Raw genomic sequence first — 288,358 nt, forward strand, 5'->3', positions numbered from 1 at the left:
TCCACCATTTTATTTCTCACAACTCTTCGGACGGCTGGGTCATTTTGGCTAGACTTGCCTGGCCTCTGTCTTACGGCGGCATTCAGCTGGTGGGTTGGCTGGGGAACTGCTACAGCTGGGATGACAAGCCTCTCTCTGCCTCAGGCTTTCATTTTTGATGAGGTTGGACCAGGTTTTTTTCACTTTCTTCATAGCATTTCCAGAAGGCAAGGAGCGAGGCACAAGTGCTGATCAAACAGCCCTCGTTTGCCGTGTCTGTGGATGTCCCAGCGGCCAAGCCCAGGCTTAACAGAGGAGGCTTGACACCAAGGACATGCATAAGGAGGTGAGAGTCATCAGAGGCCATTAGGGTGACTGTGTGAACTGTCCCTCTTAGATATGCATTGCAAGACATGCAAGTTTAACCTATATGGTGCTTTCACAAAGACAAAATGTTCATGTTATTACTAGTATAAGGAAGCATTTGGAGTCACCTTATTAAGGGACTAAATCCTACATCAAGTGGTTCTGCTTGCCTCATAAAATTATTCATTAATTTTTGCAGTGGCCTTGGAAAGTTATGTACATATTTAGAAGAAAATACCATTTGCAATTATAATGAATTAAAGCAATCTTTACTGCAGTACCACTGTCTCAGTTTGGAACTAAGGCTTTCTAATTTCATATTAGCAGCGTCTATGTCCTCCCAACCCCTCTGCCCAAGGATGTGGGTGCCCTTCTCGTCGACCAGACCTCAGTCTCTTTTGAGGACAGGAATCCTACCTCACCCAAGTTTCTTTCTCTCATTCTCCCAGAATGTATGACATTCAGTGGATGCTCCTCGAGCTGTGCTATGCTAGGCTCAGATGCTGAGTCGTGTCCAACTCTCTGCCACCCCATGGACTGTAGCCCACTAGGCTCCTCTGTCCATGGGACTCCCCAGCTAAGAATACTGGAGTGGGTTGCCATTTCCTCCTCCAGGGGATTGTCCTGACCCAGGGATTGAACCTGTGTCTCCTGCACTAGCAGGTATATTCTTTACCACTAGCTCCACCTAGGATGCTCCCTGAATGCTGATTAAATAAACAAATCCACAGTTGCCTTTTAGTAAACCCCTTTATATTCCAAACACTTCACTCACAGATTGGATCACCAATCTCTCAACGCCACAGATGGATCATTCTCCACAGTTTACAACTCAGGGGACGGAGGCACAGAAAACCCAAGGTGGACAGGCTGGGATTCCAGCCCAGTCCTGTCTAACGCAACTTCATTGCACTCACTGCTGTTTTCCATGCAGAGCAGGAAGGAGACTGTCAGAAGTGAAAAGACACCTCCAGGTGTTGAGAGAGGGGCAATGAGGAAACAGTAGAGGCTGTAGCTTGCAGAAACCCTTAAGCATTAACTGCCTTTACAAGAAAATAAACACTGTTAATTAAGAGACTGGCCACCAAAACCCAGGTGGAAAACCAGTAGGAGAGCTGGTTCTACAGGTCTTAAAAAAACCCAGTACCAATTAGTTAATTCTTGGGGATGGGGAAGAGGAGAGACTGGAGAGGCCCTGTTGGGTAGGTGACAATTCCACACTCACAAGGGGTGTCCTCAGATGAAAAGGTGGCCGTTAGTTTACATTTTGCATATAGTTTTTATTACCTACTGGATCAGTAATAATAGTAACAGTAGCTACCTGTTAATGATCATAATAACGGCTTCTACCACTTAGCTCTGCAGCAATAGGTGGGTGGAGGGGCCGAGCAAGGCACTTCACATACAATGCAAGGTCTCAATGCTCACAACAGCCCAGAGAAGTAGGTTTTACTATTCTCAGTGTGTAGACGAGGTAACCCGCTCAGAGAGATTAGCTTTCCCAAGAGCTCCCAGCTGTTAAGTGGAAGATCTAAATCCTAAGTCTGTTCGACTAAAAGCCAGGAGTAACTGGGCGGTGGGCCCTGTGCCGCTCCGTGCTGGTCTGAGGTCGGGAACTGTGAATCTTATTTATTTATGCAACGTTGAGCACGTGTCTAAGTGTGTAATTCACAAACGAAAAAACAAATCTAGGTCCGGGTATCTGTTCTCTGGAAGTTTAGAAGCCTGCGTGGTGGAGAGCTGCCAAAGTCTGTCCTCATTCATTCGCTCCTTGGATCCCGTAAGAAGTGTTTGTGGCGCACTTGGGTATTCCGGGCGGGGCGCTAAACTAGGAGAGGGGACGGCGAGCCGGCTGCTCCCCAGCCTGACTTGACTTTCTCCGGGGCAAGGGTTAGGGTTAAGGGAAGCAGAAACGGTATGGAGCCGGCTGGGGCGCGACCCGCACCGGCGGCGGGGCGCGGGCGGGCGGCGAGCGGCGGCTGTCCGGGGCGGGCGCCCGGAGGCGGGCTCCCCGAGTCGGGCCCGGGGCCTCCGGCGGGGCGTCTCGGAGCAGCGGCGGTAGAGAGCGGGGCGAGGGGCCGCGGCACGCGGGCGGGCGGCCGGGCTGGGCGGGCGCGTTAGGGTTAGGGAGGGAGGATTCGGCTTCCCGGCGGCAGAGGGCGCCTGGCACTGCCGGCCGGGGCCGCGCGCCCGGGCGCCGGGAGGCGAGGCGGGGAGCGCGAGCGGCGGCCACCGCCACGTCTTCCCGGCAGCGGCGGCGCGGGCGGAGGTGAGCGGCGGCGCGGGCCCGGCCGGGCCGGGCTGGGGGCGCCCGCCCCGCGTAGAGCCAAGCGGCCGCCGAGGCCCGGGCCCCGAGCGCGTCCCGAGCGCAACTCGTGCCGGCCGCGGGCGGGGGCCGCGGGGCCGCGCGTCTCTGCGCGGGGCCGGGGTCTCCGCGCTGCGGGCTGGGGCCGCGGCCGGGAAAGTTGGGGCGGACCGCGAGCCCCGCGGGCCGGGCGGGAAGTGCGGGCGCGCGGCGGCCCCGGGGGACGGGGGCACGGGGGGCGGCGGGCGCGGGTGCTCGGCGCGCGGAGAGGAAGGGGCGCGCTCGGGGTCCCCGGCTGGAGCCCGCAGGTGCCCGGCGCGGCCCGTGGTGAGCAGGGGAAGGCAGGCCCGCGGGGTGCGCCGGGGGGCGGGGGGCGGAGTGGAGCGGCGGTGGGCTTGCCCCCTCCCCGCTGTCGGCGGACGCGGGGGAGGGGTCGGGCTCAGAGTTGGGGACGCCCCTGGGCTCCCGGAGACCCGGTGGGGAGTTCCTGGAACTGCTGGAGGAGGCGGCCGAGCCGCGCTTCCTCTACCGCCTGGGCCAAGTACCTCCCCTCCCCGTCTGCCAGACTCGCCACCCCGACTGCGGCGCTGCTGTCTGGGAAGTTGACGAAGGACCCCTGAGTGGATGGGATATTTAGGGGTCCCGTGGGCAGTAGGATTGGGCTGCATGCAATCATTAACCGTTGCCAGGAGAGAACGCAGCTCTGACCCCCTCTGACACCCACGCACCCACCCCCATTCCCCTCTACAGCACAAGCCACGTCGGTATTCCCAGGGTTCGGCTACGGATCCGCAAAGCCTAGCAGCCCCTCTGTTGGCAGAGTCGTGGTCATCCTGAAAGGGCGAAAGACACGGCCACTGATTCTCGGGCTGAGGCTGGCTATTTCAGAAACAAGTGGTTCTGCAGATGCTTTATTGGAATAATCTGTGTGGTGCCCCTTGACAGTGGAGATGACTCATGTTAGCTTTTTTTTTTTTCCCCTTCAAATAAATTTTGTATTCAAGACACAAGCGCACTAGGTCATTTGCAACAGTGGTAGAGCTGGAGACCCACACTGTAGGCCTTGAGACCTTGTCCTAGTCCTAGATGTATTAGCAAGGATTATGGCCTCCAATAATGGCATCACCAACTTGATGGACATGAGTTTGAGTAAGCTCCAGGAGTTGGTGATGGACAGGGAAGCCTGGCTTGCTGTAGTCCATGGGATCGAAGTCAGACATGACTGAGCAACTCAACTGATGGCCTCCAATGCATCACTTCCCCTCTTTGGAACTCAGTTTCTTTATCTGCAAAATTCGGTATACAGAATGAGTTAGACAGTCTCAGGTGGCAGGAGTAGGTGTTTGAGGGAACCTTTTTCCTTGTGAACCTTGATCAGCCACACAAAGTCCACCTCAGCCTATTATAAAGAAATTAGGATGGACTGAACACAGCTCAGAAGCAAGAGAGGCTGCATAAGGCAAAACAAAACCAAAAACTAATAATACTTGGTACTGGATTTGCAGTCAGGATACTTTCTTATGTAGACAATTAGTGTATTGCCTGTTCAGCTATCATTATCATAAAGTAGTTAACTGTGCTTTAAAAAGTTATGTATGTCTCATCTGAGGACCTGAAATTTTTCTTTTGTTTGAACCTTCAAGCCTGGAGTGGATGCGCAGTGGCTCCACGTGGAGCAGCCTTACTCGAAGAATACCCCCAGGATCTCTCCTTGCCGTGGGTGAGTGCTCAGTCGTGCTTGACTCTGTGACCCCATTCTGTACCGGAGGATCCCACCAGCCTCCTTGGTCCGCAGAATCTTCTGGCAAGAATACTGGAGCGGATTGTCATACCCTCCTCCAGGGGGTCTTCCCGATCCAGGGATTGAACCTGGGTCTTATGCACTGCAGGCTGATGCTTTACCACTGAGCCGCCCTGAAGCCTCTCTCGTTGCCATAGGACCATAGGTTTCCTTCTGTCTGACTGATGCTGCCGTCCTTGTACCACCACACTTCTGTCATCTTTCCCGTTCTGACTTGAGAAGTGGGGAGCTGATTCCTGTTGCATGTGGCATTTCTGAACCTCCCAGGTTTCGAGTGAGTGAAATTGATAGGCAAATAGTGCATTAGATACAGCACATTAAAAATAGCTCAAGGTAATAATGTGTCTGCTCCACCCCTATTCCCTAGACCCTCTGGACAACCTCTCAGTAGAAGTTCAGAGGCACTTCCTGCCCATCTTGTTTTGGATGCTGAGAGTTGAAATGCCATAGCTGGGTCAAATGGCACATTCATGACCAAGTCATGGTGCTGGTGGGCAGGAAGGGTTCTGTGTGTGTGTATTTTATCATAACTGAATGCTTCTGTCTTTCTGTTCTCTTCCATTAGTAGCTTTCAAATCCATATTGGGTTTGACCACATCATTTTCAGTAATCCTTTTCTGTCAGTTTCTTGTATACATTTTTATTTTAACTGAGAGCTATTAAATTAATAAAAATCCTGGTGCTAATAATAGTTGTCATTTGAGCCCCTACCATGTATCAGGCAGGACAAGATACGGGGGCTCAGCAGTAAAGAATCTGCCTGTGATGCAGGAGATGCAGCAGGGGTCGTGGGTTTGATCCCTGGTGGGGAAGATCCACTGGAGGAGGGGATGACACCCACTCCAGTGTTCCTGCCTGGAGAATCCATGGACAGAGGGGCCTGTCAGGCTACCGTCCATGGGGACATGACAGGCTGCACGCATGTAATGTTTTATGATAGTGGAAGAGTAATTCTTTTTTTTTTTAATGTTTTATTTTGTTTTGGGATGTAGTGATTAACAACATTGTGTAGTGTCAGGTGAGCAGCAGAGGCACTCAGCCATGCGTATGCATGTACCCCTTCTCCCCCAAGCTCCTCTCCCATGGAAAAGCAATTCTTAACTGTCTCATACAGGATTGGGATATTAAATGAGATCTTGTATGTGAAAAGCAATGTGTAAACTGTAAAGTGCCCTCCAACCCAGGGCAGGTTCTACACTAAGCACCCAAAGACTCTGGAAGCGTATGAGTCCATGAGTCAGGAGCCCAATGTCTGGTGGGCCTGGTGTACATGCTGAGCCCATCGCCTAATCCCTCTGAGCCTGATTTCCATGTGTGTAAAAGTAAGATGATAATATCTGCCTTGCACTAAATGAGATGCACTTGTGAGTTGCAGCAAGTACTCAGTGATGGTTAGCATTCACCCCTTCCTCTCCCCTTGCCCATGGGCACTTGGAATAATGGGATTGATTAAGTCTTCCAGTAGGAATTGTCCTCCAGGGAAAAAGGCTTTAAAGTATGTTTTTGTACTTATAAATAATTCTTTTAGCTTTTGGCTTCCCACTGCACCCTCAACACACACAGTGAATATTCGGGGTCTTAGCATCATCTGAAAGGAGGGCATTGCTGAGACTAGCTCAGCCTTGTGAATCAACTATACTTCAAGTGAGAATTAAAAGAAAGGTGGGGCTTGAAGTAAACTAGAAGCCAGAAGGAACAGGTCTTTGGTAGGGGCTAAAGATGGATGTGGCTAGTTACCTTGTGTCCGTTTTGTGCAAAAAGGGAAAGAGACTGAATTTGGGGACTTCTGGCTGGAAGGAGGCATTGTTAGAGCTGTAGTATATGGTGGGAGGGGAGGGAAGCTATGGGCTGTGAAAGGGATGGAAGAAGTGATTTTGATGGTAAAATCTGGACAGTTTGTCATGGGGGAGTTCTCTGTTAGATGAGGATTTGGCTAAATATGGGACCAATTTCCATCAAGTCCTAAAGGAATCTGTTGTGGCACTTTGAAGTTTTTGTGCTCCAGGCAGATTTTGACTGGTAGTGGTATCATCATAAATGAGTTTCCATAGTAAGTTGTATGTGGAAAATGAAATTAAATTCCAAGAGGGTGTTTGTTGTGACTGATGCCAGAATTTCTCTGAGAATTTTATTAAGATTCAGTCAGTCTGTAAAAGTACTTCTTAGTTCTCTGAAGATATTAATTAAGAAACAATTTAAAAAAAACCCAGAAATGTCTCCTTTGTGAGCTTTTGAAATGTAATCTTCCTAAATCTTTGGAAAAAATGAAGTCTAAGAAAAAGTCGCAAAGCTGTGTATTTTAAAAGCAGTTCCTCTGAAGTGATGTTTTTCTTTTTTCCTGTCTCTTCCCTCCTCTCCCATTATTTTGATAATGAGTTAATTTTGGTATCTTTCACAGCTTGGGAAGCTAATTTTTATGTTTATGACCCTTCCCCTTTAGACCTTGAATGTGCCTTTTTTCTGAGCTTGCCCATGTTCATTCATTGTGAGGAAGCAGCACAGCGAGGTCGTGAAGAGCGGAGACTCTGGAGCCAGGTTGGGGGCAGGGAGAGTCATGGTCCTTCTTGACCATGAAGGTGTGCCCTCTGCTGAATTCACAGAGGCTCCGGAGGTCAGTCGTGTTATCCCCCTGCTCAGATGAGGAGACGGCTCAGAAGCACCTGTGTCCCCAGAGCTGGGGCGGGATGTTCGCCTGCGTGGCAGCCCAGATGTCTGTGAGTCCAGAGCCTGGGAGGCGGGGGTCAGGCCGCCCTGCCAGCGCTGGACTCTGCCCCAGAGACAGGGCTGGGTCGGGGCTGTGTGGAGTCCGCAAGGGGCGGCAGAGGATTGAGGCCTTCAGGGTAACTGGCCTGAGAGAGCGTGAGGGTTGGCCTCACGGCGTTGAGGCTGGCAGCTGGTGGGCACAGGGGGCGCTGGCCGTGGACAGTGTTCCGTCCTTGGACCTGGGCTTGAGAGATGCGGGGCCGAGTCTCTGCTCTCCCCCTGCCCCTCACGGCCAGTCTCACGCCGCAGGCAGGGTATGGATGCTATGTGCAGACCGAGGGCCTCTCTAGAAACCATGGTGGCCTCCTGTGGTCTCTCTCTCGGGCTGGGGAAAGGTGCTGGCATAAGCCCCAAGCCCTCCCCTGTCTTTACCCGCCTACCTGGCCTCCATTGCCACCTTTCCTGGAGCAGCTCGGGATGGAATTCAGGTTCTCAGACCCCAGTCCATGAGGGACGTGCAAGCTTGCTTGTTCACACTTCAGGTGAAAGGATCGCAGGGGAAAAGCCCCGTGGAGGCCGCCTCCCGGGGTGGGGTCCGCACCCTCCTGTTCCCGGGGGACCCAGCGGACTGTGCTGGCCGTGGGCCTCACCTCTGACAGGTCCCCCAGGGCCTGACCCATCTCTGGACGTGGCAGGTGGTCACCACACATCCAAGGCTGGTTGGTGGGCGAGTTCTCGGGGTGGCCGGCCCTGCCGGGAGGTGAGCCCACCCCCCGAGGGGTGCAGCGTGGCGGGGAGCCGGGCTGTGCCCGGGGAAAGCAGTGCCAAAGCCCAGGGGCGCGCGCGGTGCCTGTGCTCTCCGGGCCTGCGTGTCCTCATTGCGCGGGGCCTGCCGCCACGTCAGGAGTGCGCTGGCCCCGGGCCGTTCCCCTCCCAGTGCCCGTGTCTGTGCAAACTTGCCCAGGCTTCCCATTTTCCTTGTGTAAACACTGGGACTCTTCAGGTAGCTCCCGCTGAGCTCCGGCCTGTTGACCAGGTCCTGGCTTTTCTTGGGTCGCATTCTCACTGCAAGGGGGCCGAGGATCCTCGCTGGGCCCGCCTGCTCCCGGCTTCTGCAGGCAAGGTCTCACCCCAGTGAGTCATGCACGGGACTCCGCTGCCCCGCTGTGCGGGGGGCACCCCTTCCCCCCAAGACGGGGCTTCTCTTCCTTGTCCTGAGGGTGGTCCCCTAGCCGTGGGCTGTTCCAGTGCCCAGAGTGTTTGGTGCACTAATGGGGTACCTGTACTAATGGGAGGGAAGCACCTGACCTGGGGGTGTCAGCTGTCAGCCTGCCTCCTGAACATCATGTCCTAAGCAAAGCCCTTCTCTTTTTCTTTTTGCTCTGTGTTTAGCTGTGTGCTTGTGTGTTCGTTTTAGTTATTATTAGGAAGCAAACAAGGTCTTTATCAAATCTTTAATTTTACAGACATGTTACTATGGGCAAGCAGAAAGAGTAACTGTCTTTACCCAGGATATCACTGATTGATCTCTCCTTGTACCACATTGTTCTTGTTCTGCTGGCAGAACCCTCTGATGTGTGTACCGGTTCAGTTTCAGTGTTGAATGTGAAGTGAGGCTTGACTGGTTGTTCGGAGGGAGTTGAATGTTTGGACACTGGGCTGCCAGCCTGGCTGTCCTTGGAGCCTCAGGAGCCTGGCAGCAAAGTGGCTCAGATGGTAAAAAATCCACCTGCAGTGCAGGAGACCTGGGTTTGATCCCTGGGTTGGGAAAGTCCCCTGAGAAAGGAATGGCAACCCACTCCAGTGGCCTGGAGAATCCCATGGACAGGAGCCTGGCGGGCTACAGTCCGTGGGGTCACAGAGTGTGACATGACTTAACAGCTGATATGTTCCCTGCTTTCCCTTTTTCTCCAGCTTCACTCGCGGGTGGCTCTGCTGCTGACAGTGGGTGACTGTCCCTCTGCTGTGGGAAAAGGAATTCTCCTTCACCCTGGTTCTTACTTTCTTCTTATCCCATGGGGTGAGAGGGAGGCAAGTCTTGGAACAGTAGCTCCTGGAGCCCAGCGGCTTCAGGGGTGCAGCTGCAGCTCCCACAGCGCTGCCGTCCACTTTGCCCTTCCTCCCTGTCGACCCTGATCCCATCTGTCTCTGTGGCTTAGAGATTGCACTTGAACTTCATTATTCATTCTTGCGAAGACCTTGGAGTGTGGCCCCAAACTTGTTCAAATTGCGGAGGCAGCTTCAAGCCAGAGCACAAAGGAACCCTGTTTTGGTGGTAGTGGTATTTTTCAATCAGTTTGTTGCCTTTTTTCTAAGCGATACATTAATTTGTTACACTCTTGCACCCCACCCTCCCAATCACTTAGTAAAGTCCACAGCAGCAGATACAGAGTTCTCCTTCCCCTGGGACCCCAGGGGTCTCAAGGGGTCTCAAGGGACCCTCAAGGGGCCCCTCCCTGCTAACTCCTCAGCCCTGACCGATTGGAACGTCCATCAGCCTGTCCAGACCCAGAAACATACTGCTTTGTTTCTTCTGAGGCATAAATTGCATTGCATCATATATGTCGTTTCACTATTTTATCTTTTCATATAATGGATCTTACAGATCTTCTCATGCATTCTTCTCTTACTTTTTCTACAAAATATTTTATAGTATAGATGTATCATAATTTATGAGTCAGTCCCCCATTGATAGACATAATCTAACTCGTTAGTTTTGCTACTATATCTTCATACATGCATACTGTTGTACACGTGTATTTCTCTAGGAGTGGAATCAGTATGCCACAGGTTCTACATGTTTGAACTGTTATAGCAAATCCCCACGCTGCGCTCTTGAGGGCTGGGCTGGTTTAAAGCACCAATAGATAATGAGGCCGCCCCTTCCCCCTGGACTGCCATTCTGCTAGACGAAAGAAATGGATAGTGTTTAGTAGGCATTTCACCACCGCTGGTGTGGCTATGAGACTCACTTGGCTTTCGGATCTTACTTGTGGGGGAGGCATCATAGCCCTAGAGGATGGGGACGCTGAACCCCCAGGACCACGGCTCTGCTCAGGCTGTCCTGCAGACAGGGGTGGGAATGTGGCAGTGGAAGCAAGTGCTCCTGGTTTCATGTTTTCTCCACTTTTCCCAGAGGCTGGGCACTGTAATGGATCATTTTAATTCTGGCATGACCTGCCAGAGTCTTTCTGCGAGCCTCTCCCCAAGGAGGCAAGTGCTTGTAAGCAGCGCTTTGATAGCAGTTCTGTTCTGCGTAGCTGAGGCAGAGGTGCCAGGCCTGGGAGCTGAGCTAGGGAAGTGCACGCCAGAAAGTCAGAGGCTCTGGCTTCGGGACAGCCTCTGTTCTGGGTGTGAAGCAGCACCCTGCGGCGGGGCTGTCCCTGCAGCAGGCGGTGCCTCTCCGCCCGCTCCCAGCTCGCTTGGGAAGAGAGTGACGGGCGGTCCCTGCGCTGCCTGGGCCGGCAGAGAGCATGTCCTGAGGCTTCCCCTGGCCTTTCCATGTGGGCTGAGCTGCACAGTGGGCTCTGGAGGCTCTGACTTAATGACAGCGTCCTGCACCTGCTGGTCAAAGACGGCCAGGAGGCAGGAGTGATGGAGGCGCTGGTGGGGTGGGAGGAGGCTCCACTTCCAGCTCCCCCTCTGTCGTTTGTGGCTGTGTGATGTAAGTAAAGTTGTCTTTTCTCCTGGCCTCCGTTTCCTCATCTGTAATCCAGGAATAATATCAGCACCCACCCCGCAGGGCTGTTGCGGGGATTCAGAGAGTCATGTTTGTGAAGATCAGCACACTACTAGTGTGCACCCAGCAACAGTAAGCAGCTGCCACTTTGATTTGTGTTCTCCTTTCCTTACAGGTGGCTTAATCACTAGGTCGTATCTGACTCTGTGACCCCATGGACTGTAGCCCACCAGGCTTCTCTGTCTGTGGGAATTCTCCAGGCCAGAATACTGGAGTGGGTTGCCATTCCCTTCTCCAGGGAATCTTCCTGACCCAGGGGTCAAACCAAGGTCTCCCGCATTGCAGGCAGATTCTTTGCCAGCTGAGCAACCGGTGAAGCCCAAGATTACTGGAGTGGGTTGCCATTTCCTTCTCCAGGGGACCTTCCCCACCCAGAGGTTGAACCCACGTCTCCTGCATTGTAGGCGGATTCTTTATGTCTGAGCCACCTGGGAAGCCCCTTTCCTTACTTAGTAAGTGTTTCTAAATGAACAAATGAGTGTTGCCTTCGGTAAGTGTAGCAGTGCACATCGTCTGGTAACGTCGAGGAGGATACAGGCAGATCCAGGTCAGGCAGGGCTGTGGGAGTGCCGCGGGGTGGAGGCTTTGGGGCTCTTTCTGCATCAGCCCTGCCGTGGGGTGTCAGAGCAGAGGCCCCCTGCTTAGGGTGACTGGGTCCTGCGGATCCTCTTACAGCCTCTCCACTTTGTTTCAGAGGCTGAGCCCAGCCGTGAGAGGGGACGTGCAGCTGTGAGCCTGGTGGCTCAGCGTGCAGGTGGGACGGGGCTCTGGGCTCGAGGCTTGGGGCTCTTTACCCTGTTCTGCACGCCGGGTAAATGGGCCACGTGCTGCCTCTTCTAGCTGCAGGAAAATAGAACCACGCAGTGTTCGGGGTGCCCTGCAGAGTCTGCCGTCTGCTGCTCTGGGACCCTGTGAGCTGAGGTCGCTGCAGGGAGGGCCAGGAAGTGCAGCCCGCAGGTGGGGGGCTCTCGCTTCACCCCCTGCCTGGTTGTGCTCCCAACAGCGCTAGCCCTGGGGTGCCATTGTCGCGGGTCTCCTGCCCTGACCACATGTGTGTGCAGTGCACGCAAGTGTGATGGCACGCTCTTCTGAAGTCCCTGCTATGTTTTCTGATGGTTCCCCCAAACCAGAGAGGCCTGCCGGCTAAGTGTGGGCAAGGCTGTGCCCAGGATTCCAGAGGACCCTGGCTGCCTGGGTCCAGGGGGCAGAAGGGAACCTTGGTCCTGAGAGCAGAGTGTGCTGGGGGAGCCCCATGTGTGCGGGGGAGGAACAGGGCCGCCCGCCCGGCGGGGACAGAGGTGGTTCGCAGACCGCGGGGCTTGCAGAGCCCCGGGTGTGGGGAGTCCAGGCGCATGCGCATGTGGCAGGGTGTGACTGTGGGGCGTGCAAGCACGAGTGCCCTGTAGTGCGAGCTGGACTTCAGAGTAGTGCTCAGAGAGTGCCAGAGGCGCCACCTGCATCAGCCGCTGGACAGCCGTCCTCTGGCCTCTGGGCCCTTGAGGGCCTTGCGGAAGCAGTGTGGGAAGACAGGCCTCGCTTGCATCCTCACTCTGCGGGCGAGGACGCAGCCCTGCCCAGGGGACGCCTGAAGCCTGCGCTGCCTGCACTCTGCTCCACGTGCATGCTCACCAAGGGCTCGCGTGGCAGTGCCTTGCTCGGTGCCTGGAGGAGCTGAAGGTTGCTTCCCAAAAGAATGAACGAGGTCTTGATTCAGTTCTGGTTCTGGCTCTTCTGTCTCTGGGTGGAGCTGGGACCCTGGCCCTTCAGTTGTGCCCTCTGTAGGGTGGGCGCAGCACCCCACCTCCCTTCTAGGCTTATCTTCATTCACTCAGAACCTGTTCAGCAAATACATTTTTTCAGGTGGATGCTATTCCATGCGTTGGGCGTTTTACATAGAGCAAAAGAACATCAAAATCCTTTTCTCTTGGGGCTTATTTTCTCGTGAGGGGCAACAGACCATAAATAGCTGGTCACAGTCCATGGTCGTCCCAGTTTCCTAGCGTGTTGCAACAAAGGACCGCAACCAGATGGCTTAAACACCAGGACCTTGTTTTCTCGCTGTCCTGGGGCTCTGAGGGCAGACCAGTCCCTTGCTCCCACCGTTCCTGGGGGTGCCTGCATCCTCTGCTCCCAGCCTCCCATCACCACACGGCACCTTCCCTGTGTCTGTGGCCCCTCTTTCTTTGCGGGCCCCCTCCTCCACGTGACCTTGCCCTAACCGTGTACATCTGAAGGCCCTCTCTCCAGAAGGGGTCACATGGTTCCAGGTGGCTGTGGGTTTGTGGGGACACTGGTGGACCCAGAACAGTGAGTGAGGTGGGGATAGTCGCTGAAATGTCAGGGGAGCGCCTAGGGCAGGGGGTGGTGAGGTGCTGAAAGTGGGTCCAGGCAGGCCTTGCTGAGCAGTCGTGTCTGAGGGGAGTTGTAGTGTGGAGCAGACGTGGTCCAGCCAGGGGACAGCTGCCACAGAGGCCTTGAAGTGGACACGTGCGCCTGCCAGGCTGGTGTGGGGGCATGGAGATGGAAGTCGTGTGTGTGTGTGCATGTGTGTGTGTGTGCGCATGTGTGCATGTGTGTGTATGTGTGCGTGTGTGCATGTGTGCGTGTATGTGCGTGTGTGTGCGTGTGCGTGCATGTGTGTGCGTGTGCGTGCGTGTGTGCGTGTGTGTGTGCGTGCGTGTGTGCGTGCGTGCGTGTGCGTGTGTGCGCGTGTGCGTGCGCGTGTGTGTGGGTGTGTGCGTGTGTGCGTGTGCATGTGCGTGCGTGTGCGTGCGTGTGTGCGTGTGTGTGCGTGTGTGTGCGTGCATGTGTGTGTGTGTTTGGGGTGGGGGCCTTTTGCCCCCATGGGATGGGAGCCAGTGTTGAGTCCGCAAGAACAGCGAGAGAATCATTGGCAGGTGGGTAGCCGGTTGCGGCTTTTCCGGGTTTAGATGCCACTGCAGTGCCGTGTTCAGGCACCAGGGTATTTTGTGGCAGTTGTCTCTCTCTGCTCTGTTGACCCTCGACCCACCGCCCTCTCCTGTGTGTCCTCCTCATAGATGCCTGTACACCACCCGCTCCCCACATGGAAATCACAGGCAAGAAGAGAGAGCAGAGGAGGCCAGGGTGCGTCTTGCCACCAGCCCGGCTTGAGGGGTACCACCTGGGACGGTGCCTGCGCCCCAGCAGGTGTAGAAACTGCCGACTGAGGCCGGCACACCCAGGGCCCACATCCTTCCATGGACCCCGTCACCGTGAGAAGAGTGGAGTCAGCGCAGGGCTGGGAGGGGGTGCGGCATGGGCCAGGCACCCGGGCGGCGTCAGGGCACCCAGGCCCTCCCTGCCCCCAGCTTGTTGTGGGTGCACAGAGCTGTGCGCTGTCGTTCCTGTTTGCCGTGAAAGCACTCGGGCCCACGTCCGAGCCCCGTCATCGTTGGAAGGAAGGAGCCTCGGGCATGGCTGGCCGGTCTGGGTTGGTTTGGCCTGCGTGGCCCCTGGGGACTCATAACTGTGGATCACTCGGCGTCGGAGCTCCTTATCTGGCTCCCGTTTGATTTCCTCTCTGCGTCTCCAGAGGAAAGGGCCTGGCACGCCTGTGATCCGGGCCTGGGAGGAGTGGGCCACAGGTGGCCGTGCTTTGGGCTGTCTTCCAGGCCTCTCTCTGTGATGCTGGTGCAGAAGCAGCCGGTCCAGGAGGTGACCTGGGGCCGCTGGTGCTGCCAGCCCTCCAGGGAGTGCCGCTGTAGAGATAATTACGTGTAAGCAGAGATGGAAATAGAACTCCCCAGCGCCCGGAGCAGCTGCTTCTCTGTTGGATTTCAGGAACTGCCTTGGGGGTGCTGCTTGCTCCCTGGCCCTGCTTCCCAACAGAATACTCACCCGTCCAAAATGAAAGTGGGGGAAGGCCATGCCTCACCGGCGACAGAACCTTTAAGTGCGTTTTGTGGGATCGTGGTTCCTTCTACACTAACTCCTGGAGTTAGTCCTGGGGCTGCTTCCCCAGCCCAGCAGAAGAGCTTCCTTCTTTGCCAGGCGCTCCGGGAGGTTTTGGCCCATGTGGCATCCCCAGGAGTCAGTGGAGTCTGGCCTTGTGTCCGCATTAGAGGCGGAGAGGCCTTGCCCACGGACGGGAGCCAGGCAGAGCCCGAGGGTCCGGGTAAAACAAGCTCCTTGTCCTGTGCCCAGGCGCCACTGTCTCTGTGCTGACACGCTCGCAGTGTGTGCCTGCCCGATTGTGTCCGGCTCTTTGTGACCCCATGGACTGTAGCCCGCCAGGCTCCTCTGTCCACGGGATTCTCCAGGCAAGACTACTGGAGCGGGTTGCCATTTGCTTCTCGAGGAGATCTTCACCACCCAGGGATCGAACCTGTGTCTTCTGTGTCTCCCGCATTGGCAGGAGGATTCTTTAATGCTGAGCCACTGGGGATGTGCCCCAAGCACCTAGTAAATAAGGGCTTGTACGTACATACTGGATATTGGCCCTGATGGTTTCTTTTTGTTTTTTATTGTGTGTGTTTTTTTAAACTGGGCATCTGTGAGCTACCTCAGGACCCTGAGAACTCAGCCTTCTGGCCTGAAGTCAGGACTGGTCTCATCCCTGCAGCCTTGGGGCCGTCACTTGTCTCCTGGGCAACCTCCTCCTTACCAGGGGCTGGGTGGGATGGCTGTCATGCGTGTCTCCTTCCTGTGCCCCCACAGCCTGAGGCACAGGCCCCAGGGTGACTTGCCTGCAGAGGCTCCTCTGTCACTGCAGGAGCTCCTGAGGGTGGGGACATGGTGTGCAGAGCTCCCACGGGCTCCTCCGTGGCCCTTGTCCTGCTCGGCCAGACCCCCAGGGTCTTGCTTTCTGGGTGAGCGTCGATGGGGAGGGAGGAACAGGTGGCCGGGGTTTGATGGACACCTCCCTCCTGGCTTTGGGGGCAGGTGTCCCCAGCTGTTCAGCGTGAGCTCTGTGTTCCTGCCTCAAGTTTCATGCAACTTTTGATCCTTGCCCTGAACAAAGTCCCTTTATTTCTGGGTGTTGTAGAGAGAGCTGTTTCTGCAGTTTTGCAGAAAAGAATGGATCATGATGACAAAGTTGGCTATTTATTATATTCCAAATTTACGAAATATCTATGCTTTGGAAAAATACCATAACGAATTTTATTTCAGTGGTTGCCTCTGGATTTCAGTATTAAAGGAGATTCTTTTTATCTTTTTGTTTTTCAGCATTTTCCATGTTGAGCACATATTGCCTAGATAATAAAAGCTATTAATATTAAAATTACTATGAATAATAAATAGCTATTTATTATGCTTTAGTATGTGCTACACACATAAGAATTGCCATTAAACTCTTATTTAATCCTTGTTATGAACCTGTGAGGTTCTCTAACAGTATAAATGCTAGCCCATTTTATTTTACTGTGGCGAAATATACAAAACTCATCTCTTTAACCATTTTTAAGTTCTGTGACATGAAATACATTCACCATGAAATCCTTTTTTTGAATTCCTTATTTTAGAAATGAGGAAGCTGAGATTTAGAGAAACAAAGATGCTTAAGGTCACAGAGAGTAAGGAGTCCCAGAAACAGGATGTAGACCCAGGGTGCTGGTACTCGGAGGTCTAGGGTCTCTGGCTTGTGGGAGATCTCTGGGATCTGACACCTACCCTGCACCGGGATCGCCATTTGATTGCGGAGAGCAGTGCGTGTGTCTCTCTCCTCTGGAAGCTCTGGAGTTGGGTCTAGTGTGTTTACAGGGAGGTGGGTGGCCACCTGGCTTGGGGCACAACTGGCTGACATGAGTGACACCACGGTTGGTGATTTCTCTGCACCTGTTTGTTAAGCAGGTGGAAGTGTGTGTGGGTGTGTGTGGCCTGTGTGTTAGCGTTCTGTCTCCAGAAGGTTTTCAGTCGTAGGGGCCAGTGGGCTGGAGACCAGAGGGCTGGAGCTCAGATACCTGGCTTTCCCAGGCCTGGCCACACTGTGCGGGTGATTTTAGAGAAAAGGCATTGAACTTGGAGTTAGAAGGTCTGTGCAGCAGACCTGATTTTTACCATGGGGTAGACATGCTGTGGCCTCTATTTCCTCATTTCTAAGCGGGCGATGAAAGTGCTTGTTCTGCTTGCCTCGTGATTGCAGAGGATTAAATGTCATGATGGGGTCAAAGTGCTAAACAAACTAAAGGCCTACCAAGTAAGTTTCTGGGATGGGTATTTGAGAGCTCAGTCTGGGAGAGGAGTCTATGCTGCTGATGCTGGAGCCCTGGGGAGGGTGGATTTGGATGTGAAGACTAGCAGCTTTGCTCCGACTTGTTCTCTTTGGTTTTGGCCATCAGCTTGCTTCCTCCACCGTTGCCTAGTTGGTGAAAGACAGTGTTCCATTGTCTGCCTCGTACTGTACGTTGGAATGCTCTGAGATTTTACTGGCTTTGACTCTGCCAAGGCCCTTGGATTCACTTTCCTGGTTCCCCATCTCCTGCCCCAGGGGTCACACTGCCCTAGTGAAATGAATTATGATAGAGGAGGTCTGTTTTGTAGCACCTGGTGGTTGAAACTATGTAGCAGCTTTCCCTGGTCTTCTGTGCCTTTCTCATCTTTGTAGCCAGCAAAGTCTGTCTCTTTCTCTTCCCTAATCTTGAGGAGCCAAGCGTGGGAGTGGGTGGGACCTGGAAGACTTGCTGGCGAGGCAGTGGTGGTGAATGCAGTGCTTGCTTCTCACTGCACCAAGACGCTGTGAAATATCACGATAAAGAAGACAGGGTCCCGAGGAGCCCATTGTGTCCTGGAGAAGGTACAGATACTCCAGAAACAACTGTGAAGGTGAGGGATAGGTAGCTTGAAAAGGGACTGTCAAGAGAGGTCCTTTTGTTTAAATGAATGAAAATACATCATGAGAGCTGGTCAGAGGGGTGCACTGTCATGACTTTGAGACTCTCTGCTTTTTAACAACTGTTTGAATCAGCTGTTTCTAAGCTAAGGTTTCTGTCTGGCCCCTCCCAAGGTAATTTCTCAAGCCATCACTGTTTCAGTGCATGTTTTGAATTACAGGAAAACTGGGGTGCTGTGCAGGGCCCTGCGGAAGTCAGCGGACCCGCCCACCCCCCTGGGTCTAGCGTTGGGAATGGTACTGGAAGACTAAGTAGGTCACAGAGATCTATTTTGAACTGAGTGTGGCTGGGCTGCCTGGACGTTTAATTTCCGGATCAAATATTGTTGGGCTTGTTTGCCCAGGAGGTTGGCAGCGAGCACTCTCTGGTGGGTCGTGTGGTATATTTATAAAGTGTGAAGAGTCTGGAGGTAAGGAGACCTGCCAGCCATTTCTCATCTGGTAGGGGCGCCGGTGATGGAGAGATTTCAGAATCCTTCCAGAAGGCGGGGGAGTATAGTTTTCCCCACCCCGCAGCCTTGATTTTTCTGAAAATGGTCAGTCCTCATTAACTTCCTGAAATCTTTTTCTTTTAAAGAATGAGATCTAGTTATTACCCAGGGCTGGGTGGCTTCTGCTTATGTTAGTAAGAGTGGCTGGTTGCCGATCAAGTCTTTTAGGTGTATTGTTTTATTTACTCCTCACAACAACTTTGGAAATGCGAAATTACTGTCCCTGTTTTGTAAGACAAGAATCAGCTGATGCCAACAGACCTGGTGTGTAAGTAGCAGCGCCAGAGATTTAAACCCAGGTCTTTCTGTTTTAGTTTCATTAAAACCTTTAATTTTGTACTGGAGCATAGCTGATTAGCAGTGCTCTGATAGTTTCAGGTGCACAGCAGCCCAGCCACAGTTGTGCATGTATCCATTCTCCCCCAGGCTCCTTCCCGTTCCCGCTGCCGCATAACACTGAGCAGAGGAACCAGGTCCGTCTGCCCAGTGTGGCCTCTTGCTTCACTCCGCATGCTCTTGGGAGCCCATCTGGGAGTGGGGAGTCGGGTAGCGGCTCCTGGGCCTGTTTGGAGGCAGGAGTGACCTGCCCCCGGAGGGGAACAGGTGTGGGCACTGGGGCACCGGCCTCCCGACTCAGACATTCTGTGTGCAAATAGAGCCAAATTTCAGGCGAGCTCTCTGATCTGATGGACCACAGAATCATGGGAATTTTGCTCTTTGTTGGCGTTTTCTCCCCTTTCCCTCTTTTTTCTGTAGGTGTTCTTGCCTAAGGCCTTGGGTGAGTGCGGTGGGGCGGTGAGGTCCATGAAGAGACGCAGGTGGTGATGGAGTCATCTCCACTCACTCCTCGGGATGCAGGGCCTGTCTGCCTGGACATCCTTCTGTCCTCAGGACTCTGCTTTCCCTGCATTATTGGGGAGTAAACACAAGCTTTCGGGTGTGTGTTTGCCCGTCTCTGCAGTCCTTCCCTCTGAGCCTCTTGCAGAGCCCCGGCAGTCAGCCTGCTGCGCATGGTGTCTGCGACGCGGGCGTGCAGCACTTCTCAGGCGCTGTGCACAGGCTTGCCTCACAGTGAGCCACCGTTGACCTCAGCTCACAGACCGGTTCTTTTTCTTTTCTTTTTTTACAAATTTTATTTGTTTGTTTACTGAGTACACTCAGCCTCTGTTGCTGCGTGTGGCCTTCCTCGAGCTGCAGAGCTCTGGGGCTGCTCTCCAGGGGCAGCGGCCGTGGCTTCTCTTTTCTGGTTGCAGGGCACAGGCTCAGTAGTTGAGGCACACAGCTTAGTTGCTCCACAGCATGAAGAATCTTCCCAGACCGGGGACTGAACCCGTGTCCCATGTATCGGCAGGCAGATTTTTTAAAAATTTATTATTATTATTATTTTTATGTTACAATCTTGTATTGGTTTTGCCACACATCAACATGAATCCACCACGGGTGTACATGTGTTCCCAATCCTTAACCCACCTCTGACCTACCCCCTGACACCATTCCTCCTGGTCATCCCAGTGCACCAGCCCCAAGCATCCTGCACCCTGCATCAAACCTAGACTGATGATTCGTTTCTTATATGATATTATACATGTTTCAATGCCATTCTCCCAAATCATCCTACCCTCTCCCTCTCCCACAGAGACCAAAAGACTGTTCTATACATCTGTGTCTCGTTTGCTGTCTCACATACAGGGTTATCGTTACCATCTTCCTAAATTCCATGTATATGTGTTAGTATACATTAGTATGCGTTAGTATTGGTGTTTTTCTTTCTGGCTTACTTCACTCTCTATAATCGGCTCCAGTTTCATCCACCTCATTAGAACTGATCAAATGTATTGTTTTTAATGGCTGAGTAATACTCCATTGTGTATATGTACCACAGCTTTCTTATCCATTCATCTGCTGATGGACATCTAGGTTGTTTCCATGTCCTGGCTATTATAAACAGTGCTGCGATGAACATTGGGGTACATGTGTCTCTTTCCATTCTGGTTTCCTCAGTGTGTATGCCCAGCAGTGGGATTGCTGGGTCATAAGGTAGTTCTATTTGCAATTAGCAGCAGGCACGGTCTTGCCTCAAGAGAGAGCAGTGAATGTGTTATATAAAATATATTTAAACTTCATGAAAGCTAAGTGAAAATATCCTAAATGACACATGATTTGAAACAAATCCTTTCCCCATTTTAACAGAGAAACATCTCTGTTTAAAAATATCCAGTTGACTAAGAACAGGACCTTTCTTTTGACTTTCTTAGCCGTTTGGACCTGGGCTTTTGTTTGCTGGAAGATTTCTGTTTACACTTTCAATTTCCGTGCTTGTGATGGGCCTGTTAAGATTGTCTATTTCTTCCTGGTTCAGTTTTGGAAAGTTGTACTTTTCTAAGAATTTGTTCATTTCTTCCACGTTGTCCATTTTATTGGCATATAATTGCTGATAGTAGTCTCTTATGATCCATTGTATTTCTGTGTTGTCTGTTGTGATCTCTCCATTTTCATTTCTAATGTTATTGATTTGATTTTTCTCTCTTTGCTTCTTGATGAGTCTGGCTAATGGTTTGTCAATTTTATTTATCCTTTCAAAGAACCAGCTTTTGGCTTTGTTGATTTTTGCTGTGGTCTCTTTTGTTTCTTTTGCATTTATTTCTGCCCTAATTTTTAAGATTTCTTTCCTTCTACTAACCCTGGGGTTCTCCAGTTCTTCCTTTTCTAGTTGCTTTAGGTGTAGAGTTAGGTTATTTATTTGACTTTTTTCTTGTTTCTTGAGGTATGCCTGTATTGCTATGAACTTTCCCCTTAGCACTGCTTTTTACAGTGTCCCATAGGTTTTGGGTTGTTATGTTTTCATTTTCATTTGTTTCTATGCATATTTTGGTTTCTTTTTTGATTTCTTCTGTGATTTGTTGGTTATTCAGAAGTGTGTTGTTCAGCTTCCATATGTTGGAATTTTTAATAGTTTTTCTTCTGTAATTGAGATCTAATCTACTGCATTATGGTCAGAAAAGATGTTTGGAATGATTTCAATTTTTTTGAATTTACCAAGGTAGATTTATGGCCCAGGATGTGATCTATCCTGGAGAGGTTTCCGTGTGCACTTGAGAAAAAGGTGAAATTCACTGTTTAGGGGTGAAATGTCCTATATATATCAATTAGGTCTAACTGGTCTATTGTATCATTTAAAGTTTGTGTTTCTTTGTTAATTTTCTGTTTAGTTGATCTATCCATAAGTGTGAGTGGGATATTAAGTTCAATTCAGTTGCTCAGTCGTGTCCAATTCTTTGCAACCCCATGAATCGCAGCACACCAGGCCTCCCTGTCCATCATCAACTCCTGGAGTTCACTCAGACTCAGTCCATTGAGTCCATGATGCCATCCAGCCATCTTATCCTCTGTCGTCCCCTTCTCCTCCTGCCCCCAATCCCTCCCAGCATCAGAGTCTTTTCCAATGAGTCAACTCTTCGCATGAGGTGGCCAAAGTACTGGAGTTTCAGCTTTAGCATCATTCCTTCCAAAGAAATCCCAGGGCTGATCTCCTTCAGAATGGACTGGTTGGATCTCCTTGCAGTCCAAAGGACTCTCAAGAGTCTTCTCCAACACCACAGTTCAAAAGTAAAGTCTCCCACTATTATTGTGTTACTGTTAATTTCCGCTTTCATACTTGTTAGCATTGGTCTTACATATTGTGGTGCTCCTATGTTGGGTGCATATATATTTATAATTGTTATATCTTCTTCTTGGATTGATCCTTTGATCATTATGTAGTGTCCTTCTTTGTCTCTTTTCGCAGCCTTTGTTTTAAAGCCTATTTTATCTGATATGAGTATTGCTACTCCTGCTTTCTTTTGGTCTCTATTTGCATGGAATATCTTTTTCCAGCCCTTCACTTTCAGTCTGTATGTGTCCCTTGTTTTGAGGTGGGTCTCTTATAGACAACATATATAGGGGTCTTGTTTTTGTATCCATTCAGCCAGTCTTTGTCTTTTGGTTGGGGCATTCAACCCATTTACGTTTAAGGTAATTATTGATAAGTATGATCCCGTTGCTGTTTACTTTATTGTTTTGGGTTTGGGTTTATACACCCTTTTTGTGTTTCCTATCTAGAGAGTATCCTTTGGCATTTGGTGGAGAGCTGGTTTGGTGGTGCTGAATTCTCTCAGCTTTTGCTTGTCTGTAAAGCTTTTGATTTCTCCTTCGTATTTGAATGAGATCCTTGCTGGGTACAGTAATCTGGGCTGTAGGTTATTTTCTTTCATCAATTTAAGTATGTCTTGCCATTTCCTCCTGGCCTGAAGAGTTTCTATTGAAAGATCAGCTGTTATCCTTATGGGAATCCCCTTGTGTGTTATTTGTTGTTTTTCCCTTGCTGCTTTTAATATTTGTTCTTTGTGTGTTTGATCTTTGTTAATTTGGTTAATATATGTCTTGGGGTGTTCCACCTTGGGTTTATCCTGTTTGGGACTCTCTGGGTTTCTTGGACTTGGGTGATTATTTCCTTCCCCATTTTAGGGAAGTTTTCAACTATTATTTCCTCAAGGATTTTCTCATGGTCTTTCTTTTTGTCTTCTTCTTCTGGGACTCCTATGATTCGAATATTGGAGTGTTTTATATTGTCCTGGAGGTCTCTGAGATTGTCCTCATTTCTCTTAATTCGTTTTTCTTTTTTCCTCTCTGATTCATTTATTTCTACCATTCTATCTTCCACTTCACTAATCCTATCTTCTGGCAGGCAGATTTTTAGCCACTGGATCACCAGGGACATCCCCGGATGGGTTCTCAGGGGACGTCACAAACCTGAGACTTTAGGTAGCGTACTGCGTAGGCTTCTCTGATGTTTCAGACAAAATATCAGCAGGGGTATAAACTGAAACTCAGTCGTCTTCTGAGAATGAACGTGTGCCCCCTTCGTGTGCTGCCCCCACTGGCAAGGACACCGTGGGGCCTGGGGGCTGCGTGTGGGCCCATCTGAGTGTCCCTCCCAGTCACCTCCTGGCTTTTTACTCAACCTCTGTGTCTGTGATCCCTAAGCTGGGCATCATTATAATATCTGAAGGAGCTGAGTAGATGTAAACAAGACAGCATACATGAAATTGCTTGGAACTCAATGAACAGGTTACTACTTTGTCTTTATTTTAAGCCAGCATGACTTGGAGAGATCACAGACCTTTAACTCGGGTGCAGAGGCCTGAGACGCTCCCACCGCCCCGAGAGCCTTAGTGACTGACCTCCCCGGTACACTCCCTTCTCCAAAGCGAGAGAGAGAGGACGGAGCATAAAGAGTCCTGCTTTAGCCAGGTATTTTCTAAGGTTGTTGGTTTGGGAGCTGGGTAGCTGACATTTGCTTCATTTGCTGGGACCAGAGCTCTAAGGGTGTCCTTGTTAACCACATGGCCACTCTCAAGTGCCCAGGCCCATTTCTTCATTTAAAAAATGAAGAAATGCCAAAATAGGATGTTGGAAACAGGTTTTTTTTTCCTAATTGAAGTGTGATATTTTGGGCTTCCCTGGTGGCTCCGACGGTAAAGAATCTGCCTGCATTGCAGGAGACCTGGTTTCGATCCCTGGGTTGGGAAGATCTCCTAGAGAAGGGCATGGCAACACACTCCAGTATTCTTGCCTGGAGAATCCCTGGGTACAGAGGAGCTTGGCGGCTACAGTCCATGGGGTTGCAGAGTCAGACGCAACTAAGCACCTAAGCATATCACACGCACGGTAGGTTCACAGTGCGGTTTTAGTTTCGAGTGTGCAGCCAAGTGATTCAGTTATATACATGCATGCATACAGCTGAAGATGCTGAATGTAGCTCCCTGTGATACACAGTCCTTGTGGGTTATCTAGTTTATATATAGCAGTCTCTTTGTGCTCATCACAAGCGCCTGATCTATCTCTTCCTCCTCCCCTTTCCTCTTTGGAAACCATAAGTTTCATTTGCAGTGTCTGTTTCGGTTTTGTAAATAAATTTGTGTGTGTGATTTTTAGATTCTGCGTATAAGTGCTGTCACATGGTATTTGTCCTTCTTTGTGTGACTTACTTCACTTGGGGTAATCTCTGGGTTCATCCATGTTGCTGCAGCTGACATCATTTCACCCTTTTTTTATGGCTGAGTAGTATTCCTTTGTGTATATATAATCCATCTTCTTATCCCTTCATCTGTCATGTTGCTTCCATGTCTTGGCTGTGTAAACAGTGCCACTATGAATGGTGGGGTGCATGTATCTTTACAGTTTCCATTTTTCTGGATATATGCCCAGCAGTGGGATTGCTGGGCCATGTGGTAACCCTCTTTTAGATTTTTAACGGATTTTCATACTGAGAAACAGGCATTTCAAGTATGCACATTGGACACATGAATACTTTTAGTACACACATATACAGTGGCTTTATAATCTTAAGATGACTTTAAAAGTCTAACTTGGAGGCCTCTGGCCTCACCTTTCAGAAGACCTACTTAAGCATCCAGCAGATTCAGTCTTATTTTTGACTGCCTCATGGAAGGCCTTTCATCCTGCTCACCCTTCCTTCCTCTTGTAATTTTGATTCTGGACAAATATAGAGCAAGTTCCAGAGGAACTGGAAAGGCAATCAGTGATTTACCATCTTTCGAGCTTCCAGTCTTGTGATGTTTGTCATGTGATGTTGAACAGGTGACCTTACTTCCAGCCTCAGGGCGCTTACAGTCCCATCAGGGAGGCAGCGCTGGAGCTGTGACCGTCCTGCTTGCTGCTGCTGTAGGAATATCCAAGGACGGGCTTCCCTGGTGGCTTGGTAACGAATCTGCCTGCAATGCCGGAGATGTGGGTTCGATCCCTGGGTCGGGAAGATCCCCTGGAACAAGAAGTGGCAACCCACTCCAGTATTCTTGCCTGGGGAATCCCATGGACAGAGGAGCTTAGTGGGCTACAATCCATGGGGTTCACAAAGAGTCGCACACAACTTAGTGACTAAACAACAGCAAGAGCAGGCAAGGATGCTTTTCTTCCAGGCTTGAGACTTGGCTTGGAGGTGGTAGTTTCTGATTCTTAATGCATTAGCAATTTGTGAGCTGTGGTGTTTTTTCCTACTAAAAAAAGTCAGCTAGCATTTAGGAGTGGGCCTTCCAGCATGAGCTGCGTTCTCCCGGGATGCCTGGTTTTCAGTTACACTGCCTGGCCCAGTGGATTATACAGTCACCTGTTTACCTGTCCATCTGCCCAGCTTGAGGGCGCGCTCCGAGGGCAGGCGCCTGGCCGAGGCCCCATCGTAGCTTAGGTACCTCACGTGTCATGCTTCCTGTAGAAAACAGACCTTTCCTCCCTGAGAGGTGAGGTCTGAAGGCAGCCCTCAGTGCGGTGGAGGGGCCGCAGGCCAGTCTGCAGCTGCAGAGCTGTCTGCGACCACTTGGGGGCGTCAGGCGCTGTGTGGTGGAGGCCGGGGTCGGGGTCCGGGCCTGTCCCGCAGGCTAGGCTTGGCCCCCTCCCGCCCGTGTCCTAGGCCTCCTGAACATCGGGGACCAGCTCCCGGGCAGGTGGCCTGCGACAAGCTTGGGGGTGAGTGGCGTTGGCTCCCAGTTTACAGGCCAGAGTCTGGAGGACTCGGGCAGCTCTTGGGTGCGGGTCAGAGGACTCCAGGTGCAGAACCTCAGCCAGCCCGGTCACTGCTGAGTCCGCCCCCAGGAGGTGTGCAGCCGTGCGCATTGGAGTGACCTGGCAGCCTAAGAAACTTAAGCTGGATGTCAGGGCCAGCTTCCTGATTGTTTTTTGCTGTTTTATTTATTTATTTTTAAAATTAGAGCTAAAATAGGGCATTCTGGAGCAGGGCTTTTCAAGCTATCATCCAGAATCTACAGTCACAGAGTCAATTTAGTAGGTTGACACATTGAAAAAAAAAAAAGGGCTTCCCTGGCGGTATAGTGGTTAAGACTTCACTCCCGACGCAGTGGGCAGAGGTTCGACCCTGGTTATGGAACTAAGATCCTGCATGAACCGTGTGTGTGGTGCAGCAAAAAATAGCAAAGGGACCTAAGAGTATGGGATTAAGAGATACAGACTACTGTGTATAAAATTAATAAGCAACAAGGGTATATTGTGGAGTTTCCCTGATAGCTTAGCAGTAAAGAATCCGCCTGCAGTGCAGGAGACACAGGAGACAGGGGTTGGATCACTGGGTCAGGAAGACCCCCTGGAGGAAGGCCTGGCGACCCACTCCAGTGTTCTTGCCTGGAGAATCCCGTGGACAGAGGAGCCTGGCGGGCAACAATCCATAGGATTGCAAAGAGTCCCACACAGCTGAGCGGCTGAACACACAAGGATATATACAGCACAGAAATATACCCAATATTTTATAATAATTTTCAATGGAATATAATTCATATAAGTATTGAATCATTCTGTTGTACACCTGAAATGACTGTAATATTGTAAACCAACTACACTCGAATTACAGGGAAAGGAAAGAGGGTTAGGAAGTGTCAGTGCGTCACACACTCAGGCTCTGTGTGTGTGCGTGTGTCCCAGATGACGATGCAAATACTTTGCTGACCGGAAATGCCCTAGAGATACAGGGGTCTGTTTAGATCTCTCTAGCTTAGACGGTTGAGTTCTTAAGGGCAGAGATGTTTTCTCTTCCTTTTATGCTCCCTTTATCCAGCTGGTTTGTCTGGGAGAACCGCTAGCGTTTTCCCTTCAGACTGGAAGTGAGAACCTGCCCTGCACTGTCTGAGGAGACGGCAGTGGGGCCTTCCTGGGCTTTGTGCATGGGGGGAGGGAGAGCCCCGCGGGGTGAGGGGGCCGAGGGCTGGGCGCTCACGTCTGAGGGACCTGGGTTGTGCGTGTGTGTGCAGCGTCTGGGTGTGCGGCCCTGGGCAGCTCCTTCAGCCGTGCTGAGCTTCATGTCTCTGTCTTTAAAGCTGGCCGTAAGAGGGGCACCTCCTGCAGAGTGTGGGGGTTGTGAAAGGAGAGAGCTTGAGCGCAGGGCCTGCGCACACCACTGGGCCTCTGATCGTGTGCAGGAAGCCTTCTCTGCTGCCCTCGTCTTTGTGATGCACGTTGAGGATTGTGACTCACGTGGGGCCTGCGGCAGGTGGCCCTCGGGGAGCTGCAGTTCTGGGACGGGTGTAGATCGTGGAGGGACCGGAAGCCCGAGTGTGCGGCTGGATTGTGCAGGGAAAGGTCGTGCAGGGAAAGGCCGTGGTATTGCACTGGGCCAGGTGTCTGCAGGGAGACGGTCTGGTTCTGCAGCTTACAGAGCGAAGCATCTCCATGTACGATGAGATGGCACTCTCACTGTGGTATCTGAGAAGATAAATGGCATTTCTTACAAAAGTCAGATGCTTTTTAATCAAAAAACATCAGTTTCATTTAATGTCATTTTTTATATTTTGACAATTTTCAAAAATAACTGTTTTTTAAAACTGAACGTAGGCATGCTTACGATTAAACTGGTGATTCTGTGATGTTTTTAGTAGAAGTGCCAAGATCTGGTAAACACTGATTTCTGAAATCAACCGGGCCTGGCAGCACCACTATCCAGTCACAATTAACTCTGTGAAAATAAATATGCAACTTGTTGAAAGTGCAAGATGCCAGACAGAATCCCAAAGGGACATGTTTTGGCTCCAGCCTCTAATTTCTCAGGTCTGAGTCTAATCAGTTCTGTTGTCTGGGCTGGAGAGTCTTAAGCCGTCTCACCAAAGTTAAAATATTGTTGTTCTTTATATCTCTTAGTGCAGGTTGTTGTTGTTGTTGTTTTTTAAATCTTGAAGGGCAAGGTGACAGACAATAAAAACTACCCAGTGATAAGAAGTTTCTGGTGTACATTTTAGTTAAAAATGTGACTTCCTCCCTTGTTTGGAGGCAGTCAGATACTAATATAAGGGTCAAGAGCATGGATTTCAGCTAGACCTAGGTTTCCATCCTTCATGTGCTGCTTTTTTCCCCTCTTATTTTTCCTAGCTGTCCTGAGGCATAATTAACAAATAAAAAGTGTATATTTTTAAGGAGTACCACGAGGTGATTTGATGTACATACACATTGTGAAAAGATTATCGCAATCAAGTAAATTAACACGTGTCACCTCACATAGTCACCACTGCTGTTGTGTGTGGTAAGAACACTGCGGATCTACGCTTGTAGCAAATTAGGCTTTGGGTATTACTAACTGTAGACTCCATGTTGCACATTACACCCTGGAATGTATTCATCTCATAGCTGAGTGTTTGTTCTCTCTGACCATCATCTCCCCACCCCCCACCCCAGCTACCACCATTCTGCTCTGCTTCTCTATGGGTTTTGACTGTTTTAGATTCCACATGTCGGTGAGATCGTGCTGTGTTTTATCTGCTTTTCTGTGTCAGGTTTCTTTCACTTGGCACAATGCTTTCCAGGTTCATCCATGCTGTTGCACACCTCCCTTCTCCCAAGCTGTGTGACTTTGGGCCGGTAGCTTAACCTCTCTGCACCTCACGTGTGAAATGGGCTAATAACAGTACTGCACGTGCACTAAGCCGCTTCAGTCCTGTCCAGCTCTTTGCGGCCCTGTGGACCGTAGCCCCCTAGGCTCCTCTGTCATGGGATCCTCCAGGCAGGAACACTGGAGTGGGTTGCCATTTCCTCCTCCAGGGGATCTTCACAACCCAGGGTTTACACCGGGGTCTCTCATGTCTCTTGTCTTGGCAGGCGTGTTCTTTGCCACTGGCACCACCTAAGTACTACTACTGCCTTCTAGTTTGCTGAGGATTGATTGCATGGGATAATACATGTAAAGCCCTCATTGTAATGTTTGCTTGTAAATTCTTCAGCACCAGCACCACCATCATCAATACTGTTTAGTGGAAGGCCTTCCAGGAGATCAGGGTTATAGGCCTGGCTTTGCTGTTGTTAACAGTCAGTCCTGGATATGTTGCTGAATCTCTCCAAACCTCACTATTGTTTTCTCTAAAACAAAGGAGGGGCACAGACATCACACACTCCTTCTAGGTCTAATACTCCGCTTTGCAGCCAGGTGTTCCATTTTTTCTCTGGCCTGAGTGATGTGATGCTGGGTGCCAGGAGAATCCCACTTTATCAAGGACCTGTAGCTCTCTGTCCTGATAACCTTTGTTTTTTTCACCTAGATTTTATATTATTCTCAGCGTATGTCTGTTTCCCTTGCCTCTGTCAAATGAGTCCTTGTGCTTTTCTATACTCTTTCCCATGTATTCAGACCATAGGTCTGCCTGGTAGGTGGGAGTTAAGTCCCGACTTTCCAGAGGCTCACACATGAGGGATGTTACAAGTAAGGGCGCGTGTGTGTGTTTGTGTGTATGTGTGCGGGCATGCATGCTCAGTCATGCCCAACACTTGGGACCCTAAGGGCTGTAGCCACAAGGCTCGTCTGTCCCTGGAATTTTCCAGGCAAGAATCAAACCCGTGTCTCTTGCTTCTCCTGCATTGGCAGGAGGATTCTTTACCACTAGCGCCACCCGGGAGGCCCACTTTGCTGTTGGGTTTTAAGTCACGTCTGTGTTTGTCTTTATCACATTCCCCAGTCCAAGCACCGGGTCTGCCTGTATCTGAAGCGACCAGGCAGAGCCACTCGCGAGGAAGGAATTACTTTTTTTGATTCATAAGCTACCTTTTGCTTTGTTTCCGTCCTGGCCTTGATTTTAGCTTGAACTTTAAAGGGCTTGCTAGAGCTAATCTGGGAGTTCTTTTGGCTTTTGCACATGCATCTTCGCTAGACTCTGCTTTGGCCAAAAGCGGGGCTGTGGACTTAACCTCAGGCCACCGCTGGTGTTTCAGGCGTGTCTTTGTGGGGAGCCACGCACAGCGAGCTGACAGAGCTGCTGTTTATGGACCCCCTGCCCCTGAGCGCCGCTGGCGCTCCTGCCTGTCTCCTGGCTCGCCGCCATCCCCGTCACGCTGGTGTTCTGCTTGTGTCAGAAGAGTCGGTTTTGTCATTTGTGGTTAGCTCACTCTGTCTTCAGCGAGCTGTTTTCTTCTTCACTTAATTTAAAGGTGTCGACGTGGCCCCTTCTGGTGCAGTCCCTCCGCGTTTCCGTCTTGCCACTGGCTGTCCTGCTAAAGCGTTGGCGGTGATCAGCCGCGTGAAAGCCTGTGAGGCAGGTGCAGAGAGGCTGTGTCTGCGCCCTGGGCCGCTCTCGGCTTGCTCCGAACAACAAGAATTACATATCTTAGCTTTCTCCTGCTAGTGTTCTTAGCCTTTTAAGAAGAAGTGTACTGTTTTGGTTCCTTCTGCCCAGACTTGAGCTTATTGAAAGAAGGGGTGAGACTAGAAAACTTTTTTTTTTAACTTCTTTGATCTCACTGAGGTTTTGCATTTTGCTTGCAGCGTCCTGGCTTTTCTCTGTAGCATTTCCTATTTTCAAGACATGTTAAAGGTTCCTTAAAAGCTAAACAGAGCATTACCATGTTGTTTACTGTTAGTCGCTAAGTTGTGTTAGACTCTTTTGCGACCCCATGGACTGTAGCCCACCAGGATCCTCTGTCCATGGGATTCTCCAGGCAAGAGTACTGGAGTGGGTTTCCACTTCCTTCTCCAGGGGATCTTCCTGACCCAGGGGTCAAACCCGCATCTCTTGCACTGCAGGCAGATTCCTTCTCATCTGAGCCACCAGGGAAGCGCCCAGTAAATACCAGCATTTGTCTCTGGTCTGTGGAGGGAGACAATGAAGTGGCCGCAGCTCAGGAAGAGAAGCAAGATGCTGGAAGCAGAGAAATGGGGGTGATTCCAGTGATCCAGGCTTAGGTCAGACCACTGAGAAAAGGATCAGAAGCTCCCACTCCTTGGATTGCTTCTAGAAGTCATCATAACCCCGCACAGCCAGTGGAAGCAGCTACAGCAGAGAACATTTGTAAAGCAGCAGCGAGGATGAGAGCTGTGTTTGATGAAGAAGAAGGAACCCCAGGCGGGCTGCAGGGCCCCCGCCCCTCCACTTCCTTCGCTCCCACGGGCCCTGCCTCCTGTGTTGGCCCTTTAGTCTCTTCAGAGAGTTGGGCCCTTGCCTTCATCTTGGTTGACTTGGGTTTGTGTTTCTGATTTCTGCTTCCTTCCTGAGAAGCAGGGCCTTTAGTTGTCACCTGGGCAGAGAGGAATCATGGACCCAAGGAGAGACCTTTCACTCAGCTGTAGGGAGTCAGAAGGGAGCTGGGAGGCAGGCCTGGCTCTCACTGATGAAGAAACATGGTTTCTGTTTCATCCTAGCACAAAACTGTGGTGTGGAGATCTCTGAGTTCAGTTCAGTTCAGTCACTCAGACATGTCCGACTCTCTGCAACCCCATGAACTGCAGCATGCCAGGCTGTCCATCACCAACTCCCAGAGTCCACCCAAACCATGTCCATTGAGTCGGTGATGCCATCCAACCATCTCATCCTCTGTCGTCCCCTTCTCTTCTCGCCTTCAATCTTTCCCAGCATCAGGGTCTTTTCAAACGAGTTTCAGTTCTTCACATCAGGTGGCCACACTATTGGAGTTTCAGCTTCAACATCAGTCCTTCCAGTGAACACCCAGGACTGATCTCCCTCAGGATGGACTGGTTGGATCTCCTTGCAGTCCAAGGGACTCTCAAAAGTCTTCTCCAGCACCACAGTTCAAAAGTGTCAATTCTTCGGAGATCTCTAGTTTTAGAATATTCTGTGGATGTAAATAGGTGCATTGATTTCTCTGAATGCTGTTTGCACTAAGCGTCTTTACTGCACAATTAGCACCTTACTCTACACTGGCTGTTCTTTACTGTTATTGCTTTACAATTTAGTGCCCAAATAATGTCAGCTGTGGTGCAGAATGAGTGAGATTACTGGACTTGGGATCTGAAGAGCAGTGGCTTAGCAGTTATGTGTGCAGGGTTTCTGAATACTTATGATTATGGTGTTATTTCATCTGCCTTAAATAAGCCTTCTTCCTTTGTTGGAGACTGGTGCACCCTTCCTGTTTTTCTGGGGAAGCACTTTTCCTCTGTCGGAACTCGGGACCTGCCAGGAGTGGTTCTTGATTGGTCCCTGCGCTGTAAGTAGACCCTTGACCTACTTGGGCCAGGCAGGGCTCCCCTTGAATCTTTTTTTTTTTTTTTTTTTTTTTAGTAAAAGGGAAGAATTTATTATGAAGCCCCAGGTATCTCACTCCAAGGCAGTAATTGCAGTCGTGTGGGCTTCCCTGGTAGCTCAGATGGTAAAGAATCTGCCTGCAGTATGGATGACCTGGGTTCCATCCCTGGGTCAGGAGGATCCCCTGGAGGAGGGCCTGGCAACCCCCTCCAGTATTCTTGTCTGGAGAATCCCCATGGATAGAGGAGCCTGGCGGGCTACAGTCCATGGGGTCACAAAGGGTTGGACGTGACTGAGCAACTAGCACACTAACGGTAGGATGTTAACATGGTTTTCTTTTCCTGCCTCTGTTTATCCGGAGCTGCCAGTGCGGGGCTGTCCTGTATCATCGCAAGCTTGAGGCAGCCTCCTGTGTGGAAATTCCAAGGGGAAAGCATAGCGCTGGTTTTGCCACTTTTGGGCCCCTCAGCCAGGTCAGAGAGATGAAGGGGAGGGCTTCAGACGTGGAGAGGATGTGATGATGGGATGCCTCTGGGGGCCATCCATCCCCCGCTGCCCCCCACCCCGCCCCCGTCCCCCACCCAGCACAGTGCTGGGGAGCAGGGAGGCATTTCCGACTCACCCTGTGGCTTCTGAACTCCAGGCCCCAGAGCCTTTCCGTCAGAGGTGGTGGGCGGGAGTCAGAGGTGGTGGGCGGGGACGCGGGCTCTGCAGTGCCGGCTTCCTGTCTGCAGGGGAGGTCTGGGCCGTCCAGGGCGGGAGGACGCTGCGGTGTGGGGTGGGGGGCGAACTGGGAGCCTTGCTGCCCGGGGCCCTCCTTCTTTCTCCTGTGACCCTGCTGCTCAGAGCACTTTCTTTTGTAGGTTATAACCAGGTCCTGAGTCACAGGAACTGTGACCGCCAGGGACTCACTGGACGTCTCTTAGTCTTGCTTTGTTCTCACCCCACAGTTACTGAGATGATCAGATGAAGTCACGCATGTCGGGGAGTTGGGCAGACTGAAACACAGCAGATGCGGAGGCTGTTGCGCGTTTTGTGACTGTTTTACTAACGACCTGACACTAATAATTTGATTAGTCTGAGCGTAGTTTCTTAGTTTAACTAAACATTCTTTAAAACAACACTTTTTTTAAATTAAAAAAATATATATTTTAGCCATGCTGTGAGGCTTGTGGGATCCTAGTTCCCCAATCAGGGATCAAACCTAGGCCTGGTTCAGTGGAAGCATGGAGTCCTAATCATGACCCTCAGGGAATTCCCTAAATGTTCTTTCAGAAATAAGTGAGGCCATTAGCACATTCCATTTTTTTCTAAGTCGTAGAGTTAAAATAAGCTTGACTTGACCCATGTGCTGGTAAGAGATGAATAAATGAGTCTTGATAAGCTGTGGCTTTCTCAAGCCTAAAAAAGCTTTCTGTGAGTTGAGCCCTGCTTAAGTCTTTGGTGAGTATTGACTGTGGACTCCATATCAGATGGGCTGTTCTCCGGCCTCTGTGCCAGGGAAAAAGAGGGCAGAAACTTCAGAGTGATTGTGTTTGTCTTTGGAGTTAAGTAGCCTTAGGTCTGAACTCCAGTGTTGCCACTTACTCAACTATCTTGTCTCTTTGAGCCTCAATCTTGTCATCCATAAAATGGAAATAATAATCCCTACCCTGCAGATTGAAGATTGCAGGAGATGCTGTATTTAAGGTCCTTAGTTGTGCATTGTATATGGTAGGTGCTTAATAAATATAGCTGTTACTATTAAAAATGACAGCTTTAGTAACAGTTGCAACTAAAGGGGGTAAGACTAGAAAATCTGAATCTGAATTTGGTATTTAATGCAAACATAATCAGTATAAAAACCAGTCACTCAGTGGCTATTGGGTGCCTTGTCTGTGCAAAGGATGAGGGTGTTTGCATAAGAAGGTGTGTATTACCATCCCAGTTGGTTGGCGGAACGAGTCACATACATGTAAGAAAAATAGATAACCTCCAAGGAGCTGGGCTTTGGAGGATGGCAGAGGATTGGAAACAGAGGCACGCCTGAGAAGGCCTCAAGTTGATGGAAATATATAGCAAGGGGAGTGAAGAGATGAATCCAGCATCCAGGGTGACCTTGGAAGAGGTCAAATGACATACACACGTTACACCTCATCTTTCCAGTTTTATTTTTCCTTTGTCTTCCTGATTCCCTCCAGGACCTGCTTAATACCTCTCATCATTATGATGAAGATCCATACCCGTCTTGAATTGCGGCATTTTCACAGTTTTTTGCAGGTTCCTTTTGTCTGTGAATTTGTTGGCCCACATCCTGAAGTGACCACAAATTCTCCTGGCAGGTTCTGTTTGCCTGTCCCATCTGCTGTACCTTATCTTAGTGTCCTGAACTGTAAGTGGCCTTTTTGGGGGTTTTTATCACGTTGAATCACTGAATTGAGGACCTCCCAGAGGCAGTGGGCAGGGCCACGTGCTGGGTAGGCCTGGGGAGTAGAAAGATGCATGACCCAGGGTGGTCCCTGCCCCGAAGCAGCTCACTTAGTGGAGGAAGCAGATGGGCAGACGGACTCAGAAGGCAATGGCAACCCACTCCAGTACTCTCGCCTGGAAAATCCCTTGGACGGAGGAGACTGGTGGGCTGCAGTCCATGGGGTCGCTAAGAGTCGGACATGACTGAGTGACTTCACTCTCACTTTTCCTTTCATGCATTGGAGAAGGAAATGGCAACCCACTCCAGTGTTCTTGCCTGGAGAATCCCAGGGATGGGGGAGCCTGGTGGGCTGCCGTCTATGGGGTCGCAGAGTCGGACACAACTGAAGCAACTTAGCAGCAGCAGCAGCAGCTTGGTAGCTCCTTGTTCATTATTAGGACCTCCCGTTTAAGATAACTCCTGCAAGTGGTCACTACGGTGCCTGGCCAGGGTTGATGGTCTCAGTCGGTTGTTCCCCAGCAACGTCATCATCCCAGAGGACTGAGTCATCTGACACCCCCTCCCCTGTAACCAGTCACCCCAAAACTATCAGCTCTGTCTCCTCTGTTGCCATTACCCAGGTCCAAGCCCTTGTCTCCAGCTGGAGGTCAGGACCCTGGTAACGGGGTTCCGAAGTTAATCCAGAGGGTCTCTGCCAGTATTAAAAAAGAAGAAGAAATAGAATGGGAGGAAGGCATGAGAGTGGAATACACATAGTCAGATTGAGTTTTGTGAAAGTTGTGTGTAGTAAGAGTTTTACAGAGAAAGGTTGACGCCTTGAAGCGCTTTACACAGGTTGACTTATTTCTCCACAACAACTGAAGTTGTGTCGTTTTCCCTGTCCTTGACTCACAGGGGAGGAGCTGGACTGTGGGAAGTGGAGAAACTGACCAGGGTCAGGCTGGAAGCCTGCGTCTCAGAGATGCTGTGTGTGTGTGTGCGTGCGCGTGTGTGTGCGCACGCTACTGGGTTGCCAAGTAAAGTGTCTTTCTCACTCTGCAGGTTGTGGTGAAAACAGAAGTTGGCCGGTTTCTGTTTGACAGACGTCTGAACCTGTCCTCTTGTCCTCTCCCCCCTCCGGCCTGCACCCTTGCAGCCTGGGTGCTCCTGGTCTCTGTCGCAGGGTCCGGCACTTTTGGGAGGGTGTGCAGTGTGTGTGGTCTCAGGGCCTGTGAAGCCTGGTCCTGCTGACCTCCTCGGCTCAGAGGCTTTGAGAGAACAGGACTCCCCACCTGGCAGAAGAGAAAACCGAGGCCCAGGGAGTTTGAGAAACTTGCCAACCTCTGCTGTTCTCAGAGCATGCCGTTTGCATTTTCCTTACAGCTGGCCTGTGAGATGTTTGTGGGGTTAGGTTTCCTTGTCTTTTTCATTTGCAGCACTGCAGGACCTTCCCCAGCCAGGAACCAAGCTTGTGCCCCTGGAGTCTTAATCACCGGCCTTCACTGGACTGCCTGGGACGTTCCTTGGTTTTTGTTATTGATTTAGAAAATAATGATTATAAGCTCCTCGAGAGCAAATTCGAATAGTTGTCTTGTCTGTTCTCGGTCGTCTGGGTTTTTGATTGGCGTGATGCATCTTTTCCTGGGCAAGACTCTGGTCGTCCAGGTAAGGATCCCCGGCCTCTGCCTGTGCTGGACTCTGCAGAGGTCTCCTTCCTCGGCAAGTGCTTCGTGCCCGCTCCCCCAGCAGCTCCCCAGCCCCCGCCCCACCCTGGAGTGGATGGAGCCCACGCTCTGGAAATAGGAGCTGATTTCCTCCCGGCTTTTTACTTGTGAAGACTCCGTCTGTCTTGTCTGGGCTGCATTCGTTTCCCCTCTTTACTGCTGCGGCTTACTGCTCTTTACTGCTCATTTGTTTTTACTTTTCAGCCTTGCCCAAAGTGCACCTTGATTTTGGTATCTTTAGATCTTTAAAGCCCTGTCCTGTTACTGATGATTTCCTTCATTTTGCAGAATTCTAGTTGGTTGCAAGTCTATTTTGCGAGACCCTGTTCCTTTCCCTTCTGTCGTTAAATTTTAATACATTTCTGTTCCTCCTCTTTTATAGGAATTTGTGTTTCCTTTTTTTTAGATTGTAGTAATGGACCTTCAGTGTCCTGCAGTCTGACTTCGCATCAGACTGACTGGCGTTTAGAATCGGATGTTCATCAAGCATTGGTCAGCTCTGCGGTGTCCTTGCTCTTTCTTTGGCAGGCACGTCTGTTGCACCCTCTTGGTGCTCCCCGCTCCTTTGCTGGCTCTTGTTGGATCAGCCCTGACCCCTCACCACAGTGGGGGTCACTGCTGGCCCTCCAGCCGCTTCTTCACCCTCTTCTCCCCACCCCCCACAACCAACAGCTCTCTAACTTTTCATTTCGGACCCCTTTTAAAACTCTTAAAAGCTAGTGAGATCCCCAAAGAGCTTTCAATTGAAATGTGGGTTATATCTAGCAGTACTTATAATATTAGAAATTGAAGTTGAAAAGATTTTAAAGTGTTTATTAGTTTAAATATGTAATAAACCCATTACGTAATACAGATAACACTTTTAATGAAAAATAACTGTTTCCAAAGCAGAAAATGAAGGGCGGCATTGTCTTGCTTCTTCCCAGGTAACTTTATTGCCTGCCTTAATGGAAGAGAGCTGGATTCTCACCAGTGGCTTTACCTTCATTCTGTTGTAGTATGTTGTATGTGTGTGTGTTTTTCTTTTAAGAATTAAAAACAATTAATTTATTTTTGGCTGTGCTGGGTCTTCATTGCTCCGTGGCTTTTCTCTAGTTGCCGGGGCTTCGCTACGTTGCAGCGCACAGGCTGCTCAGTGTGGTGGTCTCTCCTGTTGCTGAGCACAGGCCGCGGGGCGCGTGGCCTGGAAGCGGAGGTTCCGGCCCTCTGGGGCGCAGGCTCGGCCGCTGTGGCGCATGGGGTTTGTTGCTCTACAGCACGTGGAATCTTCCCGGATCAGGGATCCAACCTGTGTCTCCTGCATTGGCAGGTGGATTCCTCTCCACTAAGCCACCACGGAAGCCCTGTTGTGTTTTATGTATGAAGAAAATACAGCCTTACCTGGATATACTTGGAAAAGGGAGGAATGTTTTAACAACCTATTCAGTTAATTGTGGATAGTCTTTGAAACTACATCAGAGCTTGATAAGTGGCAGTTTCTTCAAGGTTTGTTGCAGCATAGAATCTGAAATCTTATATCAAAGAGTCTTTCATATTCCGTTACATTAAAATCTTTTGGTCTGTCTTGCATTTGAAAAGGTCTTGTATGCATTTTGTAACATAATGCATGAGTCATTTGAATAACATCACATTAGTTACTGTCACTACCACTCTCCTCTGAAGAGCCTTAAAGTATTGAAAGACTCTAAAGCTCATAGTGGCCAATAGAGTTTTTCCAAATTTTAATTTTTGCTTGAAAGCTCAAATTTTTCTTTAGTAGCAAATACTGTCAGTTTTCCTTGAACTAACAAGCTCCCTTTATTCACTCTAAAGACACCCAGATCTGAGTCACTGTAGCTTTTCTGTCAGCCATTCTTTCAAGTTAGAATGGCCTTCAGTGGAAAAGAGTGGCCAGTTCGGCTTGCCGCTCAGTTGTACGAGTGCTTTTCCTGCCAAGAACCACTACGCTTGGGCTTGTAGCAGAAGTGCTGTGTGTCCTCTCGTTTTGTCATGGGATAGTAAAAAGATACGTACTCAAGGTTAATATTTAGTGGAATTAATAACTTACTGCTTCCATTAGTATATTCTTAGATGAAATTAACCTTTTTTTTTGTTTAAACTGTGAGAGTGTGGTGGTGGAGATTACAGTGAATGGCTATCACAGTCAGATACCACTGCCTTATTACTGGCTGAGGCTCCAGCTATTTTCCCCACCACTGTTTTTGCACCATCAGTGCAAATGTCGCACAACTGAAGATAGTTTTGACCTGGCAGCACCCCCAGAGAGGGTTTTGGACCATATTTTGGAAACCACTGGATAAGACCAATGTGTACATAAAACCTCTGCACACATTGGACACTCTTGCTTCTCATCTGCCTGGAAAAGCCTCTCCCTTTCCATGTGTGTGTGCAAATGCACACACTTATGCACATATATGTGTATGTAGCTATATGTGCATATATGTGCCTGTCTCTGTCACTTCAGTTAATATTGGTTCTACTCATCACGTGTTCATGGGTCTCTTCCAGTAGACAGTAGACCGTGAGCCAGGTTTCACATTTACCATAGGTGGTGATAGCCCCAAGCATCATTCCTATTAAATATTAACTTGTTTAATGTTGCCTGTCTTCATCACCCTTATATTATTTTTGTTTCCAGGGCTTAATAAATGTTTTTTGAACAAACAAAGAATTGGGTTACTATTTTCCCAGGGTTTTCTTAGGATGTTGGTTCTTTTATATCAGCAAGTGTTAAGCATGAAAGGGCATCTGTGGTTAAGCTGATTTGGGAAGTTCAACAAGTGTTTAATTGAAGGCTTTCCCGTATTTTTCATTGTATGATATGCACTGTGAATTTTTAAGCGGGATGGGAGGCTACAGAACGTACTATTTCTCGCCAGTTGAATAACACAGGAAACTTTTCTTGGCATGTCTCACAGGATTAGGTTCCTTGGAATTTTCTTTAGGAAATAATTGTGTAAACTGCCTTTTTCAGTTTTTACAGATTAGTAAACTGATTACACATGTTTATTCATGCATTAATTTATACCTTGTATTTAGTTAGTACTTCTTAAGGCTAGACACTGGTAGATTTAGACATTCAATGGCTAGCAGAAAGAAAAAATACTTTGAGAAAATATTCATACACTACTGTGTGGAGTAGATGGTCAAGTGGGAGGTTCAAGTATCATCAACTGATCCCTGCAAATTACAGGTGTTAGGTTGATGGTATGTTTGAAGGTACCCCTGGGAGATTGGTCTCAGGACTCCTGCAGATACCACAATCCTCAGGTGCCCAAGTTTCTTGCATAAAATGACTTAGTATTTGCATAAAACCTGCGTACGTCTTCCCATATACTTTAAATCTATAGAATATTTATAGCACCTTTCCGTATACTCTAAATCATCTGTATATCCTGTGTAAATAGTCATATGTGTGCTTGGTCGCTCAGTCATGTCCGACTCTGCGACCCCATGGACTGTGGCCTGCCAGGCTCCTCTGTCCATGGAGTTCTCCAGGCAAGAATACTGGAGTGGGTTGCTATGCCCTCCTCCAGGGGATCTTCCCAACCCAGGGATCCAACCCAGGTCTCCTGCATTGCAGGTGGATTCTTTACCATCTGAGCCATCAGGGAAGCCCAGGTAGTCATAAATGCAATGTAAATACTATGTAAATAGTTGCCAGTGTGTGGCAAATTTGTTTTGCTTTTTGGGACATTTTGGAAATTTCTTTTTTATAGTATTTTCCATCTGCGGTTGGTTGAATCCTTGGATGTGGAACCTGCAGAGACAGAGGGCGGATGGTCCATAGTGCTAAAGCATTTGCTTTTTGTTTTTCTCCTTCTCAAACCTCCACCGGGCCTGTTCAGGTGTCCCTGTCTGCATTTTGCTGCTGCTGGCATTCTTGGGATCCGGAAGGCTGATGAAGAGGCTCCGTAATGATGGGGCCTCACTTGGCCGTGTCATCGGAGGGGATGGCGTGTCGGAGACTAGGCCTTTAGAAATGTGAACCAGCTTCCTGTTAGAGCCTGGCATGTAGTAGGTTCATGTATGTTGACTGGCTGAACAGTGAGTGAATAAGTGTGCTCAGAGACTAAAGGATAAACTCCACACTGTGATCCCATCAACCCTGTGCCTGAGCTTGCTCCACCATACAGGGTGGGCTGAATAAAGCCCTGTACCTGCTTTTCACGCCCCTTGGGTCTGACCTAGCCTGTGTTGTAGGGAACCAGTGACTCTTCCACCTTCTCTGCCATGCAAAACAAAACGTGAAGCCTGCCCTCCTTTCTGTGTTGATCCAGTTCTGTCCATATGAAAGTATTTAATCAAAGGATATAATTTTGATACAGTGAAATTGGCCTTTGTCCTCTGACTTCCCAGACAGATGATAGCAGGATGGTTTTGCAACAGTATGGTCTCAGAGTCCGGACTTCAGTAAGATTAAGCCCATGCTTAGTGTGATGTTTCACTCTGTGAAGTCACCCACAGAAAAGGCAAACATTCCATGTTTAGTAACCAGTCCTGTTGGTTCTTGGAGTGTGGCCCATGCCAGTTTGGGCTGGATGGGCTCTGGGAACGTGCGGACTTCTCCCAGTGCTCCCCGCTCCCCACCACCTCGTGTGGATGGATAGATAGGAAAACATGCACCCACTCAGACTGTCCTTTTCTTTCCAAGCCTGAAACTTCTTTAGCCACATCAAGGTCCTGCCAGAGTCTGGAAACTGGTAAGCTTTAGAGAGGCCGAGGGTCGGCTAGAGTCTCTTAGGAGAGGAAATGCACCCGGGTGGTTGGTTTCTTCAGGTGTTGCTCTGAGACCGAATTAGGAGAATCCTCAGGGAGTTTTCTTGAGTTTTCATCTTTGTGATTGAGTTAGAGTTGCAGAAGTATCATGAGTTGCTAATTTAAAAAGTGGGTTTTTTTTTTCATTTCTTTGTAAAAGAAATTCACATTAATTGTAGAAATTTGGAAAAATATCAAAAGGCATAATGCTGAAAATTACCCATAATTTCTAGTATTCAGAGATAATCACTACAAAACGTTTTGTTGTATTTGCATGCATTTTATATGCATAATTAAGATCATTGTGTATAAATTTTGATTTTCCCTTTTCCCATTTAGCATATTTTATCTTGCATTGAGAGCACTACAGCATGGGAACTTGTATTAGTTTCCTCTGGCTGCAGATTTCCACAAACTGGATGGCTTAAGACCATGGAAATGGATTCCCTCAGTTCTGGGGGCCAGAAGTCTGAGCCGGGCCTGAGGAGGGTGCGCCCCCTGGAGGCTCTTGGGGGGAGCGCACCCTCGACCCTCAGTTTCTGGTGCTTGCCGGCGTTCCTGGCATGTGGCCCCGTCTCTCCAACACCTGCCTCTGTTTTCACCTGCCTTTCCTGTGTGTGTGTGTGAGAAATCTCCCTCTTCCTCTCTTGTGAGACATTTGGGAGGGCATCTAGGGCCCACCCGATGATCAAGGATGTCTCTCCATCTTGAGATTCTTCACCGGCAGAGGTGCCATATCTACCCAAGCTAGCATTTAGAGGTTCCAGAGTAAGGATCTGTTATCTTTGGGGACCATTATTCAGACTGTCAGAGGATTTAAGAGCATAGACTTTTGAGCCAGACAGGGTGGGCTCAAAACCCCGTGTGGTCTCTTACTAGCAGGGTGATCTTGAGCAAGTGTCTTAAGTATTGGTGCCTCCATTTTCTGATCTGTTAAGCGGGAATAACATTAGCAACCTGAGGATTAGGAGGGTTAATGTTTGTAAAGCACCTTGTAAGCTTAGGAGACAGTGTTTGACCCATGTAAAGATTAGCTCTTGCTATTATAGTTGGTTTTTATTAGAAATTCTTTGTAAAGCAGTCAAAGTACCCGGTCAAGGGTAAAGACCACGGCTATCATCAACTTAATTTCCAGCTGACTGCTTTCGTCTTGGTGCTTTGGGTTGTCTTTTCCCTCCATAGCCCAGTTTTAACATTCTACATGTTCAGAGTGGTAATAATTCTCTCAGAGAATGGGATTAGCCTGTAGTCATCTTGACTCTTAAGCTGCTTGAATAAAATCCAACTTAACTTGGGGCTTCCCAAGTGGTACTGTGGTAAAGAATGTGCCTGCCAGTGCAGGAGGTGCCAGTCTGATCCTTGGGTCACGAAGACCCCCTGGAGTAAGAATTGGCAACTCACTCCAGTATTCTTGCCTGGGAAATCCCATGGACAGAGGAGGCTGGTGGGTTACAGTTCATAGGGTTGCAAAGAGTCAGACATGACTGAGTGACTGAGCATGCATGCAATTTAACTTGACATTCAGACCCCCTGAAAAACCATCTACCTTCTAACCCTGCCTCCCAGCCCTCTCTTTCATAGCCCTTATCTTTAAACTTCATGAAAATCTTACTCCCTAATAGAGGGATTAGAAGAGTTTAGAGTCTTGAAGCCCTACAGTAGGTGATTTCATGGTTGATCCACTGAGGAACCAATGGAAAATTAGGTCAAGGGGATAGTGGGCATAAATGTTTCAAGATCTTAGCAAAACAAATGTTCATGTTCACTAAAACAGACTCTAAAGATAGCATAAATAGCTAGTACCAGCCACTAGTATGTGAACTGAGTCATCTGGTCTACCATCTGGCTCAGCTGAACCACAGATGCCTGTAGCCACATGAGTAAACCAGGCAAGACCAGAAGAAAAACCACCCCACTGAGCCCAGCACTAATTGCTGACCCACCAACCATGAGTAAATAAAATGTTTATTAAGGCCAAAAAAAGGACAGCACAGTAAATCAAGACTTATCTGTAAGTTATTTCATCTCTCATTGTAGTGTTGATAGGCATTGTATGGTTACTCAATTATTCCTCATGTGCTGTAGACACTTTCAGAGTCTCTCATGTTTATATTTTCATTGAAATTCTTTTTTATTTTGTTATGGGTAATATCCACATTAGGAGCCCTCTCTCCCCAGTATCTGGGTCTCCATCTTAGTCCTGAATACCGCTGAGATTTTATGACTTGTTTGCTGGTTCTCCTCTCTGGGTTTCCCACCTCTCTCTCTTCCTCTCCTCTCAGATATTATGGGATGGTAGTTGAGAGGCCCAGGTCAGTGTCTCTCATCTTTTATTTTTCCTTTGTTTCAGAAGTCTTTATTTCATCACCCTCTACTTGTGTGTTTTTTTTTTTTTTTTTTTTAGTCCTAACCCTGGATCTTGTAGTTTTCAATAAGTAACTTTTGGTTGCAAGGAAAAGAAATGCTCTCTTTCCAGCTTAAGTCAGCAGACGGTCTGTCGCAGGAACCTCAGGAATGCAGGGAAGAGCCTGACCAGCGTGCTGGGGGCTGGAGAGGCAGGCTCCTCCGGTCCTGCCTGGTGTGAGGGAGGGCAGGGTGGGGCCGGATGAGTGCTGGTGAGGAGCAGCCGGGGGAGCCACGCAATTGCCCTCTCAGCAGGGACTTGGTGGAGGTGTCACAGGAGATCTGCAGAAAGCAAACCAGCCAAACCTATGATACCTCTTCTGATTTCTCAACAGGAATAACCCAAATCACCTTTCCTGGAAGTCAGTTTGCTGAAACTACTGAAGCAGCAGTTCTTGGTAGTTGAAGAAAAGGTAAATAGAAGCAAATTCGTGTCTGCTAAAGTCCTCTTAAGAGGGAAACCCATGTTTGGAGGGCCCCTATTGTTTCTCAGACATCCCTGTATGTAATATTTTACCTTCCTCTGCCTGGCCACACCCTAGTTTACCTTCACCAATGGCTGCCATCTTGGAAATGAGGGCTTTCCCCTCTGGCTGATGTGGTTTCTCCTGCCTTTGAACCCCTCCTGTACCGCATTCTCCTTACTGACCTGTATCCCTGGGGGCACTCCGTGCCTCTCCTCTCTGTCCTCCCACAGCCGTGTGGGATGTGGGGCTGCTTTCTGTGGCCCTCACCCCACTGTAGCACTTCTGTACTGGATTATAGTTACCTGTTTGCGTGTTTCCCCCAGTCACTTCCTTAAGATGTATCTGAACTGTGCCTCAGACATAGAAGATGCCTTCATAAATGTTTATTGAATGAGCAGTGGTCACCTCATATGTGGATTCACTATGTACGTCCACCATTCGACCCATATAGGGCCTGTACTGTAAATCGATTTTATTCTTTGAGCATTCATCAGAGATTTTTAATCTCTAGTTGCTTTTTGCATTTTGGCTATTGGGGAAACGAAGCAAAGCTTTCATATCTAGTTTTTATTTTTCATGGGCAGTTTGGTTCCACGTTAAGAGCTGTGGTCCAGAAGCTTGAGGGGAAGGGAGGTGACGGGCAGGTCAGGGAACCAGTGACCTTGGAAGCGTGGCTCCCCACCCCACTCCACCTTGCTGGGGGTGGTGTTGAATGGGATTGCACGAGGTGGGGTTTGGTCATGCTGTGTCTGTGGCCCTCTTGTCTGCTGGATGGCAGACCCCTCTTCCACCCACCCACCCATCCATCTATTCATCCATATTATCCTCCAAACTGCCTCAATCATCAGAGAGTTGCATCTGAGCCCACCTTCCTGCTCCTAATCTTTTTTTTTTTTTGCTTTAAATTATTGTCAGTAGATTCCTTTTCTCACCTGCTTTTACTGAACCTGCTGAATATCCCAAAGATGTTCCTTACTTATTTTATCTGTTTTGTTGGTCACAATCCTCTTCAAAGGACTCATTCCAGCCTTTCCTACCTGACAGTAACCAGCAGCTGTCTGCTACATTTGATGAGTTCTTCCCTTTTCAGAAAGTGCTTCTGTGCTCACCACCGAAGTTCCTTCTCCCACCAATCCTAGGAAATAGGCAGGGGCGAATGGTAACTTCCCATTCCCGGAAACTCAGAGTGCTAGATATTCCATGTGAGGCCCATTGCCAGTGTGAACAGCGTCTGGTTTTTCTCTCCCTGGCACCGTCTTGCTAGTTCTCCTTGGAAGCTGCTTCTGTCACAAAGCCAGGGGGCCTTTTTCACCCACTCCAGGGTCCTCTCGGTGGGGAGCCTTGGCCTGTTGACCCGAGATGCTGTCTGATGCTGCCGTTTCCTCTACCCCAGCCAGGCCTGATCCTGGTGTTTCCTATACCCCCACAGCCAGGCCACTTTCTTAAAAAAAAGTAGATCTCCTCTTCCCAAGAGCTTCCAGTCAGTCTTGTGAGTTTTATTTTTTGTTCGGGCTTATTTAAACACAGGAAATTGAGTTAGTTTACATGAATGCTGCACTGTCTTACTCTGGAAGCACAGAAAGACGCTAACAGGGATTGGGGCAGCCTAATCTGGCTGTCTCTAATGATCTTCCTGCCTCCCCTCTGAAGTGAGGTTGCTCAGTCGTGTCTGACGCTTTGTGACCTCATGGACTATAGCCTACCAGGCTCCTCCGTCCATGGAATTTTCCAGTCAAAGAGTACTGAACTGGGTTGCCATTTCCTTCTCCAGGGGATCTTCCCAACCCGGGGATTGAACCCGGGTCTCCTGCACTGCAGGCAGACGCTTTACCCTCCGAGCCACCAGGGAAGCGCCTCTAAATAACTGCAGATGGGGCCATGCACCGAGGAGGCAGAGCACAGCGCTTTATTGCCTTGTGCGGTTATCTAGTTAAATGTGTTTTGTTTTCTTTTGTTTTTAAAAAAATGGCTCAACTTTTAATTGGAAAACAGAATGTTGAATGGCATTTTGATTTGTCCTTTGGTGGCGAAACTGGAAAAATAGATCCATTTTGATAGGAAACCAGGTGCTGGTCCCGAAGAAGGCATATTAACTTCAGAGCAGGATGTGAACTCGGAGTCATTGTTTCCCTAAAACAGGCCAAATTCAGAGTCATTGTTTCCCTAAAACAGGCCAAATTCAGAGTCATTGTTTCCCTAAAACAGGCCATCTACACTGGGCTTTTTCTTGTGAAACCTTCTCCTGCATCTGTACCACCTTCGAGTGACGTTTCCCTGGGGAGGTTCTACTTGGAATCCCCCAAACAGGGCAGTATCCCCAGCGACGTAACTGTCAGGACACAGGGCGAGATGCTGAGACCCTTCTGCCTGGACGCCTTGAAAATGTCAGTGTCAGGAAATCCGCACACCTGTTACGATGATTGTAATTGAAAAAAATACCAGGCTGTATACTTCACTTCGGGCTTCCCTGGAGGCTCAGATGATAAAGAATTTGCCTGTAATGTGGGAGACCTAGGTTTGATCCCTGTGTCAGGAAAATCCCCTGGAAGAGGGCCTGGCAACCCACTCCAGTATTCTTGCTTGGAGAATCCCACGGACAGAGGAACCTGACGGGCTACAGTCCATGGGGTCACAAAGAGTTGGACAGGACTGAAGTGACTTAGCATACACACACACACACACACACACACACGCTCTACTTCGCATTGTGCTGTGATGCAAAGCCCATTTTATCATTAACAGGACTGTTTTCTTAGCCCCAAAGCTGGTGTCTGCTTTACTGAAGGTCATCTTAGAAGCAGCTTGCACGTGTCCTGGCTGAGTTTGGCCACATGAGCTCCCTATGAGGTGCACCCCACCTTGAGCTGGCACAGAGGTGGTCATATGAGCACCCCGAGAGAAGGGCAGGAATGATCATTTGTGAGATCCGCCCCAGGCTTCCATTACTCTATCCTCTGTGCTTCACGGCTCTTTTTGTATCTTTTTTTAAAACAATTATTTGTTTTTAAATTGAAGGATAATTGCTTTACAGAATTTTGCTGTTTTCTGTCAAACGTCAACATGAATTAGCCATGCTGCTGCTAAGTCGCTTCAGTTGTGTCCGACTCTGTGCGACCCCACAGACGGCAGCCCACCAGGCTCCCCCGCCCCTGGGATTAGGTATACATATATCCCCTCCCTTATTGAAACTCCCAGTCCCTCCCCATCCCACCCCTCTAGATTGATACAGAGCCCTTGTTTGAGTTCCCTGAGACACACAGCAAATTCCCATTGGCTATCTATTTTGCATATGGTAATAGAAGTTTCCAGGTTACTCTTTCCATTTATCTCCCCATGTGCATAATTCTATTCTCTATGTCTGTTTCTCCTTTCCTGCCCTGCAAATAAATTCTTCAGTACCATTTTTCTAGATTCCGTATATATGTTACAATACGATATTTCTTTCTTTTCTTTCTGACTCACTTCACTCTGTATAATAGGTTCTAGGTTCATCCACCTCACCAGAATGGACTCAAATGTACTCCTTTTTATGGCTGAGTAATATTCCATCCTGTATGTGTACCCCAACTTCTTCATCCATTCATCTGTCAATGGACATCTAGATTGCTTCCATGTTCTAGCTATTGTAAACAGTGCTGCGTGAACAATGGGATACATGTGTCTTTTTCAGTTTTGGTTTCCTCAGGGTATATACCTAAGAGTGGGATTGCTGGGTCATATGGTGATTTTATTCCTAGTTTTTTAAGGAATTTCCATACTGTCTTCCATAGTGGCTGTATCAACTTACATTCCCACCAACAGTGCAAGAGCATTCCCTTTCTACCACACCCTCTCCAGCATTTATTGTTTGTAGACTTTTTGAGGAGAAGGCACTGGCGACCCACTCCAGTACTCTTACCTGGAAAATCCCATGGACAGAGAAGCCTGGTAGGCTGCAGTCCATGGGGTCGCTAAGAGTCAGACACGACTGAGGGACTTCACTGTCACTTTTCACTTTCATGCATTTGAGAAGGAAATGGCAACCCACTCCAGTGTTCTTGCCTGGAGAATCCCAGGGACAGAGGAACCTTGTGGGCTGCCGTCTATGGGGTTGCAGAGAGTTGGACACGACTGACGTGATTTAGCAGCAGCGGCAGCAACAGCAGCAGACTTCTTGATGATGGCCATTCTGACCAGTGTGAGGTGATCAGTTCAGTTCACTCTCTCAGTCATGTCTGACTCTTTGCAACCCCATGGACTACAGCACGCCAGGTCTCCCTGTCCATCACCAAACCCTGGAGTTTACTCAAACTCATGTCCATTGTGTTGGTGATGCCATCCAACCATCTTATCCTCAGTCGTCACCTTCTCTTGCCTTCAATCTTTCCCAGCATCAGGGTCTTTTCAAATGAGTTAGTTCTATGCATCAGGTGGCCAAAGTGTTGGAGTTTCAGCTTCAGCATCAGTCCTTCCAGTGAATAGGCAGATCTGATTTCCTTTACAATTGACTGGTTTGATTGCCTTGCAGTCCAAGGGACTCTCAAGAGTCTTCTCCGACACCAAAAGCATCAATATTTCGGTGGTCAGCTTTCTTTATAGTCCAGCTCTCATATACATACATGACTACTGGAAAAATCATAGCTTTGACGAGATATACGTTTGTTGTGTGGTGTGAGGTGATATCTCATTGTAGTTTTGATTTGCATTTCTCTAATAATGAGTGATATTGAGCATCTTTTCATGTATCTGTTAGCCATCTGTATGTCATCTTTGGAGAAATGTCTGTTTAGGTCTTTTACCCATTTTTTGATTGGGTTGTTTGTTTTTCTGGTATGGAGGTGTATGAACTGCTTGTATATTTTGGAGGTTAATCCTTTGTCAGTTGTTTCACGTGCTATTATTTTCTCCCATTCTGAAAGTTGTCTTTTTACCTTGCCTATAGTGTCCTTTGCTGTGCAAAAGTTTCTAAGTTTAATCGGGTCCCATCTGTTTACTTTTGTTTTTATTTCTGCTACTCTAGGATGTGGGTCATAGAGGGTCTTGCTTTGATTTATGTCACCAAGTGCTCTGCCTATGTTTTCCTCTAAGAGTTACACTCTGGTCTTACATTTAGGTCTTTAATCCATTGTGAGTTTATCTTTGTGTATGGTGTTAGGAAGTGTTCTAATTTCATTCTTTTACATGTAGCTGTCCAGTTTTCCCAGCACCGTTTATTGAAGAGGCTGTCTTTGCCCCATTGTATATTCTTGCCTCTTTTATCAAACATAAGGTACCCACAGGTGCGTGGGTTTATTTCTGGGCTTTCTATCTTCTTCATTGGTCTGTGTTTCTCTTTTTGTGCCAGCATACCATACTGTCTTGATGACTACAGCTTTGTAGTATAATCTGAAGTCAGGAAGGTTTCTGACTGAGCTGATTTCTCCAGCTCCACTCTTCTTTCTCAAGATGGCTTTGGCTATTCGGGGTCTTTTGTGTTTCCATATGAATTGTGAAATTTTTTGTTCTAGTTCTGTGAAAAATGCCATTGTTAATTTCATAGGGATCTCATTGAATCTGTAGATTGCATTTGGTAGTATAGTCATTTTCACAACATTGTTTCTTCCTACCCAAGAACATGGAGTATCTTTCCATTTGTTTATGTCATCTTTGATTTCTTTCATTAGTGTCTTATAATTTTCTGGGTACAGTTCTTTTCTCTCCTTAGATAAGTTTATTCCTAGATATTTAATTTTTTTGTTGCAGTGGTGAATGGGATTGATTCCTTAATTTCTCTTTCTGATTTTTCATTGTTATATACAGAAATGAAAGTGATTTCTGTGTATTGATTTTGTATCCTGCAACTTTGCTAAATTCACTGATTAGTTCTTGTAATTTTTTGATAGTATCTTTAGGGTTTTCTATGTACAGTATTATGTCATCTGCAAACAGTGAGAGCTTTAGTTCTTTTTTGATCTGGATTCCTTTTATTTCTTTTTCTTCTCTGATTGCCTTAGCTAGGAATTCCAGAACTATGTTGAATAGTAATGGTGAAACTGGACACCCTTGTCTTATTCCTGATCTTAGGGGGAATGCTTTCAGTTTTTCACCATTGAGAATAATGTTTGTTGTAGGCTTATTATATATGACCTTTACTATGTTGAGGTAGGCTCCTTCTATGCCCATTTTTTGAAGAGTTTTAATCATAAATGGGTGCTGAATTTTGTCAGAGGATTTTTCTGCATCTATTGAGATGATCATATGGTTTTTATCTTTCAATTTGTTAATATGGTGTATCACATTGATTGATTTCCATATGTTGAAGAATCCTTGCATCCCTGGAATAAACCCAACTTGATCATGGTGTATCAGCTTTTTGATGTGTTGCTGAATTCTGTTTGCTAAAATTTTGTTGAGGATTTTTGCATCTATGTTCATCAGTGATATTGGCCTGTAGTTTTCTTTTTGTGTGTTGTCTCTGTCTGATTTTGGTGTCAGGGTGATGGTGGCCTTGTAGAATGAGTTTGGAAGTGTTCCTTCCTCTGCAATTTTTTGAAAGACTTTTAGAAGGATAGGCATTAGCTCTTCTCTAAATGTTTGATAGAATTCTCCTGTGAAGCCATTTGGTCCTGGGCTTTTGTTTTTTGGGAGATTTTTTAAAATCACAGCTTCAATTTCAGTGCTTGTAATTGGGTTGTTCATGATTTCTATTTCTTCCTGGTTCAGTCATGGAAGATTGAACTTTTCTAAGAATCTGTCCTTTTCTTCCAGGTTATCCATTTTATTGCTATATAGTCATTCATAATAGTCTATTATAATCCTTTTTATTTTGGCATTGTCTGTTATAATCTCTCCTTTTCATTTCTAATTTTGTTGAATTGATTCTTCTTATTTTCTTGATGAGCCTGGCTAAAGGCTTGTCAATTTTGTTTATTTATTAATCTTTATTAATCTTTAGTATTGTTTCTTTCATTTCTTTTTCATTTCTGCTCAGATCTTTATGATTTCTTTCCTTCTAATTTTTGGGGGTTTTGTTCTTCTTTTTCCAGTTGTTTTAGGTGTAAAGTTAGGGTATCTATTCGATGTTTTCCTTGTTTCTTGAGCTAAGACTGTATTGCTATAAACTTCCCTCTTTGAACTGCTTTTGCTGCATCCCATAGGTTTTGAGTTGTCATGTTTTCATCGTCATTTGTTTCTAGAAATTTTTTAATTTCCCTTTTGATTTTTCCAATAACTTGTTATTTAGGAATGTGTTGTTTAATCTCCATGTGTTTCTGTATCTTACAGTTTTTTTCTCATAGTTTACGTCTAGTCTCATAGCGTTGTGGTCGGAGAAGATGCTGATACAATTTCAGTTTTCTTTAATTCACTGAGGTTTGATTTGTGATCCAAGATGTGGTCTCTCCTGAAGAATGTTTCATGTGCACTTGAGAAGAAGGTGTATTCTGCATTTTGATGAAATGTCCTAAAGATATCAGTGAGATCCACCTTATCTAATGTCTCATTTAAGACTTGTGTTTCCTTATTAATCTTCTGTTTCGATGCTCTGTCCATTGGTGTGAGTGGCGTCTCACAGTGTCTCCTACTAAAGTCTCCTACTTTTTTTGTGTTACTGTCAATTTCTCCTTTTATGTCTGTTAGTGTTTGTCTTGTGTATTGAGGTGCTCCTTTGTTGGGTGCATAGATATTTACAATTGTTATCTCTTCCTCTTGGATTGATCCCTTGATCATTATGAATGTCCTTCTTTATTTCTTGTAATATTCTTTATTTTAAGGTCTATTTTTTCTGATATGAGGATTGCTACTCAAGCTTTCTTTTACTTCCTATTTGCATGCAATGTATTTTTCCATCCTCTCACTTATAGTCTATATGTGTCTTGAGGTCTGAAGTGGATTTCTTCTAGACAGCATATATATGGGTCTTGTTCTTATATCCCTTCAGCCAGTCTGTGTCTTTTGGTTGGAGCATTTAATCCATTTACATTTAAAGTAATTATATATATATATATATATTTTTTTTTTCCTCTTGCCATTTTCTTAATTGTTCAGGATTGATTTTGTAGATCTTTTTTCTTCTGTTGTATTTCTTGACTATATAAGTCCCTTTAACATTTGTTGTAAAGCTGGTTTGGTGGTACTGAATTCTGTTAACTTGCTTGTCTGAGAAGCTTTTTATTTCTTCATTAATTTTGAATGAGATCCTTGCAAGTACAGTAATCTTGGTTGTAGACTTTTCCCTTTCAGTACTTTAAATATTTCCTGCCATTCCCTTCTGGCCTGCAGAGTTTCTGCTGAAAGACCAGCTGTTAAGCATATGGGGTTTTCCTTGTATGTTACTTGTTGCTTCTCCCTTGCTGCTTTTAATATTCTTTCTTTATGTTTAGTCTGTTAGTTTGATTAGTATGCGTCTTGGCATGTTTCTCCTTGGGCTTATCCTGTATGGGACTCTGTGCCTCTTGGACTTGATTGACTATTTCCTTTTCCATGTTGGGGAAATTTTCAACTATAATCTCTTCAAAAATTTTCTCATACCCTTTCTTTTTCTCTCCTTCTTCTGGGACCCCTATAATTTGAATGTTGGTTTGTTTGATGCCATTTCAGGGGTCTCAGAGACTGTCCTCAGTTGTGTAAGCTTGTATGAGGTGATGTTTGTGCTGAGTTTTTTTGTTTGTTTGTTTTTCCTCTGATGGGCAAGGTTGAGTGAGGTGGTGCTTTTCTGCTGATGATGGGGCTTGTATTTTCGTTTGTTGTTTAGACGAGGCGTCCTGCACTGGTGGCTGGCTGATGCCAGGTCTTGTATGCAAGTGGTTGCCCTTGTGCGAGTTCTCAGCATTTGACAGCACCTCGGGTTAGCTCTCTGGCAGTCTAGGGTCTTGAAGTCAGTGCTCCCACTCCAAAGGTTCAGGGCTTGATCTCTGGTCAGGAACAAAGATTCTACAAGCGGTTTGTTATGGCATTAAGTGAGATTAAAACAAATACCCTAAAACAAAAAACCAAAGATGAACCCCAGGCAAATGGCAGTTACAAAATCAGGGGACAATAATTAAAATAATGGAATATACGCATATACATAGACACCCATCAACAAATCAAAACAGTCTATCAAAAATAAAGTACAATAGATTGACCTGGTGAACAAAGAAAATAAAAAATTATATTTACGAGTTAAGAACAAAACTAACTAAAGCACAAACTGGAAAACAAAACTGAAGCAAGGTGCCATGTGGGAAATAAAGTGATAAAAACAAAACTAACAAATTTGTTGAGAGGAATGGAAAGAAAGAAAGAAAAAAAGAATAGATATGCAAAGTTAAACAGAGGTAGATAAACAAGATTTATATACATTAAAGATTAACTCCAAGGGATAAAGAACAGTGGGAAAAGCAAACAAAGGAATAAATGTAGAAAAAATAAAATAAGTTAAAAAAATTAAAAATTGAAATTTAAAAAAGTGGGAAAAAAGGAAGAATATTGGAAAAAACAAAAGGATAACTCCACAGAACTGCAAAAGCCCAATGTAAAGGCAGAGGTTTATACCAACAGTAAAAAATATGACTTAGGAAAAAAAAGCTCAAAAGCTTAATTAGATTTCATAGTGCCAATAAAATTGACAACTACAGCGGAGGAGGGAAAAAAAAGAAAAAAAAATCCAAAAGAATCTATAGAACAAGTCAAAACATAAGATTAATAAGTGATTTTCTTGAGTCACTGCTGTCAGAGTTCTTTCCCTCGCCAGGAGTCACAGCCTCCCTCACCTCCCTGTGATGCCCTCCAGCACTCTGCTGACCTCTGGACCTGCTGTGTGGGCAGCTCAGAGTCTAATCTGGTCCTGCTCCTGTGTGTTCTTGCCACCAGTGTCCACAGCTGTCAGAACTAGTGCGTTTTCTTCTGTGGGAGCTCTCAATGGCCTTTATGTATTCCATAGACACAGAGAGGGGTTCTGGCAGCACCAGGTACTCGGGGGTTGGCGGCTAGGGCAGCAGGAAATACAGTGCTCTAGAAGGGGATGGCAACCAGTGTTGGACAGTATGCTCCAGTATTCTTGCCTGGAGAACCCGCTGACAGAGAAGCCTGGCAGGCCACAGTCCACAGGGCTACAAAGCGTTGGACATGACTGATGTGACGCTGCAGGCATATATGAGAGACTTCTTTTGCCTCTGGCAGCTCTGCCCCAGTGAGGGTTGAGCATGAAGCTGGTGCAGCTGCTTGGCTTGTGGGGATTCTGGTGGCATCAAGTGTGTAGGGACACGGATTGCCTCTGCTGCAGGAGTTATGGCCCTATGAGAGTCTTTTTTCCAGCCTCTTGTATCTGGTGATCAGAAGGCCTCTTTGGCCAGTCTTTATCGGTAGCTCCAGCCATTCAAGCACTTAGAGGGCTCCCTTGACTGGGGTCCTTCTCTGTTGTTCAGTGCGTCAGACACATAGAGGGGACCCCCTGCCTGGGGTCCTACTCTGTAGATCGGTGCATCAGTCACTTAGAGGGGCACCCTGAGCGGAATGCTACCCTGTAGTTCAGTGCGTAAGGTGTTTGATGGGCCAGCCTCTCTATTGCTCTCCTGCAGATCCTGGCCTGTGGGGAGAGAGGCTGTGGTGATGGCTCCACCCCTATGCGTACTCAGCAGTATCGCCTTGCTTCCATGGTGCCTGGCTTTCCTCCACCCGCATTTCCCACCACGATCTCCTCCCTCACATCCCCTGATCCGTCTCTCCACAGTCAACAGCAGCCCTCTCCCTGGGATTGCTCCACAATCCCTGAGCTCCAGCTCTCAGCTGCTGCGCCTTCTAGGGGACCTGCATCTCTGTCCAGGGTGTGCGTGCCTGTGGCAAGGACTGTCTGATTCTCATTCCATTTAGGCTGCCACAGCTCAGCGGTTTCACTCTCAGCCTTAAATGTTTCTCCTCTGACTCAGACAATTGCCCCGCGTGGGGATCGGATGCCTGCTTCAGTTCCCCCACCCGCCGAGGGCAGGTCCAGTCCTACTAACACTCCTGTTTTTCCCCCTAGTTCCTTCGTCCTACCGAGTTTTGCGTGGGTCTACATATTCTTTCCGCTGGTTAGGTCCTCCTGCCTGTCTCAGCTGGTGTTTGCCTGCACTTATGCATCTGAAGGTATGTTCCTGATGTATCTGTGGAGAGAGATGCACTCCACGTCACCTACCCCTCCACCATCTTGTTCTCTCCTCTGCTTATACCTTTGATAGGAGCTAGTGAACTTGGCTGTCTCATGGGCCCCTCCAGCTTAATGGGTCCCAATTTTAACTTTTGGTCCCCTTCTGCCACAGCCCCTTTCCAGCCTTCCCTTCCCCCCATCTCATTAAGGAGCACAACTGATAGCTCACTTTTTCAGTCCAGAAACTGGGGAGTCATCTGTTATCCCTTACTTCTCCCTTCTCCAAATTGCCGAGTCTGAGCGGCGCTTCCGAAGCAGGTCTTGAATGCATCTGCTACCTTTCCTCACGTGTCTCCCAGGTTGGTGATGTCATTGTTTGCCTGGGTCACTGCAAAGGCCCTTGAACTGGTTGCCCTGCTTCTACTTTTCCTCCATTTTGCTCACCATGTTGGAGCCAGGGGATCCTTAGCAATGCTTTTCTCCTCATTCACTTCTTTCTCAAAGTTTCAATGACCTCCTCCCACACTGGGATGGAGCCCATGCACCCAGCAGGGCCCGTGGAGGGGACTGTGAAGTCTGGGCCCCGGGCCTGGCTGGAGATGCCACAGCATTGTTGCCGTTGCATTAAAGTAGCTCGTGAGATGCTTTGCCCTTTCACTTTCGACTTTCCGGGCAGATCGAAGTGACTCTGATTTTCCTAGTGCAATAAAATACCTGCTGGCTGGCTAAGGTACACTTAGGGTGGATACGGAGTTCTGGGAAATGGTGAGTGCTTTGTTCCTCGAACCCTATCAATGGTTAGAACACAGAGGTGGACCATTATTTCATTTCAAGCCTTGACAAGTAAATAATCAATATGTAGTTAACAAAAATTCTAAAACCTAATATTGTGCTATTCTCCAAGTGCTCCTCCCCCTAATATTTTGACATAAAAATGTACACAACATTTTAGCTCAGGAAATCATGAATGAAACTTTGTTCCAAGCCAGTAGAAGAAAAGACTGACTTTCTACAAGGGAAAAAAAGAGACAGACAAAATATCAGTACACAGCTTTTCTTTTTATGCACATTTGTCCTACTGTGATGCCTACTTGCTTTCTTCCCTTTCACCTTTGAACTTTGCCTATGTGTGTATGTGTGTTTGTGTGTGTGTAGCCACTGGGTTCTGTCTGAATCCAGTGACACTCTCCATTCTCCTTGAGCCTTTCAATCAAGGTAATGGGAACTACTGAAATTCCAGCTTTATTTTTGGTGTACTTTGGCTTCAAATTAGGACAACTTTTCTGTGACCTTGAGTTTGGAATTTTTTCTAGTACCAGTTGGATGAATCACTGTGATGAGCTGCAAGCAAAGATTATAACATAATGGGAATAGCAGACGTGGGCTCTTAGTGCAGCATGGTGAGCACTGGGGTGCAGTTTGTCCCCAGATGTAATGGGAGCACAGAGATGAGCCCCCCACTCACCTCAGGGACTGAGGAGTCATGAAATGCTTTCTGGAGTGTGTGACCCTTGAGCTGGGTCTTGAAGGAGGAATTTGCCAAGTGGAAGGGTGGCTGGGAGAAAAGAGGTGTATGAGGGCATTTCAGATAACTGCATGAGTGGAGGCCTGGGTGGTCAGCAAGGGGGTGCCATGCCCAGAGGGCTCAGGGAGGCTGCATAACCACTGTAGTTAGAGGCGTGGACTGGGCTGGGGGCTGAAAGATGGGCAGGGGTTAGGTCATTCTGCAGAATGTCCCCATGGGACTCTACACAAGGGAGATCCTGGAGGTTTGATTTTACAGTAGGGATTCTTCAGTCTGGGTCTTTACTTAAAAGGCTTCTCCTGGATGGCAGTGATCTGATTCAGACATGCAGTTTCTTTCAGCGGTTCCTAAGGGTGTGGGTCTCGGAGTTCCAAGTTCAAGGTATGACTGCAGGCTATCTACTTCTGATCACAAGGATATCATTAAAAGCTACTGAAATGTGATTGGTGTTGCAGTCTGACCTCCTTGTCCTTGGGTTCTCCACTGGTGACTCTAATCAGCCTTGGACTGAAAATATTTGAGAAAAAAAATTCCAGAAAGTTCCAAAAAGCAAAAGCTGAATTTGTCACACACAACAACTAATTACATATCATTTACATTATGTTAGGTATTACAAGGAATCTAAAGATGATTTAAAGTATATGGGAGGCTGTGCCATAGTTTACATGCAAATACTATGCCATTTTATACCAGGGACTTGGGTGCACATTGAAGACGGGGGTCCTGGAACCAACCCCCTGCAGATCCTGAGGGATGACTGTCCTGCCTGCTGGAGTTTCTGGATAAGTCTGTCTCGTCCTTCACTTGGAGGCTAGTTCCTCACCATGTGAGCAGTCATGCGTTTCAGGTTCCCATAGAACATGAACTTACACAGGCCGTAGAATTTCCCATAGATTTTTGCAAACAGCACTGTAATAAGAGTGTGCTGTTGCCAGCATCTTGAATTTGTGGCAATTTTTAATTGGTAGAAATCAGATGTTTAATTATCAATCACTGATAGCTTGGCTTTCTCATTATTAGTTGGTTGATTGTTTACCTCCAACAGTTCAGTTAAGTCACTCAGTCGTGTTCGACTCTTTGTGACCCCATGGACTGCAGCATGCCAGGCCTCCCTGTCCATCACCAACTCCTGGAGTTTACTCAAACCCATGCCCACTGAGTTGGTGATGCCATAGACTTTAAAACATGCATGTGACTTAAACGAGTCATCCATGTGAAAAAGTGAAAGCGTTAGTTGCTCAGCCGTGTCCGACTTTTTACAGTTCCATGCCCTGTAGCCTGCCAGGCTCCTCTGTCCATGGAATTCTCTAGGCAAGAATACTGGAGTGGATAGCCATTCCCTTCTCCAGGACATCTTCCCTGCCAAGGGATCAAACTGGGTCATGGCCTTGCAGGCAGATTCTTTACTGTCTGAGCCACCAGGGAATGAGTCATCCATACCTTAAACGGGTACATCTCCTGCATTTGCTTCTACAGTGATTCTTCACAACTACTACTGCATATGTTTTGCTCAGAAGGGGAAAGTGTGTGGAGTGGGTCCACACCCACCCATGGGCAGTGATTTTAGAGAGATTTAGTAATGTTTGTACTACTTAGAGCTTGAGAAAGTAGCAAGGCAAGGCAGGGAAACCCAGGTTGCAAAAATCTGCATGAACCAGACAAGGGCCTGACCTAGTGGTAGTGGGGATGGAGCAGGAGAATGTGTTGAGAGATGTTTAGGAAAAGGGATTAGTAGGTCTGTTTTGCCAAAAGTTGTACTTTCCTTTTAGGTTCAAAGGATTGATTAACAAAAGAAACCACTCTTTACACACATAAACAATTTCAGTTTTTTGTAGAAGATTATTTGACTTAATTCCAATATGCATTCACTAAAAGAAAATAAATAGAAACAATAGAAATAGCAGCATAAACATCACCAAATTGGGCCCACCTATATCCAGACTTCAGCTGCAAAGGCCCTCATTAACAGCAATCTGGGGTCCCAATTGGGAAACGGTTCCAAGGTGGTGTGTCATCCCATGGGTGACATTTCAAATTGCAGTTTTGTGGGCTCCCGCTTGTAATCCCAGGCTGCAAACTGATGTCATCATCAGTTAGCATGCAAAAACACAGCTCTGGTTTTACACTGTGACCATTTTACAGTGTTCATTTCAGTTTGTGAGTCATGGGATTTCATTAGACCCTGGGGGACTGGCCAGACCTCCAGAGACTCAAAAATTCCAAGACCAACTCGCTTTCTTGATGAAAGTGAAAGAGGAGAGTGAAAAAGTTGGCTTAAAGCTCAACATTCCGAAAAAGAAGATCATGGCATCCGGTCCCGTCACTTCATGGGAAATAGATGGGGAAACAGTGGGAACAGTGTCAGACTTTAGTTTTTTGGGCTCCAAAATCACTGCAGATGGTGATTGCAGCCATGAAATGAAAAGACGCTTACTCCTTGGAAGAAAAGTTATGAGCAACCTAGATAGCATATTCAAAAGCAGAGACATTACTTTGCTGACTAAGGTCCATCTAGTCAAGGCTATGGTTTTTCCCGTGGTCATGTATGGATGTGAGAGTTGGACTGTGAAGAAGGCTGAGCACTGAAGAATTGATGCTTTTGACCTGTGGTGTTGGAGAAGACTCTTGAGAGTCCCTTGGACTGCAAGGAGATCAGCCCTGGGATTTCTTTGGAAGGAATGATGCTAAAGCTGAAACTCCAGTACTTTGGCCACCTCATGTGAAGAGTTGACTCATTGGAAAAGACTCTGATGCTGGGAGGGATTAGGGGCAGGAGGAGAAGAGGACGACAGAGGATGAGATGGCTGGATGGCATCACCAACTCGATGGACGTTGAGTTTGAGTGAACTCCGAGAGTTGGTGATGGACAGGGAGGCCTGGCATGCTGCAATTCATGGGGTCACAAAGAGTTGGACATGACTGAGAGACTGAACTGAACTCCCTTTCTTATCTGAAGTGTTGCCTGACTTGCTGTGTTTGCCGGCAGGCAGGGAATCTGGGCAGTGTCCAGGCAGGTCAGAGGCCTGCTCTCCTGCTTTGAAGCCTGAACAAGACTTCCTCTATTTTGATTTCCCTAACATAGGTCTTGGGGGATAATTTGATACAAGGAACTAGGGCAAGGGGAGGCACCCAAAAACCCCCCAAACTTCTGCCTTGGGTGACATTAGTAAGAGAAACAGGTTTAGACCATTCAGTAAATGCTTACTGAACTTCTTCTGGTGGGGGAGGTGGACAAAAATGATGAACTCTTTAAAAAGAAAAGAGTGGAGCAAAGAAGGGCTATTTTAAAGATGTAGACGTAGGCAAAATGGCGCCTGATTTTGACTAAGGGGCTCAGACAGGCTTCCTCATCTGTGTGTGCGTAAGGCTGGCCGAGATGAGAAGCTGTGAGCATGAGGGCATGTGGGCTCCTTCTGTCACCATGTCAGGGGTGCTGGATGCCATACAGGGAACTGGGCCGTGTTGCCGCTGGGTCGATTCTGCACAGCAGCCTGGTTTACTGATGCCTTTTGCAGGATACCTGGACTTTGTCAGTGGTCAGGGCCTGCAGTGAAGCACAAACAACGGGCTTGGAGACCTCGCTGTGGGTCTGTGGCATCTGCTTTGGTGTGATCTTCTCACCTTCCCTGCTCCTCCTCTCGCTCACCAGGCATCAGGTGCCTATGGGCCCACATTGTGGTGCTGCAAAGGTGCCATCTGTTCAGGCCCTCCTGCCCTGGTTCTGCTCAAGCCTCAATCCTGCCTCTCCTTGAGGTCTCTGCTGTCTAATCTGATACGGGCCCCTGATAGTATTGCAGCGTGCCCTCTGCTGTCACCTTATGCTGCTTTGTCTTTCTTCACAGCACTTCACTCCTTGACACGCTATGTATTGATTTGTCTTTCGTCCATCTGCCTTTCCTGGAACGTATGTTCCATCAGAGCTGGAACTTTGTGTTGTTCGTGATTCCGTCTCCACTGCCAGGATAGTGCCTCATGCACCCAGGTGAATCAGTGACTGTCAAGATGGGCTGGTCAGTTCATCTGTCTGTATGTGCAGACGAGCAGGGCCTGGCATGCAGTAGGTGCCTGCTAAGTGCTTGATGGAATGCACTGGTGAGTGAGTGACTCTGTGTCATTGGCTAGTCCCCAGCACTTAGGTGCCCAGTGAGTGTCTGTTGAAAAGATGAGTGGTCTAGAGAGCTTGCCCGTCTCTCTCTGAGGCTGGCCCTCTGTGGGGTCAGCCCCAGTAACTGTGCTTGAGAAGGGCAAAAAAAAAAAAAAAACAGAGGGAAGGGCCCAGGCATGCAGTCTTGGGTGCCTGTGGTTGCAGTTGTTCTTTGCATCTGATGTTTGAGTCAATGCTTCACACTCTCTCAGTATGTCTGCCATCAGCCAGGTGCTGCAATTAACTTGCTGTGATTTAGCTTAGAGATGAATTTTTCATTTTAAAGATGCCACAAACAACTGGCGCTGGTGATACATTGGTTGTCAATGAAGCTCATGTCTAAGAGAACATGAGGATGGTGTCCCGTGTCTAGGAGAGAAGGGCTGGTAGCCCACACCTGGCTACAGAGTGTGAGGAGGCCAGAAGCATTCTGGCAGACTTGGGGTTCCACACGCCCAAGGTGCTGCCCATCATGTGGGTAGATCCTTGGGGTGATTGTGGGTCCTGTTTTACCTAAAGGTTTGAGGGAAACAACATTTAAAGAATATTGCACAGGACTGGGGAAACAGACTCTTGGAGGGCACAAACAAAACCTTGTGTGCACCAGGACCCAGAGACTCCACAGAGACTGAGCCAGAACTGTGTTTGAGTGTCTCTTGTGGAGGTACGTGTCAGCAGTGGACTGCCACGGGGGCTCTGAGTGCAGCAGACCTGGGTCATACAGCCTGTGGCATAAGCCCTCTTGGAGGTCACCATTAACCCCACCATAGAGCCACCAGATCTTACAACAGGACTGGGAAAACAAACTCTTGGTGGGCACAAACAAAACCTTGTGCACACCAGGACCCAGGAGAAAGGAGCAGTGACCCCACAAGAGACTGAGCCAGGCTTGCCCGTGAGTGTCCAGGAGTGTCTGGTGGAGGCGTGGTTGGCGGTGGCCTGGTGCAGGGTCAGGGACACGGAGTGCAGCAGTGCACATACAGGACCTTTTGAAGGAGGTTATTATCTTCACTTTCTCCACCATAGTTGCCCTCAGGTCAAACAACAGGGAGGGAACACAGCCCTGCCCATCAACAGGAAATTGGATTAAAGATTTACTGAACATGGCTCCACCCATCAGAAGAAGACCCAGTTTCCCCATCAGTCAGTCTCTCCCATCAGGAAGCTTCCATAAGCCTCTTATCCTTATCCATCAGAGGGCAGGCAGAATGAAAACCACAATCACAGAAAACAAATCAAACTGATCACATGGACCACAGCCTTGTCTAATTCAATGAAACCATGAGCCATGCCCTGTAGGGCCACCCAAGACAGACAGGTCATGGTGGAGAGTTCTGACAAAACATGGTCCACTGGAGAAGGGAATGGCAGACCACTTCAGTACTCCTGTCTTGTGAACCCCATGAACAGTATGAAAAGGGGAAAGGTATGACATTGAAGGATGAGCTCCCCAGGTCAGTAGGTGCCCAATAAGTTACTGGAGAAGAGTGGAGAAATAACTCCAGAAAGAATGAAGAGATGGAGCCAAAGCAACAACATCACCCAGTTGTGGATGTGACTGGTGATGGAAGTAAAGTCCGATTCTGTAAAGAGCAATATTGCATAGGAACCTAGAATGTTAGGTCCATGAGTCAAGGTAAATTGGAAGTAGTCAAACAGGAGATGACAAGAGTGAACATCGACATTTTAGGAATCAGTGAACCAAGATGGACTGGAATGGGTGAATTTAAATCAGATGACCATTACATCTACTACTGTGGGCAAGAATCCCTTAGAAGAAATGGAGTTGCCCTCATAGTTAAGAGTCCGAAATGCAGTACTTGGATGCAATCTCAAAAACAAGAGAATGATCTCTGTTCATTTCCAAGGCAAACCATTCAGTATTACAGTAATCCAAGTCTATGTCCCAACCAGTAAAGCTGAAGAAGCTGAGGTTGAACAGTTCTATGAAGACCTACAAGACCTTCTAGAACTAACACCCCAAAAAGATGTCCTTTTCATTATAGGGGACTGGAATGCGAAAGTAGGAAGTCAAGAGATACCTGGAGTAACAAGCAAATTTGGCCTTGGAATATGGAATGAAGCAGGGCAAAGGCTAACAAAGTTCTGCCAAGAAAACGTACTGGTCATAAGCAAACACCCTCTTCCAACAACACAAGAGAAGACTCTACACATGGACATCACCAGATGGTCAACACCGAAATCAGACTGATTATATTCTTTGCAGCCAAAGATGGAGAAGCTCTATACAGTCAACAAAAACAAGACAAGGAGCTGACTGTGGCTCAGATCATGAACTCCTTATTGCCAAATTCAAACAAATTGAAGAAAGTAAGGACAACCACTAGACCATTCAGGTATGACCTAAATCAAATCCCTTTCAATTATACAATGGAAGTGACAAGTAGCTTCAAGTGATTAGATCTGATAGACAGAGTGCCTGAAGAACTATGGATGGAGGTTTGTGACATTGTACAGGAGACAGGGATCAAGACCATCCCCAAGAGAAAGAAATGCAAAAAGGGCAAAATGATTGACTGAGAAGGCCTTACAAATAGCTGCGAAAAGAAGAGAAGAGAAAAGCAAAGAAAAAAAGGAAAGATATACCCATTTGAATGCAGAGTTCTAAAGAATAGCAAGGAGAGATAAGAAAGCCTTCCTCAGTGATTAGTACAAAGAAATAGAGGAAAACAATAGAATGGGAAAGACTAAATATCTCTTCAAGAAAATTAGTGATACCAAGGGAACATTTCATGCAAAAATTGGCACAATAAAGGACAGAAATGGTATGTACCTAATAGAAGCAGAAGATATTAAGAAGAGGTGGCAAGAATACACAGCAGAACTATACAAAAAACATCTTAATGACCCAGATGATCATGATGGTGTGATCAGTCACCTAGAGCCAGACATCCTGGAATGTGAAGTCAAGTGGGCCTTAGGAAGCATGACTACAAACAAAGCTAGTGGCAGTGATAGAATTCCAGTTGACTTATTTCAAATCCTGAAAGATGATGCTGTGAAAGTGCTGTACTCAATATGCCAGCAAATTTGGAAAACTCAGCAGTGGCCACAGTACTGTTATAGGTCAGTTTGCTTTCCAATCCCAAAGAGTGGCAATGCCAAAGAATGCTCAAACCACACACACACACACACAATTGCACTCATCTCACAGGCTAGCCAAGTAATGCTCAAAATCCTCTAAGCCAGGCTTAACAGTACGTGAACCATGAACTTCCAGATGTTCAAGCTGGATTTAGAAAAGGCAGAGGAATCAGAGGTCAAATTGCCAACATCCATTGGATCATAGAAAAAGCAAGAGAGTTCCAGGAAAACATCTGCTTTATTGACTATGCCAAAGCCTTTGACTGTGTGGATCACAACAAACTGTGGAAAATTCTTCAAGAGATTGGAATACCAGACCACCTTACCTGCCTCCTGAGAAATCTGTATGTAGGTCAAGAAGCAACAGTTAGAACTGGACATGCAACAACATACTGGTTCCAAATCGGGAAAGGAGTATGTCAAGGCTGTTATTGTCATCCTGCTTATTTAACTTATATGCAGAGTACATCATGCAAAGTGCCAGGCTGGATGAAGCATAAGCTAGAATCAAGATTGCTGGGAGAAATATCAGTAACCTCAGATATGCAGATGACCCTACCCTTATGGCAGAAAGCAAAGAAGAACTAAAGAGCCTCTTGATGGAAGTAAAAGAGGAGAGTGGAAAAGTTGGCCTAAAACTCAGCATTCAGAAAACTAAGATCATGGCATTCGGTCCCATCACTTCATGGCAAATAGATGGGGAAACAATGGAAACAGTGACAGACTTTATTTTGGGGGGCTCCAAAATCATTGTAGATGGTGACTGCAGCCATGAAATTAAAAGACGCTGGCTCCTTGGAAGAAAAGCTATGACCAAACTATACAACATATTAAAAAGCAGAGACATCACCTTGCAGACAAAGGTCCGTCCAGTCAAAGCTATTGTTTTTCCAGTAGTCACGTATGGGATGTGAGATTTGGACTACAAAGAAATCTGAGCACCGAAGAATTGATGCTCTTGAACTGTGGTTTTGGAGAAGAGTCTTGAGAGTCCCTTGCTCTGCAAGGAGATCCAACCAGTCCATCCTAAAGGAAATGAGTCCTGAATATTCACTGGAAGGACTGATGCTAAAGCTGAAGCTCCAGTCCTTTGGCCACCTGATGCAAAGAACCGACTCATTGGAAAAGACCTTGATGCTGGGAAAGATTGAAGGTGGGAGGAGAAGGGGATGACAGAGGATAAGATGGTCGTATGACATCACTGACTCAATGGACATGAGTTTGAGCATGCTCCTGGAGCTTGTGATGGACAGGGAAGCCTGGCCTGCTGCAGTCCGTGAGGTTGCAAAAAGTCGGATATGACTAAGCGACTGAACTGAACTGAAAACAAATATGGCTCCTTGTTGGAGGGGAATTCAAATAGCTTAGTGGTTACAGCAGGGTTCTGAAGCTAGACTGGGTACATTTGAATCTGTCCCATCACTTCCTTGCTTCGTGGTCCTGGGCAGGTTACACTGACTTTCAAGACCTCATTTCTCAGGACATCCCTGGTGGTCCAGTGGCTAGGACTCTGAGCTCCCACTGCTCAGGTTCCCAATGACCCAGGTTCGATCCCTGGTCCAGAAATTAGATCCTACATGTCCCAACTAAGAGTTCACATGCTACAGCTAAGTTCACATGCCGAGGCTAAGCATCCTGCATGCCACATCAAAGACTGAAGAACCCGTGTGCCACAACTAAGACCTGGCACAGCCCAATTAAAAAAAGAAACAAAAACATTCCTTGCCTGGGACACTGAGAGCCCCCTTAGCACAGTGCCATGCACATCCCAAGTGAACAGCAAGGGCTAATATATATAATTGCTCAACACTTTCAAATAAAAGAGGAGACAATTACAATTTTAGTCTTGAATTGGCTTTGCCTCCAGGATTGATTCTCCACCCCTCTCTGTCATGTTTGAGATGGAAAAGTTAGAGAAACACTGCCTTAAAAAAATAGACATCCAGTGCAGTGCATGTAACTGGCTGGTAAGTTTACCTTCAGGAATTTTCCTTCAACCTTGTCTTAGTTTTCGCCTGTCACAGAGTTGAGCTCTCATTACCAAAGTGATAAATTAGTGATGCTTACTTTCAGTACCTAGGATCTGAGAGGACCTAGTTGAATAGCAGATGAGGTTCAGGGAACCTGCAGGTTTGAATCAAGAATTGCCACTTAAGGAATGACAATACCTAGAAGAGCTTGTAACTTCACATGTGTTTCTTTCATTTCATTCTCAGAAGAGCTTGTTATTCATCAAGGTGAAAAAGGCTGTCGGGCTGTTTCTGCGACTTCTTCTGGGAATGAGATTGAAACATTTACCAGCCCTTCCTGGTCTCCTTTCAGTGTTTTTTTGACTGCAAGTCATTGTCCATGGATTGAAGTGGCATTTTCCCTAATGAAACACAATATGAAATATCAGAGCATGCTGCACATAATAAGGTTACATTGGTGTCCAGTCACTAAGTCATATCCGATGTCATCCGTAAAACTTTGGTTTTAATTTGTGTGGTATGTGCAGCTGTTAACTGTATTTCTTTCTGGGCATCTTAACCATTTCAGAAGTTACTGTTTTGGACCCTCTTACAGGACTTTCACATTCCTTTGCTTCTGTTTAGTTGTCTCCTTTGCTCTTTCTGTGGTTGAGTTTGCTTCAGGTCAACTAGTTAAAACAAATTGCTATGCTTGAAGTTGCTGATCACTGTAAATTTAACTCTGACGTGTCTTCGAAGGAGGGCAGTGGGCCGTCACGGGTTAGTGATGAGATCCATCAGCGTCTGGGCGTCCATCGCTTTGCCTGCCTCATGACCACCCCCCCATCTTTCCCCTGCCCCGTGTGTGCCTCTGCTTGGGCCACAGAACCGTGAGTCGTATTATTTCACACTCCCTTTCCAGTCTGCTGGTGAGTCATGTTGGCACTCCCTTCAGAAAGCACTCTGCCCGGCTGCTTTTCAGCCTACCTGCCCCTCCAGGGACCAAGCCACCACGTCCCTCCTGAGTGGCTCACTGGCATCTGACCCCTTTCCCGGCCTCAGCTCTGGCTTCCCACAGCCAGCAGCCCAGCGTTGCTCTTCTCATCACAGGCAGAGCCATCCAGTGACTCCAGACTTGCCTCGGTCACTTTCTCGCCTCCTGGAGTGTCCGGTCCACTTTCTCAGGAACCTTCCTTGATTGATTTCTCTAAATTTGCAGCTTCTGTTTCCCTCATCTTTGTTTTCTCTAAAGCATAGCATCATCTGATACACAGTCTATTCATTCGTGGGTTGTCCATCCCCCATGTTCCTGTAAACTACCCACCATGTCTCCTGACATAGATGCCCAAAAACTATTTGAATGCTAGGAATTTTTAATCCCTGTTTTAGAAACAGTCATTGAAGGTCTAAGAGACTAAAGGTTCCTTGCCCAGACCCTACAAGTGCCAGGATGGGAGTTAGAACCCAGACATGAAGTTGCCATGTACACTCCTCCTTCTCGTTAAAAAGGGCAGAGTCACCGCGTGAGGAGACAGATTCTATGCAGAAGCACTTGGCAGGAAGGCTCCTCATCCCGCTTATTGAGACCCCCAGCTTTTTACGTCTGTGTTATTCAGCAGCCCACCCCGAGGTTCTTTTAGTGTTCTGAATTTTTATTTAGGAGTAGCTGACCCTGCTATTACCTATTTTACCCCACCCAATTACCTATTTTCTTTTTTTCCTAACCTTGATGAGAGAAGCGTGCACGGGTTGGCGTCTGTCAGCGTCTGTGTGCTCGACGCCCCGAGGCCGTGGCCAGTGGGGTGTTGAGGCTGTGGTCAGTGGGGTTTTGCAGCCTGGGGGGCTGTCTCTGTGCGCTCACAGCTGCGCCCTCAGGAGGCACAAATGTCAGCCGCACATGCAGACTCCCAGCCTGCTCAGTTTTCCCAGAGACCCGCTGGGCTCTGCCCCTTCTAGCCGGCAGGCGGGAGTGGGGTCATCTCTGGCCCCTTGTGGCTAAATCTGAGGACAGAAAGTAAAGCAGGCTCCCCCAATGAGCCGCTTACATTTCCCTGCACTCAGGACAGCTTCCCGGGGTTCGTGGCCAGGAGCGCGGAGCAGGTAGGCCTCCTGACACACCCAGAAGAACTGGTGAGGTCCCGCGGCCCCTGCGCAGACACCCTTCTTGGTGGTGGTGGGTTAGTCGCTCAGTTGTGTCTGACTCTTGGCTCATCGGTCCATGGGATTCTCCAGGCAAGAATTAGTGGAGTGGGCTGTCGTTTCCTTCTCCAGGGGGTCTTCCTGACCCAGGGATCGACCTGGGGTCTCCTGCATTGCAGGCGGATTCTTTACCACCTAGCCATCAGGGAAGCCTACCCTGTCTTCTGTGCTGTTTAAAAGTGAAAGTGAAGTCGCTCAGTCGTGTCCGAGGACCCCATGGACTGTAGCCTACCAGGCTCCTCCCTCCATGGGATTCTTCAGGCAAGAGTACTGGAGTGGGTTGCCATTTCCTTCTCCAGGGGATCTTCTTTTGTTTGCATTCCTGATTTGGAAGTAGGAGAAGCCTGCAGCATTTTCTCCACGAGCACGTCGTGCTCACTGCCTTTTCTGGGGACAGAAGGTCCAGGGGCTTTGAACCAGTGGACAGCACGGAGGAGGGCGGCAGTCTCCGGCCGTCACCCCGGGAGTGGCCTCCCTGGGGCTGCCCCTGGGCCTGGTTTCCGTCCTCCCGTCGCCGGTGTGGGGAGGAGGGCCGCAACCCACAGCCCCTCCACGTGGTCACCCGGACATGCTGCTCCTTCGGGCGCCCCTCGAACGGTCGGGGACATCCTGGGGGCTTTTCAGGCCGCCTAACCCATGGTGGGTCCAAACAGCAGGCAGTGTGTCTTTAAACCCAGGACAGCGGCCCAGCCTGTGGGGGCTGTGCAGGATACCGTCCAGGACCTGGGGCAGGTCAGGAACAGGCTTTACCCTCTGCTAAGTGAGGCAGGCTATGGAAGGCCTGGCTCCCGCTCACCCTGCCTGCTCCGCACAGCCTCCCTCAGGAGCTAACAGGCAGGAGCCTATGTGGACCCTTGACCCTGTGCCCCGTCATTCCGTGTGCTTCTAAGGGACGGCCTGGCCACCTGGAGGCCGCTGTAGGACTGGAGCAGGCAGAGGACTGGGGCAGAATCCCAGATGCACTCTGGCCTGGCTCTTCTCTGAGCCTCAGTTCCCTAGTCTGCAAAGTGGGATAGAGGTTTGTGTATTTGTAGAGGGATTTAGTGGGGCCTCCCAGGTGGCTCAGTGGTAAAGTATCTGACTGCAATGCAGGAGACCCAGGTTTGACCCCTGGGTCAGGAAGATCCCCTGAAGAAGGAAATGGCAACCCACTCCAGTATTCTTACCTGGAGGATCCCGTGGACAGGATACTGGCAGACATCCATGGGGTCTCAAAGAGTCAGACACAGCTTAGCAACTGAGCGCACAGACATGCAGAGGGGTTTAGTGCAGTAGTCCAGCAGCAAGTGAGTCTTCAGGATGTGACAGGTGACATTCTTAATTGTGGGGTGACCGAGAGGCACTGTGGGGTCATGCAAAGAGGACGCATGGACTTGGAATTAAGTCCAAGTTCAAATCCTCGGTCCATTCATTCACTCAGTGTTTAATGAGTGATGATGTTTTTCGAATTGTGGTGCTAGAGAAGATTCTTTAGAGTCCCTTGGACTTCAAGGAGATCAAACCGATCAGTCCTAAAGGAAATCAACCCTGAATAGTGATTGCAAGGACAGATCCTGAAGCTGAAGCTTCAATACTTTGGCCACCTGATGGAAAGAGCTGACTCACTGGAAAAGACCCTGATGCTGGGAACCACTGAGGGCAGGAGGAGAAGAGGGTGAGATGGTTGGATGACATCACCGACTCAATAGACATGAGTTTGAGCAAACTCTGGGAAATGGTCAAGGACAGGAAAGCCTGGTGTGTGCTGCAGTCTGTGGGGTTGCAAAGAGTCATAACTTAGTGACTGAACACACACACATTATGGGATTTACACTGGGATGGAGACTGTGTTGATTAGTCTTTGATGTGGGCAAATCGCCATGCTTTCCGAAACTCAGTTTCTTCATATAAAATGGGAGTGAGGATACCAACCTTGTGTTGAGAATGAGATGAGCATTTCTAAGTGGCAGCTAGCTGCTTGGTTATTTTCTGCTATAACTTTTTCTTCTCTGCTGTAACTCTGTGGTTAGTATGTAAGATAACTGCTTGTATTAAACTCTTCCACCTTTGATGTTCAATCCAGAGGTGCTTGTTTGAGCACCCGTTATGTGAGAGGCATCCGGCCAGCCTAGGGGAAGTGCATGGTCCTGTGGGAACATCAGAGGCCAGTGCTGCAATAAAGGCATAGACTGAGTGCTGAGCTGGTGCCAAGGAGGGAGTGCTGAAGGCCGGGCATAGGGTGGACCACGGATGAGTGCACTGAGAGGATGCCAGTGCATGGGCAAGGGCATGAGAGTTACGCAGGGGGGTGGCGCGTGACAGAGCTCCAGCGTGGGTGTAACCATGGACGTGGGGTGTGAGTGCGTGGGGTGAGTGCTCAGGTGTGTCGGTAGCTGTGGGTCACAGGAGGTGTGAGGAGGCTGGAGAGATCCACGGGCTGGACTGTGAGAGGTCTCGAGTCCCCGCCACTGTGAGTTGCGGCTGTGATGTGGGAACTTCTCAGGGGCTGAACCTGGTGCTTATTTGCATGGGGCAGGCGCAGGGCTGCTCAGTTAGAGTGCCAAGTAGAGCCACTCATGGAATCTGACGCTTCCGAGTAGCCCACATTAAGACAGAAGGAGACAGGCGAAATGACTTTAGTAGCATAGCGTATTGGACCTAGTGTCTCCAAAATACTGGCATTTCTTGTAATTGATATAGACGATATTAATGAGATCTTTTATATTCTTTCTTTTAGTACTGAGTCTTCAATCTCTGGTGGGTATTTCAAATATTTCAAATTGCAGTTCAGCTCAGTTTGGATTGCACCATGTCTCAGGGCTCGTAGCTAGCTGCATGTGACTCTGGCTGCCATACGGCAGTGCTGGCCTAGCCCATCTGGGATACAGGAGCTGGGCCTGGTCTCTGTGATTCTGAGCCTTCCTTCAGTTGCCATGCCAGCCCACTTCTCCCATTAAACCTTTGGGAAAACCTGCCCAACAGCAGATTGGTAACTGGTGGTTTTCCGCAGGGAAGAGAGAAAAACTGGGGGATTCTGTCATCCAGGGGTTATATGGTTCAAAACCAAAACAGGGCAGAGTTCCCTGGTGTCTCCCTCCTTACCTGCATCTGCACTGCACAAACATCCCTGGAGACTGTGTTACTCTGCATTCGCTTATTGAGCATCTAGTTTGGCCTGTTAATCAATACTTTGGTCTTTCTCTTTTTTTTTCAGTAACTCCACAAAACAGGTTTTCTTGTCCCATTTTACAGAGGAAAGCCCATGAGAGATTAAGTACATTGCCCAGGGTTGTATAACTAGACATGGCGCGGCTGAGGCTCAGACCTGGTATCAAACCCACGTTCTAACCTCTGCTCCTGACTGTTTCCCTCATAAATTCTAAGGATGCTATGCACATTATGATCTCTAAGTTGGAAGAAATATACATAAAGCTTTTAATAAGCACGTGTATGCATACATGTAGTATACACACACATGCACACGCATATATAGAAAAGGCTATGGTTTTCCTGGTAGGCATGTACGGATGTGAAAATTGGACTGTAAAGGAGGCTGAAGCCAAAGAATTGATGCTTTTGACTCTTGAGAGTCCCTTGGACAACAAGATCAAACCAGTCAATCCGAAAGGAAATCAACCCTGAATATTCACTGGAAGGACTGATCCTGAAACTCCAATACTTTGGCCACCTGATGCAAAGAGCAACTCATTGGAAAAGACCCTGATGCTGGGCAAGATTGAGGGCAGGAGGAGAAGGGGTTGAGATGGTTGGATGGCATCACCGACTCAATGGATATAAGTTTGAGCAAGCTCTGGGAGATGGTGAAGGACAGAGAGGCCTCCTGTGTTGAAGTCCATGGGGTCACAGAGTCAGACACAACTTAGACACAAGTTCAGTCTTAGTGACTGAACAAAAATATAGCAAAAAGACTGGAAAGCTTCACGAAAATCCATAAAATGAGTCAAAACTAAAGGATGTGTTTCCTCCTCTTCTCTACCCTCCTCCCTTCTATCCACGCACTGGGGACCAGTTGGAATGTTCCAGTGCTGACCAGTTGCTATGGGCCTGTTGGCAGGGGAGGGGCATCGGTGGAACTCCAGTGTTTGTGAAGTCTTCCATTTCTTTGGTAGGGGAGCTCGAGACAGCGGGGTGGCCGGGGGAAGTCACAGTTGGGCTCTAAAGCTAGAACTCAGCTAGTGGCCTCGATCCGGCCTGGGCTGCTTGCTGGGAAAGAGCCAGACTGCACCTCGTGAGCTTCATCTTCGACTTTCTCTCTGACGGAGGCTGGTGAGCAGTGATGTTGCCGCAAAGGGGGTAAAGGGTTGGGAAGGTCCATGGGGAAGGGACTGGAGGATGGTGAGGAGTTGGGCTTCAGGGTCAGACTGCTGTGGGTTTGACTTAGGACTCCGCCACTCCCTCATTTTGGTCTCCTCATTTGTAAAACTGGAACAATCATTTTAGCCAGGGCTCCTTCATTAGAGGCCACAGTGACCCACTGGAAATAACTCCAGTTCAAAGAGATGTCTATGCTAGGATTCAGAAGCATGTGTACACAGGTCGGCTCGGGAGCCTGTGGCCAGCAGGCCCTTGCAGGCTGTGCTGGAGACCGCAGCGGACCTGCTCCTCAGCTCTCAGGAGCCCCTGCACCCCAGCTCCTGTCCGCAGCGCGGCCTCCTCTGCCGGCTGCTGCGCATGGCCTCAGGTTGCTTCCCCGGCGCCTGCCCCTGCAGGGTTTTCCAGCTTCAGTGTCCATTCAGGTTTCTTAGTTTAGACTTCTGAAATAGAGGTGGATTGGCCCGACTTCCTTTCCAGGCAGCGCCACACATTCCAAAGGTCTGGCAGACCTGGGGGAGCCACCCCGGGACTGGCTAGCCCCCCGGTCCAGGCAGCTGTGGCCAGAGTGGGTGAGCCGGTCCTCAGCCTGCCGGGGGCGGGACATGGACACGGAGGACGCAGCGGGGTTGGCCGTGCGGGCTGGTGTTTCCCTTCTCGGCTTGACTTCTCCTTCTCCACCAGGATTATTCCTGCCTCCTCTTCCCTTGAGCCTACCTCCCAGCTCCCTAGGTTTCCCTGGAAGCCCTCCGCTCTTTCACTGAGAAGGGAAAGCCTCTCATCCCCTCCAGGCCGTTCAGACCTGCCCCCTGAACCCGTCGTCTTTGTCTTGCCTCCCACTGGATCCCCTTAGCTTCTCTCAAAGGCAGAGCTGTCCTTCTGTGCTCTCAGCTTTCTCCTGAAGATACCCCTCCTTTTCTTCAGCCTTGAGGTTTTCTCCCTTCTGTGGGAGCCCTCATACATCCTCAGCGTTTCTCTCTGGACCCCCCAGGGGCTTCCTGCGGAGCTTCAGACCAGCTGTCTGTCCAAGGACCAGGCCCAGGGCTGGGGTGTGAGTCTCTGGCCACGAGTCCTCACAGGACTAAGCAGTTTGTGATGGGATGTTGATCAGCTGTGCACTGCAAACACTTTGGTTCAGCTGACATCATTTTCACGGTGAAACTTTCTCAGTGAAGGAAGAGGCTTGTCATTTACAGTCGGGCACAGCTTCTGTCTGCTCAGGGACAGTGTGTGACCTCTCCTGTAATAGCCCCAGCCTGGGCGCTCCCCTCCCGCCCCCTAAATGAAGTTCCTCTTGGCAGCTCCCCGAGTCCCCAGGTCCAGAGGCCTGTACTTTACAGCATGCTCTTCTCGCCTCTTGGTCCCCAGGGCTCCAGAGTCTTTTCTCGTCTTCACCCCAGGGCTTCACAGTCTTCTCCACAGGCTCCCCCATCCCCCAAACCCCCACTCCCACAGACACACACACAGACACACACACACACGCACGCTCCCTGAGCTCTCTGTCAGATGCTCGGGCCAGGCCCTCTTCTGCATCTGCCTTGTCCTTGCTGAGCTCTCGTCCTCAATCGCTGGTGACTTCCAGTACAGACCTTCAGCCCAGGCCAAGCTCTAGACTCCTGTCCTCCCCACTTCCTGAGTGTCTTCACGCTGATGTCTGAGGGGCTGCCTCACGTGTGGATAGGTGCAAGCAGAGCCCTGATGGCCTTTCTCAAATCCAGCCCCACTTCCCATGATTCCCCTTTACCGCAATGAGGGTGGTCACCATCCACCCAGATGCTCAAGCTCCAAACCTGAGGTCTTCCCCATGACTCTCTTTTCCTCTGGCGCCATGTCTAATCTGTCGTTAGGTCTTGTTCGTTGTATCAAACCTGGCTTCCCTGGTGGCTCAGATGGTAAAGAACCTGCCTGCAATGCAGGAGTCCCAGGTTTGATCCCTGGATTGGGAAGATCCCCTGGAGAAGGGAATGGCTACCCACTCCAGTATTTTTGCCTGGAGAATTCCATGGACAGAGGACCCTGGCGGGCTACAGTCCATGGGGTTGCAAAGAGTTGGACACTTCTGAGCAACTTTCACTTTACCCTTGTCTTTATCACTACTGGTTGTCCCCACCATGTCTGAGCCACCCTTGTCCCTCCCTGGCCAGCTCTAAGCACCTTCCTTTTCATCCCCCTATACCCAAGTCTCCATGGACAGGCCTGAAGAGCTTTTTAAAGCTTGCGCCTCCCTGTATGCAGCCCTCACGCTGCTCTGAGAGTGAAGCCTGACCCCTAGCTGTGGTCCAGCAGCCCCTGGGTGGCCTGGCCTCACTGCCATCTCCATGTCCCCTCCTGTCACCCTTCGGGCTCTGTCCACTCCCTCTGCCTGCCGCCCTTCCCGGGGCTTTGTCCCGCTGGACCCTTTCTCCTCCCCTCGGCTGTCAGCTCAGAGGCGTTTCCCCTCCCTCCCCATTACCCCCTCTTTGGCCGAAGGAGCGCTCCAGGCTGTGTTTCAGGCCCATGGCACAGGTGACTGAGAGCAGGGAGGCCACCACTGAGCCTGTGTTTGTCCCCTAAGTCCTGGCCAGACCTGCACTATCTCCAGGAATGAGGCTTTTTTAAGCCTCGGGGAACTTCTGACACTGAGGCTTTGTGAAGCCCCAGACCATTCAGCCAGCAAGTGATCGTCCTGAGTTTGAACCCAGGTTAGCCTGCCAGTTTTCTGAAAGATTTGAAAAGGAGGGTTTGTAAAAAAGGAGAGTTTGTAAAGCCAGGGGCTCCTACACCTGTCAGGTCCTAAAAAGTAGTGGCCTGTTGGTAGAGGGCTCCTAGTCTCTTACCACTCCTCTCGTCCCAGACCCCAGTATCTGTTTTGTATTATCCATAGTCAGGCGGAGTTTCTCAAAGTGCAAGAGGGCTGATGTTCCTGTAGCGGGCTGACATGATGCCAGCCAACAGCAAATAGTAAATGTTCCGGGCAGCCCCATTTAGGCAAACGTATGATTCCCATCAGGCTTTGGAAAACAGCCACTCTTCCTTTCTTAAGAACGGCGTCCTTTCCCAGCTGGGACCTCACGTTCCATGTCCTGCCACTTCACATGTCTCTCTTAGAGGAGTACTGGTGCCCGCTGCTCCTCTGCCCCCCAAAGGGCCTGACTCCTACCAGGGCCCGGGAGGTTTTGGTTGGCGTTTGTCTCTCTTACTTCCCTGCCCAGTACTCACCCTCCGCTCCTTCGCTGTACTCAGAGAGCACGCGCCTCGCTGTGGAGATTGGATGGCTGGGCTGTGGGTGTACTGGGCCTCAGCGTGTCTGGTCATGCGCACGTGGTGACGCAGGAAAGCTGGGCCCCGGGGGGTCCTCCGGAGCAGTGACAGCGGCCTGTCTGGTCCACCTCACCGCCACCCCGCCTGGCTCCAGGCGGCGGCCAGGCTGCGCTCCAGCCCCTAGGCCGCCTTGAGACCGGAGGTGTCAGTGGGCTCCCGGGATGGCCGCTGGCTCCGGAGTGCTCAGTAGTGTCCGATTCTGCGACCCCACGGACTGCAGCCTGCCAGGCTCCTCGGTCCGTGGGATTTCCCAGGCAAGAATACTGGAGTGGGCTGCCGTTTCCTCCTCCAGGGGATCTTCCCGACCCAGGGATCGAACCCCCGTCTCCTGCATTGCAGGCGGGTTCTTTACCACTGAGCTACCAGGGAAGCCCCTTGTCACACTGTCCTTGATCCCGTGCGGTGCCCAAGGCCACGGCCTAAACTCAATTTAACTCGGCCGCAGCCTGTTTCTGTTGCTTTAAACTCGGGATGGGACTTGCGCGGAGTTACGCCCGGGTTTCCTTCCTTCCCCGGCCCCGGACAGCACCGCTGCACCCCCGGAGCGCCTCCCCGGGGCACAGACTTTACAGACGTGGGTTGAGTGGGCGGTGGGGCCCTGGGTTCAGCCGGTCTCCCATTATGTCTGTCTGTGCCAGCTCTCCACTCTGCCTGCAGCCCAGGGTGCATCCTTGGAGCATGCTATCCGTGCGCACAGACCGAGGGTGCCACGCCTTCCTCAGCCCGGCGAGCAGAGCCTGGCACGTAGGATGTGTGGGTGGGCGGGCGAGGGAACCCACGGAGAGGCAGAGGCAGCGGTGCCCCGGCTCTCTGCAGCCGCACTGAGGCGGCCCCGGTCGGGGGAGCCGTGGGCGGTATGGCGCTGGGCTTGGCTGGGGAGATGGTGGGTTTAGAAGGAGTTAAGTACATGGAGGCTTGAGCGGGAGAAGGGTGCCTCGCACCCGCTGAGGGGAGGCGGCAGTCAGCGCTCTCTTCATACCACGAAAGCTGCTGCTGCTGCTGCTGCTAAGTCGCTTCAGTCCTGTCCGACTCTGTGCGACCCCATAGACGGCAGCCCACTAGGCTCCCCCGTCCCTGGGATTCTCCAGGCAAGAACACTGGAGTGGGTTGCCATTTCCTTCTCCAATGCATGCAAGTGAAAAGTGAAAGTGAAATCGCTCAGTCCTGTCCGACTCTTAGCGACCCCATGGACTGCAGCCCACCAGGCTCCTCCAGCCATGGGATTTTCCAGGCAAGAGTACTGGAGTGGGGTGCCATTGCACTGGTGTCCATCTGTGCCCACGCCCGGCCGGCTGCCGTGGGGCTGAGAAGCCCTGTCTCACTGCCCAGGAAATCCCTGGCCTGTCCCCGCCGCCTGCCTTCCGGAGGCATGGCCAGGCCTCTTCTGTCCTTCCCCCTGGGCCTCGACTTGCAGATCCTCCTCCTGGTTTAGCGTTGCCTTTCACTCTGGATTCCTTTCCCTTTTGCCTCTGTTGGTTCTTGACCGTGGTTTTCTCGCAGGAGATCCGGCGCCTTGACCTGAGGGGTGTGGTCCTCCCGTCGGAACCGGCTCCAGACGCGCCCTCCTAGCAGCCCGGGAAGATGCGGCAGCTCAAGGGGAAGCCCAAGAAGGAGACGTCCCGCGACAAGAAGGAGCGGAAGCAAGCCATGCAGGAGGCGCGGCGGCAGATCACCACCGTGGTGCTGCCCACGCTGGCCGTGGTGGTGCTGCTCATCGTGGTGTTCGTGTACGTGGCCACGCGCCCCGCCAGCGCCGAGTGAGGGCGCAGACGAGCGGCTCCCGTGCGCAGGGCCTCCTGAGCTCTAAGCAGGGGCCCCCTGTCTTCTCTGGTCTGTGACTTGATTAAAGTTTCTCCACTTTTCTCGGGTAGGGAATAGGGAACGTTTTATCACTGAATGTGCCATACACCTTATGGTCCACTTCATGTGCCTTTCAGACTTCAAAGCCGTGTGTGTGTGTATGTGTGTGTGTGTGTGTGTGGTGTGTGTGTGTGTGTTTCTCTCCTCTAATGGATATGTCGACAGCTTCACCTGGTGAGAGGAGGAATCTCTGGGTCACGGATCAGTTGGGATCAGTGCTTCTTACCCCATCCCTGTTGCTTTGAACATGACTCTTTGCTACACGTGTTCACGATTTCCGAAGGGACTGTAATTCTTCTCTGTGCTTCATGTGATTTGAAATATATGTCGATTCAAAAGTGAAATATTTATTTTTTGAATAAAGGAGATAATAGCCTTAAATTGGACATCTGTCTTGTTTTGCCAGGAGGTGGTCTTTGCTCTTCAGGGACCACAAGAAGGTGTTGTCTGTCTGTGGGGGTCTTCCCTCTGGCTGGGCAGTGTCCCTCTGGCCCCCAGTCCCCGGGGCTTTGTCCACCTTGCCCTTCATTCCCCACTGTGAATCACTCTCAGTAAAATCATGCTATTTGACTGGCTCGTTTTAAGATTGAGAGAATCTCGAGAGGGCCAGAAAGGAGGCATTAATCGGTCTGTTACAGCAAACTAGGAGTTGTCCACAAGCGCCTTAGACACCGGTGAGCAAAGAGCACCACAGACCTGGACTTGGAGGTCCAGCTCAGGCTTTGTTCTGTCCTGCAGAGGGGCCGGCAGGCACAGTCCAGCTGAGTTTTGGGTGCAGGCTGGATGGGCTGCTTCGTTGTATTCCGCGGGCATCGTCTGCTGCCCTGCCTGCTGGATGCAGCGGGCCCCTTTCTAAAGTCAGATGCCTGGCAGCTGTTCCAAGGGTGTCTGTTCCATGATCACTGCTGACTGGGGGAGGTTTGTGGGGAGAGGAGCACTTGTTTAATCTCGCGGGCTGCGTGACTCACTCTGACTGTGAAGGCGTGTTCTGGGGACATGCAGCCCCTTGGAGTGAGTCTCTCAGAAGACGAAGTAGCTGCTGGAAGGAGGGGCTCCAGCTGACGCTCTGTGTGCCTCTGAGGGAGACATGTGTCATGGCCCTGGAAAAAGATTTGCTCAAGTTTTTATCAAGTGTAGAGGCTGGTTCTCAAAGGAGCTTGTTGGTCTGGGGATGCCTGGAGGCAATCGTCCCCAGGACACTCACTGGGGCAGGAGTCAGGGGCAGAGCCTCGGCCAGGGCATGCCAGGCTCTTAAAAAACACTAATTTCGTCCTCTCTACTCTTCCAGCCTAAAGCAAGCTTTCCTGCCCAAAACATGTGGACAGTCTTAGACACCGTCTTTGGACCAACAGGCTGTTGTGATTCAGCTTTATCCACCGAGTGTCTGATACCTGCTCAGTCTCTCACCCTCATGGTGATGAAGAGAAAAGCCTGTTCCACAGGCTCCTCATGAAAGCGTCTTAGTGCTCGTGCTTAGGACATTCTAGGGGTGATATGAGAAGAGTGTGAGGCTTCAGCAGCAAGGACTGAGTCCTCCCCCAACCCCTTACTAGCCAGGTTACCTCGGTCGTCCATGATGTGAGCTGCAGCTGCCCGCTGCATCAGGCAAGGTCATGTTACTACTGATGCAGAGGGTGTTGGGGGGATGCATGGCACTGGGCCTCGGACAGTAGATGCTCAATAAACAGCCCTTTCCTTCCTTCTTGTCAGTGTGCTCAAACCCCAGGGCGTGCCTGGAGGCCGGCCTCCTGGGCACCGTGCGTCACCCTGGCAACAGAGCCTCCGGGTGCCTCTGGCTCTTCTGTTCTCCCACTGCTTCCCTCTTTACTGTCCGCCCAGAGGCCTGGTGGACTGGTCCTGGGTTCTCAGTGGAGGCACTTACCAGGCGGGCTTGGTGAATGGACCGTTACCAGCAGTGGGCTGAGAATGGACTCCTGGAAGTGAACACAGCTTTGATGTGAGCCCCCTCCTGGCAGGAACGAAACGCCAATTTACATGGAACCGAACAGATCTCAGGGTAAATGGTACTCTACTGTGGAGGCACTGGGTAATGATTTGAGACACATCTTCTAAATTTTGCCCAGTTATTCAACAGCTTCAAAGCCAAGTTGAATGGTTTATTAGGAGTTTCACAGAAAGTTGTGCTGTGGTTCTTCAGCAGGATCTGGGGGCTCTTGGTTTTCGGAATCCTCATTTCTGAGCGTAAGGTTTCTCAAAAAGCAAATTCCAAAAGAGGAATCAGATTAGAAACAGGAATAGAGGCCATTGTTAGGGACTTCCCTGATGGTCCAGTGGTTAAGACTCCTTGCTTCCAGTGCAGGGCCTTGGATTTGATCCCTTTTTGGGGAACTAAGATCCTGCATACCACGTGGTGCAGCCAAAATAAACCCCCAAAACCATTGTCATTGGCTTGAAAGGTGTTACTTGACGTGTTTTAAGAAAGTTGTACCAAGATGTGTCTGTGTATCTGCTGGTTCTAAAGTCACCCCTTTAATTCCTGCTCGGTTGGTTCAAAGAGCAGCACATGCCGTCTTCCCTCCTGCATCCTTCATGAGCCACCAGGAAGGAAACAAGAGGCTAGACTCATCTGTAAGATGGATATGGTTTTTAACACCTGCTTCAGGGTTGTTTAGGACAATGAAAGAGATGATTGTTGTCCTCCTTTCCCTGAAAGGATCTTAACATCATTATTTACTTGCTAGAGGCAGAGAAAGAAGGACATCTCTTGAAATTATGGCTCTTAGATTTCATTTTGGAAGTCTGCCATCACATACACGCGTGTGGATGTATGTGTATGTGTGTGTGTACATGGATATGTTTATCTTTTATAGCTCCATATTAAAAATGCCCCCAATGCTTAGTCACCTGAAGATGTCTGTTTTGCTTCTTTTCTTTTTTAGATTTTTTTGATGCGGACCATTTTGAAAGTCTGTATTGAATTTGTTACAATATTGCTTCTGTTTTTTGTGCTTTGGGCATTTTGGCTGTGAGGCCTGTGGGGTCTCAGCTCTCTGACCAGAGATCGAACCCGCCCCCACCCCCTCATGCACTGGAAGGCAGAGTCACAACCTCTGGACTTCCAGGGAAGTCTCTATCTCCTCTACTTTGAATACTTTTTTTTTTTTAGGAACCAAGTTTAATTCTATGTTCTCTTGAGTATTTGCCACAGACTTGCTTAAACATTAAAAATGAGATACAGAATCTTTGGATCAAGGAAATAGATGAGTAGCTTCCTCCCGATCCTTCCAGAATATCTGTACTAGGATTGCGTAGGTGCTTGCACGTACTCTGAAAGTCCTGTCCCACCTGCCCCATGCTTCAAAGACCAGGGAAGCACAGTTGTGAGCCTGTGTCCTGCCTCACCCACTCTGTTAGGCCTCTTTGTGTCTTGCAGTAGCCAGGCTATCCTCTGTTGTTCTGAGTATTTGCTCATTACTCTACAAGGCAAATGTTTCTGACTTCAGTGTATTCCAGCTGGGTCATCCGTATTATCTCCCCACCTGCCAGGTCTGTGGAAAGGAGCCAGTCTTTTCAAAAAGCTTTTAATCTCGAGCTGTTGAGTAATAACTGCAGGAAGGTAGACCAGAGGGAACTTTGGGTGCTCAGTGATGCCATGGTTAAGGGTCTATGTTTCCTTTGTTCACTTCCCCATCGTATAGAAGGCTGTCTGTCTTTGAACCCTCCCAGGAAGAAAACTTCTCCAGCCTGTGACTGTTCCTTTTCTGATTGGAACAAAGCACAGCTAGCTACATGGATCACAGCCACTCTTTCAGAGAGCACAGTGAGCTTTTTGGGATTAGGCCCAACTCCCAAGGCATCACCTTCTTTGGACTGGAACAAATTAAGAAGTCCATGAGGAACTCCTCCCGCAAGGCCCTCCACCTGGAGTTACTTCTACCTCTAATTGTATTACAGCCTCCTTGAAGGTCTTTCTATCTAGTTCCTTCACCTAGATTCTCCAGAGACATTGAAATTCCCTGCCAGGTTGGGTTTTCAAAGATGTAGTAATATCCACAAAAGACATATTTAAAGCCAAAGTGTATTAAAGACCGACAAGTAAAAAATGGATGGAAAAAATACATGTCAACAAGATTGAACAAAAGCCATGGCAGTAATTTTAACATTAGCAAAACAATTACAAGATGAATATGCTGTAAGGGGCAAAGGGTGTCATATATTATTAGTAACAAATGATATTATGATCATGGATATGTATGTTGCTGCCAATATAGCATCAAAATATATAAAGCAAGTGACTACAATCGACTAGAAAGAGATCAACAGTTTTAGTTGGAGATTTTAAGTGGATAGATCAAAAGCTGAAAAAAACAAAGATACAGATTTGAATTACAATATTAACAAACTTAATCTAGTAGATAAATATAGATCTTTTCATTCAAGAGAGAATAATCAGTTTTTAAGAGCACACATGGGACAGAAATAAAAATTAGCTTAAAAATTTTCAAAAACAATGAAAAAAAGACTCAGAGATTCAAGAATTATAACAATTTAAAGCAAGATCAAACATAAAGAAGACCACACTTAGATATCTGAAGGTCAGATTTGTAAATAAGGTAGCCATTGAAAGGTAAGAGAGTATAAATTTTTTCTTGAATGATCATAGCACATACATAAACAAAGGAAACAGTCAAATATAGGAAGTTATTTTAAAACATTAGTGGAAAGACCACGTGTCATGTAAAATATGATGAAGAAAGCAAGACCAAATAGCTGTCATGTATGTAAATGTAAATGGTCCCAATACACTTAAAGAAAAAGACTCAAACTGGATTGTAAGGAAAATCCAAGTATACTCTATATAAAAAAAGATACATCTTGAAGTGATTCTGAACACCTGATGGGCAAAAAGTATGATATATCAATGATACATGTGGAAATAATGCCATTCAAGGAGTGTTGAGAGGAACATTTACAGCTTTAAATACTTATATCTGTAATCATGAAAAAATGACATTGTCAGAGAAACAAAAGGGAGGCAGTGTTTACAGCCTCACTGTTCCAGATGAATCGTAGCGAAAACCTAAGAGAAAGGACACATGGTGATGAAGTGTATAATTCACATGAAGATACAAAATTATAGACATGTGGAAAATCAGATTTTTCTCATTAAAAATTACAGGAACTACAAAGGGTGGTAGAAGCCTATTAGTATTAATAAGTGGAGACTTCAATTCACCATTTTCAGCTCATGACAGGGCAAGTAAATAAAAAATAAGGATTTAGAAGACCCAAACCACATAATAAAATATCAATAAATCTGACTTATATCAAATTCTGTCTCTAAAAACAGAGGCTGTCTTTTCAAGTTCCAGAAACATTTACAAAATTTATGTATCTTTGTCTACTTCCTGTAAATGATGAGCTCTGAGAAGACCAGTAAAGAGCTCTGAACAAGCGAAAGAACGCAGTGCACAAGAGGGAAAAAACTAAATGGTTGATAAGGCCACGAGGGGAAAGGCACATCTTTATAAACAGAGGCATTCCTGTTCAAATAATAAAAGAATACCGTTTTACCTGTCAAACTGGCAAAACACAAAAAATAACATGCTCTAAATCCTTGCTTTGTATATATAAATGCATACCCAGATACTGTGTCAACTCTGCGAAATGTCAAGCAGAACAGATAACACGGACGGTTCTTCCCCGTTCCTGATCCTCTCATGCAAGCATCCAAGGTGAGCCCTGCCCCCGCGGAGACGTCCTGGCTGCGTTAGGTCCGGTTCTCACTGCCCCTTTCCTTCATCAGGGGGCCCCAGGCAGGACGACATGTTCCCCCATAGGCTCACAGCTGTGCGCGTGTGTGCTTAGCTGCTGTCGTGTCTGATTCTTTGTGACCCGATGGGCTGTTGCCCGCCCGTTTCCTCTGTCCATGGGATTCTCCAGGCAAGAACACTGGAGTAGGTTGCCATTTCCTACTGCAGAGGATCTTCCCAACCCTGGGACTGAACCTGAGTCTCCTGTGTCTCCTGCTCTGCAGGTGGATTCTTTGCCTGCTGAGCCACTGGGGAAGCCCAGGCCCACCGCTGGGGACCACCCGTTTCTGAAGAGCCCCCAGGAACTCCCTGCTGAGCTGCCCTCACCCAGCGCGTCGAGTCTGGAGCTCTGCCCCAAGGGAGTGTGTCCCCTGCGCTGGCGTTTAGCCTGTTACTGGCATGTCAGGTTGCTACATGGAACTCAGAGCACATTTTCACAAATCCGTAAAGGTACGTATTAGATGGTTAGATTTCCAGACCACCCCACAAAGAAACTATTTGAATTTCAGAAACTTAAAGCCAAAAGACCCATTTATAGACATTACTGGTGCAATCTCCTGCCTCCTCCTGGAACACCCTGATCCATTCTGATGAAGTATCTACGATTAGGAGGGCAGACAGCTAGGGAGGATGGGCCCCCAATCCTGGCATAATATTGACAAAACAAAAAGCAAGAGAAAAAAAGGAGTTTGAAGAAGATGCCACATCCAAATACTTCCTCCTTCAAGTTAGGCTTGGGATTTGACTTCCCACCTTCTAGCCTAACCATATCTGGTGAAGAGAACTAATCTCAGCTATATCTAGAATGATCATTTGAGTCCATGTTCTTGACATAACTATGGGGCTGGGGGCAAGAATGATGACACACTAAGACAGAAATTAACACACACACACACACGCAGAATGATGAAAAACCGCGACAGAAACGCACGCGCGCGCGCACGCACACACACACACACACACACAGAATGATGACAAACCGAGACAGAAACGAACACACACACACACACACACAGAGAATGATGACAAACCGAGACAGAAACGAACACACACACACACACACAAAGACTGATGACAAACCGAGACAGAAATTAACACACACACACACACAGAATGATGACAAACTGAGACAGAAACGAACACACACACACACACACACACACGCAAAGACTGATGACAAACCGAGACAGAAATTAACACACACACACACACACACACAGAATGATGACAAACCGAGACAGAAACGAACACACACACACACACACACACACACGCAAAGACTGATGACAAACCGAGACAGAAATTAACACACACACACACACATAAAGAATGATGACAAACCGAAACAGAAATTAACACACACACACACACACACACACAGAGTGATGACAAGCCCAGATGCCATGTTAAACCCTTCCTGCCATTTTAATTCCTCATGTGTTGGCAGATTATGATGATTTAAATGAAGACCTCTGGTTACTGATGGTGAGTCAAACACATGCTCTCTCCTGATGATAAGACAACAGTGAGGGAAAAAAAAGAACTTCATCCCAGGATGAAGACAAAGTGAGCAGCTTCCCACCCCCATATCTAGCACCCAGAATGTGTCAAGGAAGATGGAAAAGTAAAGTGTCTTATCCACGGAATTTAACAGACCCAGGAGAAAAGACCTAAGGACACGAATGTTGTCAAAGAGTGATCTACTTGGGATTAACCTTCAGCAGAGTCCTTGGTCGGTAAGCTCCACAAAGCCTCATCCATGAGCACAGAGCTTTCTAGCACCCTACCCTTAAATGTAATCAGCTAAGGATCGTAATAGTTTTTTTTTTTTTTTTTTTTCAGCTGTGCCTCATGACTTGAGGAAATCTTAGCTCCCTGACTAGGGATTGAACCTTGGCCACAGCAGTGAAAGCACTGAGTCCCAACCACTGGACTGTCAGGGAATTCCCCACAATACAATTTTTAAAAAGAGAGGCCAATATAAATAATTACAGTGTGATACAAAGGAAACTGAGACCACAGTGAATGAATAATGATTATTGGAGCAAAGATTTTTCTAATATGAATGTGAATATAGATACTTTGTGTTTGCATGCATGCTCAATTTTGTGTCTGACTTTTTGGAAGCCCATGGACTGTAGCCTGCCAGGCTCCTCTTTCTATGGAATTTTCCCAGGAACCGTATTGGAGTGGGTTGTCATTTCCTCCCCTAGGGGATCTTCCCAACCCAGGGATAGAACCTGTGTCGCCTGCATTGGCAGGCCAATTCTTTACCACTGAGCTACCTGGGAAGCCCTCACAGATGCTTTAATGGTGTTAATTGTGTGTGTGTGCCGCACAGTTATGGAATTTTCCCAGGAACCGTATTGGAGTGGGTTGTCATTTCCTCCCCTAGGGGATCTTCCCAACCCAGGGATAGAACCTGTGTCGCCTGCATTGGCAGGCCAATTCTTTACCACTGAGCTACCTGGGAAGCCCTCACAGATGCTTTAATGGTGTTAATTGTGTGTGTGTGCCGCACAGTGGACAAAACTGAGATTGAAATGGAAAGACTGAGAAAGTGAACACCAGTCTGTGCAATTCAAACAGAACTCCTGTTCAAAGAATGATCATATTTACATGACCCACACCAGAGTTGAATAAAACACATACTTGTGTCCATGATGCAGTGAAAATCCAGGAGGTAGGAAAACAGGGGCAGCATATACCTGGAGAAGGTGAGCGCGTGGTACTGATATGAGATCAATGATAACAGAAAGAGGATTTTGAAGATTCTAAAACCAGAGGGGTTACATATCTGCTGCTCTTATCCCCTTCAGGTTAGGTTGGGAATGGACGCTTGCCATCTAGAAAAGCACTGCCGTAATTATAAGAGCTAATGACACATTTTAAGACCTCTAATTGTGTCCAGATCTCTCTACAGTTTTGACATCTAAGATGCCACTGAATGAACGTATAGTGTTTCTTGTTGTTTGCATTAAGCTGTATAAACTACTACAGCCTCTGGGCCAAATTCAGCCTACCACCTGTTTTTGAACAGATGGAGAGCTAGGAATAGCTACTTTTTAAAAACTAAGCCTTTTATTTTGAGATTGTGTCAGATTCAAGGCAGTTGTGAGAAGTCATGCAGAGCGATCCTGTGTTCCCTCTCCCTCGCTCTCCCCAGGACTGACTTCAGACCCGTAGAACAAGGACCTGGCTCAACTGGGATACTGACATTGGCATGGTCCAGACGCAGAACAGAGACCACAGGATGCTCTGCCCCCTTTCAGCGACTCCCACTTCCCTCTCGCCCTCACCGCCTCCACTGTCCCACAGCAACTGCTAACCGGGTCTCCATTTCTATGATCTTGTCACATCTGTTATTTTTTTACATAACAAAAATGTAGCCATTTGTGGTTAACTTTTCAGCTCAACATAATTCTTTGGAGTGTCCTCTAGGTTGTATTTGAATCAATTGTTTGCTCGTTTTTTAATTGCTGAGTGGTTATTTCATGATATAGATGTACCCTGTACCTGTTTCCCCATTTTTAATTATTCACGTGTTGAAGGACATCTGTGTTGTTTCCACTTTGGGGCTGTTATATATAATGCTGCTATGAACATTCACGTATAGCTCTTTGTGTGAGAATATAAGTCCTTCTCTGGGATGAACACCAAAGAGTGCAATCGCTGGATCCTATGGTGGCTACCAAACTGTTTTCCAGAGTCACAGTCCCACTTTACATTCCTACCAGCGATGCGATCCAGTTTCTGTGTGCTCTTGCCAGCATTTTGCATCGTCGCTGTTTTAAAATTTTACCTATTCTGATAGATCTGTAGTGATATCTTACTGTGATTTTAACTTGCATTTCCCTAATGACTAATCATGTTGAACATCTTTTTGTATGTTTCTTTGCAACCTGTATATTCCCTTCAGTGAATGTGTCTTCATATCTTTTACTCATATTCTAATTGGATTGTTTATTTTTTAACCTATTTTTCTGTTGAGTTTTGAGTTATTTGCACACACTCCAGATGCTAGCTCTTCTCTGGATATGTGGTTTGCAAATACTTTCTCCTGGTGGTAACTTTTTTCATTCTCCTATAAGGGCCCTTGGGGCTTCACAGGTGGCTCAGCAATTAGACCTGCCTCCCAATGCAGGACACTTGGGTTCAATCCCTGGATCGGGAAGATCTCTTAAAGAAGGAAACGACAATTCACTCCAGTATTCTTGCCTGGGAAATCCCATGGACAGAGGAGCCTGGTGGGCTACAGTCCATGGGATCACAAAAGAGTCAGACACGACTTAGCGACTAAACAACAATAAAACAGGGCCCTTAGCAGATCAAAAGTTTTTAATCTTTGATGACTTCCAATTTATCAGTTTTCCCTTGTATGGAACATTCTTTTCTTTCACATCAAAGAACTCTTGGCTTAGCCCTAGGTCTAGGGTTTTTTCCTCATAGATTTTTCCAATGTTTTTGTTCTAAAATGTTATAGCTTTACATTTAAGTCCATGCTCCATTTTTGTATAATTAATTTTATAATTTTTTAATTGCCAAAAATAATTATTGTATAAAGCCTGACAAATTCTCTTAGTTTTCCTTCACCCAAGAATATCTTGACTTCATTTTCTGAAGGACCTTTTCACTGCATATGAGGTTCTTGGTTAACAGTTCTTTTCTTTCAGCCCTCAAAAATACTGTGCCATTTACTTCTGGTCTCCATGGTTTCTGATTAGACATTCGCTTTAATTAAAATTGTTTTCTCTTTATAGTTAAGGTGTTTTCTATTGCTGCTTTCAATAGAAAGCTTTTTTGTTTTCAGTTTTCAGATGTTTGTAATACAGGCTTTCCCTGTTATCTAAAAGTAGAGAGTTCCTATGAACATTTTATATGCTGAAATGGTGTAAAGCAAAGAAGCAATTTTTTTCATAAAAGCAAAAATTTTCTTCAGATTGCTTTCAGTTAGTGAAAACAGGTATAATGTAGGTCTTCTGTAGAAGTGAAGTGGTTTAAAGCAAACTTTTGAAAAGCAGGCAAAATCTGTGTGTAACAATACAGATTTCTTGGGTTTACCCTGTGGGCTTGCACAGACCCTCGGGAGGTTCACAGGCAGATCTCTGAGAACTTTCCAGTACTTTCCTCTCCCCGCTGTCCTTCCCAGAGCCCAGACGCAGCTCTTAGGTCCCTGTTACAGCGTCACATGTTCCTGAGAGCTGGTAGATTTTATTTATCTTATTATAATTTTATTCTATATTGGAGTACAGTTAATTAACAATGTTGCATTTGTTTTAGGTGTACAGCAAAGTGATTCAGCTATGCATACACATGTAGCTATTTTTTTTCAAATTCTTTCCCATTTAAATTGTTACATGATATTGAGCAGAGTTCCCTATGCTATAAAATAGGTTCTTGTTGGTTATCTATTTTAAATATAGCAGTTTGTACAAGTCAATCCAAGACTCACAATCTATGCTTCCCCAACCTACCCTTCCTTCCTGGTAACCAGTTTGTTCTCTAAGTCTGTGAGCCTGTTTCCCCTTTGTAAATAAGTTCATTTCCATCATTTTTTTTTTTTAGTTTCCACATATAAGCAATATCATATGATATTTGTCTTTCTCTGACTTACTTCACTTAGTATGATTATCCCCAGGTTCATCCATGTTGCTCAAAAGGCATTATTTCTTTCATTTTAATGGCTAAGTACTATTCCATTGTATGTATGTACCAAATCTTCTTTACCCATTCATTTGTCAATGGACATTTACGATGCTACCGTGTCTTGGTCATTGTAAACAGCACTGAAATGAACATCGGGGCATGCATCCTTTCAAACTATGTTTTTCTCCAGATATATGCCCAGGAGTAGGATTGCTGATTATACAGCAGCTCTATTTTTAGTTTCTTAAGGAACTTCCATCTTTTTTTTCATAGTGGCTGCAGCAATTTACATTCCCACCACCAGTGTAGGAGGGTTCCTTTTCTCTGTACCCTCTCCAGCATTTATTGTGTGTAGATTTTTTGATGACAGACATTCTGGCTGGTGTGAGGTAATATCTCAATGCACTTTTGATTTGCATCTCTCTAATTTTTAATGTTGCTAAGCATCTTTTCATGTACTTTTTGGCCACCTGATGTCTTCCTTGAATATATGTCTACTTAGGTCTTCTGCCCATTTTTTGATTGGGTTGTTTGTTTTTTCATGTATAGAGCCCCATGGGCTGTTTGTAAATTTTGGAGACTAATCCTTTGTTGTTCAAATCATTTGCAAATATTTTCTCCCAGTCTCTGGGTTGTCTTTTCATTTTGTTTATGGTTTCCTTAGCTGTGCAAAAGCTTTTGAATTTATTTAGGTTTCACTTGTTTGTTTGTTTTTATTTTTTTATGGAAGGATAATTGCTTTACAGAATTTTGTTGTTTTCTGTCAAATTTCAATATGAATCAGCCCTAGGTATACATATGTTCCCTCCCTCTGGAACCTCCCTCCCCTTTCCCTCCCCATCCCACACCTCTAGGTTGTTACAGAGCCCCTGTTTGAGTTTCCTGTCCCATATAGCAAATTCCTGTTGGCTATCTATTTTACACATGGTAATGTAAGTTTCCATGTTACTCTTTCCATTCTATTTATTTATTTATTTTAGCTGGTAGATTTTAATTATCATTCTGTTTTTTCTGATTTCCAGGTTAATGGTAGTAGTGCTCAGTGACTCTTTGCGACCCCCATGATCACATAGCCCACCAGGCTCCTCTGTCCTTGGGATTTCCCATGCAAGAATCCTGGAGTGGGTTGCCATTTCCTTCTCCAGGGGATCTTCCTGACCCAGGGATCGAACCTGCGTCTCTGTGTCTCCTGTGTCGGGTTCTTTGCCCCTGTGCCACCTGGGAAGCCCAGTTCAATCTGGGTAGTCTCTACTGTTCACTGATTGTTTCTTCCATCTCCTCCATTATGCTTGAGCTCCTCCACTGAGTTTTGATTTGATATTGTATTTTTCAATTCTGAGATTTCCACTCAGTTTTACTTTGCATCTTCTATTTCTTTGCTGAAACTTTCCATATTTTTATTTTCCCCCATTATGTTTCTGATTGCTTGCTGAATCATTTTATGATGGTAGCTTGAAACCTTTGTGGGCTCATTCTGACATCCATGTCATCTCAGTTTCCTGCACTGTCTTTCCTCATTCAAGCTGAGGTCTTCCTTCAGTTCTTGGTATGACAAGTGAGTTTGAATATTGGGGGCATTTTATTCTGAGATTCTGGATCTTATCTAAATTTTATGTTTTGGAAGGCTTATTCTGACAATGTCAGGTGGGGTATAGCAGCATTCCTGCAGATGGTAGTGGAAACCCCGGTTCTTGACTTGGCTTTTGCTGATGCCCAGGAAAGGGGCTCCTCACTACTGCTGGATGGGGGGAGTTCTGGCCCCCAGTAGTCTGTACTGATACCACCCTGGCTGAGAGGGGTGGGATGCCCCATTACTGCTTCCTCCATAGCCTCGATCCCCACTGTGGGGCAAAGGAGGAGGACCGCATTACCCCTCAGCTGTGGTTAATATCCCGCCTGTCCACTAGACCTCACTGACGCCGCAGTGGAGAGGGGAACGGATGCCTTGCTGCCTCCTCTGCTCTCCATGCATTAGACTCCCCAGTGGGACTGCTGGGCTGATGCCTCCTCCTCTCCTGGCAGGGATGAAAGCGCTGCTGTCTTGCTGCCTGCTCAGCCTTCCGGACACCACAGGATTGGGGTTGAGGCTGGAAATCTAGGTGCTCTGTCCACCTTTGCTGGTGCGGTTGGGGAGGGCCTACAGTTCGTGGTGTTTGACTGAATGAGTGTTGTTGTCTAAAAGGTTTCTGCTTTGCTCTGCTGCCCCTTGCTTTGTCTTCTGTGTAGAGAGAGCAGGCTCGGCTGTTTTTTTGTTTGCTTGTTTGGGCCCTTTGCTCTTTCAAGGTTGTCAGCTTTTTCAGCTCCAAGTAAGTGTTCACCTCGGCTCCTGTACCAAAGTGTCATAAACTGGGTGGCTTAAACCCAGACCCAAAATTTGGAGTGCCTTACACAACTAGCATAGTGTCTTCAATGAAATAAGTGCTTTTTCTCTAAAATGAAGCTGTTATGTTTGGCCATTAAGTCCTTTATTTCCTTAAACACTCATATTTTCAATATTCACAATAGTGACTAAAGCTAAAGTTTCCAAGCTCTGAGACTGTTCTTCACTCACATTCATTTTTGTGAACCGCCATATTGAAGTGTGATTGACATATAAAAACTCTGCATGCTTAATGTGTACAACTGGATGCATCTGGAGATATGCATACACCTGTGGCTCAGTGGCTAAAAACCTTCCTGCCAGTGCAGGAAATGTGGGTCCGATCGGGAAGATCCCCTGGAGAAGGAAACGGCAACCCACTCCAGTATTCTTGCCTGGAAAATTCCATGGACAGAGGAGCCTGGTGGGCTACAGTCCATGGGGCCACAAAGAGTCAGACATGACTTAGTGACTAAACAGCAACAGACAACAACAGTGATACATCTGTGAAACCACCTATGCCATTAATATTTCTGTCACCTCTAAAAGTTTTCTCCCTCTCTGTTTATTATTATTTTCAGAGCTTCGTGTGTGTGTATATGTAAGTATGTATATGTTGTTTACATATACATACATGTACACACACACGTATACATGTTTATTCTCCCAAGATTTTCTTGGGTGCAACTCTTGTTAATATAAAAACTTTTGGTTCTAAACTAAACTTTTTATGGAGCAACTGAAGCCAAAGAGCTGTTTTAGTTTGGTTACTTTTATTCATCAAAGTCATTTGGGAATGACTCATCAAATAATTTATCTCAGTCAAGAGATATGTTTTGGATTTGTAATGGTTTGAAATCAAACAGTACTGACTTTCGGAAGATTTTCCTAAAGCTGATGAATATGAGGAATTTCAAAGCTGTTCTTGTTTTCAGAAACAAACAACAACAACAAAGAAATCATACCAAAATTGGAAGAATGTTACTCAGTTACTCAGTTCTTTTCTGTTTTATTGCTTTAATGTATAAAATTTTCTGATAGAGATCTGTTGTGTGCACCTTAAATACAACATATACAGTTCATGGGATTCTCTAGGCCAGAATACTGGAGTGGGTAGCCTTTCCCTTCTCCAGGGGATCTTCCTAATCCAGAGATCGAACCCTAAACTTGGAGGGACCAGGGCTTCCACAAATTAATAAAGTTGTTTTTAGTGGTGACCCTGGTGGCGGGGCGGGGGGGCAACTTTAAGAAGCCCTATGTCTGTTTTGAGGCAGAGTGGCCTGGTAGAAGCAGCATGGACTTTGCAATCCCACTGACTGGTCAATTTCCAGATATCTGATATTGAGAGAAATCACTCAGCCTTTTAAGTTAAAAATAAAGCAGGCCCTATTCTTACTTTGTGGAGAAGGAAATGGCAACCCACTCCAGTACTCTTGCCTGGAAAATCCCATGGACAGAGGAGCCTGGTAAGCTACAGTCCATGGGGTTGCGAAGAGTTGGACACGACTGAGCTACCTCACTTTCAGTTTTCACTTTCGTGCATTGGAGAAGGAAATGGCAACCCACTCCAGTGTTCTTGCCTGGAGAATCCCAGGGAAGGGGGAGCCCAGTGGGCTGCCATCTATGGGGTTGCACAGAGTCAGACACGACTGAAGTGACGGATGATTATAAAGATTACATTGAACATAAAAATCGACAATCATCAAAATTGACTCAAGAAGAAATAGAAGACTGGAGTAGATCTGTAAAAAGGAAAAACATTGAATTAGTAATTAAAGTGTTCCCACAAAAAGCCCAGGCCTAGACTGTGTCACTAGTGAACTCCCATCAGATAACTGAAGAAGCAGTGCTAGTCCTTTTACAAACTACCGGAAAAGAGATGAGTAAGGGAAACTTCCCAGTTAGTTTCATGACATAACTGATACCAAAGCCAGAAAAGATATGATGAGAAAAGTGTAAACCATTGTTGCTTATGAATATAGACAAAGAAATCCTCAACAAAAGGTTAGGAAACTGAATCCAGCAAACATGTGAAAAAAGTACTTCATGATCAAGTAGAATTTATCCTGAGAATGCAAGATTGGTTCATCCTAAAAGCAAGTTTATATAGTGGTTTAGTTGCTAAATTGTGTCTGACTCTTATAACCCTGTGGACTATAGCTCACTGGGCTCCTCTGTCCATGGAATTCTCTAGATAAGAATACTGGAGTGGGTAGCCTTTCCCTTCTCCAGGGGATCTTCCTGACCTAGGGATCCAACCCAGGTCTCCTACAGTGCAGGCAGATTCTTTATCAACTGAGCCACCAGGGAAGCCCAGTATACTATATTAATAAAGAACAAAAACCACATGATCACCTCAATAGATTAAAAAGAAAAAGCATTTGACAAAATCTAATATCCAATCATAAAAGCTTTCAACAAACCAGGAATAGATGGGAACTTCCTTAATCTAATAAAAAGCATATACAAAAAGAAAAAAGAAAAAGAAAAAAGCCTACAGCTAACATCATGGTTAATGGTAAAAGGCTGAAATGTTTTTCATAAGCTCAGGAAAAAGGCAAACAATTTGCTTTCACTGCTTCAAGCTGGAGTACTGGAGTTTCTAGCGAGTGCAATCAAGTAAGAAAAAGAAAGAAAATGCATCCAGAATGGAAAGGAAGAAGTACAAGCTATCTTTATTTAATGACAACATGATGCTTATGTAGAAAATTTTAAGAAACCACACTCAGAGTAAATAAGCTCAGCAGGGTCACAGATGGTAAAATTAATGCACAGAAATCAACTGTATTTCTATGTAATAGCAATGAATAATACAATAACAGATTTAAAACAATTTCATTCACAATAGTATCAGAGAGAATAAAGTGCTCAGGAATAAATTTAAGAAAAGAACTCAAGACTTACACCTTGAAAACTGTACAGTATTTCTAAGAGAAACTAAAGAAGATCAGACGCAGCAGTTAAGAATCCACCTGCCAATGCAGGAGACGCGGGAGAAACAGGTTTGATTCCTGGGCAGGAAGATTCCCCTGGAGGAGGCAGTGGCAACCCACTTCAGTATTCTTGCCTGGGAAATCCCATGGACAGAGGAGCCTGGTGGGCTACAGCCATAGGGTCACAAAGAGTGGGACACAACTGAGTACGCATGGAAATAAGTAGAGAGGTATTTTATGTTCACTGATTGCTTGGATGACTCAATTATTAAGCTGGTAATTCTCCATAAATTGAGATTCAATACTGGTTGATTTGGAGAGAATTGTCATTTTAATCCCTGTCAAAAATTCCAGCAGGATATTTTTTCGGGGGAGGTAGTGGGTAAAAACTAAAAAGCTGACAAGCTAATCCTAAAACTTACCTGGAAATACAGAAGGCCCCAAATAGCAAAAGTAATCTTATAAGCTGGAGGATTTACACTTCCCAATATCAAAAGATACTACAAAGCAATAATTAAGACTATGTGGTGCTGGCCTAAGAATAAACCCGTAGATCAATGGAAAAGAAGAGTCTAGAAATAAGGCCTTACATTTATATTCAGTTGATTTTTCAGTGAAACGTACCAAGACAATTCAATAGGGTAAAGAATAGTCTTTTCAACAAATGGTGCTGAGACAGTGGGATATCCATCTGCATGTAAAAAAATGAATCTAGACCCTTACACTATACAAGAATGTTAAATCAAATTGGGTCATAAACCTGGTGTAAAACCTAAAACTATAAAACCTTTAGAAGAAAATGCAGGAGAAAATATTTGTGATGTTGAGTGGGGCAAATATTTCTTAGATATGATACCAAAAATACAATCCTTTATGGAAAAAATTGATGAATTGTACTACATCAAAATTAGGAACTTAAGTGCCTCAAAGGACACCATTAAGAAAATGAAAACAGAAGCCACAGACTAGGAAAAAATATATGCAAATCATATATGTGATAAAGGACTTGTATCCAAAATATATAAAGAATTCTTATAACTCAGTAAAAGGAGAAATGATTATAACTTGGCAAAAGGTTTGAAAAGATGTGTCACCAAAAAAGATATATGAATGCTCAATAAACCCACAAAAGAGGCTCACATGATTAGTCAAAGGGAAACGCAAATTAAAACTAGCCTGAAATACCACTTCACACACTTGTGAAATGGCTGTCACCAAAAAAATAGAGGATATGAGAGAGGATATGGAGAAACTGGAACTCTTAGACCTTGCTGGTAGGAAAATGGTGTAGCTACTTAGGAAAATAGTTTGATAGAATTTCTCTTAAAAGTTAAATATACATTTACCATGTGAATCAGAAATTCTACTCATAGGAATGTACTCAATAAAAACAAGACATACCCACACATAGGCCTGTATGTAAGTATTCTTAATAGTTTCATTCATAACAGCCCCAAACTGGAAACAACTCAAATGGCCATCAACTAGTGAAACAGTGGTTAAAGAAAACATGGTTTGTTAATACAACAGACTACAACTCCTCGACAATGAAAAGAACAAAATGGCAATGCATGCTACCATATGAACCACAAAAATATACCAAATGAAAGAAACCAGATGTAAAAACCCACAGAGTATCTGAGTGCATTTATATGAAATGTCCAGGTAAATCATACAGATAGAAAGTAGTTTAGTGGCTGCCTGGGCTGGGCCTGGGAAGGAGTGATGGCAAGCGGGCACTAGGGATCTTCTGAGAGATGATGGGAATGCTCTAACATTGGTTTGTGGTGATGTTTGCACAACTTCATAAATTTAGTAAAAATCATAGAGTTGTAGCCTTGAAACGGATGAATTTTATGGTATATAAATTATTAATAGAACTGATAATGAGTAAAATGAGCTTATATTAGACAGGTTGGCACATGGTCCTCAATAAATGATAGTCTTATTCTTTCAGGATGTATTTCATCTTCTGAGCTCTGAGCTGATGCCTCCAGAGGCTGGGGATGGTAAATGCCCACAACTAGCATTTACTGACAGAATGTGGTCCACTGGAGAAGGGAATGGCAAACCACTTCAGTACTCTTGCCTTGAGAACCCCCATGAACAGTATGAAAAGGCAAAATGATAGGATACTGAAAGAGGAACTCCCCAGGTCAGTAGGTACCCAACATGCTACTGGAGATCAGTGGAGAAATAACTCCAGAAAGAATGATGGGATGGAGCCAAAGCAAAAACAATACCCAGCTGTGGATGTGACTGGTGATAGAAGCAAGGTCCGATGCTGTAAATAGCAATATTGCATAGGAACCTGGAAGGTCAGGTCCATGAATCAAGGCAAATTGGAAGTGGTCAAACAGGAGATGGCAAGAGTGAACGTCGACATTCTAAGAATCAGCAAACTAAAATGGACTGGAATGGGTGAATTTAACTCAGATGACCATTATATCTACTACTGTGGGCAGGAATCCCTCAGAAGAAATGGAGTAGCCATCATGGTCAACAAAAGAGTCCAAAATGCAGTACTTGGATGCAATCTCAAAAACGACAGAATGATCTCTGTTCGTTTCCAAGGCAAACCATTCAATATCATGGTAATCCAAGTCTATGCCCCAACCAGTAATGCTGAAGAAGCTGAAGTTGAATGGTACTATGAAGACCTACAAGACCTTTTAGAACTAACACCCAAAAAAGATGTCCTTTTCATTATAAGGGGCTGGAATGCAAAAGCAGGAAGTCAAGAAACACCTGGAGTAACAGGCAACTTTGGCCTTGGATGCGGAATGAAGCAGGGCAAAGACTAATAGAGGTTTGCCAAGAAAATGCACTGGTCATAGCAAACACCCTCTTCTAACAACACAAGAGAAGACTCTACACATGGACATCACCAGATGGTCAACACCAATATCAGATTGATTATATTCTTTGCAGCCAAAGATGGAGAAGCTCTATACAGTCAACAAAAACAAGACCAGGAGCTGACTGTGGCTCAGATCATGAACTCCTTATTACCAAATTCAGACTTATATTGAAGAAAGTAGGGAAAACCACTAGACCATTCAGGTATGACCTAAATCAAATCCGTTATAACTATACAGTGGAAATGAGAAATAGATTTAAGGGACTAGATCTGATAGATAGAGTGCCTGATGAACTATGGACAGAGGTTCATGACATTGTACCAGAGACAGGGATCAAGACCATCCCCGTGGAAAAGAAAAGCAAAAAAGCAAAATGGCTGTCTGGGGAAGCCTTACAAATAGCTGTGAAAAGAAGAGAGGTGACAAACAAAGGAGAAAAGGAAAGATATAAACATCTGAATGCAGAGTTCCAAAGAGTAGCAAAAAGAGATAAGAAAGCCTTCTTCAGCGATCAATGCAAAGACACAGAGGAAAAGAACAGAATGGGAAAGACTAGAGACCTCTTCAAGAAAATTAGAGATACCAAGGGAACATTTCATGCAAAGATGGGCTCGATAAAGGACAGAAATGGTATGGACCTAACAGAAGCAGAAGATATTAAGAAGAGGTGGCAAGAATACATAGAACTCTACAAAAAAGATCTTCATGACCAAGATAATCATGATAGTGTAATCACTCATCTAGAGCCAGACATCCTGGAATGTGAAGTCAAGTGGGCCTTAGAAAACATCACTACGAACAAAGCTAGTGGAGGTGATGGAATTCCAGTTGAGCTATTTCAAATCCTGAAAGATGATGCTGTGAAAGTGCTGCACTCAATATGCTAGCAAATTTGGAAAACTCAGCAGTGGCCACAGGACTGGAAAAGGTCAGTTTTCATTCCAATCCCAAAGAAACGCAATGCCAAAAAATGCTCAAACTATCACACAATTGCACTCATCTCACATGCAGGTAAAATAATGCTCAAAATTCTCCAAACCAGGCTTCAGCAATACATGAACCATGAACTTCCAGATGTTCAAGCTGGTTTTAGAAAAGGCAGAGCAACCAGAGATCAAATTGCCAATGTCAGCTGGATCATGGAAAAAGCAAGAGAGTTCCAGAAAAACATCTATTTCTGCTTTATTGACTATGCCAAAGCCTTTGACTGTGTGGATCACAATAAACTGTGGAATATTCTGAAAGAGATGGGAATACCAGACCTCCTGACCTGCCTCTTGAGAAATCTGTATGCATGTCAGGAAGCAACAGTTAGAACTGGACATGAAAAAACAGACTGGTTTCAAATAGGAAATGGAGTATGTCAAGGCTATATATTGTCACCCTGCTTATTTAACTTCTATGCAGGGTACATCATGAGAAACGCTGGACTGGAAGAAACACAAGCTGTAATCAAGATTTATGGGAGAAATATCAATAACCTCAGATATGCTGATGACACCACACCTGCCAAAGGATGACACCACATCATTTGGCAGGATGTGAAGAGGAACGAAAAAGCCTCTTGATGAAAGTGAAAGAGGAGAGTGAAAAAGTTGGTTTTAAGCTCAATATTCAGAGAACAAAGATCATGGCATCTTGTCCCATCACTTCATGGGAAATAGATAGGGAAACAGTGGAAATAGTGTCAGACTTTATTTTTGGGGGCTCCAAAATCACTGCAGATGGTGATTGCAGCCATGAAATTAAAAGACGCTTACTCCCTGGAAGAAAAGTTATGACCAACCTAGACAGCATATTCAAAAGCAGAGACATTACTTTGCCAACTAAGGTCTGTCTAGTCAAGGCTATGGTTTTTCCAGTGGTCAAGTATGGATGTGAGATTTGGACTGTGAAGAAGGCTGAGTGCCAAAGAATTGATGCTTTTGACCTGTGATGTTGGAGAAGACTCTTGAGAGTCCCTTGGACTGCAAAGAGATCCAACCAGTCCATTCTGAAGGAGATCAGCCCTGGGATTTCTTTGGAAGGAATGATGCTAAAGCTGAAACTCCAGTACTTCGGCCACCTCATGTGAAGAATTGACTCATTGGAAAAGACTCTGATGCTGGGAGGGATTGGGGGCAGGAGGAGAAGGGGGCGACAGAGGATGAGATGGCTGAATGGCATCACTGACTGGATGGACATGAGTCTGAGTGAACTTTGGGAGATGGTGATGGACAGGAAGGCCTGGCGTGCTGCGACTCATGGGGTCGCAAAGAGTCAGACACAACTGAGTGACTGAACTGAACTGAACTGAGCATTTACTGAGTACTCACCCTTGTAGCCTGGAGAATCCCATGGACAGAGGAGCCTGGAGGGCTACAGTCCATGGGGTCGCAGAGAGTTGTACACGACTAACTGACTAATACTCTTCCAGACTCTGTGCTACCAGCCTTCTTTAAGAATTCTCATAACAGTTCTCTGACACAGGTGGTAGTATGATGCCTGTTCTATAGGAAAGGAAATGGAAGGTTCGTTAAGGTCATGAGGTTGTGGCATGGCGAATCCCCTGTGTCCAGGAGATCTAACCTGGCCAAACGTCCCGGGACCCTTTCAGTTCAGTTCAGTTCAGTCGCTCAGTCGTGCTCAACTCTTTGCGACCCCATGAATCACAGCACGCCAGGCCTCCTAGTCCATCACCATCTCCTGGAGTTCACTGAAACTCACGTCCATTGAGTTGGTGATGCTATCCAGCCATCTCATCCTCTGTCATCCCCTTTTCCTCCTGCCCTCTATCCCTCCCAGCATCAGAGTCTCTTCCAATGACTCAACTCTTCACATGAGGTGGCCAAAGTACTGGAGTTTCAGCTTCAACATCATTCCTTCCAAAGAACACCCAGGACTGATCTCCTTTAGAGTGGACTGGTTGGATCTCCTTGCAGTCCAAGGGACTCTCAAGAGTCTTCTCCAACACCACACTTCAGAAGCATCAATTCTTCGGCATGCAGCTTTCTTCACAGTCCAACTCTCACATCCATACATAACCCTGGAAAAACCATAGCCTAGACTAAACGGACCTTTGTTGGCAAAGTAATGTCTCTGCTTTTGAATATACTATCTAGGTTGGTCATAACTTTTCTTCCAAGGAGTAAGCGTCTTTTAATTTCATGGCTGCAGTCACCATCTGCAGTGATTTTGGAGCCCCAAAAGATAAAGTCTGATACTGTTTCCACTGTTTCCCCATCTATTTCCCATGAAGCAATGGGACCAGATGCCATGATCTTCATTTTCTGAATGTTGAGCTTTAAGCTAACTTTTTCACTCTCCTCTTTCACTTTCATCAAGAGGCTTTTTAGTTCCTGTTCACTAAGACCTAAGAATTCTTAGTCTGCTCGTGGGGCCGGCTAGTTGGTTCGAAGCATGTTCTTTGTTCTATACTCGGTCCTGCTCAAACAGTTGCTGTCTGAGGCCTGCTCTTCCAGGTTACCAGGCAGTTCTGCTCTGCAATGAGATTGTTGCTCACCATAACATTAATTGCCTGATTGGCCCTGACTCATGTTTCTCCTCGTCACAAGACTGTGACTATGACCCCTCTCTTTTTACGAGGTGTCAAATTCTGTTTTTAGTGAAGTACAGTTGATTTTGGTGGGCTGCAGCCCCTCGGGTCGCAGAGAGTCAGACCCAACTGAGTGACTGAGCAGACACACACACACATAGCTGATTTACAGTGTTACCTCAGTTTCAGATTCTTCTCTAGGTTATTACAAGATATTGAACTCGGCTCCCTATGATATACAGTCGGTTCCTGTTCATTTATAGTAGTGGGTATCTGTTAATCCCAAACTAATGTATCCCTCCACTGCCTTCCCCTTTGGTAAGCATGTGTTTGTTTTCCATGTCTGTGAGTCTTTTTTGTTTTGTAAATAAGTTCATTTGTGCCATATTTTTAGGTTCCACATAAAAATGATACAGTATTTGTCTTTCTCTGACTTACTTCACTTGGTATGATAGTCTCTAGGTTCAGCCATGTTACTGCAAATGGCGTTCTTTCTTTTTTTATGCCTGAATAGTATTCCATTGTGTGTGTGTGTGTGTATAAAACACATCTTTTGGTCCATTCATTTTTGATGAACATTTAGGTTGCTTCCACGTCTTTGCTATTACAGTGCTGCTATGAACACTGGGGTGCGTATATCTTTCTGAATTAAGAGTTTTTGTCTTGTCTTTTCTGTATATATGCCCAGGAGTAAGACTGCTGAATCATATGATAACTCTATTTTTCGTTTTTTAAGGAACCTCCATACTTTTCTGTATAGTGGCTGCACCAATTTACCCTCCCACTAACAGTGTAGGAGGTTTTCTATTTCTCCATAGCTTCTCCAGTATTTATTATTTGTAGATTTTTAAATGATGGCCATTCTGACAGGTGTGAGGTGGTACCTCATCGTGGTTTTGATTTGCATTTCTCTAATAATCTGTGATGTTGAGCATCTTTTCACGTGCCTGTTGGTCATTTGTATGTCTTCTTTGGAGAAATTCTATTTAGGTCTTCTGCTTGTTTTTGATGGGGCTGTTTGTGGTTTGTTGTTGTTGCTGAGCTGTATGAGCCGCTGCGACCCCTCTTGACTCGTGTTGGAGGATGGTGATGTGTGGTGGGGAGCCTCTCAACACTGCTCACTGGGTTTCTGTGACTCAGGCCAGTGCTTCTGCCTCACGCCTGCCTTGGGAGTCCTTGAAGTTCACATTTCCTCAGGCTTTTCCCTCAGCCCATCGTCCATCCATTACCATCCTTAGGCCACAGTGCATCCTCTCTGTGGAAGAGCCTTTCATCAGTTTGGAATGGTTTATCCTTTAGGGTTCAGCTCTGTGTGATGCTCCAGGCTACAGGTTAGAGAGTGAGACAGTTTCAGGTGCTCACTGGGCCCAAATCCCTCTCACATTAACTACTGCATTCCTGGGATTCTAATGGTTCCTTTTGTTCTTCATTGAACTCCTATTAGACATTAGTTAAGACATGTAAAAGGAGTATGTAGACGCTCAGCTGGTCCTGTGTGAGGGTGGATATGAGTCAAATCTCCCACACCCAGCAGCATTCAGACAAATTCACAGTGTTGTGCTCTTTTCCGTAGCTGACAGTCTGACGTGGCTAGGAGTTTGTCTTGTATCTAAACTGCCTCAAACTTCCTCTGCGTTTTGCCTTTGCGTTCCCATGTCTGGATTCATTGCACCCATTAATCACTACTTCTCAAATACCTGCCATGACCAAGACCTGTGCTGGGTGCACCGAGGAGGCAGAGAAGCCCTGCTGCTGCTGCTGCTGCTGCTAAGTCGCTTCAGTCGTGTCTGACTCTGTGCGACCCCATAGACGGCAGTCCACCAGGCTCCGCCGTCCCTGGGATTCTCCAGGCAAGAACGCTGGAGTGGGTTGCCATTTCCTTCTCCAATGCATGAAAGTGAAAAGTGAAAGTGAAGTCGCTCAGTCGTTAGCGACCCCACGGACTGCAGCCTACCAGGCTCCTCCAACCATGGGATTTTCCAGGCAAGAGTACTGGAGTGGGGTGCCACTGCCTTCTCTGAGAGAAGCCCTAATACTCCTCTTTTCCAGGGGCTTTCAGGCCAGTTGGAGAGACTGGAGGCGCACGTGTAAGGAGAAATTGTACATTCCCTGAGCAAATGGGATGGGGAGAGGATAACCCCTCAGCACGGAGTCAAGTTAACCATGGCTGAGACAGCGCAGGGATCCAGACAAACCCACCGCAGGGCAGGCCTCTGTTTGGGGAGCGAGGTGCCGAGAGACGCTCTCCCACAGCGGCCGGCAGCGTCTCAGGACTGTCCTCCGCTGAGCCAGAGCAGCGTTGCAGACATGATCCAGAGTTGGCTATCATGGTAACGGAAACATGGGTGTTATCTGTTTTCCCAGAAGCCCTCACTCCCTCAAATTTGCTCAATTCTCAAACCAGTTTGCTCTTGGATAATTAAAAGTAAGGGCTTCCCAGGTGGCTCAGTGGTAAAGAATCCACCCGCAATGCAGGAGACATGGGTTTGGTTCCTGGGTCGGAAAGACCCCCTGGAGAAGGAAATGGCAACCCACTCCAGTATCCTTGCCTGGAGAATCCCATGGACAGAGGAGCCTGACGGGCTACAGTCCCTGGGGTCACAAAGAGTCTGATGTGACTGAACACGTATGCACAATCACTTAAGATGTAAAAATATATATTTGGATCATTACCAGGCCAAAGTTAACTCAAGTTCCACCTCCTCTTTGGAGGTGAGTCCCAGCATTAGATGGCCTGATGAGTCTTCCTCAGACGGCCTGTGGCCCTCCTCCTCCTCCCTCCATCATGTTGTAGCTCAATCATGGGCTAAATAGACTTTTTTTTTTTTTTAATATTGGCTTAGCCTTTTCCTTTTTTTAGTTTTTAAATTTATTTTTTAATTGAAGGATAATTGCTTTACAGAATTTTGTCGGTGTCGTACAAAAGAGGTTATAACCACTCTTTGCTGATGTAATAACAGGACCTCTGCTTTTTGTTCACTCCCTCCCACAGCAACACCTGGGGCAATTGTGGCCTCCTGGATCTGGGGAGGGGGGAGGGGAAGAGGAGGGGGAGAGGGAGGAGGAGGGGAGGAGCAGCAGGCAGGCCTCACTCCTCTCCTTTCAATGTTCAACCAGAGCTGCTTGCTTTTTATCTCAACCATATATGTGTTGGGCCTCAGCCTATAATTTCTTTTGAATGTTGAAACCAGTTTTAAGAAACTGAGTATGAAGAGGAAAGCTGAAACAGTGATTTAAAAGAAGCTTGCTTTGCAAAGCAACTGCACTCCAATAAAAAACAAACAAAAAACAAAGGCAAAGAAAGAAGTTTGCTTGTGGACTTGACAAAATGATCCGGAGAGGCAAGTGTACTGTCAGTCCTGGACATAGTCCACGTTCATGCTCTCTTGACTCTGGTGTGTGTGTGTGATGTTCACGCTCTCTTGACTCTGGGGTGTGTGTGTGTGTGTGTGTGTGTGTGTGTGTGCGTGTGCGCGCGCTCAGTCGTGTCCAACTCTCTTGTGACCCCCTAGACTGTGGGCTCCTCTGTCCATGGGGCTTCCCAGGCAAGAATGCTGGAGCAGGTTGCCATTTCCTTCTCCAGGGGATCTTTCCAACCCAGGGATCAAATCCTGAGACTCCTGCACTGCAGGCAGATTTTTTACCACTGAGCCCCACTGGAAGCCCCTTGACTCGGTTAGATTTTAAGATAATCGTCATCTAGATCTTTGTTTCCACATGCAGTTTCCAATCACGTGTTAACCCTGAAGAGAATGAAGTGCATTCAGATGTAGCATGTTTTAAATTTTTGCATTGTTTGTATTTGCATTAGGGATATAAAGGTTTTAGAATTTGTCCATGGGCTGTTCTTTTCCTAAACACAAATTTTCTTGCATCTTCTAAAGATAATGTTTCCCATCTTCTAAAGATAACACTGAAAAATATCCTTTGTGTCCAGGATAGAAATCACTAAGTAGTTTAAGGAATGATAACTTGGGTTGTTTTCCTCATGTGAAACTCTGTACCCACCGATGTTCTGTCACTAAACGTGGTTTCCGTGGACACAGTGCTACTCACCACCTGCCTGCTCACAAGAGGGAATGCTGGAAAGTGGTAAAAGCCAGAGCCGGTAGCCAGAGGCTGGCATTTCTCTCTTACTCACCATGATTCTAGTAAGTACTTAACAGCTTGAGTCCTAGGAACAAGGATACTAGCCTTGCTGACTTCCCAGGCTTGTCCTGGGTAGAAATAAATAATTCTCTGTGCAGCCTTTTTGCAAATATCAAGAGCTCTACAAATCCACATGGCTGTGTCACTGAAGTGAACAGGGCTCTTCATTTCCCATGGCAATGACACTCATCTAAAGGACATCGTGACTTATCTCTCCGCATGTGGAGATTCAGTTTCCTCAAAGAGAAAAATAACACTATAAAAGCTGTAGGGCTTACCTGGAATAATGACACAGGGATTTTTCATAATCTTTATATAAATGTCATTTTTAAAGAAAGAAAAATGGATTATCACTCTTGTTTATTTGTAACTTGAGTTTTATTGTTCGCTACCATGCTATCACTCTTCTATACAGACTTGGCATTTGCATTTTAAGTCCAAAGAATGTCTCATTTCTTTATTATATGTAAAACAGAGGTATTACAAAGGAGAAAGTAACAGTGATGCTTTCTATTTTATGTCCATGAAGTAATTAGTACATGAAGCATTAATCTTTGGCACATGTTTTAAGCATACAGACAGAATGTGCCACATCTTTTTGCATTAAAACAGAAAGACATTACAAAGATGAATGGAGAAACAGTAAGCTCTATGGTTTTTTCTAAAAGAAATTTTAGGATATTTACATAGTTTAAAATACTTAATATTTTTCATTTTAAAAAATCCTTGAATTTTCACACCTACTACAATGGAGCTGCATTTCATGTGTTCATTCTTAGAATATCGTGCAGCCCTTTCCCTCATCATGTGTTGTTACAGAGGAAATGGGTTCCCGTACACATTAAAGTGGGAAAAAGCTGCATATTTAATTCCAAACAATTCCTTAGACTGGAGGGAACAAGTCTCTTTTGGAGTAGTCATGTTTATTTTACGGTAACTTTGTAGCTAAACAATTTATTATGTTAATACAGAAATACAAAGAGCTTTATCAAACAAAATACTTACTATTTTCTAGCTGCCTTACAGAAATGATTTACTCAAGAAAACAGAACAAAATTTCTCAGTTTCATTAATCAGCTTTGTAAATATTTTGCCAGAGCTTTGTTTTCCTGGGGTGGGGGAAGCAAATAAAAACGTTTAAAAGCTCATATGTGTCTACTGTGTTTTAGCTTGGTGTATTTATTAAGAGTAAATTCTGTGTGTCTTTGCAGTTCATCAATATGTGTATTGAGAAGTTTTTCAAGTTCTTTTGCTCGCTTCTCCTCCTCCAGAAGGAAATGCTGTGTGGCCAGAGAAGCCGGGAAGGATGTATCTGGGGGAGACTAAAGAGAGAAGAGAAAGTTAGATGAGTAACACAAGGGCTTTTACAAGCTTCGTGTTTCTTGGCATGCGTCACCCCTGACAAGCTGCCAAACGCTGCAGCTCTTAATGAAAAATATATCTTAAGCTGAACTCTCTACACCAGTGTAATGTAGTTACTGCTAATGAAGTCCTCAAGGAACAAATTTAAAAACTGGCTTAAAAAGGGGGCTAATGGCTGCATGCAGTTAGCTAGATGAGGCTGGATAAAAGCATGATATTTGGTAGAAGGGTAAATATTGTCTGTCTAGTTGCAGCTGAGACCACCTCAGTGATGAATGCCGGGTTGCACCCTTCATGTGGTGTGGAAGTGCTTAGTTACCTGTGATCTGTCTAGTGCTTATTTACACACACACACACACAAAATGTGTGACTGAGGAATAAAGAGCAATGATAGATAATTAAAAAAATAAGTTGGGGAAATTTTTACTTTTGTTTTTAGTTCTGCAGCACCCCCAGACTCTTCTTCAACTTTTGTTTTATTAGAAGAATGGGATTTTTATAAAGCCTAAGAAGAATCCACGATCGGAACACAGTCTGCAAGCCTGGTCTCTGGCAGGGGTGTACGGACTGGGGCGGAGGACGGTGGCGTGCAGCCAGCTCACGGGGCAGCCCCAGCACAGCCGCCGGGCCAGGTACCACTTCTTCACTCAAAGAGAATATGACAGTCTGTGGGGCGTGGGACACTGCTGTTGATCTGGCAAATATATTCTTTTTAATACTCAGTAAGGAGGAAGGTCAGAAGTAGCTGGCATTCTTCTGGGACAGACAACATCCACGTTCTTGCCCCAGCATGATGTTTTATGCTAATAGTGCTGTCATAACATACTCTGGAGGAGCCTGGATCAGCTGCACTTTCCAAAGATGCAGATACAGTAACACAAGCATCATGCTAAGACATGATGAGCAAGAATCGGTCAGCATGCTGAAGGCTTGCAAAGACAGAGGTACGTCAGAGAGTTAAGACGGAAACCCCAGAAGCAATTCAGGGCTTGACACTCTGTTTGTAGGTGTCTGGAGATATGGAGCATGTCAGGACATCTTTTAAGGACAAATTAATGTACCTTGTACTTCTTATCAGTATGAAAGAAGCATAAAGCTTGGCAGATCTCTTCAAGTTTTGGAGGCAGCATCTTCCACTCTGGGGAGGAATAAACTGAATCATTTATTATGTGACACAGAAGGCTGTTTTGTTTGTTTTTAAGAAGGGCCCAGAGCAAGAAAGGGCTCTGCAGTCAGCTGGGAGTGGGGCACAAGCTGTCTTGCTACTTGGGTGAAATGACTTAGCAGATTTCATACTAGAAGTTGTGGTAGAGAAAAATGGTGGTAGGCGCTTTGTGAAGCCTCTGGCAGGTTTCAAAGGGAAAGCTGTATTACAATCCCTTCAGCCAGGCCATCCGCAGCAGAACATTGTATACTATTTGCAAGACAGTTCCTGTCATGCTCATGAGCCCTGGTTGAGACAGAGCATCTAAGACGCAGACAGGATGACTTGACCTAGCCTCTGATTTGGCTATTCCAATAGAATTATGCATGGGTCCACTAACACTGTCTCCCTTTACCCAGGTTCTTCTAGCTACTATTCCTGTTGAATGTCTGATCTGCTTGCAATAGAGACCAAAGCTGAGTTCTTGAGATAGCACCATCCCTCAAGGAGATCAACCAGACTCTTGGTGGTCCCTCAATCCTTGGAAAGGGCACAAAGGGCAATAAGCCATCCTTAATGGAACTGATGTGTATCCTACAGTCTGCATCTCCTGCCTGCAGGCCTTGGCCAGCACCACTGTCCAAGGGCTCACAGAGTAACTGATTGATTGACCTGAGATCCTGACTAATAATAAACAAACCTACTTGACAGCAGAGAAGTATGGCAGTGAGGGCATGATCAGGTGTCCATTGGTTCCACCACATATGGCATATTTGTCTTCAGAGGGTGCTAACCTGATAGGCTTCCTCAAGGCATAGCTGAGGCGTTAGCGTGTCAACCATATCCTATGAGCATGGCAGCCATTCTTCAGGACATGGTGTGGACTTTAAACCAATGGCTGTCACAGGCTACTGCGTTTGTAACAGTGATCTGGGAACAGGAGGGAGGACGTAGGAACGGCTTCATGTTCACGGCTTCTGTTCACTCTCTTGGAGAATTTGTACCTTCTCTCTCTGTCTTTAGGCTCTGTTGGTCTACAGATCTTTGGTGTCAGAGAAGGAAAGCCTCTCACCAAGTGAGACCGTGGAGTCTCCCAAACTTAAAGCTTTGGCAGCATCTAGTCACAGGACTCTTCATGCTGACAGGTTGGAGGCACAGAAAAGAGGTGTGATACCGGCAGAGGCACCTGACCCCGAGCATCATCAGGGCTGAGACTGTCACTACACGGGGGCAGTGAAGACTACGTCTGGGACTCAGGTAATCCATGGAGGGGCTCTTTCAGTGCTTTCATGCCTAGTTTTAAGTATAGGTGCCAAACCACATCCTGCTAAGGGCACAGGAACCAGGGGCTTACCCCACAAGGCCAGCCATCTGGACCAACAGGAGTGTAGGTTGAGGGGGAAGGGAATCTATAGAGGGTGAGGAGACTATGAGTGTCAGTTAAGTCCTAGAGATGGCATCAAGGGCTACAGGTTCTTCCACTGACCCTCCTCCTGTAAGTTTTCCCGGAAATTATGACCAGTCAGAATCTTGGAGAAGCTAGGCCTGAATGGAATGAACAATGTGAAGGGAACATGGATCTGAGTGGTTCAAGCAGGGGACCATAATGGATGCTGCCCATGTCTACCCAGACCCCATCACCAGGCTGCACATCTATCTCCCAGCTGCCCTGGGTTTTGGCTGCTAACAGCTCACAGGTGGCCCCTTCTCTGAAGATCTGCCCGTGGCTGAACTGGAGCCTCTTGCCTCACGTGGGAAGTTGCAATCCCCCCTCTTCTCAGGGGCAGTGACTGATTGACATGGGGATACAAAACACCAGCGGGGAAGATGGTGGAGTAGACAGGCCCTGAGCTCACCTCCTCTCACAGGCATATCAGAATCACAACTGTCTGCAGAGCAACTATCATAGAAAAAGACTGGAATCTATCAGGAAAGATCTACAATGAACGACAGAAGAAGGAACCACAATAAGACAAGTAGGAAGAGTGGATCCATGATATGGTGAAGTCTCACACCCCCCTAGGGAGGCGGCTCACACATGGGAGAATAATTAAACTGCAGAGGTTCTCCCACAGCAGAGTCCTGAGCGCCACACCAAGCTCCCCAGCACAGGTTACAGCACTGGGAAGAGGAGCCTCCAGAGCATTTGGCTTTGAAGGCCATCAGAGCTTAATTGCAGGAGCCCCACAGGACTAGGGGAAAAAGACTTCACTCTTAAAGGGCTCACACAAAATCTCATGTATACGAGGACCCAAGGCAAGAGCAGTAATTTGATAGGAGCCTAACTTCCTGATGTTCAAGCTGGTTTTAGAAAAGGCAGAGGAACCAGAGATCAAATTGCCAACATCTGCTGGATCATGGAAAAAGCAAGAGAGGTCCAGAAAAACATCTATTTCTGCTTTATTGACTATGCCAAAGCCTGGCACTATGCAGATCACAACAAACTTTGGAAAATTCTGAAAGAGATGGGAATACCAAACCACCTGACCTGCCTCTTGAGAAATCTGTATGCAGGTCAGGAAGCAACAGTTAGAACTGGACATGGAACAACGGACTGGTTCCAAATAGGAAAAGGAGTACGTCAAGGCTGTATATTGTCAGCCTGCTTATTTAACTCATATATGCAGAGTACACCATGAGAAATGCTGGACTGGAAGAAACACAAGCTGGAATCAAGATTGCCAGGAGAAATATCAATAACCTCAGATATGCAGATGACACCACCCTTACGGCAGAAAGCGAAGAGGAACTAAAAAGCCTCTTGATGAAAGTAAAAGAGGAGAGTGAAAAAGTTGGCTTAAAGCTCAACATTCAGAAAACGAAGATCATGGCATCTGGTCCCATCACTTCATGGGAAATAGATGGGGAAACAGCGGAAACAGTGTCAGACTTTAGTTTTTTGGGCTCCAAAATCACTGCAGTTGGTGACTGCAGCCATGAAATTAAAAGATGCTTACTCCTTGGAAGAAAAGTTATGACCAACCTAGATAGCATATTGAAAAGCAGAGACATTAGTTTGCCGACTAAGGCCCACCTAGTCAAGGCTATGGTTTTTCCAGTAGTCATGTATGGATGTGAGAGTTGGACTGTGAAGAAAGCTGAGCGCTGAAGAATTGATGCTTTTGAACTGTGGTGTTGGAGAATACGCTTGAGATGCCTTGGACTGCAAGGAGATCCAACCAGTCCATTCTGAAAGAGATCAACCCTGGGGTTTCTTTGGAAGGAATGATGCTAAAGCTGAAACTCCAGTACTTTGGCTACCTCATGGGAAGAGTTGACTCATTGGAAAAGACTCTGATGCTAGGAGGGATTGCAGGCAGGAGGAGAAGGGGACAACCGAGGATGAGATGGCGGGATGGCATCACTGACTTGATGGACATGAATCTGAATGAACTCTGGGATTTGGTGATGGACAGGGAGGCCTGGCGTGCTGCGATTCATGGGGTCACAAAGAGTCGGACACGACTGAGTGACTGAACTGAACTGAACTGGGGCAGATCTACCTGGTGGCCTTGGAGAGTCTCCTGGAGAGGCAGGGAATGGCTGCAGCTCACCCTGGGGACAAAGACACCAGTGTCAGACATATTGGGGAATATTCAACTGCACGAATGCTCTTGGCAGCTGGCATCTTGGATCATTAGCGCCAAGACCTGACCCCACCTAACAGCCTGCATGTGACAGTGCTGGGACACTTCAGGCAAAATAACTAACCGGGGGGAAACACAGCCCTACCCATCAGCAGAAAAGCTTCCTAAAGACTAAAGGGCACACAGCCACCTGTGGATATACCTAGACAGGGCCTGGACCACCAGAGGGCCAAGACACAGCTCTACCTACCAGTGGGCAGGCATCAGCCTCTCTTTTTAGAGAGCCTGCACAAACCTCTAGATCAGCCTCATCCACCAGGGAGCAGACACCAGAAGCAAGAAAACTATAATCTTGTAAGGCACGCCAGACCTTCTTGAGACTAGCTGGCCCTGGCCCTGACCACTAGCAGGCTAACACAACCTCCAGACACCTTAGTCCCCATACTCAACGGTATCATGAACTGCCTCCCCGATAATGATCTGAAATGAGCTCTGGGATCCCTGGGCCCTTCATCCAGACTCCAGGAACCAGGTCTGCCTGACAGTAGGCGGGCACTAACGCCAGGATCTGGCTTAACCTGCCAGTGAGTGGGCAAAAGCCTTAGTCTTTGGGACCCTGATCCTGCCCACCGGTGAGCCGGCACTAGCCCCAGCCTCCGTAGGATTCCATAACCAGGCACTTCATGACCATGCCCCACTGAACAGCAGCCAGCAAAGTCTGCACAAGACAGGGTCTGGCAACCAACCAGACTAGGGACAGACCAAGCTTCCTGGACACCCACACACCCTGCTGGACCCAAGCAGCCCTCTTAGGGGGAACCTCTAGCTTGGGTGACAACAGGGGAGTGCACTGCTCGGGGCAATACGACGCCTTCTCCAAGGTCAAGCAATGTTAACTGATCTGCTGTATGCATAAAAATACAAATAGCAACTTAGACAAAATGAGCTGGCGGAGAAGTACATTCCAAATGAAGGAATAAGATACATCTTTATAAGAAGAGCTAAGTGATGTGGAGATAGGCAATCTACCCAAGAAAGAGTTCAGAGTAATGATCATAAAGATGCTCAAAGAGCTCTGGAGAAGCATGGATGCACAGAGTGAGAAATTAGAAATTAAGAGTTAGAAACTATAAGTAACAACCAAGCAGAGATGAGTAATACAACAACTCAAATGAAAAAATACACTACAAGCAATCAATAACAGAATAAAAATGATTCAAAAGAATGGATCACTGAGCTAGAAGACAGAGTAATGGAAATCACTGCTGTTGAACAGAAAACAGAATTAAAAGAAATGAGGACAGTTTAACAGACTTCTGGGACAATATCAAGTACACTAATATTTGCATTAAAGAAGTCCCAGGAGGAGAAGAGACAAAAGGGACCCAAGAAGATATCTGGAGATAATAGCTGAAAACCTCCCAAACCTGGGAAAGGAAATAGCTATCCATGTCCAGGAAGTACAGAGACTCCCAAACAGGATTAACCCACAGAGCAACACACTAAGACACACAGTAATCAAAATGAAAAAATTAAAGAGAGAACACTAAAATTAGTAAGGGAAAAGCAAGAAATAAAATGCAAGGGAATTGCCAAAAGGTTATGAGCTGATTTTTGCAGCAGAAACTCTGCAGTTCAGAAGGGAGTGGCAAGATATATTTAAAGTGATGAAAGGGAAAAGCCTACAACCAAGAACATTCTGCCCAGCAAGGCTCTCATTCAGATTTGATGGAGAGATAAAAAACTCTGTAGACAAACAGAGGCTAAGAGAATTCAGCACCACCAAAGCAGCTTTACAAATATTAAAGGAACTTCTTTAGGCGAAAAAGGCCACAACTAGAAACAAGAAAATTATGGGAGGAAAAATCTGTCTAGTAAAGGAAAACATAAAATAAAGGTAGGAAATCATCTACACACAAACCTAGTAGGGAGGTTAAAGGACAAAAGTAGTAAAATCATATATTTCTACAATAAACAGTTAAGAGATACACAGAACAATTAGATATAAAAATGATATTAAAATATGGTAACTGTGAGGGAAGGAGAGTACAAATGCAAGGCATTTTAAATGTGTTTCAAATTAGAGATTAGCAACTTAAAACATTTATACATAACTATATGTAAGGACTGCTATATATATATGTATATATATAACTATATATATACATATAGACTGCTATACTAAAACCTCATTGTAACTACAAATGAAAAATCTACGCTAATACACACAAAAAAGAAAAAGGAATCTGGTCATAACAGTAAAGATAGTGATCAAATCACAAAAAATAAAGGAAATAAAAGACCTACAAAAACAAATCCAAAACAACTAACAAAATGGCATTGAGTACACACATATTAATAATCACCTTAAATATAAATGAACTAAATGCTCCAACCAAAACACACAGACTATCTGAATGGATCGAAAGATCCAAGATCAAAAGACTGGCATATTGCTGCCTATAAGAGACCCATTTCAGATCTGGAGACACATACAAACTAAAAGTGGGGGGGATGGAAAAAGATGCTATGCAAAAGGAACTCAAAAGAAAGCCAGACTTGCAATACTTATATCAGACAAAATAGACTTTAAAATAAAGACTGTTACAAGAGGCAAAGGATGCTACATAATGATTAAAGGATCAATCAAAGAAGAAGATATAACAACTGTTAATACATATGCACCCAACATAGAAGCATCTCAATATATAAGGCAGATGCCAACAGACATAAAAGGAGAAATTGACAGTAATACAATCTTCCAACAACACAAAAGCAGACTCTACACATGGACATCACCAGATGGGCAACACTGAAATCATATTGATTATATTCTTTGCAGCCAAAGATAGAGAAGCTCTATACAGTCAGCATAAACAAGACGGGGAGCTGACTGTGGCTCAGATCATGAACTCCTTATTGTCAGATTCAGACTTAAATTGAAGAAAGTAGGGAAAACCACTAGACCATTCATGTATGACCTAAATCAAATCCGTTATAACTATACAGTGGAAATGAGAAATAGATTTAAGGGACTAGATATGATAGACAGAGTGCCTGAGAACTATGGATGGAGGTTCGTGACATTGTACAGAGACAGGAATCAAGACCATCCCCCCCCAAAAAAATGTGAAAAAGCAAAATGGCTATTTGAGGAGGCCTTACAAATCGCTGTGAAAAGAAGGGAAATGAAAAGCAAAGGAGAAAAGGAAAGATATACCCATTTGAATGCAGAGTTCCAAAGAATAGCAAGGAGAGATAAGAAAGCCTTCCTCAGTGATCAGTGCAAAGAAATAGAGGAAAACAATAGAATGGGAAAGACTAGAGATCTCTTCAAGAAAATTAGAGATACCAAGGGAACATTTCATGCAAAGATGGGCTTGATAAAGGACAGAAATGGTATGGACCTAACAGAAGCAGAAGAGATTAAGAAGAGGTGGCCAGAATACACAGAAGGACTGTACAAAAAAGATCTTCACAACCCAGATAATTATGATGGTGTGATAACTCACACTCACCTAGAGCCAGACATCCTGGAATGTGAAGTCAAATGGGCCTTATGAAGCATCACTACAAACAAAGCTAGTGGAGGTGATGGAATTCCAGTTGAGCTATTTCAAATCCTGAAAGATGATGACGTGAAAGCGCTATATTTAATATGTCAGCAAATTTGGAAAACTCAGCAGTGGCCACAGGACTGGAAAAGGTCAGTTTTCATTCCAATCCCAAAGAAAGGCAATGCCAAAGAATGCTCAAACTACTGCTCAAAATTCTCCACGCCAGGCCTCAGCAATACGTGAACTTCCAGATGTTCAAGCTGGTTTTAGAAAAGGCAGAGGAACCAGAGATCAAATTGCCAACATCTGCTGAATCACTGAAAAAGCAAGAGAGTTCCAGAAAAACATCTATTTCTGCTTTATTGACTATGCCAAAGCCTGGCACTATGCAGATCACAACAAACTCTGGAAAATTCTGAAAGAGGTGGGAATACCAGGCCACCTGACCTGCCTCTTAAGAAACCTATATGCATGTCAGGAAGCAACAGTTAGAACTGGACATGGAACAACAGACTGGTTCCAAATAGGAAAAGGAGTATGTCAAGGCTATATATTGTCAGCCTCCTTATTTAACGTATATGCAGAGTACATCATGAGAAATGCTGGGCTGGAAGAAGCACAAGCTGGAATCAAGACTGCTGGGAGAAATATCAATAACCTCAGATATGCAGATGACACCACCCTTATGGCAGAACGTGAAGAAGAACTAAAGAGCCTCTTGATGAAAGTGAAAGAGGAGAGTGAAAAAATGGCTTAAAGCTCAACATTCAGAAAACTAAGATCAAGGCATCCGGTCCCATCACTTCATGGGAAATAGATGGGGAAACAGTGGAAACAGTGGCTGACTTTATTTTTTTGGGCTTCAAAATCACTGCAGATGGTGATTGCAGCCATGAAATTAAAAGACGCTTACTCCTTGGAAGGAAAGTTATGACCAACCTAGATAGCATATTGAAAAGCAGAGCCATTACTTTGCCAACAAAGGTCCATCTAGTCAAGGCTAAGATTTTTCCAGCAGTCATGTATGGATGTGAGAGTTGGACTGTAACATAAGCTGAGCACCAAAGAATTGACGCTTTTGAACTGTGGCATTGGAGAAGACTCTTGAGAGTGCCTTGGACTGCAAGGAGATCCAACCAGTCCATCCTAAAGGAGATCAGTCCTGGGTATTCGTTGGAAGGACTGATGCTGAAGGTGAAACTCCAATACTTTGGCCACCTGATGCGAAGAGGTGACTCATTTGAAAAGGCCCTGATGCTGGGAAAGATTGAGGGCAGGAGGAGAAAGGGACAACAGAGGGTGAGGTAGTTGGATGGCATCACCGACTCAATGGACATGGGTTTGGGAGGACTCCGGGAGTTGGTGATGGACAGGGAGGCCTGGTGTGCTGCAGTTCATGGGGTTGCAAAGAGTCAGACACGACTGAGCGACTGGACTCAACTGAACTGACAATAATAGTGGGGCACTTTAACACCCCACTTACCTCAATGGACAAATTGTCCATACATAAAATCAATAAACACAGGTCTTACATACCACATTAGACCACATGACCTCAACTGATATTTTTGGACATTCCTTCCAAAAGCAGCAGAATACAGATTCTCTTGAAGTGCACATGGAACATTCTCCAGGACAGATCACATGCTAGGCTGAAAAACAAGCTTGATAAATTTAAGAAAACTGAAATCATGTCATGCATCTTTTCTGATCACAACACTATAAGACTAGAAATAACTATAAGAAAAAATTTGCAACAAACACAAAAATGTAGAGGCTAAACAATAGGCTATTCAACAACCACTGAAGAAATCAGAGGAAATCAAAAAATACTAGAGACAAATGAAAATGCAAACGTGACAATCCAAAAACTTATGGGATGCAGCAAAAACAGTTCTAACAGGGACTTTTACAGCAATACAACCTTACCCCAGAAATAAGCAACTCAACCTTACACCAAAAGCAACTAGAGAAAGAAGAACAAAGTAAAAGTTAGTATAAGGAAAGAAATCACCAAGATCAGAGCAGAATTAAATGAAATAGAGGCTAAAAAACAACAGAAAAGATCAATGAAGATAAAATCTGGTTCTTCGAAAAGATATAATTAATAAACTTTATAGCCAGACTCATCAACAGAAAAAAAGAAAGAGCCCAACTCTTAGAAATGAAAAAGAAAAAGATACAAACAATACCACAAAAATACAAAGAACTGTAAGAGACTATTAACAAGCAATTATATGCCAATAAAATGGAAAACCTAGAAAAAATTCTTAGAAAGTTACCATCTCTCAAGACTGAATGAGGAAGAAACAGAAGACACAAATAGACCAATTACAAGTACTGAAATTAAATCAGTAATTTTAAAGCTTCCAATAAATCAAAGTCCAGGACCAAATGGCTTCACCGGTAAATTCTACCAAACATTTAGGGAAGAGTTAAGACCTATCCTTCTGAAACTGTTCCAAAAAATTACAGAGGAAGGAACACTTCTGAACTCATTCTATGAGGCCACCATCACCCTGATACCAAAACCAGACAAAGATACCACAGAAAAAAACAAAACTACAGGCCAATATCAATCACTGATTAACTTATATGCAAAAATCCTCAACAAAACACTAGCAAACCAACTCCAACAATATTCCACCATCAAGTAAGATTCATACCAAGGATACAAGAATTTTTCAATACATTCAAATCAATCAATGTGATTTACCACATTAACAAATTGAAGAATAAAAACCATATGATCATCCCAATAGATGCAGAAGGAGCTTTTGATAAAATTCAACATACATCTATGATAAAAACTCTCCAGAAAGTGAAAGAAACCTCAATGTCATAAGGGGCATACACGACAACCCCCCCGCTAACATCATACTAAATGCTGAGAAGCTGGAAGCATTCCCTGCAAGATCAGGAACAAGACAAGGACGTTCACTCTTGTCACATTTATGCAACATGGTTTTAGAAGTCCTAGCCACAGCAATGAGACAAAAAAAAAAAAAAAAGAAAAGAAAAGAAATAAAAGATTCCAAATTGGAAAGAAGTAAAACTGTCACTGTTTGTAGATGACATGACACTATACATAGGAAATCCTTCAGATGCTACCAGTAGACTAGAGCTCATTAATGAATTTCATAAAGTTTCAGGATATGAAATTAATATACAGAAATCTGTTGCATTTCTATGTACTAACAATGAAATATAAGAAAAAATTAAGGAAATAATCATACTTACTATCACATCAAAAAGAATAAAATACCTAGGAATAAACCTACCTAAGGAGGCAAAAGAACTATACTCCAAAAACTATAAGACAATAATGAAAGAATTGAAGATCACACAAACAGATGGAGAGATATACCATGTTCTTAGATTGGAAGAATGAACACTGTTAAAATTACCATACTACCCAAGGCAATCTACCAATTCAGTGCAATTCCTATCAAGTTACTAATAGTGTTTTTGACATAACTAGAACAAACAATTTTTAAAATTTGCATGGAAACACAAAAGTCTCCAAATAGCCAAAACAATCTTGAGAAAGAAGAATGGGGCTGGAGGAATCATACTCCCTATGAAGCTACCGTAATTAAGGCAGCATGGTACTGGCACAAAAACAGACACATAAATCAATGGAACGATAGAAAGCCCAGAAATAAGTCCATACATTTATGATCAGTTAATCTATGACAAAGGAGGCAATAACATACAATGGATAAAAGATAGCCTCTTCATGGTGCTAGGAAAACTAGACAGCTATAGGTAAAAGACTGAAATTAGAAGATTCTCTATCACTATATACAAAAATTAAAAATGGTTTAAAGATCTAAATGTAAAACCAGATACTATAAAACTCCTATAGGAAAACATAGGCAGAATACTCTATGACATAAATTGCAACAATATCTTTTTGGATATATCTCCTAAAGCAATGGAACAAAAGAAAAAATAAATAAGTGGGACCTAATAAACCTTAAAAGCTTTCTCAGGAAAGGAAACAATGAAGAAAATGGAAATACAACCTACACAATGGGGGAAGATATTTGCAAGCAATGTGACCAACAAAGCCCTAATTTCTAAAATATCCAAACTACTTATACAGCTCAATGACAAAACAAACAAAAAATCAAAGCAAAAAACGAGTAGAAGCCCTAGATAGACTTTTCTCCAAAGAAGACATACAGATGGTCACAAGCACACGAAGAGATGCTCAATATAGCTAATTATTTGTTGTTGTTTAGTTGTTAGGTCATGTAGATCTTTTTGTGACCCCATAGACTGCATTGCTAATTATTAGAGAAATGCAAATCAAAACTACAATGAGGTACTACCCCACACAGGTTATAATGGCCATCAACAAAAAGTCTACAGATAATAAATGCTGGAGAGGGTGTGGAGAAAAGGGAACCCTCCTACACTGCTGGTGGGAATGTAATGGTGCAGCCACTGTGGAGAACAGTATTTAGGTTCCTTAAAAAACTAAAAACAGGGTTACTATCTGATCTAGCAGTCCCATTCTTGGACATATATCTGGAAAAGATGAAACCTCTAATTTATAAAGACATACGCACCCCAGTGTTTATAGCAGCACTATAACAGTTTGTAACAGTCAATACATAGAAGCTACCTAAGTAATGAATAGATAAAGAATATGCATCATGTATCTACACACACACACACACACACACACACACACACCGGAATACTACTCAGGCATAAAAAAGAATGAAATAATTCAATCTGTAGCAACATGGATGGATCTAGAGATTATCATACTAAGTGATGTAAGTCAGACAAAGACAGATGTTATATGTCACTTATTACTGGAATCTTTAAAAAAATGACATAAATGAATTCACTCAGAGCAGAAATAGACTCACAGACATAGAAAACAAACTTATGGTTATCAAAGAGGAAAGTGGGGGAGGGATAAATTGGAAATTTGGGATTAACAGATACAGACTACTTGTACAAAATAAGCAACAAGGACCTACTGTTTAGCACAGGGAACTATATTCAATATCTTGTAATAACCTATAATGGAAAAGAATCTAAAAAAACAGACATGCATATATAACTGAATTACTCTGCGGGTCACTGGAAACACTATAAATCAATATACTTCAATAGAAAACAAACAAACCCACACTGGCCAAACTTCTTATCTCCAGGGGAACCAACTCTTTTGTACAAGCCATGTTCCAAGCTCCTGGTGAGACCAGACTAAACTAATCTCTAATGAAGATCTCATCCTTATATAGCCTTCTCCCCCTCCCCTGGCCTGCTTCCCTCATTCCTTCACCTGAGAATACTCCCTTAGTAAACCACTTTTACAAGAATCTTCATCTCAGGTTCTAGGAAACCTGACTTCAGACCCATCAGTTCCTAGATTCTGCCTCGAGTGACTGGGTGACATCAATGCTAGTTATGGAGGGACAAAGGAAAGACAGTAAAAGAGGCCCACTGAGGGTAATGTCTTAGTTACTTTTGATCTCCCAGATTCTAGCACAGGTATGCTTTCAATAACTTTTTGAATTAATATATTAATGAAGGAATATATTCAACTCTGAATAATGCTGAGTTAGAGGTGACTTGGGACACAGATTGTCAAGTAGACAGTGGGATATATCAGTCCTGATTTCAGAAGACAGGTGTGGACCAGAGCGGTGTATTTGGAAGTTATAGGTAATAATTAAAGCTGTGACTCTGATTGAAATCATCCAAAACCTGAAAATAAAAGAAGAGGAAGAAATGGAGAACTGGGATCTTGGGGAACACTCCCACGGTCACATTCTTGACACTGCCATCAGTGATAACTGCATTACTTACTAACAGAGATTTTATGTAACCCACCGAGTATGCTTCCAACTGACTTAGTCTGGTGTTCTCACTCTCTCATATCTCTCTTTTCTAACTCTGCTCGCATTCCATGTCCATCTTGACAGCCGTTCAGCAACTTGTCCCTCCCTTTATTCTAGCTCCATGCTAGACACACGGTAAAACTCAGGCCTAATTAAAACTGCTTGCACCGAGCATGTGCCTGAGCGGTTGAATGCTGGGCAAGTGAATGGAGGAGAAATCACATCACACAGGGACTAGCATCACTTAAAATTCATGAGCACAAATTCACATGGTTAGTTAGCACTGCCTGGCCGTTCTCCTGCACTTCCCTAGTGTGCTCACTGTCTTAGTCACGGCCACACAGCCTTGCCTGTTTCTCAGGCCCTTCATCCCTCCGTGCCACTCGCACTTAGGGCCGTATTTTAGGCCACACTGTTTCAGAGACCCTTCCTTCTACCCACACTGTAGATTTTGTTCCTTCTTACCTTCTCAATGACCTTGCTTCTATAAATAAACTTCACCCCTTGGGTCCCACTCCACCTCTTTCACCACCAGATGTTCCTCCTCCTTTGAAGATTCCCCCTGGAGCACTAAACATTATGGTCCAAGGCTTTGTCTTGGGACAGCATCTCCACTTCCACTCTAAGTACTGTCATCTAGCCTGACAGATTTAAGTATCAGCCTCATGCTGATTAAAATGCCCCTTTTCAATTTCCAGCTCTGGTCTATTCCTTGAACACCAGATTCATATATCCTATTGCTTAAATTGCACGTTTAGTAAACACTTAAGTTTAAATGTCTAACCTGGAATTAATGAATTTTCTCTACTAACACTGCTCCTTCCTAGTCTTCCACATCAGAGACTGGTGCTACTATGTACCTGAGACTCAAGCAGAGATCCTTCGAGTCATCTCTGAGTCTTTTCTTTCCACCGCCAATCCACTGTCAAGTCTCCTTTGCTCTCCAAAATATTTCCTGGATCCAGCACCTCCCGGCTCTGCCTCCACTGTCACCAAGCCAGCAGTACCATCTCTTGCTTCGACTACTGAAATCGTCTGACAGTTGTTCTCTCCACTTCTATCTCTGCCCATCTATAATTTATTTGGCAGTCAAATGGATCTTCAAAAAAATTTAAAAACAGATTATATTCTCTACCATTTGCAACGTTCTCATGGTTTCCCACTGCTTTAAAATAAACTCCCAATTGCTTCCTATGGCCACTGTCTCTACAGACCTGGAGTTCTCCTGCCTATCTCTCTGTCCCTATTTCATTACACACTTCTTAGCTCCAGACCACACACTTCCCCTTTTCTGGTTCTCAAACTTAACAAACTTTGTTTTGCCAAACAGATTTGACCTGGTCATTCCATCTGCCCAAAACTCTCTACTTCCAGATTTTTGTAAGGCTGGATCCTTTTTTGTTATTGAAGTTTCAACCTAAATGTTCCCTTCTCAGTAATCATTTTCCTAGCCACTTAACCTAAAGTCATCCCCCACACTGTCATCACTTCCTATCACATCATTTGCTATCTTTTCATCAATTTTTATAGTATTTATAACTTTTTGATTTTTTGTTTCTAGTCATTAACTGTTCCCTCTTTTTTGAGATAAAATTTATATAAAGTAAGACTAACCATCTCAAAATGAACAATTTAGTGTGGATTTAGTATAGTCACAGTGTATTAAAACCACAACTCTATCTAGTTTCAAAGCATTTTCATCATCCCCAAAGGAAGCTGTACCCATCAAGCCTTGCTCCCTGGCTTTCCCATCCTCTTAGACTCCTGGCAACCACCAACCTGCAATCTGTTTTAATCGATTTACCTGTTATGGGCATTTTTATGCAATATATAACCTTTTGTGCCTGGTTTCCTTCAGGTAGCATGATATTACCCAGGTTCATCCACGTTACAGCATGTATCAGCACTTCTCCCCTTTTCACGGCTGAATAGTATTCCACTGTGAATACACACCACTCTTCGTTTATCCATTCACCCACTGATGGAGTTCCCCTCTCTTTTCACCAGACTGTAGACTTGTCTGTCTCATCAATGAGTGTTTAGAACAGAACCTGCCATGTAGTGAGTGCTCAATACATGTTCACTCCATCAGTGACTGAGTGAATGATAAACACTAGTAGCTAAGGGACAGGTATACCGAGGGAGAACCTTGGAAGCAGACTGGGAAAGAGTGATCGGAAAGGCAACGGGACAATCAGTGGAGAATAGTGTCTTAGAAGTCAGAGAACGTGATATCAAGAGAAAAAGACTAAGGAAGATGAGTTCTTTAAACTGTCTATTTAATTAACAACGAGGATGTCATTGGTGGTCCGAGCAGGAAAAGCACCGATGCGGAATAAAGAATGCAACAGTGGGTGGAAGTCACTGGACTCAGAATGGCAGTCTGGGCCGTGTCTTTCAGGAGCCTCCAGAGCTGCCATCACAGCCAAAGCTCCCTGTGCCCAGACCTACAACAGTAGAGAATTTTCTTTGCTGGATGACTCTGTAGTCATGAGCTCCTCAAGTAACAATGCAGAATTTTAGAGGTGGAAAGAAATCCAGCGTTCATTAAGTTATACAATAGACACTCTTGCATGTCTTTTTTGTGCCTACTAGTGCCAGACATTATTTTAGGTGCTAGGGTTAAAACAGCAAACAAAAATAGAAAAAATCCTACTTTAATGGAGCTTAAATTCTAGAGGAAGGAGGCAAACAAAATGTTATAATTAAGTGCTATGGATAAAACAAAAAAAATAGAATATGATGAGGGAGGTGCTACTGTTCCTCAGGTGTTTCTGATGAGGTGATATTGAAGCAGAAACTAATCATCCTAAAGTCACCTGATATTAGAACAGTGAAGTCACATCACATGCATGCTCGGTCATGTCCGACTCTTCGCAACCCCATGGTCTGTAGCCCACCAGGCTCTTCTGTCCAGGGAATTTTTTCAGGCAAGAATACTGAAGTAAGTTGCAATGAAGGCTTTAGCAATTTATCACTTTTTTTCCCCCCTCTTGCTGGGTTGGAGTATGTGTTTACTTTGGAGTCCTTAAAGAGAGAAGTTTTGTTGATACAGAACTTGCTAAGTCCTCTTGGAGGTTCCCTTAGCTTCAGTGAGGAAGTTTATTTACTTTATTGTTCTGGAATTTTATTCTGTTCAGATAATTTTGACATTTTATGTTGAGATGAAACAAAAGAGCATTGCTGGGCTTTCAGTTCAGTTCAGTTCAGTGGCTCAGTCGTGTCCGACTCTTTGCAACCCCATGAACCACAGCACGCCAGGCCTCCCTGTCCATCACCAACTCCCGGAGTCCACCCAAACCCATGTCCATTGAGTTGGTGACGCGATCCAACCATCTCATCCTCTGTCGTCCCCTTCTCCTCATGCCTTTAATCTTTCTAGCATCAGAGTCTTCTCAAATGAGTCAGCTTTTCGCATCAGGTGGCCAAAGTATTGGAGTTTCAGCTTCAACATCAGTCCTTCCAATGAACACTCAGGACTGATCTCTTTTAGGATGGACTGGTTGAGATCTCGAAAACTTCCAGAGTTGATGGTTTTAAGTCTTCCTCTTCCACGACAGCTTAAATTTTACTACCAGCCTCTCCCAAAGCAGCTGACAGATTTCAGAAAGGCAGAGAAGTGTTCATGGCATGCCTCAACCAGCTCAAACATTTTCTGTTTTTTTTGTTGTTGTTATTGTTGTTTATTTTTATCACTTGTACCCAATATTGGTATATCATGGACAGGCAGTGAAAAATTACATAATATACTTTGGATACAAGTGAAGGTAACTGCAAGAACATTACTAGTTTCTCAGATAAAAATATGTGATTATGTTCAATAAATCAAATCACAAGGTAGAATATTTCAGCAAAGAACTGGAAACTAAAAAAAAGAAAAATTTCAAATGAAAATTCAAGAACAGAAAAAAAAAATTAACCTACAGTATGAGGCCACTTCCTCAAGGCTCTTTATACACAGAAAACAACACAGGAGAGAGAACAGGGAATGCAGAATTTCAAACCTTTCCCATCTGTTTTACCAGGACAGCATAATTGGGTACCAAAGCTTGACAAGGATAACAGTGAAACATTACAAGCTAATGTCTCTCATGAACATAAAGCAAAACTCTAAACCAATATGAACAGATCAAATCCAGTGATTGAATGTGGTTTATTCTAAGAATTCCAAGGTTGGGTTAACAATCTAACATGAAGAAAAAAAAATGCCACATTAACAGATCAAAGGAGAAATTATATGGTCATTTCAACAGCACAGGAAAAAGCAATTGATAAATTCAATACCAACTTGTGAAAACAAATTTAGCAACCTAGGAATAAAAGGAACTTCCTAATCTTTTAATAAGAAACCTGTAAAATATTTACAGCAAATATTATGCACAATGGTGGCATATTGAATGTTTTCCCTTTGCCACTGAAAATGAGAGAAAGATGCTGGCAATATCACTTCTACTGCTTTACATTTACTAGAGGTCCTTGTGTACAATAAGGCAAGAAAAAGAAAAAACAGGCATAAACATTTGAAAGTAAGAAGTCTGCTGCTGCTGCTGCTAAGTCGCTTCAGTTGTGTCCGACTCTGTGCAACCCCATAGACGGCAGCCCACCAGGCTCCTCCATCCCTGGGATGCTCCAGGCAAGAACACTGGAGTGAGTTGCCATTTCCTTCTTCAATGCATCAAAGTGAAAAGTGAAAGTGAAAGTGAAGTCGTGTCCGACTTTCAGCAACCCCATGGACTGCAGCCTACCAGGCTCCTCCATCCATGGGATTTTCCAGGCAAGAGTACTGGTGTGGGGTGCCATTGCCTTCTCTGAAAGTTGGAAGTCTAGCTATCATTTTGATTCTGAGCATAGAAAATCCAAAAGAATCTATAGAACTGGGAAAAACTGTGTGCTTAGTCACTCAGTTGTGGCTGACTCTGCATTCCTATGGACTGTAGCCTGCCAGGCTCCTTTGTCCATGGGGATTCTCCAGACAGGAATACTGGAGTGGGTTGCCATGCCCTCCTCCAGGGGATCTTCCTCACCCAGGGATCGAACCCAGGTCTCCCTCATTGCAGGTGGATTCTTTACCGTCCAAGCCACCAGGGAATTTTTATTCTAAGTAGAGAAAATCCAAAAGAATCTATAGAATTGGAAAGCATATATAAATCAAATTGAATATTTCCATGGGAAATGGGACTGAGGTTGTTCCTTGCACCATATGCAAAAATTGATTCCAGGTCTATACTTAAGTAAAAAAAAAAAAAAAAAGAGAGAGAGAGAGAGAGCCAAAGCTTCTAAAAGATAACATAGATACTATTTTTATAACTTTGGGACAGGCAAAAGTTGTAAATAAGACACCAAAAATATCAAGCATAAAGAAAAATATTTATAAGTATGAACACATTAAAATTAGGAACTTCTGGTTATCAAAACATTCTTTTAAGTGAGAAGGCAAGTATGAATGGGAGAAGATATTTGCAATCCCTATAACCTATAACCACCAAAGGGTTTAAATCTAGAATATACAAAGAACTCCTATAAATCAATGACAATTAAATCGAAAATTAGACAAGCAAATCAAATAGATATCAAATATCAAAATAGTCAATAAATTTATGAAAAGGCACTCACCTCATTAGTCTCCAGGAAATAAGAATTAAAGTCACAATAAGATGTTACTCTCCACTGACCAGGGGCTTCCCAGGTGGCGTTAGTGCTAAAGAACCTGCCTGTCAAACGCAGGAGATAGAGACCCCGGTTCAATCCCTGGGTCAGGAAGATCCCCCGGAGGAGGGCATGGCAACCCACTGCAGTATTCTTGCCTGGAGAATCCCATGGACAGAGGAGCCTGATGGGTTACAGTCCATGGGGTCACAAAGAGTCAGACACGACTGAAGCGACTTAGCATGCATGCATGCACCAACTGACCATAAAATTAAGGCCAATAACAGTTAAAAACTGTTGGAAAGAATACAGAAGAGGAGAATACTCATACACTACTTGTAGGGCTGTGAACTGACTCAAACAGGAAGAGAGCTTGACAGTACCTGCTAAAGCTGACCTTGTGCATATTCCATGACCTAGCAACTCTGAGTGAGGTGGTTCAGTGGTAAGGAATCCACCTGCCAATGTAGGAGACATTGGTTTGATCCCTGGGTCAGGAAGATCCCCTGGAGAAGGAAATGGCAACCCAGTCCAGTATTCTAGCCTGGGAAATCCCATGCACAGAAGAGCCTGCCAGGCTATAGTCCATGGACTTGCAAAGACACAACTTAGCAACTAAACAACAACAATGACCTAGCAATTCCATTCTTAGGTATAGATCCAATGGAAACGTGTACACCTGTGCACCAAAGGACGCTGACAAGAATGTTTTTAGGAAAAGTATTTGTAATCACCTCTGAGCAGGAAATAATTCAAATGTACGTCAATAGTGGAATGGATAAATCGTATCATTATGGATAATGGTATCATTATATATGGTATTTATATATAGTGTAATACTAATAGAGAAACAAAAATGGATAAACTACAGCCAACAATATGGATAATGACTCTCATCAAACAATGTTGAAACAATGGTGGGAGAAAGAATCCATACAAGAGAACACATGCAGCGTGATACCATTTACCTAAAATTTACAAATGGCTACAACCAAGCTATGACCTTAAAGGTCAGGACAGTGGTTATCTTGGGAGCAGGCTGGAGTGACTGCAAGGGCGTGGGAAGGGGGCCTCTGGAACACTACTAATGCTCTGTTTATTGCCTAGGTGGCAGCTGCACTGCTCTGCTGCCTTTTCAATAATTCATCAAGCTGTCCAATCCTGATTTGTGCATCTTTCTGTATGTATGTCAGAGTCAGTAAAAGAGATTTTTTTTAAACAGTCACAAAAAGATCACTTGCAGCTCTTTAAGATATACAGATCTTTGAGGCTCATGGAATGCCCAGAAGTGACTTGCATATTTAAACGTCACCAGTAATTTCAGCCTGTACTTGAGGTGAAATACTTCACAAAACATTATGGATGCTCTTCCTTCTATAGATAGTCACAGCTGAATTACTTGCAGACCCATCTTGGAGTCTTATTCAAAGAGCAATATTTTTTTTTTAAACTACTGTGTACACATCAGTAACATTAGTATCAGTGTAGGAGTATTCACTCCATAAAGGAAAAAAATGGTAACCAATAATCAGCAACTCACCATGGGGAATACCTCATCATCACTAACGAAAGGACTGGTTATTTCTTTGGTTTGAAATGGCAAAGATGGCAATGGAGGTGTTGCACTTCTGTTTGGCTCACGATCGTGGTTAAATCTAAAAGAGAAGGACTAGTTGTCATTATTGCTACCAAGGACACCTGTTTATTTATGGAGCTAAGAATTTAAATTTCTCCAATTTCTAACTGTGAGGAAAGTACAACAAAATATTTGGGCTTGTTATCTGGGTATTTCTTTGAAAATAATTTCGCTGACAATTTCTACTCCACTTAAAAGACTTAGAATAATTAATAATGAAGCAGGAAACTTTCATAATTGTTCAAAATATTCTGCCATTCTTATTGCCTATATTGTTTCTCTTTCTGTGTTTTACTGTTTTGTCTCTTTGCTATTTAATTAAATAACATTAAGCCAGTTTGAGAAAAATTTTTAAACAGCTAACACAGCTGCCCCTGACAATTCTAAATAGATACTCTTTTTCTATTCTCATTTTACTTAACCTCACTGGCTTTCTTAACATAATCGTTGTTCTTTTTTTCACACTAGAATAAGTCTCTGTACAATAATAATAATTCTAATTTCTGTAGAGCTTAATAATTTATAGTATATTTACAATTTACATTATCTCCTAAACTCCTCCACACTTAGTTGTATGACCTTGAGCAACAGGTAACTATATTTACCTGTAACTTTAATTTTTTCATTTATAAAAAAGGGTTGTTACAAGAATTGAACTCCACAGTTTGATGAAAAGCACAGTATAGAATTTGTTGTTTGTGCCAAAATATAGAAGATTAGACTGAATAAAATACCAGTGGGATTTTAAACTTTGGTGTGCTGACTAAACAAATGAATAATAAAATAAACAAACCAACTTACCCTAAAATTTTACACAAAAAGCTCCTAACAGTATGGGCTGTTTGGAACTAAATAAGTATCTTCTCTGAACATTAATTCATGAAAATGGGGTTTAATCAAAATCATCAAAGACCATGGAAATATAAAAATCCTTTCAATTTAAAGTTACTTATTTTTACTAACAATTCAAATTCTCTAAAGGTACTGATTAACCATTTTCAAAGTCTTCATATTTTAACTTTACACAGTTTAAAAAATTTACATTATTTTTTTCTGTTCTTATCCAAAGACTATCTACCTATATAGACTTCTTTTATTATGCAAACATTTTCAAAGCTATGCATACAAATAGCAATAAAAGTTAAGTGAGGCATCTGTAAACTAGTACATAAAAACAAACAAAATATGCTTTCCATTTTTACTTTCTTGAAATAGATCTTTTTTTTAAATCCATTCTTCCAAACCATAATTACCATGGAAACAGAACAGCAAATTAAACTGAAATAACATGGCTTATGATGTGCAAAATAAAATGAAACATCCCACAATTCAAATAGAATTATAACAATTGCCTTGTACATCTGCATAGAATATTCAGTTGAACCTTTTAATCTGAATGAGTCCATCTATACTTCAAAGCACAGTAGAAAAAAATAAGATAATTATAGAAACGGTTCAAGAACTATACATCCCTCTGTAATCTCAATTATACAGAGATTTCAGGGAAAGTATTATTTGCCCTAAATTATCTAAATAATTATCTCAATTATCCACTGTGCTTTGGATATATAGATACAACTTTATGGTCCTAATTACTAAAATTTATATACGAACATTTTCTTTATTGTAAGATCAATAAAGTGTGCAGAGAATGAAAGGAAAGACTACATTATAAAGCAAAGCACTTTTGCTTTAGATCATCTTTATATGACAGAAAAGTTCTTCTTCTAGAATACAGCTATTCAAATACTTCATAAAACCACCTTGCAAAAAAAAATGCTAAGTATATCAATTTAAAACCTATCTTAAAAATTATTTCGGAAAGCTTTTACTACCATCTCACAAGCTGGTCTGTTCAGTTAGCTTTTCCATAGACCCTATGGCAAGGCCTCTCCTTGCTTTGCCAGGAGGGCAGGAGCTGGCGTCTTTGTTGGAGAGAGCTCTACCCAACTCGAGCTGGCTTGAGGGCTGGGCAAACAGCACAAGTTTACAGAGCCGTCCGTCTACACAGCCATTCCTTGGCCCTGCGTTGAGTTTACAAGCCTCCCTGGGCTACATACAGCGTACCGTCTTCAGCACGAAAGGGGATCCCTTCACAAACTAAGCTGATTCACCACTTCTGGCCTCCCCTTCTAACACTCCACATACCACACCTCACTCCATGCACCTTATTAACACGCCTTATTCCTAGCCTGGAACTCTTCAGGTTACTGTGTTTCTCTCCCCTGAGCAAGACCCTGGAGCAAAACTGACTCAGCTTACTTTTTTGCTTCTAGATAAATAACTGTTCATTCCTTGACAAGGGATCCTGTAGAGTGACTATGACAGGCCTGACTCTGTGGTGTTTTAGTATTAGAAACTTTAACTTGCTGACTAGATCTGAAGCAGTTTTATTGATTAGCTTGTGATTACCAATATCTTTCCAGTACATGCTATAATTCTTAAAGCCATATATTCAGTTTTAAGTATGAACTGTATATAGAAATAAAACTCCATCATATACTACAAAACTGATTTGCCATTAAAATTAGTTATTTTTAATAGTTCTGGATACCACTATTCTAAGTTAGCTTGCAAATGATCCTTAAACTTCAAAACTCTAACTTAACTCTAAAAACATTGAAAACAGTGACTACCTCATTGCCAGATTCAGTCTCATCTCATTCATTAGTGTTGTTTGTGCGTTTCTGGTCCCATCACACCACTTGCAGGATCTCAGCTCCCTGACCAGGGACTGAACCTGGGCCACAGCAGTGAAAGCCTGCAATCCTGACCATTAGGCCACCAAGGAACTCCATTAAGTCTTTTAAAGTGCTGAATAACTTTTTATCAGAAAAGAAATCCTTTGAAATATCCTAAAATGCTTCACATTTTAAGTGGATGAGCACAAAAATCTTATCACTTCTAACAGGAGTGAAAAGCAACAAAAACCGAGTTAAGTTCCAAGTAGACAAAAGATTATTTTAATAATATATTATACAAATCTTCCTCAGTCACAAGCAAGAAGAGGTTAAAAATTAGACTACAGACTTTAAAATGTTGTGGAACACTATGTTCCTATACCTTTATCTAAAAGCTTTTTCCTTTCTAAAATACTTTAATAAGACCTTATTGTATTAGCCATTGATATATAAATATGACTGTATGTTTTTTTGATTATTTTCTTCCTAATAAATACATACAGCTTTTAGTATTTGAGTTCACTGAGCTGTGCTGTGAGAAGGAAAGGACATTGCCTTTTTCACTTGCTAAAATTAATAGATATGAGCTTTACAGTTCTCCACCAGTGAGTTCACAGTGTCCTTGCCTCTCAACAATTCTTTCCCCATAGTGGGTTTTACATGGTACTAATTTATTCAGAACATTTGAAATGCTGTTTCTTTTAAAAATCAGGTCACTGGAGAACACTGAAATCAGACAAGCCATTAAAACAAATTTAATGAAACTTTCAATAAATGAGACTGGCAGGACAACAGGGCTCTGCAGCAGGGACAGTCGCCCAAGCTGCTTATTAAGACAGCCTCCTGCTGGGCGTTCCGCCTCTTACACTGCTCCAGGTCCCATGCTGCCTGGTTTCTGTTAGGCACTCTTAACACAGTCCGTACTGCCCAAGCAATCCAAACAATCCAAACACTGTTTAAAGACAGTGAAAGGCAGAGAAACTGTCTTTCTGTTTAAACAAGAACATCTAGTACCTTCACCTAAGGCTTTCCAAGTTATTCCCAACAAGCAAGAATAGGAAACAATGTTAATGCCCCCTCTGCATTAACAGGGGCGCAATACAGACCAGTGGCTGGAGAAGACATGGCGAAGACCCTTCACAACATCACTGCAGTGCTGTTTTTCTCTTACAGAGAGAAAACCACATACAGGGGGTGGGGATGTGACCCACGGAGAAATGAATCCATGCGGAGAGAAGGGCGTTGTAAAGGGTTTATTCTATATTAGAAATTATATTCTTACTGCCAAATCAAGGTTAGATTTTCTGGACAGATTTTCAGTTACCCTGGCCAGTCAACATGGGGACACTCAGCAGGGAGCTGCCCTCTGGCTGGGGCGCACACCCCTCATCCTCTCCACATCCCTTTTGGACTCTTGCTGCACCTCCCCGAACATACCACCCTACCGACCGAAGAAGCACCCCTGTGGAGCAGCAGCAGGCTTCTCTCCTTCCCTCCCCTGACCACCTGAAGAGCTATTAGTTCAGCACTCTTGAGTGCTTGCTGTTTCTAACACTGGGTTAGAACATATCCTTCCGGCACACATAGGGCTAGGGTGGTGAGAGGGGAGAGGATGTTTAGCACGAGGATGCTAAGCAGACGTATCGAGTACGGCCCCTGGACTTACAGACTGTCTACCTGTAGCACTGGGCTACTTAGGGAGCCGGGCATCACCCTTCCCCAACAGCACTATCTTTAGAGGAAATGTCAGATTCAGCCATTTGTTTATCCTCCAAAATATACTTTTTAGGTACTGGGAGTTGGAGAAGTATCAATATTATTGTAAATATTAACAATTTTGTTAGAATAATAATATCAATGATAATGTCTAACATTTAGGGAATTATACATTTTACAAAGAAATAGGTTTTCTCCTATAATCCTCAGGAAACCCTTATAATTATTATCCCTACTTGTCAGATGGGAAAATAAAGGTTAAATATTTGAATTCCCCAAAGCTGTAAATATTAATTATCTGTATGTGAAATTTTCATGCTAAGTATTACGAGCTTTTAAACAAAAGTTGTATTGATGTCAGGTCTGGACCTATTGATTCACCATTTCTCAGCACCATGGAATGTTAATAAACCTGATATCAAATAAGTTTGGGGAATACTGCACACCATACCTGTTCCTGGAAACTCACAAAGTAACTAGCACATTAATGGCTTTGCAAAATCCTGTAGAAAAGAAACTTGTTTGTTTTGCTGAGCATTTTCCCAGGACTGGAAAATGGTGAAAGAACTCCAGAGACAGTTCTGACTCCAAACATATTTTATTAAAGTTGAAGAAATTAGTCAAATGTTAAGGCTGATATGTTTACTTAAATTTTGAAGCAAGACATTTTAAAGAGCCTGGGGATAATGTGGGCAGCAGGTATTGGTTTTCCACGTGCTCCTCTCCACTCAGAGAAGACCCCTCTCTCACACCCACAGGTTCTCTCCTGTGAAAAGACCACAGTCTGTCACCACTGCTGCAGCGTCAGTAAAAAGTGTACAGATACCTGAAGTTAAGCCAGACATGCTACCTGCCTGCACTCTGACATAAAAAACGAAGATTACTTTTGTATACTCTGTATGCCACGTCAGGTTCTAAGAAAGCTCTGAACTGACAAAAATTCATTTTAACAGTCTATTCATTTCACTGTTATCCTTTGAAAGCTACTGAGACCATAGAAGTTCATGTATCAGAGTATCTAGACTATTGACTTGTCCCCATAAACAAATTTTAAGCAGCTGAAGGGAAAGTGTATAAAATTACAATTCGATTATATAAAAACAAATTTCACTTGAATGTTTGTACATTTATATCCTTATATAAGTAGAGCTGGCATACCCATCTTCATTTTTACCCCCCTTTTATTTGGCTTTGATAGGCGTACCTTCCTGCTTCTTCATAGGTATTTTGATTAGCCCATGTTGATTTTCCACTGGCATGAAGTTTTGCAAGATCACTTCGGAGCCTTTCATTCTCGTATTCCAGTTTGTTAATAGATGTATGCCTTGAATGTTCCCTGTTAGTGAAGTCTACATTCTAGAGAATAAAATAAACTATCATTGAAAAAATTGTTACTTACAAGAGATGCATATTTTCTGTGCATTTGGACACATGTTGGAAAGACCCTTTCATGTAAGTCGAGTCATGTGACTTTATTCCTGTGTACCTCCTAAATGTCTCTCTTCACCTCCCACCTTCTCACAACACAGGTCCTCAGTGACAGCTGCCACTGAACACATCACAGTGAAGGGGATGCCCATGCTCCAGTACAGAAAAGGCTCACTGCATGCGTTACTGTTCTCCATAGCTAGAACAAATTTAAGACTAGTTTTAAGACTTTCTGTGTTAATAGGGTATGCCTTCTAGTGCTGATTAGTAATGGAACCAGAATTAACATATCTTTTAATTTTAAAAGATTTTTTCCACATTAAAATAATATATGTCATTATAGAAAATCACATATCAACCCCTCACTGTTGGGTGATATGGAAAATTATATATTAAATCAATAAGATGGCAGTCTGATTCTGGGCCATTCTATACCAAGATCACTAGATCCTGGATGAGACTGTGCCAATAACACAGTCTTGAGCAATGCAGCATCATGAAAAAGTTTTATTGTCTGGTATGGGCAACCCAATAGTTAATGTCATAAAAGAATAAGAAACATATTTAAATCATAACCTGAAAAATTTAGAGCAAGATTAAAGATTTCTGATGCTATCTTAATTAAATGCTGTAAGAAGTTCCTTAGGGACAGTCTAAACTTTTTTTCTCCCAACATTTTAAAAAACAGGATATATTCTGACATGAAAACTCATGAAAATGCTTTAAATAACCCCATGAAGTCCTTTATAATAGAACTATGATTTGAATACCCATGAATTATGCTGATTAAACAACAGCTCTCTGCTTTCAGAAGAGTAATATTTTAGTACAAAAAGCATAACATGAGTAAAATATCTTTTTGAAGCTCCAATTTTCTATATTTAAAAGCTCATAAGACTATAGATGATTATGGCTTAGAATTGTCATTTTTTAAGTTTCTAAATTTAAGGCTTTGAGTGCCATTGCATATGGGCTGGCATGTGATAAAGTCACTCAAAAATTTCTGACTAAATTGCATGTTTAAAATTATTCATATACTATATTAATATCAATATTGATAAATTAGAATAGAAATATATATATTAAAGCATTAAAAGTGCTTACCTGTTTTATGTTTTGCTTCAGAGGCCAAATCTGTTCATTAAAACTTGTTTACTGCCTAATTATTATGTATGTGTGTTAGCCGCTCAGTAGTGTCCGACTCTTTGAGATCCCGTGGAGTGTAGCCCTCCAGGCTCCTCCGTCCATGGGATTCTCCAGGCAAGAATACTGGAGTGGGTGGCCATTCCCTTCTCCAGGGGATCTTCCCAACCCAGGGATCGAAACTAGGTCTCCCACATTGTGGGCAGATTCTTCACCGTCTGCGCCACCTATACTATCCTTTTATAGAAGTTTATAAATCTTTAGGAAGGTCTACTTTTGAATGGAAAAAAAATGCTCCAGGAGGTCAAACGTTCTCAAAACAATATTGGCCAATGTGACCTTTGGGAAAGAAGGGTCATTCAAGGTACTTCTCTGCTTGTTAGGCCCTTGCCTTTAGTATATGTTAACTTCGCTCATTTGAGACATACTAGTACAGATAAAAATGTAATCTATAATCTGCTTTAAAGGAGACAGGATTGCATATTCTAAAATTTGACCCCATTAGTGATAAATATAAAGAAGGTAGACCTAATATGATTTTCCTCTCCAAAGGAGAACACTCATGGGCAGATCTGTTTGAAAAACAATCTTGGAAAAGATTCAAAATTTTCTCCTAAAAAGACATCACCCAGTCAAAATATATAACTCTTGATAGTCTGCTGCTCTGCTACAATTTCATTCAAGAATTTTCTATAAAATTAGATTTCACCTGCGACTTTTTCACCCAGTGTTGGTTTAAAGTATTTAAGAATGATAATAATGAATTTTTAAAAAACCCACAATTTTCTAAATGTACCATAATTAAGTAAGTACTGTAAGTATGATCTGAAAGAATTACATAGGTAATGGATTTATACAATTTGTATTTAAAAACATTTTCCATTTTCCTGGATAGCATTTTTGGTGCTCTCTCATTTCATTTTTTCCTAAATACTTTCCAATGATTTCAAAAATATATTCTCCAGTAGGCACTGATTAAACTTTACCTATGTATTGTTGATGGGTTCTTTTTACAGGCCCAGTCAATTTCTTATTTCCTACACCCCCCAAATTTTAAAGTTTCATAGTTTTAACTGACTTTTCTTCTTGAAATGGCGAAACTTCATGGTGCCTGTTTACCTGAGCACACAGCTGGGTTACTGAACTGTCTGAATGATAGTATTTTATAAGAGTACTTTTTCTCTTAAATAATAGACTAAAAAAGTATCTCTATAGAAGGGCTGACTTTAATCATGTTTTAAGGTTAGTATATTAATTTATAGCATGTAAATGAATGTTTTAGATGCTTAAAGTTAGTCACATAGTCGAGTCCAGCTCTTTGTGATCCCAAGGACTGTAGCCTGCCAGGCTCCTCTGTCCATGGGGATTCTCCAGGCAAGAATACTGGAGGGGATAGCCATTCCCTTCTCCAGGGGATCTTCTTGACCCAGGGATCAAAACTGGGTCTCCTACATTGCAGGCAGATTCTTTACCAACTGAGTCACTAGGGAAGTCCTTTAGATGCTTATAAGGATACTAATTTTTTATGCTGTTATTTTATTTAGCAAACTGTATGGATAGTGAAAGGCCAATTAGTCTTAAAAATTACTGTAAGTTCTGAGTTCTGACTAAATCTAATTTTATAACACCTTTCCTAAGTGAAAGAAAATTTAACAAATACAAATATAAGTCTAAGTAAATATGGAATCACAAAAAAGCCTATGATGATAAACTTGATTCTTTGTTAATTACCCAGGAGCAGAATAAAGATAAACCCCTCACTTTTCTCTACATAGTCGAGCTTTTGCACAAATCCATGGAAAACATTTTTCAAAGCAACAAAGAAACACCAACAAATATCCAAATAAACCAAAAACCTCTTGCTAATTCTGGTCTTAAGTATGTCACTGAGACCAGAGTAAAACTTACATGCCAGGTGGTTAGTCCCATTAGTAAATTCTCCAAAGGAAAATGGGGGTTGTCATAGCCCCAGGTATGCAATTGGTAAAGGACTGAAAGCAAGACTGCTGTTTCTACTATTGGGTGGGTATGAACTTTCAACATTTTTTCCCTAAGTATAAATAATCAGGGAGCTTCACACTTAAGCAGAAAAGTTATCAAAGCTCTAGTAATTCAGAAATGACCTACCTTTATATCAGTAATTCCACTTGTCTAGGAAGGAAAAAATAATTGTTATTTTAATACTATAGAAATACTACATATTTTAGAAGACTTAAAAATAATGATGTAAATATTATAGTTTTTATTGCCTGAGGTAAAATTTCAGCACAGATTATTTAATTATATGTTTACTTATTCATTCCAATTATTTTAGAGAGAATTAACTATCTAATTATGGGATTTTAACACATAACAGATATGAATTTTCTTTATGAAATCTTTAAACTAATAAGTGGTAAATAAATGACATAACAGATTATGAAAGCTTAAAAGAGACAAGAGTCATACGGAACTCTTTTTTATTATTCAGTAGACACTTGAGATTTTTCTCTTTGGGCAATGGCTTGACTATGTCAGTTAGCAAAGTTATTTCCAAATCTTCACATACAAAAAATGGAGAGCAGTTATAAAATCAACTTCCTAAAAGGGGGGAGTGTGTTTAAGATGGCATAGCATAGCACAGTAGGAAGACCCTGAACTCACCTGTTCCAGGGGCAAACCATAACTCCTTACACAGCAACTACCTGTGGGAACAACCTGAAGACTAGCAAAGAAGATTTTATGTGTCTAAAGATATAAAGAAGGAACCATAATGAGATGAGTAGAACAGGGACTAAGAAGGGTGTAGTCAGAATCACATCCCTGGATCAGCAACTTTCAAACTGAAAGAACATCACAATTGCAGAGGTCCTCCCCAAGCAGCAAGGGATCTGAACCCCACATCAGGCTCCCTAGCTTGGGGGTGTTGTACTGGGAAGATAAGCCTCTAAGATGTCTGGCTTTGAAAACTAGCAGGCCTTACCTTTGAGAAAGCCAAAGGGCTACAGGGAACAGAGACTCTGCTCTTAAAGAACACACACAAAATTTCTCATGCTCTGAGTCTCAGCACAGAGGCAGCAGTTTTGAAAGGAGCCTACTTGCTCATCTGGGAGTCTCCTGGAGAGGGGAAGGGCAACTAGGACTCCCCTGGGGATGGAGGTACTGGTTGCAACCATTCTCGGGAGCTTATTCTACCATATGGACACCAGCACTGACAAGCACCATTTTGGAGACCTCCCTTTAACCTCTTTGTGCCAGAGGTTACCAGCCCACCAGCTGGTTGGCACCAGTCCCAGGACTTCATAGACTGCACACTCAGCTGTACCAGGATCCGGCCCCACTCACTAGAGGGTTGGCACCAGCCTTGGGCTTCACAGGCCCCATGATCGGCTATGCTGGGATCCAGCCCCACCCACCAGTGGGAAAGTAGCCAATACATGAGGCAGTGCTGGCAGCCACCTTTGCAAGAGGTCAGCCCTGCCAACCAGCATGCCCACAGTAGCTGGCCATGCCACAAGAGAAGGGTTCACATAGCCTACTCATGAGGCAACCCAAGAGCATATGACTCCAGTGAACACAGGGAGTGCTCTGCTGAGCCCCATAGGACATCTCCAACACAAGGCCACTTCTCCAAAATCAGAAATCATAACCAGACTACTTAGTATGAAGAAATAAAAAAGAAAATTGGGCAAAATGAGGTGAGAGAGGTATAAATCCATATGAAGAAGATGTAGGATAAGCAATCTACCCAGCAAAGAGTTAGAGGTAATGATGTTACAGATGTTCAGTGGACTCAGGAGAAAAATGGATGAATACAACAGTAAGTTTAACAAAGAGAAAACACAAAGAAGAACCAAAAAAGAGCTTAATAATACAACAACTGAAATAAAAAAATACATTACAAAGAATAAACAGTAGATTATATGATAGAAAAGAACAGACCAGTGAACCGGAAGATAGAGTAGTGGAAATTACCCAAGAAGAGTTCATGCGGATCCTTTTCAAACTACTCCAAAATACTGAAGAGGATGGAATGCTTCTGAACCCACTCTAGGAGACCAGTATCAACATGATGCGAAAACCAGACAAAGACACCACAAAAAACAGTAACAGGTCAATATCCCTGCTGAACACAGATGCAGGAGTTCTCAACAAAATGTCAGAAAATCAAGTTTAACAATACACTGAAAAGACTATACGCTATTATGTGGTTCAACATCCACAAATTAATCAATGTGACATACCACATTAAAAAATTGAAGAATAAAAGCTATATGATCATCACAATAGACATAGATAAAGGTTTTGACAAAATTTAACATCCATTTATGATAAAAGTTCTCCAGAAAGTGGGCATAGAGGGAACATGTCTCAACATAATAGAGATTCTATATGACAAACACATAGCCAACATCATATTCAACAGTGAAAAGCTGAAAACAGTTTCTCTAAGATTAGGATCAAGACAAAGATACTCTTCCCACTTACTTAATAGTACTAGAAGTCCTAGCCACAGTAATGAGACAAGAAAAAGAAATAAAGAGATTTCAAACTGGAAAGGAAGAGGTAAAACGATCAATGTTTGTAGACTACATGAAACTATATAGAAAATCCTCAAGATGCCACCAAAAATCTATTAGACATAAAAAATTAATTCAGTAAAGTTGTGGGATACAAAATTAATATACAGAAATCTTTTACATTCCTATATACTAACAATGAACTAGAAAGAGAAATTAGGAAAACAACCCTATTTACAATCACATTAAAATAATAAAATGCCTAAGAATAAATCTACATAAGGAGGTAAAAGACATATACCTGGACAATTATAAGACACTGATGAAAGAAATTGAAGATATCACAAACAAATGGAAAGATATGCTGTACTTATAAATTAGGAGAATCAATATTTTAAAACTGACCATACTCCCCAAGGCAATCTGCACACTCAATGCAATCCTTATCAAAATATCAATTGTATTTTTCATAGAACTAGCAGAAATAATTCTAAAATTTGTTCAAAAACACAAAAGACCTTGAATAACCAAAAAATATTGAGAAAGGATAAAAAAGCTGGATGTTTCAGGCCTCTCTGAGTTTAGACTGTTCTACAAAGCAAAAGGAAGAGTGGGCAGCAGAGGGTGAGATGGTTTGATAGTACCATCAACCCAATGGACATGAGTTTGAGCAAACTCCAGGAGACAATGGAGGACAGAGGACCCTGGCTTGCTACAGTCCATGAGGTTGCAAAGAGTCAGACATGACAACAAGAACAAAGCTACTCTAGCTGAAACAGTATGGCACTGGGGCAGAAACAGCACATTGACAATGGGACAGACTGCAGCACCCAGAAGTAAACCCACACTTACACAGCCAATTGATTTATGACAAAGGAGGCAAGAATATGCAATGGGAGAAACACAGCCTCTTCAGTAAACCTCTTCAGTAACCTCTTCAGGAAAATGGACAGCTACATGCAGAAGAATCAAACTAGACTACTCTCACACCATGCACAAAATAAACATAGGATAGATTAAAGACTTATGTGTAAGGGCTTCCCTGGTAGTCCAGTGGTTAAAAATGGCAGGCCCACCTGCCAGCGCAGGGGACACGCGTTTGGTCCCAGGTCTGGGAAGATTCCCAGACGACCCATGTATCTTGGGACAAGATTCCACATATCTTGGGACAACAAAGCCTGTGGGCCACAATGACTGAGCCTGCACACCTAGAGTCCATGCTCTGCAACAGAAGAAGCCCACACACCACTACTGAAGAGCAGCCCCTGCCCACCACAACTAGAGGAACCATGCGTAGCAATGAAGACCCAGCACAGCCAAAAATAAGTAAATAAACCTTTAAAAAGGACTTAAATGTAAGACCGGAAACCGAAGAACTCCTAGAAGGAAACATAGTATACTTATCAGCACTGGTCTTAGTAATAGTTTTTTGGATCTGTCTCCTTAGGTAAGAATAAAAAAGGAAAAATAAACAAATGTGCTTGCATCAAACTAAAAAGTGGTTGCACAGAGAAGGAAACTATAAACAAAATAAAAAGGCAGCTTAACGAATGGGAGAAGATATTTGCAAATGATACCTCTGATGAAGGCTTAATATCCAAAATATAAAAGAACTGATACAACTCAACATAAAAAAAACCCACTAAAAATGAATAGAGGATATGAACAGACATTTTCCCAGTGAAGACATACGGATGACCAATGAAAGGATGCTCAATACTAATCAGAAAAGTAAAGCAAAACCGCAATGCGACCATTTTATACTTGTTGGAAAGGCTATCGTAGAAAAGACAGTAAGTACCAGTGTTGGTGAAGAGGCGGAGAAAAGCAGTGCTTGTGCCTTACTGGTGGGAATATAAGTGGTACAGTTTCTACAGGAAAAACTACGCAGTTTCCTCAAAAACTTAAAAATAGAACTGTTATATGATTTAGCAATGTCACATCTGTGTATTTATCTAAAGGAAACAAAAAGACTAACTTGAAAAGATACATATATCCCAATGTTCACTGAAGCATTATTTTCAACACCTGAGATATGGAAGCAACCTAAGTGTCCAACAAAAGACAAATGAATAAAAAAATGATATGGTGTATATATACAAAGGAATATTACTCAGCCACAATAAAAAAATGAAATCTTGCTATTTGGGGCAACATGGATGAATCTAGAGGCTATTATGCTATGTGAAATTAGCCAGACTGAGAAGGACAAATATCATATAATGAGATTATATGTGGAATCTAAAAAAAAAACTAAACAGATTCAAGGATACAGAGGACAAACTGATAGTTGCCAGAGGGTGTTGGGGATAGGTGAAACAAGTGAAGGGGATTTAGGGTACAAACCTCCAGGTATAAAATAAATAAGCAATCATATGCACTATACAGCATATGGAATATGGTCAATAAAACCGAAATAACTTTATATGGGACAGATGGTTACTAAACTAATGTGGTGGTCATTGCATAATACACGTAAATGTTAAATCACTATGAGGTACACCTGAAACCAACACAATATTTTATGACACGTAAATTTCAATTAAAAACACCTTCCTAGGCTTCTCTGGTGGCTCAGTGGCAAAGAGTCCACCTGTCAATGCAGGTGACATGGGTTTGGTCCCTGATCTGGGAGACCCCACGTGCCACAGGGCAGCTAAACCTGTGCGCCACAGCTACCGAGGCTGTGCCCCAGAGCCCAGGAGCCACAGCCACCGAGCCCGCGTGCCCTGAGCCCTGCAGCAGAGGACGCTGCAGTGAGACGTCTGCTCATCACAGCCTGAGAAAGAGCCTGCACAGCGATGAAGACCCAGCACTGCCAAAGTAAATAAGCAAAACCACAGTAAAATGTTTTTAAAACACCTTCCTATACGAAGGATAATCCTCATAAACTATAAATGATTAAGTGCTACTTTAATAAGCATCACGTTGAAGGCTATAACAAATGGCATTCCATTTTATGACAGCCCATTAAGCAACCTTTAGACATATATATTATGTGTGTATATGTGTGTGCTACTGTAAAAGTTCTACAGAGATAATCAAATATCAAAAAGTGACTCTGCCTTTATTGAAAATACAATAAAACTGAGTAGACTAAAGTGACATGCACGAAAGATAGTAAATAATATAGATATGACATAATTTATGTGTTAAATTATACTGCACCAAGTAGGAACCCAAATGTTTTTTGAATCAATCAATGTCAACAACTACTGGGACTGAGATCATGTAGGAAGTGAGATAAGACAAAGCTTTGGTTAACTTTTTAATTAGCAGTGGTTTCCTTGATAACGTATTCATGTCTCTTAGACAACAGGTAAGTCCCACAAATCCACAGGTATTCATTGAGCCTTGTGTATGTGTGTGAGTGCTCAGCTGCCCAGTCAGTCTGATTCTTTGGGACCCCATGGACTGTAGCCCACTAGGCTGCTCTGTGCATGGAATTTTCCAGGCAAAAACACTAGAATGGGTTACCATTTCCTACTTTCGGGTATATTCCTGACCCAGGGATGGGACCCAGGTCTCCTGCATTGCAGGCAGATTCTTTACTGTCTGAGCCACCAGGGAAGCCCCCATTGAGTCGTATACTATACCAAGTCTTATATGAAGAAAAAACATGAAACATAACCCCTTTCTCCCACAAGAAATATGACAGAGACAAAACATACCCGTAATAAAAAATAAAAGAAGACAATTCAAAACTGAGTGCTGAATTGTTATAACGAACACTGCTACAGAAAGTCAAAGAAAGGAAAACTAACTGGGCCCTAGAGTAATGGTAGATGAATTCAAGGAGGAGATAAAATCTAATCTAGCCCCTTAAGGGACTGGTAGGATTTAGTAAAGAAAGAGGTATTTCTTTACTTTGGTAAAGGAAAAGCACTCAGGTGGAAAACAAATGGACTGATGCATTCACTCATTCATTTGTTCATTTATTCATCAAACAAAATATTTTTCAGTGCCTTCCATACTCAGGCACTATATTAAGTGTTGAGGCATAGTGGCAAACTAGGACCATAACCAGTGAGCCTACTGGTAAGGGGATGGGTGGCTTACAAAAAACAGGCAATTGTAATACTGTGGGATGACAGATGCTAAGGAAAGGATGCTATGATGGCTTTGAGGAGTGACACTTAACAGAGGAAAATCAGAGCAGATTTTGGTATAGCATAAAATCTATGCAGATAGACTTGAAACATTAATAGGACACGCCATGTGATGGAGGGAAAGGGAATTTTTTGGTAGAAGGAAAAGCATGTGCCAAGGTCAGGAAGTAAGAAAGAGCATGAGAAATGAGAATCACATACACAGACTGAGAATAAGCTGTTCCAGCTGTAGTGGAGGCTTTGTGTAGGCCTCCACAGGGAAACAGAGCAGGTGACCCAGGTTAAGGAAGCCTGGGATGTGAAGAGTTCTGACCTCCTGTGGGAAACTGAGCACATGTTCCACCAGGAAAGGTGACATTAGGAAAGCATACCTGGCGTGGAAAATGGACAATGTGGAAGCCATTCCGAAGAGAGAACCGGAAGCCATTCTATGATGCAGAAGAGAGAAGCTGCAGGTGCCTCTCTCCTTCAAGGGGAAGCACTCAGCCAGAGCAGAGAACCAAGGACGAAATGCGGGGGCTGAGTAGGGGCAGCGATGGAAGGGCGGGGATCAGTGACGAGAACAGAAGGGGCAGGACCATGGGGTCTGACAGTCAACACTACGCATAGGGAGCTATCCGAGCCAGTCACAAGCTGTATGATCTTGGGCAAGTTACTCTAAAACTGAAAGATCTCATTTCTTTTTCTGGGGGGATAATAGTTCCTATCCCCAGCCCACCCCACCCCCAACACAGTATAAGGACATAGACATTAATGTACGAAAAGTATTTGGCAGACAGCAAGGCATATAGTAAACACGCAATGACCAGCAGCTCTTTGTTGTTACAAAATTCTACCGGTCTCCTTGAATTTCTGTCTCTTGTCTGCACATTATATTACCTTGTCTCCTCAGCCACTCAGTCATGTCTGATTCTTTGCGACCCAATGAACTGCAATCTGCCAGGCTCCTCTGTCCATGCAATTTTCCATTCAAGAATACTGGAGTGGGTTGCCATTTCCTTCCCCAGGGGATCTTCCTAACCCAGGAAATGAACCCACATCTCTTGGGTCTACTGAACTGGCAGGTGGATTCCTTACCACTGCAGCACCTGCATTATATCACCTTATCATGACTCCTTCCCACCACTGTCTGTCTGGCTAACTGTTCCTCAGAAGCCTTTTCTGATCCCAATACAGCATCAGGTAACCCCCACACAGCCCCTGCACTCCACAACCTCCTATCACTCTAGCATAACCATCCAGTTAGTTGTTTATATCCACTAATGCATGTTTATAGACACTAACATTAATCTCCACGAGTTCAAGGATCTAGTCTGACTCATAATCCTAGCATTCTGCTAGACATATATCAGACATTCAATAAATAATTATAGAGTGAATGAAAACATTCTGTGCTGACTGTGGCATGTGATAAATGCAGAAAAGAGAATCTAGAAATAAACCCACCACATGTAGGTCAACTAATCTTTAAAAAGGGCACCAAAAACAATGGGGAATGGGTGGTGTCTTTAATAATTGTTGTTGGAAAACTAGATATTCACAAGAACACAAGTAAAACTAGACCTCTATCCTAGACTACTCGAAATCTAACTCAAAATAGATTAAAGGCTTAAATGGAAGATCTGAAACTGTCACACTCCTAGAAGAAAACATGGGGAAATAGCTACTTAGCATTGCCCCTCGTAATGATCTTTTGGATATAACACCAAAGCACAGGCAACAAAAGCAAAAATAGACAAGTGGGATTACAACAAACTAAAAAGTTCTTTCACAGCAAAGGAAACCAATTAACAGAGTGAAGAGGCAATCTGTGGAATGGGAGAAAATATTTGTCAACTATATATCTAATAAGGGGTTAATTTCCACATTATATAACAAACACATATAACTTAACAGCAAAAATACAAACAACACAATTACAAATTGGGCAAAGGGCCTAAACAGATGTTTTTCTAAAGAAGACACACAGATGGCCACAGACACATGAGAAAGCTACCAACGTCACTAATCACCAAGGAAATGCAGACTGAAACCACAATGAGGCACCACCTCAGACCTGCCAGGATGGTCTGCATCCAAATGGCAAAAGATAACAAGCGTTGGTGAGAATCTGGAGAAAAGCGAGCTCTCGCACACCACTGATGGGAATGAAGTTAGAGAAGCCACTGCGGGAAACAGCATGCGGGCTGCTGAAGGAATTAAACACAGAGCCACCACGCTGAGCCAGCAGTCCCACATCTGGGCATGTATCGAAAGGAGACGGAACCAGTGTTTCAAGACATGTCTGCTCTCCAGTGTGCTCACTGCAGTACTGTTCACCATAGCCACGACATGGAAAGTGTCCATCAGTGGATGAGCAGGTGGAGAAGGGTCCACATACTACTACTCAGCCATGAGAGAAGGAAATCCTGCCACTTAAGACAACATGGATGAACCCGGAGGACATTAGGTTAAGTGACATAATCCAGACAGAGAAAAGCAAATACTGTATGTTTGCACTTGTATCTGGAATTTTAAAAAAAGTCAAACCGACAGAAGCAGAAGGTAGAACGGTGGTTGTCAGGGGCAGTCTGGGTGGGGGGTTGGGGAGTGGAATGAGCAGATGTTGAATAAAAAAATGCCAGCTTTCATTTATAAGATGAAGAAACCCACCACAGCCACGCACTACAACTAGAGAATAGCCCCCACTTGCCACAACTAGAGAAAGCCCGCAGACTGCAACAGAGACCCACAGCAGCCAAGAAACAGATAAACATATATACAATTTTTAAAAAAGGTATCAGACAAAGTGCAACAAAATAAAACAAACCAGGAAGAGGAAATTAATAAAAGATAGCAATAATGAAATTAGGAAAGAGGAAATAATAAAGTCAATGCTTTTAAATACTAATAAGCAATGCCTTTGTGTGCCAGACTTAAAAAAAGAGAGAGAGCTAAACTATACATGCTTAGAAATAAGAAAGAAAACATAAATACAGAATCTGGAAAGATGCAAAGAACTCTAGGATATTACTAACTTTGGTAACAAGGAAACATTTGGAATGGGTAAAGTTTTTTTTCCCAAGCAAAATAAGAATCACCAAAACAACCTAAGAACAAGTGAAATCTGAATATACCAAGTACCATAGAAGAGAAGGGAAAGGTAACTGAGATCTGCCCACGAGACGTCAGCTACACATACATGTACACAGTTCAGTTCAGTTCACTCAGTCGTGTCCGACTCTTTGCAATCCCATGGACTGCAGCACGCCAGGCCTCCCTGTCCATCACCAACTGCTGGAGCTTGCTCAAACTCATGCCCACTGACTCAGTGATACCATCCAACCATCTCATCCTCTGTCATCCCCTTCTCCTCCTGCCTTCAATCTTTCCCAGCATTAGGGGCTTTTCCAATGAGACAGCTCTTCCCGTCAGGTGGCCAAAGTATTGGAGTTACAGCTTCATCATCAGTCCTTCCAGTTGAATATTCAGGTCTGATTTCCTTTAGGATGGACTGGCTGGGTCTCCTTCCTGTCCAAGGGACTCTCAAGAGTCTTCTCCAACACCACAGTTCAAAAGCATCAATTCTTCAGTACTCAGCCTCCTTTATAGTCCGACTCTCATATCCATACATGACCACTGGAAAAACCGTAGCTTTGACTAGACAGACCTTTGTTGGCAAAGTAATGTCTCTGCTTTTTAATATGCTGTCTAGGTTGGTCATATCTTTTCTTCCAAGGAGCAAGCGTCTTTTAATTTCATGGCTGCAGTCACCATCTGCAGTGATTTGGGAACCCCTCAAAATAAAGTCTGTCACTGTTTCCAAGTTCCACATCTATTTGCCACAAAGTGATGGGACTGGATGCCATGATCTTAGTTTTCTGAATTTTGAGTTTTAAGACAACTTTTTCACTCTCTCCTCTTTCACTTCCATCAAGAGACTCTTCTTCACTTTCTGCAATAAGGGTGCTTTCATCTGCATTTCTGAGGTTATTGATATTTCTCCCGGCAGCCTTAATTACAGCTTGTACTTCATCCAGTCCAGCATTTCTCATGATGTATTCTGCATAGAAGTTAAATAAGCAGGGTGACAATATAGCCTTGACGTACTCCTTTCCCAATTTGGAACCAGTCTGTGGTTCCATGTCCAGTTCTAACTGTTGCTTCCTGACCTGTATAGTTTTCTCAAGAGGCAGGTCAGGTGGTCTGATATGCCCATCTCTTGAAGAATTTTCCACAGTTTATTGTGATCCACACAGTCAAAGGCTTTGGCATAGACAATAAAGCAGAAGTAAATGTTTTTCTGGAACTCTCTTGCTTTCTCCATGATCCAGCAGATGTTGGCAATTTGATCTCTGGTTCCTCTGCCTTTTCTAAATCCAGCTTGAACAGTGAACTGAGAAGTTCACTGTCCAAGTACTATTGAAGCCTTGCTTGGTTTGAGTATTACTTTACTAGCATGTGAGATGAGTACAATTGTGCAGTAGTTTGAACATTCTTTGGCATTGCCTTTCTTTGGGATTGCAATGAAAACAGACCTTTTCCAGTCCTGTGGCCACTGCTGAGTTTTCCAAATTTGCTGGCTTATTGAGTGCAGCACTTTAACAGCATCAACTTTTAGGATTTGAAATAGCTCAACTGTAATTCATCACTGCCACTAGCTTCGCTCGTAGTGATGCTTCCTAAGGACCACTTGACTTTGCATTCCAGGATGTCTGGCTCTAGGTAGGTGATCACACTATTGTGGTTATCTGGGTCATGAAGATCTTTGTGTATTGTTGCTACCTCTTCTTAATATCTTCTGCTTCTCTTAGGTCCCTACCATTTCTGTCCTTTATTGAGCCCATTTTTGCATGAAATGTTCCCTTGGTATCTCTAGTTTTCTTGAAGCAATCTCTAGTCTTTCCCATTCTATTGTTTTCCTCTATTTCTTTGCATTGATCACTGAGGAAGGCTTTCTTATCTCTCCTTGCTATTCTTTGGAACTCTGCATTCAAATGGGTATATCTTTCCTTTACTCCTTTGTCTTTTGCTTCTCTTCTTTCTTCAGCTATTTGTAAGTCCTCCTCAGAAAACCATTTTGCCTTTTTGCATTTCTTCTTCTTGGGGATGGTTTTGATCACCGCCTCCTGTACAATGTTATGAATCTTAGTCCATAGTTCTTCAGGCACTCTATAAGATCTAATCCATTGAATCTATTTGTCACGTCCACTGTATAATCGTAAGGGATCTGATTCAGGTCATACCTGAATGGTCTAGTGGTTTTCTGTACTTTCTTCAATTTAAATCCGAGTTTGGTTCATGATCTGAGCCACAGTCAGCTCCTGGTCTTGTTTTTGCTGACTGTATAGAACTTCTCCATCTCTGGCTGCAAAAAAAATATAATCAATTTGATTTCAGTATTGACCATTTGGTGATGTCCATGTGTAGAGTCTTCTCTTGTGTTGTTGGAAGAGAGTGTTTGCTATGACCAGTGCGTTCTCTTGGCAAAACTCTATTAGCCTTTGCCCTGCTTGATTCTGTACTCCAAGGCCAGGTTTGCCTCTTACTCCAGGTATCTCTTGACTTCCTACTTTTGCATTCCATTCCCCTATAATAAAAGGACATCTTTTTTGGGTGTTAGTTCTAGAAGGTCTTGTAGGTCTTCACAGAACCTTTCAACTTCAGCTTCTTTAGCATTACTGGTTGGGGCACAGACTTGGATTACTGTGATATTGAATGGTTTGGCTTGGAAACGAACAGAGAGCATTCTGTCATTTTTGAGATTGCATCCAAGTACTGCATTTTGGACTCTTTTGTTGACGATGCTGCCAACTCCATTTCTTTTAAGGGATTCTTGTACACAATAGTAGATATAATGGTCATCTGAGTTAAATTCTCCCATTCCAGTCTATCTTAGTTCACTGATTCCTAAAATGTTGATGTTCACTCTTGGCATCTCCTGTTTGACCTCTTCCAATTTACCTTGATCCAGGAACCTAACATTTCAGGTTCCCATGCAGTATTGCTCTTTATAGCATTGGACTTTACTTCCATCACCAACTTTCACATCAACAACTGGGTGTTGTTTTTGGTTTGGGTCTGTCTCTTCATTCTTTCTGGAGTTATTTCTCCACTCTTCTCCAGTAACTTATTGGGCACCTACTGACCTGGGGAGCTCATCTTTCAGTGTCACATCTTTTTGCCTTTTCATACTGTTCATGGGGTTCTCAAGGCAAGAATACTTAAGTGGTTTGCCATTCCCTTCTCCAGTGGACCACGTTTTGTCAGAACTCTCCACCATGACCTGTCCGTCTTGAGTGACCCTACATGGCATGGGTCATAGTTTCATTGAGTTGGACAAGGTTGTGGTCCATGTAATCAGACTGATTAGTTTTCTGTGATTGTGGTTTTTATTCTGTCTTCCCTCTGATGGAGAAGGATAGGAGGCTTATGGAAGCTTCTTGATGGGAGAGACTGACTGAGGGAGGGGGAAACTGAGTCTTGTCCTGATGGGCAGGGCCATGCTCAGTAAATCTTTAATCCAATTTTCTGTTGATGGGCAGGACTGTGTTCCCTCCCTGTTGTTTGACCTGAGACCAAACTATGGTGGAGGTAATGAAGAAAATGGCAGCCTCCTTCAAATGGTCCCAAGCACACACTGTTGCACTCAGTGCCTCCAACCCTGCAGCAGGCCACCGATGACCCACGCCTCTGCCAGAGACTCTCAGACACTCACGGGCAAGTCTGGCTCAGTCTCTTGTGGGGTCACTGCTCCTTTCTCCTGGACCCTGGTTTGTACACAGTTTTGTTTGTGCCCTGCTAGAGTCTGTTTCCCTAGTCCTGTGTAAGTTCTGGTGGCTCTGTGGTGGGGTTATTGGTGACCTCCTCCAAGAGGGCTTATGCCACACCCAGGTCTGCTGCACACAGAGACCCTGCCCCTGTGGCAGGCCATTGACAATCCATCCTTCCGCAGGGGACACTCAAACACTCAAAGGCAGGTCTGGCTCAGTCTCTGCGGGGTCTTGTGGTGGTCACGAGGTTTTGTTTGAGCCTTCCGAGCATCTGTGGTGGGTTGGAGTTTGATTGTATACTTGATTTCATCCCTCCAACCATATTGGTGGTACTTCTCCTTTGCCCTTGGATGTGGGGTATCTTTTTTTGGTGGGATCCAACACTCTCCTGTCCATGGTTGTTCAAAAGTGAGTTGTAAAGAAAATGAGCACACGCCCTTCTATTCTGCCATCTTGGAGTGGTATCTATCTATCTATATATACACATTCTCCCTTATAGTCTTTTCCATTTTGGTTTATCTTCACTGGTTCAATATCAAGATGGTTTCATAGCTAAGTTCCCTCTAATCTTTAAAGACCTGTAATTCCAATATTATTTAAACTATGGCAGACCACTCATAAATATGGAAAACTCCTTATTTATGTTAGAAAGCCAACATTACTGTATAACAAGCTGGTAAAAAGAGAACTATATACAAATCTCATTTATATACACAAATCTTAATTTCTAAATAAAATATTACCACGTAGAAGTCAGTAATATATTAAAACTGTTGAGTATGACTGTTATATGTTGAAGTCCCAGCCATTATTAATACCTTAGAATGTGATCTTGTAAATAGGATCTTTACAGAGGTAACCAAATAAAGAATGAGGTCATTAAGGTGGACTCTAACCCAATATGACAGGGATTCTATAAAAAGGGGAAATTTGGACGCCAGAACAGACATACATAGAGGGAAGACGGTACGAAGAGACAAAGAGAAAGAAGGAAAGCTGGCCATGTGAAGACAGGGCATTGGAGCAATATGTGCACAAGCCAAGGACTGACAGAGAGTGTTGGCAAATCACTAGAGGCTGTAAAGAGGCAAGGGTGAGTTCTCCCCCAAAGATTTCAGAGGGAGCACAGTCCTATTGAGACTTCCCTGGTGGCTCAGAGGGTAAAGCATCTGCCTACAGTGCGAGAGACCCAGAAAGATCCTCTGGAGAAGGAACAGGCAACCCACTCCAGTACTCTTGCCTGGAAAATACCATGGATGGAGGACCATAGTAGGCTACAGTCCATGGCGTTGCAAAGAATTAGACACGACTAAGCCAAAGTACTGGACTTTTAGCTTTAGCATCATTCCTTCCAAAGAACTCCCAGAGCTGATCTCCTTCAGAATGGACTGGTTGGATCTCCTTGCAGTTCAAGGGACTCTCAAGAGTCTTCTCCAACACCACAGTTCAAAAGCATCAATTCTTTGGCGCTCAGCCTTCTTCACAGTCCAACTCTCACATCCATACATGACCACAGGAAAAACCATAGCCTTGACTAGATGGATCTTAGTCGGCAAAGTAATGTCTCTGCTTTTGAATATGCTATCTAGGTTGGTCATAACTTTTCTTCCAAGGAGTAAGCAAAGAGTTGGACACAACTGAGTGACTGAACTGAACTGAACTGAAGCTACTCATGGGAAATAGATGGGGAAACAGTGGAAACAGTGTCAGACTTTATTTTTGGGGACTCTAAAATCACTGCAGATGGTGACTGCAGCCATGAAATTAAAAGACGCTTACTCCTTGGAAGAAAAGTTATGACCAACCTAGATACCATTTTCAAAAGCAGAGACATTACTTTGTCGACTAAGGTCCGTCTAGTCAAGGCTATGGTTTTTCCTGTGGTCATGTATGGGTGTGAGAGTTGGACTGTGAAGAAGGCTGAGCGCCAAAGAATTGATGCTTTTGAACTGTGGTGTTGGAGAAGACTCTTGAGAGTCCCTTGGACTGCAAGGAGATCCCACCAGTCCATTCTGAAGGAGATCAACCCTGGGATTTCTTTGGAAGGAATGATGCTGAAGCTGAAACTCCAGTACTTTGGCCACCTCATGCAAAGAGTTGACTCGTTGGAAAAGACTCTGATGCTGGGAGGGATTAGGGCAGGAGGAGAAGGGAACGACAGAGGATGAGATAGCTGGATGGCATCACTGACTCGATGGACGTGAGTCTGAGTGAACTCCGGGAGATGGTGATGGACAGGGAGGCCTGGAATGCTGCGATTCATGGGGTTGCAAAGAGTCAGACACAACTGAGTGACTGAACTGAACTGAACTGAAGCTATTTCACTTTCTTTTTCTTTTCATAGTCCTATCGACACTTTGATTTCAGACTTCTAGCTTCCAGAACTATACTACAGTAAGTTTCTACTGTCTTCAGACACTCAGTTTGTGGCAGTCTGTTATGACACCACTCGAAAATGAATATAATAATCAAAAAGGTTTATTCCAGGAATTTAAAGGTGGATCAATATCAGGAAATCTATCAATCACAGTGTATTACACATCAGAAAACTAATAGACAAAAACTACATGATGTCATGTATTTTGAAAGGGCATTTGATAAAACAGAAGCAAATCTTTAAATCTCTAAGTAATTTCAGGAACAGAAAGACATAATAAAGACCATAAATCAAGAATATTATCCTGAATAGTAAAACTCCAAAATCAGAAATTAGACAAATTTGCCAATAATCACTATGATTACTTAATATTCTCTTGGAAATTTCAGCAAGTTCAATATGACAAAAATTACTGGTATTAACAGTAGAAGAGATACAACTATTTTTGTTGATACAACTGCATAAGTCAAAACACTTAAGGACCTCTAGTAAAAAGCTTACTAGAATTAAAAGATAGTTTGACTTTTTTTCTGTATTTACAGTAAGTTTTTGGATATGGAAAAAGGAAAATATTCCACTTACAATAGTGACAGGAAATATAAAATACTTGAGAATAAGTTTAAAAAGAAAGGCACAGAAACTATATGAAGAAAACTGTAAGGTCTTATTGAAAAGCATAAAATAAGAGATGAAGAAAGAGAAAGCCATGCCATATTACTGGATAGGGAAATTTACTTTTATAGAAATGCCAATTCTTTCAAAGATAATATATAAGCTTAATTCAATTCCAAATAGAATTCAACAGGAAATTATCAGGAGAAACTGGATTAATTGAGCCTAACATTTATTATAAAAATATTTAACTGGATTCCTATTTTATATTACATGCAAAAGTGTAATTCAAATGAATTAAAGATTTAGATGAAAAATATAAAAATCTTTGAAGAAATTATACATATTGTCCAGAAGTTAGAAGAACCATGTTACACAAGGAAGGAAATTCAGGAGCTATAAACAAAAAATTGTACATGTTTGACAAATAAAAGTTTAAAACATTTCATATGACAGATATAAAAGTTATAAACAACAAATTAGAAAAATGCTGTTATAAACTGACAAGAAAAAAAGAAAGCCCCAATAAAATGAGTTTAAGCTTTGCCCAAGAAAAATGATCAAAAAATATAACTAAGTCATAGTATATTGCCAATAAATATGCAAAAATATGCCCTCTGCAGTCAGGGAAATGTAAATTAAAAGACTATTGAGAAATCACTTTACACCCATCAAGTGAGCAAAAATTTAAAAGAGCAATAACACCTATTGCCAGTAAGGATGAAAGAAAAGGTTACTCTCTTACAGAGATGGTAGAAATATGACTTGACAATAAACATTTTAAAATTAAAAGATACATATCCTATGAATCAGCAATTGCATTCTCAGGAAGCTATTCCAAGATGTTTTTCACAGTATTGTATATCTGTGTAAAAATCTAGAGATAGATAGAGTTGTTAATTATGAATGAATTACAGTTAACCCCTGAACAACATGAGTTTGAACTGTGTGGATTTGTATACGGGTTTTTTCATTTTTCCTAAATATGCACTGCAGCACTACACATCTGCAATTGGTTGAATCCTCAGATATGGAGGAAGGCTGGCTGTAAAGTTAGCTTCAGACTTTTGACTGCATGGAGTCAGTACCCCTAACCCCAACTGTAATTCTAGAAAAATAGCTGAATTTTTTCTTGAAAATCATGGGATATTCTTAAGCTACTATATATAATCAGATAAGACCTAAACCTGCTCACTTAGAAGGATTAACAAAGGATATAAGACACAGAGGTGTACGAAATGCAATCTATTTTTTAAAAAAGTTAAAACCCCTGAATAGGTATATGACTACACACACACACACAGACACACACACACATGAAAAAACATAAAACAATGCATACCAAAGAGTTAACATGTTATCTAATGGATCGGTTATGAGGTGGCTGGAGACATGGAGGGAAGGGGAGAAACGAGAAAAAGAGTGACAACACTCAATAAAATCACTGGTATATGAGTTATGCTTCAATTCATTAAAATGCATATGTATTTTACATGAGTATATATGTTTTTTTCTGAAAAATTAAGAAAAATAAAAGATGTTTCTCTACTGACTTGTAGAGATATCCATGATATATAGTCAAAAGGCAGTTTAGAATAATGTATATATTGTTGTTATTGTAATCATCTAATCCCTTAGTTGTGTGTTACTGTCATCATCTAATTACTTGGTCTATCTCTTTTGCGACCCCATGGACTGTAGCCTGAGAGGCTCCTCTGTCCATGGGATTCTCCAGGCAAGAATACTGGAGTGGGGGAGGGCAAGGGTGGGATGATTTGGGAGAATGGCATTGAAACATGTATAATATCATATGTGAAACGAATCACCAGTCCAGGTTCTATGCATGATACAGGATGCTCGGGGCTGGTGCACTGGGATGACCTAGAGGGATGGTATAGGAAGGGAGGTGGGAGGGGGGTTCAGGATGGGGAACACGTGTACACCCATAGCGGATTCATGTTGATGTATGCAAAACCAATATAATATTGTAAAATAAAAAAAAATAATAAAATTTGAGTAAACCATAAAAAAAAAAGAATACTTGAGTGAGTGCTATGCCCTCCTCCAGGGGATCTTCCCAACCCAGAGATCAGACCTGAGTCTCCTACATCTCCTGCACTGGCAGGTGGATTCTTTACCACTGAGCCACCAGGGAAGGCCCAATGTAAATGTTATACATGTATTTCTGTAAAAGAACACTCAACCCATCCCATCTAAGTGTTTGCACAAGCAAGGAAAATGTTTTATAGAATGCAATACAGTAGTTGGTTAGCATTGAGGATCTCTGGAGTCCAAACTGGGATTGGGGATGGACACAGGGATAATTAGCAGCTTCTCTACACATCTTTCTGTGTTTTATTGCTTGAAAAATTGAAAACAAATAAGCAAATAGAGCCAAATGCCGACAGCAGTCAGAGTGAAGTGGCTTAGTGGGGGCTGTAATGAAGCAGAACACACAACTACAGACATTCATACTGAGATTCTGAAAAATAACACAAAAATCACTTTTTTTGAGAGAAAGAGAGAAGAAAGACATAGATGAAGGCAGAAACCAATTTAACTTTTTTGTGTATGCAATTTAGGAAAAACAGTCCTTGCATCACATAGACTTTCTGGAACAGACAGGGGAATCACACATCCCTTATTTTTTATCTATACTCCAATGGGGCTTCCCTGGTGGCTCAGGCGGTAAAGATTCTGCCTGCAGTGAGGGAGACCTGGATTTGATCCCTGGGTTGGGAAGATCCCCTGGAGGAGGGCATGGCAACCCACTCCAGTATTCCTGCCTGGAGAATCCCCATGGACAGAGGAGCCTGGTGAGGTACAGTCCATGGGGTCCAAAGAGTCAGACACAACTGAGTGACTAAGCATAGCATAGCACATACTCCAATCACAGGATCCATAACAAAGTGCAAAGAAGAATGCAGAAAGCTTCCAGAGTGATTCTATTCTTTGAGGCTAGATTGTGGACTATTAGGAGAATTAAGGACATACTATCATAGAAATACAGTATCATCACAGAACTCTTTGATGCAAATTGTAGTGATATTTTTTGCATCTATCTCCTGAAGCAAAACAAATAAAAGCAAAAATAAACAAATGTGACCTAATTAAAAGGAAACTCCTTGGAAGAAAAGTTATGACCAACCTAGATACCATTTTCAAAAGCAGAGACATTACTTTGTCTACTAAGGTCCATCTAGTCAAGGCTATGGTTTTACCTGTGGTCATGTATGGGTGTAAGAGTTGGACTATGAAGAAGGCTGAGCGCTGAAGAATTGATGCTTTTGAACTGTGGTGTTGGAGAAGACTCTTGAGAGTCCCTTGGACTGCAAGGAGATCCAACCAGTCCATTCTGAAGGAGATCAGCCCTGGGATTTCTTTGGAAGGAATGATGCTAAAGCTGAAGCTCCAGTACTTTGGCCACCTCATGCGAAGACTTGACTCATTGGAAAAGACTCTGATGCTGGAAGGGATTGGGGGCAGGAGGAGAAGGGGACGACAGAGGATGAGACGGGTGGATGGCATCACGGACTCAATGAACGTGAGTCTGAGTGAACTCCGGGAGATGGTGATGGACAGGGAGGCCTGGCGTGCTGCAGTTCATGGGGTCACAAAGAGTCGGACACGACTGAGCGACTGAACTGAACTGAACTGAATGACAAATTGAAAAGACAACCTACTGCCAGCAAATCTGGAAAACTCAGCAGTGACCACAGGACTGGAAAAGGTCAGTTTTCATTCCAATCCCAAAGAAAGGCAATGCCAAAGAATGCTCAAACTACCGCACAATTGCACTCATCTCACGCACTAGAGTAAAGAAATGCTCAAAATTCTCCAAGCCAGGCTTCAGCAATATGTGAACCATGAACTTCCAGATGTTCAAGCTGGTTTTAGAAAAGGTAGAGGAACCAGAGATCAAATTGCCAACATCCGCTGGATCATTGAAAAAGCAAGAGAGTTCTAGAAAAAAATCTATTTCTGCTTCATTGACTATGCCAAAGCCTTTGACTGTGTGGATCACAATAAACTGTGGAAAATTCTGAAAGAGATGGGAATACCAGACCACCTGACCTGCCTCTTGAGAAACCTATATATGCAGGTCAGGAAGCAACAGTTAGAATTGGACATGGAACAACAGACTGGTTCCAAATAGGAAAAGGAGTACGTCAAAGCTGTATATTGTCACCCTGTTTATTTAACTTCTATGCAGAGTACATCATGAGAAATGCTGGGCTGGAAGAAACACAAGCTGGAATCAAGATTGCCGGGAGATATATCAATAACCTCAGATATACAGATGACACCACCCTTATGGCAGAAAGTGAAGAGTATCTAAAAAGCCTCTTGATGAAACTGAAAGAGCAGAGTTGAAAAAGTTGGCTTAAAGCTCAACATTCAGAAAACGAAGATCATGGCATCTGGTCCCATCACTTCATGGGAAATAGATGGGGAAACAGTAGAAACAGTGTCAGACTTTATTTTGGGGGGCTCTAAAATCACTGCAGATGGTGACTGCAGCCATGAAATTAAAAGATGCTTACTCCTTGGAAGGGAAGTTATGACCAACCTAGATTAGCATATTCAAAAGCAGAGACATTACTTTGCCAACAAAGGTCTGTCTATTCAAGGCTATGGTTTTTCCAGTAGTCATGTATGAATGTGAGAGTTAGACTGTGAAGAAAGCTGAGTGCCAAAGAATTGATGCTTTTGAAGTGTGGTGTTGGAGAAGACTCTTGAGAATCCCTTGGACTGCAAGGAGATCCAACCAGTCCATTCTAAAGGAGATCAGTCCTGGGCGTTCTTTGGAAGGACTGATGCTGAAGCTGAAACTCCAATACTTTGGCCACCTGATGCAGAGTTGACTCATTGCAAAAGACTCTGATGCTGGGAGAGATTGGGGGCAGGAGGAGAAGGGGATGACTGAGGATGAGATGGCTGGATGGCATCACCAACTCGAGGGACATGAGTCTGGGTGAACTCTAGGAGTTGGTGATGGACAGGGAGGCCTGGCGTGCTGCAATATATGGGGTCACAAAGAATAGGACATGACTGAGCGACTGAACTGACTGAACGCAAGGAAATATTTGCAAATGATATGATCAATAGGGGTTAATATCAATAGTATGTAAACAGCTCATACACTCAACATCAAAAAAACAAACCACCCAATTAAAAAATAGATAAACTGAATAGATATTTTCCAAGGAGAACATTCAGGTGGCTAACAGGCACAAGAGATATTGCTCAACATTCTTAATCATCAGAGAAATGCAAATTGAAACCACAATGAGATGATCACCTCACACCTGTCAGAATGGCTATCATCAAAAAGAATACAAATAACCAAGCTGGTGAGAACATGGAGAAAACGAAATCCTCATACAGTTGATGGGAATGCAAATTGAGGCAGCCACTGTGGAAAACAGTAAAGAAGTTTCTCAAAAAACTTAAGATAGAACTATCTTACGACCCAGCAATTTCACTCACAGGTATATAAATATCTGAAAAAAACAAAAACATGGTTCAAAAAGATACAAACACCCCAATGTTCATAGCAACATTATTTACAGTTGACAAGATATGGAAGTAACCTAAGTGTCCATCAACAGATGAATAGATAATGATGGTGTGGTACATACACACACACACACACACACACACACACACACACACACTGGAATACTACTTAGCCATAAAAAGAATGAAATTTTGCCATGTGCAACAACACGGATGGACTTGAAGTGTATTATGCCAAGAGAAATAGGTCAGAGGAAGACAAATACTGTATGACACCCTTCCATGTATAATATAAAAAATATAACAAACAGTGAACATAACAAAAAAGAGATTCACAGGTATAGAGAGAGCAGGAGGGAATTAAGAGGTATAAACTATTATGTATAAAATAAATTATGAGGATATATTGAACAACACAGGGAATGTAGCCAATATTTTATAATAACTATAAATAGAGAATAACCTTAAAAATTGTGAGTCACTAAGTAGTATACCTGTAACTTCCATAATATTGTAAACCAACTATACTTCAATTAAAAATTCAAAAATAAAAATACTGACAAAGAAAGAAAGACAGTATCCTGACTTAAGAAAGGACCATGGAGAATGCCTAATCCAACTTCATCACTTTACAGTGAGGAACCAGAGGCCAGGTTAAGCAATCGCCTTACTTGGATCCCCTGCATTCCCTGCATTGGCAGAAAATTATTTCATCTCAGAATTTTTACTCAAAACAAATAAATGATAAACAAGTACCTATGATATTTTATTAGTTCAATAAATAAACGTTCTCCTATTTCATACGTAAAAAACCAAACCTCAACTGTTGTATTAAACAACTGAAAAGAAAGGCACTCAACCTGTGTAAGTCGTCTTGTGTAAGCCTGTAAAGGCCCCAGTTAAAAACCACAAGGTCAGCCCTCAATCGTTCACTGATCCATTCTTCTTTTTATCCAACCAACATTCACTGAAGACTGTCCCCCTGACGCTGGGAGGCACTGGTGACACGTTAATAAGGCACCACTCGGTCCTTGTTCCCCATCTGGGGGGGAGTGACAAGCTATGAGACAAATTGGCCCAAGTGCGGCTGGAGCTACCTGTCCGGACTGGAGTCTCAGGGGCAGGGCATCAAGCGGAGCTGACGGGAGTCGGGCCATGCGGGGTGTAGGAGTCCAGACGCAAAGGCAAGGACAGTAATATATGTTTGAGGAAATAATTTGAATCGAGCCCCATTCAAGAAAAGAACAAGGAGAAAACCAGAAATTCAAATGGTCCAGCCTGCAGAGAAAAGTAAATTCCATCCAAGTACAAGATACTTTGTCAGCCCGACTCCTGCACGCCTGACAGGCGGGAGGCGTTCAGTGAACAGTATCTGGCCAAGGAGGAAGCCCTCTGTTCAAGCTACGGAGCGGCGTCAGCACATTACCATGTACCGTCCGGGGTCCAGGTCTCCCATCATGCCTTTCAGGTGAGTGTTTTCCGTCCTGACAGCTTTGTACCTCGTATCCAACATCTGAAAGGAGATTAGTAGTTAAAAGTGAATGTAAAATTCATAATAAGAGCCCACAATTCTATGAAAATTAATTTTACTTTGTTTTTTTAAAATTTTATTTATTTATTTATTTATTTATTTTTTACTTTGTTAATATAAATATTTTCTGAGAGTAGCTAAGGGAGACCCTTAGGCAGGCGCATCATAAATCGGGTGTCCTCATTCAGTTCTCTGATCTTCCGCGGGCCCCACTGCACCCTCCTTTCCTGGTTGCTGCCAAATTAAAAACAAACTATACTGACTGGTTACCCTTTCCCCTTCCCAAATTCCATTTCTCACTTCTGTTTTTTTATGGTATGCAAATTATCACCAGAAAAAAATCACAATTTTAAAAACATGCTTGAATAACACTGTCCATTAAGTTTCTTCATTACCTGATTAATTTTTACAACATGCAAACATGATTTCATGTTGTTTTGTTCTTCCTGATACTCCTGCCAAATTTCCTTCTTTTTTTTGTGACTACTGCATTTTGTCTCCTAATTTATTTCCTCCCTAATTTCTTCTACTTGACAGTACTTAGACACAGCATCTGCCCCTTTATTTATCTAGGGCTCATTTCTACATAAAGCACTTTCCTTAAAAAGATTTACTTTTGTAAATTACAAAATATGTTCTCCTTGACAAAAGTCTAAAAATATAGAAGAGTATAAAGGTTAAAATGAAAACCATTCATAATCCAACCACCTTGATCACTTGCTGCTGCTGCTGCTGCTAAGTTGCTTCAGTCGTGTCCGACTCTGTGTGACCCCAGAGACGGCAGCCCACCAGGCTCCCCTGTCCCTGGGATTCTCCAGGCAAGAACACTGGAGTGGGTTGCCATTTCCTTCTCTAATGCATGAAAGTGAAAAGTGAAAGGGAAGTCGCTCAGTCATGTCTGACCCTCAGCGACCCAATGGACTGCAGCCTTCTAGGCTCCTCCATCCATGGGATTTTCCACTGTTAACACCTGTAAAATATCATTTCCTATACAGTGCAGCCAATGCTATCATCCCATCTATGTAATTTTCCTGTGTATTTTACAGGTTAATCACAGTTTAAGGCTTATAAGAGGGCAAAGCCAGAATATTTTCTTATTTTTACAATACATCGGATTTAAATAGCCCTGTTATTGACTTTTTGCATGGACTGTAGCCCACCAGGTTCCTCTGTCCATGGAATTCTCAAGGGAAGAATACTGGAGTGGGTTGCCATTCCCTTCTTCAGGGGATCTTCCCAACCCAGGGATCAAACCTGGGTCTCTCGCATTGCAGGCAGATTCTTTACCATCTGAGCCACCAGGGAAGCCCCAGTAATTGTCATAGATCTAGAAAATTATTGAATGGTGCTCTCAAAAACTATATTTGGGGTAACGGACAGAGGAGCCTTGTGGGCTACAGTGCATAGGGTCGCAAAGAATTGGACACAACTAAATGACTAAACCACCACCACCACCACAGGATTGAGGGAATTTCAAAATAAATAGGAGGGGAGGGAAGAAGGAAGGGAAGACTTAGAAGTCACTTGTAGTATCTGAACAGTAGGATGTTATAATTGCTGTTTTTTCCCCATGAACCATGCTATATGCATTAAGTGAATAGTCAGTGTATATGAGCTAATCTTCATTTTCAATATCCATTTTTCAAAATTCTAAAATAAAGATATGAAATGGGAATGAGAAGTGTCCACGAAAAGCTGGAGCAAAAGCCCTTTTTAAGTTAAAAATGTTAATTGACGAGAACTAAGGAAAACAAATTCAGGAAGCAATCTGACTACTGCATGCTGCTGCTGTTGGGGGTGATCACATGGGTCATAAGAAAACGATAGTCTGAGATTTACAGAAATTACCACGTGCTGTCACTTGCTTCCCTGGTTTTTGGTTGATGACACTTTGCGCTATCTCACCAAGGTGTTACGTGACTCCACAAGGCATTTCTGTGCTGCTAGACTCAGAAACCACAGAAGAAATAGAATGCTTTCCGTAATCAGTAAGGAAGGTGACTCTGCACTGAACAAAGGTGACCTGGACAGGCACTCCTGCCCTGTGCATACCTGTTGTTTCGATAGCATTTTCTCTTTTATCTCTAGCTCCATTTTTAACTGTCTTTCCAGAAGGGCAGCTTTCTTCATGACAGTTGCTATAGTGATCTCCTTCTGATGAAGCTCCTGTGTTAGGTCAGAGATTTCATTCCTCATTCTTTCCTGCTCAGAGCTGTGGTACTCTTCCTCCTGATAGAGATGACTTCTTATCTGCAGCAGATATTTTCCAGAAAACAGCAAGAAATCCTTCGGAAGGCAGCTGAAAGGGTTCACTGGCCATATGCTGTCTTTCTATCCTACCTTAAACTTAGGCAGACCCCACCTTACCCCCCTTTTCTGATCAATGCTGAATTTAAAAGATACTTACAATAATGATTCATTTACATTTTCCTTCCACTTTCAAAATTTCTTTTTCACTGCTACTTCCTATTGTATACAAGTCATCACCAACTACTAATAGCACTTTGATGACTACTTTGACAGGAAGGTGGGGAACGTGTTATCTAGCACTTTCCCCCAGCTTCACTGACGTATACTTGGTATATGGAAAACTGCACACAGTTCACGGATAAAATCTGGTGAGTCTGGACATAGACATAATAATCATTACAGTTGTCTTTAGAAGTTTCTCTGTGTCCTTTTGTGGTTTTATGAGTAATTTTGTGTGTGTGGTAAGAACACTTTTCTACCTTTCTAACAAATCTTTATCTGTACTGTTGACTGTTGCACTGTGTTGTGCAGCAGATGTGGAACTTACTTGTCTTGTGTAACTTACTTTATACCCATTAAACCACCACTCTGGGCTTGGTGCCATGGAAGAGTGCTGGACCTTCCACCCAGAGACTGACAAACCAGTTTTTAGGGAGAAAAAAGTTGGCTCAGAGAAGGGACTTGCTCAAAGTCATAAAGCTATTAACTGGAACAACGAGGTATAGAACTTAGGACTGTTGGCTCTAAATTCCGTGCTTTTTTTTTTTTGGACTAAATTGTGCTGTACTATTTGTGACTGAACACTGCGTTTTTCAGAATCATGTTATAATAAATTTCAAACTTCATGTGTTCATGAAAAAGCACCACCCACTTTTCTTAGCCTGTGGAATCTCATATTCTTAACCTCCCATGGTAGAAACTGCTGGGTCACCCTGGACTCCTCCCCTCCCTCATCCTCCCAAATCAAGTCAGGTAGGAAACATGGTCCTTCTGTTTCAGCCTCTCCTAAGTCCTGCCTCTGCTCTCCATTGCTACTACCTCTGTCTTAGTTCAGCCTCCTCTCATCTGCCTAGAAATCATCTGCACTCCTGTGGACCACAGGCCTCCAGGCTCCTCTGTCCATGGAATTTCCCATGCAAGAATACTGGAGCGGGTTGCCATTTCCTTCTCCAGGGGGTTTTCCCGACCCAGGGATCAAATCCATGTCTCCTGCATCTCCTGCATTGCAGGCAGATTCTTTACCACTGAGCCATCTGGGAGGCCCTCAGAAATCCCTCACCATTTCTAATTCACTGTCTCTGATTCTTGAGGTTCTGAGATAAAGTACATAATTACTGCTCTCAAAAAAAGAAAATCACAGTCCATTAGGGGAAGCAGGAAAATAAACAGTTACAACCGAGTGCAGCAACCAGTACCAGCAGCCTGTGGTGGAGCAGTGCTTACTCCAGCCGGTGGGCGTCAGGATAGGTCCCAGAGGAAGGGGCTTGGGACTGACATTGAGGGGTGAACAGAAGCCCAAGGGAAGAGAGAGGTGGGGATGGGCTTCCAGGCAACGAGGGCAGTGAAGGAAAGGGGTCAGAGGGAGGGACACGCTCGGTGAGCCAGAGGCAGCCTGACGAGGCTGGACTCAGTGCGCTGTGAGAAGTAAGGCCGCAGGTTAAGCAGGGGCCATGCACAAAGAGATTTATATGAATTTACACCAGGGAACTTCCTTCAAAAACTTTTTTTCATTTCTTCTTTAAAAATTTCAAGACATAATCTCTAAAAGATTAAGAGTGTGCTCTCTCTCTTCAAACATAACCAGAATAATGTCTTAAAGATATTAACAACTCTTCAATATCATATAATACCCAGGCAGTATCAAATTTATATTTGTATTAGAGGTGTGATAAATGTTTTTCAAATTTATTTGTTTGAATAGAGATCTAAATCTGGTGCACGAATTGAGACCAGCTCCTATATTTTTAAAGCCTCTCTTTCTGCCTGCATGCCTGTGTTCTCTAATTACTCTACATACATCATTTTACTTAATCCCTACAATCTCTATTTTCCAGATTAGACAGAAAATCGACGTATGTAACTGTTCATAAGTCACATTCCTGGTAACAGGCAGTCCGATTACACTGTGCTATGTAACTTGTCTGAGTAGAGCCCTAGAATGTGGTTCCCACATTGGAAAAAAGCCAGAGTGGGATGACCTAACATGGAAAGTACTTGGGTCAGGAAGGCAGGTGGTCCAGCTTCAGGCTTCATACCACCAATCTCTCACCTGGATCTATTCTTTACACTAACATTTTTAGAATTTCAGAGTTGGATGTAACCTTGGAAATCATGTGGTCTAACTCCATCATTTAAAAAAATAAATGAAAAAACGAAAAAAAAGACTCTCAGGGAAGGAACTGGCTGGGTCTAAATTACCCAGTCGTAAGAGCAGAAGCATAGACTAGGAGGCTGAAGTACAAGCATGCTCATCCCAGGACAGTATTACACATCTTGTTTCGTCCCCCATCTCCTCTCTCCAATTTTTTTCCTTACAATTTATCTGATGAACACTGGGGTTGTTCTATAATGTGTCTCAATTGGGTTTTATGAGCATCCTTCCAATGTAGACTGAAGAACTATACAAAAAAGATCTTCATGACCCAGATAACCACGATGGTGTGATCACTCACCTAGAGTCAGACATCCTAGATTGTGAAGTCAAGTGGGCCTTAGGAAGCATCACTACGAACAAAGCTAGTGGAAGTGATGGAATGCCAGTTGAGCTATTTCAAACACTAAAAGATGATGCTGTTAAAATGCTGCCCTCAATATGCCAGCAAATTTGGAAAACTCAACAGGGGCCACAGGACTGGAAAAGGTCAGTTTTCATTCCAATCCCAAAGAAAGGCAATGCAAGAATGTTCAAACTACTGCACAATTGCACTCATCTCACACACTAGCAAAGTAATGCTCAAAATTCTCCAAGCAAGGCTTCTACAGTACATGAACAGTGAACTTCCAGATGTTCAAGCTGGATTTAGAAAGGGCAGAGGAACCAGAGATCAAATTGCCAACATCTGCTGGATCATCAAAAAAGCTAGAGAGTTACAGAGAAACATTAACTTCTGCTTTATTGACTATGCCAAAGCCTTTGACTGTGTGGATCATAACAAACTGTGGAAAATTCTTAAAGTAATGGGAACACCAGATCACCTGACCTGCCTCCTGAGAAATCTGTATGCAGGTCAAGAAGCAACAATTAGAACTGGACATGGAACAACAGACTGGTTTCAAATTGGTAAAGGAGTACATTAAGGCTGTATATTGTCATCCTGTTTATTTAACTTTTATGCATAGCACATCAAGTGAAATATCGCGTTGCATTAAGCACAAGCTGGAATCATGATTGCCGGGAGAAATATCAATAATCTCAGATACGCAGATGACACCACCTTTATGGTAGAACATGAAGAAGAACGAAAGAGCCTCTTGATGAAAGAGAATGAGGAGAGTGAAAAAGTTAGCTTCAAGCTCAACATTCAGGAAACTAAGATTATGGTATCTGGTCCCATCACTTCATGGCAAATAGATGGGGAAACAATGGAAACAGTGACAGACTTTATTTTTGGGGCTCCAGATCACTGCAGATGGTGACTGCAGCCATGAAATTAAAAGACGCTTACTCATTGGAAGAAAAGCTATGACCAACCTAGACAGCATATTAAAAAGCTGAGACATTACTTTTCTGACAAAGGTTCATCTAGTCAAAGCTATGGTTTTTCTAGTAGTCATGTATGGATGTGAGAGTTGGACTATTAAGAAAGCTGAGCACTGAAGAACTGATGCTTTTGAACTGTGGTGTTGGAGAAGACTCTTGAGAGTCCCTTGGACTGCAAGGAGATCCAACCAGTCCATCCTAAAGGAAATTAGTCCTGAATATTCATTGGAAGGACTGAGGCTGAAGCTGAAACTTCAATACTTTGACTACCTGATGAGAAGAACTGACTCCTTAGAAAAGACCCTGATGCTGGGAAAGATGGAAGGCAGGAGGAGAAGGAGACGACAGAGGATGAAACAGTTGGATGGCATCACTGACTCCATGGACATCAGTTTGAGTAAGCTCCAGGAGATGTTTACGGACAGGGAAGCCTGGCGTACTGCAGTCCATGGGGTCACAAAGAGTCAGACACGACTGAGCAACTGAACTGAACTGATGTAGCTTAACATGTTCTTAAAATAGCACTTCTAAAATGTGGGAAAAAATGAATATACTATCATGAAGAAGGAGTAAGGTATTTTTTTTATTATTTTCACAACATTTAGATATTAAAGCATGTTATAATTCAAAACTCTTTAAATGAGTTTAATTTACCTAGCTCTAAATGACTTTCGGCTTTATTAAAAATGTCAATTTTATCACAAAATTAGTGACTAAAAATCATTCTATATTGAAAAAAGAGAAAAATAAAATGCTTGCAAGAGTCATAAAATATGGCTATTGTTGGTTTTATTATAGAATGAAATGCTCTCTCCCAAACACTTCCTGGAAACTATAGCTATTTACACGCAATTTATTTGCTAGCTTTTCTGCACAGCAATGTGTCATCTGGAGGTCTCCCAGAGCTTGTGCAGAGATTTGTGCCTGGCATTCTCTCCCTCCATATCAAAACTAGGCAGAACCAGTAGATTCCATCTGTCACTAAGCTGTATTACTCTACCTAAATCTATAAGGTTAAGAACAGTATAACTATACTTTGAGAGGCTTTAATCAACCTTTTATCATAAGGTATTCACTGGAGTCTCCAGTAAAGAATAGTTTTACAAATATTTTAAAATATCAGTAAAATCAGTTCCAGGAGATTATGTGAAAAACATAAGAAAAATGTTCATTAATTCATAACAACTTTTTTATAATTAATAGTTGCCTCATAGTCAATTTTTCAGGAGATGGGACTTATCTTTTACATTATTGTATTTCCTCAGAAATAAGCAGAATAGCACTAGTCCTGAAGTGAAGTGAAAGTCACTCAGTCATGTCTGGCTCTTTTCGAGCCCATGGACGATAGTCCATGGAATTCTCTAGGCCAGGATACTGGAGGGGGCAGCCTTCTCCTACCAGTATCCTACTAGATACTCAATAAATGTTTGTTGAATTTATACAAACAACAGAATTTATGACCCTATACAATTATGGGAGCCCTCAGCGTTAATATTGATTTGGTTGCTAAATATTTCTTCTCCCTCATTGTGTTCAGGCACTGTGCTGGGCACTGGATGATAATTCAAAGCCATGCCCAGGTTTTTCCTACTTTTAACTATTGTTTGGACTATACAATAATGAATATGCTGTGTAATCCTTAAACCTAAAGATTAGGGAAGTGAGCAGCAGCCATGATAAACTTATGGGAAAAACAGCTACTTTGGAATTTTACTAGAGGAAGAAGAGAAGGTAATTTTCTGTAGGAGAGTTGAAACCCACAGGGTCTTCCAGGGCAGTGTCCAGGTCTTATCCATATTCCTGTTCCCAGCTGCTGGCAAAGTACTTGCCACATGTTCAGTGTAACCAACAGAAACAGCAGCGAACATCTATTAGGCGCTTCCCTTGAGCTAGGGAGGCCATGTTCTAAGCACTTTACTTGCATTATTTTCTGGATTTTAACTTAAAGGAAGAGTATGAACTCTAGAGCCAGACTGTCTGGATTCAGATCTGGCCTCTGCCACTTAATAGCTATAATATTGGTGGAAATTACTGACCTTCTCTGTGGTTTAGTTTCCTTAAATATAAAACAGGATAGTATTAGTACCTACTTTATCAGATGGGAGGGCTTCCCTGGTAGCTCAGTTGGTAAAGAATCTGCCTGCAATGCAGAAGACCCAAGTTCAATTCCTGGGTTGGGAAGATCCCCTGGAGAAGGGAACGGTTACCCACTCCAGTATTCTGGCCTGGAGAATTCCATGGACTGTTTAGTCCATGGGCTCACAAAAAGTCGGACATGACTGAGCGACTTTCACTTTATCAGACGGTTGTGAGGAATGTAAGAATTAGGTTTTGCTAAGCCCTTAGAACAGCTTTTGGCACATGGCAAGAACAACTTAATGTTAGTTGCTCAGTTCTGTCCAGCTCTTTGCACCTCCGTGGACCAGGGCTCCCCGGGCTCCTCATTCCATGGAATTCTCCAGGCGAGAACCCTGGAGTGGATAGCCATTCCTTGCTTCAGGGGATCTTCCTGACCTAGAGATCGAACCAGAGTCGCCTGCATTGCAAGCAGATTCTTTACCCTCTGAGCCACCAGGGAAGCCCAAGAATTGTTTAAGTAGCAGCTAGTATTAGCTCATTTACTCCTCATCATGACCTTATGAAGTGAACTGAAGTGAAATCAAAGTCGCTAAGTCATGTCTGACTCTTTGCGACCCCATGGACTATACAGTCTATGGAATTCTCCAGGCCAGAACACTGGAGTAGGTAGCCTTTCCCTTCTCCAGAGGATCTCCTCAAACCAGGAATCGAACCCAGGTCTCCTGCATTGCAGGCAGATTCTTTGCCAGGTGAGCCACAAGGGAAGACCCATGACCTTATGAGGTAGGACTAATTAGTTCAGCCCCAAACTAGAAACAGGACCTTGAGCAACCGGCACAGGCAGCTTCCTCGTTTATGCGCCTGGCATGCGGCTGAGTGCCTGGCCGAGCTATCGCTCTTGCCACCAGCTGCCTTTCACGGAGCCTCCGCCCTCTACCTGTCATGAGCAGTGTCCCAGCAGTACTGGTGGGTGACCTGAGTCTGTGCTCCCCACAGCTGCGTACTGAGAAGTGTCAGAATTAGCAGCTCGGTAGGTTATTGTCTTAGGAGAAAATACATCAACAGCAGGAGGAAGAAGGGAGTGAGAGGGAAGAATTTTTTCCCCTTTGTATTCAAAGATTTCAGATCTGCCTGGAAGAATGGAGCTCCTTATTTGCCATACCTTGTCCAACTCTTTTTCATGATCTGGTTGATCTGGGGTCACCGAAAATAGCTCTTTCCTTTTTTTTTCTGATTCTTTAATAGATGGTGAATAAGATGATTCAAGTCTACAAATTAAAATGAATAAAAATTAAACTTGATAAATTGTTATGATTACATTGTTAATTTAGGCCATCGTAGGCTGCAGAGACAGATTATTAATCTGCTGGAGACATTTCTAGTTACACACATGGAAAGTTCTAATACACTGAGGTCCCATAAGTATTTACATGTTTAACTGAGTGCAAATAATAGTGTTAGTGAAAATAAAACACTGTAATTAATATGGAATTTCAATTATACATTAAATATTGGCTGAATACTCAATTTGCATATGTAGATAAGATTTTTGTATAAGAAGAAAAAGACTGTTTCATATAATAAAATAGCTTGGGAGCCAGTATAAAAAAGGAAATACACCTGACCTGCTTCTACATTGTGGAAAGGAACTATGTCAGGATATGTCCGAGGGGAGCAACTACTCCATAAAAGTGATCCAAAATCATTAAATCTGACAGTCTATCCAGAGAAAGCTCAAATAGTCTATTCTTCAGCTGCTCAATTTATAAAATGGAATAGTAACCACATATGGGCACTAGAGAGGAAAGGCAGGAACTAGTATGAAAAGTACACTTTCCACGGGAAATTTGGAGAACTAGAAACAGGTAATGTTCATGTCCACATCACGGAGACTAGTAAAATAAAAAATCACTGAAACATGAAAAATAAAGATAACCATGCTGCCAAAGAACTAAACAGACATTTCTTCAAAGAAGACATGCAGATGGCTAACAAACACATGAAAAGATGCTCAACATCACTCATTATCAGAGAACTGCAAATCAAAACCACAACGAGGTACCGTCTCACACTGGTCAGAATAGCTGCTATCAAAAAGTCTACAAACAATAACTGCTGGAGAGGGTGCAGAGGAAAAGGGACCCTCTTACACTGTTGGTGGGAATGCAAACTAGTACAGCCACTATGGAGAACAGTGTGGAGATTCCTTAAAAAAACTGGAAATAGAACTACTTTATGATTCCCATTCTGTCATTTTCCTCTATTTCTTTGCATTGATCACTGAGGAAGGCTTTCTTATCTCTTCTTGCTCTTCTTTGGAACTCTGCATTCAGATGCTTATATCTTTCCTTTTTTTCCTTGCTTTTTGCTTCTCTTCTTTTCACAGCTATTTGTAAGGCCTCCCCAGACAGCCATTTTTATATTTCTTTTCCATGGGGATGGTGTTGATCCCTGTCTCCTGTACAATGTCACGAACCTCCATCCATAGTCATCAGGCACTCTATCATATCTAGTCTCTTAAATCTATTTCTCACTTCCACTGTATAATCATAAGAGATTTGATTTAGGTCATACCTGAATGGTCTAGTGGTTTTCCCTACTTTGTTCCATTTCAGTCTGAATTTGGCAATAAGGAGTTCATGATCTGAGCCACAGTCAGCTCCTGGTCTTGTTTTTGTTGACTGTATAGAGCTTCTCCATCTTCGGCTGCAAAGAATATAATAAATCTGATTTCGGTGTACCATCTGGTGATGTCCATGTGTAGAGTCTTCTCTTGTGTTTTTGGAAGAGGGTGTTTGCTATGACCAATGCAGTTCTCTTGGCCAAACTCTATTAGCCTTTGCCCTGCTTCATTGTGTATTCCAAGGCCAAATTTGCCTGTTACTCCACGTGTTTCTCGACTTCCTACTTTTGCGTTCCAGCCTGCTATAATGAAAAGGACATCTTTTTTGGGTGTTAGTTCTAAAAGGTCTTGTAGGTCTTCATAGAACCGTTCAGCTTCAGCTTCTTCAGCTTTACTGGTTGGGGAATAGACTTGGATTGCTGAAAGGAAATAGAGGAAAACAACAGAGTGGGAAAGACTAGAGATCTCTTCAAGAAAATTAGAGGTAACAAGGAAACACTTCATACAAAGACGGGCTCGATAAAGGACAGAAATGGTATGGACCTAACAGAAGCAGAAGATATTAAGAAGAGGTGGCAAGAATACACAGGAGAACTGTACAAAACAGATCTGCATGACCAAGATAATCACGATGGTATGATCACTCACCTAGAGCAAGACATCCAGGAATGTGAAGTCAAGTGGCCTTAGAAAGCATCACTACGAACAGAGCTAGTGGAGGTGATGGAATTCCAGCTGCGCTGTTTCAAATCCTGAAAGATGATGCTGTGAAAGCGCTGCACTCAATATGCCAGCAAATTTGCAAAACTCAGCAGGGGCCATAGGACTGGAAAAGGTCAGTTTTCATTCCCATCCCAAAGAAAGGCAATGCCAAAGAATGTTCAAACCACCGCACAATTGTACTCATCTCACACGCCAGTGAAGTAATGCTCAAAATTCTCCAAGCCAGGCTTCAGCAGTACACTTCCAGATGTTCAAGCTGGTTTAAGAAAAGGCAGAGGAACCAGAGATCAAACTGCCAACATTCGCTGGATCATCAAAAAGAGCAAGAGAGTTCCACAAAAACATCTATTTCTGCATTATTGACTATGCCAAAGCCTTTGACTGTGCGGATCACAATAAACTGCGGAAAATTCTGAAAGAGATGGGAATACCAGACCATCTGACCTGCCTCTTGAGAAACCTGTATGCAGGTCAGGAAGCAACAGCTAGAAGTGGACATGGAACTACAGACTGGTTGCAAATCGGAAAAGGAGTACGTCAAGGTGTATATTGTCACCCTGCTTATTTAACTTATATGCAGAGTACATCATGAGAAACGTTGCGCTGGAAGAAGCACAAGCTGGAATCAAGATTGCCGGGAGAAATATGATAACCTCAGATATGCAGATGACACCACCCTTATGGCAGAAAGTGAAGAAGTGAAGAGGAACTAAAAAGCCTCTTGATGAAAGTGAAAGAGGAGAGTGAAAAAGTTGGCTTAAAGCTCAACATTCAGAAAATGAAGATCATAGCATCTGGTCCCATCACTTCATGGCAAATAGATGGGGAAACAGTGGAAACAGTGTCAGACTTTATTTTTTTGGGCTCCAAAATCACTGCAGTTGGTGACTGCAGCCATGAAATTAAAAGATGCTTACTCCTTGGAAGGAAAGTTATGACCAACCTAGATAGCATATTGAAAAGCAGAGACATTACTTTGCCAACTAAGTTCCATTTAGTCAAGGCTATGGATTTTCCATTGGTCATGTATGAATGTGAGAGTTGGACTGTGAAGAAAGCTGAGCACCGAAGAATTGATGCTTTTGAACTGTGGTGTTGGAGAAGACTCTTGAGAGTCCCTTTGGACTGCAAGGAGATCCAACCAGTTCATTCTGAAGGAGATCAGCCCTGGGTATTCTTTGGAAGGAATGATGCTAAAGCTGAAACTCCAGTACTTTGGCCACCTCATGCGAAGAGTTGACTCATTGGAAAAGACTCTTATGCTGCAAAGGATTGGGGGCAGGAGGAAAAGGGGACAAAATGATGAGATGGCTGGATGGCATCACTGACTCGATGGATGTGAGTCTGAGTGAACTCCGGGAGTTGGTGATGGACAAGGAGGCCTGGTGTGCTGGGATTTATGGGGTCGCAAAGAGTTGGACACGACTGAGCGACTGAACTGAACTGACTGATGATCCAGCAATCCCACTGCCGGGCATACACACCGAGGAAACCAGAATTGAAAGAGACACGTGTACCCCAATGTTCATCACAACACTGTTTACAATAGCCAGGACTCGAAGCAACCTAGATAGCCATCGGCAGATGAATGGATAAGAAAGTTGCGGTACATATGCACAAGGTAATATTACTCAGCCATTAAAAAGAATGCATTTGAATCAGTTCTAATGAGGTGGATGAAACTGGAGCTTATTATACAGAGTGAAATAAGTCAGAGAGAAAAACACCGATGTGGTATACTAACATATATATATGGAATTTAGAAAGATGGTAACAATGACCCTATATGTGAGACAGCAAAAGAGACACAGCTGTAAAGAACAGTCTTTTGGACTCTGGGAGAAGGTGAGGGTGGGATGATTTGAGAGTGCTCTAACGTGTATATTATCATATGTGAAGCAGATCACTGGTCCAGGTTCGATGCATGAGACAGGGTGCTCAGGGCTGGTGCACTGGGATGACCCTGAGGGATAGAATGGGGAGGGAGGTGAGAGGGGGGTTCTGGATGGGGAACACATGTACACCTGTGGCTGATTCATGTCAATGTTTGGCAAAAGCCACTACTATATTGTAAGGTAATAAGCCTCCAATTAAAATAAATTAATTAATTAAAAAAAAAACTTCTTAAAAATAAAGATAACCATGCAAGAAACATAGCATGCTTTGCACTATTGCTGGGCTAACCTGATAGTGTCTGGGGTTTTGAGGAATGTACCTACCCGTAACTGAGAATGATTTTAGATTTCCAAAGAGCTTTTAAAATAGTTCCACAAATCAGAAACTTAAGCCACACATACAAACAAAGCAAAATCTGAGAGACGAGAGAAATAACTAATGAAAAGATGGAAAATAAAGGGCTCTTTTAAAATGTATAAATTATACATGTATCCATTCTCTCCCATACTCCCCTCCCATTCAGGCAGAGTTCCTGTCCTATACAGTAGAATCTTGTTGGCTATCCATTTTAATATAGCAGAGTGTATATAGATACATGTTTATGTATGGCTGAGTCCCTTTCCTGTCCACCTGAAACTATCACAATATTGTTAGCTGGCTATACTCCAATATAAAATAAAAGGTTTAAAAAATTAGAGGTATAAATTAATAGTGATATCCTTGAGGTGCATGTGTCTGGACTAGACTACTGTTTTTTTGGTTATCAAACATACATGCTAACTCTGTAGAAAACAGAGTTTATCAGAGTATATATACTGCTATAAGTTGTCATCTAGGAAAAACCACTGTTAGCATTTTTGTGTATACTGTCTTTTTTGTCTATGCATATGTGTATAAACACGTTTCCCATTCCATTAGCATGTACTGTACACACTACTTTTCAGGCCCCTTTTGTTTCCCCTCAGTAATGTATTGTGAGCATTGTATCCAATATTCTCCTAAAACATTATTTTAGGATCAATCTTAAATTTGTCTTCTTTACTATGATTTTAAAGTGGTGAAAAATGAAATTTCCTATTTTTAATTCTTTCTAAGCAATTCAGGGAGTGGAATGCTGAAATGAATGGTAAAAACCTCATAATGATCTTAAATTTCAGTGAGTGAGTGGAACAAACATCAAACTTCAATGTGGACAAGCTCAAGAAGAAAATAATAATCATGTTAACATAAAGACATAAAGGAACTGTCATTTATCGTGTAAGAAGGGAAGGTAGGAATTATTTTTAATAACTCTCAGAACATCTCAGCCCAAGATGCTTCTATAAGTAAAGAAAAGAAAAAGCTAACAAAATCTTGGCATTAATGAGAAAAGTTTTGAAAATAAATAAAAACATTACAATGCTACTGTTATAAAACTATTGTGTATTTACACTCAGTAGCCTTGGCTGCTTCACCCTAATACAACTGTAAAAAAGAAACAGAATTAAAAAAAAAAAAAGAGGACAGAATCATGTTCAAATGAAAACAAACTAAAAGGATTAGAAATTTTCAATGGGAAAGATGAAGGCTGAGAAGACTATTCCCGAAGTCTAAAATACAATAGAAGCTGTTAAAAGGTAAATACCTATTTTTCATCGAATCTCAGAATACTAGAACTGAAGACTATCTCCAAATGAGAAAGATGTAGTTTGGAGACCAAAATATATACCAGCTTAAATAGAAAATGGTAAGCAGGCATAAGTATTGGCCAAATATGCAAATAACTGCAAGATTTTAGATTAAATCATATATTCAAGGAATGTTGGCCATGTCTGGAATTAAAAATTGACTGTGTGAGATAGAGCTCCAGAGAAAATACCTACAATGCTCTTCATAAACCAAAGCTAGACCTGGGCTGAATGGTTTGCTCTTCTAGGAAATTTCTTATGTCTTTAGGCATATACATTCCATATGTGAAGACATTTTTCACCAACTCACCACACCGGAACAGTGTCTTGCACATAATATATTTCCAGTGGATTTATTAATGATCAGTGGTGATGACATATAGCTTGTATATCTGACCACTCTAAAGCTCATACTGGCTAATATGCATTCTACCACTATTGGTTAGATGGACAAGAGGTTACTTTGGGGAATATTAATTTGCCATTTGAAACCTCAAAGGAAAGCTAGCAGGCCCTACAGCTTTGAAAAAATAATGCTTCCCTTGGTGGCTCAGATAGTAAAGAACCTGCCTGCAATGTGGGAGACCCCAGTTCGATCCCTGGGTCAGGGAGATCCCCTGGAGGAGGGCATGGCAACCCACTCCAGTACTCTCACCTGGAGAATCCCATGGTCAGAGGAGCCTGGTGGGCTACAGTCTATGGGGTCACAAGGAGTTGGATATGACTGAGCAACTAACACTTTAAAACAATGTAATCATCTTTCACTAAATATCTATCATCGTTTGGCTATTCAGTTTCTGAAGTCCTATCACTGATCTGGCATTAGCCTTCAGATGTGAGAAGGACTCAAGGTCTACTGAGAATTGGAAGAGCAGGGAATAGTTAGAACAGTATTATTCACAAACATAAACATTTAATAATCCTCAGCAGTGCCATTTCCTTTGTGGTTATATGGTACATAATTCCTGACTTTAAAAGAGGAAAAAACATCTGCTCTAACAAAACTCTTAATGGAACTGACAAGGTGATGAGTTTGGAGGCCAAAATAAATAAAACATTTATAAGTGAAAAGTTGAAGCTTAAGGCCATCAACATAAAAACATTTGAAAAACATGTAGTAAATCTTATTTATAAACACTGATAATTAAATATTAGCTCTATACTATTATTCATAAAATATTCTGAAGAGTAAAAGTTCTAAGAAAGTCTTTGACTTCATAAGTATCCATAATATCAGAACATGCTATAATATTCCAAGTAAGTAAAAACATTGATTTGGAAGATACAATAATCACTAATTTTATTTTTAATATCTAATATTACCTAATAATTAATAGCATAATAACACAAAACAGACTTTTAATTTCAATTTCACACATAAAACTCTCAAAATATTTAAGCATAATGTTTTGAACAGTTCTTCTCAGGTTGCTGAATATAACAATATACCTTTTCTTGTTTTCTTGAGTACTTTGGGACTCTCCTAGTTTTAACAGTTCTCTGTGCAACTGCAATCGTTCCATTTCTATGATTCTCAAGAGATCATCACGTGACTGTAACTCGCTTTTCACTTCTGAGAGTCCTGCTTCCATGGCCTAAATAAAAACATCAAAAATTTTCAGTGCTCACATTTGGATATCATGATATATGCAATACATTTTAAAATATTTAATATCTATGAAGCATCCTAATTTCAAATGACCTGACACCTAGTCCTTTGCTGGCTCAGTCTTACAGAATTTCATTCATTTATTCAACAAATATTTACTGAGCTCTTAATTCTGCTTAGCGCTGAGGATACAGACACAGCATCTGTCCTCATGAGCTCATAGTCTAGTGATAAAGAATCATCCACATATGTCCATACTATATGTAAGAGGGAAACATAAAAGCATGAGTACCAATGCATAAAATTTGGATTAATGCAAATAGTTGTGAATGGCCAAGAAAAACCTAATTTCAAACCTGGCCAACAATGTGAATTATAAACTGTGGTCTATGGTTCCATTATTGCCCAACAGTAGCCCAACTTAAGCTGGTAACTAGAAACACCAGCAATCCTGTGAGCCCCGTGTTTTATTTGGATAATAGCAGAGGCTTGAGCAACTTTAGAAGCTGTTGGGAAGGATCCAGCTGGGACGGAGAAGGGTTAATACTGATGGTGTCATGGTGGGTGAGAAGGCGGGTGAGGTGGGTCCCAAAGCACAAGTGAAAGAACTGCCGAAAGGAAAAGAGTCCCGCTGCCCTTTCAACAGGAAAGAAGGAAGGAAGATGGAAAGGAGACAACGCCTTGGGAAGGGGGGGTTATGAGAGGGGCTATCTGTTGGCTTGTATTTCCCTTCTGAAAGACAAAGGCAATGCCAGTGGAAGGAGAGGTGGAAGTGGGTTTGGGAAGGGAACTTCTGAGAGTGAGGAAGGTTCGAGATGGTCTGCAGTGAACCAGTCATCAAATCCATTGCCATTTTTCTGTTCAGTTCAGTGGTTCAGTCGTGTCGGACTCTTTGTGACCCCATGAATCGCAGAACGCCAGGCCTCCCTGTCGATCACCAACTCCTGGAGTTTACTCAAACTCATGTCCATCGAGTCAGTGATGCCATCCAGCCATCTCATCCTCTGTCCTCCCCTTCTCCTCCTGCCCCCAATCCCTCCCAGCATCAGAGTCTTCTCCAATGAGTCAACTCTTCACATGAGGTAGCCAAAGTACTGGAGTTTCAGCTTTAGCATCATTCCTTCCAAAGAACACCCAGGACCGATTTCCTTTAGAATGGACTGGTTGGATCTCCTTGCAGTCTAGGGGACTCTCAAGAGTCTTCCCCAACACCACAGTTGAAAAGCATCAATTCTTCGGCGCTCAGCTTTCTTCACAGTCCAACTCTCACATCCATACATGACCACTGGAAAAACCATAGCCTTGACTAAATGGACCTTAGTCAGCAAAGTAATGTCTCTGCTTTTCAATATGCTACCTAGGTTGGTCATAACTTTTCTTTCAAGGAGTAAGCATCTTTTAATTTCATGGCTGCAATCACCATCTGCAGTGATTTTAGACCCTCCCCAAAATAAAGTCTGACACTGTTTCCACTGTTTCCCATCTATTTCCCATGAAGTGATGGGACCAGATGCCATGATCTTCGTTTTCTGAATGTTGAGCTTTAAGCCAACTTTTTCACTCTCCTCTTTCACTTTCATCAAGAGGCTCTTTAGTTCCTCTTCACTTTCTGCCATAAGGGTGGTGTCATCTGCATCTCTAAGGTTATTGATATTTCTCCCAGCAATCTTGATTCCAGCTTGTGATTCTTCCAGCCCAGCGTTTCTCATGATGTACTCTGCATATAAGTTAAATAAGCAGGGTGACAATATACAGCCTTGACGTACTCCTTTTCCTGTTTGGAATCAGTCTGTAGTTCCATGTCCAGTTCTAACTGTTGCCTCCTGACTTGCATATAGGTTTCTCAAGGGCCAGGTCAGGTGGTCTGGTATTCCCACCTCTTGAAGAATTTTCCACAGTTTATTGTGATCCACACAGTCAAAGGCTTTGGCATAGTCAATAATGCAGAAATAGATGTTTTTCTGGAACTCTCTTGCTTTTTCGATGATCCAGCGGATATTGGCAATTTGATCTCTGGTTCCTCTGCTTTTTCTTAAACCGGCTTGAACATCTGGAAGTTCACGGTTCACATACTGCTGAAGCCTGGCTTGGAGAATTTTGAGCATTACTTTACTAGCGTGTGAGATGAGTACAACTGTGTGGTAGTTTGAGCATTTTTTTGGCATTGCCTTTCTTTGGGATTGGAATGAAAACTGACCTTTTCCAGTCCTGTGGCCACTGCTGAGTTTTCCAAATATGCTGGCATATTGAGTGTAGCACTTTCACAGCATCATCTTTCAGGATCTGAAACAGCTGTACTGGAATTCCATCACCTCCACTAGCTCTATTCGTAGTGATGCTTTCTAATGCCATTTGACTTCACATTCCAGGATGTCTGGCTCCAGGTGAGTGATCATACCATCATGATTATCTTGGTTGTGAAGATCTTTTTTGTACAGTTCTTCTGTGTATTCTTGCCATCTCTTCTTAATATATTCTGCTTCTATTAAGTCCATACCATTTCTGTCCTTTATCGAGCCCATCTTTGCATGAAATGTTTCCTTGTTATCTCTAATTTTCTTGAAGAGACCTCTAGCCTTTCCCATTCTGTTGTTTTCCTCATTTCTTTGCATTGATTGCTGAGGAAGACTTTCTTATCTCTCCTTGCTGTTCTTTGGAACTCTGCATTCAGATGCTTATATCTTTCCTTTTCTCCTTTGCTTTTCACTTCTCTTCTTTTCACAGCTATTTGTAAGCCTTCCGCACACAGCCATTTTGCTTTTCTGCATTTCTTTTCCATGGGGATGGTCTTGATCGCTGTCTCCTGTACAATGTCACGAACCTCTGTCCATAGTCCATCAGGCACTCTATCATATCTAGATATGATATGATAAATCTATTTTTCACTTCCAGTGTATAATCATAAGGGATTTGATTTAGGTCATACCTGAAGGGTCTAGTGGGTTTCCTTACTTTCTTCAATATAAGTCTGAATTTGGCAGTAAGGATTTCATGATCTGAGCCACGGTCAGCTCTGGTCTTGTTTTTGCTGACTCCATCTCTGGCTGCAAAGAATATAATCAATCTGATTTCGGTGTTGACCATCTGGTGATGGTCAACAACTGTAAAAATTTCCATTTTTACAGATGAGCAAATTGATGTCCAGGCTTGGCCCAAAGTTACATAGCTCATAAGTGGCCGATTCTGCAATGGAAAAATCCAAATCTTTTGTCTCAAAAATAATTGTTTCATGAAAAATAAGTAAAACAGACCTGTAGCTTATTGGTAAAGATGGGGGCAGGGCTGCTTTTTGGGCACTGCTAATAAAGATGCTTACTCCTTTGAAGGAAAGTTAGGACCAATCTAGACAGCATATTGAAAAAGCAGAGATATTAGTTTGTCAACAAAGGTCTGTCTAGTCAAGGCTATGGTTTTTCCAGTGGTCATGTATGGATGTGAGAGCTGGACTATAAAGAAAGCTGAGCATCAAAGAATTGATGCTTTTGAACTGTGGTGTCGGAGAAGACTCTTGAGAGTCCCTTGGACTGCAAGGAGATCCAACCAGTCCATTCTAAAGGAGATCAGTCTTGGGTGTTCATTGGAAGGACTGATGCTGAAGCTTAAACTCCAATACTTTGGCCCCCTGGTGTTAAGAACTGACTCATTTGAAAAGACCCTGATGCTGGGAAAGATTGAGGGCAGGAGGAGAAGGGGACGACAGAGGATGAGATGGTTGGATGGCATCACCGACTCAATGGACATGGGTCTGAGTGGACCCCAGGAGTTGGTGATGGACAGGGAGGTGGCGATGGACAGGGAGGCCTGGTGTGCTGTGGTTCATTCAGTCACAAAAAGTCGGAAACGACTGAGCAACTGAACTGAACTGAATAAAGACCATTAAAAACATTATTGATATCTTCAAAAGGTCATTTTTAATAATTCTTTATACATCAATAACAGATTCTTTCAAATATAACCCATATATCATAATATTCACCCACTTAAAGTATATAGTTCATTGGATTTGAGCATATTCACAAAGTTGTGCAAGTATCATCACAATTTAATTCCAGATTATTTTCATCACAAACGCATTAGCAACCACGCCTCATTTTCCCTTCCTTCTCACCCCCAGAAACCACTAATGTATGTTTTGTCTCTGTGGAATTACCTATTCTGCACAATTTAGACAAATAAAATCATACAATATGCGGCCTTTTCGTGACTGGTTTCTTTCTCTTGATATAATGCTTTCAAGGTTCATCCATGTTGTAGCATGTAAAGTACTTCATTCCTTTTACTGGCTAATAATTCTTAACTGTATAGATATACCATTTTGTTTGTTCATAAGCTGATAGACATTTGGATGTTTCATCTTTTTACTATTATGAATAATGCTGTTATGAAATTCATGTATAAGCTTTCATGTGGATATATGTTTTCTTATTCTTATTCAAAATTTCACAGCTTAGAATTATAATTGTCTAGACAGTATAGGACATATGAGGTCCCATATAAATATTTTTTTAAAACCAAAGTTTTAAATATAATATATTGTTTTCCAGGAGACCTAGAGATATTCCTAGCCCCAGATATTCCTAGCTGATTTGGAAATAAGTAGGAAAATATATTCAAATAGATGATTTAATAAACTTCCTGTCTCAAACAGTGCAGATTTTTCAGATGAGATACAATTCCAAAATAAACAAAAGAAATATGAAATAAGAGATTAACAAATAGACAAATAAACTTTAGGCCTTAGGAAGCATCACTACGAACAAAGCCTGTGGAGGTGATGGAATTTCAGTTGAGCTATTTCAAATCCTGAAAGATGATGCCGTGAAAGTGCTGTACTCAATATGCCAGCAAATTTGGAAAACTCAGCAGTGGCCACAGGACTGGAAAAGGTCAGTTTTCATTCCAATCCCAAAGAAAGGCAACATCAAAGAATGCTCAAACTACCACACAATTGTACTCATCTCACACGCTAGTAAAGTAATGCTCAAAATTCTCCAAGTCAGACCTCAGCCATGGTTATTTAACCATGAACTTCCTGATGTTCAAGCTGGTTTGAGAAAAGGCAGAGGAACCAGAGATCAAATTGCCAACATCCGCTGGATCATCAAAAAAGCAAGAGAGTTCCAGAAAAACATCTATTTCTGCATTATTGACTATGCCAAAGCCTTGACTGTGTGGATCACAATAAACTGGAAAATTCTTCAAGAGATGGGAATATCAGACCATCTGACCTGCCTCCTGAGAAACCTGTATGCAGGTCAGGAAGCAACAGTTAGAACTGGACATGGAACAACAGACTGGTTCCAAATAGGAAAAAGAGTACGTCAAGGCTGTATATTGTCACCCTGCTTATTTAACTTAAATGCAGAGTACATCATGAGAAACGCCGGGCTGGAAGAAGCACAAGCTGGAATCAAGATTGCTGGGAGAAATATCAATAACCTCAGATATGCAGATGACACCACCCTTATGGCAGAAAGTGAGGAAGAACTAAAGAGCCTGTTGATGAAAGTGAAAGAGGAGAGTGAAAAAGTTGGCTTAAAGCTCAACATTCAGAAAACGAAGATCATGGCATCTGGTCCCATCACTTCATGACAAATAGATAGGGAAACAGTGGAAACAGTGGCTGACTTTATTTTGGGGGGCTCCTAAATCACTGCAGATGGTGATTGCAGCCATGAAATTAAAAGACGCTTACTCCTTGGAAGGAAAGTTATGACCAACCTAGACAGCATATTCAAAGCAGAGACATTACTTTGCCAACAAAGGTCCATCTAGTCAAGGCTATGGTTTTTCCAGTGGTCATGTATGGACAAGAGTGCTGGACTATAAAGAAAGCTGAGCACCGAAAAATTGATGCTTTTGAACTGTGGTGTTGGAGAAGACTCTTGAGAGTCCCTTGGACTGCAAGGAGATCCAATCTCTCCATCCTAAGGGAGATCAATCCTGGGTGTACATTGGAAGGACTGATGTTGAAGCTGAAACTCCAGTACTTTGGCCACCTGACGCGAAGAGCTGACTCATTTGAAAAGACCCTGATGTTGGGAAAGATTGAGGACAGGAGGAGAAGGGGACGAAGGAGGGATCAGATGGTTGGATAGTAACACTGACTCAGTGGATATGGGTTTGGGTGGACTCTGGGAGTTGGTTATGGACAGGGAGGCCTGGCGTGCTGTGGTTCATGGGGTCACAAAGAGTCGTACATGACTGAGCAACTGAACTGAACTGAACTGAACTGAAATAAACTTTATGTGGATGTCATGCATTACTTTACCCAAATTAAGAAGATATTCTCTGGGCTTCCTGCATTGCAAATTTGCCACCAGGGAGCAATCGAACATGAAACTGCATGTAGAGGAGTGGGCCTGCCTTCCTTGGGGAAGAGGGGTCACAAGAGGGTTCTAACTCCAGACCAGCAAAATGCAGTATCACCATGGGTGAGAACTGAGAAAAATTCTGTAAAATCTGATAATAATGGAGTCTATTTATGTACTGTCATTAGACAATAATACCTAAAAGCATGACATTTGGAGATATCATTAAGGGATAAAAGGCTTATTTGTGATCCAGTGACACAGATAAGAGAAGTTAAAACTGAAACTTACAATAAATAATGATTTGACACGTTTTTCTAACATGTAGGAATATATGAAAGTTTTTCATCGACAGCCTTATGTAAATTTACTATAGAGTATAAGAAAAGAAGCTTTACTGATATTGATAAATTGAGTTGCTTTCTTGACTTACGTACTATCCCTTTGAATTTAAAGTCAATAGTACAGGGTTGACACAAGAATTGGGGATTTAACTTAGATGTAGTTTGAAAATTTGCATGCTTTTGTATAAAAAGTCAAATCAGTTATTTGCCAATGTGGATGCAAATATTCAGGAAAATGATTATTTGGTACTTGATTCAGTTATTGGAACACTGTCAAGTTTATTTGGGACAACTTGTGTGTGTAAGCAAGTCTAAAATTTTAACTGTAAATTTTATAAAGTCTAAATACAGATCAGGTGTTCCCAGTGATAGTTAATATCCAAATTGAGATGGGCTGCACGTGTAACATATACACTGGATTTTGAAGGCTAATTATTAAAAGAAATGTAAAATATCTCATTAGAATTTTTTGACATTGATTGTTGAAATGATAACACTTTGGATATGTGTTGTGCTGAATAAAATTTATTACTATTATCTATTAATTTTACCCATTTCTTATGATGTTTTTTAATATGGTTACTAGTAAAGTTTAAATTACATTTGTGTCTTATATTTCTATAGGACTGTGTGGCTCTAATACCTTAATGACACATTAATGAGCAAACAAAAACAGGTCATATTTTTTGGCATACCTATTAGAAAAATACAGAACAATTTATTTCTGCCATTGACTACCAAAGGGAAATATTGCACACTTTCAAAATGTGAGTGTAGTGCAACACAGAAAATCAATATATGTAATGGAATAGATGTGTCTGCTGACACGTTTCAAGGTTGTAGAAAGACAAGTGAGAAGATGTGATTCTGTGAAAATTCAGATGCAGCTGGCATTAAAGTGTGCTGTAAACAAAAGAATTTTATATTCAATAAGTGACAGTAATTCAGGCTGAGACGGGGTCTTTTTAAACGCATGTGCAAGACGTGGAGCACTAACATATGGCAGTTTTGCAAAAAGAGATGAGAAACTTGTTTCTAAAAACACGCACTGGTTATAGTGATCATTCACCTCTAATTATTCCCACTTGGTAAAACATAATTTTTGTAAAACAAGTTTAAGGCCCATCTGTTTAGTTACAAAATTTTTAGACATCTTGAAGGTTTTGAAGCAAATTATTTCTCAAAAGTCTTTTCATTAGAACTATAACACTTTTTTATGTGTGAAACTTAATCCAGAATAATTTGAATTTTTTTTTAAACAAGTGAATTCCTTGTAAAGTATAAAATGGAGATGTTTAAATTTACTAATGCTCCTAGATCCAAGGATAAATAAATTAGTTTTTACATGAACAAAAATCTGCAAAACTAATTTTGGGAAACTTTCTCATAGAAATTAGTGGATTATAAATAAATAAATTCCAGTCACAGTAAAATTTATCATTAACTCTGGAAAACATCACAAATACACTTAGAGAATTACTGGTGAAGTCTATGAGAAAAATAACATTTTAAAATTTAAAGCAAGGTTTCTCAGCCCAGCAAAATTTACAGTTTGGTCTGTATAATTCTTTGTTGTGGTGTTTATCTTGTGCATTGTGAGACTGTTTAGATGTTTAGCAGCAACCCAGACCTCTACCCACTAAATGCCAATAACACCCCTCTTCTCTGTAGTGATAACCAAAAATATATTCAAGCATTGCCAATTATCACTGGGGAAGCAAAATCACTTCAGTAGAGGATCACTGATTTAAAGGAACATCAGCTTCCCTGGTGGCTCATGGCTGAGATGGTTAAGAATCTTCCTGCAATGCAGGAGACCTGGGTTCGATCCCTGGGTCAGGAAGATCCCCAGGAGAAGGGAATGGCAACCCACTCCAGTATTCTTGCCTGGAGAATCCCATGGACAGAGGAGCCTGGCAGGCTCCAGTCCATGGGATTTCAAAGAGGCAAACACGACTGAGCAACTAACACTTTTCTTTCAGAACAGTTAGGCAATTAAGATAGTTATATTTATAAACTTTAGTATAAGTATCAATCAAAATATTTTATAATTATATTGACTTCTATGAGTAGTTGGGTTTTTATTTTGTTGGTATATATTTAGAAATGTTAATAAATTAAATACATTAATAAATATTTATAAGGAAAAGTCAAAGTGGGTGACATGGACTTTCATTTTTTTTTAAATTTTATTGTTGGAATATAATTGGCTTATAATGCTGTTAGTTTCTGCTGTATAACAACGTGAATCAGCTATATGTATACATAGAGCCCCTCCCTCTTGAGCCTCTCTCCCAACCACCCCCATCCCATCCGTCCAGATCATCACAGCACTGAGCTGAGAGCTCCCTGAGCTACACAGCAGCTTCCCACCAGCTGTTTATCTTATACGTGGTACTGTATATATGGCAACATGCCTCTCCCAGTTTGTCCCACCCTCCCTTTCCCCTGCGGGGTCCAGGAGTTCGTTCTCTACATCTGTGTCTCTATTCCTGCTAACATGGACCTTCCTTAGCCCAGACAACATACAGAGCCTTCTCAGGAGTACAGGTAAGCCCCCCACTCCAACCCTGCAAGTCTGTAAAGATCTTGGGTGAGGGATGAGTCATGGGTTAGAAGGGTCAGTCAATATGACAGTCGTGCTGAAGGATGGATGCCATGGCCTTGGCCATCAGGAGGGTCACGTCCTCTGCCTCCCGGTGGTGTGCTCACTCTCAGGCTGCACTTTCTCACTTGTGCACAGAAGCCTGAGTGTGACAGGCTGAGCAGCACAGGCTCACAGTGCTTATGCAGAGAGAGCAGGGGTTGTGATCTGGACCGGGAATATTAATTTATTAATGCTTCTCAATGCACACACTTCCTCCACTTGCAGCCTTCTTTAACAAGATTCTTCAGTGTACTTCTTGGAAAAGTATAAAAGATGAAGTTCTGAGAAGGAGGAAAGTGGGGCTGATGAAGGAAAGCATTACAGAGAAAGTCAGTCACGCTGCCATGAAAGGGGAACAGAACCTCCTCCTAGAATACTGGGTAAGAATAGGGATTACTATTCCACATGTGAGCCAAGAGCCAAAAGCCGAATCTGCATCTATAAAAGACAATGTTCTTGGGCTGTGATAAGTCCAAAAAGAACTCTTTCAGGGGAGAGTAAAAGGAATTAATGTTCTTAAAGAATCAGGATCTCACTAAAAGGTAGAACCAAGCTTCATAACTAGAGCTATGGAAGAAATATGTTTCAGGCAAACCAATGAAAACAGAACAAAATAGGTTGGAGTAGAAAACAGATTCCTAGGGACCAGAGCCAAAAAGACCTCAACAAGGGGCAAAGAGAAGTCCTCAGTCTGAGCAGGATAACCTGAAACAACGGAAGAATATTCAGGTAATACCCAGAAAAACAATTTCATTTATCGACTGTGTCCCTGGTGCAGGATCCAACCAGTACAAAGACAGCTGCTGCTGCTGCTGCTAAGTCACTTCAGTCATGTCCAACTCTGTGCGACCCCATAGACGGCAGCCCATCAGGCTCCCCCATCCCTGGGATTCTCAAGGCAAGAACACTGGAGTGGGTTGCCATTTCCTCCTCCAGTGCATGAAAGTGAAAAGTAAAAGTGAAGTCGCTCAGTCATATCTGACTCCTAGAGACCTCATGGACTATAGCCCACAGGCTCCTCCATTCATGGGATTTTCCAGGCAAGAGTACTAAAGTGGGGTGCCACTGCCTTCTCTGACAAAGACAGCTACAAAGATGTAAATATAAGTTGCCTTTAATGCAGGGCCAGAGGTGTGACCAGTGGCTCCTACCCTGGGAGATGAAGGGGAAGCAGGCCCCGAGGTGAAGGGAAGCCCGTGAGAACTGCATGAACCGCAAACCCAGCTCTGCCGGCACTGCGGAGCTGACGGTGAGCTGAACACCAGACGAGCCCTAGACCAGAAGAGGAGGTGCTCGTCTCATTCACCTTCTAGAGAAGCCAGAGAAAACAGCATCAGTGTCTTTTCTGTTTCTAGAAAGTGTGTGAGTTCCTCAGCATTTAGTATTCGTGGTTTAGCTTGGCTTGCTTGTTCACATCTTTCTCCCGTGCATTAGAATAACACCCCCTCCTCCAATGGAGCTGGAGTTAGGGGTGGGGAGCTTCTCTGAGAAAAGCCACAGGGCAGGAGAAGCTGGGAGTCTGTGTTCTGACAGAAGATGGATGTAGAGAAAGAAGGGCAAGGATGAGGCCCACGTGTCATCTCACAGAGTGTCATCTCACAGCACGGCAGGAGGAGGGAGGCAGCTGACCCAACACTGAGAAATGGCCCTGGAAGAAGAGCCTGAGGCGGAGTATCTTAGAGAAGTGCTCAGGTGGTGACCTGGGGCCGCGATCACCACCTGGGGAGGAAGAGAGACTCGGAAATGGGCTGACACCGAGGAATCGAGGAATCGGTAGAAAGAGGCCGAAGATTTGCAGGAGGGAGGTCTGATTGAGACAGGGAGAGAAAACCATTGAACGTCTCAAGTGACTGGGACAGCCATGAATATCAAGTACACACTTAGGCAAGAAGTTGGTGATGAAGAATTTTAACGAATGCTACATAATCTTCTTAGTGGTTCCAACAGAGAGACCAAATATATATATATATATATATATATATATTTGAGTTAAAAAAATTAATCCTTGGAAAAACCATTGATCATATCTATTAATATGGAGTCACCTAAAAAAACAAAACTCTGGGCTACTATTTGGTAAACCACTATGATAAACCTAACAGTGATAAATCACAGGGAACAATCTGCATGCCTTTCACTGAGGTGATTAGAGGGTCAAACCCTTACGGTTTCCTGAGAGTCAGAGGCACAAGGGTCAGAGAACGAACACTGGGTTCAGAGGGTGGGCAGTGGCTAAAGAGCCACGGCGTTTAGGAACAGAGGTCTGTGAGAGATCCCTGTCCCACTGCGCATCACTACTGCATTGCTGAAGATCCCAAGAGCACCTAACGGGGCACAGTACTCACAGGATCACTAAATTCACTCATCAAGTAGGAATTACTTATTAAGAGGAAATGTGAACTGAATTTACATGTGTAATAAAAAAATTAGCTTTCTAATCCATATACCTGTTGAATCATCATTTGTATAACTCAACGGCAGTATCAGTTGAAAAATAAATAAATCTTTACCTGGCACTGTCTTTGGTACATTTTCAGTTCTTGTAAGAGCTTCTGATTTTCATCTTGTAACTTATTCCTGCTTAGCGCTATTTCACTCACAGCTGACTTTAATTTTTCAATAATGAATTCATCTCTTTCACTGGTTTCACAAGTGGAATCCGGTTCACATACCAGCCGCGGAATTTCAGGGCTGCTGTCTTCTATGCTCTGTTTCTTACCATTTAGCTGAGTGTGGTAACTTTGTGCCTGTTTCTGAGAAATTTGAAACCTCTGTCAGTGAAGTGGGGAATATCTAAGCTTATATATAAAGTTCAAGAGTGACAGAAAAAATTTGGAAAAAATCTTTAAATATATTATTAATGAAGCTCTGTCCTTCATAATTCAGACTTCTATTTATTCTAAAACCTCAATTTCAGATGGCATAAAGAGAAGTCATATTTCTATAATCTCAGAGCAAAGATGCAGAGTAGGGTAGAGGGCTTTGAGTAGGAAATGCTTATTCAGCAAAAAATAAAATACAGAAGATATGAAAAAGGGGAAAAAAGTATGGATTTAATTACGTAATAGTTGAAAATGTCTCTATGACCAAAAATAAACAAACAAATCTGGATTGTAGAAAAAAGGTGTCAACACATATAACAACACATGTAATTCCCAAAGCACAAAAACTTCTACACATCATAAGAAAAAGACAAAGATCAGAAAAGAAAAGTGGGCAAAGTTTGTGCACAGGCAATTCACAGAACAGGAAATGAAAAAGGCTAAGAAACACATGAAGAGATGCTCGACCTCACATGCAGCCAGAGAAACATAAAGCAAATAAAGCCAACATAACTATCAGCATCTCAAGTCGGTAAAAATCAAAAGACTGATATTCCATGTTGGCAAGACAGGAATAGTCTTTGACTGTTCATGAAATGTAAACTGCTATAATTTTTTTTATAAGACATTTGATAATATTTAGGCGTGCTGCGATGCATGGGGTCGCAAATAGTCGGACACGACTGAGAGACTGAACTGAACTGAGGCCTCCCTGTCCATCACCAACTCCCGGAGTTCACTCAGATTCATGTCCATCGAGTCAGTGATGCCATCAAGCCATCTCATCCTCTGTCGTCCCCTTCTCCTCCTGCCCCCAATCCCTCCCAGCATCAGAGTCTTTTCCAATAAGTCAACTCTTGGCATGAGGTGGTCAAAGTACTGGAGTTTCAGCTTCAGCATCATTCCTTCCAAAGAAATCCCAGGGCTGATCTTCAGAATGGACTGGTTGGATCTCCTTGCAGTCCAAGGGACTCTCAAGAGTCTTCTCCAACACTACAGTTCAAAAGCATCAATTCTTTGGCGCTCAGTTTTCTTCACAGTCCAACTCTCACATCCATACATGACCATTGGAAAAAACATAGCCTTGACTAGACGAATCTTTGTTGGCAAAGTAATGTCTCTGCTTTTCACTATGCTGTCTAGGTTGGTCATAACTTTCCTTTCAGGGAGTAAGCATCTTTTAATTTAGTGGCTGCAATCACCATCTGCAGTGATTTTGGCTTACTGGCGTGAATAAACTTTCCAGCTCCCTAGGTAAGCTTCCGGCTCCATACCACCCGCATCAGCCCCAGGCGTCCTCCATCCAGCCGGCCCACTCCACCATTCCGCAAACTCGCCTTCTGCTCTCATGCCTCAGTGACTTTGCTCTTGTTATTTCCACTACCCTGAATACATTCTCTCCTGTCTCAAAATACCTCCCTTCTCAAGGTCCACGCTCCGTTCCACCCCTGCTGGAGGATGTTTTCTGACTATCTCAGTTCAGATTTTTCTCTTATTCCTGTTACCTCTAAAAGGATTTGAATTCTTTCCATTTACTTGTCATTAATTATTTGTCGACCTGTACCTTTATTATCTCTGTGTCTAGACTGTAAAGTACTAGGGGGCAGGGACCAAGCCTTCTTTAAATTAAATGACTTGCCCACAGGCATGCAAAACATGCTGTATAATGACATAATAACAATGGAGACTTTTAATAGCACCACCTTCTGGGACATAAAAAGTCATTAAGGATATTTCACGCACCTGTAACTCTACCTAGTGTTGGACCTACTCTGGTTATTTTCCATTGCTTGGTATTTCTATCTGTAGAAAGGTTACATGCTGAATGGTGAAAAGAGTAACAGTGTTTAACCTCTAATTTATTCTAATTTAGTATTAGACAGTATTAGAAAATGTACCTGAAATTGATTACACTTCTCAGATAATATTTTTTGTTGAGCATCTAAAGAAACCAGATGAGTCTGATACAGTATCTCTTGCTTGTCCCATTCTCTTGACTTTGCTCTAAATTCCTTTAATAGAGAAAGAAATAGAAGCTAAAAAATGATTCATTTTAAAACACAACAAATAAGACCTTTCATTTGCACCTTTGTTCTGAGAAAAAAGTATGGAACTTAATCTGCATTTTTTAAAAAAATAAGGATTTTGTTAAATTTTTTCTTGTAACAAATACTTGTTACTAATAATGGAGTTTCAAACAATTCTTTGCATCAACCATTACTTCCTTTTATTTCCTAAGCTGACACCAGAAGGTTTTTTTTCCTTTCTTTATACTCAGTCAACAAACCTGCTACCTTGTGTGTAAGGGGTGGGGCTTGGGCTAATTCAGTGACTTTGTCCACTGTGGCTTTCAGGGGAAGCCAAGAGCAATCCGTTCTCAAGAATGGAGGCACCGTCTCAGGCCTCCCTTCATTTCAGTTCAGTTGCTCAGTCGTGTCCGACTCTTTGTAACACCATGAACCACAGCACGCCAGGCCTCCCTGTCCATCACCAACTCCTGGAGTCCACCCAAACCCACGTCCACTGAGTTGGTGATGTCATCCAACCATCTCATCCTCTGTCATCCCCTTCTCCTCCTGCCCTCAAACGTTCCCAACATCAGGGTCTTTTCAAATGAGTCAGCTATTCACATCAGGTGGCCAAAGTACTGGAGTTTCAGCTTCAGCATCAGTCCTTCCAATGAATATTCAGGACTGATCTCCTTTAGAATGGACTGGTTGGATCTCCTTGCAGTCCAAGGGACTCTCAAGAGTCTTCTCCAACACCACAGTTCAAAAGCATCAATTCTTCAGCACTCAGCTTTCTTTATAGTCCAACTCTCACATCCGTACGTGACCACTGGAAAAACCATAGCCTTGATTAGACGACCTTTGTTGGCAAAGTAATGTCTCTGCTTTTTCAATATGCTGTCTAGGTTGGTCATAACTTTTCTTCCAAGGAGTAAGCGTCTTTTAATTTCATAGCTGCAATCACCATCTGCAGTGATTTAGGAGCCCCCCAAAATAAAGTCTGTCACTGTTTCCACTGATTCCTCCATCTATTTGCCATGAAGTGATGGGACTGGATGCCATGATCTTTGTTTTCTGAATGTTGAGCTTTAAGCCAACTTTTTCACTCTCCTCTTTCACTTTCATCAACAGGCTCTTTAGTTCTTCCTCACTTTCTGCCATAAGGGTGGTGTCATATGCGTATCTGAGGTTATTGATATTTCTCCCGGCAATCTTGATTCCAACCTGTGCTTCTTCCAGCCCAGCGTTTCTCATGATGTACTCTGCATATAAGTTAAATAAGCAGGCTGACAATATATAGCCTTGACGTACTCTTTTTCCTATTTGGAACCAGTCTGTTGTCCCATGTTCAGTTTTAACTGTTGCTTCCTGACCTGCATACAGGTTTCTCAAGAGGCAGGTCGGGTGGTCTGGTATTCCCGTCTCTTGAAGAATTTTCCACAGTTTATTATGATCCACACAATCAAAGATTTTGGCATAGTCACTAAAGCAGAAATAGATGTTTTTCTGGAACTCTCTTGCTTTTTCCATGATCCAGCAGATGTTGGCAATTTGATCTCTGGTTCCTCTGCCTTTTCTAAAACCAGCTTGAACATCTGGAAGCTCACAGTTCATGTATTGCTGAAGCCTGGCTTGGATAATTATAAGCATTACTTAGGCGGCACCAACTGGGCTGAGCTGGGAAAGAAGTGACACTCAGTTCTTCATGCTTTTGCTCAAGTTGTGTCTTCATGGAGAAAGATTATCTGTTCACAGATTTACAAGACAAAGGGATGTGGCTTTGGGGACCCTGAAGAAAACTTCACAGCTTCAGGCTTCTCTGGTGGCTCAGCTGGTAAAGAATCAGCCTGCAATGTGGGAGACGTGGGTTCAGTCCCTGGGTTGGGAAGATCCCCTGGAGAAGGGAACGGCTATCCACTCCAGGATTCTTGTCTGGTGAATTCCATGGACTGTATGGTCCATGGGGTTGCAAAGAGTTGGACACGACTGAGCAACTTTCACTTTCTCTGTTTTGCCTACGGCTGGCCATTATATCTTCTCTTTCTGTCCAGGCTGTAAGCAACTTAAGACTAAATACTACAGATATCACTACTTTTGTATAGCTCACAGTGGCTGACAAAGTGCCAGGCACCACTTACATTTTTTGAATGTACAAAGAAAAGCACAGTATTAGTATTTCCAGAAATGTAAACATTTCTCACTAAATTTTGCAAAGAAAATAACACAGCTGGAAAAAAACTCTATAGCTACTGAGTCCATATGAGATATTACTGAATATAGATACATGGCATGAACATATTGATGTTTCCAATCATCAGTTCAGTAGCATTAAGCATCTAGTGTCCAGCAGGTACTGTGGAAAGAGGAGGATTTAAAAATAATACATGTTTAAAAGAAACAAATTTTTGAAAGAAAAAAAACATAAAAGGACCGAGGGCTTCCCAGGTGGCTCAGTGGTAGAGAATCTGCCTGCTGATACAGGAGACCCAGGAGATGCAGGTTTGATCCCTAGGTCAGGAAGATTCCCTGGAGGAGGGCGCTGGCAACCTACTCCAGTAGTCTTGCCTGGAGAATCCCATGGAGAGAGGAGCCTGGAGGGCTACAGTCCCTGGGGTCACAAAGAGTCAGACACGACTGGGCACACATGCACATAATCAAGTAGGGAAACGTACCGGCACAGTATTAGTACAGTAACACTGCTGCAAAAAAGTCATTCAGACGATGCCACCATTACCTCAGCCATTTCCAATAATACATCAAATTGGAAAATAGTTCACTTGAACTATTTTGAGAGATTGGTGGTATTTCAAAGATGGCTGAAATGACTGGATTGGCCATGCAGGAAAATAAATAGACTAATAGAGAGAATGAAAGCTATATCTTGTTTAAAATGAGAATACGGCATTTCACATTTTTTACAGAGTAATGATTTTAAAGAATTTTAGGGGAAATCTTCATTTTATGAATCCACAAGCTCCCAAATAATCACTGAGGGAAGACTTCAGTACTAAATTAGTAGGCTTTTATAATAATTAGAAGTGACCTGAAATTGAGTGGTGATAATAAAGTTGGAAACAAAGACCATGGCATCTGGTCCCATCACTTCATGGGAAATAGATGGGGAAACAGCGGAAACAGTGTCAGACTTTATTTTTGGGGCTCCAAAATCACTGCAGATGGTGACTGCAGCCATGAAATTGAAAGACGCTCACTCCTTGGAAGAAAAGCTATGACCAACCTAGATAGCACATTCAAAAGCAGAGACATTACTTTGCCAACAAAGGTCTGTCTAGTCAAGGCTATGGTTTTTCCTGTGGTCATGTATGGATGTGAGAGTTGGACTATAAAGAAAGCTGAGTGCTGAACAATTGATGCTTTTGAACTGTGGTGTTGGAGAAAACTCTTAAGAGTCCCTTGGACTGCAAGGAGATCCAACCAGTCCATTCTGAAGGAGATTACCCCTGGGATTTCTTTGGAGGGAATGATGCTGAAGCTGAAACTCCAGTACTTCAGCCACCTCATATGAAGAGTTGACTCATTGGAAAAGACTCTAATGTTGGGAGGGGTTGGGGGCAGGAGAAGGGGACGACAGAGGATGAGATGGCTGGATGGCATCACTGACTTGATGGACGTGGGTCTGAGTGAACTCCAGGAGTTGGTGATGGACAGGGAGGCCTGGCATGCTGTGATTCATGGGGTCGCAAATAGTTGGACATGACTGAGCAACTGAACTGAAAGGAACTGAATAAAGTTGGAGAAATATAGATAGACTCTGTTTTAAATGTGTAATAATACCCTGATAAATAGACTATATGTATTAAGATAAATGGAGACAGTTCATTTAAAGTAACTGACTTTGATTCTGACATTTGACAGTTTTAAATAAGGTACATGAAAACAAGGTCTTCAGAAATAGTGACAATTTTACAAAACTAATTTAAAAAATAGGTTAACATTTCAAATCAATACAAGGTGGATTATCAGTTCAGTTCAGTTCAGTTGCTCAGTCGTGTCGTTGAGAGTGGATCAGAGGCATTAAAATCAGTTTATAGCAGAAGTCACATTGTTACATATATATTTTAGTCCCTCTACTAAATCTTGAAAGGTAGGATGAACATTTCTTTAGTGATTACTACAGGTCAGGGACTCTATGAACCTTCATTTGTAAGATAGTTTTAACTTTTTCTTATGAAAATTTTCTTACTTATATAAAAGCAGATAGTAAAACAAACCCCCATGTACCCTTCACCCAGTTTAACTCCTGTCAAATCAGACCATTTGTATCTTATCTCTGCCTTTTCACTGAAGTATTTTAAGGCAACTTTCAGACCTCATGTGTTTTTACCCCAGATGCTTCAGAGAGCATCTAAACACACATACACAAACATATTTTCCTCTTCCATAACCACAATGTCACTTATAAGATAATCTTAGCCCCCATTTATTGGTGAAAAATGTAATCTCCGTGAGGTCATCAGCTTGTCCAAAGGTCACAGGGCAAATAAGAGAGACAGTCAGGCCCTATTTTAAGTTGTAAACTGTCAAGTTCTTTCACTGGAGCAAGCTGTTTCCCACTGTTCAAACACTGTATCAGTGTATTAAATGTTTGTCCCAAAGGAGAAACATGCTTAGATGTAGGCTAAAACTAGAACAGTCCATCTCCTACACATTAATTTTTCAGCTGCCTCTAAACAAAGACAGGTACATGAAGTGTTTCCTTTATGATATAGATGAAACTATATTGACATATTATGCTTAAACAATTTTTGTATAAATACAAATATATCACATATTTGCTACTAATTTTCCCTATAATTTCAGAGGTACATTTTACATATTTAGATCTCTAAATGTAAAATGTGCACACTGAACAATTTATATGAAAGTAGTTCTCCCACTAATCCCCATGAGAAGTCAATCAAATGAAGAGTCAGTGATTTAACAGCATTTTCAGTGAAAGCCTATGTATATTATATCATAATCTTTGGGCATTTTCTGTGAGACCAGAATATTCTAAAAATCAGTCTAGTTACACCATTGCAAGAGGCAGGAAGTTATACACAGGGCATTTTCCTAGAGGGTCATCCTTACTTAGTGGTAGTAATTTTATATTTTAAAAAATGTATATTCCTTATGTAGTACAATATAAAATTTACAGGAATTTAAAAACTAAAACCAAACAGTTTCAACAAAATTCTTGCAATAGGCTAGTTTTAGGGCTGTGGTTCCAGTTTTTTTTTTTTTTTTTTCCTGCTCTGAAAAATATTTTGGAGGAAAAGTTTGAGAAGGGCTGTCAATTGAAGAGTTAGATGACAAAGATAAAGAAGTATAAAACAGGAAATGGCAGTTAGGAGGAAGACAGAGATAAGAGGCATTAGATACAGAAAAGGGGCAAATCTGGGCTGGAATAGGAGTAAGAAAGGAACAGATCAAAGATTCCTAAGAGGTTTCTACCTGGGTGATTAAGATGCACAGTCAGTGAAGTCAAAGTTGCTCAGTCGTGTCCGACTCTGCAGGCCCATGGAATTCTCCAGGCCAAAATACTGGAGTGGGTGGCTCTTCCCTTCTCCAGGGGATCTTCCCAACCCAGGGACTGAACCCAGGTCTCCTGCATTGCAGGTTGATTCTTTACCATCTGAGCCACCAGGGAGTCCAAGAATATTGGAGTGGATAGCCTATCCCTTCTCCAGTGGATCTTCCTGACCCAGGAACTGAACTGGGGTCTCCTGCACTGCAGGCAGATTCTTTACCAGCTGAGCTATCAGGGACATAGAGAGCCATTAACTATGAACAAAGCAGAAAAAACTGAAATCACTGGCTGGCTGTGGGGAGAAACCATTGTTTAGGGCTTGAGAACAGTGGAGGGGGAAAAATGAGTGGAATAACATGATAGGGGTCAATTTGAGGTCAATTAGAAAACAATAATTAAGCCACAGTGGGAATTTAGCTAAGGTTAGAAAAGGAACCCACAGTAGACTCTATCTGCTGTTACGTGGCCAGTAGCAGGAATGCACAAGGGCACAAGGAGGAAAAATAGCGTATTTATTTTTTCCAAGGTTAGAAAGTTAAGGGGATTGAAATAAGTGTTTCTATGACATGGTTAACCTTTTCAGGGACTGAGATTTTAGGAGTTCTGGGTGACACAGGGTCACTGTATTGGAGTGAACTACCTCTTTAAAGAAAAGATCCTGAAACTTCAAGCTGTGTTCTGAAAATTGCTACGAGTCCTCATCAGGACTTAAGTACCTATAGTTAAATAGCCATTAAAAGATTTATTAGACACTCACTTTAACTGACCCCAGGGATGTCCTTCAATTTCACTCAACAGCTGCAGTTTCTTTGAACAATTTTTTGCTCTCCAAAACGCTGATATGTATAAAAGATGTATAAATCAAAGTGATGTTTTAATTCACTAAGTGCCTGAAGGAAGGTGCACTAAGAAAATATCTTCAATGGAAAGCAGGTTGCTAATGGTGCTTTGTTACCACAGTGGTACACGCCACTGTGCATTCTGGAGACAAATAGCCCTCAACAACAACGACAAAAACCAATCTTAATACATACAGGGATAAACTAAGACAATAGAGCTTACCTCTAATTTCTGGTTCAAACTGTTCAGTTCAAGGGGCATTTCTTCTCTGAGGTGTGGCACTTCTTTTCGTCGAAATTTATTTTGTTTCATCTGGTGTAATCTCAGTTTTTCAAAGCTATTAGTTAGTTTGGAAAACTGTGAATAATAGAGAATGCTAACATTTTACTATTGGTTATTTCTAACTTGATTTCATGATAGTTCTCTTGCATACCTCTTTCAAAATTTAAGTCATGATTAGGAAATGAAGTAAAGCTTAAATGTTCCAATTAGAGAAGATAGAACCAGTTATTAAAACTAAATTGTTGAAGCTGAACACAATTCAGCTTTCAAGTAAATTTGGAACTTCATTGACTGCACAGTTTAACAACAGTTCACTTGATAAAATGTTTTGTTCAGTTTTATCTTAACCATATATAGAAAAGCTCACAATTTAAAACAACCAAGTTTTTTTTCTTACTTTTATTTAGTGCCATCTTGTGTTCACAATTTTAATTTCAGTAACTCAATCTATAAAATGACCAACTTACACTTCTTTTAAGGAAATGGAGGACTTAACAGAAAAAATACTAACATACTTATGTTGATGTAAGTTTAAATAAAATTAAATATAAAGCTTGATATAATCTTTCTCTTATCAGTAATTCTTGTTATAACTTAGACTGTAATTTTTTTCTCTTGTTCTGCCTTCAAATAATAGATTAAAATCAGCATGGTCTGTCAACATCTGTTAGGAAATTTCTAAATAACTTTACAAAATTTGTTTTTCTTTTTTCTTTTGAAATAAGTACAAGAAGCTGCAAAGATATTACAGAGAGATTCTGGGTTCTCTCTACCCAGTTTCCCCCAATATTTACATCTTATTGAATTTTGTACAGTGTCAGACTCAGGAAATTGATGTCAGTACAGTATGTGATCAATGTATCAATAGTTCACTCCTTTGTATTGCTCAGTATTATACCATGGTATAGATGTAACCACAGTTTGTTTGACCATTCACATATTGAGATATTTTTGGTTGTTTCCAGTTTTTCACTATTACAAAGAAAGCTATGAACAATTATGTCTATTTTATATCTGACAGTAATGTAGTCATTTCTGCTTCCTTTTTCTTTTTCACACAGTTTTTAAAATTGAGATATAATTTACCTACCATAAAATCTAGAGTATTACTTTATTGGTTTTTAGGATATTCAGTTGGGTAACCATCACACTATCTAATTTCAGAATACTTTCATCGTCTCCAAAAGAAACCCTGTATGTATTAACAGTGACTACACATCTCAGAGCTTAACGAGTCTGCCTGGAATGCAGGAGACCCAGGTTCGATCCCTGGGTCAGGAAGATCCCCTGGAGAAGGAAATGGCAACCCACTCCAGTACTCTTGCCTGGAGAATCCCATGGAGGGAGGAGCGTGGTAGGTTATAGTCCATGGGGTTGCAAAGAGTCGGACACAACTGAGCGACTTCACTTTCACACAGTTCCTCCTTCTTCAAGGCCCTAGTAACAACTAATCTCTGTTTCTATAGATTTACCTATTCTGATCATTTCATATAATGGAATCATACAATATGCAATCCTTCGTGTCTGGTTTCCTAAAAGCATAATGCTTTTAAGGTTCATCCATGCTGTAGCTTGGGTCAATATTTCATTCCTTTTAATGGCGGAACAATACTTCATTCCATGGATATACCATGCTTTGTTTATTCATTCATCAGTTGATGGACATGTAGATTTTTTCCACTTTTTCAGTATTATGGGGAAGTGCTGCTATGAACATTTGTGTAGAAGATTTTGTATGGATGTAGGTTTTTATTTCTCTTGGTTATATATACCTAGGAGTAGAACAGGTGAAACTAGAAACTGAAGTGTAGAAACTGTAAGTTTAACTTTTTAATGAACTGCCAGACAGTTTTCCAACGTGGCTGCACCATGTTCCCCTTTTCAGTGGTGATGTATAGGGCTCCAGTTTCTCCATATCCTTACCAATGCTTGCTTTTAGCCATCATTTGACTACAGCAATTAGCAGGTGTGAAGGGATATCTCATTATGGTTTTGATTTGCATTTCCCTAATGACTAATGATGTTTAGTACTTTTTCACATGCTTATTTTGCCATTTATACATCTCCTTTGGAGAAATGCCTATTTATACCTATGCCCATTTTAAAACTTGGTTATTTGTCTTTTTACTACTGACTAACAGTTTTTTTTAAATTCTAGATATGAGTACCTTATTAAATATATGATTTTCAAATGTTTTCTCCCACTTTGTGAGTTGTCTTTTTGTTGTTGTTGTTTTTGGTGTGTTTTGAAGCACAACGGTTGTTAAAATTTTGATGAAATCAAGTTTATCTGATTTTTCTTGTACTTTTAGTACTAAATCTAAGAAACTGTCCCTAATCCAAAACCATGAGGATTTACTCCTATGTTTTCTTCTAAGAGTTTTACAGATCTAGTTTTTACATTTAGGTCTTTGATTCATTTCGTGTTATTTTTTGTCTATGGTTTAGGTAAGGGCCCAATCTAGTTCTTTTTCGTGTGGATATCCAATTGTCCTGTCACTGTTTGTTGAAAAGACTATTCCTTTTCCACTGAATTAGTTTTGGACTACTTCTGCTTTCTTTTGATTAGTATTTGCAGGGTATATTTTTTGTATTTTTTTCTATCTTTTTACTTTCAACTTACATACGCAGTTATATTTGAAGTGAGTTCCTAGAACAAAGCACACAGTTGAGTGATATATCTTTTATTTACTCCGCAAATCTCTCTTAACTAGGATATTTAGACCATCTTCATTTAATGTAATTATTGTTATATTAGCGTTTAAGCCTGACTTTGTTTCATGTTTGTTGCCTAGTTGTTGGTTTATCTGCTTTAGCTTTCCTATCTTCCTCTGGGTTCTTCGAACATTTTTTAGAATGTCATTTTGATGTATCTATAGTATTTTTGAATGTATTTATTTGTTTAGCTTTTTTTAGTTATTGCTCTAGGTATAAGATTATACATACATAGCTTATTACAGTCTCCTGGTATTGACATTTTACCAGTTCAAGTGAAGTTTAGAATCTTAGTTCGCTTTGCCAAGACCCATTTCTGACATCTCTATCTTAATTATTTTCTCAGTATACATTAAGAACCACTTTATCATTATAATTTTTGCTTCAGTTGTAAAAAAGTTTAGAAAACTCAAGAGAAGTAAAATCTACTGCATTTATCCATGCTTTCATTTTTCCAATTTTTTCTTATCATTTCCTTTTTACCAAGGAGAAATTTCTTCAGCTATTCTTTTAGGGTAGATCTATTGGTAACAAAACCTCTTTGTCATTGTCCAGTCGCTAAGTCATACCCGACTCTTGGCGACTCCATGGACTGCAGCATGCCAGGCTTCCCTGTCTTTCACTATCTCCTTGAGTTTGCTCAAACTCATGTCCATTGAGTCAGTGATGTCATCCAACCATCTCAGCCTCTGTTGCCCCCTTCTCCTCTTGCCCACAGTCTTTCCCAGCATCAGCGTCTTCTCCAATGAGTCAGCTGTTTGCATCAGGTGACCAAAGTATTGGAGCTTCAGCTGCAGTATCAGTCCTTCCAATGAATATTCAGGGTTAATTTCCTTTAGGATGGATTGGTCGGAACTCCTTGCAGTCCAAGGGACTTACAAGAGTCTTCTCCAACACCACAGTTCAAAAGCATCAATTCTTCAGTGCTCAGCTTTCTTTGTAGTCTAACTTTCACATTCATACATGACTACTGGAAAAACCATAGCCTTGACTAGACAGACCTTTGTTGGTAAAGTAATGTTTCTGCTTTTCAACGTGCTGTCTAGGTTGTCTTGGTTGCTTTTTAACATGCTGTCAGATTGGGTAATTTCTATTGTGCTATGTTCAAGTTCACTCATTGTGTGTGTCTTCTGTCCTCTCTGTTCTGCTTTTGAACCCATCTATTGAATTTTTTAGTTTGGTTATTGTATTTTTAAGTTATAAAATTCCTAGCTGCTTGTTCTTTATAGTTTTGTTTGCTAAAACATTCTAATTTAATTTGTTTCAAGCATGTTTGTAATGGCTCATTGAAGCATTTTTATAACAGCTACTTTAAACTCCTTGTCAGGTAATTCTAACATCTATATCAACTCATTGTTGGTGTTTCTTAATTGACTTTTCTCATTCAAGTTGAGATCTTCCTTGTTTTCGCTATGATGAGTGAGTTTTTTTTAAATTGAAACCACTTTTGGGTATTGTGATGACTCCAGAGTTTATACAAGTCCTGTGTTAGCAGTCCTCTTCTGACAATGCTCCAGCAGGGAAATGTGCAATGGCGCCTCATTGCTGCCTTGTGGTAGTGAAAGTCTACGTCTTCACTTGGCCTCAGCTGGTAACTGGGAGGAGGTCGGTTTTCCTCGTTACTGCTGAGCGGGAGTGGGAGCTCAGGACCCGCACATCTTCCAAGGGCACCACGCTGAGCGAAGGGGCACAGATGCCACATGACTGCTTCTCGCATGGCCTTCAACGGTACTGTGGTGAGGGAAGGAGCCCAGTTACCACAGAGGCGCTGAATGTCCAGACCCTTCTTAGGCTTCCCCAGACGCCACTGCAGAGAGAAGGATGCACACCACCACAGAGGCGGAGGGAAGTCCAGGTTCTGCTACGGCCGCCCTGACACCACGGGCTGCGTTTCCACTCAGTCTGCTCTGACTCCCTGGAGGCTGGGGCCTGGACTACCTCACTACAGAAGGCGAGGGTGGAGCCGAGGCTGTCTACTGGGTCTCTGCTGGTGAAGTGGGTTTGCAGCTATGGTCCTTTTCTGTGCCCTTTGGCTACAGTCAGCAGTTATTATCAAAAAGCGTTTAATCTTGGTAGGCTGTCTTTCTTCAGGTCTTTCAGTTGCAAGGAAGAGGCTTTCTTCCTCTTTTGGTTTGTTTGTGCCCACTGGAGAGTCAGGCCTGCTGGCTTCTCTGTTATCCAGTCTACGATATAAGAGGCAAAAAGAAATTCCAGGAACTCAACACCATGTTTGCCTTGGGACCCAAGGTCCTAGTTGGTCTGTCTTTCCTCTCCACTTCTCAGTCTTACGCTGTTTTATAAATAACGCCCAGGATTTCTAGTTGCATTTAGCAGGAGGAATAGGGGAAAGTACATTGACTCCACCTTTCCAGAAGAATAAATCTCAAATGCATATAATATAATTATAGTTTTATAATTTTAGAAGGAAAAGAAAACACATCATTTTTAAAAAGGAAGCAATTTCAAAAGAAAGTTTTGCCAGAGTTTTTTAAGGCAAAATGTGATAAAACATATCCTTAAGGTATTTTAGGAAAATAATGTTGTGAAGAGAATGAATAAATGAATAATTTCAAAGAAGGAAGCAGTAGAGTAAACTAGCAGCAACAAAAGCACATTTGCCACAAGTTATCATTTTCTGGTTAGAAAAAATGACATCAGTTCAGTTCAGTTCATTTCAGTTGCTCAGTCATATCCAACTCTTTGCGCCCCCAGGAATCCCAGCACACCAGGCCTCCCTGTCCATCATCAACTCCCAGAGTTCACTCAAACTCATGTCCATTGAGTCGGTGATGCCATCCAGCCATCTCATCCTCTGTCGTCCCCTTCTCCTCCTGCCCTCAATCCTTCCCAGCATCAGAGTCTTTTCTAATTAGTCAACTCTTCGCATGAGGTAGCCAAAGTACTGGAGTTTCAGCCTCAGCATCAGTCCTTCCAAAGAACACCCAGGACTGATCTCCTTTAGAATGGACTGGTTGGATCTCCTTGCAGTCCAAGGGACTCTCAAGAGTCTTCTCCAACACCACAGTTCAAAAGCAGCAATTCTTTGGTGCTCAGCTTTCTTCACAGTCCAACTCTCATATCCATACATGACCAATGGAAAAACCATAGCCTTGACTAGACAGATCTTTGTTGGCAAAGTAATGTCTCTGCTTTTCAATATGCTATCTAGGTTGATCATAACTTTCCTTCCAAGGAGTAAGCATCTTTTATTTTCATGGCTGCAATCACCATCTGCAGTGATTTTGGAGCCCCCAAAAATAAAGTCTGACACTGTTTCCACTGTTTCCCCATCTATTTCCCATGAAGTGATGGGACCAGATGCCATGATCTTCATTTTCTGAATGTTGAGCTTTAGGCCAACTTTTTCACTCTCCTCTTTCACTTTCATCAAGAGGCTCTTTAACAAAATTAACACAATTTTATAGGTCAAAACACATATCAAAACATGATATTAAATTGTAATGAGTTTCCTTACTTGAGCTTTCAGGGTTTGTAGTTGTCCTTCATAATTTTGAGTCATTGCTAAGTTACATTTTTCCAAACTGTCCAACTTCTGTCGAAGTAACCCCACCTGCATTAAGAATAAAATTTAATTTTTCTAAATTTTGCCTGACAAAATCTTAGAATAGTTATTAATAATTAAATTCACAAAAACCAGATGCTGCTAGGGCTATTCCACTGGGTACACTTTAGGACAGTATGGTATGGATGTTGAGCCTTCTTACTGGCACATTAAAGCAAGATTTAAAATCTATTTCGCATTGTCTTTTTGGGAGAGTTATGTCATCACTCTTGGCAGAACCCCTGCCAACACATTTCAGCCTTTATTTTAGGCTCTGCTGCCTTCAACGGGAGCTCTGTTTTAGTGGTGTTATGGAATAATTGTTACCTTTTTTTAAAAATAAAAACTAACAAATTGAAAAGAAAAATAGGACTTCCCTGGTGGTGCGGTGGGTAAGAATCCACCAGCCAATGCAGGGAACATGGGTTCGACTCCTGGTCTGGAAAAATTCCACGTGCTGCAGAGCAACTAAACCCCTGGGCCACAACTACCGAGCCCATACTCGAGACCCCAGGCTGCTGCAGTTACTAAAGCCCATGGGCCTAGGGGCTGTGCCCTGCAACAGGAGCAGACACCGCAATGAGCAACTGCAGAGCCTCATGCTGCAGTTACTGAAGCCCATGGGCTAGGGGCTGTGCCCTGCAACAGGAGCAGACACCACAATGAGAAGCCGGTGCAGCCAAGAGTAGCCCCTGCTCGCCACAGCTAGAAATAGCCCCGGAGCAGCAAAAAAGACCCAGCAGAGTAAAAAATGTAAAAAGAAAAAAATGTCTGAGAGGGGTTCATAGGGATTTGGCTTACAGAATTTGTCTGCTTAAACAGCATGTGAGGCTTCTGTTTGCACATCTGGGTTGTGACGGGACCAAAAGTCAGAAAGCAGCCCCTCGCATGTGCAGTCTCATGACCTGCCTCTGCTGATAACCACATTAACTGGGCCAAACAACAACACAGTTAACCAAGGTAAGAAGTTAAGTTCCACTGAGTCCAGCAGAGGTAGAAAAACAGCTGTGGAACAAGTTGACTGTTGACGTTTTAGTTATTAGCATATGATCAGTAAACCTGCCTTATGCCTGGTCCCAAAGAAAATTCACAGACATGAAAGTCCATGTCAGGTGAAGCGTGTGACTTTGCTGAACTCCGCAGCAGGCGCGAGAGCACTCAGACGTCCCTCTAGCTTCACCAGCTTGGCTGCAAGCAGGCTCCCTGGGACCAGGACGCTCCTCCTGGGTGGTGGACGTGCTCAGTCACTCAGTCAGGTCTGACTCTTTGCAACTCTATGGACTGTATGTAGCCCGCCAGGCTCCTCTGTCCAAGGGATTCTCTAGGCAAGAATACTGGAGTGGGTTGCCGTTTTCTATTCCAGGGGATCCTCCCAGCCCAGGGATCAAACCTGCGTCTCTTGTGTCTCGTGCGTTGGCAGGCAGGTTCTGTATCACTGAGCCATGTGGACACCCAGGCATACATATACCCCCCTCACTGAACTCTCTTCTTTCTTGACCTACAATCAAGGCTTTATCTGTCACTTCTTTTAGTCAAGACTTCTCTAGCAGATGAGAAAAGGCAAATGATCCTGAACTCTGTCTGCTCCAAAGCCACAGCTCTGATGGCTACTTTGTTTCTGTAGCAACAAAAGCACTGACATCCTTGCTTGAAAGCAGTATTTCACATACATGTCAAATGTTTACTTTCCTAGATGGCATCTACTGGACTCTGTCTGTCTGCATCAACAAATTACTATAGGTTTAGGCTCTGCTTGCCACTTATTTGATAGAACACATACATTTAGCACATTGTGACAGAATTTCAGGGCATTTCAAGCTATTGCTGATGCCTATACAAAATATGTGTAATGAAAAATACATTCTGATGGAACTAGCACTATTTATAACAGTCTGAGGAATGCACAATTTAGAAACCCAGCTCCGCAGTACCTCTTGACCTTTCTGTTCCAGACACGTCTGTGCATTTGCCAACTCTTGATCCCGAAGATCTAATCGTGTCTCCAGAGCCCGCATCTTCCTTTCCCAGTCCAATTTTTTGTTGTTTACCATGATGTCAATTTGCTCCATTAATTCCTGGAGCTCTGCCTCACAAGGAGAAGCTCTGGCAATTGTGGAAGAGTGAAATATATTTTAAAAGACTGAAATGTGAGAACAAGAAAACTTACGATTTTGCTTTGAATATCTTGATCATTATTTTCTCAAAATTTTCAATTATTTAAATAGGAAGAATTCTGAAAACTAGAGGCTAACATTTTAAATTAAAACTAAAAGCTAATTTCAGAGCTAACAGAGTATGTACTTTTCACTGACATTTTAAAAAGTATAGCTGTGCCATAATATAATGCATTATATTATATATACAGTTATATATATTATATATAGTTATAATCTGCATTTTTCTTCCTATGTATCATGTGGATTACATCAGAAATAAGGCCACAGTAAATAAAGTTAATTTGAAGAATTGATGCTTTTGAACTGTGGTGTTGGAGAAGACTCTTGAGAGTCCCTTGGATTGCAAGGGATCCAACCAGTCCATTCTAAAGGAGACCAGTCCTGGGTGTTCATTGGAAGGACTGATGCTGAGGCTGAAACTCCAATACTTTGGCCACCTCACGCGAAGAATTGACTCATTGGAAAAGACCCTGATGTTGGGAGGGATTGGGGGCAGGAGGAGAAGGGGACGACAGAGGATGAGATGGCTGGATGGCATCACCGACTCGATGCACATGAATTTGGGTGAACTCCAGGAGTTGGTGATGGATAAGGAGGCCTGGTGTGCTGTGATTCATGGGGTCACAAAGAGTTGGACACGACTGAGTGACTGAACTGAACTGAACTGAAAAATAATAAATTTTAGAGTGGGTTAATTTGAGGAAAATTCTAATTATAACAAATAGTCCCAGGGAATTTGCTTGCGGTCCAGTGGTTAAGAATCCATGTTGCAATGCAGGGGATGCGAGTTCAATCCCTGGTCTGGGAACTAAGATCTCACATACAGCAGGGCTACTAAGCCCACAAACCACAACTACTGAGACCTCATGGTGCAACTAAGACCTAATGCAGCCAAAAACAAACACATAAATATTTAAAAAATAATTCCATCCTCTTACATGTACATATACATATGCCTATGTGCTTATCATAACCTGAGCAGGTCGGATGGCAGGCTAACTGGGGCTTCACAGGGCCTGCCAGGGGCTGAGGAACAGACCCAGGCGAGGCAGGACCAGGTTCCCAGGCACCTGGGCTACACTGCTGCTCCTTCAGGACAGAAACCTGATGCCATCTGGCCGGTGAAGTCTGCTGGAAGAAAGCTGATTGGGCAGATGTGGGCAGAGTAACATAAGATTTTAGACTGCAGATATTAGCCAGAAAAGTAGGAATAGTTGGTCCTAGGAAGGTCTATGGTGTTTGAAACAGGACCCTTGGTGCAAACTAGCATTATGGAGGCTGAGAGTTGCTGAGTTGTGAGTGCTCCCGGGGCAGGGCTCTCCTTCCGAGAAGCGCAGCACTCCCCGAGGACCTGGTGTCAGTTCACTCATTCAGTCCAGATGAGCAGGTAGACATTGAGGTCCCAGGCTTCAGCTTAAGGCACGCACAAACGTCCAGGTTAGAGAAGCAAGTTGCTTCATTATCCATCTGTTCGGTGGTGATGGGGTTTCTGATGTATTTGTAGCTGAGAGGAAGCCAGGAGAGGTTAGTGTAAAATGACACCATCTCCTCCATCTACTTTCACTGAATGAGAATTTTAGGGCTAATTAAGGATCATTTAGCATTTTAAAAAAACTGAAGCCCAGACCCACTGAAGTCACACACTGATTAATGGAAGAGCCAGAACTAGATCCTAGACAGCTGCTTCTAAATTAAGCGCCTTCCTGTATCCACAGCAAAAGACAGGGGTTTTTTCTTCTTCCTCTCTCTGTTTAGTTATGGCTTTGTTTGTAATGTAACATGCAAAGTTGGCATTTTCCACTTTCTCTATTAAGGTGTTGAGGATAGAGGCGATAAGGAACACTGGCAGCAGAGCTGGCGGGCTTATTTTGTTACTATTGCAGTTACTGCATGGTCTACATTAGCAACATCTTCATGTTTTGAATAAGAACTTCCTTGACAAATGCAGTACCAATGAGCTCTGTTGTGATAAGGTTCGAAATAGGTACATGAACTCAAAGGACTCAGAACTTCTAGAATCCCTTTCTAAAATACCCAGAGTCATCCTGAACAAGGGATGTCCCTTTGACTGGCTTATTCAACAGCCTTCATACCAGTTGTGACACCAGAGCGGTTTTAACTACAAAAATGCATCCTGAAGTCGTCCAGTATTCCTGGGCTAAGGCCCAGAGGCTCTCAGTTTTGACTTAAAACCTAAAACCAGTCTGAGGAGAGGAATTACTATTTCGTCTATGAATAACCTGACTGGATTTTAATTGGAATTCTGATGCGGGGAAAAACAACAGAACAAAAAGAATGGTTTTCACACCATTTTCTTTTTCATAACAACATGTATCAGCTTTACTGTAAACACAGTTGGTTTCTTTTTCCTGCTGGTGTAAACTCTGAAGGGGAGGGGCTCTGTCAGTCTTGCTCATCAACACCTCACCCAGCTGAGCACAGTGCCGTAGTACACGGCAGGATGCTCAGTGAATCTCTGAGTCAACAAACAAGTGTTCTCCATTACTATCTCCTGGGCGTTCAGGAGCGAGCCATGCCTGTGGAAGGGAAACACAGGCCCAAAGAAGAACGAGGCATTGCTATGAGCCACTCAACCAATACTGTGAAATAAATGAATGGAGGGTTTATTTCCTGGGTATGACTATGCTATACAAAAGTAAGAATATTAGACTTCAGGGTGGGAGGACTTTTACAAGTCATCTAGCTCAACGACCCACTCGGTGTTTGCATACCTTGCACAGATTGGAGAGAATCGTCTATCACACCCCCACTGATCAGATTCAGCAAGTCTAGGACAGACACCAGGTTCTGCATTGGTAACAAAGGCATCAAGTACATGCCCTTTGGTGCTGGTTAGCCGCTAAGTCATGTCCAACTCTGGCGTCCTCATGGACTGTAGCCCATCAGGCTCCTCTGTCCATGGGATTTCCCAGGCAAGAATACTGGAGTGGGTTGTTATTTCCTTCTTTAGGGGATCTTCCCCACCCAGGGATCAGACCCCTGTCATCCTCATTGCAGAACGTCTCTGGCATTGCAGGCGGATTTGTTAACATTAAGCCACCAGGGAAGCCCCCTCAGTACCAATATTTGCTCCTAAATCTAGTGAACTTTAAAATAAAAGACAAAAGACTTAGTTTAGCCTCCTTCATTATCTGGACACTGACATTTGTATTCTTCATTTCTTTCTTTAGCTAAAGGCTGACACTACGCTAACTACTCTGCTGTACTTCTTCTCATGAATCTTCACAATATCCCATAAAGCAGATTGAGGAGCTGAAGGAGGAAAAAAAAAAAACATTTCTCTAAGCCTTTCAGCACTGGAGACTGGGTGGATTGTGTCTAATACACTACATAAGAGAAGTAAACCCTTGCCCTAACTATTGGGTTTATCTGTGGGAGAAATTCACAAGTGCCAGATTCTGAGAAAGGCTAGAGGTCTAAATGCATTAAGCCAGAAAGGAAGGGGCACACTGAGACTTGCAGGGTAACACACCAGTCTGAGGAGCCTAGAGTCAAAACATCAGGACATCATTGCTTGGAGATGGAGAGCAAAATAGAAAGCTGATGATATAAACAGAGGAAGTGGGGCAAGTGTGTCAGGGAGGAATGGCAGGGGGATGGATGTGGAGAGAGGCACTCAGAGAAACAGGAGCTGGGGTAGGACTCATGGACATGCCTGTCACTCCAGAGTCCTTTAACAGTGGCTGAGGGGCTGGTTCTTAAAAGGCAGAACTTAATCAGACAGATAGCTATGGTGACATATGGTTTGTTATTAACCCAGGATAATTTTAAAAGTGAAAGGGTAGCTATTAATGATTATTTCAGGACAACAGATACAAACAGTGACAGTTCTAGGCAAACTGAAATGTAGGGCTAGTCCATCCATCAACAATTGGGGAAGCAGAAGTGGATATCAGGTTGTTTATTTAAAAAAAGAGAGAGCTTAGTTCAGGACATGAGAGATATCTGACAGAGATGGACTTTTAGCTTGGGAGAGAGAAGAGGGGATTTAGCTTAAAAGACAAACATAGAAGTCACCATGGAGGAAGGGGAGAGGGGACAGGAAGCATAAGAAAGAATGAAGAGGAGACTGCCTCATGCACCACGGATGGGCCTAAGAAAACGAGTTTCCAAAAATCTGATGGGCAATCTTCTCAGGTTTTAACTTTTCAAAAATGTTTCAATAAAGCTCATTTTTAAACTGTATTAACATATTATTTGTCTTAGGCAGAGTACTCTTATTTAGCTGTACTATTATATAATGGTACAATATATTCAAAGTAGTGAAGGAAAAAATTTTCAATAAAGAAAACTAACTGGCACAGTTATCATTCATAAAAGATACAGAGTTTTCCAGAAAAGCTAAAGGAATTCATCACCACTAAACTGACCTGACAGGAAACGTTAAAGGAAATTCTTTAAGCTGAGAAGAAAGGGTACTGATCACTAACAAGTACACATTTGAAATAATAAATCTCACTGGAAAGGTAAATATATAGTAAAGGTAGTGGGTTAATCACTTATAAAGCTAGCATGAAGATTTAAAAACACAAACCATAAAAATATGATTTTGATAATTAAGGGATAGACAAGATGAAAAAATGTGAACTGTGACATCAAAACCATGAAATGCAGCAGAGGGAAGAGTATGAAGGTTAAGCTTTACAGTGGTATCAAACAAGTTATTTACAACTTTAGCTCAACTGTTACAGATATAAATTGTTAATATGCAAACCTCATGGTAACCACAGAGCAAAAAAACTACAGTAAATACATAAAAGGTAAAGAAATAAAAGCATACCGCTAAACCTAGATGGCATATTCAAAAGCAGACACATCACTTTGCCAACAAAGGTCCGTCTAGTCAAGGCTATGGTTTTTCCAATAGTCATCTATGGATGTGAGAGTTGGACTGTGAAGAAAGCTGAGCGCCGAAGAACTGATGCTTTTGAACTGTGGTGTTGGAGAAGACTCTTGAGAGTCCCTTGGACTGCAAGGAGATCCAACCAGTCCATTCTGAAGGAGATCAGCCCTGGGTGTTCTTCAGAAGGAATGATGCTAAAGCTGAAGCTCCAGTACTTCGGCCACCTCATGCAAAGAGTTGACTCGCTGGAAAAGACTCTGATGCTGGGAGGGATTGGGGGCAGGAGGAGAAAGGGACGACAGAGGATGACATGGCTGGATGGCATCACTGACTCGATGGACATGAGCTTGAGTGAACTCCGGGAGTTGGTGATGGACAGGGAGGCCTGGTGTGCTGCAGTTCATGGAGTCGCAAAGAGTCGAACATGACTGAGCCACTGAACTGAACTCAAGAAAGTCATCAAATCAAAAAAGGAAAAGAGCAAAAGAATAAGAAAGGAACAGACAGGAAACACAAAAATGGCCAGAAAACTATTAACAAAATGACAGTATATGCACAGCTATCAATAATTACTTTAAATGCAAATGGACTAAATTCTCTAATCCAAAGACACAGAGTGAAGAAAAAAAGACACAGAGTGGATGAATAGATAAGAAAATAAGACCCATCTACACGCTGCCTACAAGAGACTCACTTTGGATGTAAGGACACACATAGACTGAGAGTGAAGGGATGGAAAAAGAGATCTCATGCAAATGGAAACTACAAAAAAAAAAAATGTTGGAATAGCTGTATTTTTATCAGACAAAATAGACTTTAAAACAAAGACTGTAACAAGAGACAAAGGAGGGCATTATATAATGATAAAGACATCAACCCAACAAGAAGATGTAATGTTTGTAAATATTTACACAGCCAACAGAGGAGCATCTAACTAAAGCAAATATCAACAGCCCTAAAGGAGAAATTGACAGCAATAACAGCAGGAGACTACAATACTCTACATTTATATCAAAGGATACACAGGACAGATAATCACCTAAAACACATCAGCCTTTAGCAACATTTGAGATCACAAATATTTACAAAACACTCAATCCAAAAGCAATAGAAATGCATCCTTCTCAATATTTCCCAAGCTATATTATATGTTAGGCCACAGAACAAGCTCACTACATTTAAAGAGACTGAAATCACATCAAGAAGCTTTTCTGTGGTATGAAAAACTCAAAATTTATTACACAAGGAAAACTGGAAAATTCACAAATATGTGGACATTATACTATACAAGATGCTACTGGACAGTCAAAGGTTCAAAGAAGATATAAAAAGAGAAATTTTAAAATAATTACCTTGAGACAAACAAAAATGGATTATGTAACACACCAAACTATATGGGATGCAGCAAAAGTAGTTCTAAGAAGGAAGTTTACTGTGATAAATACTTAGCTTCAAGGAACAAAAAGTCTCAAATAAATAACTTTACACCTCAAGGAAATAGAGAAAAAAAACCTAGAAGAAATAAAATAAAAAGATTAGAGCAGAAATAAGTAAAATAAGCGTTAAAAGACAGTAAGTAAATAAGATCAATGAAACTAAGAGCTGGTTCTTTGAAAAGATAAATAAAATTGGCAAACCTCTAGCTAGATTCACCAACAAAAAGGAGAGGGACTCAAATAAAATCAGAAATGAAAGAGGAGCTATTACAACAGGAATTACAACAGATATTGTGAAGTGAAGTGAGTGAAAGTCGCTCAGTCGTGTCCAACTCTTTGCGACCCCATGGACCATACAGTCCATGGAGTTCTCCAGGCCAGAATACTGGAGTGGGTAGCCTTTCCCTTCTCCAGGGGATCTTCCCAACTTAGGGATCGAACTCAGCTCTCCCATGTTGCAGTCAGATTCCTTCCCAGCTGAGCCACAAGAGAAGCCCAATAACAGATATTATACAGAAATAAATAGATCATAAGAGACTACTATGAACAATTATAAATTAGCAAATTGGACAACCTATATGAAATAGATAAATTCCTAGAAACATACAATCTACCAAGACTGAATCATAATGAAATAAAAAAGCTAAACAGACTGACTGCTAATAAGGAGACTGGAACAGTAATCCAAAACCTCCCAACAAACAAGAGTCTGGAACCAGAATGCTTCACTGGTGACATTTACCAAACAGTCAAAGAATACCATCATTCTCAAACTCTTAAAAAAAAAAAAAAAAAGGACGGAACTCTTCCAAACTCATTTATGAAGCCAGCATTACCCTGATACTGAAATCAGGTAAGAATGCCACAAGAAAAGAAAATTACCTGGTGAACGCAGATGCAAAAATCCTCAACAAAACATTAAATTCAACAGGCATACACTGTGATCAGCGAGATGCAAGGATGGTTCAATAGCCACAGACCAGTCATTGTGACATGTCACATAGACAAAATAAAGGACAAAAATCATGTGATCATCTCAATAGACAGATGCAGAAAAAGCATTTGACAGCATTTGACAAAATTCAACATCCATTTATGAAAACAATCCCTCAACAAAGTGGGTATAGAGGGAACATACAAAAGTACTTCAACGTAGTAAAGGCCACATATGATAAGCCTACATCATACTCAAAGGTGAAAAATTGAAATATTTTCCTCTAAGATCAGGAATTGGAAGTCCTAGCCAGAGCAATTAGGCAAGAAAGAGAAATAAAAGGCGTCCAAATTGGAAAAGAAGAAGTAAAACTATTACTATATTCATATGACATAATATGTTTATGTGTGTGTGTATATATATATATATATATATATATATATATATATATAAAACCCTAGAGACTACATCAAAAACTAACAAATTTGGTAAAGTTGCAGGATACAACATCAATACACAAGAACTTGCTTATTTAAATAAACTAATAATGAAATATTAGAAAGAGAAGTAAACAATTCCATTTATGATTACATCAAAAAGAAGAAAATACCTAGCAATAAATTTATCAAGGAGGTGGAAGATCTGTATATTTTAAACTATAAAACATTAAAGAAATTAAAAATGATACAAATAAATGGACAGATGTCCCATGCTCACAAACTGAAAGAATGAATACTGTTAAAACGGCCACACCACCCAAATCAATCTACAGATGTAATGCAATCCCTATCAAAATCCCCATACCGATGGAATTTTTCACATAAATAGGACAAATAGTCCTAAAATTTATATAGAACCATAAGAGACCCCTTAAATAGCTAAATCAGTCTTGAGAAAGAATAAAGTTGAAGGTATCATACTCTAAAATTTCAAACTATGTTACAAGCAATAATAATTTAAACAGTACGATATTCACAGGAAAGCAGACACACAGATCAATGGAACAAAATAGAGAGTCCAGAAATAAACCCACATATACATGGTCAAAGAATGGGGAAAGAACAGTCTTTTCAATAAATGGTGTTGGAAAAATTGGAGAGCCACATGCAAAAGATTGAAACTGGACCAACACTGTAACACCATGAACAAAAATCAACTTAAAATGAATTAAAGACTTGGGTGTAACACCTGAAACCATAAAATTCCTAAAAGAAAACATAGGTGGTAAAGCTCCTTGACATATGCCTTGATGATGATTTTTGGAATCTCACACCAAATGCAAAAATAAACAAGTGGGGCTACAACAAACTAGAAAGTTTCTGTATTGCAAAGGAAATCAACAAAAGAAAAAGGGAGGAAATATTTGCAAATACTCAGAATAAATCAAGAACTCAGACAACTTAATACACAAAAAGTGATTTAAAAATGAGAAGATCTGAATAGACACTTTTCCAAAAAAAGACATACAGATGCCCAAAAGACACATGAAAAGATGCTCTACATCATTAATCATTAAACATAATGCAAATTAAAACCATAATGAGATTATCACCTCATGTGCTAGAATGGCTATTATCCAAAAGACTAGAAATAAAAAGTATTGACAAGGATATGGTAAAAAGAACCCTGGTATACTGTTGGTGGAAATGTAAATTGGTACAGTTTCTATAGAAGACAGTATGAGGTTTCCTCAAAAAATTAGAAATAGAACTATCATACAATTTAGCAATTCTATTTCTGGCCATTGATCTGAGGAAAATGACAATACTAAATTGAAAAGATACACACATCCTCATGTTCATGAAAACATTATTTACAATAGCCAAATTATGGAAAAATTATGTCCACTGGTGGATAGACAGATACAGAAAATGAGGCATGCATGTGTATACGTGTGTGTGTGTTCACATACATACACACATGGAATACTACTCAGTCACAAAAAAGAATGATATCCTGTCATTTGCAACAACCTGAATGAAACTTGAGGGTATTATGTTACGTGAAATAAGTCAGGCACTGGAAGACAAATACCATATATACTCTCTTATATGTGGAATCTAAGATACAGATATGAAAATGAAAGTGTAAGACAGTCAGGTCCAACTCCTTGTGGCCCCATGGACTATACAGTCCATGGAATTCTCCAGGCCAGAATACTGGAATGGGTAGCCATTCCCTTCTCCAGGGGATCTTCTCAACCCAGGGATCAAACCCAGGTCTCCTGCATTGCAGGCAGATTCTTTACCAGCTGAGCCACCAGGGAAGCCCAAGAACACTGGAGTGGGTAGCCTATCCCTTCTCCCGCGGATCTTCCCGACCCAGGAATGTAGATATATATGTATAAAATCGGGTTCATAGATACAGATAACAGACTCATGGCTGCCAGAGGCTAGGAGAAATGGGTAAAAATAATGACAAACATAGAGTTTAGCTCTCCTCTGGTGGCTCACAGACCCCACGTGAACATCACACACTGCACTGCAGAAACAAGATTAGAGCCCGAGGGAGAGGCTCCAGGAGAGCTCCCGGAACCCATTTTCACAGACGTGTCTGTGCTCTCAGTCTGTTCTTTAGCCAACCGTCCCTCCTCAAACAGTAAAGGAAAAATTTATCACCTCATGATTTTCAGGCCATAGCTTCATGGTTGCCCTTGGTCCAAATTAATTATTAAATTATAGTTAAAGTAACTTTTTCTCAAGCACTTTTTTTGTTGTCCAAAAAATATAATTTATTGTCACCATGAGGTTTGCTGACATAGAGGCGCTGCAGTGCCTATTTTTACTGTATACCCAAGGTGGGGGCTCATATTCAGTCCATTCTTCACTCTCATTTGTGATAAGCTTAGTGTTAGGATGTGGAGGAAGTATATATCCCCTATTCCAATAAAGCATGCCTAAATGTACCTATAATGGCTTTATCCTAAAGCCTTCATCATAATAATCAAAGAAAGAAGTTTATAGAAATAAAATGCAATGTCACAACTTTCAAGTCTCTATCAATGTTTTTAAGAAGTCTAAGTCTCATTCTTAAGTTCTAAAGAGAATGGAAGTTCTGTTAAAAAGCCTTCATTACAGATAAAGTTTTTCTTGAAACTTCTCTATAATTATTCACATTCTAAGTAACATCTTGGTTCACAGATCAAATGAGGTAAACAGACGAAATGTTAGCAAGCAATAACCCTCTTTCTTCAGAGTGATCTCTATAATCACCTGAAAGTTTAAATAATTATCTGAAAAATAATTTCATGTTAATACATAGAAACATATGGTACAATTAATAGTAAATAAAAGCTTACACATGCATTAGCTTAGATTCCTTTTTGTTTTTTATATTTCCTTTCTTAAGCCTATGGGAGAGGCTGAAATTAAAGTATATCTAGACATCTTATTAAGCCACTGAAAAAGAATAAACTCCAAATCTAATTTGTATCTAAAGTATACAGTTATCCCATTTTCAAAATCTAAAATTACCCTTGGTACTTTTTTTGATTACTTAAACATTTAATTATTGATTTCCACCAATAACCATAGCTTGGAATCCATAAGCCAATCTCTGTTAATTAAAATTCCCTCCTGCCAAAAGGTCTATTTAATGAAAGACTATAGAGTTAGTACATATGAGGACAGTCATTTTACTCTTTTTCTATTACAACTACAGCCAGCTATTTCACTAGATCCTAAAAGTAGAGTATTAGGCAAACACTGATAAAATCTGTTTTTTCCAATGCTAGGAAACTAAGAAATACACTGTTTCCTAAATAGTGGAAATTTCTAATGAAACTTGAGTGCCAGCTTGTTCCGATAACTTCCTAATCAGTATCTGCAGAGCTGCTGAACTCTGGGCTTCTCTATCCAACTACCTAGTCAACACTGACATTCCCACAGGGTATCTATACACATCTCAGTCTTTACAAGTTCAAAACAGAGTGAGAGACTCCTTGTGCTACAAACCTGCTCCCACTCCAGTCCATCCATCTCTTTAATTGACACCACTGCTACAGTTGCTCCAGATAAAAACCCTTCATGATCCTGGATTTGTGTTTTCCTCAAACTCCAGAACAACAGTTTCATCAGCACTGCCTCCAGTATTCTAAATCCTGACCACTTCTCACAATATCCAGTGATAAAACCCTAGTCTGAGTCATCCTTACCACATGTCTGCCTCCATCCTTATCGCCTATGTGGCTGGCTGGCTCCTCAACCTCCCTCCTCCCTTTCCTCCATGCTAACAGAGCTCCAGTGTGCTATTCAGTATGGAACTATGTCTGGCTGAGAATATGGCTACATTTCCCAGTTTCCCCTGAAGCTGTGCTTGGCCATGTAACAAAAGCTGGCCTATGAAATCTAAGTGGAAGTTATCACGAAGCTGTTGAAAGAGGCCACAGCAGTTGCTGTTGATGTTCCACACATCTCTCATGCTCACCACTTCCAGGCACTAAGCCTGATTTCCAGCGGACAGAACCTGCATTTCTTTGCCTGAGTGATTCTCTTCCTCTTTGACTCCTGTGTGATAGACAGGTCAGAAGTGATGGGGAATTGAAGCCCTTCTGGGAGCAACCTTCAACCAATAACTGTTGGCTACTGGTGTATAATCTCTCACCTGCTTCTTGGATGGAATAACTCTAAGGGGTGTGCCTTATACAGTGTTTCAGAATTTCCCCATCAGGGTTTTGCCCCAGTCACCCTCAGCCATAACTTGGTTTGATAACTTGCCCTTCCTTGTTTCAGTTCCTCAATCCTGTAGGTGATAGGCTGAAAAATGGCCCCCAAAGATATCAGATCTGAATCCCTGAAACCTATAAATGTTATTTATTTGGAGGAAAGTTATTTGTCTAAATTAAGTGTCTTGAGATGGGGAGATTATCCTATATTATCTGGGTGGGCCCTAAGAAAGAGGCAGAGGGAAATCTGACACACCCAGGAGAAGGGGATATGAAGATGAACCCAAGAGAGAGGTGGAGGTGCTGGCCTTAAGGATCAGAGTGATGTAGCCACAAGCTAAGGAATGCCGGCAGTTACCCGAAGCTTGAAGAAGCAAGGAACAGCTTCTCCCTAGAGCACTCAGAGGGAATGTAGTCCTGTTGACATCATGATTTTAGCCCAGTGATACTGACTTCAGATCTTTGGACCACAGAACTGCGACTGAATAAGTTTTGATTGTTTTAAACCACCAAGTTTATGATACAGCAGTCATAGGAAACTAATAGTCCATACTTTCATCTCCCAAATAAACAACTTGTATCCACATCTTTATTTCACAGCTTTGGCTTCTGTAGAAGCTTCAAATTAAATGCTGGCAGTGCTCTTCTGCATTTACTCACCGCCCTTCCTCTGCTCCCTTCCTCGAGGCAGATGTGCAGCTGGAGGCGGTTCAACCATCTTGCAATCATAAGGTGATGCCAAACAATAAAGCCACACACTGGGGGTAATAAAGCAGGAAGATACATCTAGACCTGCACATACAGCTAATTATCTGAGCTTCACTTGGATATATAACAGGCATCTCCAACCAAGCCTGCATTTTCTCGTCTCCCTTATTTTAATAAATGACAATCTTATTATTCCAACTGATGGGCCAGAAGTCCACTATCTCATTTCCTTCCTGCTCACCCCATATCCAGTCTATGATTTCTAAATATTATCAGCTCTTCTGTCACAGCCTCCCCATTTGTCACTATTTCTACCAACCTGATCCAAATCACTGCCATCTCCCACTGAGTTGGTCCAATTTGTCTTTTTCTCCTGCCCTTGCTTTGCAACAGCCTAGTCTTCACATAGCAACCAGAGCGAGCCTTTCAAAACATTAAGTCAGAAAATGTCACTGCTTTACTCAAAGTCTTCCAAGGACTTCCCATCCCACACAGTGAAATCTAAAGTCTTTACCAGGTCTGCAAAGGCCTATTTGCCTCTCTGATGTTCCTCCTCCAAACACGCTGGCCTTTTTGTTGTTGTTCCTTCAAAAGACTAAGCATGCTCCTGCCCCAGAACCTTTGCTTTTGCTATTCCCTCTGTCTGGAAGGCCACCCCCAGGATGTCCATACAAAGACAGTTCTCTTCAAATGTCACCTTACCAGGTTTACTTTGTAACTCTCTAGCCCCATAACCTGCAGAACCTTTCCTCAGAGCAGTCATCACCACCCCCTGATAGAACATATCCTCTTTGGTGGGTGATAATCTGTCCCCCTGTTCCACTGTGAGCTGCACGAATCCCTGATGGTGCCCTACAGCCACAGCATAGCTGTGAACTGCCAACCTCCAGAAAGATGAAACCCCTAACGTGTCTGTGTACTGTGCTCTAAGACTCTGGGTCTTATTTGAATGCTGTGTTTAACGCCTTTCCTGAGAAGGCTCCGGCAGAGGAGTGGGCACTACCTCATCACTGCCAGGCAGGGAACCCCACGCCCCTGCCTGCACCTCTGCTGCTACTTGGGGACGGGACTCGCGTCCCTGCTAGGTGGTGGGATTCAGGCAGCCCCCTGGCCAGGGGCCAACACCAGCACAGCAGACGGCAGGGTGCCTCCGTGGCCCCAGGGACACTGCAGAAGGCGGGCGGCCTTGTTACCATCCACCCCTCAGAGGGCCCTGCTGTTCCTTGCCACTGTGAGTGTGTACGACGCTGCAGATCTCCCCTGGGACTGTCCACGAGCTGAGATCCAGTGTGGGCGTCCAGGGCTCCGGGGTCACAGCACCCCACTCTGCAGCTTCTCGCCTGATGGGGACAGACCACAACCGTACTCTGACCGGCTGTCCTTACGAGTCAGCTATTTTGCTGATCCACCCAGTTTTCATGTTCTTGAACTTTTTAAAAGTAGTATATAACTTGAAAACAATAAGATTAGCATAAGATATTTGCATTTATTTCTCTTTTATTAGAGAAAAACTGGAAGCCATTTCCCTGCATGATTCTATAAGGCAGCTGGCTCTGTTAAGCTCTTTTTGTGCATAGCTTTTACATGAATGCTGTCTAATGAAACCACTTCCTCCCCCCACACCCCCACCAGGGAAGAGAACTAACAAGCTTCTGTCCCCACCCCGTTCATGTTCTGGCACCTCTCCGTTTTACCAATTCCCTGACAAGAGGTTCGCAAGCATTCCAAAGTGCCAGGTCACTGAATGCCTGGAATGTCAGGTCAGGCTGAGTGTGCCCAGGTCCTGATAGATATGCCTGGGTTTACACATATCATGGCTTTGTCCTTTTTTAAAAAAAAAAAAGTAACTTGTAACTAATACAATTAATGTTTTGTAAACACTGTCCTATAAAAAGTACTGCCTCACAGAGAGGTAATTAACAAGATATAAGACTTATATCTTATGCATTGATCTTGTTCATAGAATCTTGTCAAATCCTTTCTGAAGGATTTGTCAAATCCTTGTCAAATCTTTCTGAAAGAATTAACAATTCTTTCAGACGAATCTTTCTCTCCCCTCCCTTTCCTTCCTCCCTCTATTGCCTTCCTTCCCTCCCCTTCTGAAGTGTTTTCCTCTCCTTTCAAAATCACTCACTGAATTCTTACAATCACTTACCACTTTGCTAACATTTCAGGATCTAACTTCAAACTCTGAGATATCAAAATTTTATTCTAGGTTGGGCTTCCCTGGCGGCTCAGACTGTAAAGAATCCGCCTGACATCAGGAGACCAGGGTTCGATCCTTGGGTCGGGAAGATCCCCTGGAGGAGATGGTTACCCACTCCAGTGTTCTTGCCTGGAGAATCCCATGGACAGAGGAGCCTGGCAGGCTACAGTTCATGGAGTCGCAAAGAATCAGACATGACTGATTGATTAACACTTTCACTTTTTCACCACTTTGCTTTGCTTCTTCAGAGAAATAAGAAAGAAGAACTTGTCAAATATGATTACTCTGGAAAGGAATGTGTGCATTTTGTGGAAAATAAAGTATGATGGAGGGAGAATAAGATACCACGAGAGTCAATCAAATTAGAAAGAATTTTCAGTATGCAAAAATAATAAATTACAATTTACTCAACTACAAGTATATATTGACTAATATTAGAATTTTTACAAACTAATTAAAACTGTATTCGACTCATAGGAAACAGGCAAGTAAAGTTGTGATTATGAATATCTCTCAGAGGGAAGGGCCACTGAAGGTTTAGAAAGTTGTTCACACAGAAGAACAATCCTTTGAAGGGTTTTTCTGAACTCTGATGTGAGAATGTGCTTTAATATTCATCTGCCTTGGTCTCTGAAAATACGACTTTCACAGCAGATAAAAAATTTTGGTAAATCGTGTAGCACCTAGATTTTTAGAAAGGATTTGACAAGATTCTATGAACAAGATCAATGCATAAGATATAAGTCACAGAGTAAAAAGAAATAAATGATTCAGTAGAGAAAATGAGACTCTTGATTGAAGATGGAGGAACAAACAAATTTTGCTTCCTTCCCAAATCCTACTAAAATAAAGCAAAAGAATATTTTTAACCTAAAAGGTTAGACCTACAAGGACAAAACAAAGGAGCTGGTACTGGAGAAAACCAAGAAGCAACCTATTAAGTATTTCTGGAAGTCAGGGGTGAATGCTGGCTGCCCAACTTACACCCTGTAAGCAGAAGAATTTAGAATCATGTTCTCTGGAAACTGAGCAGCCTGAGACAGAGAGACTAGCCTAATGACCAGACAGCAAAGACCCTGGTCAACAAGCCCTGCTCATGTACACTGGGGCTTCTTGTCAGCTTTTGATGCCATTATTCTTAAATAGAAGCAAGCAGTCAGAGATCACAGACATCTGATGAAAGCGGTTCACACAGCGAGGTCTTATACAAGTGGAAAGACATTATTTGAAGAAAATTACATAGAAAGGGGAAAAGTTCAAAAAATTTTATAATTAGGATACTCGAAGTATTATCTCCAGGAAAAAACAAAATGTGCAAGAAAGGAAAAGCAATCATGGTATACTGTGATATATGGCTCAGAGGTGAAGAGTATTTACAAAGCTGCTGCTGCTGCTGCTGCTGCTGCTAAGTCGCTTCAGTCGTGTCTGACTCTGTGCGACCCCACAGACAGCAGCCCACCAGGCTCCCCCGTCCCTGGGATTCTCCAGGCAAGAACACTGGAGTGGGTTGCCATTTCCTTTTCCAATGCATGAAAGTGAAGTTGCTTCAGTCGTGTCCGAGTCTGCAGCCCCACAGACAGCAGCCCACCAGGCTCCTCCATCCCTGGGATTCTCCAGGCAAGAACACTGGAGTGGGTTGCCATTTCCTTCTCCAGTGTGTGAAAGTGAAGTCACTCAGTCGTGTCAGACTCGTAGCGACCCCGGAGAACGGAGGAAAGGGAAGTGAGTGTGTGTCTGTATGTGCACATGTTCGCACACGCAGCAGGTAAGATTATGAAAAATAAGTATTGTGGATGTCAACAGATTATGATCGAAACTGAAATATCAAGAAGTAGCAACTTAAGGTTGTTATTTAGAGATATGGAATAAATATCAAAAGAGTCAGCCAAAAGAACTGAAAGTGGTTGCTTCTGGGGAGTGGAAAATGGGGGCAGGAACAGGGGACTGCATTTTTTCTTTTTTGGTAACAGTGATAACAAAATGGTTTTTTAAATTACATACATGAATAACTAAGTAAAGGGAAAATCTAGATAAGTGTTTTTCAGTTAGAAAAGGTATTTTAAAGAAATAATCCATCATATGTGCATTCACTTATACAAGGAAATGACATTTTTTCAAAACGTCACTCTAAAATTCAGACATTTGGAGACTCTACGTATGTGTTTTTATTGACCTTAGCATTGCTCAATACATTTGTAGAATTCCTATCTAGAAATTACCTTCAGAGATAAGTTTATTAAACACGAGATTTAATAATCTCAAATATATTAGACTACACAGCACATTGGATGTGGTCGTGCTGAGCCCTCAGGAAGTTGTAGCTGCACTGTAATTGGTGAACTGATTTCTTGGGAAAACCTAATTGATTTCTCTTTGAGAGTAGCAGAGGTTGGGCGAAAGGCTGGGCTGTGGAGCAGTTGGGGTTTGGAAAGTGACAAATTAAAAGATGTAAAGAGCTATACCCACAGAATGACTGACTATAAAGGAGTTAGTATAAGAAGCAAGAGATCACTTCAAACACTTCAACTTGTATTTTTAATGAGTCAATAGTGTATTATATTAATAAAGAAAAGCAATTTACTAAGTAAAAGGAACAATGAAATAAACATACAAAAAAATATTGGAAATAAAAACATTGTTGTCAATACTCAAAATCGCAAGAGAAGCAATTAAACAAACGAATGCAATCATTGCTGAAATAAAAATGAGAAAATGGAAGAAATTCCTCCAGAATGTAGAGCAAAAGATAAAATGATGGAAATTATGAAAAAAAGGAAAAAGATATAGGTGTTCTAGGAGATGAGAATGAAGCAAGATGGGGAGAATCATTAACCAAAGAAACAGAAGAAAAATTCACTGTGCTGAAAAGCTTTGAATCTTTAATAATAAAAGTGCTCACCAAATGCTTTGAAGGGATTGAAATGGATCTATACCAAGAAAGTTATCCTGGTAAATTTGTAGATTCCAAGGATAAACAGAAATCCCATAATTCTCAAGATGCTAAAAAAGAAAGAAAGAAAGGAAAAAACGAAAAAAAACTTGAGAGAGAATGAGACTGGTATTGGACTTTCCATGTAACACTTCACACTTCAAGGCCATGGGACTAATAACTCTTACAGAGTTCCTGTATGAGAGGAACAAGAAGACATCTGGACATGAAAAAAATTAAGAGGTATACCACCTCTGGTCATTTCTATTAAAGGCTACCTAAGGAAGTACTTCAGTCAAATTAAAAATGAATTTTAAAAAGTTTAAATTGAGAACAAGGAAGATTCTATAAAATAGTAATAACCAATGCAATCAAGTTTATAGCTGCTAAAGAGAATTCTTAAAAGAGGAATAAAATAATTAACATTATCCTATATGTAACCATTTATATACAAGTTAAAAGTCATCAGGACCAGAAATCCGGATTATTTCTTGGAGGTGGAATAAGCAAATGCAGAAGCAAAAACAGTACTAAAAGTGAAGTCTTACCAGGGTTGAGAGAGGGCGAAGCTACAGTTAAAATTCAGGAAGTCAGAAGAGGAATCCAATTTTAAATGTTTGTAAAAAATGTAAATTAACAATGTGTAAAATAGGACATAGAACTTGTAAGAGAATAAGAAGAAAACTAGATAATACTAGTGAATATTGGGAAAGCAAAACGGATTCAATGTTAATATATTAATGATTATAAAACCCTCTCTTTAATGGGTAAGGAGGTGGGAGGGGGATTCAGGATGGGGAACACATGTACATCCATGTCTGATTCATGTCAATATATGGCAAAAACCATTACAGTATTGTAAAGTAATTAGCCTCCAATTAAAATAAATAAAAAAAAATAAAATCCTCTTTAATTGCAAAGACCTTCCAAATGAGGCGTATACCTGCATTAAAGAAGCAGAAGATATTAAGAAGAGGTGGCAGGAATACATGGAAGAACTGTACAAAAAAGATCTTCACGACCAAGATAATCATGATGATGTGATCACTAATCTAGAGCCAGACCTCTTGGAATGTGAAATCAAGTGGGCCTTAGAAAGCATCACTATGAACAAAGCTAGTGGAGGTGATGGAATTCCAGTTGAGTTATTTCAAATCCTGAAAGATGATGCTGTGAAAGTGCTGCACTCAATTTGCCAGCAAATGTGGAAAACTCAGCAGTGGCCACAGGACTGGAAAAGGTCAGTTTTCATTCCAATCCCAAAGAAAGGCAATGCCAAAGAATGGTCAAACTACCACACAATTGCACTCATCTCACATGCTAGTAAAGTAATGCTCAAAACTCTCCAAGCCAGGCTTCAGCAATACATGAACCGTGAACTCCCTGATGTTCAAGCTGGTTTTAGAAAAGGCAGAGGAACCAGAGATCAAATTGCCAACATCTGCTGGATCATCGAAAAAGCAAGAGAGTTCCAGAAAAACATCTATTTCTGCTTTAGTGACTTTGCCAAAGCCTTTGACTGTGCGGATCACAATAAACTGTGGAAAATTCTGAAAGAGATGGGAATACCAGACCACCTGACCTGTCTCTTGAGAAATCTGTATGCAGGTCAGGAAGCAACACTTAGAACTGGACATGGAACAACAGACTGGTTCCAAATAGGAAAAGGAGTACGTCAAGGCTGTATATTGTCACCCTGCTTATTTAACTTATATGCAGAGTACATCATGAGAAACACTGGACTGGAAGAAGCACAAGCTGGAATCAAGACTGCCGGGAGAAATATCAATAACCTCAGATATGCAGATGACACCACCCTTATGGCAGAAAGTGAAGAGGGTCTAAAAAGCCTCTTGATGAAAGTGAAAGAGGAGAGCGAAAAAGTTGACTTAAAGCTCAACATTCAGAAAACGAAGATCACAGCATCTGGTCCCATCATTTCATGGTAAATAGATGGGGAAACAGTGGAAACAGTGACAGACTTTATTTTGGGGGGGCTCCAAAATCACTGTAGATGGTGACTGCAGCCATGAAATTAAAAGACGGGTTACTCACTGGAAGAAAAGCTATGACCAACCTAGACAGCATATTAAAAAGCTGAGACATTTCTTTGCTAACAAAGGTCCATCTAGTCAAAGCTAAGGTTTTTCCAGTAGTCATGTGTGGATGTAACAGTTGGACTATAAGGAAGGTTGAGTACTGAAGAATTGATGCTTTTGAACTGTGGTGTTAGAGAAGACTCTTGAGAGTCCCTTGGACTGGAAGGAGATCCAACCAGTCCATTCTAAAGGAAATCAGTCCTGAATACTCACTGGAAGGGCTGATGCTGAAGCTGAAACTCTAATACTTTGGCCACCTGATGTGAAGACCTGACTCCTTGGAAAAGACCCTGATGCTGGGAAAGACTGAAGGCAGGAGGAGAAGGGGTCGAGAGGATGAGATGGTTGGATGGCATCATCGACTCCATGGACATGAGTTTGAGCAAGCTACAGGAGTTGGTGATGGATAGGCAAGCCTAGTGTGCCACAGTCCATGGGGTCACAAAGAGTCAGACACAACTGAGTGACTGAACTGAACGGGTTTAGTGAGCTCCTGGGTCGGTGAGCAGGTGGAGGTGCTGGGACAGCAGTATACTCCTTTCCACGTACCTTATCCTATGCACCCTTTCCATCTGGATGCTCATCTGTACCCTTTAAATAAACTGGATGAAAGTAAGATTTTAAAGGTTAAGTGTTTCCCTGAGTTATGTGAGCTACTCTAGCAAATTAATCCTATCCAAGGAGGGGGTTATCTATAACTGTTTGGTCAGAAGCACAGGTGACAACCTAGACTTGCAACTGGAGTTTGAAGAGGGTGGCAGGAAGTCTTGTAGGATCAAGCCCTCAGCCTGCTGGGTCTGGTGATATTTCTGCATAGACAGTGTCAGAATTGAGCTGAATTGTAGGACTCCCAGCTTGTGTTCCAGAGAATTGCTTGGTTGGATCAGAAACCTCCACATATATGATGACCACAAGTGTCAGACGTGAAGTGTTTCTATGAAGGTAAAGGAGGCACACAGGGCAGAAAGACACAGGTTTTTCCCTACAAAGGGAGGAAAAGACTGAATTTTTTCCTTTATAAAAGGGATGAACAAGACTATTACAGGCTAAAGCAAGTTAAAAAGAAAACAGATGGCAATATCAGCAATGAAAAAGTAAAATTCAATTAGAAACCATTCACTCATATTTGTGAGATATTCTATATGGCTAAATCATACAATATACCAAGAAGATATAATATCTGTGAACCTCAATATATTGAGCAACAAAATATGGAAATACATAAAATAAAAACTATCTGAAATACAAGAAGAATTGGACAAAAATCACAATTATAGTAAAGATCTTACTTAAAATGTGACAGCTCAAATACACAAAAAAGGTAATAATGAATTTGAAAGGCACACAATTTGAACATAATAATTAAACAGTTTGATTATATATGTAAAACTTTTAAAACCTTTTTTCTTAAGCAAAAGAGAATATATATTTGCTTTCAATGCCTAAAGGACATTTATGAAAGTTGCTCACACAACAAATCATAAGAATAATCTTTATGAAACCAAAATATCATACAGGTCATATTCTATGACCATAGATGTAGGGGGTTTAAAAAGTAATGAATAAAAAAATAATTAAAACCTGAAGTTATATCTGGAAATTACGTCTCCCAAATATCTATGGAGTCAAAGAGGAAGTCAAAGTTGAAATAATAGACAATTTAAGAAAATGAGAGTGGGTACATTAATCCTATGGCCTGCAGCAAAGCTGAGCCCAAGAGGAACTCCAGCTTTAAATGCTTATATTATTCAAAGAAATCATGAAATCCAGAAATCATGAAAACAACTGAATCATATTTTCAACTCAGAAATCAGAGCAAGATAAGTAAAATAAAACATAAAATGACAAAGTAACAAGAATAGAAATTCAGGAATAATAGAAAAAAAGAAGAATGTAGACATGGTTCTCCTATAAAAAGCAGATTTTTTACTCATTCTATAATTATTTATGTTCTGGGCACACCACTCAAAAAACAAAACGGGCAAACTTACTTAAATGTGATCATTTCATTTAGAAGGCATTCAAGTTGATTATTATGGTACAAACACGTATACTGGGGAGGAAATCTTGGATAAACAAAAACCAAACCCTGTTATAAGCCAGAGGTCAGAGAATAATGGCTCACCCATGTCATAAATGCTCTATGTAAAAGCTCCCATCTGAGGCCTTTGCATTTTCTGTTCCTCCTGTTGGGAACTTTCTTCTCACAGACATAAAGCTCTGCTCGAACACCACCTTACCCGGGAATCCGTGTGTGAGCACCCCATTCACAGGCCACTTCTCCGTCCTCAGCCTGCTTATTCTTCCTCCTATCGCCACATGAAACATGTTTATATCTCCCACTAATGTACAAAGCCCTTTAGGAGTGTTCTCTGCCTTGTTCACCACTGTCTTCCTGGTGCTTAGACCAGTGACTGACTCATCATAGACTTTAGATAGATGTCAAATGAAGGTTGCCCCAAGAAACACCTACTGTTATGTAGACGACACCATTTGATATGCACATACTACATCCCTGATGAATGAGGTTTCATTATCTTCAAGATCTAAATTTTTACATATTTCTCAGTAGTGCATGGGACAGAGGCAAAGCCAACCTGGTTCTCCATCCTTTGGAGACCATGCTCAAGAAGGTGTGCTCCCGTGTGTGAGGCGGTGAGCTGCAGCTTCCACATGGAAACCTGCAGTAATTCTCATTCACTTCTGGTGTGCAACCACACTGTACCCAAACAAGCTCTATGGTTTCCTACTAAGTTTTGAGTTCCTTGAAGGCCTTTGTATGAGTCAGAGAGCTTAGTGTTGTGCCTGGCATACGGTCAGTCTTCCATACCTTTTCCCAAAAGAATGAATGATGAGAAATAGCAGTCTCCATGGCCTCAGATTTGCAGGAGTGAAGTGCTATCTGATACCCAGCCCGAGGTTTAAGACCTTCAGTCTGTATCTTAGTCTTCAGTGCCATTGTCATACCAGAGGTCTACCCCCTCTCAACCCAGAATCCTAGTCTGGCTGTGCTACGGACACCAGGCAGGCCACTCCCCACGTCTTTCTGCCATCCATTTACAGTGCAGCAAGGAATGCTGGGATTGGAGCCGGACTTATCTGAAATCAAATCCTACCTCCTCCAGTAACCTAGCTGTGTATTCTAGGGCAAGTTCCTGCTTTATTTCTCTTTCTTTCTACCTTTCTAAATTCAGTGCGACGGAGGCTGCTAGTTGTCCACTAATATCCATTCTTCTTCCTTTCACTGTGTGTGTGTGCGTGCTCAGTTGCTCAGTAGTGTTCAGCTCTTTGCAGCCCCATGGACTATAGCCTGCTAGGCTCCTCTGTGCATGGAATTTTCTAGGGAAGAATACTGGAGTGGGTTGCCATCTCTCACTCCTTTCATTACAGTTCCTCTAAACTTTAACTGACTACACAGCTGCCCAGTTAGAGACGACATTTCTCAGCCTTCCTTGCAGCTAGGTCTTGCCCAGGGCTACGCTCTGGCCAATGGGAAGTGAACAGAAGTGAGGCTTGCCACTTCCAGGTCATACTTCTAGGAGGACTGGTCTTCCTCTCTCCTCCTGCTCTTCGCTCTTCCCTCTGGCAGGAGCACGGTCATGATGATGGGACCTAAAGCAATCATTTTGGGCCCAGAGTTGGAAATCATGTAGTGAGGTGGGCAGAGCTGCCCTACCAGCCCTGGTCTGTTCATCTCTGACTTTGTATGTGAAACACAAATACTCTTCAGTCGTTTTTAAACCCCCGTATTTGGGGGTCTCTTTGTCAACAAGAAGTTAGAGCATACCAACCTCTAATACACTCAATTCTATGAGTTGTAGAACGAGGGCTATTCTGAGGAGGAGTATGCTGTGGAAGTTTATAAGGTATAGCTTATTGTCCAGACTTGTGCAGCTTTGCTTTAGCCTGATGTCAAAGTCACGGTCTGAGCAGGATAACTGAAAGTGAGATGCGTGAAGTGGTTTGACTAGTGTCGTGGTCACAGTCGATGTCAAGCATACAGTAACCACGATCCCACCCTCACTTTCTCTGCTCGCCCCCACCCTCCAAGTTCTGGGGGCTCAACCAGTGGTCAATTGGCTAATGAAACAGTAGAAAGAGGAACCTTTATGATGCTGGTGGCAAGGAAGGGGTCAGGACAGACATTTGTCAAAAAGAATTTACTTTTTTACAATGGCACATGTCATACAAACTCTCTTCCTTATTGCTTCCTGAAACTTTTGAGAAAATACCCAGTTCATGCTGCAGTTTTGAGGAGCTTCCTGGTGGCTTAGTTGGTAAAGAATTTGCCTGCGATGCAGAAGACCCAGCTTCAGTCCCTGGGTTGGGAAGATCCCCTGGAGAAGGGCATGATAACCCACTCGAGTATTCTTGCCTGGAGAATCCTGTGGACAGAGGAGCCTGCCCCATGAGATCACAGAGTCCAACACAACTGAGTGACCAACACACACACAAATCTGTCTGGAAGCTGTGCTTAAGTTTTGAGTCCAGTTTCAAAAGCAAACTTCCCTTGTGGCTCAGCTGATAAAGAATCTGACTGCAATGCAGGAGACCTGGGTTCAGTCCCTGGGTTGGAAAGAACCCCTGGAGAGGGGAAAGGCTACCCACTCCAGTATTCTGACCTGGAGAATTCCATGGAGTCACAAAGAGTCAGACATGACTGAGCGACTTTCATTTTCACTTTGTCAAGGGCAAGCCTAGAGGGTGCCTGGACACTCAGTACAGCAGAAAAGGAGCAAGCCAGCCAGAAGCTGTTGCATTGTGGACACGCAAGAGCATGTGAGGCCCATGTGGGTATCCATCACCCCAAAACACTGAAAAAAGTCACTAAAAGATGGAAAATGGTGATTTCTTAGTGCAGATCCATAGTCAAAACTGGAAAGACTCAAACTATAGATTCTTAATTAAAGTCATTTGAATTTCTCTCAACCTCCTCACCAAAAATAATTGCTACATCCTCCATGAATACTAAATTTCCAAATTCACATGCCATCAGGGAGATTTTGGCATTGTTAAGCACCAACTCATTAAAAAGAAATGTCTCAGCACTTACCCCAATGTATTATGGGTTTGGTTCTCCATGTCAAGAAACTGCTGCATCTGGTTTGTATTTCTTGATTTTTAAACCTGTGAGGGGGAAAAATGATCTAGATTCCTTAAGCGCTTACATTATTAACCTCTAAAACAAGAAAATTTTGCTACTGGCAAACCATGTTGTTCTATGAGTTTTTCTGGGTATTGGTTCCAACAAAATGTAAAAACTTGCACACGTGTGTGGGTGTGTGTGTCACATGTATTTATGACACTGGCTTAGTGGTGAGTTGAAATAGATCCTACTGACTGAGATGAACATTCATTTACTACCTACTGAACAACAGCTTGGTGCCAGGTACTCTGCAAAGAGCCAGCACATGAGGTGAGTAAAACCAATTCCTGCTCCAGACCACTCTGAGCTGAAGTACTCAAGATTTCCTTCCCTGTGGGTCCTCTAAGAGAAGCGAGTGAAGTCGCTCAGTCGTGTCTGAGTTTTTGCGGGTCATGGACTGTAGCCTACCAGGCTCCTCCTTCCATGGGATTCTCCAGGCAAGAGTACTGGAGTGGGTTGCAGTCTCCTTCTCCAGGGGATCTTCCCAACCGAGGGATCGAACCCAGGTCTCCCGCATTCCAGGCAGACGCTTTAACCTCTGAGCCACCAGGGAAGCCCAGGTCCTCTAAAGGTTTGCCGTTGTTTACTGCCCCTGCCTGGGTTTGGTTACAGTGAGTATACCATGAGGTTTAGGACAAAAAGGTTAAGAACTGCTCATAGACTGAAATCTTCCAGTTCCTCAGTGGCTTTGTAGGCACTGCTCACCCTTTTAACAAAATAAGGATGTTAGTACTTGCCTAAAGTGAAAGAAAAAAGTTTTCCCCAGCAACAAAGTTTAAATTAAAACATAACCTATGAGGATAAATAGTCAAGTATTGAAATGCACTTCAGCTTCTCTGAATGAAAGTTAAACCGCATTCAAGGCGGTAGAAAGAGAAAACTTGCAGGCTTAAGCCACCCTGAAAGGAATTTAAGAGAGATCCAAAACTGCGAGGGAGCGCAAGGGCAAGGAGTAGAAATGGGAACAGAAACTCGACCAGTACGTTCAGGTGAATGAGCTGATTTTCTAGGTTCTGAAATCCTTCACTTTAACATCTGGGAAAGTCAGGACAGACAAGCCAGGTGACTCGCTCAAAGTCACACACCTAGAATCACCTTCCAATTTAGAGCGAATCTGTCCTGAACTCGCAAGGTCGGACCGAGCCTGTCTCCACCCGGCCTGCGCCCGCGTCCCCACCCCAAGCCCGGGCAGCCCGTTAGGGCCCCGGGAGAAGCTGGGCCGGGCCGGGCTCTCGGGCGATTACCTGCGCCGCGCCGCGCTCTCCGGGTCTGAGGCCCCTCGAGTGGCAGCGCCTGGGCCTCTGGCAGCCGCGAGGGCCCGCACCCGCCGCCGGGCCCGCCTCCGCCCGCCGCCCGCGGTCGCCATGGAGACGCGGCCGCGAACCGCCGCGAGGCGGGGGAGGGGAGGGGGAGGGGCGGGGAGGGGAGGGGGAGGGGCGGGGAGGGGAGGGGGAGGGGAGGGGAGGGGAGGGGGAGGGGCGCGGGACGGGGAGGGAAAGGTGAAGGGGAGGGGAAGGGGGCGGACAGGGGGAGCCCGCGCCGCCCGCGGTACTGGTTTGGTGCTGGCTCAGTAGCCGCGGGGCTTCCCGGGGTCGCCCTCTCGGTCCTTTCCTCTCCGTGGGCCGCACGGCCGAGCCAAGTGTCCGGTACCCGACAGGAGTACAAGGAGGGCTTGTTGGATGAATGAATGAACCAAGGATCAGAGGAGCAAAGTTTAAACAGCTGCGGGCAGGAGAGTTCTGCATCCAAGCTCCTTAAATCCCTCTGGCCTCTCCCCTGCCCCCTCACCTCCTTGGGCTTCCCTTGTGGCTCAGCTGGTAAAGAACCCAGGTTCCATCCCTGAGTTGAGAAGATCCCCAGGCGGAAGGAACAGCTACCCATTCCAGTATTCTGGCCTGGAGAATTCCATGGACGTTACAGTCCGTGGGGTCGCAAAGACTTGGACACGACTGAGCGACTTTCACTTCACTTCTCTTCCCCCCCTCTTAACCACTTTTGAGATGAGGGAAAATAGACTTAGGACAAAGAGAGTTGCCTTTCTAGTCGCCGAAGTGTCCTCCAGCTGGCAAGAGCTGGATTTACTTCAACTGCATTGCTCAGTGCTCAGCTACTCTGGTCGTTCTAACAGAAGCAACTGCATCTGTCTTTCTAGTGGAGCACATTGGTCCCTCCAACAACTTCCAATGAGCCAGAGTAGACAATGTTACGTCCCTTTTAGGGAGAAGGAAATAGCTCCTAGTGGGGAAACCCGAACAGAACTCTGAGTGATTGATTCTAAATTCTTTTGTTCACTAGATTCTGAGAATAAGTGATGACTTGAGAAACCGATCATTCAAGGATGTCACAGTCGTGAGCATGTGAATTTCTGAGCCGTAAAGGCAACCAGGAAGGAAAACAATACATGTAATACTGCAGCCATTAGGCTGCAACCACTCCCTAAGATGAGCACTGAGAAAACACACACACACACACACACACACACACACACACAGGATACTGGGCCCAGATGCCTGAGATGCACATGAAAGAAATGAGTTCAGTGAGCCCAGACTGTTAACATCTTCCCATATATAGGAAAGCACTAAATTCCTTAACTTGGGAGATATGGTTTCATTTCATTAACAATAATCTCTTGATGGGGGCTTCCCTGGTAGCTCAGTGGTAAATAATCTGCCTGCCAATGCAGGAGACATAAGAGACTCATTTGATGCCTGGGTGGGAAAGATGAGGAAATGGTAACCCACTCCCGGATACTTGCCTGGGAAATCCCATGGACAGAGGAGACTGGCAGGCTACAGTCCATGGAATCACAAAACACTCAGACTTGACTTAGCAACAAAAACAACAAAATCTCTTGATGTTCATTTAAGATGCTGTCACCCAGGCTTGAGGTCCTAAAAATTCTCACCAAATAAAACATAACTCTCAACTTTTAGGTTCTGATTATTTTTTAAAGTTGACAGCAGAAGCTCTGTCGCATGGTTCTGATGTCGAAGAAACGATAGGAAAGAATACACACATACACTGTACATATACACACAGTTCAGTTCAGTTCAGTTCAGTTCAGTGGCTCAGTCGTGACCGACTCTTTGCGACCTCATGAATCCCAGCACGCCAGGCCTTCCTGTCCATCACCAACTCCCAGAGTTCACTCAGACTCACGTCCATCGAGTCAGTGATGCCATCCAGCCATCTCATCCTCTGTCGTCCCCTTCTCCTCTGCCCCCAAACCCTCCAGCATCAAAGTCTTTCCAGTGAGTCAACTCTGCATGAGGTGTCCAAAGTACTGGAGCTTCAGCTTTAGCATCATTCCTTCCAAAGAAATCCCAGGGTTGATCTCCTTCAGAATGGACTGGTTGGATCTCCTTACAGTCCAAGGGACTCTCAAGAGTCTTCTCCAACACCACAGTTCAAAAGCATCAATTCTTCGGTGCTCAGCTTTCTTCACAGTCCAACTCTCACATCCATACATGACCACTGGAAAAACCATAGCCTTGACTAGATGGACTTCAGTCGACAAAGTAATGTCTCTGCTTTTGAATATGCTATCTAGGTTGGTCATAACTTTTCTTCCAAGGAGTAAGCGTCTTTTAATTTCATGGCTGCAGTCACCATCTGCAGTGATTTTGGAGCCCCCCCAAAAATAAAATCTGACACTGTTTCCACTGTTTCCCCTGTTTCCCCATCTATTTCCCATGAAGTGATGGGACCGGATGCCATGATCTTCATTTTCTGAATGGTGAGCTTTAAGCCAACTTTTTCACTCTCCTCTTTCACTTTCATCAAGAGGCTTTTTAGATCCTCTTCACTTTCTGCCATAAGGGTGGTGTCATCTGCGTATCTGAGGTTATTGATATTTCTCCCAGCAATCTTGATTCCAGCTTGTGCTTCTTCCAGTCCAGCGTTTCTCATGATGTACTCTGCATAGAAGTTAAATAAGCAGGGTGACAATATATAGCCTTGACGTACTCCTTTTCCTATTTGGAACCAGTCTGTTGTTCCATGTCCAGTTCTAACTGTTGCTTCCTGACCTGCATACAGATTTCTCAAGAGGCAGGTCAGGTGGTCTGGTATTCTCATCTCTCTCAGTATTTTCCACAGTTTATTGTGATCCACACAGTCAAAGGCTTCGGCATAGTCACTAAAGCAGAAATAGATGTTTTTCTGGAACTCTCTTGCTTTTTCCATGATCCAGCGGATGTTGGCAATTTGATCTCTGGTTCCTCTGCCTTTTCTAAAACCAGCTTGAACATCAGGGAGCTCACGGTTCACGTATTGCTGAAGCCTGGCCTGGAGAATTTTGAGCATGACTTTACTGGCATGTGAGATGAGTGCAATATACACATTTTTTCCCACTGATTTACCATGAGTGATATTTTAAGCAATTAAATTTTATGTTTAAAAAGTATTCTAGCATCTATTTTAAGGACAGAATTCCTTCCCAGTTCTTTCAGTTGATTAATCTCTAATCCTTAAAGTTTTGTTTGCACTCCACTTTCATAATATTAACATTAATTGGCTACTTTAATATTGTTGTTGTTTAGTTGCTAAGTTGTGTCCCACTCTTTTACAACCCCATGGACTATAGCCTGCCAGGCTCCTCTTCCGCTGGATTTCCCAGGCAAGAACACTGGAGTGGGTTGCCAGTTCCTCCTCCAGGAAACTTGCCAATTCAGGGATCGAACCCTCATCTCCTGCACTGGCAGGTAGATCCTTTACCACCACGCCCAATATTTTAATAATTATTAAATACTAAAATAACATTAATTTAATACTGACCCAAATTCCTCCATCCAATTCCACCTCAATTTCAAAAAACCATTTGCTGTTTCTTGACAAATTGAGCTTCATAAATGAACTGTGTAGGGTAAGTCAGGTTATTAATTCTAATAAAGTGTTTCATAGCTTTCATTATGATTGAATGAAGAAAGTGATCATTTTATCTTAACTTGAAACGTTCCATTATTCTGTAAATCTTAGTCATATTCTCTATTCTTGTCTAAACTGAACAGGTCAATGTTTTATTCTGACCCAAGGAAGGGGAAAATAAAACTAGGAATGAAATTTAATGAAGTTTCAGGATGTCTAATATCACTCACTGTCATTTTTTACCGTTGGTATTTTCAGGATCATTGTTTCCTTATCTGCTCAGGTGTACCACGTGACGCATGTGTAACAGGTGTTATTACAGTTCCTTTTAGCAGATTAGGAACCTAAGGCTTAGAATTAAAAAAAAAAAATGTCCAAGAAGATGCATCTGGTTCAGTTCAAGTGCAGCCAAATTATGAATCAAGATCATCTTACTTCAAGTCCAGTGCTCTTCAAACTCTATCCAAAAATTAAGGTGGAGTGGGTTTCTTTAGCAGTCAGACTCTTGCATAGGTAACTGTAGATGTGTTTAAAGCCATATGTTCACAGGAAAGAATGAATGTGAGCAGGACCTGCAAAGCATAGGTATATGAGCGTTCACATACTATGACAGAGTCTAAGAAAATTGCAATATAGTTTAGAAATACCCTGTTCAATTTAATAGGAATAAAGTTTTCCTTTTAAGGTGAGACTTAAGGCTTAAAGTGCAAAGATCTTAAACTGCACTCCTTTCCCCACCACTCCATGACTCCCTGCTATCAAGTAAGAACTTCAAAAACTTGAATTTACCCTGAAATGTAGCTTTCTTATATCTTTTCAGGTGAAACTGTTTTGAAAAGGATGAGGAGAGGATCAAGGGATAGTCTATGGAAGAAAATTGCCATAGACTGAACTTTAAAAATGGAAAATCCTTCATTAACACAGTTTTCACGCAAAATGTGTAATGTGGGGTGTGTGCTCAGTTGCTTCAGTCATGTCTAACTCTCTGCGACCTTGTGGACCTTAGCTTGCCAGACTCCTCTGTCCATGGAGTTCTCCAGGCAAGAATATTGGAGTGGGTTGCCATTTCTTTCTCTAGGAGATCTTCCTGACCCAGGGATTGAATCTACATTTCTTGTGTCTCCTGCACTGGTAGGTGGATTCTTTACCATTGTGCCATCTGGGAAGCCCAAAGACAAAAATAGAGATTGGAATTTAGGTTTTTTCCTTATTGTATGTTTCCACTTCTGTAAGTAGAAGCAGGTTGAGGGAGTTCTCTGGAGATGGTTCAATGCATATTCCAGTTGAGAAAATAGCCATTCAGGAAAAGGAGATTCAGTCTTTAGAACCAACACCACCCTAGAGATAGCATTGTCTCACAGAAATATAATATGCACCACCTATCCACCTATGTAATTTAATTCTAGTAGTCAAATTTAAAAAGTAAACTAGTGAAGTTAATTTTAATAGTTTATTTAACCCAATATATCCAAAATATGTTTTCAACATACAGTTAGCATAAAAAATTGAGATAGTTTACATTCTTTTTTTCTATACCAATTCTTCAAAATCTGGCCTGTAGTTTATACTTTCAGCACAATTAGTTCATAGAGTCATATTCAAGTGCTCAGTAGCAACACAAGGCTGGTGGCTACCATACTGGACAGCATAGGCCTGAAATTCGGGTGCTTGGTCAATGTAATAAAGCCTTTTGTTAAGTGTGAAGGGTCATACAATGAAAAGGATTCTAAGTAATTTGGGTATGATTTGAAAGGGACTATGAGAGTCTCCTCCCTCAAAATCCTTATTAACTTTCTCTTTGATGGGAAAGGGTTAAAGAAAAGCATAACTGGGCCCCATAGCCAGGCAGGGTGAAGCATTTGACTACATTATGACTCACAGTCCATTCGGGCTGCTTTTCCAAAGACAATTTAGAAAATTCACATTTGAGGGGAGGGCTTTACTTCTTATTATCACCTGGCCAGGGGCCCATGGATGCGTATCCTCCTGATGGAAATTAGGAACACCAGAACTCATTTTAGGTTCAGTAAACAAAACTGAATTCTCTAGAAAATGGGTATCATGTTTTTTCATTATACTTTTCCTTCTTAGAGGTCCATAGATTTTTACTTTGTAGTTGTGAAAGCATCATCTTCTCTTGGATATTGTAAGTGCTGTGCTCACTCACTTCACTCATGTGAGTGACCCCATGGACTGTAGCCCACCAGGCTCCTCCATCCATGGAATTCTCCAGGCAAGAATACTGGCAATGATTGCCATGTCCTTCTCCAGGGGATCTTCCCAACTCTGGGACTGAACTTATGTCTCTTGTGTCTCCTGCATTGGCAGGCAGATTCTTTACCAGCTGGATAGTGCAGCTGGAAGCCCCATCTTGGATATTAAGGGGAACCAAAGATTCTGTATAGTCTTGGATTAAAGTTTCATGGATGAAATAGCTTATTTCCCAGAATCAAGCATGGCAGGGTTAATACTGAAGTGACAAGTTCCCAGTGGGAAAAACAAATTTGGAACCAGGGACTAACTCTTTCCAAGAGCTCCTAAAGCCTTTCAGGTCCTGAACCAACACAATAGTGAGAAACTAGTGGGTTAAACATTGTTTTACTCTATTTCTTTGCATAGAAGTAGATCATGCAAAGAAATAGATGAAAGCAATAGAATGGGAAAGACTAAAGATCTCTTTAAGAAAATTAGAGGTACCAAGGGAATATTTCATGCAAAGATGGCAACAATAAAGGACAGAAATGGTATGGACCTAACAGAAGCAGAAGATATTAAGAAGAGGTGGCAAAAATACACAGAAGAACTATGCAAAAAAAGATCTTAATAGATAACTAGATAACCACAATGATGTGATCACTTGCATAGAACCAGATATCCTAGAATGCAAAGTCAAGTGGGCCTTAAGAAGCATCACTACAAACAAAGTTAGTGGAGGTGATGGAATTCCAGTTGAGCTATTTCAAATCCTGAAAGACAATGCTGTGAAAGTGCTGCACTCAATATGCCAGCAAATTTGGAAAACTCAGCAGTGGCCACAGGACTGGAAAAGGTCAGTTTTCATTCCAGTCCCAAAGAAAGGCAATGCCAAAGAATGCTCAAACTACCACACAATTGCACTCATCTCACACCATAGCAAAGTAATGCTCAAAATTCTCCAAGGCAGGCTTTAGCAATACATGAAACGAGAACTTCCAGATGTTCAAGCTGGATTTAGTAAAGGCAGAGGAACCAGAGATCAAATTGCCAGCATCCACCGGATCATCAAAAAAGCAGGAGAGTTCCAGAAGAACATCTATTCCTGCTTTATTGACTTTGCTAAAGCCTTTGACCGTGTGGATCAGAACAAACTCTGGAAAATTCTTAAAGAGATGGAAATACCAGACCACCTGACTTGCCTCTTGAGAAATTTGTATGCAGGTCAAGAAAAACCAGTTAGAACTGGGCATGGAGCAGCAGACTGGTCCCAAATAGGGAAAGGAATATGTTACGGCTGTATATTGTCACCCTGCTTATTGTGAAATGCTGGGCTGTAGGAAGCACAAGCTGGAATCAAGATTGCCGGGAGAAATATCAACAACCTCAGATATGCAGATAACACCACCCTTATGGCAGAAAGTGAAGAACTAAAGAGCCTGTTGATGAAAATGAAAGAGGAGAGTGAAAAAGTTGGCTTTAAAGCTCACCATTCAGAAAACTAAGATCATGGCATACGATCCCATCACTTCATGGCAAGTAGATGGGGAAACAGGGGAAACAGTGACAGACTAATTTTGGGGGCTTCAAAAATCACTGCAGATGGTGACTTCAGCCATGAAATTAAAAGACGCTTACTCCTTGGAAGAAAAGTTATGACCAACCTAGACAGCATATTAAAAAGCAGAGACATTACTTTGCCAAAGGTTTGTCTAGTCAAGACTATGGTTTTTCTAGTAGTCATGTATGAATGTGAGAGTTGAACTATAAAGAAAGCTGAGCGCCGAAGAAATGATGCTTTTGAACTGTGTTGTTGGAGAAGACTCTTGAGAGTCCCTTGGACAGCAAGGAGATCCAACCAGTCCATCCTTAAGGAAATCAGTCCTGAATATTCATTGAAAGACTGATCCAGAAGCTGAAGCTCCAGTACTTTGGCCACCTGATGTGAAGAACTGACTCACTGGAAAAGCCCCTGATGCTGGGAAAGATTGAAGGCAGGAGGAGAAGGGGACAACAGAGGATGAGATGGTTGGATGGCATCACCGGGTTGATGGGCATGAGTTTGGGCAAGCCCCAGGAGTTGGTGATGGACAAGGAAGCCTGGCATGCTGCAGTCCATGGGGTCTAAATGAGTCCAACACGACTGAACTGACCTGATTGGGTTAAAATCTATAAAAGGCAAGAATCTACAGAAGCAAGCCCTGACCTCTATGTTGCTTTTGCTTGGAAGGCATTTAACGCTCTGGAGGAATAGCCACAAAACTGAGCAGCATTTCTGGTAATCTTGCAAAGCAAAGGGGCCAAAATACAAAGCCTGGGCTCATGCCAGATAGGGATTCAATAAATACCTCTGCCTTAAGCTGGAACCCCATAAAGCTTTGTTCTCAGGAAAATAGTGATGTGGAAATAAATCAGTCCTCTCACCGACTTGCAGCCCATGTTTGGATCACCAAGGTAATTCAGGACAATCTCAGTCTTTGTGCATGGATGAGGCAGTGCTGGGCTGGTAGACTAAGATACCTGGAGGAAGGAAGCAAAGATTTTCTCTGCTGAAGATTAAACTCATTTAGTCCTCAAAATCTTCCTAAGGAGAACTTCTCAAATACAATGCTCAGAACACACTGAAGTATAATCTAGAACCATGAAGCATTATACCATTAGGGAAAACCAATAGAAAGTAATGACTACAGAAATAGGACCACAGAAGCTTTATATATTGGAATCAGACAGAGATTTCAAAAATATGGGTAATATGTTTAAAGAAATAATAAGATTGAAAAAATCTGTAGGGAACACTCAATGTAAAAAGTGACTTAGCATTTTTGAAAAAGAATCAAATAGAAATTCTAAAACTGAAAACAAAAATGAAATTTAAGAACATAGAAGTAGTGTGTAACAGTAAATTTAATATAGATACAGAGAGAATTTGTGAAATGGAAAATAGATCAGGAGAAATTTTCAAGAAGTAAGGAAAACACAAAATATTGGAAAATATTTTATGATGGTTTATAACATTTTTACTTATTAACATAATTATTTATTGTTTTGAAAATTAAACTTGCTAATATATATGAAAGTATCTACTACACGCCTTTGCATATAGTGGGCACTCAAGAAGTACTTGTTGAATTTGAAATTATAGAAAAGTTAATTTGGTTTTTTCACAAATCATCTTTGTCATTTTTTTATAACTTCAATTTCTTTGATAAATTATTAAGGCTTCTCTTTTAATTTTAGTCATTTTCTATTGTGACTAATCATAGTCATTGCCTATTTTGTGTCTTGTAATTTCAATCTCTGGAATTTTGGGAGCTATTAATCTTATCATACTATCTTATTTTCTTGTGTGTTTTATGGTTTTTTACTCTAAGGTAATTTGGAGGGGGAATTTATTTCTGAGACATCTTTGAGCATAGTTCAGTTCAGTTCAGTTCAGTCAGTCAGGTATGTCAGACTCTTTGAAACCCCATGCACACCAGGCTTCCCTGTCCATCACCAACTCACACAGCTTGCTCAAACGCATGTCCATCAACTTGGTGATACCATCCGACCATCTCATCCTCTGTTGTCCCCTTCTCCTCCCACCTTTAATCTTTCCCAGCATCATGGTCTTTTCAAATGAGTCAGTTCTTCACATCAGGTGGCCAAAGGATTAGAGTTTCAGCTTCAGGATCAGTCTTTCCAATGAATATTCAGGACTGATTTCCTTTAGTTTAGACTGCTTGGATCTCCTTGCAGTCCCAGGGACTCTCAAGAATCTCCTCCAATACCACAGGTCAAAGCATTAGTTCTTTGTTGCTCACATTTCTTTATAGTCCAACTCTCACATCCACACATGACTGCTGGAAAAACCATAGCCTTGACTAGACAGACCTTTGTGGGCAAAGTAATGTCTCTGCTTTTTAATATGCTGTCTAGGTTGGTCATAACTTTTCTTCCAAGGGTAGAATTGAGGTAAAATTCTTCCAGAAGATTTGCATTTGTCTTTGAGAGTTGCCTTAGGGCATAACCAATCCCAAATTACCTTAAATTAAATTTTTGATAGGAGATTTTCCAGACAATACAGGTACTATGAATGAATGAAAAAGAAGTATAGGGATAACTTATGATACAGACTTCCAGAGAGAGAATTTTCCTTCAATCAGGGTCAAACTTGAGATAGGTATGTGTTCTGCTGTTCCATTTTTGTGACTTCAAAAATAAAAGTGAATAGTTTTAGATTTACATGAAAATTGTGAGGATAATACGGAGAGTTTCCATATACCCCACACACAGTAGCCCTTATTATTGACATCTTATATTAGTATGGTCCACATGTTGCAGTTAGTAAACAAATGCTGATATATTATTGTTAGCTACAGTTTGTTCTTTACTCAGATTTCCTTAGTTTTTACCTAACATCTTTTTTCTTCCTGTTGCAACATCTCATCCGGGATAACACATTACCTTTAGTTATCATGTCTCCTTAGGCATCTCTTGGCTATGACACTTTCTAAGAATTTCCTTGTTTTTGACGATCTAGACAATTTTGAGAAGTGCTGGTCAGGTATTTTGTAGAATATCCTTCAGCTGGTATTTGCCTTGTGTTTTTCTCATGCCTTAGACTGAGTTCATGGGTTTGAGGGAAGAAGATCACAGAAGTTAACTGCCATTTTCATCACGTGGTATCAGGGTACATACTATCAGCACAGCTTATGGCTGTGGAAGTTGCTGTTGGTCATCTGGTTGAGACAGTGTTTGGCAGGTTTCCCCTGTAAAGCTACTCTTCTCTCCTTTCCCATTCTGCTCTCTTTATGTGGAAGTCATGGTGTACAATCCACACTTAAGGAGCAAGGAGCTTTGCTCCAGCACCTCCTTAAGGGCAGAGTAGCTATAAAAGTTATTTGAAATTCTTCTGCATGGAAGGTTTGAATCCCATCTCACCCACTTACTTATATCAGTATGCACTCATGGATATTTATTTTATGCTTTGAACTATAATCCAAAGCTATTTTGTTTATTTATTTTCTCAAATTCAGAATTCTTTCCGTTAACTTCTGTGTCCCTTTGACATACCCTCATCATTGTGGGCTTTAGTCAACTTTGTTTTGGAGCACTTCATTACTTTCTGGCATTATGAGATGTCCCAGGGAACTTCCCGACCCAGGAATCGAACCCGGGTCTCTGCATTGCAGTCAGACGCTTTACCGTCTGAGCCACCAGGGAAGCCTCTGTATCTATAAGTATCTATAAATATTTCTCTATGTAACCATTTGTTTCTTTATTAGGCTAAACGTGAGTTCGCCTTGTAATCACCAGCCCTAATCTATTACTCAGGTGGATCATTCTGACCTGCTCCCCTTGCTTATGTGTAAACATCTACTCCAACAGGAAAAAAACCGGCTGCCACTATCCAACTTACATTTACTTAATTATCCAACTGCATTAGTATATAGGTATGACAGTATTAAAAGTGTTAGCTTGTACCCTCTGAAAAGCAGCTTTATCTATTACTGTGCACTGCTTATGACAGTTAACTTTATGGACTTAGTGTACTTTACTTATGACAGTTAATTTTAACCTTTGTCTTTACAGATTCTATTCACATTCAAAGATAGAGCAGTGCCTTCTCCTCTTATCTCTTCATACATTTGTAATACACTTATGTGCTTTTGTTACTTTCTGCATTCCATCCTGGGATCCTTTAACCTTCTAAATCACTTTTTAAAAATTTATATGCATTAAGGTTCACTTTCTGTCTCTCATTTACTTCTATTGTGAGAACAGCTTTTGGGGATCCCAGTTTAATGCAGAGGTCTTCTAAAGGAATCCTTACCTTGACTGGTGCTGGGCTTATATCCCATTGTTCTTCTGCCCATAGCTGTTCTACTGGAAGAAGAAACACGTAGGGCAAAGCTGCTTTTAGCATTCACTCCCTTGTTAGAGGTCTTGTTTTTGCTTGGGTTTATAAATCTACTCATTCCATTCTGTCTTTCCAATTCAACAATATATTTATATTTTATGTGATATTTTGTTTTGATAAGGAGTATTGTTCAGTATACCTAATCAAACATGCTGCCTGAAATGAAAGTCATTTTTACATTATTTTAAGTTTTTTTCATATACCATTATATATAAATGTTATTTATGTTTCTTCAGCTCTTTAATTTTAGAAAACAGAAAAGGTAAAAATTATGGATGGCTTAAATAAATAATGCTTCAGTATCAGTCCACATCTGCTATAAAGAGTGTTGTGAGTGAGAAATTAAAGAATACAATAGCCATTTATAAAATAAGAGACTATGTCCGTAAAATATAATTAGAACACAGAATTTTATATTAGGAAATTCAATTGTTTTTATTTAATTTTATTGAAATGACTTCTATGAATTGAGGATGACTTTCTGTATATTTCTGAGTGTCATGTTTCCTAGTTATCCTATAAACAGTGGTTAACGGGCAGTTGGCTGAATTAAACTGAGTTAACATGAAGAAACAAATTTTAATGAGGAAACATTCTGTCATCACCGTGCGAGACTGCAGCTCCTGTTTAGAGAGATACCAGTGTTTCATCTATTTCAGTGTCACCCTTCAATGAGCATGTGAAACAACACGCAGGTTGAAGAAAAACGACTCCCAGTGCCACATTTCTTAGGCTTGTGTTGCAAGACCACTCATCATGTTGCCACCAATATGCCTCTTTTTGTTCCTGGTATAAAGCATGTTAGCTGTGCCACTGTTGCCACCGAATATGAGTTGTTATGCCTATAATAAAACGCTATTCCAGGAGGCATCTGAGTTCAGCATTGAGAGAGCATGAGTTTGCCACATTCAATAGGAAAAAAGAAAGCTAAAACATTTTCTCTTTTCTTTTTCCTGACAAAAAGGATGAAACCTCTTAGATATGTCTCAGGAAAGGCAGCAGAGAAACACGTACCATGAAACCTAATTCCCAGTGCCCTTGCGCACAGAGTCACATACCCGCACCTGCTTGCATTCTACAGCACTTGATTCTACAGAAGGCTTGTTAGGAAAACAATTTTTGGCAACCTGGGGAGTGACCATCTCTAGGAAATACATTTGCATCATTCTGATGGAACATTTTGGAATGTTATCTGCTAAATATATTCGCCTTCGTGTGTGCTTAATCACTGAGTCGTGTCTGACTCTTTGTGACCCTTTGGATTGTAGCCCTCCAGTTTCCTCTGTCCATGGGATTTTTCAGGCAAGAAAAACCCAACCTGGTGTGGGTTGCCATTTCCTTCTCCAAGCTCAGCATCCAGAAAACCAAATTATCACTGAAATTTTGTGAATTGCTTTGTAAAGAAGCCATCAATCCCATTATCCTAGTGTTGTGTTGAAATTCATTATGCAGTTCTCTCTTTCTAAACTGACAGAGAATTTTCTCAGCCTGCCGTAAATCCTTAGATGATAGAGACTGATGATCTTTGTGAGAAGAAGGCACATTTTCTTTTTTTCTCTTTCATCATTATAAACGTTTCAATTATAGTTCTCACTTTAACTGAGTCTAAGCCAACACTTCATGGGAAATAGATGGGGAAACAGTGGAAACAGTGTCAGACTTTAGTTTTCTGGGCTCCAAAATCACTTCAGGTGGTGATTGCAGCCATGAAATTAAAAGACGCTTACTCCTTGGAAGGAAAGTTATGACCAACCTAGATAGCATATTCAAAAGCAGAGGCATTACTTTGCCAACAAAGGTCCATCTAGTCAAGGCTATGGTTTTTCCAGTAGTCATGTATGGATGTGAGAGTTGGACTGTGCAGAAAGCTGAGCGCCGAAGAGTTGATGCTTTTGAACTGTGGTGTTGGAGAAGACTCTTGAGAGTCCCTTGGACTGCAAGGAGATCCAACCAGTCCATTCTGAAGGAGATCAGCCCTGGGATTTCTTTGGAAGGAATGATGCTAAAGCTGAAACTCCAGTACTTTGGCCACCTCCTGCGAAGAGTTGACTCATTGGAAAAGACTCTGATGCTGGGAAGGATTGGGGGCAGGAGGAAAAGGGGACAACAGAGGATGAGATGGCTGGATGGCATCACTGACTCGATGGACGTGAGTCTGAGTGAACTCTGGGAGCTGGTGATGGACAGGGAGGCCTGGCGTGCTGCGATTCATGGGGTGGCAAAGAGTTGGGCACAACTGAGTGACTGAACTGAACTGAACTGAAGTCACTTACCCATTAATGGCTGAATTAGTTTGTTAACAATGAAGAAAAGAAAAATTCATTGTTCTTAAAAGAGAATTTTCCCCTTCAGGAAGGGAAAAGTATAATTTCAGTGTTCATCATTTAAAATTGTGGAATTCTTTTCTTCAGCCCTCCTTTTTCTTTGGGCGTACAATATGAAAATACAACTATACAAATGATTTTATATCTGAGAAATTCAGCTGAGAGTTTAGAAAGAAGATTGACTTTGAATTCAGACAGACAAGAGTTTGAATCCCAACTCATTTAATAGCTGTATGGCCATAGCTGACGTATTTAATCTCATTGAATGTTAGTTTCCCCATTTCTGTAGTGGTAAATAACAATAGTTACAGGGCTGTCACTCAGTAGGTACCCCAAATATTGGAATCAGCATCATTATATTGTTGTTTCTATTATAATAATATTATTGTTATATAACTATCCTGCTATGTTTTAAATATTCAGAGTGGAAAAGTATATTTTTAGAGGCAAATTAGCTTGAACAAGTTAAAATAAAGAGCTTAGAGAACACTTGAATGATAATTAAATATTGATAAAGGTAAAGGGAACGATAAATTAATTGGTTGCTAAGGTAATTTTCCCCAATTAAAAGTCAGTCCCATGGGGTTAAAAAAGACTGCATCAGAGTTTCATTTACTGTTCCATCAACCATCCATTTAAAAACAACACATCTATGTAGTGTAAACTGTGTGCCAGGTATTGTGGAAGAAGACAGATCAAGGGATAGGAGCATGCAAAGAAAAATTCATCTGAAATAAGAAAGGTGCTTTTTCCAAATAATAAATATACAGAAAGATGCTCATCCTCGCCAAAAAAGAATACAAGTTAATCAAACTATCCAAAAGATTGAGAAAAATTAGAAAGACTGATAACAGAATTGGAAAAGATAAAGAGAACTCTCATACACTGGGTATAAATTATTGCAATTATTTGGGGAGCCAATTTGACAAAATCTACCTAAATTTAAAATGTACAAGCCTGAAGTTCCAATATTTAGTATTTATCCCACAAAAATAATATCATGAGGACATAAAGATATACACACAAAGAGGTTTTGTTATAGCATTGTTTATAATAGCAAAAAGGGTAGGGGGGAGCAACAGAATAGCTTATGCCTGTATTAGGTATATATTGCCATGTAACAAATTATCCCCCAAATTATTACCTGAAAATAACAAATATCTATTATCTCACATTTCTTTAAGGGTCATGAATTTGGTTTTTGGCTTAGTTGGGCAGTTTTGGCTCAGGGTTTCTCAGAAAATTACAGTCAAGATGTTGACCAGGACTGGAGTCTTTGAAAGCTTGACTGAACTCCTCTGCTTCCAAGATGACTCACTTATGTTTATTGGCAGAGAATCTCAGTCAGTCTCTACATGGACTATATGACCTTTCCCGGGAGTTGCTTGAGCATCCTCGTGGCATTGAGGCTGGCTTTGCTTAGGGAAAATGATCTAAAAGAGAGCAAGAAGGAAGCTGCAGTGCCTTTTATGAACTAGTCTTGGAGATCACACATCATGGCTTCTATATCATTCTATTCCTTAGCGCCGAGTCACCAAATCCAGTCTAAGCTCAAGGGAAAGTGAATTAGGCTTGTTAGTGGATTTTTGGAGGGAAGGGTGTTGGATGATTTTTAGACTTATTTTTACAACTGTTTAACTTGTTTTCTGGCTACAGATTAAAAATACTTTCACATCGAAAATATGCTCATCCCCTTTCAACACTCCCCCACCAACCCTGTTTCAACCATTTACAGCATCAGCTTAAAGCCCAGAAACATATCAACTTAATCAGATCCAGGTGAGGCTTCAACTTCTCAGGTGTCATTCCTTAAGTATGAACTTTTTGGCCAACCACATACACACACACACGCACAGGTATAGGGGACAGGGACAGGATAACCACTTTAGACATTCTAAAAGAGGAAAAATGGAATGCCCAAAGTAGTCACTGTTCTATTGCAATTCTGAATCCATTCAGCTACATATTAGGTTTCTTGATTCAAATATATTCCTACTCCTGCTCGGGAATGATTTTCCATCGCTCTTGGCTTCAACCCACCTCTGGGTTCTTCGTCTCCTTTTGTGATTCATTCTTTTTTCTTTTCTGATTCATTCTTTCTTTCTCTTAAAAGTGAACCTATTTTAGAGCTGTGTAGTTTTCCCAGTAAAATTTAGTAATTCCAAATGCCTGTTTTCATTGTGTACTATCTATTTCCTTCAGTTGCTGTTATTTCTATAATTATAATTACTTTCAGAAACTTTGTGGGCCTTCTATGAATCTTATCAGGGTTCACTTCATTAGGGAAAAGCCATACCCATAAATCTCTTCAAGGTAAATTCTTCTCTACCTCGAGCTTCTGCTGAGCTATGGGACAGTATCCTAAGTTTCTTTAAAGTGCTGTTGTTTGAACAGTTCTCTGAGGCCCCATCTTAGCTCTTTCTGAGGGCATACGGTATTTTACAGCTATACTTGGCCTTATCTCTAGACCTGGCTTTCTTGCCAGTGGCCTGGAATTGATCTTTGCTGTAAATCTGTTTCTTGTTTTATGTGCCATCTGGAAAAATTGGAAATTTTTAAAACCACCCAATTCTGGCTTCTTCATATTTAACAATCCTTCCTTTGGTTTATCTCTTTCCTCTTATTTTTTCCCCCTGTTTTTCTTAATTTATTGAAGTATTACTGACTTACATTAGTTTTAGGTATACAACATAGTGATAAGGCAATGACATCCCACTCCAGGACTCTTGCCTGGAAAATCCATGGACGGAGGATCCTGGTAGGCTGCAGTCCATAGGGTAGCTAAGAGTCAGACATGACTGAGCAACCTCACTCTCACTTTTTACTTTCATGCATTGGAGAAGGAAATGGCAACCCACTCCAGTGTTCTTGCCTGGAGATTCCCAGGGACAGGGAAGCCTGGTGGGCTGCCGTCTCTGGGGTTGCACAGAGTCGGACACGACTGAAGTGACTTAGCAGCACAGTAATAATACTAATTCAATATTTTTATAGATTATAAAAGCATACAAATTTGTTATAAAATATTGACTATATTCCCTGTTCTCTTCAAAACATCCTATGACTTATTTATTTTATAGCTGGCAGTTTGTACCTCTTAATCCCATTGACCTTTTTTGGCCCTCTCCCACCCATTTTCCCTTGGTAATCACAAGTTTCTTCTCTGTGTCTGTGAGCCTGTTTCTGTTTTGTTATATTTCTTTGTTTCTTTTACTAGATTCCACATATTAGTGAAAACACACAGCACACACTGGTTCCCTTTTCTCCATATCCACGTCAACACTAGTTGTTATCTTTCACAATAGCCGTTCTGATGGGTTTTAGGTGAGCTATCCTTGTGGTTTTCATTTGCATTTGTTCGATTATTAGGGATGTTGATATTTAATATTTATTCATGTGTTGGCCTTCTGTATTTCTTCTTTGGAAAAATGTCTATTCAGGTCTTCCCATTTTTAAAATCAGGTTGCTTGTTTTCTTGATACTGAGTTGTATGAGTTCTTTATATATTTTGGATATTAACTTCTTATTGGACATGTTATTTGCAAATATCTTTTCCCATTCATTAGGTTGCCTTTTTGTTTTGTTGGTTTCTTTTCTTTTCTTTTGCTGTGCAAAGCTTTTTAGTTTGAATAGATCCTTTTTTTCTTTTAATTGGAAGATAATTGCTTTACAATATTGTGCTGGTTCCTGCCATACGTCAGCATGAGTCAGCCACAGGCACACACATGTCCCCTCCCTCCTGAGCTGCCCTCTCATCTCCCACCCCATCCCACCTCTCACGTGTTATTGCCACCAGCAAGAGGAGACCAGGGGGCGCTGTCGGCACCTGGACATGTACTGAGCTGGCCCACCCGACCCATCAGGCATATTCTCTACTTTCCGCATCACCGCAGGGGACGCCCACGAAACTTTCTGCCATCGTGAATTAAGGATCTCCTTTTATCCAGTTTCCCTAGTTTGCCCTCTCTTCTTTAAGATCTCACCACAGCCTCTCTATCACAACCAAGCTTCTATTAACAATTTCTGATACTCTTCCTCAAAGCCCCTATAGCCTTTACCTGCTACCCAGTTTCAAAGTCATTTCCACATTTGTAGGTACTTATTATGGTATCACCCTACTTCCAGGTATCAAAATCAGTATCAGTTATTTACTGCTGTGTAACAAATTACTCCTTAACGTAAGCAGCTTATCACAACCATTTATTCCATCACAGTTGCTGCAGATCAAGAATCAGGAAGCAACTTACTGGGTGTCTTTGGCTCAGGGTCTCTCATGAGACTGGGTTTCCCAGGTGGCTCAGTGGTAGAGAATCCACCTGCCAACACAGGAGACACAGGAGACACGAGCTCGATCCCTGGGCCAAGAGGATCCCCCGAAGGAGGAAATGGTAACTCCAATATTCTTGCCTGGAGAATCCCATGGACAGAGGAGCCTGGTGGGCTACAGTCCATAGGGTCACAAAGAGTCGGACACAACTGAAGACACCTAGTATGCACACACGCACAGCAATGATATGTATAACATGATTATTTGGGAGAAGTGAAAAGCTAATCTTGCATATGTATGTATAAACATAAAGATTTCTAGAATCCTACAGGTCAAAATGTTGATAATGCATACAGAGGGATAGTAGATGGTTTGAAATGAGCCTAGTAGACTGAAGAGGACTGAGTTTTACATATTACATTAAAAAAGAGGTATAATTATAAGCGATCAACCAAAGAGGAAAATGAGAAAAATAAACTATTTCCACTTGGGAGATACCTAATGAAATTCTGTATTCTACTCAATTAATCTCCTGTGAAGCCCAATCTTTAATAAACTGACTCTTTCTCTCACAATTTTAAGGCCTCTTTTTAAATATGAGCAAAATAAAAATGAAAAGAGATTTGGGGAAAAACTTTTAACATCAGAGAGACTAAAACAAATAGAAAAAGGTAGCACAGATGAAACAACATAGGTAGCAGAAAAAAAACCCTACAATTATCTTCAGGGGTGAATACATCCTTGCATTACATCCATGACATATGCACATAAACATTATGAAAAGAACATTTAGAAAACAAGATAGACCTCTTAGAAATTTTAAAATATGATACAAAAAATTACAGTTCCAAAGAAGACACACAGATGGCTAACAAACACATGAAAAGATGCTCAACATCGCTCATTATCAGAGAAATGCAAATCAAAACCACAATGAGGTACCATCTCATGCCGGTCAGAATGGCTGCTATCAAAAAGTCTACAAACAATAAATGCTAGAGAGGATGTGGAGAAAAGGGAACCCTCTTACACTGTTGGTGGGAATGCATACTAGTACAGCCACTATGGAGAACAGTGTGGAGATTCCTTAAAATACTGGAAATAGAACTGCCATATGACTCAGCAATCCCACTGCTGGGCATACACACCAAGGAAACCAGAATTGAAAGAGACACGTGGACCCCAATGCTCATCGCAGTACTGTTTACAATAGCCAGGACATGGAAGCAGCCTAGATGTCCATTGGCAGATGAATGGATAAGAAAGCTGTGGTACATGTACACAGTGGAATATTATTCAGCTATTTAAGAGCACACATTTGAGTACGTTCTAATGAGGTGGATGAAACTGGAGCCTATTATACAGAGTGAAGTAAGTCAGAAAGAAAAACACCAGTACAGTATATTAACACACATATATGGAATTTAGAAAGATGGTAATGATGACCCTATATGCAAGATGGCAAAAGAGACACAGATGTAAAAAACGGACTTTTGGACTCGGAGAAGGCGAGAGGGGGATGATTTGAGAGAATAGCATTGAAACATGTATATTACCATAGGTGGGATAGATCACCAGTCCAAGTCTGATGCATGAAACAGGGCACTCACAGCTGGTGCACTGGGATGACCCTGAGGGATGGAATGGCGAGGGAGGAGGGAGGGGGGTTCGGGATGGGGGGCCACATGTACACCTGTGGCTGATTCATCTCACTGTGTGCCAAAAACCACCGCAATATTGTAAAGTAATTAGCCTCCAATTAAAATTTTAAAATTAATTAACTTAAAAAAAGGATATTACAATTTTAGAATAAAGTTTAGAATGCATTCATGGTAGGTATGCAGGAAGGGGCTTCCCAGGTGGCTCAGTGGTAAAGAACTGCCTGCCAATGCAAGAGACAGAGGTTTGATCCCTGGGTCAGGAAGATCCCCTGGGGGAGGGCATGACAACCCACTCCAGTACTCTTGCCTGGAGAATCCCAGGGACAGAGGAGCCCCCAGGGCTACAGTCCATAGGGTAACAAACTGTCGGACACGACTGAAGTGACTTAGCATGCATGCGTACATATAGAAAGATACCAAATGAAAATGTTTAACTATTAATTCCAGGGAAAACATAACATTATATAAGGAAAAATATAACAACGTATTTGGCTAAGATAAAAATAATGTCCACGTGGACAAATACTGATCTATTTTAAAATATGATATAACTAAAGTTATGGGTAAATGAAGGAGGAGTCTGAGTGGTGTCCATGGGAATTATGATGTATCTTCAACAGGTGGGGAAAGCCTAGAAATTATCTAAAATATAAAATGAATAAATAGTAGAATCAACTTATGCATTAGAAAGCTGTGATAGGGGCTACCTTGGTGGTTCAGTGGTTAAGAAACTGCCAGCCAGTGCCGAGGACACAGGTTCGATCCCTACTGCAGTAAGATTCCACATGTTAAGGGGAAATGAAGCTCATGTGCCTAGAGCCCATGCTCTGCAAAGAGAGAAGCCACTGCAGTGAGAAGCCCCCACTTACCATGTGTAGAGAAAGCCCCTGTGCAGCAACAGAGATCCATCAAAGCCAAAAAAAAAAAAAAAAATCTAAAAAAAAATCTTTCCTGACTTAGTCTTCCAAAAAAGAAAGCAAGCAAGCTGTGGTTGACATTTGCCGTTTCTTTTCATGCTGTGCAGGTCCTTTTGAACAGCATATTCTTTTATTTGGGGAATTTACTTCCATATGAACTCTGTATCCCCAAAATAAACTCTCAAAGTCTCCTCCAGTGTTCTTTGCAGCTAGCACAGACACATGTGACCTGGGCTCTGCCAGCCGACTCACTCACATGAGTTTGACCTAGAAGTGTGTGACTTGAGGAAGCTGGTCCCATACAGGAAGGGTTGGCTGGTGAGGGCTGCGGCGGAGTCAGCCAGCTTGGGAGGGTGGCCCCAAGACCGAGTTCCAGGGTGGAACTGGCATCTGTGGAGCGTGTGGTGGGGGAAAGTCTTTCTTTCTTCAGGGCAGGCTGCTGTGTGGTTTAAGCATCGTTCCTGGAAGTTTAGCATCCCTGTGAGCTAAGTAACATCTGGAGTTAGTCTGTGGCTTGCAATTACATAACCACACTCAGAACTACAGAGGCTAAAGAACAGCTAAAGAACCTCAGATGGTTCCCTCTGGGAGTGAAAATCAAGGATGGCAAGGGGTTGATCAGGAAACTACTGTTTTTCATTATAAGACTTTGTCCTCTTGGGCTTTTTAACCATGACTATTTGACTTTCTAGCTATACAGCTACATAAGTTTGATAAAAATTAAAATGGAAACAAAAGAGAGCAAAAGACAATAAAGAACTATCTTTTGGAGAGTATAAAGGCACTGTACCACAGTGTCTCCTCTCTTTTTTCTGTCTATAGGAGAATCGCTAACTAATAAGAGCTCTCATTCCCTCTAGACCTGGAAACAGACTCATAGTCCCTCCCAATACCTATTTCCATGTATACTGGACTTAGGTCTTCAGCTGAAAACTCTTTGCCATTCTTGGCCTAAGAGGAAATGCTCAGTCTGGTATAGGCCTAACTTTGCATTCTGGACTTGAGTGAAAGCAAAACCCAGAATACGTTTTATGGTACACAGATTTAAAACTTATATCCTGGTACACCTAATTTTGACAAATACCTTAATTAGAGAATACAAGTCAGCACTATAGAACTCTATTATTCCAGTGAAATTGCTACAGTTGATAGAAGTCATTTAGGTTTCTGAACATTAACATGAAGATATACTTTGAAGTTTTATAGCACTATGATTAATAGAATTTTATTACCTGAGAGTTTTCAAAGGAGCTTAATCGCTTCACTAGCAGCAGTGGCGTAGCATTTTATAAGAAAACCATGTCATTTTGAATCAACATGTAGTTAATTCACATTTGGAGATGAAGCTACCATGACAACATGACAATTTAATGAGGTTTGAGCGCCTTCAGAAAAGGAATTATTAAAAGGAAGAGAACAGAAATGCTTTGTGATAGAAAAAGAGAATACTAGAATTACCTGGACAGTTTGTAACCTTCATTTGCAAGGACTTATTGTCCCTCTTTTATCATGGTTTTCTTTCCTAATTTCTTTCATTCCTATGACTACAGAGGTAGGATTATTTGCTCTATAATGAATTTGAGTTTCGGTACAAGATTCAAGAAGCATACTTAAATCCATCAAGCACAGCATCTGTTAAAATCTCCTGCATTAAAGAAAATGTTTAACTGGATTTATTTCCAACCTTTTCAGGCAAGCAGAAAAAGTTAGAACTAATTAGAGATCTAATAACCCTCCCTACAGTTTCTACAGTTTGTACTACTGCTTTATGTAGACAGAAGTATATGAAAAATAATCACTTCTGAAACAGCTTTAGGGTGAACAGCTCTTCAGTCCCTTCCTACTGGCAACCACCTATTTGTTTTTGTATATGTAGGTCCATTTCTGTTTCGTTTGTGCATTTGTTTTGCATTTTAGATTCCGCATATAGGTGAAATTAGAAAATATTTGTCTTTATCTGACTCGCTACACTTAGCATAATACCTCTAACTGCCTCTATGTTGTCACAAATGGAAAAATGTTATTCTTTTCTTCCTGCTGAGAAATAGTCAATTGTATATGTATGTGTGTGTGTAAGGTTTCTTTGTCTGTTCATCTATCCATGGGGTTACAGTTGCTTCCATATCTTAGCTCTTGTAAATAATGCTGCGGTGAATACTGTTATTTAGTCACCGAGTCATGTCCAACACTTTTGTGAAACCATGGGCTGCTGCCCACCAGGCTCCTCCGTCCATGGAATTTCCCAGGCAAGAACACTGGAGTGGGTTGCAATTTCCTTCTCCAGGAGATTTTCCTGACCCAGGGATCAAACCTATGACTCCTGCATTGGCAGGCTGATTCTTTACCACTGAGCCACTTCAGGGAAGCCCTGCAATAAATACAGGGGTGCATATATCTTTTCATATATATAACAGTTCCGTTCAGTTGCTCAGTCATGTCTGACTCTTTGAAGCCCCAAAGACTGCAGCATGCCAGGCTTCCCTGTCCATAACCAACTCACGGAGCTTACTCAAACTCATGTCCATCTCCTCCTCTGTCATCCCTTTCTCCTCCTGCCTTCAATCTTTCTCAGCATCAGGGTCTTTTCATTTGAGTCAGTTCTTCCTACCAGGTAGTCAAAATATTGGAGTTTCAGCTTCAGAATCAATCCTTGCAATTAATATTCAAAACTGATTTCCTTTAGGATGATCTTGGCAGTGACTGAGAGTAGCTACCCCATGTCTGAGGTCAGGTGCGGTGGCTGAGAGGAGCAACCCCACGTCCAAGGAGTGGAGGCTGCATGGGCTCAGGAGGGCCAAGAGGAGCTACGCCATGTTCAAGATCAGGAGGGGCGACTCATCCAAGGTAAGGATCAGCGGCTGCGCTTTGCTGGAGCAGCCGTGAAGAGATACCCCACGTCCAAGGTAAGAGAAACCCAAGTAAGACGGTAGGTGTTGTGAGAGCGCATCTGAGGGCAGACACACTGAAACCATAATCACAGAAAACTAGTCAATCTAATCACACTAGGACCACAGCCTTGTCTAACTCAGTGAAACTAAGCCACGCTGTGTGGGGCCACCCAAGATGGGAGGGTCATGGTGGAGAGGTCTGACAGAATGTGGTCCACTGGAGAAGGGAATGGCAAACTATTTCAGTATTCTTGTCTTGAGAACCCCATGAACAGTATGAAAAGGCAAAATGATAGAACTGAAAAAGGAACTCCCCAGGTCAGTAGGTGCCCAACATGCTACTGGAGATTAGCAGAGAAATAACTCCAGAAAGAATGAAGGGATGGAGCCAAAGCAAAAACAATACCCAGCTGTGGATGTGACTGGTGATAGAAGCAAGGTCCGATGCTATAAAGAGCAATATTGCATAGGAACCTGGAATGTCAGGTCCATGAATCAAGGCAAATTGGAAGTGGTCAAACAGGAGATGGCAAGTGTGAACATTGACATTCTAGGAATCAGCAAACTAAAATGGACTGGAATGGGTGAATTTAACTCAGATGACCATTATATCTAATCCTATGAACAGGAATCCCTTAGAAGAAATGGAGTAGCCATCATGGTCAACAAAAGAGTCCGAAATGCAGTACTTGCATGCAGTCTTAAAAAAGACAGAATGATATCTGTGTTTCCGTGGCAAACCATTCAATATCACAGTAATCCAAGTCTATGCCCCAAACAGTAACGCTGAAGAAGCTGAAGTTGAATGGTTCTATGAAGACCTACAAGACCTTTTAGAACAAACACACAAAAAAGATGTCCTTTCGTTATAGGGGACTGGAATGCAAAAGTAGGAAGTCAAGAAACACCTGGAGTAACCAGCAAATTTGGCCTTGGAGTATGGAATGGAGCAGGGCAAAGGCTAACAGAGTTTTGCTAAGAGAACACATTGGTCATAGCAAGCACCCTCTTCCAACAGCACAAGAGAAGACTCTACGCATGGGCATCAGCAGATGGTCAACACTGAAATCAGATTGATTATATTCTCTGCAGCCAGAGATGGAGAAGCTCTATACAGTCAGCAAAAACAAGACCAGGAGCTGACTGTGGCTCAGATCATGAGATCCTTATTGCCAAATTCAGACTGAAATTGAACAAAGTAGGGAGAACCACTAGACCATGCATGTATGACCTAAATAAAACCCCTTATGATTATACAGTGCAAGTGAGAAATAGATTTAAGGGACTAGATCTGATAGAGCGCCTGATGAACTATGGACGGAGGTTCGTGACATTGTACAGGAGACTGCGCTCAAGAGCATCCCCATGGAAAAGAAATGCAAAAAAGCAAAATGGCTGTCTGAGGAGGCTTTACAAATAGCTGTGAAAAGAAGAGAAGCAAAGCAAAGGAGAAAAGGAAAGATAAGCATCTGAGTGCAGGGTTCCAAAGAATAGCAAGGAGAGATAAGAAAGCCTTCCCCAGCTATCAATGCAAAAAAAGAGAGGAACAGAATGGGAAAGACTAGAGAGATCTCTTCAAGAAAATTAGAGATACTGAGGGAACATTTCATGCAAAGATGGGCTCAATAAAGGACAGAAAAGGTAGGGACCTAAGAGAAGCAGAAGATATTAAGAAGAGGTGGCAAGAATACATAGAAGAGCTGTACAAAAAAGGCCTTCATGACCCAGATAATCACGATGGTGTGACCACTCACCTAGAGCCAGACATCCTGGAATGTGAAGTCAAGTGAGCCTTAGAAAGCATCACTACAAACAAAGCTAGTGGAGATGATGGAATTCCAGTTGAGTTATTTCAAATCCTGAAAGATGATGCTGTGAAAGTGCTGCACTCAATATGCCAGCAAATTTGGAAAACTCAGCAGTGGTCACAGGACTGGAAAAGGTCAGTTTTCATTCCAATCCCAAAGAAAGGCAATGCCAAAGAATGTTCAAACTACCACACAATTGCACTCATCTCACATGCTAGTAAAGCAATGCTCAAAATTCCCCAAGCCAGGCTTCAGCAGTATGTGAACCGTGAGATTCCAGATGTTCAAGCTGGTTTTAGAAAAGGCAGAGGAACCAGAGATCAAGTTGCCAACATCTGCTGGATCATGGAGAAAGCAAGAGAGTTCCAGAAAAACATCTATTTCTGCTTTATTGACTATGCCAAAGCCTTTGACTAGGTAGATCACAATAAACTGTGGAAAATTCTGAGAGAGATGGGAATACCAGACCACCTGACCTGTCTCCTGAGAAACCTATATGCAGGTCAGGAAGCAACAGTTAGAACTGGACATGGAACAACAGACTGGTTCCAAATAGGAAAAGGAGTACGTCAAGGGTGTATATTGTCACCCAGCTTATTTAAATTATATGCAGAGTACATCATGAGAAACGCTGGGCTGGAATAAGCACAAGCTGGAATCAATATTGCAGGGAGAAATATCAATAACCTCAGATATGCAGATGACACCACCCTTATGGCAGAAAGTGAAGAGGAGCTAAAAAGCCTCTGATGAAAGTGAAAGAGCAGAGTGAAAAAGTTGGCTAAAGCTCAACATTCAGAAAGCGAAGATCATGGCATCTGGTCCCATCACTTCATGGGAAATAGAAGGGGAAACAGTGGAAACAGTGTCAGACTTCATTTTTTTGGGCTCCAAAAATCACTGCAGATGGTGACCGCAGCCATGAAATTAAAAGACTCTTACTCCTTGGAAGGAAAGTTATGACCAACCTAGATAGCATATTCAAAAGCAGAGACATTACTTTGCCAGCAAAGGTCCATTTAGTCAAGGCTATGGTTTTTCCAGTGGTCATGTATGGATGTGAGAGTTGGACTGTGCAGAAAGCTGAGCACCAAAGAATTGATGCTTTTGAACTGTGGTGTTGGAGAAGACTCTTGAGAGTCTCTTGGACTGCAAGGAGATCCAACCAGTCCATCCTAAAGAAGACCAGTCCTGAGTGTTCATTGGAAGGACTGATGCTAAGGCTGAAACTCCAGTACTTTGGCCACCTCATGCAAAGAGTTGACTCATTGGAAAAGACTCTGATGCTGGGAGGGATTGGGGGCAGGAGGAGAAGAGGATAACAGAGAATGAGATGGCTGGATGACATCACAGAATCAATGACATGAGTTTGGGTAAACTCCAGGAGTTGATGATGGACAGGGAGGCCTGGTGTGCTGCGATTCATGGGGTCGCAAAGAGTTGGACACAACTGAGTGCCTGAACTGACTGAGGATCGACTGATTGGATCTCCTTGCAGTCCAAGGGACTTTCAGGAGTCTTCTTCAACACCACAGTTCAAAAGCATCAATTGTTCAGTGCTCAGCTTTCTTTATAGTCCAACTCTCACATCCATACATGACTTCTGGAAAAACCATAGCTCTGACTCAATAGACCTTTGTTGGCAAAGTAATGTCTTTTCTTTTCAGAGTTCAAGACAAGTAGAGTTCACACAGGAATCCCTTTGAGTAGTTTTAAGGTTGCTATAATTACATTTAGTGAGAAAAAGGTGAGTTTAGTGAGAAGCTGAGTATAAAGTATCTTTATTAGAATTATCTATAGAAAGAACAAAGCTTCAAGAAAAATGAAAACTAATCTCCCTCAAGGCAGAAAGTGACTCATATATGTTTTTAGTTGCTTGGGAACAATGTGTGGAAAGGAATAGTATCCTTTTTTGATAAGGAGACTTGGTTTGGTAGGGCATGGAGGATGTGCAATCAAGTCACAGCCTTAGCTGTATCTCACAAATTTGGGCAAATTAACTATTTTTCTTCATTTCTGATTTATCATCTGTTAAATTTTGAAGGTCTAGTGTTTATGTTTCAGTACTGTATAAAGGAACATAATTCAGCAGAGTGGTCAGAAGGCAAAGACTCTAGAGTCAGACAGAACTGGATTTAAATCCCAGTTCTATTACTTCCCATGTGTCTGTAGGAAAATGAAGTAATCTCCCTGAGCTCAATTTGCTTAGCAGGGCAAAGACTAATAGAGTTTTGCCAAGAAAATGCACTGGTCATAGCAAACACACTCTTCCAACAACACAAGAGAAGACTCTACACACGGACATCAGCAGATGGTCAACATCGAAATCAGATTGATTATATTCTTTGCAGCCAAAGATGGAGAAGCTCTATACAGTCAACAAAAACAAGACCAGGAACTGACTGTGGCTCAGATCATGAACTCCTTATTCCCAAATTCAGACTTAAATTGAAGAAAGTAGGGAACACCGCTAGACCATTCAGGTATGACCTAAATCAAATCCCTTATGATTATACAGTGGAAGTGAGAAATAGATTTAAGGGACTAGATCTGATAGAGTGCCTGATGAACTATGGACGGAGGTTCGTGACATTGTACCGGAGACAGGGATCAAGACCATCCCTGTGGAAAAGAAACGCAAAAAAGCAAAATGGCTGTCTGGGGAGGCCTTACAAATAGCTGTGAAAAGAAGAGAAGTGAAAAGCAAAGGAGAAAAGGAAAGATACAAGCATCTGAATGCAGAGTTCCAAAGAATAGCAAGAAGAGATAAGAAAGCCCTCCTCAGCAACCAATGCAAAGAAATAGAGGAAAAGAACAGAATGGGAAAGACTAGAGATCTCTTCAAGAAAATTAGAGATACTGAGGGAACATTTCATGCAAGGATGGGCTCGATCAAGGACACAAATGATATGTACCTAACAGAAGCAGAAGATATTAAGAAGAGGTGGAAGAACTGTACAAAAAAGATCTTCACGACCCAGATAATCATGATGATGTGATCACTAATCTAGAGCCAGGCATCTTGGAAAGTGAAGTCAAGTGGGCCTTAAAAAGCATCACTACGAACAAAACTAGTGGAGGTGATGGAATTCCAGTTGAGCTGTTTCAAATCCTAAAGATGATGCTGTGAAAGTGCTGCACTCAATTTGCCAGCATATTTGGAAAACTCAGCAGTGGCCACAGGACTGGAAAACGTCAGTTTTCATTCCAATCCCAAAGAAAGGCAATGCCAAAGAATGCTCAAACTACCACACACTTGCGCTCATCTCACACGCTAGTAAAGCAATGCTCAAAATTCTCCAAGCCAAGCTTCAGCAATATGTGAACCATGAACTCCCTGATGTTCAAGCTGGTTTTAGAAAAGGCAGAGGAACCAGAGATCAAATTGCCAATATCCGCTGGATCATGGAAAAAACAAGAGAGTTCCAGAGAAACATCTATTTCTGCTTTATTGACTATGCCAAAGCCTTTGACTGTGTGGATCACAATAAACTGTGGAAAATTCTGAAAGAGATGGGAATACCAGACCACCTGACCTACCTCTTGAGAAATCTGTATGCAGGTTAGGAAGTAACAGTTAGAACTGGACATGGAACAACAGACTGGTTCCAAACAGGAAAAGGAGTACGTCAAGGCTGTATATTGTCACCCTGCTTATTTAACTTACATGCAGAGTACATCATGAGAAACACTGGACTGGAAGAAGCACAAGCTGAAATCAAGATTGCTGGGAGAAATATCAATAACCTCAGATATGCAGATGACACCACCCTTATGGCAGAAAGTGAAGAGGAACTAAAAAGCCTCTTGAAAGTGAAAGAGGAAAGTGAAAAAGTTGGCTTAAAGCTCAACATTCAGAAAGCGAAGATCATGGCATCCGGTCCCATCACTTCCTGACAGATGGGGAAACAGTGGAAAAAGTGTCAGACTTTATTTTTTTGGGGCTCCAAAATCACTACAGATGGTGATTGCAGCCATGAAATTAAAAGATGCTTACTCCTTGGAAGAAAAGTTATGACCAACCTAGATAGCATATTCAAAAGCAGAGACATTACTTTGAGGACTAAGGTCCGTCTAGTCAAGGCTATGGTTTTTCCAGTGGTCATGTATGGATGTGAGAGTTGGACTGTGAAAAAGGCTGAGCGCCAAAGAATTTTTGCTTTTGAACTGTGGTGTTGGAGAAGACTCTTGAGAGTCCCTTGGACTGCAAGGAGTTCCAACCAGTCCACTCTGAAGGAGATCAACCCTGGGAATTCTTTGGAAGGAATGATGCTAAAGCTGAAGCTCCAGTACTTTGGCCACCTCATGCAAAGAGTTGACTCATTGGAAAGACTCTGATGCTGGGAGGGATTGGGGGCAGGGGGAGAAGGGGACGACAGAGGATGAGATGGCTGGATGGCATCACGGACTCGATGGACCTGAGTCTGGTTGAACTCCGGGGATGGTGATGGACAGGGAGGCCTGACGTGCTGTGATTCATGGGGTCGCAAAGAGTCGGACATGACCTAGCGACTGAACTGAACTGAAGGAGAGAACAGAAATCTCCGTTTTTGCCTACCAGGCATTTCCCCCCTTCTTTTGGAACCCTTCTCTCCTGAAGGGACACTCACTCCATGTGGTTAGTTCAATAAAGGCGGAATCCATTCTGACCAATTCACATGGGAAGCTATGACCTAGGTGTGGCCAAGCACATTACCCATTTCACTAACCAATCCCAACATCAGGGAGAGGCATAACATCCAAAGCAACCAATCAGAAAACTCCCTGGGAGTTTATCCAAAAAGCTGTGGGGAAGACAGGAAGTCTTCAATGCCCACCATTATTCCTCTAGAAAGAGAGGCTTTTGGAGAGAGAGGTAGAGAAAAGGATGGCGCGTGTGTGCACGCTCATTCCTGTCCAACTCTTTGTGACCTCATGGGCTGCAGTCTGCCAGATGCCTCTGTCCATGGAATTTTCTAGGCAGGAATACTGGAGTGGGTGGCCATTTCCTCCTCTAGGAGATCTTCCCAACCCAGGGAATTCATGTCTTCTGCATTGGCAGGCAGATTCTTTACCACTCTGCCACCTGGGGAGCTCAGAGGTAGGACAGGAAGATAAATAAGGATCAAGATAGAGGTGAGTATAGAGACACAAGTGAGGAGAGGAGTAGTGTTGGGGATGGGAACACAGTGGCAGTAGGGATAGGCTCAGAGTGGGAGGTAGGGACAGGGATAAAGATGAGGTTACAGATGGGGTGGAAATAGCACCTTGACGGCACGTTAGAGCCCCAGATCCAGCTGAACCACCACCTTCAGATCTCTTGGCTGATTGAGCCAGGAAATTTCTTTTGCTTAAACTAATTTGACGCTGTTCCTATCATTTACAACTAAAGGAGTTTGAACACAGTACAAACAAATGGGTTATGGCAAAAAAAATAATTAAATAGGACAAAGCATGGAAAGTACACACCACCATGCTTGGCAGAGCGAAGTTGCCACTATAAGATGCTAAACACTCAGTCGCCATTATCAGTTCAGTTCAATCGCTCAGTCGTGTCCGACTCTTGCGACCCCATGAATCACAGCACGCCAGGCCTCCCTGTGCATCACCATCTCCTGGAGTTCACTCAGACTCACGTCCATTGAGTCTGTGATGCCATCCAGCCATCTCATCCTGGGTCGTCCCCTTCTCCTCCTGCCCCCAATCCCTCCCAGCATCAGAGTCTTTTCCAATGAGTCACTCTTCGCATGAGGTGGCCAAAGTACTGGAGCTTCAGCTTTAGCATCATTCCTTCCAAAGAAATCCCAGGGCTGATCTCCTTCACAATGGACTGGTGCTTAAATACAAAGTGTGCTTATTTATACTCCTACTCCATTTTTACCCCCAAAATACTCAAGATGAAAAAGATAAAGCATTAAAAAATTAACAGTAGGCTATAAAATTCTAATATCATTTTTAAAGCATTGATGATTTGTAATCTGGGCAACTAGGAATTGGGATTAGATTACTTAAAGTGGAATGGGATTCCCAGGTGGCACTAAGTTCAGTTCAGTTGCTCAGTCATGTCCGACTCTTTGCGACCTCATGAATCCCAGCACGCCAGCCCTCCCTGTCCATCACCAACTCCAGAGTTCACTCAAACTCGTCCATCAAGTCTGTGATGCCATCCAGCCATCTCATCCTCTGTTGTCCCATTTTCCTCCTGCCCTCAATCCCTCCCAGCATCAGTCTTTTCCATTGAGTCAACTCTTTGCATGAGGTGGCCAAAGTACTGGAGCTTCAGCTTTAGCATCATTCCTTCCAAAGAAATCCCAGGGTTGATCTCCTTCAGAATGGACTGGTGGGATCTCCTTGCAGTCCAAGGGACTTTCAAGAGTCTTCTCCAACACCACAGTTCAAAAGCATCAGTTCTTTGGCGCTCAGCTTTCTTCACAGTCCAACTCTCGCATCCATACATGACCACTGGAAAAAACACGGCCTTGACTAGACAGACCTTTGTTGGCAAAGCAATGTCTCTGCTTTTGAATATGCTATCTAGGTTGGTCATAACTTTTCTTCCAAGGAGTAAGCGTCTTTTAATTTCATGGCTGCAATCACCATCTGCAGTGATTTTGGAGCCCCCCAAAATAAAATCTGACACTGTTTCCACTGTTTCCCCATCTATTTCCCATGAAGTGATGGGACTGGATGCCATGATCTTCGTTTTCTAAATGTTGAGCTTTAAGCCAACTTTTTCACTCTCCCCTTTCACTTTCATCAAGAGGCTTGTTAGCTCCTCTTCACTTTCTGCCATAAGTGTGGTGTCATCTGCATATCTGAGGTTATTGATATTTCTCCCTGCAATATTGATTCCAGCTTGTGCTTCCTCCAGCCCAACGTTTCTCATGATGTACTCTGCATAGAAGTTAAATAAGCAGGGTGACAATATACAGCCTTGACATACTCCTTTTCCTATTTGGAACCAGTCTGTTGTTCCATGTCCAGTTCTAAGTGTTGCCTCCTGACCTGTAATAGGTTTCTCAGGAGGCAGTTCTGGTGGTCTGGTATTCCCATCTCTTTCAGAATTTTCCACAGTTTATTGTGATCCATTCAGTCAAAGGCTTTGGCATAGTCAATAAAGCAGAAATAGATGTTTTTCTGGAACTCTCTTGCTTTTTCCATGATCCAGCGGATGTTTTCAATTTGATCTCTGGTTCCTCTGCCTTTTCTAAATCCAGCTTGAACATCTGGAAGTTCACGGTTCATGTATTGCTGAAGCTTGGCTTGGAGAATTTTGAGCATTACTTTACTAGTATGTGAGATGAATGCAATTGTGCAGTAGTTTGAGCATTCTTTGGCATTGCCTTTCTTTGGGATTGGAATGAAAACTGACCTTTTCCAGTCCTGTGACCACTGCTGAGTTTTCCAAATTTGCTGGCATATTGAGTGTAGCACTTTCACAGCATCATCTTTCAGGATTTGAAATAGCTCAACTGGAATTCCATCACCTCCACTAGTTTTGTTCGTAGTGATGCTTTCTAAGGCCCACTTGACTTCACATTCCAGGATTTCTGGCTCCAGGTGTGTGATCACACCATCGTGATTATCTTGTTTGTGAAGATCTTTTTTGTATGGTTCTTCTGTGTATTCCTGCCACCTCTTCTTAATATCTTCTGCTTCTGTTATGTCCATACCATTTCTGTCCTTTATTGAGCCCATCTTTGCATGAAATGTTCCCTTAGTATCTCTAATTTTCTTGAAGAGATCTCTAGTCTTTCCCATTCTATTGTTTTCCTCTATTTCTTTGCATTGATTACTGAGGAGAACTTTCTTATCTCTTCTTGTTATTCTGTGGAACTCTGCATTCAGATGCTTATATCTTTCCTTTCCTCCTTTGCTTTTCACTTCTCTTCTTTTCACAGCTATTTGTAAGGCCTCCCCAGGCAGCCATTTTGCTTTTTTGCATTTCTTTTCCATGGGGATGGTCTTGATCCCTGTCTCCAGTACAATGTCAGGAACTTCTGTCCATAGTTCATCAGGCACTCTATCTATCAGCTCTAGTCCCTTAAATCTATTAGGTCATACCTGAATGGTCTATTAGCTTTCCGTACTTTCTTCAATTTCAGTCTGAATTTGGTAATAAGGAGCTCATGATCTGAGCCACAGTCAGCTCCTGGTCTTGTTTTTGCTGATTGTATAGAGCTTCTCCATCTTTGGCTGAAAAGAATATAATCAATCTGATTTCGATGTTGACCATCTGCTGATGTCCATGTGTAGAGTCTTCTCTTGTGTTGTTGGAAGAGGGTGTTTGCTATGACCAGTATGTTTTCTTGGCAAAGCTCTTATTAGCCTTAGCCCTGCTTTATTTTTTATTCCAAGGCCAAATTTGCCTGTTACTCCAGGTGTTTCTTGACTTCCTACTTTTGCATTCCAGTCCCCTATAATGAAAAGGATATCTTTTTGGGGTGTTCATTCTAAAAGTTCTTGTAGGTCTTCATAGAACCGTTTAACTTCAACATCTTCAGCACTACTGGTTGGGACATAGACTTGGATTATGTGATACTGAATGGTTTGCCTTGGAAATGAACAGAGATCATTCTGTCATTTTTGAGATTGCATCCAAGTACTGCATTTCAGACTCTTTTGTTGACCATGAAGGCTACTCCATTTCTTCTGAGGGATTCCTGCCCACAATAGTAGATATAATGGTCATCTGAGTTAAATTCACCCATTCCAGTCCATTTTAGTTTGCTGATTCCTAGAATGTCAACGTTCACCCTTGCCATCTCCTGTTTGACCACTTCCAATTTGCCTTGATTCATGGACCTGACATTCCAGGTTCCTATGCAATATTGCTCTTTACAGCATTGGACCTTGCTTCTATCACCTGTCACACCCACAGCTGGGTATTGTTTTTGCTTTGGCTCCATCCCTTCATTCTTTCTGGAGTTATTACTCCACTGATCTCCAGTAGCATATTGGGCACCTACCGACCTGGGGAGTTCCTCTTTCAGTATCCTATCATTTAACCTTTTCATACTGTTCATGGGGTTCTCAAGGCAAGAATACTGAAGTGGTTTGCCATTCCCTTCTCCAGCAGACCACATTCTGTCTGACCACTCCACCATGACCCGCCCGTCTTGGGTGGCACCACAGTGCATGGCTTAGTTTCACGGAGTTAGACAAGGCTGTGGTCCTAGTGTGATTAGATTGACTAGTTTTCTGTGAGTATGGTTTCAGTGTGTCTGCCCTCTGATGCCCTTTTGCAACACCTACGGTCTTACTTTGATTTCTCTTACTTTGGACGAGGAGTATCTCCTCACCACCACCCCTCCTGACCTTGAACGTGGAGTAGCTCCTCTAGGCCCTCCTGCGTCCATGCAGCCACTGCTGCTTGGACTTGGGGTTGCTCGTCTCGGCCCTGCAGGTGGCATTAGTGATAAACAAACACCCACCAATGACCCACCAATGCAGGAGATGTAAGAGATGAGGGTTCAATCCCTGGGTCAGGAAGATCCCCTGGAGTAGGAAATGGCGACCCGCTCCAGCATTCTTTTGCCTGGGAAATCCCATGGGCAGAGGAGCCTGGCGAGTTACAGTCCATGGCATCACAAAGAGTCAGACACATCTGAGCATGTATTTAAAGTGAGGAGAGTACTTCCTAGCGGCACAGGCCTCGTGGGACCAATGGAGGATGTTCTTGCTTGGGAAATCTCATGGACAGAAGAGCTGGGTGGGCTACAGTCCACAGAGCTGCAGAATGATTTGGACGCGACTTAGGAACTGAAAAACAGCAAACACCTCATGTGTATCATCAACAGCTCCTGGAGCAGATGGAAATTTAATGGTGTCATAGATTTCATAAGTTAGTTCTTTGCTGATGCTAAGATCCCACTGGACTATTTATTTTAATGACCTGTTCTCTTGGGAGTCTGAAAACCAGTCTCTGACTGACAGATACACACAGTGTCTAAAACAGTGATTTAATGGCTATCCTTAGTTGGCTATTACCTCAAATATTGAAATCTTAGCTCTTAAAAATTTCCAAATCCCTCAAAACCCTTTGGCATAGTAGAATATTCAGTGTTCCCTTGGTCTTGAAAACCTTTGTAAGGAATACAGTCTGGAGTTTATGTTAAAAACTATTTCTGAAGCTGTTTCTGGTTTTACTATTATTAAAAAGAAAGCTGAATCATCTGGATTTTGGAATTGACAGAATTGCTTCATGTTTATTATTAATCTCTGTGACCAACCTACTTGGAACTGTGTACGATATTTTTGATCCGCTGTGCAGTGTGTGCATGTAAGTATGCGTGTGTACATGTATGTACATACATGTGCATGTGTACAGATCTTTATGGAAAAAGCAAATGTACTAGTGAATGCATGAGTGTGGGCTTGGCCTGGTGATCATTGTTGCTTGCACAAGTCAACCTGTTTTTGCTTACTCCCTTTAGCAATGACAGGAGTCTGCACTCAGCTCTATCCCTGTCACATTGCTACACCCCCTAGAGGCCTGGGTCAGCACTACAAGTCGTTTCCCAAAGCACTTTTTATCCCATTCTAGCAGAGTACATCATGAGAAACGCTGGGCTGGAAGAAGCACAAGCTGGAATCAAGGTTGCTTGGAGAAATATCAATAACCTCAGAGATGCAGATGACACCACCCTTATGGCAGAAAGTGAAGAGGAGCTAACAAGCCTCTTGATGAAAGTGAAAGGGGAGAGTGAAAAAGTTGGCTTAAAGCTCAACATTCAGAAAACGAAGATCGTGGCATCCGGTCTCATCACTTCATGGTAAATAGATGGGGAAACAGTGGAAACAGTGTCAGACTTTATTTTCGGGCTCCAAAGTCACTGCAGATGGTGACTGCAGCCATGAAATTAAAAGATGCTTACTCCTTGGAAGAAAAGTTATGACCAACCTAGATAGCATATTCAAAAGCAGAGACATTACTATGCCAACAAAGGTCCGTCTAGTCAAGGCTTTGATTTTTCCAGTGGTCATGTATGGATGTGAGAGTTGGACTGTGAAGAAGGCTGAGCGCTGAAGAATTGATGCTTTTGAACTGTGGTGTTGGAGAAGACTCTTGAGAGTCCCTTGGACTGCAAGGAGATCCCACCAGTCCATTCTGAAGGAGATCAACCCTGGGATTTCTTTGGAAGGAATGATGCTAAAGCTGTAACTCCAGTACTTTGGCCACCTCATGCAAAGAGTTGACTCATTGGAAAAGACTCTGATGCTGGGAAGGATTGGGGGCAGGAGGAAAAGGGGACGACAGAGGATGAGATGGCTGGATGGCATCACTGAATCTATGGCCGTGAGTCTGAGTGAACTCTGGGAGTTGGTGATGGACAGGGAGGCCTGGTGCGCTGTGACTCATGGGGTCGCAAAGAGTCGGACATGACTGAGTGACTGAACTGAACTGTACTGAAGGAGTATCATGCTGAATTTTAGCAGGATACACTGCTGCCACTCAAATATACATTTTACAGTCTGTTTTGTAGCTATGTGTGGACAAATGAGGTCATTTTGAACGAGACATAAATGGAACTGAGTGGAGTGCACACTCTACCTTCTTGGACTCCTTGCATCAACCTGCTGCCCAGAACACAACTTGATGATTCAGGCGCCAGTGGAGGGAGTTGCCATTTTCTTCTTCAGGGGATTTCTCCCACTCAGGGATCGAACCTGATCTCCTCCTTTGCAGGAAGATTCTTTACCACTGAGACATTTGGTTATCCAGGCTCTGTTTCAAAATGATATGAGTTGTTGGGACTGTTAATCATTTGCAGACTCACTTTGTGAGGAAGACACAAGCCAGGTGCAAAGCAGCAGATGCAGTCTCCAATTTACCAGGTTCCTGTCACAGTTCATTCCCATTACGGCAGCCTGGTGCTCAAAATCTGCTCTCAGCTAGACAAACATATGCTGGATGGTTTCATGTTTCTCAGGCTCATATATTATACCTAGCAGGTTGCTGGATAAATTAATTTATTCCTGATCTGCAAGAAGCATTTGGAATTGTCTCTGGACCTCAGTGTCAAAACCTTAAAGTGCTTGAGACTAAACCAGGATGAAACTCACAGGCTTGCCAGGATGATGACAGCCTTCTGCATTTGATGCTAATACATTGTAAAGTATGTGCTAATGAATCACAAGTGGTGTCGCACAGTCTCCGCACCTTGTCATATTAATTCAAGATTTCAGAATTTCAAAATGCATTTTCAACATGATTCAAGTGTATAAATATTAAGGAGGCATTAACCTTTATCAAAATGATTTTTTCTTGTGTTAAAAAGATCAAGATTTAACATAACAGGGCATACAGTTTGACTGTGCTGTAACGTGGTTGATGAGGAGAACTGTTTCGGCCCCCAAATTATTCACATGAGGACTGTGAGACCTTTCATTTGCAGGTTTTTTTGGAGGGGAATGGCAGAAGTGGGGATGGGAATTGGGGGAGAAAGAAGAATATTGCAAGTAGTGAGAAAAGAGTAAATTGAAGGATATCAGTTCTGTAATTAACACGCTGCTTGTCATCTTTAGCACAGAGAATCACAAAACCCTGCAGGTGCTAAATAAAATGAGTTTTTGAGAGGTTTCTCGTCTTAGGCAACCTACAGAGCTTGTGTCAATTTGGAGTCACTGATGCAAACATTTTGTTCAAATACATTATTATTTGCTAGCTGCATGACATTCACAAGAATGGTTTCAAGGTCAAGTGAATATTTTGAAAAGCCAGAGTGTCGGTTCTATGAACTGGGCTTCTTGAGGTTGATCAGGGACTTAATGAAGCAAATAGCAGCTTAACCTCAAGTCCCCAGACCACCGACACACTAACACAGCCATCAGTTCCCTTTTTTAAAAAAAGAAAAAAAAAAAAAAGCACTTTCGCTCCAGCAGGATCTACAACTAGAGTCAATCAGTTCTAGCCTCAGGGAAGCCCAGACAAGAAGGAAATAAAACAGAACAAGTCCTTAGTTTTGTCTTACCTTTTCAGAATCTTCACTTTCAGGGGCAAATGTTTTGGGCAGCTTTATGTCCACTGCATCGTTCCCCACACCACCAGGGCCGCAATCACGCTGAACTTGTTTACTGCCCGGTCCCCATTTCCTGTCTCAGTGCCCGACACATAGCAAGTACTCAGTAAATATTTGTTGAATAAAAAAAGAGATTCAAAGGTCACATTATTAAACTATCTCTTCAAGCTAACTTAGGAAACATCACAGGGAGTTTTAAGCAGTAATTAAAATCTTATATTTGTGACTCATTTCCCATAAACTTCTTAAGGGACTTGTGAAATTCTAATATGCTAACTTCTCAGTTTTTAAATAATTTTTGTTTGTGCTTGTGGTTGCTGTTGTTGTTCAGTCTTTAAATCCTGTCCAACTGTTTGTGACCCCATGGACGGTAGCATGTCAGGCTCCTCCTCTACTATCTCCCAGAGTTTGCTCAAGTTCATGTCCATTGAGTCAGTGATGCCATCCAACCATCTAATCCTCTGCTGTCCCCTTCTCCTGCCTTCAATCTTTCCCAGCATCAGGGTCTTTTCCAATGAGTCAGCTCTTCAAATCAGGTGGCCAAAGTACTTGAACTTCAGCTACAGCCCTTCCAATGAGTATTCAAGGTTGATTTTCTTTAGGATGTACTAGTTTGATCTCCTTGCTGTCTGAGGGACTCTCAAGAGTCTTCTCCAGCACCACGATTTGAAAGCATCCATTCTTTGGTGCTCAGCCTTCATTATGGTTCAACTCTCACATCTGTATATGACTACTGGAAAAACCATAGCTTTCACTATATGGACCTTTGTTGGCAAAGTGATGTCTCTGCTTTTTGAAACCCTGTCTTGCTTTATCATAGCTTTCCTTCTAAGGAGCAGGAGTCTTTAATTGTGCTTGTAGACTTACATGCAAACAGATAATTGAAGTATTTATCAACTCAAGACTGTAGAAAATGAGCCCAAACTGTAGGAGCTTTCCGTATTAAAACACATCCCCCTCAAAAAAGATGTACTCTTTGGGGGAATAACATAATTGTTAGACATTTTGAATTGTGATTCCATCACCCCATGGAAGAATTTTATCTAACATTTTCACCTCTTTCATTGGGAAGGGAAGTCCTTTCATGAAAACAGCTTACACAGCAGCCACGACAGGACATCATTTGTGTCATAGCGTTGGATACCTGTGCTCCATCATACGGAACAACACCTTAATATGGGCGTCTTGGGTTGAACTCTGGAGAGTTCCCATGGGTTTATTTGGGAGAAAAGGGAGAGAGCTAAGTAATGAGCTCCCTCCAAGGAAAAACACAGTGGGACTTCCGTTCGCCATTCCCAACTACTGTCATCGCTAATCAAATCAGTTTCATATTGTCACTTGCTGGATACTTCCTAATGTGAATATTTCATACTTAATTTCGTTTTTATTTTATTTTTTTTGTATTTAAATTTTTATTTTTATTTTACTTTACAATACTGTATTGGTTTTTAATTTCATTTTTAAATGGTTGCTGTGGCACTGACGGCTTGCTATTGCTGCGTATGTTATATAAATGAAAATGAATTATATAAACGTGTTATAAAAGATGGTCCTAGTGTATTGATCCATGGGGTGTTTATCACTTCACTGCAGGTTGAGATCTATTAGTTAAAAAGCTTATTAGCATCACACTCAAAATTTTATACACCAAGTTGTTTTAAAAATAGCCCCAGTAAGCAGATTTTGGGGTTTCCCTTGTAGCTCAGTCAGTAAAGAATCTGCCTGCAATGCAGGAGATCCAGGTTTGATCCCTGGGTCGGGAAGACCCCCTGGAGAAGGAAATGGCAACTCACTCCAGTATTCTTGTCTGGGAAATGCCATGGGCCGAGGAGGCAGGCTAGTCCATGGGGTTGCAAGAGTCAGACATGACTTAGTGACTAAACCACCACCAAGCCGGTTTATAGCCTTTTAAAACCTGATTGCTTTGTATACCCTGTGATACCTAACCCAACATCTGGTGTCATGATAAGCTAGAGCCCAGTGGTTATAAGATCACAAGCTGCAGCAGGAGAGGGCAGGGAGAAGTGAGAGAGAAGCATTGAAATCCATGCATCACCACGTGTCAAATGGATGGCTAATGGGAAGTCTCTGTATAACACAGGGAGCTCAACCTGGTGGTCTGCAACGACCAAGAGGGGCAGGTTGGGGTGAGAGGTAGGGGGAGGCTCAAGAGGCAGGGAGCATATGTGTACCTGGGGCTCATTCATGTTGACCAACAAATCAACATGTAAACAGATACAACCAATACAACATTGTAAAGCGATTTTTGTTGTTCCTTGTTCAGTTGCTCAATCGTGCCCGATTCTTTGTGACTCCATGGATGGCCGCATGCCAGGCTTCCCTGTCCTTCACTATCTCCTGGAGTTTGCTCAAACTCACGTCTGCTATAAAGTCAGTGATGCCATCCAACCATCTCATCTTCTGTCATCCCCTTCTCTTCCTACCTTCAATCTTTCCCAGCATCAGGGTCTTTTCCAGTAAGACAGTTCTTCACATAAGGTGGCCAAAGGATTGGAGTTTCAGCTTCAGCAACAGTCCTTCGATGAATATTCAGGGTTGATTCCCTTTAGGATGGACTGGTTGGATCTCCTTGCAGTCCAAGAGACTCTCAAAAGTCTTCTCCAACACCACAGTTCAAAAGTATCAATTCTTTGGCACTCAGCCTTCATTATAGTCCAACTCTCACATCCTCACAAGACTACTGGAAAAGCCGTAGCTTTTACTCTATGGACCTTAATTGGTAAAGTGATGTCTCTGCTTTTTAATGCACTGTTTAGGTTTGTCATAGCTTTTCTTCCAAGGAGCAAGCCTTGTCTTTTAATTTCATGGCTGCAGTCACTCTCCGCAGTGATTTTGGAGCCCAAGAAAATAAAGTCTGTCACAATTTCCATTGTTTCCCCATCTATTTGCCATGAAGTGATGGGAAGTAATGGGATAAAGCAATTATCCTCCAGTTAGAAATAAATACATTAAAAAAAAATCCCAAGCTGCTATGGCCCTTTGGAGCTCTCTGACCCAGACACTTATCACCTCTCCTACCATCCTCGCCTCTGAGGTCCCTTTCCCTCATCTGCCCCACACTGTAGACTCTCAACTTTCTCCAACACTGATGGACTTCTCTTCTCACACCATCTTGCTAAAGTACTACCCATGTGGGTTTGTGCTAAGTGGCTTCAGTTGAGTCTGACTCTGTGTGACCCCATGGACTGTACCCTGTCAGACTCCGCTGTCCATGGGATTCTCCAAGAAGAATACCGGAGTGGGTTGCCATTTCCTCCTCCAGGGATCTTCCCAACCCAGGAATCGAAACAGCATCTCTTACATCTCCTGCACTGGCACCCCCTGGGAAGCCTGTGTGAGAACAGAGCAGGAAGACAGCTGTCTGTAATTGGAAGTGGGTCCTTACCAGACACCAAGTCTGCCAGTGCCTTGATCGAGGACTTCTCAGACTTCAGAACTGTGAGAAGTCGAAGTTTGTTGTTGAAGCCACCCAGTCTGTGATACTTTTGTTGCAGCATCCCAAACGAACTAAGACAACAGTCATCACAGGAGAAGGATCACAGCCGAGGCGCAGAGAGGTGGAAGCGGGAAGTCTAACTGGGGAACAGCACACAGTCCCGTGGGTTATGTCATAAGGTGCATGAAGCCGAAGATACGGAGAAAAGTTTGCAAAGTGTATTCGGGTCACATTAGACAACGGGGCCCTGAATACCATTGGTTTTGGCTGGTGGTAAAGGGTCCCTAAAGGCTCTTGAGTGAGACAGTGATGTGATGGGAGCTGTGTACCTGTAGGATGTATCTGGAAATAGTGTGAAGACTGGACCGGAGACAGGAAAGGCAGGAGATTAAAATGATACTGCTTCAGTGGTTTTGTAGTAATCCAGCAAGATAATGAAAGTCTGAACTAAAGTGGTGGAGGGGGAAGAGACAAGAAACTTTCAGGAGGCTATTGATCATTTCTCTAACCGTAATACAGATGATGCTATCCTAAGTGTCTCATTCCTGTCTATTTTTATCATTACTGCTATAGGTAGCCAGAGTGCCACAAAGTGGCATTGCTTATAGCTTGATCATATTTATTCACACTGAGCACATAAAAATACTTACACAGACATCCTGAGCTTCCCAGAAATACAGAGTGCATAGGTAATTTACCAAAAGGATAGAACTGGATACTCTAATAGAATAAAAACAAAATGGTTAACTAAAGAGCCTTGTTGGCTGGAAACAGCAATTTCCCATAAAGACATTTATTTAATTAAAAATGAAGTTTATAAGTTCATGTGTGGATTTGGTATCTTTCTATAAAATACACTTGCATTTTTCGAAATACTTGTCTCATAAATTAATAAAATATAGGTTTTAACTATTTTGTTGGGAAGGAAATAATCAAGCATAGTGGATTTCTGCAATACATCTGAAGCAATTATCTCAAGTAATTTTAATTGCCCAGGTGCTGCTAACAGGGTGCAGACAATTGGGACATTAAATTTGGAGCTATAATGGAAAATTATTTCAGAAGTTACTTTCAAATGCTTTTGTCTCTTAGCTTCTGTGGAGTGTCTGCCTTTCTGGCACTTCTTTTACCTCTTCCTCTTTCCCCAAGTATGGAGCAGTCCTTCAGCTCTTGAAAGTCACTTGGAAGAAACAAGTGACCTTTACTATTCTAATTATTGTTTTCCATCACCGTATGTTTCCATTTCCACAGGTTTAGCACTCATGATCTGAAACAGGGAATCTATAGAAGATCACTAACTTTTGTTGTTAACAAAAACTCTAACTCAAACTGGCTAAAATATCAATAATAAGGACAATTATTTTCTCTTGGAACAAGAAGTCTAAAAGGAGAGCAATCCCAGCCATATCATGATAAGGGCTCCAAGTCTCAGCTTCCCCTCTTCCACAGGTTGGTATTGTCCTCAGGATGTTTTTCCTCATGATCACAACAAGGCTGCCAGTAGCAACTACCACAACACACTTCCTTTCTCATACCAAGCAGGTGAAATAGAGAGGGAAACTCTTTGTCTTTTGATAAAACTGGGCTAATTTAGGATGTAAGTTTAACCTGAGATAATAAGACCAGAATATTTTCCCGATTAGCGAAAACCTTAGTTCCTAATTCAATCATTGACAGGAGGGTAAAAATACTGATTGGATTATACTAACCAAGATCCATGTCAGGAACTAGAGATGGGATGAAGGGGTGAATACCTCTCCCCAAACCCCTGAAAGCAATGTTCTAGGAACGGAAGAAGTTAGAGGAGAGGAGAGATGAACTCTGGTGCAAAAGATGTTAAAAATGCATTATCAACCAAGGCAATAATACAATCATGAGTTGCAAAACTAATTACTCTGCAGAAATGTTAATGTAGGTGGCAGAAGTGGCATCGAACTGATTAGATGAGTCACTCCTATCAAGGACTTAAATGGTTAGAGGGTTGATATTGAGAGGGGATTTAGTGTGCAGGATTTTTTAAGAGATGCTCTTGTGTCATGAGTCCCTAAGGGGGAAGAGTGTCTCCTTCTCTGGGTCGAAAGAGTGTCACCTGTACTTCAGTTAACAAAGAATGTTTCCTGCCATCAAGCTGTCAACCTTCGCTGGGCTACCAGCCCCCACCCCACGGTGTGCCCTGGAGAGAATTCTGATGGAGAAAAATGCATATTATCCCTAGATAGTTAAGATGCATATCAAAAGAATAATTTCAATGAGCCTAGGCTCTTGAATTTTCCTATACTTAGAAAAGCACTAAAATTATTAACTTGAGATATCTGTTTTTGTGGTTAGAAGTAATCTTTTGATGTTCAACTGCATTTTTTTTCCCTGCAAAAACTCCTATATTTCCTGGCTTCTCTCCTAACCTCATTAGAGTAGTTCCTCAGATCTGACTGAAAGCTTATCCCCCGAGTACAGTCCTCAGTAAGGTCTCAGAATAAATAAGTTGTGTGGATTTTTTCTTTCTTTCTTTCTTTTTTTTTTTGTCAATATCTAACACAGACTAGGAAGGGCCTCAAGGGACTCATTTGGGTAGCTTACTGTTTCCCCTGCAGTTAGAGAATCAGTATGGCTATTGCTTGACTTCTCCTGGAAATCCAAAGGCTGGAGATGGGCTGGCAAACTGTGCAGGTGGCAGAGAGAAGGAGGGTTGTTGCTATGCTATGATAGACCTGCGCTCACAGTGTTCGGGGGATAGGAAATGTATGAATGCTTCCTGTGGCTGGGATGTGGGCTATGTGTGTGAACTTGAGAGTCAGGGGGAGAACCACCTTTGATGCTTTCCATTAGGATCAGCAGAGGAACAAAGAGACCTTAATAGAACTGATACTGAGGTGGATCACCATTCCCTAGAGTTTGCAGAGGAAGGAGGTGCAGAAAGAGCACGTTTGCCCAGAGAGGAGAACCCGCAGGTCAACAACTGTCGTGATGTCCCGGTCTGTAAAGAGCCTCCAACAGCAAGTAAACTTGAAACATCGGCCAGATGCAGAAAGTGTGAAGCCGTGTTATCAAGTGCTGGTCAAATGAGAACTCTCCTCTCTCGCTTCCTGTCTAGCCTCTGTAATCTCCACTCTCCAAAGAGATTGTGCACTGAAAAACAAACCGGATAAAGTAGAACAAGGAAAGAAAGAAGGGCCATATATGGAGTCCCCTGCAAGTGGCCAGCCCACAGCAGGACCTGGCTTTGTTGACTTTAAATCACATTTAGAGGACACTATATTTTTTAATTAATTGATTAATTAATTTTGGCTGCCCTGGGTCTTCACTGCTGCACAAGGGTCTCTCAAGCTGTGTCTGGGGTGGCGGCTGCTGCAGAGCCTGGGCGCTAGGATACGCTGGCTTCAGGAGTTTTGGCCGGTGGGCTCAATAATTGTGCATCCCAGGTTTAGTTGCCCAGAGGCATGTGGGATCTTACCGGACCAGGGGTCAAACCTGTATCCCTTGCACTGGCAGGTGAGCGGACCTGGACAATTCTTAACCACTGGACCACCAGGGAAGTCCCTGGTGAATATTTTAAATGACTGAATTGACACGTCTTTGCATTCTAAAGTGACTTTTGAACCTTGTATGAGTTAAGGGAGATTCTCCAAATCATGTTCTCCAAGAGTTTTCACCCTGGAACCACTGTATGTTGGCCACAATCTCCATGAGCAAAAGGGACCTTCTGCACTATGCCTTCAATGTCCAGGAAGCTAGTGACTGGTCTCTAGGATTTTTGCTATAGCTCCCACAAAGAAGCAAGTGCTTTGACAATAGTGCTTGCAAAGATCAGCAAAGTGTGGCTTCTTATGCATCATCATGTCACTTCCTCCCAAATCCGGCCAGGGCCATCTGCTGGGAGTCTCTAGATTAGGGGAGCCTGGGCGTGTCGTCTCACGAGGCAAGCACACTCCTGTCAGGTGTCCGCATGGAGTCGTGGAAACCAGCCTGCAGCATCTGCCGCTGTGCCCCCACCACCTGCCTGGTAGTCCGTGTCCTGAGCAGTTTCACTGCATGGGTGTGTCTGCTCAAGAGATGGGGTTCATAAGAAGTTGCTTCATAGCTTCACCCTGCACTTGGAAGCTCACTGCCATCCAAGAATGAGCTCCAGAGCCAGGTGACACCCAGGTGGACCCCTCACTCTCTCCTGCCAAGTGGCCACACTTCTCCTGGATTTTCCTTTTCCTTGAGAAATGAAGCTTCTCCCCAGAGGTCTCTTCAGAGACTCGTCACATCTTTCCCATCCTCTGGGGTCTCCCTGAAGGGCCACCTCCCCCAGAAGTCTTTCCTTAGTTTTCCAGGCTCCTCTGAGTTCCCTTTTCTTCTGTAATTTCCAGCACTTCCTGTCCAGGACAACATTTTTTACATGCTTTATTATATTATATAAGCTTGAGATTCATCTGCTAATTCATTCATTCAACAGATGTTTAAGGAGTCCATACAACATGCTTTGTTGGATGCCAGGTGGTGAACAAGACAGACATGGTCGTTGTCTTCTTAAAGCTTACGGACTGCTGTGGAGGAAACAGACATTAAACTCATAAACAACATGTAAATATAGAGCTACAGGCTGTCATCAAAGCTATGAAAGAAAGCTTTTAGATGTACTGAGAGAGTAAATCAGTGGTCTGTCTTAAGCTGAGTGGTCAAAGAAGCTGTCCCTGAGGAAGTGAAATCTGAAATAAGTGGTCTAAGTAGGGGCTAGCCGGGTGAACAGGGGGAGAAAAAATATTCCAGGCACAAGGAACCGTATGTTTAAAGACTTTGAGTCAGAAAGAGATGAAAGCACCTTAGGAACTGAGAGGACAGTGTGTTTGGGACATTGTGGCAGGGTGCAGGTGGCAGGAGTGAATTTATGTTAGAAATAAAATCTGATCACGGGACTTCCCTGGTGGCTCAGCGGTAAAGAATCTGCCTGCAATTCAGGAGCTGCAAGAGACATGGATTCGATCCCTGGGTCGGGAAGATCGCCTGGAGGAGGGCATGGTAACCCACTCCAGTATTCTTGCCAGAAGAATTCCACGGACAGAGGAGTCTGGGTGGCAACAGTCCATGGGGTCGAAAGAGTCGGACATGACTGAAGCGTGTGTGCATGCGTAACCTGATGACATGGGTCTTTCCTTGTTGTGTTAGGAACTTTGGACTTAAAGCTAAAGATGTTGGAATTTTTTTGCAAGAATTTATAGCAGAGCAATAATATGACCCAATTAAAGTTTTTAAAGAGTGCTCTTGTTCATTAATGGAGAACAAGAGCAGAAAAAGAGGAAATTAGCCAGGGAGCAATACAAAAGCCCAGATGAAAAGTCATAGTGGTTGGCCACTAATGATGGTTGCAGAGGAGATGGAAAGAATGGTTGATAATTGAGATCATAAGCTTTGCATCTTTGCTGCATGCCAGGCATCTGGCTTAGTGAAAACCCCATAGCTGTACTCAGTAAGCACATATAATAAATCAATACAGTAATTAGTTATTTAATTACATGCTATTTTAACCTTTAAAAAAGAGAAACTGATCTATATTGTTAACTGGATCAAACATTTCACAGCAGCTGAGAAAGCAATTATGTAGACACATAGTCAATCTGGTTTGTTTATTAAGTCAGTCTGGTTACTTTGGCCATATTAACAACTGAATAATACAGACCATATGGTTATCCAGAGTTCTGCTTAGTCACTGTAAGTCCAAGATAATATCAATTCTGTTTCAGTTGTTTTCAGTGTTCATTAGATAATGCTTTGAATGCACAACTTAGAATTTATTGTCTATAAGGGTGATCCCTAAATATTTTTTGTGCCATAAACCGATGTTTTTTTCAAATATTGGGGCAACTGCTTACTGTGCTCCCTTTTAGATTGTCAGAAATGTGTATTAGAACAAACAAATAACTACTCACACAGCAAGGATTCTTAGCTGCAAGCAATAGAAGCTAATTCTGTCGGGCTTAAGGAGGAAAGAATTTATGATGAGAGTTCTGTGTGGTTCACAGAATCACAAGGAGGGCTGGATTCTTAGAGCCAAGTTATTGAGAACATTGTTCAACTCTGTGATGTGACGAAGACCCCAGAGCCCCTGCAGCCCCTTTAAGGAGTAGATGCCATAGCTTTAACCACGAAGATCACCAGTGCTGTGGCAGGGAGGTCCAAGAACTGACACGTGGCTAGAAGCAGATACAACCTCTGCTGATGCTGGGCAGTCCTTGCTTCAATAATGCTCTTCCAGTTCAAAGACTGGTGTGAACTTACATTTCATGAAGCAAAGTTCAGGGGCTTGTTTCCTCACTACAAGGAAGATGCGGAAGTGAGCTTCCGGGCTGGAGGTAGGCAGAGGTTCCTACTGAGCTCTGTAAAGTGCAGGATTTTCCAAATATCGGAATAAAGTTTGGTTATTAGGATCCTAAAAGAGAGCGACAACTCCCATTTATTATCGCCATCAGTTCATAAGAGAAAAATAAAACATGTAGTTCTAAAAGGTAAAAGGGGACAAATTACAGTATATAGAATAGCTTATGAATGGAATAAAGTTTTTTTAATAGATAAGTCACCAAATTGTCTTTATTGTTTTCTTACCTTTGTTGTTGTTTAATTGCTAAATCATGTCTGACTCTTCGCGATCCCACGGACTGTGCAGTCCCATGGACTATAACCTGTCAAGCTCCTCTGTTCATGGAATTCTCCAGGTAAGAACACTGGACTGTGTTACCATTCCCTTCTCCGGGGGATCTTCCCAACCCAGGGACTGAACCTGGGTCTCCTGCATTCAGTTCAGTTCAGTAGCTCAATTGTGTCCAACTCTTTGTAACCCCATGAATTGCAGCACACTAGGCCTCCCAGTCCATCACCAACTCCCGGAGCTTACTCAAACTCATGTCCATCGAGTCGGTGATGCCATTCAGCCATCTCATCCTCTCTCATCCCCTTCTCCTCCTGCCCCCGATCCTTCCCAGCATCAGAGTCTTTTCCAATGAGTCAACTCTTCGCATGAGGTGGACAAAGTATTGGAGTTTCAGCTTCAGCATCAGTCCTTCCAATGAACACCCAGGACTGATCTCCTTTAGGATGGACTGGTTGGATCTCCTTGCAGTTCAAGGGACTCTCAAGAGTCTTCTCCAACAACACAGTTCAAAAGCATCAATTCTTTGGCACTCAGCTTTCTTTATAGTCCAACTCTCACAACCATACATGACTGCTGGAAAAACCATAGCCTTGACTAGACGGACGTTTGTTGGCAAAGTAATGTCTCTGCTTCTTAATGTGCTATCTAGGCTGGTCATAGCTTTTCTTCCAAGGAGCAAGTGTCTTAATTTCATGGCTGCAGTTGCCATCTGCAGTGATTTTGGAGCCCCCAAAAATAAAGTCTGACACTGTTTCCACTGTTTCCCCATCTATTTCCCATGAAGTGATGGGACCAGATGCCATGATCTTCATTTTCTGAATGTTGAGTTTTAAGTCAACTTTTTCATTCTCTTCTTTCACTTTCATCAAGAGGTTCTTTAGTTCCTCTTCACTTTCTGCCGTAAGGGTGGTGTCATCTGCATATCTGAGGTTATTGATATTTCTCCTGGAAATCTTGATTCTAGCTTGTGCTTTATCCAGCCTGGCATTTCACATGATGTATTCTGCATATAAGTTAAATAAGCAGGTTGACAATATACAGCCTTGGCGAACTCCTTTCCCTATTTGGAACCAGTCTGTTGTTCCATGTCCAGTCCTAACTGTTGCTTTCTGACCTGCATACAGATTTCTTAGGAGGCAGGTCAGGTGGTTTGGTATTTCCATCTCTTGAAGAATTTTCCATAGTTTGTTGTGACCTACACAGTCAAAGGTTTTGGTATAGTCAATAAAAAAAGAAATAGATGTTTTTCTAGAACTCTCTTGCTTTCTTGATGATCCAAGGGATGTTGGCAATTGATCTCTGGTTCCTCTGCCTTTTCTAAATCCACCCTGAACATCTAGAAGTTCACAGTTCACGTGTTGTTGAAGGCTGGCTTGGGGAATTGTGAGCATTACTTTGCTAGTGTGTGAGATGACTGCATTGGCACTCCTGCATTGGCAGGCAGATTCTTTACCAGTGAGCCACCTGGGAAGCCCAATGGGAAAATTTTGTCTTGAAGCAGCTTGATCCACAGAACAATTTGATCCACAGAATTCATGTATGTAGATGACATAGGCTTTGTTAATAAACTTGGTCTTTGCATTTCAGCTCTACCACTTAACTTAGAAGTTGTATAATCTTAGGTAAATTAGATCTGAGATTCAAGGTCATCCTTTGTAAAATGCAGATAATAGTTCCAAACTTTGAGATTGCTGGGGGATTATACATATAATGTATGTAAATGTTTAACAGGACCTGGAAGGGCCCAGAAGTAGATACTCCTCTTCTGTTCCTCCCATTTTGTGCTGGGAGGAGTCAGCATCCTGCACTAAAACCTGGACCTGTTAGCCTTTCCAGGCATGGACTGAGCTAGGGTTGTTAGTTGTTGAGATCATAGCACAATGCCTGTGTTAAAAGTGCTCAGTGACTGCTTCCCAAATAGACAAGTAGCTCTTACTTAAATCATTACTAATTATGTGAAGTAATAATGCAAAACACATGACATCATTCTTGGCACAGAGCAGGTATTAAGTATAAATTTGAGTTCATGACTTCCATTTCCAGTAATAATCAACAAGTTTCTTAGGACCAGTCCTCCTCTTAGAATTTTTTTCAATGCGGTAAAATACATATAATGTAAAACTTACCATCTAAAGCATTTTTAAAAGTATATATATTTCAGCGGTATTAAGTATATTCACGTCATTGTGTAGTCATCACCATCATCCATTTCCAGAATTCTTTGTTTCTAACTTTAAAATTTTATTTTTTTAGGGATGTCCCTGGTGGTCCAGTGGTTAAGACTCTGTGCTGCCAATGCAGGGGGCACAGGTTCAGTCCCTGGCTGGGGAACTGAGACCCCACATGCATGCGGCGCAGTAAAAAAGTACCGTTATATTTTAGGGAAATTTTAGGTTTATAATAGACTTGAAAGGAAGGCGCAGAGATTTCTTGTAAACTTCCTGCCACATACATGCATAGTCTCTCCCGTTATCAGCATCGCTCACCAGAATGCTATGTGTCTTACCAAGGATGAACCTACATGACCTCCCAAGCCCTTAGGGTTTACCTTAGGATTCACTCTTGTGTTGTATATTCTATGGGTTTGGACAAATATATCATTACATATATCCACCATTATACTATACAGAGTGTTTTCACTACCCTGAAAAGTCCTCTGTGCTCTGCTTCTCACCTCTTCCCCTCACTCACCTCTCCCCTCACCTCCTCTGCAACCACTGACCTTTTTTACTGTCTCCAGTGCTTTGCCTTTTCCAGAATGTCACGTAGTTTGAATAACACAGTGTGTTGCTTTCTTAGATTGGCTTCTTTCACTTAGTAATATGTATTTAAGATTTCTCTGTGTCTTTTTATATCTCAATTAACTCTTATCTTTTTAGCATTAAGTAATAATCCAATTGGAGAAGGCAGTGGCAACCCACTCCAGTACTCTTGCCTGGAAAATCCTGTGGATGAGGAACCTGGTTGGGCTGTAGTCCATGGGGTCGCTAAGGGTCGGACACGACTGAGTGACTTCACTTTTACTTTTTACTTTCATGCATTGGAGAAGGAAATGGCAACCCACTCCAGTATTCTTGCCTGGAGAATCTCAGGGATGGGGGGGCCTGGTGGGCTGCCGTCTATGGGGTCGCACAGAGTCAGACACGACTGAAGCGACTTAGCAGCAGCAGCAGCAGCAGCAGCAGCAATATTCCAATATCTAGACATATCACAGTTTATCCATTTATCTGCCAAAGGATATCTTGATTGCTTCCCAGTTTTCACAATTGTGAATAAACTTCTATAAATATCAACGTGCATGGTTTTATGTGAATGTAAGTTTTCAGCTACTTGAGGTAAATACCAAGGAGCATGATTGCTAGACCATATGTAAGAGTAGGTTTAGTTTTATAAGAAACCTCCAAACATTCTGCCCAAGTGGCTGTACCATTAGCAATAAATGAGAGTTCCTTTTACTTCACATCTTTGCCATTGGGTGTTGTCAGTGTTCTGGATTCTTACAGCTATTCTAATAGGTGTGTGGTGGTGTCTAGCTTTAATTTGCATTTCCATGATGACATGTGTGGAGCATCTTCTCATATGCTTATTTGTCATCTTCTTCATTGAGATGTCTGTTAAGGTGTTTGATTCATTTTTAAATTGGTTTGTCTGTTCTCTTATTGTTGAGCTTTAAGAATTTTTTGGATAATTGCCTTTATCAGATGTGTCTTTTGCAAATATTTTCTCCCTACTATGTCTTGCCTTCTGTTCTTGATATTGTCTTTCATAGAGCAGAAGTTTTACAATTTAACTAAGTTAAGCTTATCAATTATTCCATTGAGCATGTCTTTGGTGTTGAATCTAAAAAGATATCACCATACACAGGATCATATAGGTTTTCGCCTATACTTTTTCTAGGAGATTTATATTTTTGCATTTTACATTTAGGTCTATCTGCTATCCATTTTTGAGTTAATTTTTGTGAAGGGTATAAGGTGTGTATCTAGATTAATTTTTTTGCATGTGGATGCCCAGTTGTTTTAGCACCGTTTTTTGAAGAGACTATTTTGGCTCCATTGTATTGCCTTTCCTCCTTGGTCAAATATAAGTTGGCTATTATGGGGATCTATTTCTGAGCCCTCTACTCTGTTCTATTGATCGATTTGTATATTATTTCATCAATATCACTCTTTTTTTTTTTTTTACTGTAGCTTTATAGCAAGGGTAGTGAAAGTTCTCTCCGATTTAATTTTTCTCCTTCAGTTTTAAATTACTATTCTGGGTCTTCTGCCTCTCCATATAAACTTTAGAATTAGTTTGCTAATATCCATAAAATAATTTGCTGGGATTTTGATTGTGGATCACACTGAATCCATAAATCAAGTTGGGAAGATCTGACATCCTGACAATATTAAGTATTCCATGAACATGGAATATTTCTCCATTTATTTATTTATTTTTTAATTTTTTCATAAAAAACTATGGTACCATATTTTCTCATATAGATCTTACGTATATTTTGTTAGGTTTATACTTAAGTGATGGAATTCCAGTGGAGCTATTTCAAATTCTGAAAGATGATGCTGTGAAAGTGCTGCACTCAATATGCCAGCACATTTGGAAATCTCATGAGTGGCCACAGGACTGGAAAAGGTCAGTTTTCATTCCAATCCCTAAGAAAGGCAATGCCAAAGAATGCTCAAACTATTGCACTCATCTCACATGCTAGCAAAGTAATGCACAAAATTCTCCAAGCCAGGCTTCAACAATATGTGAACCATGAACTTCCAGATGTTCAAGTTGGTTTTAAAAAAGGCAGAGGAACCAGAGATCAAATTGCCAACATCTGCTGGATCACCGAAAAAGCAAGAGAGTTCCAGAAAATCCTCTATTTCTGCTTCAAAGCCTTTGACTGCTCCAAAGCCTTTGACTGTGGAAAATTCTGAAAGAGATGGGAATGCCAGACCACCTGACCTGCCTCTTGAGAAATCTGTGCAGGTCAGGAAACAACAGAACTAGACATAGAACAATAGACTGGTTCTAAATAGTAAAAGGAGTTTGTCAAGGCTGTATATTGTCACCCTGCTTATTTAACTTATACGCAGAGTACATCATGAGAAACACTGAGCTGGATGAAGCACAAGCTGGAATCAAGATTGCCGGGAGAAATATCAATAACCTCAGATATGCAGATGACACCACTCTTATGGCAGAAAGTAAAGAAGAACTAAAGAACCTCTTGATGAAACTGAAAGAGGAGAGTGAAAAAGTTGGCTTAAAGCTCAACATTCAGAAAACTAAGATCATGGCATCTGGTCCCATCACTTCATGGCAAATAGATGGAGAAACAGTGTCAGACTTTATTTTTGGTGGCTACAAAATCACTGCAGATGGAAACTGCAGCGATGGAATAAAAAGACTCTTGCTCCTTGAAAGAAAGGCTATGACAAACCTAGACAGCATATTGAAAAGCTGAGACATTACTTTGCCAACAAAGGTCTATTTCGTCAAGGCTATGGTTTTTCCAGTGGTCATGTATGGATGTGAGAGTTGGACTATAAAGAAAGATGAGCACCAAAGAATGGATGCTTTTGAACTGTGTTGTTGGAGAAGACTCTTGAGAGTCCCTTGGACTGCAAGGAGATCCAACCAGTCCATCCTAAAGGAAATTGGTCCTGAGTGCTCACTGAGTCCTGATGTTGAAGCTGAAACTTCAAACTTTGGCCACCTGATGTGAAGAACTGACTCATTTGAAAAGACCCTGATGCTGGGAAAGTTTGAAGGCGAGAGGAGAAGGGGCAACAGAGAATTAGATAGCTAGATGACATCACCGACTCAATGGACATGAGTTTGAGTAAACTCTGGGAGTTGGTGATGGACAGGGAGACCTGGCATGCTGCAGTCCATGGGGTTGCAAAGAGTTGGATATGACTGAGTGACTGAACTGAACTGGTTTAACTTTTAGGGATAATAATGTACATAGTATCATATTTTTAATTTCAAATTCTGTTTGTTCACTGTGCTGTGTAGGAAAGCAATTGACTTTTGTATGATAATCTTGCAACTTGCAAAATTACCATAATCACTTATTAGTTCCAGGAGTTTTTTGTTTGTTGGGTTTGTTCATTATTTTGGGATTCCCATATGGACAACCATGTCATCTGCAAATGAGGACAGTTTTATATCTTCCTTTCCAGTCTGTGTACCTTTTATTTCCTTTTCTTACCTTATTGAGTTAGCAATTACTTCCAGTATGATGTTGAAAAGCAATAATGAGAGGCAATATCCTCACCTTATATATAATCTTAATGGGAAAGCTTCAAGTCTCTCATCACTAAGCATGATGTTAGTTGTAGATAGCCTCAGTCAGTTTGAGGTTTCCCTCTATTCCTGGTTTACTTAGAATTTTTATATGATGGATGTTGGCTTTCCAGAACCTTTTTATCTGGCAAAACTAGAATTATTTGCACATTGAACATCAACTCCCCATTCCCTTCTCCCCCTAGCTGCTGACAATCGCCATTCTACTTTCTGTAGAAAGTGTGAATTTGAATATTCATATATGCTTCATATAAATGGAATCACACAGTTTTTGTCCTTTTTGACTGATTTATTTCACTTGGCACAATGTCTTCAAGATTCATCCATTTTGTAGCAAATGTCACAATATCTTTCCTCTTTAAAACTGAACAACATTCCATTCTATGTATAAACCACATTTTGTTTAGCTATTCATTAAGTCAGTGAGCACCTGGGTTGCTTCTACCTTCTGGCTGTTATGAATAATACTGCTAGACATGAAGAAATGAAAATATCTCTTTGAGACCCTGCTTTCAATTATTTCGGATATATACCCAGAAGTAGAATTCTGGATCATGTGATAGTTCTATTTTTAGGTTTTTGAAGAGTCACCATAATTTTTTACACTATAGCTGCACAATTTTGTGTTCCTACTAAACAGTTTCCAAGGGTTCCAATTTCTTCAGATCCTTGCCAACTTGTTATTTTGCCTTTTGATAGCAGGCATTCTGATAGGTATGAAATGGTACAGTAGACCCCTCCCCTTATGTGCAGTGTTGCTTTCTGAGGCTTCATTTACCTGAGGACAACCAGGTTGGAAAAAGTCAAATGGAAAATTCCAGAAATAAATAATTTCTAAATTTTAAATTTCATGCTCTTCTGAACAGCATAATGACATCTTGTGCTGTCCTTCTCAGTCCCACCCTGGACGTGAATCATCTCTTTGTCCAGTGTCAGTTCAGTTCAGTCGCTCAGTCGTGTCCGACTCTTTGTGACCCCGTGAATCGCAGCACGCCAGGCCTCCCTGTCCATCACCAACTCCCAGAGTTCACTCAGACTCACGTCCATCGAGTCAGTGATGCCATCCAGCCATCTCATCCTCTGTCGTCCCCTTCTCCTCCTGCCCCCAATCCCTCCCAGCATCAGAGTCTTTTCCAATGAGTCAACTCTTCTCATGAGGTGGCCAAAGTACTGGAGTTTCAGCCTTAGCATCATTTCTTCCAGAGAAATCCCAGGGCTGATCTCCTTCAGAATGAACTGGTTAGATCTCCTTGCAGTCCAAGGGACTCTCAAGAGTCTTCTCCAACACCACAGTTCAAAAGCATCAATTCTTCAGCGCTCAGCCTTCTTCACAGTCCAACTCTCACATCCATACATGACCACTGGAAAAACCATAGCCTTGACTAGACAGACCTTAGTCGGCAAAGTAATGTCTCTGCTTTTGAATATGCTATCTCGGTTGGTCATAACTTTTCCTCCAAAGAGTAAGTGTCTTTTAATTTCATGGCTGCAGTCACCATCTGC

The 288,358-nt window shown here is 42.9% G+C and overlaps 2 protein-coding genes across 28 annotated transcripts; one reads left to right on the top strand and one right to left on the bottom strand.

The window, feature by feature from the left end:
- The first annotated feature begins 1,930 nt into the window (after positions 1-1,930).
- SMCO4 (single-pass membrane protein with coiled-coil domains 4) lies at positions 1,931-77,829 on the top strand. Of its 20 annotated transcripts, none has more exons than XM_069565159.1 (5): positions 2,139-2,260; positions 4,294-4,370; positions 7,052-7,165; positions 43,859-43,936; positions 77,089-77,829. In XM_069565159.1, the coding sequence occupies exon 5, from the start codon at positions 77,170-77,172 to the stop codon at positions 77,347-77,349; it is 180 nt and encodes a 59-aa protein (XP_069421260.1). In that variant the 5' UTR covers positions 2,139-2,260; positions 4,294-4,370; positions 7,052-7,165; positions 43,859-43,936; positions 77,089-77,169; the 3' UTR covers positions 77,350-77,829. The 20 variants fall into 20 exon arrangements, with proteins under 20 accessions (XP_069421267.1, XP_069421274.1, XP_069421257.1 ...); XM_069565158.1 differs by lacking the exon at positions 2,139-2,260 and adding an exon at positions 2,384-2,614; XM_069565165.1 differs by lacking the exon at positions 2,139-2,260 and adding an exon at positions 2,611-2,977.
- A 27,218-nt stretch (positions 77,830-105,047) lies between these two features.
- Positions 105,048-232,043, bottom strand: DEUP1 (deuterosome assembly protein 1). Of its 8 annotated transcripts, XM_069565176.1 has the most exons (15): positions 231,888-232,043; positions 230,551-230,624; positions 205,413-205,584; positions 203,395-203,490; positions 197,145-197,279; positions 190,442-190,555; positions 188,232-188,474; positions 176,260-176,405; positions 169,064-169,169; positions 161,925-162,122; positions 159,768-159,854; positions 136,600-136,623; positions 133,106-133,257; positions 127,409-127,523; positions 105,048-106,027 (listed from the first exon to the last, which is right to left on the bottom strand). In XM_069565176.1, the coding sequence occupies exons 2-15, from the start codon at positions 230,595-230,597 to the stop codon at positions 105,851-105,853; spliced, it is 1,812 nt and encodes a 603-aa protein (XP_069421277.1). In that variant the 5' UTR covers positions 230,598-230,624; positions 231,888-232,043; the 3' UTR covers positions 105,048-105,850. The 8 variants fall into 8 exon arrangements, with proteins under 8 accessions (XP_069421277.1, XP_069421278.1, XP_069421276.1 ...); XM_069565177.1 differs by lacking the exon at positions 190,442-190,555 and having other exon boundaries at positions 231,888-232,033; XM_069565175.1 differs by lacking the exon at positions 230,551-230,624 and having other exon boundaries at positions 231,888-232,011.
- Between the last annotated feature and the right edge of the window lie 56,315 nt (positions 232,044-288,358).

The sequence above is a fragment of the Ovis canadensis genome, chromosome 21 (genome assembly GCF_042477335.2).
Source record: "Ovis canadensis isolate MfBH-ARS-UI-01 breed Bighorn chromosome 21, ARS-UI_OviCan_v2, whole genome shotgun sequence".
NCBI classification, from domain to species: Eukaryota; Metazoa; Chordata; class Mammalia; order Artiodactyla; family Bovidae; genus Ovis; species Ovis canadensis.

What these genes read in the sequence shown, in the direction of transcription:
- SMCO4 (XM_069565166.1), top strand. Translation starts at nt 77,170, where the DNA reads ATGCGGCAGCTCAAGGGGAAGCCCAAGAAGGAGACGTCCCGCGACAAG.
- DEUP1 (XM_069565175.1), bottom strand. Translation starts at nt 232,009, where the DNA reads ATGGCGACCGCGGGCGGCGGGCGGAGGCGGGCCCGGCGGCGGGTGCGG. An exon ending in TGGAACAGAAAGGTCAAGAG is followed by an intron (nt 203,491 to 205,412) that starts GTACTGCGGAGC and finishes TTCTTAATGCAG; the next exon opens with GTGGGGTTACTTCGACAGAA. An exon ending in ACTCAAGAAAACAAGAAAAG is followed by an intron (nt 169,170 to 176,259) that starts GTATATTGTTAT and finishes TTTAATTTGTAG; the next exon opens with ACTTGAATCATCTTATTCAC.